The 257,968-nt window shown below is 40.9% G+C and overlaps 3 protein-coding genes across 5 annotated transcripts; 1 reads left to right on the top strand and 2 right to left on the bottom strand.

The window, feature by feature from the left end:
- The first annotated feature begins 30,930 nt into the window (after positions 1-30,930).
- Positions 30,931-41,959, top strand: PPIC (peptidylprolyl isomerase C). 2 transcript variants are annotated; one of them, XM_037901618.2, is made up of 5 exons: positions 30,931-31,329; positions 35,035-35,148; positions 35,832-35,925; positions 38,184-38,368; positions 40,814-41,959. In XM_037901618.2, exons 1-5 carry the CDS (start codon positions 31,180-31,182, stop codon positions 40,937-40,939), a joined length of 669 nt encoding a protein of 222 aa, XP_037757546.1. In that variant the 5' UTR covers positions 30,931-31,179; the 3' UTR covers positions 40,940-41,959. The 2 variants fall into 2 exon arrangements, with proteins under 2 accessions (XP_037757546.1, XP_043402735.1); XM_043546800.1 differs by lacking the exon at positions 30,931-31,329 and adding an exon at positions 31,420-31,544.
- Positions 41,960-44,566: 2,607 nt separating this feature from the next.
- Positions 44,567-183,657, bottom strand: SNX24 (sorting nexin 24). The gene is made up of 7 exons (XM_037901620.2): positions 183,353-183,657; positions 106,706-106,789; positions 94,268-94,372; positions 56,235-56,329; positions 54,271-54,303; positions 52,974-53,038; positions 44,567-45,560 (listed from the first exon to the last, which is right to left on the bottom strand). Exons 1-7 carry the CDS (start codon positions 183,410-183,412, stop codon positions 45,490-45,492), a joined length of 513 nt encoding a protein of 170 aa, XP_037757548.1. The 5' UTR covers positions 183,413-183,657; the 3' UTR covers positions 44,567-45,489.
- A 13,622-nt stretch (positions 183,658-197,279) lies between these two features.
- SNX2 (sorting nexin 2) lies at positions 197,280-254,857 on the bottom strand. 2 transcript variants are annotated; one of them, XM_037901616.2, is made up of 16 exons: positions 254,052-254,645; positions 240,871-240,988; positions 233,408-233,571; positions 227,007-227,073; positions 226,777-226,820; positions 226,510-226,651; positions 212,674-212,752; positions 211,405-211,480; positions 210,057-210,170; positions 209,728-209,821; positions 203,090-203,295; positions 201,779-201,922; positions 201,203-201,214; positions 198,630-198,710; positions 198,428-198,499; positions 197,280-197,445 (listed from the first exon to the last, which is right to left on the bottom strand). In XM_037901616.2, exons 1-16 carry the CDS (start codon positions 254,157-254,159, stop codon positions 197,395-197,397), a joined length of 1,572 nt encoding a protein of 523 aa, XP_037757544.1. In that variant the 5' UTR covers positions 254,160-254,645; the 3' UTR covers positions 197,280-197,394. The 2 variants fall into 2 exon arrangements, with proteins under 2 accessions (XP_037757544.1, XP_037757545.1); XM_037901617.2 differs by lacking the exon at positions 201,203-201,214 and having other exon boundaries at positions 254,052-254,857.
- Positions 254,858-257,968: the final 3,111 nt, after the last annotated feature.

Raw genomic sequence — 257,968 nt, 5'->3', positions numbered from 1 at the left:
ACAGATGGGTTGGTAAAAGAGAAAGAGCAAGAGATTCCCATTGAGAATACTCTACAACCTAGGGAACGTGCACTGAACTGGGAGCTTGGAGACCATGAATTCAAGTCTCAACTCTGCTGTTCATATTTTTATGCACTATATAGCCTTTATTATTTAGCAAAGCCTCCCATCTGATCCTAGAAAGAAGTCATATATATGTTCCTTATTTTACCAATAAATTAGTTGAGTGGCTGCACAAGATCACTTCAAGCAGAGCTAGGAATATAATCCAGTTCTTTAATATAGCAGATTAAAGCCTCTTCCATTTAGCCACACTATCTTTCAGAGTGAATGTGTACCAAATGTGTGTCCTTGGCTATAACCATTGCTGTAACCATTAGACCACAGTTCCCTTCCAGAGCCAGGAATAGAAAACAGAGTTTCTGTTCCCTTACATTTTACTACTGCCTAGTAAATAGCTATGTAACCCACTGGCAAAATATGTGTCATGCCTCCCTCCAGTGGCTGGTCCATAAAGAGGATAATCTTTTTGTTTAAGTGGTGAAAACCCATGCTCGAGTTCTGCAGATCCAGGATTCAAACCTGATGACTACTCTGGAGGATGGCAGGGGTCTGTGTGGTTGCATAATATAAAATATGTTTTTCCAGTTTTTGTTTTAAATTGGTTTAATTCAAAATTTGAGAAAAAACACCCTCAAAAAAGGTTTCATAGTTAAAAGCCATTATAATCTGTCATTCCTGTGGTAACATGGCAAAATACAGGTGTTCCATATTTTGGTCATTTGCTATACATTGTGATTTGTTGTGTTACACACTGGCAGGTTTGAAGGTTAAGATGTATACTGCAATCTGTCCAACCAAAAAAAGAGATGTGTATATAAAGGAATCACTCACTGGACTACTTTCCCCCATACCCAACAGGAAAGACATTTGGACATTAAACTTATGTAGGAAGAGAATTCTTATCAAAGATAGCATGTTTAGCTACTATTTTAAAATGTGGCTATTGCTACTATGCTATAATTTAATTAATTATAAAATATATGTCCATTGTTTTATTTATTTGCTTGTAAAAATGGCTGATTCCATTAAAGTTTTAACAGTTTTGCCTTTTCAGAAAGACCGCATTACCATGCTATTCCTTATAGGGAATACCACAAATATGAAAGTTATGTTAATTACTTGCAATGTAATGGTGACCAATGCATGCAGATAAGTAGGGTTTTTTCAAATTTGGATTACCTCAAGCATAATAATGCTTTTCTATATTAAAAAGGTTAAGTTAACTATTCAATATTCATTATTTGTGTTGTTTCTTTTTAACTGAGGTTTGCAAATCTGTATTCTTAAAATGTGAGCAGGTTAGTAGATAAATAGACTGTAATGAATCCATTTCAGATTTATCTCTAGAAGTTATTACTATGTTTTTGGTAGTAAAGCCATATCTTTAAATGTGTCAGCCATGTCAATTACAAAGTCTGATTTGGTCTAATAAATCTCATATCCCTTTAGGGCAACTTACTAAACCTCAGTTATGCTCCTGGGTTGCACAGATGATCTAAAATGTGCTCAGAGCTCTAAAGTAATGTATTTATTCACAATAAAATGCTTAGGAAACATTAAAAATGTGCAAGCATTAACAAAGATTTACACTGCACTATGCAAACCTTGGCCAAAAGGTTCCCATTAAACTCATGGTTCAAGTGCAGTTCTGTAGAGATGGTGAACTGGTTCATAAAAAAAATAATCTGAACTAACCTAAACCCTGACCCTTCCCAGATTTCTGAATTAAACCCATAATACGTTTAAAGTTCACATTGATTCCAGAAAGAAACTGAACCCACTTTAAATTATGTTTTCCCCTTCATGCCACCCCTGCTGTCCTTCCCACCCATGTACAACAGATCTCAGTTATATCTTGATGACGGGATTCTTTTCTCCTACCCAATTAACCTTCCCTTTCTTTTCTTGAGTAATCTTGACAACTATCTTTCAAAATGTCTCCTTTCTGCTATTACCACTGTTGTCTTGAGCATCTGCTGGGAGATCTTGCATTCCACAGAACTTCCCATTATTTTCTCCAGTATCAGGAACCATACAGAAAATGGAACCGGCTTTCACAGAAGCAGCAGTGTCATTAGCAGCTGAGCCAGGAAGTTTTCTTCAGATAGTAGGATCAAGAATGGATTAAAACAGTAGAATTTACTTGACTTACTACCTTTTATGCAAACAATATCCTACCATAAATGTTTTACAGAGTTAGATAATACATTTGCAACATTAAATATTAAAGGAGAGATAATAAAAGAGATAAATGGGAGAAAACATTTTTTCAAAAAGCTACATTTACAATTTAAGCAAATGATTTCCAAGCCCCACCCTCCTCTGCACACCCACACAAAGGGTTCTGATTATAAGCACACATCGGGAAGCTCCATTTCAATGCTACCATTTTCTTTTTTTCTGTACAATAAGTATTTGATAAGCAAGACCTATGCAAATTTCATTTAGGAGTAACAGGCCAAATTCTGCTGTCCTTAACACACAATACAACCCCACTGATTTCAGTCAGGTTGAAAGTGTGTAACTGAGAGCAAAAGGTAGCCAGCCAACAGTGAAGTATTCAGAGTAACAGACACCTTCATTTTCTAAATGAAGCTTTTCTTGCTGATATCATTACTAGGATTCACTGGAGAGCTGCATACTTGGCTAATGTGTACTAGACAGAATAAAACAGTAACAGTAAAACCTGTGAAATCATTTTAATATAGATTTTCGTCATGGCTAAAGATGTCGCTGATCTACACTGGGAACTTACATGGGTATAGCTATGTCTCTCAGGGTATGAAAAATCCACTGTGTAGACACTGCTAGCCCGACAGAAGAATTCTTCTGTCAACCTAGCTACCTACACCAATGGGAGAACCCATCCTGTCAGCATCTGTGTAGGTAGTGTCTCCACTGAAATACTACAGTGTAGCAGCTGCAGCAGTCTGCTGAGGCAGCGACTTAAGCATAGACACACCCTTTGATATGTAAGTAACCCCTTTAAGGCCCTTATCCAGCAAAGCACTTGAGAACATGCTTAACTCTAAGTGTGTGAATAGTCCCACCGATTATTTTCAACATTTGTTTTCTTTAATGTTCTACATAAGAAATAGTTTTCCAGGAAAGGAGAATGGCATATCCCTGAGACACTATCTTTTACACTGAATCCTGTTTGAACTGGATTCTCAAGCTGGGAAACAATATTTTCCCATTCACTTCAGCATACACTTACAGATCCATACCTATAACAGACCTGGGCTGATGTGATCTGAACACTGAGCCTTATCCTGCTGAGCGCTGAGTATGATTTGGCCATTGTACCACAAAAACTAAATTATAAGCATGTTGAGAGCAACAGTTTATGCATGTAATATAATATGGCACTGTACTTAGGTTCTTGAGTATGTTTATAGGAACTTTGGAATCTATTTCTGCTTAATAGAAGAATAATTAATATGTTTGAGAACGGGGAAAAAGTGGTCAGATCTAGCAGTTCTAGAAAGCATGTGCTTCAATGGTGGAAATAAAGATGCTCAGTTAATTACACTCAAGCTTACTTAGTATCAACCACTTAATGGAAAATTTCACACTACACTGAAAATGTTTCTAAACCATTTTGCACTAAATCAGTACAATTGTATCTGATTAATATCAAATATTAAAGTGTGGTTGGAAAAATAACCATGTAAAAATGGTGGCATCCAACAGATTTGTTCCCTGTGTGTACTGAGTCAGAGCAGCTTTTCCTTCTTTTGTTTTTTGTGACTAAAATACATTTTTACAGTTCAACTCCTCTTTGGTGTGCAGAGTCAGCACAGCTGTGGAAGTATGAACTGGATTCTCTTCTGGTTTGTGCATCATAAAAGAGATCTGTTAGCTACATTTCAATTACTGAATCTTTATTACATGTGATAATGTTCAATCTGAAAAAACACTGCTTTACTTTCAGACTGCAGGCTGGATTTGAAGGACTGGCACTAAATCAAAACCATCACTTTATTTTCAAACAGAGCAAATTTAATATAGAACATCAAGAGACAATGAAACATGGAAGGGAACATGGAACCCTCATTATGCTATTTTTACAGTCATTTTAAAAAAAAGTCACATTTTAAGCATTTTCCCATTTAATGTCAATTGAAAAATCTGTATTTATTTCTCCAAACAACACACAATGTTAATTACTGCACTCGGCACAAGTATCTTTTCAATTACCTACACTAATATTATTTTATGTATTCAGCCTACAATCACGGGTTGCATGTAAAACAATGGCACAAGCAGATTGGAATTATGACTTCATTTTTTAAACTTTAAAAAACTGGAAGGAAATGTCTCCACTTTGGTGATTTCATTTTCAGCTTGATAAAAGTCAGATCACTTATTGGAATATTCCGGATAATTTCAAAATATTTTGGCAAACTGAAGTTGACATTAAGAGGGGTTCACATTTAAAATAATCTAATCTTCAAAGAGGAATGAATCAGTATTTTGGCAGTCCTTTCAAAAAAGCACAGCTCTAACTAAGTCCTAACGTAACCAAAAAGAGATCTAAAAATATTACCTATGCAAAGTCTACAGCATAATAAATGTGAAAAATTGGCACTTAATGGGACAGGAATACCTAGGTCAGCCTAAAATAATCTATGAAAAACGCAAATAGGAAATTAACTACACTTTGTCTCTGGAACCAAGGACTAAAAATTTAGCTTTCTATGTCTCTGTGAGGAGAGCTGGGTGAAAAAAACAATGCTAACAGAAACAACCTGGGAAGAGGAACAGATTTGTTACCTGCATACCAAAGCAGAAACGGCAAACTGTGTAGTATCAGAGTACATCATGAGGCAAATACAGGCCAGTATCAAACACACTTCAAAGAATGTGGCCTACAATAGAACTTTGAAGAACATGTAAGACTTGGATTGAGGTAGACACAAATGATCCTACGAAAAAGAATTATATTGTATATCAACAACTTAGAAAAAAAACATGCCACGAAGTATATATGAAACTGTTGAGGAAGGGTGATTCAATGGACAGGGCATGAGACCGAGAGTCAGGAATTTGGATTGTGTTCCAGCTCTACCAACTGACTCAATGTGTGGCCTTGGGCAAGTTCTCTGTGACTCAGCTTCCCCATTTATAACATGGAGAAAGTGGTACTTAACCATCTCTGTAAAATGCTTTGATATCCATGGATGGAAAATTTCATGTGCTAGATATTAATTACTATTATGATTAGCTCTATTTGTAGTATGGTGAATTAATTTATGTATTTTTCTGTGAGAGGATCATTAATCTTCAGACAATTGATATTACACAGACTCCTGTAATATTTGATTTTCATAATTGTTTCTTATAATGTTGTTCACTTTATCCTACATTGTATGCGGATTCTCTCTCTCTCTCTCTCTCTCTCTCTGTAAGAGAGATAATATATGTATACTAGACTCAACAAAAAGAAAATTAAATCAATCTTGGTTTTCAAGAGACCCAATATTATGATCAAAATAACATCAGAGGAAGTAGAAAGGTCAAGCAGCAGCAGCAAAAAATTCATCAACCAGTGTCTGAAGATCAAAATAAACTCTTAAGAGGGGTGTTTGAAAGTACAGAGGACAAAATCCAGACTGCAAAGAAGCCAAGAAATCTTGATTTAAAAGATATTGTCACAGTTGCAATGTGTTACTATCACTGAGAAAAAGTGGAGTTTGACTATTGGATGGCAACTCATTGGGACTTCTATTAGTAAGATTTTTTTCTTTAAAAGTGGATTGATAATAGTTGTTTTATGACATTATTAAGCTCCCCACCATCAAATTGAGATAAACAATACAAGAACCCAGAGGGATTAGAGAATGAAGAAAAAACATAACTATTTACACCAGGGATTTGGCAAAGCATAATAGTGCCCTGAGGTGTTAGAGCATAAAATGCTGAAAGTACTTGTGGTTTGAGAATTGTGACAAGTTCAGTATTTGGGATTACAGAACTGTTAGTGTTGGCAGGGTCATTGGAGGGCACCTGATTCTCAGTGATCTTAATTTTGTTCTCAGTGCAGAACGTGAACGGTTCATAAAGTTCTGCTGATGGAGGAAGAGCCAGATTAGACAGCTTCCCTGCAATAAAAAGTTACAAGAGAGCAGGGCAGTCTGCCCGTTCTGCAATTAACTTGGAATAGTAAGCAGATCTGGTATATTTCAAAGCATCTCTGTATGCATTTATATGGTCCAAACCTGTAAGCGTACATGAAGTCAAGAAGTCCTCAAACAGTGTTTAACTTATGGCCTGTAACCTTCCCATTTTAAAGGTGCCCATTGTACCAAGGAACACATGAGAGTAATGGCAAGGGCAATTACAGGGGTAGTTAGTGTCAATTATTTAAGAAAATGAGGAATTTCACTTGGTTCGGCAGTAATAGAAGCAAAGATTGTATTCATGTGGTGGACCACTGTGTTCAGTTAACAAGGAATATAAGGTACTGAGATCCTTACTCACGTTTTACTCTGATTTTATTCAAGGTTTGGTCAAGAGTGAACAACTGAAAGTGCAGGTAACACAGTTAATTATATTTTTCACTTAAATAGCATTTTTTAAAATCTCCATAGCACTTTACACATATTAATTGATCCTCAAACTGCTTCCCACCAGATGGGGAAAGTGACATGTAGGCTTCAAGTCTGTCAGCATTATCGCATATGTTTGACTTTATGCACATGAATATTCCCCTTGAAGTCCATGGAACTACCGAGATGTGCATAAATGCGTAAATGTTCGCAGTTTTGGGGCCTAAGAGATTTGTCCAAAGCCACAGAAGGAGTCAGTGTGAGTCGCAAGATTAGAACTCTGAATTCATGACCCTGATTCTCTTGCTTTAACTGTTAAACTTCAGCCCTCTCTTTTACAAACAATTGTAAATAGAGATTAGATTATCAGAAAAAAACTCCAAACAAACAAAAGTGGTGAATATTACATTTACTAGCAAATAACATCACAATTTCTGTAAATTCCTATGGCACTGCTTAAGTAACATAAGTTCAAACAACTTTACTTTGTATAGTGTCTTTCATCCAAATGATCTCAAAACCAGTTAAATAATGTGAGTACAAAATTAAAATAAAAATTAGCAGCAGTGGGAGAAAGAAATTAATACAAGGGAGAAGAGATGTTTTCAGATGAGATACTGTGAAGGTATTCAAAATAAAATAGAAAACCAATGAGGTGAGAAGGTAAATGAACTGCAGAGTCAATGAGGTGAGAATAGCTCCAGAAAAGCTATTCTTCTTGACAGGAGCTGCAGAGGAGAAGGTTCTTGCACCAAGAGCTAGATTATGTGACTTTTCATACAAGAGGTGCATAAACTAGCAGACTGAACAGGAAAGAGGTCTGCAGAGTAGGCTAACACAGACCACGAAAAGGAAAGAAGGAGTGCATGCCAAAGGGAAGCCTCAGTTTAAAACTAGATAAGAACAAATTCAAGGGGCAATACAAATAGACCACGAAAAGGCAGACTGCCAAAATTACTTCAACACCATAGATGTATCTCCTTCTATCCCAGGGGACGCTACACTCCATACTGGAGGGAGGCAGGATCCATGGCCCCAGGATATTCTGTGGCTATTCTGGCTTTGATGTTGCACCTGCACAGGGTTAACCAAAATAGTTATCTGTGAATTTATGAAGATTGTTCAGAAGAGATGGGGCACAACAGCTTCTTCTAAAGGTGTGAGTGAAAGGAACCGACCGGGCATCTTACCTGATTATATGCTGGCAATAGCCACAGAATGAACTGGAGCATTCAGACTTGTTTCTCTTTTTTATGAATTTCACTGTGGAAAGTCAAACTGGTCCAGAAATGAATCAATTTCCTTTGCCTGTGCCCTTAAATTTGATGAACAGAGCCTTTGGTTAAAGCCACTGAAAGTCCTATTCATGGCAGCTAAGTCACTGAGTATAACGTTGTTCTTGGACCTACTTCTGAGAATAGGAATGGTAAAGATTTGGGCATCAAATGGTGTGTTGCAAAATGTTTCTCAAATTGTCTCCAGATTCATATTGGCTTTGTCTTGTTTGTCTTACGCTTTTTTCCATGTTAATAAGTATCAGAATCTTCAATTTACTGCTGCATCCTGAAGAAGAGAATAAAGTGTTGCTGCTGGCCCCTATTTTATGAAACTCTCTGAGAAATTCACTTCACCATCCAATGGCTTCAGAGTCAATTTTCCTAAGATTAAAGGCAATACAGATATGGTAGTAGCCCACCTGCCCCTGCTTGTGGATGGAGCAGATAGTGTTGTGGGGGATACTGAAAAATTCCACTATTATGAGTTTTATCATTAGAAAAGCCCTCAAAGAACCAAAAGTTCAACACTTAGCAAAGATTTAAGTTTGTGGTACGTCCCAGTCCCAAAATTAGAGGATTACAGTGCTAGCTACAAGATGGGTTCCCCTATCATTCATATCTCAACAACAGAAAAGACAAAGGGAATGCCACAAAAAGGGACTCTGAGGTGAAAAGCAGAGGGAGACAAGAAACACCCTCAACTGACTGTATGAACTATAAGTGCATAAGTACAGCCATATTCTTGAGCTCAACAATCTGAGCATTTCGATAACAGCAGCACTGCCAACACTTAACATTTGTACAGTGCTTTATCATTTCAGTTCAGTGCTTTCCAATGCGGGGGGAATGTTCTCCCAACCCCTCCAGGACACATACCACACTAGCCTAGGGGATGTGGGGCAGAGAGAAAGGAGCAGTTGTGTTGGGAAAAAACAGATGATCCTGAATGCACTGTGAACTTTCATTGTAAATGTGCTTCTGTGGCTAAAGGGGTCGGAAGCTTCTTGGAACCTACCTTTTCCCTCTGCTCCTTCAGCAGCCCCTAATATAGCTGGTCAAAGGAGCAGCTCATGTCCACAGGGGGAATAGGCTTAGGGAACAACTTGCTGGCCCTAGTCTCTTGGAACAAACAAGTAGGATGGTCACTCTGACAATGAATGGCATGTAGCCTCCTGCAGCAGAACAACTAGGGGAGGGGAGCAAAAGTGAAGAGAGAGATAAAGCAGGGGGAAAAGAAAGGAAATATACACAAGATGAGAAGGAAAAAAACATAAGAGACAACAGGAGAGGAGAGGAGAGAATGGCCGGAAACAAGTGGAATGCGACAATAGCAAAGGTATTTAGGACAAGGAGATCCCAATCCTTCTAGCTAACACAGAGCTATCTGACAAAAAATGTTTGGGAATTATACTGTTAACATTATTTTAGTGAATCCTCTTCACAACACTGTTGACAGGAAAGCATTATTAGGCCCATTTTATGGAGGAGAAACAGGCACAGAAAGGCACATACTGAGCAATCATAAAACTGGGATTAAAACCTCCTATCTGTCCATCCATTCTTCAGTCCACTGGAACATAAGCGAAACACAACAACACAAATCCAGCAGTCCGTACTCAGGCCAAACTCCCATTGCAGCCATCAGGAAAATGGCCAAAGCAAGAACTGAGTAAAGACTGTAGGAACCTCAGGAAAGTAAACAGCTTTTTCATACTGTGGAAGAAGAGGACAACCATCTATTCTCATCAAGATTATTTATTGTCTTATCCTCTACTAAGATGTAGCTGTCAGGAGACTAACGAAAATAAGGCACTATTGTTAAAGGGGAGTCTGAGGAAGATTCTATGACAATTAAATATCTCCCCTCCCAGTCTGTATTTACCTCAGATACCTAAACTTGAAGTATTTTTTGCATAAAGGGCCTGACCCAAAGCCCAGTGAAGTCAAAAGGAAACTTTCCATTGACTTGAATGGGCTGTGGATGAGACACTGTTATGACGGTCCTACCATTGAATATGAGCTTGATTAACAAAACCATGACCCCTTTTATTCTGTTGCTGTCTTGCTGACTAGGTCTTCCCTGTTGGAAACAGTTACAAAGATTGCAGTGAGGCCACACTCATGAAGGGGAAAGTGATCAGAAAGAAACTTCAGCACTCCAAACCAAGCTTGGCTTCCATAGTGCTCTTCTCCCAACCTCCTGTAGCGCCATTCTGATGGAAGAGAAAGAAACCTCTGCTTAAGAGTCATTAGGTTGGTGAATCTTTTAATCTAATCACAAACAAAGTAGAAATAGGCATACTTTTCAATTTGACTGGCAGTATCTACTGCACAAGCTTCAGTCCTTCCATCACCTGTAATTTATCTCTAAAAGCAGTGTGTCAGGCTGATCAATTTGATTGTGTCTTATCTATTCTGTCTTCTTTTCTTCATGGTGCAATATGACTATGCCTATTTTCCCCCAATAATATGGATGGACATGAAAGAAAGTACCATTGCAGAAAACAGAAAAAAATAAGGCAAATAAATAAAACAAAAGCTATAATCAGTTACAAATTTATAAACAAAAGAGGGCGATGCCTACCTAATTCATGTCAGTAACTCCCATAAATAAACAGCATTTCCAGAATTACCCCAACCATACCTCACTAAAAAAGTCTTTAAAGCAAATCATGAGCCAGTTTTCCCCTTAACGAAAGTATCTCAGCCACATCTAGTAACAATTAGAATTTGAATAAAAACTGGATTTTATGTCAGCCCCTACAGTCCTTACCCTTCCTGCAGTCAATGGATTTGGCCCACTGTGATTTTCCCTAGTCATCTGGAAACATTCCCTTTTTAAAATGAAAACAAGTAATAAAAGATAGCATTAAAAATATTTCATTATGCACATTTGGGACCTCTCTCTCTTCTCGTAGTTTCTTCTTTCTATCAAAACATCTTTTCTCTTTGCACTTGTTTGGAGTAGACTTGAGGAATTAAAAAAAAATTCTCTCATCTGACTCTCACTGATCACTTTCTTTGCTATTTTCAAGATATTTACTTTGTAAGTAAAACTATGAAAATGGACTGACATTGTCCTAAGCATCTCTATGTCAATGGGACAGATGGGCAGAGAGCAATAGACCTGTATGTCTTCTGTATGGCATGGTAAAAGCAGGTTAAACTAGATCTGCAATCAACTCTTGGACAAACACACCAGACTTGTTTTTCAGGGCCTAATCTAAAGCCCACTGAAATCTATGGGAGACTTTTAATTGACTTCAATGGGCATTGGATCAGACCCTCAATATTCTCCATTAGACCATCTACAGCACTCTCTCATACTCTTCTTTTGGCTACTCTTTTCAAAGTCTTACATCAGCATATGCACCCTCCATTCTAATCTCATGAGTTTCTATTTCATTTTAGATGCCAAATCCTCAATTTCCCAAAGTCTCTGTTCTACTGCCAAGATTTTATTTGAGGAAAAAGAACTGCTACAACAGCTTCTGACATACGCTTTATAAATGGCTCTGTGTCTGTCAGAGATGGCTCTGACAGTCACAAAGCCTTCCTCCTTCTCCTCAACCACAGAGTGTCGAGACCAGTTGCTTTAGATGTCTTCTTTTTTCATGGACCCTAGCTGCTGCTCTTTGTCCCTGGCCTAACAGTTGTCAGGTGACCAATTATTGTCTACTATCCTATCAAGTTTATGGGGGTAACATTCTCAGTAAAGCAGCAATCAGCTCATGCCATATAATTATGTACATTAGAAAAAGAGTTTTAGAAGTAAAAAGAAAAGGAATACTTGTGGCACCTAACCAATTTATTTGAGCATGAGCTTTCGTGAGCTACAGCTCACTTCATCGGATGCATACTGTGGAAACTGCAGAAGACATTATATACACAGAGACCATGAAACAATACCTCCTCCGACCCCACTCTCCTGCTGGTAATAGCTTATCTAAAGTGATCATCAAGTTGGGCCATTTCCAGCACAAATCCAGGTTTTCTCACCCTCCGCCCCCCCCCCACAAACTCACTCTCCTGCTGGTAATAGCCCATCCAAAGTGACCACTCTCTTCACAATGTGTATGATAATCAAGGTGGGCCATTTCCTGCACAAATCCAGGTTCTCTCACTCCCTCACCCCCCTCCAAAAACCACACACACAAACTTACTCTCCTACTGGTAATAGCCTATCCAAAGTGACCACTCTCCTTACAACGTGCATGAAAATCAAGGTGGGCCATTTCCAGCACAAATACAGGTTTTCTCACACCCCCCCCCTTTCCAAAAGAACACACACACACAAACTCACTCTCCTGCTGGTAATAGCTTATCCAAAGTGACCACTCTCCCTACAATGTGCGTGATAATCAAGGTGGGCCATTTCCAGCACAAATCCAGGTTTTCTCGCCCCCCCACCCCCATACACACACAAACTCACTTTCCTGCTGGTAATAGCTCATCCAAAGTGACCACTCTCCCTACAATGTTTTAGAAGTGCTTCAGTTCTCCAAGTGTAAGAATAAACAGCATTTTTGAGACATTTGTTTCTTCTTCTATGCATTTGGACAGTCAGCATTAGGAGATAATGAAGGTCCATATTTTAAAAGATTCTTAATAAAGGCATAATAAGCAATGGGGATGGCGGTACCTGGGGGGAAGAGATAAACCATGGCAAATGGCGGCTAGCGAAATAAAGGCATAAGAAAAATAAGTTATTTCAAATCTGTTCTTTGTGTGTACGTCTACTGCAGCAATGTTCCATGAAAAGACACTCAAATACTTATAAGACCCCCAAAAAAAGTTTCCTTAAGGAACAATTAAAGCATTATGACAATAACCCATGCTACTATTTTAAAATCTGCTGTTTCAAATATGCTACAATTGTTATTCAGACAGTAAAATATAAACAATCTGTAACTGGCCAACAGATTACAACTTTTAAATCAAGAAGCTAACTCAGCTAACTTCACCTTTGTCTATCACTAGTTCATACTGCCATAATTCAGGATGCGCACTAAATCTTACAGCCCATACTCATGTAGTCCCATTGAAGTCAAATGTGATCACTCATCTGAGTGACTGGATCCTTTATTTTCATTGTTATTTTACTTTCCATCTTTTTGCTTTTCAACATGATGGTGGCTTGATAACATAAACAGATAGCTTTAAATATCCCAGCATAAAACCTATCCAATGTCAGCTACTGACTACATTCTCCAAGGTAATTCTATCCTACACTTCTTCCAGATAAGGCTGTATCTCCATTATTTGAGTTGATGATTTTTGTTGGATTTCTGTGCGTCTGTAATTTAGAATGAGTGGAAACATCTTTCTCCAATGAGGAAAAGTCTTTTTGAAGAGGACTGTTTTGCAGTGTTTCCTAAAGACAGTCAGACTCTGGATTTGCCTCATCTCCTCTGCAGTTTGTTCCAGAGCCAGATCCCTTTGACAGCGAATATTTTCCCTCAGGTCTAGGACACTTTGTCCTGAGCTTTGTGATCTGCATTGTCCCAGAGGAGTGCAACTGTCTTGGTGGTTCATAGATCAAAATTTGGTCTTTGATGTAGATGGGGTTTGATCCATTAATTGCTTTGAATATCAGGACCAGAAGCTGGGATCGGAAGCTGACTGGGAGCCAGCGGAGAGACTTTCGCATAGGCCTGATATGCTCATGGCAGCCTGAGCCACGGAGAAGGCAGGCAGTCATACTCTGTACCGGGGGCAGCCTGTACGTTGTTGCAGGGATCACTGGTCTTGGGATCACTATGCCAGGTCTTCATCAGGGAGGAAGTTTCCTAGAAAACTGGAGGTGAAAGAAGGCATTTTAGATACTGATGCTAGCTGGTCAACCAAACTTAGCAAGGAGTCGAACAGGACCCCAATGGCACCACTGTGATGTGAAGACAACACCTTAGCCAGGTCTTCAGAGCAATGCCGCTTTCCAACCAGCATCTCTCTGGTTTCACCAGGCTCAGTTTGAGCCAATTGCTCAACATTCAAGAGCATTTCTTATAGGCATTCTGGTATCTTAATAGCAGTGTTGGTTGCTTCAGTTGAGAATAAAGTATATAGCTAAGGGTCCTCAACTTATTGTAGACAGCTGCGCCGAGGGTCTCTCTCTCTCCCCAAAATGGTTTCACGTAGATATTGAAGAGATGACGGGATAATATGTATCCCTGTAGGACCCTTCAGGTGAGGGCCTTTGGAGAGAAGGAATTAGCTATCACCAGTCTCTGAGTATCAGGCAGGTATTATAATAATTAAGTTTCCAGATGGGGAAACTGAAGCACAGAAAGGGGAAACTACTTGCCCAAACCACAAAGAGAATAGTAGGAAAATTTGGAAAAAAATTCAGAAGTCCTAACTCCATGTTCCCTGTTTACTACTACTGTGTGTGAGTTTCAGGTTAAAACTGACAAATAATCTGCTTTCTGTCCCAAGTTTCCCATTTACAGAGGGGAGGGGGAAACTCTTCTGCTGAATTAATTTTTAAGCAGTGTTTAAAGTCTTTCCCTCTGGAGATGAAGTAGGTTGCCAGCTGTCTGGTTTTTGACCGGAATGCCCGGTCGAAAAGGGACCCTGGCAGCTCCGGTCAGCACCGCTGACCAGGCCATTAAAAGTCTGGTCAGCAGTGCAGTGGTGCTAAGGTAGGCTCCCTACCTGCCGTGGCTCCACACAGCTCCCAGAAGCAGCAGCATTTCCCCAGTCTGGCTCCTAGGTGTAGGGGCAGCCAGGGGGCTCCGCGCACTGCTCAGTCTGCAGGCGCTGCTCCCGACGCTCCCATTGGCCATGAACCATGGTTAATGGGAGCTGCGGGGGTGGTACCTGCAGACGTAGCAGAGCCACCTGGTGGTGCCTCTGTGTAGGAACCAGACTGGGGACATACCGCTGCTTCTGTGAGCAGCTTGAGGTAAGCGCCACCCGAAGCCTGCACCCTCACCTCCCCCGCTGCATCCCAAACCCCTGCCCCAGCCCTGATCCCCCTCCCACCCTCCGAACCCCTCAGTCCCATCCCAGAGCACCCTCCTGCACCCCAAACTCCTCATCCCCAACCCCACCCCAGAGCCCGCACCCCCAGCTGGAGTCCTTACCCCCCCTGTGCCTCAACCCTGAAACCCCTCCTGCCCTCCGAACCAGCCCAGAGCACCCTCCTGCATTCCAAACCCCTCATCTCCAGCCCCACCCCAGAACCTGCACCCCCAGCCAGAGTCCTCCTCCCATCCCCGCTCCCCAACCCTCTGCTCCAGCCCAGAACCTCCTCCCACACTCCAAACCATCATCCCCAGCCCAGCACCCCCTCCTGGACCTCAAATCCCTCATCCCCAGCTCCACACCAGAGCCTACACCCCCAGCCAGAGCCCTCAGCCCTCTTGAATCCTAACCCTCTGCCACAGCCAGGTGAAAATGGGTTAGTGAATGAGGGTGGGGAGAGCGAGCAACAGAGGGAGGGAGGATGGAGTGAGCGGGGGGCATGGCCTCGGAGAAGGGGTGGGACAGGGGTGCTCAGTTTTGTGCGAGTAGAAAGTTGGCAACCCTAAGATGAAGATTGAAGCATTTATAGTCTCATTCATATAGCCCCATACGATAACATCTTCTCTGGGGAAGACAGTTATTCTCTTATGTACAAAAGCCCCCTGCATCTGAATGGAAAGAGAGAGGCCACAGAAGCCCTCTTTAACTGATGGGAGAGGCTGAAGTCCAGCAGTTGATCAGCATCACTTCTGAGCTGTGTCCCATGAAATCTATCTTCTCCCACTCACATACAATGGCAGACAAGATCCTATGCAAAGGCTCACAGTCCCACCCCAATCAAGATCCCTTGCCAAGTGGATGGGTACTCACAGACTACCTCAGCCACTATTGAATCTAACAGACCTATTCACAGACAATGCAATTAATAGGGAACATTACAGATAGAAGATAGAGAGAGAAGATCAGCCAATAAGGATACCAGTGTTGGAAGGCTTCATAAATGCTCTTGAATAGCCTGCTCCCAAGATTGACAAATATCATTTTGAAAAAACTGAATTTATGTTGGTCTTAAAGGTCTAGTTTCTAATTTACATTTCAAACACCCATTTTGTTTTCCTAAATAGTTTTGCATCCAGTTTCCTAATGACATTATAATTTATGACCCATATCATTAAAAAACAGTATTTTAGATGAGGATGACATTGTTTATCTTCCATGGGAACATTTGCTTCATTAGACATATACACATAGCCAGCATGTTTATGAAATGATTACCAATTTTGTCTTCACATTCAAGATTTACTAGTTTTAATTTACAGATTGGTGTCCTGAGTGTGAAAACACTAGTTTGCACTTCATGTGGTATTTCAGTACGATTTTATGGAACTGTATTAGCATAACAGTTATGAATATAGTCTGGATTTACAAAACTACTGAACTCCCCTACCAAGAGTTACATATAAAGCTGTCATTTTGCTGGCTCTGCTGTCTGAAGTTAGAGAATTTTGACATAGAACACTGCTAAATCTTAGAAGGCATTGGATTTTCCCTCAACTGGGAGCAAGACCAGGGCATAGCCCCCAGAAGGGATGAAACCTTTCTTGGAGTTGGTTTTAAATGTTTACTGTAATTTCTCCATCTTGAGCAGCATCCATTACTGGCAATTCTAGGAATGATTTTCCCCCCCTCACTTGTCAAGTTGATGGAAGGAAAGATTTGAAAGGAAGAGATCTGTAAAAAGCTAGTTTGCTAGCAGTCTGCAATGGGCCAATGAAATGATAAGAATGTTAATGTTTAAAAAAGCTTGAACATTTTGGAACACAGCAGTATATGGACTTTATCAATCTGATGTTTTAATGAGGAGAAAAATGCCACCAGTTGTTTTGCCAAGCCAAAATCTTTCTGTTTCTAAGGATACCATTGACATGTCCCTAGATACAATCTAGAAACATCTGCTCTGCTTCTAGTCTGATGCTGCTGCTAGAAACCAGGGGCATATTTTAAGACATATGTAAAAATGGATTTTGGAGTAAATCATCTTCCATGTAGCCATTTCAGATCTGGGTTTGAGTCTCCCAATATCACCATTTTTTAACAGAAAAACAATAACCATTATAAGACATTAGGACAGGGCAGGATTGTCAATAATGGAATGAATTTGATAACAAAAGTGAGATTCTCTAGCCTTTTATAATACTATGGTTTTACCTTCCACAATATAATTAAGGAATGCTTCCAGACATGAAGAAAACAAGGCACCCAGTAAAATATCCTCAATCTTAAGTGTTGGACTTCTTCTAGTTTTGTAAATTGTGTTACAATTAAATCAAAACATTTCAATGTATAAAATACATTGTGAAATAGGTATCTATGAAAACATATTGCAATAAAAATAACTACATAAAACATCGCTGACTCTTCAGCTCATTATTTCAACTGTCTTTGTTCAAACCATTTAATACATTTATAAATCTCCTCAATTTCGTATTGTGTTTTAATGCCTCGCATTAATGGATCACAGAAGTAACGAACAGTAACATAAAACAATTTTAGTGGCAGTGTGTTAAGAGCAAATGTTAACAATTAAGGCTGCTCAAAGTTTGGCAGACTTGCCGTACAGTAAATACAGAGAGCATACACGATGGTGTGGTATAACGGTTTTACCAGCATAAGTTTGTGATAAATGAATTATTGAAAAGTGGCAATGACATGACAAGTTAAGCAAGTCATTACAGACACATCACAATTGCCTTCTATCACACCCCATCATCATCCATTATGTATATGCTACATATCTGTCAGAAATGCTATTTTAGAAATGTTTTAGATAGTTTGAAGGGATTTTTTTTTTTTACTGATACTCTTTCCCACATGTTATCTCCTGTATAGGCTCAGGTAAAATTTTCAACAGTATTGAAATGGCTTGCAGTCCCATTTTCAAAAGTGACTTAGATTCCTATGTCCCATTAACTTTCAATGATGTTTATGCCTCTAAGTGCCTAAGTCACTTTTGAAAATGGGACTGAGGTGCCTCTATTACTTGAGCGCATCTGAAAACATTACTTGTAAGTTGGAAGTGCCTTACTACGAGTCCAACTGCATAAGCTCAGAGTGAGAGAAAATTTTATAAACCATGCATTTTAGAAACCTCTCCAAAAGGCTTAAACAACAACTGACTTTAAAAACACTGCAACAGCCGCCCTGTGTGTCTTCTAAGTGCTACTTCTTTACTGACAAAGCTAAAGTTGTATTACTGTCTGGATTGCAAAGTCAACATTGCAGCTGAATAGCAAACTACCATCTATCCATGTTTCAAACAAACTAGGCTCCATGGACACCACCACCCTCTTCTCAGTCACTGAGGCCCATACCCTTGGCATCATTTTTGATATGGCTCTTTCACTCGATCCACATATTTAAGCCATTTCTAAATCTTACTACCTTTTCTTATGTCTAAAAGATGTCTAAAGTCTAGCCTTCCCCCTCTCTGTCCACACAGCCAAAACTCTTGCTCAAGCATGGTCATTTCATGTGTTGGTTACTGCAACCTCCTCTTTTCCAACCTGGACTACTACAGCCTGGCTCCCCTCAGTCTATTCAGACTGCTGCTGAGATCATCTTCATGTCTCATTGCTCACTGCTCTGAACACATCAGTCCCCTCAGCATCCTTCCATTGGCTCCTCATTCACCTGTGCATCCAAGGCCTTTTATAATTTAGCCCCATTCCACCTCATTGATTTATTAACCTATCATAATATTCACTGTCACCTTTACCTTCACTATACCAGAATTACCAGCCTTTGCTTTCTGGAAGTCAGTTTCTTCTTTAAACACCTCTATGCCTTCTGCCATGCTGTTTCTTGCCAGACCCGCGCCACTTCCCGCAGCTCCCACTGGCCAGTTACAGTGAACCGCGGTCACTGGGAGCTACGGGCAGCTGTGCAAATGTAAACAAACCGTCTGGCAACCAGCCAGCAGATTACCCTGACGGGCTGCGTGTGGCTTGTGGGCTGCAGGTTGTCCACCACAGCTTTAGATGGTAAGCCTTTCAGTGCAGGGATTGTCTTTCCTGTGTCTGTAGAGTGCTCAGTATAAAGGGGCTCCATCCTGATTTGGGCCATTTCTACAACTATTAGTACTAGTTGCTAACAAAGACCCAGCTCCTCCAAACACTTAATGCATGTGCTTAACTTTAAACATGGGAGCTAAACTGATGTCAATAGGACTATTCTCATGATTAAAGTTAAGTATATGAGTAAGTGTCCAGAGTGTCGAGGCCATAATTCAGATTCTAGAATCTTTAGTGTAAATGATGATAAGTCAGAGCAAACACTGCTTGCAAATGTCAGAATGAAGTTTTAATTCATTTGTTTTGAAAACCAAGAAATCTGACTGTCTACACTTCCTGAGATCCACAGCTAACATTTTTGTAAGGAAACTTACCTAACTGTGGAGTTATGAGAAATATACTAAAGCACAGAATTCAAATGAATTAGTATATGCTAGATCATAGAATCATAGAACTGGAAGGGACCTTGAGAGGTCATCTAGTCCAGTCGCCTGCACTCAAGGCAGGACTAAGTGTTATCTAGATCATCCCTGACAGGTGTTTGTCCAATGATGGACATTCCACAACCTCCCTAGGCAATTTATTCCAGTGCTTAACCACTCTGACAGTTAGGAAGTTTTTCCTGATGTCCAACCTAAACTGCCCTTACTGCAATTTTACTGCTTCTTGTCCTATCCTCAGAGGATAAGAAGAACAATTTTTCTCGCTCCTCCTTGTAACAACCTTTTATGTACTTGAAAACTGTTATGTCCCCTCTCAGTCTTCTCCTGCCTAAACAAACCCAATTTTTTCAATCGTCCCTCATAGGTCATATTTTTTAGATCTTTAATAATTTTTGTTGCTCTTCTCTGGACTTTCTCCAGTTTGTCCACATCTTTGCTGAAATGTCTCACCCAGAACTGGACACAATACTCCAGTTGAGGCCTAATCAGCGCGGAGTAGAGCGGAGGATTACTTCTTGTGTCTTGCTTACAATACTCCTACTAATACATCCCAGAATAATGTTTGCTTTTTTTGCAACAGTATTACATTGTTGACTCATATTTAGCTTGTGATTCACTATAACACCCAGATCCCTTCCCGCAGTACTCCTTCCTAGGCAGTCATTTCCCATTTTGTATGTGTGCAACTGACTGTTCCTTCCTAACTGGAGTACTTTGCATTTGTCCTTACTGAATTTCATCCTATTTACTTCAGACCATTTCTCCAGTTTGTCCAGATCATTTTGAATTTTAATCCTATCCTTCAAAGCACTTGCAACCCCTCCCAGATTGGTATGGTCCGCAAACTTTATAAGTGTACTCTCTATGCCATTATCTAAATCATCGATGAAGATATTGAACAGAATCAGACCCAGAACGGATCCCTGAGGGACCCCACTCGTTATGCCCTTCCAGCATGACTGTGAACCACTGATAACTACTCTTTGGGAACGATTTTTCCGACCAGTTATGCACCCACCTTATAGTACTGCCATCTAGGTTGTAGGTTCTCTAGTTTGTTTACGAGAAGGTCATGCGAGACAGTATCAAAAGCCTTACTAAAGTCAAGATATACGACATCTACTGCTTCCCCCCATCCACAAGGCTTGTCACCCTGTCAAAGAAAGCTATCTGGTTGGTTTGACATGATTTGTTCTTGATAAATCCATGCTGACTGTTACTTATCACCTCATTATCGTCTAGGTGTTTGTAAATTGATTTCTTAATTATTTGTTTCACTATCTTTCCGGGTACAGAAGTTAAGCTGACTGGTCTGTAATTCCCCAGTTTGTCCTTATTTCCCTTTTTATAGATGGGCACTATATTTGCCCTTTTCCAGTCTTCTGGAATGTCTTCCATCTTCCATGACTTTTCAAAGATAATTGCTAATGGCTCAGATATTTCCTCAGTCAGCTCCTTGATGTAAGCAGGGGAATAGTCCTGCTATTGTGGGGAACTTTCCTGGCTTCTGCACTACACCGGTGAAGTGGGCTAGCGAAAGGATCTGAGTCCTCGCTCCCACTTCCTTTACCCAGATGCCTCCCTGCCCTTGAGGACTCCCCTTCCACTCTCCTGTCTGGCAAAGTCCTCGTAACCCCAACAAGGCTGGGCCCAGGATTCCTGGGGGGCTCGACCCCCAACCCTGCTGTGGTCACCTAGGACAGGGGCTAGGGTGTCCCCACTCCGGGGTACTCTCTCTACACTCGGCACTTCTCTGACCCACTGACCATTACATACAATTTAAAGCAAATGCAAGTTATTTAATCAACAATTAATTTTAAAAAGAATAAGGAAACATGGGAAAGGTTAAAGGAAACACATCAACCCACTCTGTGGCAGGGAACATCACAAACAGTGTCTCTGGAATGTCAGGGCAGTTCACAGTCTGTTCCTTGTAAGTCCCAGGCCTCCTTCTCAGGCTCTGGCTGTGCTGCAGGGATGCTGTGGGTTGGACACTTGCTTTGGTGGTGGCCACATGCTCTCAGGCTCTAGGTGGCAGGACCCTTCTTCCCCGCCCTGTCAGGGTTACCAGTCCCCCCCACAAGTCTGGCCTGCAGAGCCTCCTGGCTGAGGAGTCTCCCTGTGCTGGGCCCGCTGCCCAGGGTCCCCCCTCGCTCTCCCCAGCTGCTCACGACACCCAGCTCCGGACTGCTCCAGCCCCACTCTGCCTCAGCACGGCTGCTGCTCTGCCTCCAGCTCCCTGGGCTGTTTCTCTGGCCCCTCTGGCTCTGGTTGCTGCAGCTCTCCTCCCAGAACAGGTCTGCTCTGCAGGCTGCTTCTGTGACTCTGCTCCTGCCTGCTTCGTGGGCTGCTTTTCTGGCTCTGGTTGCTGCAGATCTCCTCCCAGGGCAAGTCTGCTCTCTCTGGGCTGTGCCTCTGGCCTTGGGGCTGCAGCTCTGCTCCCAGGACAGGGTCTGCTCTCTCTGGGCTGCTTTTCTGGTCCCTCTGGATCTGGCACAGCTCTGCTCCCCAGCTCAGCTTGGGCCCCTGATTTCTCCTTAGCTCGGCCCCACTCTGTCTGACCCAGGCAATTCCAACTCACACAGAAGACAGGACCTCCCTGGCCTCCTGACTCCCTGATTAGCTTGCCTGCCCAGTCATTCAGGTTGACCTGGAGCATTGGCCTCTCCCCATTATTCCTGGGGACTGTCAGTCTTGAGGTCCTGATTCCCCATCGACCCTTCCCCCTTTTAGTACTGGGAGCTAGCAACTAAACCACCCCCACTGACTGTTAGTAAGGGGGCAACAGTCCCCCTACATTGAGTATTCTAGGATGCATTTCATCAGGTCCTGGTGATTTGAAGACACCTAACTAACTATGCTCACAACTCCAGCAATGGGTGCAATTACAGATGGATCAGACGTTTTGTAAATAATGGTGCCCAAAGCCATAAAGATTGCTTGCTCCAGCTGAAATATTTTTGAAACATATTGCTTGGATCACCTAAATAATTTTTTGACTATTAAAGGGGGAAGGGTGACAGCTAAAATTGTATATGGATAGAGAACTTAAAAACCTTAATAACTATCCATGAAAAGGAAGGCACACTCATCTGGAGCAAAGGACACATTTATTTTGCAGTAAGTGCACCAGATGACAGGAGAAGTCTAAGACAATTTATGAGTGATTTAGTAGAACAGACAGTAAGTATGATATATACCCCCATCCTTCTGAAGTCACATAAAGGAAAGAAAAAAACCCCACACTTTCACCATTATCAATGAAGACCATATATAGTGTCTTGGTTAGATTTTTTTTCCTATTGGTTCTTACAAGTACATAAAAAGTATACTATGGCCCTGACTTTTTACAGCTGTTATTCTTATTATGACACAGAATGTACATAAAAAGAAGTGGTGTTAACTTCTTAGGACCCAATCCTGCAAACACCCATACACACATTTAACTTTAACCACATGTGTAGCCTTAGCGAGCAATATACTAAAATCAAATACAAATAAGCTGTAATATGGCACCTTGAAATTATAAAAGGCAAAATTCATGACTGGAGTAAGCTGACACAACTCCACTGACTTCAAGGTTCAGAATTAAACCCACATGAAAGTTAGGAAATTCCATAATAAAGGCTTGATCATGGAAACACTAATGGACATAGTATTTTCTTTCAAGCTTTATTCCTGGCAGCTGTCAAGCAGTTAATGACGACAAAAGGAGCTATAGACGTGCACAGTATTATTATGATATATGTTGTGCCCAGCATTCTTTTTACCCATGTAATGTGATATATTAGCACAGTTTGTGTACGAAATATTCCTAAATCTCAACACTAAAATCATAACGCACTAGTATGCTACAGTACTGAAAGGAAGCCATGAAATTACCGCCAATACTAGTACTACTAGAAATCAAAATCTATCAGTTGCTATATGCTTAGCTCTGTTTACAAATTTTAAATTGTAAAAAACCAGTCAGATGCTAAGAAACACCTCCTTCCAGTCCCGACTGGTTAAACTGAAGGATGTCAAGCGTGGAAAACTATGTTTTTAAATGTTTCACTGATTGCACCAGAGGACAACAAGCACCAAAACAAAAGAACCAAAGTACATAGTGCACCCCCAACTAGAGCTGAAATGTATTATTTCAACAGCCTCCAGGATTTCTGTCTGGATAGTTTTATATGCTTTGATCAATTTAAAAAAGCTAGCAATGACAAAACATGTTAATATGCAAAACAATACTTCTGCCCACATTTAAGACAAAGGTGATATATAAACTAGGACTTTCAAGCAATTAAAAAAATTAATCGTGATTAATTGCACGATTAAAAAAATTAATTGTGATTCATCATGAGATTAATCATGCTGTTAATAACGGAACACCATTCATTTAAATATTTTTGGGTGTTTTCTACATTTTCAAACATACTAATATCAATTATAACACAGAATACAAAGTATACACTGCTTACTTTATATTTATTTTTATTACAAATATTTGTGCTGTAAAAAACAAAAGAAATATTACTTTTCAATTCACCTAATACAAGTAATGTACTGCAATCTCTTTATCATGAAAGTTGAAGTTACAAATGTAGAATTATGTACAAAAAAACTGCATTAAAAATAAAACAATATAAAACTTTAGAGACTACAAGTCCACTCAGTCCTATTTCTTGTTCAGCCAATCGCTCAGACAAACAAGCTTGTTTACATTTGCAGGAGATAATTCTGTCCGCTTCTTGTTCACAATGAAAGTGAGAACAGATGTTTTCATGGCACTGTTGTAGCCAGCGTCGCAAGATATTTACATGCCAGATGCACTAACGATTCATATGTCTGTTGTCCCTTCATGCTTCATATGTCCCTTCATGCTTCAACCATCATTCCAGAGGACATGCGTCCATGCTGATGACAGGTTCTGCTCGATAACCATCCAAAGCAGTGTGGACTGACACATGTCCATTTTCATGCCACCAGCAGAAGGCTGATTTTCTTTTTTGGTGGTTCGGGTTCTGTAGTTTCCGCATTGGAGTGTTGCTCTTTTAAGACTTCTGAAAGCATGCTCCACACCTCATCCATCTCAGATTTTGGAACTTCGGATTCGTAAACCTTGGGTTGAGTGCTGTAGCTATCTTTAGAAATCTCACATTGGTACCTTCTTTGTGTTTTGTCAAATCTGCAGCGAAAGTGTTCTTAAAATGAACAACATGTGCTGGGTCATCACCTGAGACTACTATAACATGAAATATATGGCAGAATGCATATAAAATAGAGCCGGAGACATACAATTCTCCCCCAAGGAGTTCAGCCACAAATTTAATTAACACATAATTTTTTTAAACAAGCGTCATCAGCATGTAAGCATGTCCTCTGGAATGATGGCTGAAGCATGAAGAGGCATATGAATGTTTAGCATACCTGGCACATAAATACCTTTCAAAGCCGACTAGAAAAGTCCCATGCGAACGCCTGTTCTCACTTGCTGGTGATATTGGTAATAAGAAGTGGGCAGCATTATCTCCCATAAATGTAAACAAACTTGTTTGTCTAAGCAATTGGCTGAACAAAAAGTAGGACTGAGTGGACTTGTAGGTTCTAAAGTTTTGCATTGTTTTGTTTTTGACAAGCAACAACAACAACAAATCGACATTTGTAAGTTGCACTTTCACGGTAAAGAGATTGCACTACCGTACTACAATACTTGTATGAGGTGAATTGAAAAATGCTGTTTCTTTTGTTTAAAATTGCGATTAATCGGGATTAATTTTTTTAATCACAATTAATTTTTTGAGTTAACTGTGATTAATCAACAGCCCTAATATAAACTTTAAAAAAATACAGTCAACATACTGAAGATCACACATTAATCTTATATTCCAGGGTCGGCATGAACAGTGCTCATGAAAACAAGATTTAGGGACCAATCCTACAAATATATAGGCTCCAATCCTGCAATGGGATTACTTACAGTAGCAAATCATGTGTATGTTTGCAGGATTGAGCTCTTACACACAAGTTGCTTGACACATGTGAGCATTCCTATTTAAATCAGTGGGGCTACTCGTGTAAAGTTACTCTGCTGAGTGTTTGCAGGAGTGGGGTCTTAAACTAAAATGCACCACAAACCTATGCCTTGATCCTGCAAATTCCTTTGTACAGGTGGACTCCTGTGGCTGTATGAAGCCCCAGTGACTGCAGACTCAAGGGTCTGTCTGCACAAAACAGCTTCCAGGAAGGAGGCCCTGGAGGACCTTAACTCTAAGAATTAGTTCGGAATAATCATGTCAGAAATTAGTCATTACAAATTTAAATATAATGATTTCTTTCTGTCCACAGACAATTACTACCAATCACATTTTTTTCTTTGCCTGACTTGCATCTACTGCCAATTTGATAGTCATGACATATACATTGCCAGGAATTCTACATAGTTGCCACTTCAGGACCAGAAAGGAATTTTCTGATAAAAAAATACTCCTTTTCAAATGGGGAAAATAAACTTTATTTTATAGGTTTTTGCCTTCTTTAGGAGTCCCCCTCTTTAAACATTGTTTAAATTAATCTTCTTTCAAAAGTTATTTAGCTGAACCATCAATGCTGATAACATTTGCATGAGAATTTAAAACAGTCTGTATCATCTTATTCTTTTATCTCTCTAAAATATTAGATCTTATCCTAATGTTATCTAGAGTCCACACAAAATTCCTCTCTTTTTTCTACAACAGTATTCTGTACATGGATGATTGATAGACACTTGAATATTAAAAAACATTGGCAACCCCTCTCCCTGCAAAAAAACCTTTACTAAAAGGCATAATGAAAGAGTTTAGAGTAATTCCAGATACATAATATGAACACAACGTAGCTCACACTCAACTCTAACTTGACACAAAAACGTAAACACTGAAAGTATGGAAATGTTGCCCATGCCGGTCAAACCATCCTTTCTCCTTCAGTGTCACACCAGTCCACTGCACTGCCCTTTCTGTGCCCACAACAGTTATATGAAACAAACTACTTATGATGCATATTAAATAACTTTGAGAAAATAATGTTTCATTCAGTCGTATTCCTGTTCTTCCAGACTCACACACTACAAACAGAAACTAGGTGGTACGGATTCTTTCTATTGTACTGTCAGCATTCTCCCCATCACTTGCACACATATGTATCTGGATTTTTTTAAATTTATTTTTTGTTTTTACAGTCAAAGAACAATAATTCCCCCACAATACTTTTATTCCCTACAGCTTTTATCTCAACCACATCAAAGCATAAAAACATTAACATCAAAAGTAGACAATAATACTATCAACCACCACTACAGAATTGTAACAAGGACAAAACATATCCAGCCTTTTTCCATCACTAACATAATTCTTCTCAAAGTCCAACAGCCAGCAACACATTTTATTAATAACTATCACTAATGGGCAAAGTAAGTTGAAGAAGGTGGATACAGTAAGTGATCCCCTCCATATTTTTAACCTTTAATTTTTTGTGTGTAATTTCTGTAGTGAAATTGATTCAGCTGGTGCTATCTGTTTACACTCTTTTCAACATTAACTATTCTGTAACAAAGCTAACATGGCATGGCTCACTGCTCTTTATACCTATGCAATGTAATAAACTAGTACAATTTTGTTATATTTCCACATAAATCTTAACTCAGTAGAAAGTCACATTGCCCAGTATTATATAATGTAATGAACATAGGGCAGTCAGCTGAACCTTACCTCTTTAAGGATCAATGGTTTCTTACACCAACATAAAAAAGATGCACATATTCAGTTATTGTTTGCTGTTAAAGAACACTGGCAGAAAGGGCACGCAATGTATGAAACTGTAAAGTTTCAAGCCTACTTTGATTTTTAAACATGAATAATATTTTTGTGCATGTGCAGCAGAATTACCCCAGTGGTATCATTAATGAAATACTGTTACCACCTACAGGAACATTAACAAGTTATCATTTTGTCAATGAAACAAGCAAAACTAACAAGCAGAATCCAAACCAAATAAATGTCTTGCCCCATACACTGAAGCTCACCAGGAATTCTAATCCTCAGCTGATCTGCATGGGTGATGCTCCTGTAAGAGCCCTGGGCTCTGCACAAGAGCAAGAGTCCACCCACCTTTCTCAGATTGGAAAATCAGGGCTTAGGCTAGTAAGTTTGTCATGGTGATTTTTCCTAAAAATTGTAAGTCATTCTCATTCACCTGCCCACTCCCCAAACTCAACCATTATCTGTAAACTGCAAGAGCCTTGCAATCACCCTCACCTTTCATCCCTGCAGAGGTCCCGAAGCAGCAGAATCTTCAGCTCACATGCATTCCTCTCAGATACCCGCTCTCAATTACAGCAGCTCCTCCAGCAGCATTACTAGGAGAAACTGGCTCTCCAGATTCTGAGCCACTACTGTTTTCCCCTTTCCTGAGGAAATGGAGTTTTATGGATCAAATGGTAAGATAAATGTGATCATTTCTTTACGCTTCAGTTCTGCCTTGTAGTCACTGACAACCATTTTCTGTCATGCCAGATAACTACATTTTTTACTTTAGCCATCTGACCACAATCTCAGTACAATCAAGAATCAAGCAGCAGGTGTAGCAGAAGGGTTAATAGTGGAGATCTGAAATTACATTTGAAAGATTTAGAGAAAAATTAATGAATGCCTTCCACTTTTACTCAGCTATAGAAACTTCAGAGACTACAACGTTTCCTGGGACACACAGTATAAGTCTAAGATAGGAGGGGCATCAATATTCAGGAGGAATACCATACAAAATGTTTCTGATCAGATAAGAAAACTAGTCAGAGGCATAGTTAAAATGATTTGCTGGAGCAGGATCCAGCTTCCATTCCTGCTAATGGGAAGGCATGGTGGTGATGAAATTGGAGAGCTATACAAATCTAATGGCTTGCTTCTGGTGCAGTCCTTTTCCTCTTTAAAAGGAAAGGCATACAGCTACAAATACAGTTGTGCACATGTAACACTTAACAGACCCTGGTTGTTAGTGGATAGGATCGAACCTAGGGCCTCTGAAGCTTAAAGCATGAGCCTCTACAGCATGAACTAAAAGCCAACTGGCTATTAGCTAAGGCTGTAGAACAGACTCATTTTATCTCTGTCTCTAAGTGGTCTCACTAGATTAGGTTACACACACTCCCTGCAGTGATTTGCTAACACTACTCCTGGGGGAACTCTGCACCACTGCACAATGCAGAATTTTGCAGAAAATTAACATTGTGTGTGCAGAATTTCCTTTCTCCCACAGACATGGGGTGCAGTGCTGCTAGCCACCACTAGGGGCTGCTGGACCTGGCAGAGCCCAGCTTGAACATAGAAGACACTGCAGGCAGCAAGGAGAGGGAGCTAGAGCAGTGGTTCTTCAAACTTTTTTTTTGTGTGGACCACTTGAAAATTGCTGAGGGTCTCGATGGACCACTTAATAATCTTTCCAAATGTTGTTTGTACTGTTAGCTAACTATTGTAAAGTGCTTTGGATAAAAGCGCTATATATATATAAAAAAATTAACTGTTTTTGTTCTACAAATAAAAGCACACAGCTTATATTTTAATATCAGTAGTCTTACCTTTCTAATGCCATAGACGTGCCCTCCCTCCCCTGCTGCAGCAGCTCCCGAGCTAGGACTGGGAAGGAGGGGGTTCTCTCTCCTCCACAGCAGCCACAGATCTGAGGCTGGGAAGGAGGGTCGTCTCTCGCCAGCAGCCGCAGCCCTGGAGCTGGGGAAAATCACCTCTTTCTCTGGCCACCACAGCCCTACACATCCCAAATTCCCCCACCCCCTCTTCTCACCCCACTGCCTGCTCCCACCTACCCACTATTCCCCCCAAGGCCACCACCTCACCTTACATGTGTGTCTTCTTCAGGGTCCAGGCACCTAATTAGTGGAGCCCCTCCTGAGCAGCTCCACTAATTAGGTGGGTGGCCTTTCATTCTCTTGTGTGCGGCCACCCAGGCATGCACCTTAGAGGGAACTATCCATGGACCACCTGAATGGAGCTCAGGGACGGACCACAGTTTGAGAACCTCTGAGCTAGAGGGCTCCTGGTAGCTGCAGTTGCCAGCATGCCCTGAAGGAAGGAGAGGGCAGCACACAGGAAACTCCAAGCAAGCCTGGAACTGAGCATCAGGCTGTTTCTACCTTTGGATCCCTGGGCTCTGCGGGGTGAAGGGGAAGGTATTGGGTGTCTGGACAAGGGGGAGCCCCTATGGCTGGGCTCTGGGGGGGAGGGAGCGTGGGTTTCTGGATGCCCCGCTGGGCTCTGAAAGAGGAAGGGGGTTCAGGTGTATTGGTGGGGGGGGGGGGCGCATGCTGCTGGGCTCTGGATGGGGAGACGTTGTGGGTGTCTGCTCGCCCCCTCCCCTGGCTGGGCTGGTAGCGGGGGAAGGGGGCAGAGAAACAGGAACTGGGTTGCCATAGGGGTTTCCTTAACTCTCTACTCCTGAGGGAAATTTTTGTGTGTGTCTATATTGTTACAAACATACTTGCTGAGAGGCATTTTGAAATAAATTACCAAAATAATTGAAACTGGTGATGATGATGTAGGGTTATTTTGACAAAATTTGCAGAATTTTAAAATTTTCGGTGGAGAATGCCCCCAGGAATATAACACGAAGGAAACCTTGGAAATGTTTTTGTATTTTAATTTTTATTTTCCCTCACCTCCATGTTTGTGTATCTTTCCAAAGAGCTACACTGAACAGAAACAAAATAACCCCAAACAAGGGTCAGTTTTCAAGTACATGCCTCCTTAAATTCTACCACTTCAACCGAGCTACACAAACGGAGGATTCCTCTGGAGCAAGTTCGTGCCGCAGATAGGGATGTAGCCCCATCTCTCACTGAAGTCCATGGCAGGATTAGCCCGTCAGATTCCCAGATGGGAGCAGTGTGGGCTCAGTGTCACCATTGAAGGAGGTCAGTACAGTACTCTTCTTTCTACTCAGACGTCACACCTATCCCTACTACGGATCACCTAGTCTGTGCTAGCAGCATCACTCGTTTTTATTCAGCCCTACCACCCAAAGGCCCAACCAAGCTCAGGGTTACTCTGTGCTGGGTGCTGTACAAACACATTTGTACAAGCTGCTCCCATGAGCTGAGTCTGAAGGCACCTACCCCTGCCCAAAGGGCGTGACAAATGGGTTTATATACAAGATTTCCAGCGCACCTTTATGGCCTTCAACAAGAGCATCTGCAGCTAAGAGCCCAGGCTGGCACTAAGCCGCAGCTTCCACTCTCCGGGGCAGACAGCGGTGGCAATGCTCAGGCTAAGCGGGCAGGGGCCCGTGCAGGATCCGGCCTCCGCCAGCGTGGCAGGGCCCTGGGGCTCCTCGCTGCACAGCGGAGCCAGGGACTCCCGCACCGACAGGGCTGGGCGAGCACCACTGGCTCCTTCTCTCACAAGGCAGCACCTCGAGCGCCAGTGTTGTGGGAGCCGCTGGGCCAAACACAAGGGAGAGCCGAGCCGAGCCCAGCCCCGCCCGCGGAGGCAGAGCCTGGCGGGAGCCGGGAGGCCCCGGCTGCTAAAGCGGGGCAAAGGAAGCGTGTTCCCCCGCCCGGGACACTCTTGCTGCAGCCAGCCTGGCCGCGCGCCTGCCGCTTTGCAGCGCCCGCTGCCCGGCGCACATGGGCCTGGGCATAGGCATAGGCATGGGCCTGGGCTTTCCCGCCCCCCCGCCACAGTGTCAGCGGGAGGAGCCGGCCCGGGAGCCCGGCGCAGGCGCCCCTAAACGCGTCCCACCCTCCGCGGTCCCGGCGCAGTAGCAGCAGCAGGAGATGGGACGCTCCGCCGCCTGGTCGCTGCAGGCTCCGCGCCGCCCAGGGCTCCGGCCGCCCCTTCTCTGGGCCCTGTTCTGTCTCTGCGTCTTGGCGCGGCCCCTGCGGGCTGGGGGCTTTAAGAAGAGGGGGCCCACCGTGACTGCCAAGGTGACTCCAGCCCAGCGGCAGGAGGGGAGGGGCAGCAGCTCTGCCAGTTGCGGGTTGCTGACCCCTCTCCAGCGCCGCCCCCCCATTAAATCCTACCCGTGGGGTGGGCAACGGGGGAATTGCACCGCTGACCCTTGGCTCAGTGTAAACCCGTCATGTGCTGTGCATCTAGCTCAGGCTCCGGTGTCCCCTCTGCCCCAATCTGGGGCTCCCAGGTGTTTTGTGTTTTAACCTGTAACTCGGTCAGAGCAACAGCTGGATCAGATCGGGGGGGGAGGGGGGGTTGTAGTACCAGTGCTAACTTCTTGCAGCGTGTCACAGCTCCACAGCGGAGAGAGACATCCAGCCCACTCTTGTCGATTAAGAAAGTTGGGAGGAAAGTAGGGAATGATCGTGGTTAATAGCGGTTATTTGTGCTAAGATCATGCACCCTGTGTTCAGTATGTCCATGCTCTAGTGCCTGTATGAGCTGAGCTCAAGGGTGGGATCTAGGAACTCTGAGGTTCTGTCTAAGGCCTCCTCACCATATAGCCAGCTCATGTAATCGGTCTGTTTCCCTAGTCTATAAACTGGGGATAATGATACATGCAGGCTGTTGTGAATATTAATCAATCTATTATTTGATGTTTATAAAACCTTATAGATGAATGCTACATGTAGTTGTTGTTATGGATTAGATGACCTTTTTGATGTCTTATTTCTATGGGAGTATATAGCACTGGGTGGAATAGAGAGTAAATTCTCATGGGGTACACTGAAGTCAGTGGGAGTCCATTGAAGGCAACAAAGCTATGGTAACTTACATCTGGGATCTGCTCCCAGGAGCCCTTCTAATGTAAAGCACTGTACGAGTGCAATGTTAGCAAGATCCCTGCTGTGAATATGTGTTTGTACATGCAATGAACAGGCAAAATTGACACAGGAGTTAGTACTAGTGCCTGGTATCACTGTTGCTTCAGTGGAGCCAGGAAAACACAGGAATTTCTGGATCAGATCAGTCCAGAAATCCTCTAGGCTGGTACACTGTCTCAACCATTGTCAGGAACTTCAGCGGAAGATGCAAGAAACTCTGCAATGGATAATTATAGAATAATTTTCTTCTTGGAGAATCTTTTTCCTAGCTCCAATCAGTTGGTGGTTAGCCTATGATTTGAACCGTGGAGGGTTATAGCTGTAGTTTATTTTACTTTGTATCTTATCTAATGGATGTTTTAATTATCCATATAAATGTTGACTCCTACCAAGTGGTTGGCCTTTCGTGGAAATATTATGCAAGTGGAATACAATGGCATGAGGTTGCACTGGTACAACCTCATCTCAGCTTGTTATGGGGAATGAGAGGAAAAGCCAGGTGCCTTTAGGTATTTGACACAGCTGCAGTTCTTTAAGAATATTTTACTATTTCCATTATATGTGTTTTGTAATAACTAGCAAACGAGTCCCAGAATATCCTCTTTTAGCAGCTACCTGCACCATTCAAACTTTCAATAGCTAAACGTATTCCGCTCTTCATAATATTCATTTTATAAATAACTTTACAATACTTAATTGTATTTATGCTTTACTCTTCATTGAAGTACTATTTGGACCTGTTTTCTAGCATTTACAGTGACTTGACTAGTGTTTTAACCATCTGTGAGTCAGAGCTCAGTCATACCCTGCCTTCTCCCTCCAGGGCTCAGTTTTTTAAATCTTGCAGTATGAGAAGTTGGATCAGTTTACTGCTTTGCCATCTCTCCCTTGTGTTCTGTTAGAGTGGGTGGTTCTATTCTTACCCCTACTTGCCAAAACTTGAAAAGAAGGTACTATGAGATTAGCCAGATATGAGTCAAATGTAAAATGTAGTAAAACACTGACATTCTGGTATAAATTAAGAGAACATTTATCTTAATTTAATAGGCCTCTGTTGTTGCTTTAAAAGCAGTAGGCAGTCAATGAACCCTGCATCAGTTCTGCAGATCCTCCTCATAAACAGAAAATAATCTGCCTTAGACATGTGTAGGATGGAAGGTAAGTGGAGCTATCTGACAACCAGATGAATATGCCAAGCCATGTGGATGTCTCAGGATGCTCACACCTGTTGGAACTGGTGTACTTCATTGTATGATACATTTGTGCTTTCTTTAATAAAAAAAAAAAAAATCTGTAAGAGCAGAAGGGTAGACAGGATTTCTACTCCATGGTGATCAGAAACAAATGTGGAATAGATAATTGAAGGCAGTCATTGGAACAGGAGATAAAAAATCCACCCTTTTCTTAAATTTGTCATAGGGCCAGATTCAGCAAAGTGTGCAAACACAGCCCGGTTTTCATGGGTACAGTTCTGAAAATCTGCTCTCTAACTAGTATTGAATAATAATTCTAGATACATCCAGAAACTAGGGTGTTCATGCCAAGTGGCAAGAAAATGGACTACGTGGACCAAAGTCCCCCTCCTCCCCCCCATCCACCCTTTGGACATCTCTGTAATCATAGTCAACCTTCATATTCAAAACCCCTTGTAAGGTCAAGAGATATAACAGAAACAGCTAGTAGGAGAGAATGAAAGACCTTTTCACATAGGAAAGAGACCATACTCATTTAATGTCACTACCAAGCTAAGTTGTTGGCCACATAATTTTTTGTTTCAGAGTAGCAGCCGTGTTAGTCTGTATTCGCAAAAAGAAAAGGAGCACTTGTGGCACCTTAGAGACTAACAAATTTATTTGAACATAAGCTTTCGTGAGCTACGGCTCACACCACATCACAATATGACACGCAAATGCGGACGGGGGAGGGGCAAAGAGGACTATTTTCTTAGCAGGCTCAAGTCTTTATTTAGATTTTTGTGAACTTAAAAGATATCTCACTTTCTGACAGTTATTCCTATTTTTAATTCCTGTAGAATATCTGCATATTCAAATAAAATTGATTAATAGATTCTGGACTACATTAAAATACTCTAACTCATTAGCTGTCTTCAAGTGATTTTTATAGAAACATTCTTACACTGCAGATTCTCTGAAGTGAGCTGTCCAACTTCTCAAGTCAACATGTTTATTTCTCTAGGCAGACTTCTAAACTTGTGTTTTAGCAAGGCAACTGGCTTCTAACAGAAAATAATTATCACCGTTAATTAGCCAAATAAACTACATTGTGTTCACTTTTGTGTAGATGACCAATTGCTTTCAGTGATCTAAACAGTGTCAGCTTTAGTGTAAGTGGGTATATGCTTACCTGCAAGTGGATGGAAAACTGGCTTTTGAGAATCCCTGCATTGTAATTCCCCGTTGTTGTCCACATATCTGGAATAGCAGCATTGGTTGTTTAAAACTTTCCCCCTACCTTGGTATACATGAATGCTAAAAGTGGGCATATCTTTACCAGCAAACTGTGGTTATATCTCCATATACATTTTGGTATTGGCACCTGTGAAAAAAGCTCTTAGAAAGATGTCTACAGGATTGGTATTGTAACTTTATGTAGCTTTCTGTCTGAGCATTTTAAAGTGATGAATGAAACTCCAGAACTGGTATTCACAATGCTTAGCACATTCTTCTGCATAATTTGTGAATAAAGTGGCTTTAAGAGGTTTTTCTTAAAAGTGCATGCTGTTTAGAACTCCGTTCACATAATACCATCCGAAGGCGATTTGCTTTAACACTTATAAAGTTTAGTCTGTTTTTATCATATTTGTATAATGTTGTTTTCTTCTTAAATATCCAGGTGTTCTTTGATGTGAAGATTGGCGAGAAAGATGTTGGCAGAATTGTAATTGGCTTGTTTGGAAAAGTTGTCCCAAAGACTGTTGAGAACTTCATTGCACTGGCAACTGGGGAAGTATGTTTGTTTTCTTTCTTTTACACAGCGTACAATTTAGGGTGGAGAATAAAAGGTGAAAAAGTACAGCTTTACAAAATGACATTTCAGTTGTGAACTTTCCACGTTAATTGTCCACAAATTTTTCATTCTAGGGATACTAATGTAAGAGAACCATCTTATGGGCCCATCTCTCCTACCGATAATCCCGAACTCCTTTCACAGCTTTGTTCGCAAAATTTCAGTGTGCAGGCCATTAGATAGGTCTCTGCAGACCTTGGTCCTTAAACTGTGAAGTTAATCCATCCCTAGATTGTAGTTGGGACGAGTAAATTTGGGTGATATAATCGTTCAAATAGCAAATAAGGATCTCTTGAATTAGAAAGAATTTTGTAGTTTGCTGTCACTATCTGTAAATAGTATGCTTCTTCCATCCCTGATTCTGTGGTATCACAGCATAGCATGAGCAGCACTCACCCACATCCTACATTATTTTGTTTCAAGTATTTTTGTGTCTTGCTGTGGTTTTGGAAAGCGGCGGTAGTGGCCTATTGCAAAGACTTTTCTTGCAATTTTCCCCTTATTTTGTTTACAATCTGTGACACCCTAACATTCAGATTGATTTACTCTTTCCATTTGCCATAGATAAATCTCCTGCATAAAAATGCATATATACTCATTTGGAGCTTTATTGCTTTTCTTAGAAAGGATATGGGTACAAAGGAAGTAAATTTCATCGTGTGATCAAAGATTTCATGATTCAAGGTGGAGACTTTACAGCTGGAGATGGAACTGGAGGTAACATGCTTATTATCCTTCAACTCTCCTCCTAATAGCTTTACATGCAAGTTCAGCATAGTGAAAGAATGAACAAAACATTTAATTGAGTTTAAAATGGATGCCAAAGACATTGTAGATACAGAAGTATTTAGAAGAACTGATCTGGTATGAGGGGTCATGGGATATTAGCTACCAAAACTTTAGTTGCCAGATGTTATGTACAATTAAAGCTTCACAATGTCAACTGAAATATGACCAGTTTTCTGTGGTGATAGATCTTAAAAAGATATGTGCTGAGAATGTTTTTTAAAACAGTGGTGGGCTGCGCCAACTGGCTTAGGAGAATAGTATAGGTTTTGAAAAGGATTCTTATGCAAATGCAAATATGAGAGATCCATGATATTTTTGTATGTGGTGGGGCAAGGGGTTGCTCTTGTTCCCACCCCCTGCATAAGTATTTTCTTTTTAACTACTTTCTTAGGAAAACAGTTAAGTGGCTCTGAACAAAGGCAGTATTATCTACAGGGAGATAAGGTGCGAAAGCCGTAATAAGGGCTGTATTCACATGAGGATGAGATTACTATACAGCAGGTTTGCCACCTGAAAGTTTGAATGCAGCCTACACTCCTGCCTCCATTCTTCCTTCTCCTTGGGGCCTGTAGTAATGCTGCCACTTTGCTGTACAGGCTTCTTGGGGAATCTTTTGGAGTCTTTGGAGAAAACTTTTGATAATTTTGTTCATATCCTGGACTTGGCCTACAGTACAGCATGCTGGTAGGCAAGTGCAAAGTCAGCACTGCAAGCTTCTCTACAGCTACATGCAGTTGATCATGTAGATCATCTAATTCCAAAAACTGATCCTTGCTCAGTGCTCCAAGGGAAGGTAGACTTCCCATCCTTCTCAGTCTCCTAGGGGAGAAGTTCCTTAAGGACTGCAAAGGATGAGGCATGGAACTAAATTCCGCATTGTTCAGCATCTTATGCCAATTTCTGTCCTAACCCATTGGTACCCAAGTCATCCTTTTCATCCTGTAATTGAGTCAAGTTGTTTGTGCCAATCACATTCTTGAGCAGAAGATTGAAAATGTTGAGGGTGAGAATTGCTTTAACCATTTAAAATAAATGTACCAGAATGGTCATACATCTTCCTGCTGCTACTTAGTTGATCAAAAGCTTCATGCCCAGGTCACTGTGATCGCCTTTAGTTCCTTGGATTGGTTTCTGAAATGTGGGAGATAGATTTGAAAATAAGTGTGCTCCACATTGTGTGTGGGTGTTTTTGTTTGTTTGTTTGTTTTACAGCAGATGATCTGGCTATTCACATAGTTCAGTCAACAGGAAGTGGCAGGAACAGGCTTTTTCTGGAGCCAGCACTTAACTGATAAAGGGCAGTCTCCCTTGTGTAGGATGCATTCTTTCTTCTAGATTTTCCTCTTCTATTGTCTGTACTTTCTCTCCTGCCTGCTCCTTCCAAGCACTACCCGTTTGAGTTGTCTACATAACAGTGCTAGTGATTCCCCACTAGAACAGACACTGGGGAAAGGGAAAGTACCAAAGATTAGAGCACTAAAGACACAATCTAGCAATGCAGTGAGCACTGTCTACTTTCTCACTGTATTACCATTAATCATGTTTATTATAGTAGTGTCTAGAGGCCAGCTTTGAATGGGGTCCCATTGTGCTAGGCACTGTATATACAGAGTAAGAGACAGATGATCCATGTAGCTTTCTTTTCTCATAACAGTGGAGTTTAAACCTCCACCAATTATTTTTTCCCTTCTAAATTCTCTGTTTTAGAAAACAGTGCAGTCTTTTCGTAATTAAATATATTCCCATGGATGGTAACTAAATTTGGGTTAGCCTAACGGACTCATTGTTTAAAAAAAGTAAGTCCTGTTAGAAAAAGAATGGTTCAGTTATAAAGGTATATGTTAAAACTGTCACAAGACATGGCTAATTTTTTTCAGTAGCCCTTATTATCTTGTTTAAAACTCATTGTAGTGGGCCGAGCACATAGTCGTCACTAAACAAATAGTATTGTTCCACGTCTACTGGTAGGTTTTTCAAAGATATTCGTTTGTACATATGAAGTGTTTTGGATCAGAACACCTTTACTGTGGTGTGTGAAGGAGCTGGGATTACCCAACATCTGAATCTTAATTACTAAAAATTGTACTGTTTTTCCTGCTTTCTGAACCAAAAGGAAGTTTAATTCTATGGCTTTAATTATATTGCTGCTGGTACATTTCTAAACCTGCTTTTGTTTTGTGTCACAGGAACAAGTATCTATGGAGAGAGGTTTCCTGATGAGAACTTTAAACTCAAGCACTATGGAATTGGATGGGTCAGCATGGCTAATTCTGGTCCAGATACCAATGGTTCTCAGTTCTTCATCACTGTAACAAAACCTTCCTGGTTGGATGGAAAACATGTAGTATTTGGCAAAGTCATTGATGGAATGGTAGGTTTAAAAAATACAGTATCAAAGTAGATAGATCTGACCAAATTTGGTTGTTGCAACAATGTAAATCTGATTTATACCATTATAGTTGACAGCAGAATTTGGTCTCTATTATCTATAATGTATACAAGGCAGAGAAATATAAAGCACTTAACTCTGAAATGTCCTATGAAACAACAAATGTTCATTGCAGAAATTGAAACTAAGTAGTCACTTTGACCTTCATATTTCCTGATGCACGCGACTAGCCTGCTTCTGACTGACTCCTTTATAGGCTGGTGGCAGGTAGTTAGTGCTATTAGACAGTGTTTGGAATCCATAGACCTTTGGATGTCCTAAATTGGAGAGTGCTATCCGAGTTCATGTTCCTCTTCCACTAATCTTGTTATCCATTTAATAATGAATTTACTGGTTCCTCAAGCTGACACCTCAGTTTTGTAAAAATGGGTAATATTCTCAATGGTGGTGTCTGCTATAATAAGAAATCTTAGAGTGAAAATAAATTTATTCAGATATGTACTAACAACATCAGAATATTAGGTACACAGTTGTAAAATATTTCACTGACGCTTGATTACTGTGAAAAACCACAAAATGCCTAATTACTGTACACAACCCTGCTATATCACCCTATACCTGACTTCACTTACTGCTATTTGAATTTGCCCTAACACCTTGTTTTCCCACTCTCCTCATTTCTGTTTTGAAGTAGACAGATGTAGAACCTATTCTATAGATATTTTCTATATGAAGCACAAAGACTTCATTTGATCAAATCTTTTAAGAGCCATAATAGCAGTTGAAACTTTTCTGGAGGATTCAGAGTAAATTTGGAATCAGAACTTCATTAACTGGCAACAACATCTCAGGCCAGATGATTGATAATCCTAGATATATTCTGTCCTTCAAAACAGTATTTTAAGTATGTGCCTGGTCTCAGGCTTGTGTTTTCCCCCATACCCACCTGAGTGGATGTCATGACACTCGCTCAATACTTCGGAGTAATCATATAACTCCTTTCACACTCTGTATAAATCCTTTCTTACCTACCCCAAACACAAGTAGGGTTTCTGATGAGAAGAAAATTACTATGCAGTCTTCATGATCCTGGGATTCATTTACTGATGATAGAGCATGGATAGAATTGTGTGTGCTTGTTAGCTTGATCGGCTGTAAAGATATTTTCAGTTCCTCCTTTGCTATGACATTAGGTGTTCTTTTTTCTAAGAATGGTCCACCTTTGATACCAGGGGACATAACATTTGAGTTCAGGCTTCTCACTAGATGGTGGGTTGTTATCTAAGCAGGCAGCCTGGCTTAGCTTATGTGGGAACTACTCCTGGGGGAAATTCTGCACCACTGCGCATGTGCATAATTTATGTCCCTGCAGATTTCTTTACTTCTCTGCAGAAAAATAACTTTCTGATGGGGAAGTCACAAGAGCAGGCATGAGACCTTCCCCAGCAGTATGTTTCAGGTGCCCAGGACAGCTGGCAGAGGTAAATCACAGTGGGGTAGGGGGAGGGATTGGGAAAGACCCAGCTGCTAGCTCCTACCCTGGGCCAGGCTCAGCTGCTAATCCTGGCTGGGCTGGGGAGGACAGGACTTCCTCTTCCCCTGTATGGTAGCCAGGCCTGTGTCAGACCTACCCCCAGATTTCTCCCCTAACTGTATGAAGCTCTGCAAACTCTCCCTCTGTGCTTCCTGCACCTTTTGCTCTTCAGCTGCAGGAAGAGGGATCGCTGTACAGGGAGCTGTTCTCCCATTTGCCCAACCCCTGTGCATCCAGATCCCCTCAATCCCCATTCCCCCTGCACCTTGACCACCCCAATGAGCCCCAAGCAGCTTCACCTGGATCTCCATCACACTCCCCCAGCATCTGGACCCCCCACACCAAGATCCCCCGCCAAGCTCTATGCGTCCCACTCCCAGACCCTCCCTTCCCTGCTGAACCCCAACCACCTTCACCTGGATCCCATTACTGTTGCACCCAGATCCCCCAATGAGCCACCCGCACCCATATTGCCCCACAGAACCCTCTTAACCCACACCTAGATCCCCACCCACTAAGCCCCTCCATATTTGGATCCTGCCTTGCTGAACGTGCCTGCTCACAGCTGGCACAGAGGAGCAGGGCCCTGGGGTGTTTGTGGGGCCGGCTCACCACTGAGTCTATGCCCTGGAGTGGGGAGCTGCACAGAGATCTCCCACCTCTGTGCAGCCAGTAGTCTGTGTCCCCAATGCCACGCTGGAGCTTCCACATTTATCTGACAAATAACATTTGCAGAATGCCCTCAGGAGTAGGGGGAACTGAGCAGGAAAAGATCCAAGTACAAAAGCTGTAGAAAATTTATTTTTACGCTACGGTCACTTAGTCTTTCGCCTTGTGTTGGAGATTAGCAAACCTTGTTTTCTTTACGAAATGTAAGTGTTTTGTTTTCATAGGCTGTGGTGCATGCTGTAGAACTTCAGCAGACGGATGAACACGACCGCCCCCTTCAAGACTGTGTGATCGTGAACAGTGGCCAGACGGCTGTAAAGGAACCATTTGTAGTTGAAGTAGAGGATTGATGAACTTAACAGCTACCCTGGAAGAGAAAATATAATGGCTTTTTCTTTTGGGGATAAAATTTGGGTGCAGATATAGATTATCCAGTGACTACTTCCATATAAATGCTCAATGCTATCAGCAAACAATGTGGTAAACTCAGCAGTTGTAAGATGTGCAAAGCATCTATGTATTTATGTTGAAACTTCAGGGAACCAACACCTTTTAAATATAAGGGACATCTCACTAAAGCCTAGAGCTGGTCGAAAATCATGAAAAATTGTTTTCATTTAGCAGTGTTTGAAAATGGTTTCATTTTCTGTTTTGTTACGAAATTTTCCACATTTGTTACTGGCATTTTCATTGAAATTATTAAAGACCTGGTTTTCAGCATATACGAAACAAATTTTCAAATGATTTCTGTAAGAATTTTAGTACAATCATGCAATCATCTGTGAAAAGCAGATTGATTTCAATGATAAATTTTTTCAAAATTTTTTGAAAAAGCCATTTTCAATAAAATAATTCTAGGTGAAAATTGTCAACTGGCTCTACTAAATACACATTGGTGCAGCTTTTCTAGAGATAAGGTCACTATTACTAGAGATGGAAGTGGCTTACCAGTTCAAATCCATCTCCTGAAAGTGCAGGATCAAATTGTTCCCTTTTCCAGATAAAGGATATATTAAATACAAGATTTAGCCAAGACAGAGCAGATCACTTTGTATAAATAAACTGTGGTTATAGTAACACATTTTAAAAAGGATCCTTCTCTTAATGCATGAGAGGTTTTATGTGCACAGCAATCCATGCCATGCAGACCAGAAGGAAACCAAAGTTTTCAACTAAAAGGTTTGCTAAAAGCTAAAGAGACTGCACTTTTTTGACTTGAATTTTTGTAACCCTTCCCGGCTATTGCTAGCAGACAAAACAAATTTGATAGTTTTTAAACAAGGTATGTACAAAGGCTCAATTAAAGATTGTTGTATGGAATTTTTGATGAGCTATATATGTATGCAATATTAAACTTTTTTGTACTATGAGGTAAATTGTTTTTTCCTTAATTTTCACAATCTGTTTTAAATAGCTCTGTCAAACAATTAAAAAATTGTGATTAATCGCAAGATTAACAAAATTGTGATTAATAGCAGTTTTAATCACACTGTTAAACAATAGAATACCATTTATTTAAATATTTTTGGATATTTTCTACATTTTCAATATATTTCAATTACAACACAGAATACAAAGTGTACAGTGCACACTTTATATTTATTTTTGGTTACAAATATTTTCACCTTAAACAGAAACAAAAGACATAGTATTTTTCAATTCACATCATACAAGTACGTTATTGCAATCGCTTTATTGTGAAAGTGCAACTTACAAATGTAGAGGGGTTGTTTTTTTTTTTTTTTTTTTTACATAAGTGCGCTCAAAAATAAAACAATGTAAAACTTTAGAGCCTACAAGTCCACTGAGTCCTACTTCTTGTTCAGCCAATTGCTAAGACAAACAAGCTTGTTTACATATACAGGAGATAATGCTTCCCATTTCTCACTTTCAGGTGACACTGTAAATAAGAACAGACGTTCATATGGCACTTTTGTAGCCAGTGTTGCAAGGTATTTATGTGCCAGCTATACTAAACATTTGTATGCTTCGATCACCATTCCAGAGGACATGCTTCCATGCTGATGATGGGTTCTGCTTGATAATGATCCAAAGCAGTGTGGATTGACATATTTATTTTCATCATCTGAGTCAGATACTACCAACAGAAGGCTGATTTATCTGTTTTGGTGGTTCAGATTCTGTAGTTTCAGCATCAGAGTGTTTGTTCTTTTAAGACTTCTGACAGCATGTTCCACACCTCGTCCCTCTCAGATTTTGGAACGCAATTCAGATTCTTAAACCTTGGGTCGAGTGCTGTAGCTATCTTTAGAAATCTCACGTTGGTACCCGCTTTTGTTTTTTTTTTTCACATCTGCAGAGAAAGTGTTCTTAAATCGAACAACACATCCTAGGTTGTTCATCGAGACTGCTATAACATGAAACATATGGCAGAGTGTGACGCATTATTTTTTTAGCGAGTGTCATCAGGATGGAAGCATATCCTCCGGAATGGTGGGCAAGGCGTGAAGGGGCATACGAATGTTTAGAACCACTAAAAAAGAAAATCAGCCTTCTGCTGGTGGCATCTGACTCAGATGATGAAAATGAACATGCATCACTCCGCTCTGCTTTGGATTGTTATCTAGCTGAACCTGTCATCAGCATGGATGCATGTCCTCTGGAATGGTGGTTGAAGCATGAAGGGACATATGAATCTAGTATATGTGGCATGTACATATCTTGCAACACCAGCTACAACAGTGCCATGAAAACACCTGTTCTCACTTTCAGGTGACATTTTAAATAAGCAGCAGGCAGCATTATCTCCCGTAAATGTAAACAAGCTTGTTTGGCTTAGCGACTGAGGATTTGTAGGCTCTAAAGTTTTACATTGTTTTGTTTTTGAGTGCAGTTATGTAACAAAAGAAACAGCTACATTTGTAGGTTGCACTTTCATGATAAAGAGATTGCACGACAGTGCTTGTATGAGGCGAACTGAAAAATACTAGTTTTGTTTTTTACAGTGCAAATACTTTTAATGGAAAATACAAAGTGAGCACTCTACACTTTTGTATTCTGTATTGTAATTGAAATCAATATACTTGAAAATGTAGAAAAACATCAAAAAATTTATATTAAATTGAAATTGGTATTCTATTATTGTTTAACAGTGTGATTAAAACTGCCATTAATTACAATATTTTTTTTAATTGAGTTAATTTGATTCCAGTTAATGGCAATTGACAGCCCTAGTTTTAAACTGAAGATACAAATGTCTGTTGTGAGCTGTGCTGTAAAACTACTTTAACAGAGAGAATGAATCAAGATATAAAATTATCAGTATGGCATAGTAGGTAATACTTTTGTTTCTGCTGTAAGTTCTGGGCTCATGAGGAGTACTACTTACTACAGCCACTGATAATTCTTTTAAAGATCTGTGATTCACTTCAGAGGAGAGATTGTTTGGATCACAGTTAAGAGTAAATTCTCAATTTGAGATGCACAAGGTGCTTTATAGGGCTTATACTTGTATTTATGAATAGCCAATAGCCTGACTTCAGATTATATTTTCAAGCCTGGTAGAAAGTGACAGCTTTGCACGTACCTAAGTCCCAAATGTTGCATGGTCTCATCAATCATCAAAACAGCTTCAAAATCAGTTTAGTGTTTGGCAGGAGGCACTATTGCTCCCTCAGGACTACACTATTATGTTAGGGCCCAATTCTGCCATGATGACTTGTGCTGAAAAGTCCTTCACTCCAGTTAGCCCTATGAATTATTTATATATTATATTTATTAATGAAGCGGCAATACAGCAGGACTGAATAATGTGACGTTCAAGATATATTTCTGTATAAACTTAACGCATCAAGGGGATGGTGCTGAAAATTGCTAATAATGAGGTTAAACATTTTCTCACTCTTCCAGTGGTTGGAGGGAAGGGGGGGGGGGGGAAGATGTGGGAGAAATAGCTGTAGTAAGAAGCTTTGAAATGTACCCTGTTAGGCTAGAAATGAGTACAAATGATACATTCGCAGTTCATACGCTCCTGTGTGCATGTTCCAGTAGTTTATTTTACAGTGTAATATCCAGTAATGGACATAACAAATTTCAAGTTCATCTGAACACACAATTTTTAGTTATTTTACTAGTAAATGATATCCTTGCTTGATCTCACCAAAAAGTGGTGTAAACTGTGGTTCACAAAATATAAGAGATTAAACACAAAGTGTAAATTGGCTTGGAAATTAAACACACACTAGAAGTAACAACTGAATGAGGTTGTTACCATAAATGTTATGCCAAACTTCCAGGTGGTTAGAATGCCATACGAGTTCTCTATGACCGACATCCTGAAACAAAGCTACATTGCAGAAGGTGGAAACTCCCTATCACACAGAACTTGACACTGTTCTACCCAAACATCAAGGTGTAGATTTGAAATATTTACCTTTTGAATACTAATGCAATACTTTAAGTTGCATTTAATTTCCAGTTAAGCAACTTCATTTTTTAAAATTCCTTTGTAGTCTCTCTCATACTGTCTTCAGTGCCAGCACTTTCAATGCATTCATTGCCAGCAATGGGTAATGCACTGGGACTATCCTGATGTAAAAAAGGATTAGTGTAATGTGTAATAAAAAAAACAAGCAATATTAGTAAAGCTTTTAATTCTTTTCAAAGATTAGTGTAATTCAGTGTATGACTGTCATTCTTTAGTATTAAATATTAGAGTATGTATATACATTAGTTTGAAGATGGAAACAAAGCTCTTCAGCTTATCTGTTTTTTTAAAAAGCACAAACTGCAGTGACACTGATTTTAAAAGCTATAATGTATGGAATTAAATTAAGGTGGTGACTTTTGCCTCTTAGAATTGCTATCATGCCACAGAATTTTGCTTATGTCAATTTTCTTTTCAAGACTTGCTTTAATTTCTTCTATCCACGCACCACTTCTACCTGGGCAGTAGATGAGGATAAAATATCCCATGGAGAACTCCTTCAATAACTACATTTGGAAAGTCATCTGAAAAACAGAAAAGAAAAACTGCTTTCTTATGTATGTCAATACCATATAAATGCTTTTGTGGAATTTAACAAGGCAAGGACTAGTATAATTTAGGATATTGCATCACTATAGTGTTTATCCCTGTTGGGAATGTACTATTAGTAATGCTGTTTCAGCACTAAAGCCACTTTCGTATAGCATAGGGCATTGCATAAATGCGTTGCCAGATTTGTAGCTTATTGATTTAAAGGGATGTTCTAATACTTAATGCTGCTAGACTCCAGCTCTTTATCTGAATCTTTTCTCACAAGGAAGATGGATTACACTGGCAATTCAATTTCTAACAAAATCTCAATATACTTGAAGGAATTCCAAGATTGCTACTGGGAATACTTTACAGCAGTTTTTCCATTGTGGTTTATAGCAATGTTTAGTCCAAGTGGACTTGAAGGTGCCTGTGCCATCATAGAAGCTTCTCAAGAGCAGTGAGATTGTAGACTGGCTATTCAACATAAAAAGGCAAGTTCCTTACAAAAAGTGATCCTGTCAAATTTGAAGGGGAACAACCCATACACAAAATATTTTCAGTGCAAATGCAAAGGAAACAAGCACCATTTTTTCATGTTAAATTTACCTTAGTAAATAAAATTGAAACAGATTACCTGATGAAAGAAAGTAATAGACCCACACAGAGGCAGGAAGGCTATGTGTTACTAAAAGAAAAATATTCTCCAAATGTATTAACTCCTACCTGTCTAAAACAGAGTGACTGTCTTTACTCCCTTGACAGTAAGAGTCAGAATTTCTCACTCCATCTTACATTATTGCTTAAAATTGAGTTTCAAACTTGCAGTGCCAGCAAACTAAGAGGTGGGTTAAACTCAGAAGATATAGCTGAATAAACATCCACAGATTATTTCTTTGATGTTTCACACTTCCAAAGTAAGTTTCTCCTTCAGCCACCAGCCTACAGATATGCATATAGGGCCAGATTCAACTCCCATTAAAATCAGTGGAAAGATGATACTTGACTTTAATGGGAATTGGATTGTGCCCATTAATAACTTTAGGGCCATCAAATAGAGTAGGAAGTTTTTGCAAATAATGTATTATAAACCTCTGCGTACCGGCATTGTAAATTACTAATAAATTAATTTGATTATATATCATAATTGATGTTAGAGATTTGACCAATAGACTCAAGGATATTTTTAGGTGAATGTATAACTAACAGAGACCTTTTCAATAAGCAGCATATGGGTGATTCTCCTGATTTCTGATGGTGGATAAAGCATTATTACAAATCACTCATTGACATTTTGAGGCCAGTAATGATTCTACAAGTCCTGAAAGCTCTGCATACTCAAATCACTTTTCTAGGATAATTCCAAAATATTGTTATCAGCAGTATTAGAATACACATGGTAAACGTGATCCAGTGGTTTCAGTCTAAATCAAACACTGAAGTTTCAGAAACCTGTTTTTCTGCTAGTTCTATTATATACATGACATACAGTACATATGGGGAAATTGTTATTGATTTTATAAAATGATACCATTTTACAGTGTCAGACTCACTTTGAGGCTTTGTTGAATAAAGTATCTACCATAGCATTTTAACTCTAGTATGTAAACATATTGAAACAATCCCACAGGCACTTTTGAAAATGCCTGGCTTTAGACATCATTCACCATTAGACCAATTTTCCATGAAGATACAGGAAGTTTAGGTCTATTATTCAATAGGAACTTTAGCAATTTGGTCTATTAGGCTAGTAGTTTAGATTCTGGTCCTTTTAAAACCCCTTTCAACTTTTTGGGTAATAGATATTTTGCACTTTTTTTAATTAAAAGAAGAGAACCCATCTTATATGAAGAATGTGTTCACAGAGTTAAACCAATGTTACATGCTTTATGCAACAATGATTCAAAGAGTCTGAAAATCAAGACTTGTGATCCTAAATTCATTAGGCAATTCTGAAAATCTCCCTTACAACAATATTAAAATCCAGTGCTGATATAGATCTGAGTTCAACATAGAACTATGTCATTATGTGCTATAAAGTTAAGTATATAAAAAGTGCCAATTTAATATTTTTACTGTTGGTTAAGACACAGGAGATTGTCCTCTGGTTTACAAGCCAACATTCTGCAAGAATCTTCAAATTAATTAGGGAGTTTGGACAATATAAGGCACCTTGCTTTCTCAGGGTTCCTTTTCATGAATGAGAGAAATGGAAGCAAAAGTGGAGGAACTGAGAATGACTTCCTCCCTCTTCCAGAGAAGTAAAAGACATCTACAAAGAAGCAACCAACCGTTCCTAGTGTGGTTCAGAATATGCAGCTCCTCAGGGATGATTTTTGCCAATTAAAGGACCAATCCTGCAAATGGTTACACAAATATTTAACTTTAAGCATGTGAAAAGCTCTGTTGATTTCCTGACCCAATGCAGTCCATAGGATTACCCACATGCTTATTGAAACATATGCACGTGTTTGCAGGATTGAGGTCTGAAGATATGACTACATTGCAAAAAAACAAAACAAAAAAAATCCCATAGCAGTGAGTATGAGGCTACATGTACACTACACACCAGAGTTGGTGGTGTGTAGTCTATGTGTAGCTACATGCCACCGTGAAAAGCAAGCTGTGTCCATACTGTGTAGTGTGTAGTTACACGTCAGTGAAAAACTCCAGCAGCCAGGAAGCATCAGGGAGAAGCTTCAGCAGCTCCTTGCTGCCAAGAGCCTCTCACTGGAGCAAGGAAAGGTTCTGGCAGGGGGAGGAGCAGGGGAATCCCCCTGCCAGAGCGTTTCCCCTCTGCTGGTTTTTTGCCCTGCGGTGCGGAAGGGCTCTGGCAGCAGGGAGCTGCTCAAGCCTTTCCCCGCTGCCTCCCCCCGCCAGAGCCTTTTCCCCCAACTGGAATCTTTTCCTGTGGTGGAGAAAGACTCCAAGAGCAGGGAGGCAAGCCGGACACTACACTGCTAAAAATAGCAGTGTAGACAGGGAGACACGGGTTAGGAGAGCCATGTAGGGTATGTACGCTAACATTTGGGTCATGTCTTTACTCACCTAAGCTGTGCCTCACCAGCTGCTCTGCTATTTATACCCACGCTAGGCGGGCTGTGTGCATATATACACTACATGCTCCCAAAAGAACTGTACTGTAGATGTACCTTCAGAGACAAGGTCTACAGACTCAGGCTTGCACTACAGTGCTAAAAATAGCAGTGTAGACATTCCTGTTCAGGTTCTTAGACCCACCCTTTCACCAGGTTTCAGAGTCCATCTTCTAACTCAAGTGGGAACATCTACACTGCTATTTTTAGGGCCATAGTGCAGACCTCAGAAGCCCAAGTCAGTCTCTGAGACTCACTGCTGCAGGGTTTTTTCCCCCCATTTAGTCCAAATTACTTCTGATTCTGAAAGAGTCTAAGAGTTGTGGTTTATTCAAGGGGAAAAAAAGTGAATGCATGTCATTTAACATTCATTTATGGTGTGGAGAGGGCTGACTGTTGTCAGTGAGCGTACTAAGATTTATAAAAATTTTTGTAAATATGAGGGATATCGCCTTAGATTTCATTACTTTAGAGCCTCCCACCAGTTTATAGCAGCTATGAGCCCCTTTGGGCAATTCACAGTGTTTACTAATTGTGCCTCTTGGCATGTGTATAAAAGTGTGATTTTTGAAAAGTCAAAGCACAAGCTGAAACCAAGAAAGTTGGAAGTCACACTAGTAGCTTCAAACCTTAATAACTAGTAAGTTATCAAAGTTTAAGCTCTTGAGAGCCTTATATTTTTTAAAAAAAAAAACATAAGCAATTCATGTGGTAAAGGTTTCTTTTTGACAACAGAGATATGATAGCTCCCCTTCACAGAAATTTTAGGTACCTCCAAAAATTATAACAGGATTTTCCAGGTGGGTTTGGCTAGTTTGCAAAAATAAATCCCATTTATAGAAAAGACAGTCTGTAAAAATTGAGTCTAACTAAAATGGAGTCAAACGTTCACGAGTGGTGAGTAAACTGTGAAGTTAAGGTTGCCAACTGTCTAGCAGCACAAACCCTTGCCCTGCCCTCCCTGAGGCCCCAGCCCTTCTCCAAGGCCCCACGCCCACTCACTCCATCCCCCCTCCCTCCATCCCTGGCTCTCCCCTCACTTACTTTCACTGGGCTGGGGCAGAGGGTTGGGGTGTGGGCTCTGGGGGTGGGGCCGAGGAGTTAAGAGGGTGGGAGGAGGCTCCAGGCTGAGCCTGGGGCAGCAGTTTGGGGAGCAGGAGGGGGTGCGGGCTCTGAGAGGAAGCTGGGCTTCAGGAGGGGGCTCAGGGCTGGGACAGGGGGTTGGGGTGCGGGAGGGGATGAGGGGTGCAGGTTCCAGGTGGCGCTTACCTTGGACGGCTCCCGGAAACAACCAGCATATCCAGCTCCTAGGCAGAGGCGCGTACAGGTGGCTCTGCCCGCTGCCCCTGTCTGCAGGTACCATCCCCGCAACTCCCACTGGCAGCAGTTCCCAGCCAATGGGAGCTGCGGAGTCGGCACTCAGGGCAGAGTTCAGGGGCAGTGCATGGAGACCCCCTGGCCAGCCCTGCACTTAGGAGCCGGACATGCCTTCCAGAAGCCGCACGGAGCCAGGGCAGGTAGGGAGGACAGGACAAACCAGGACATCATAATACTGAGCTTGTAATTTCTAAAACAGGATGGAGAAAATAGACTCTTACAGATTTTTTGAATAAAAATCATGTTCCACATTATGCTGATTCATAGTATGATAAATCAAAAAATAGTTCTGAGAGGTGAACTGGAAGCAGCTAAGGGCTGCTGAACAATTAGTATAAATAAAAACTTGTTGCATTGACTTTTGTTTTTACCTGCTATATGAAAACCTAAGAACTGTGTTTCAAGGCCAAAAAAAGCCTTGGTGAAGCCCTGAAGAGTTCTTTGTGCTGAACGCCATTAACTAAATCTCAACACATCTCACACATTAGAACAAGCCATTTCAAAAGAAACCACCACTTAAATTCAATATTAAATTCCCAGTGACTTAAATAAAAAAGCAAGTATGGTCATTCTTCGAGTACAAGTTAGAATAAAAAATTTAGATGTCAAAGTGTTGCAGAAGCTTTAATAGGAGTCATAGAACTAAAAGCCTGTGTACTGATTTGAAAATTTAGCGTGTTATCTGTATATTTTAAGACAATTATATGTAATTTCCATTCTTTGTCTCTCAAGATTTTGCATGAAATTTAACAACATTCAGAACTTTTTTTTATTTTTTATTTTTTTTAAAAAAGCTTAACTTGAAAGTTGCTTATCCAGTTATCCAGAATGACTTTTAAACAAATCTTTGAGGAAATGAAGTGCAAAAAAATGAGGATCTGATTACTTTACTTCCTAGACTTCTTACTTGGCCCCAAAGTCAAAATCAGCTAATCTTATGTAAGTATGTGGATAAAATGGAAATGGTGCAGTATAGTTAGGCTTAGAAGCATTCTATTTTTATCAATAAATGTTGGTAAACACTGATTTCACTGTACACACAGAGAAACCAATGAAAAATATTTCCAGATAGTAACTGAAACCGAAAGGCAAAGTAAGAGAAGTGCTGTTTGAAAACTTATTAGAGTTTGATTCACGGTTATTTATTTTGTATATTTTGACATGTGATGTTGACAATTTGTGTTTTAACCATTATAAAGTTTTAACTATTTTCATCTCACTGTCTAGCATCATTAAATAATGATTGTCTGACCCCAGCCAAATTTCCCACAATTGGTGAAAATTTAAAAAGAGAAAAATCTAACCCCTCCCCCAAAAAACACCTTAAAATCGACATTGATATCTGTTGAAATGATCAAAAAATCAAAATCAAAATCTGCAAAGCCTAATTATAGTTTGTGAAAAAAAACACTGTTGAGTGTTGGTTTAGCCATTCCGCTCCTCCAGAATAAAATGAAAAAGGCAGAATTAGTTTTTAGTGTCTGCAAAATTCTTCTTCAGTTTTGGGGTGGAATCTTGGATCTCTTAAATTCAATGGCAAAACTTCCACTGACTTTAATGGGGGGCAGGATTTCACCCTTGATGTTTATTGGTATATTATACTTGCACATACTTTATTCGGTAAACTCAAAGAATGAAAGTTTCAGTAATTGCACTCTGCTCCGCTGGAATCCAGGCCTGAAACTGGAGGTGTAGTATAAGATAGGAATCATGTACATATCATTCTAGTTCCTATGATTTTATCATGAATGTCACAATATTTGATGTTTAGAGTCCCAGCTCCTGGATTCATGTGGCTTCTTGAAAATCTCAGTTTAAAAAAAAAAAGTTTTTAGCTCTCATGGTTTTGGAAAAAATCTTGAAAATGTGAAGGAAGTGCACTCCAAAGGTTGAGAAACCAAAGGCAAATACAAAGAACCCAACCTGTATTATTATTATTTTAAATTTCCTGATTTCAGACAATCTTATGATTACTTAATGCATGCTTTGAACACCTGGGGGATTTGCAGAGCCATGTGGGGAAACCTCCACAGTGTCATCTTATTTCCAAAGCTGTCTGCTTCATTTTTGTTACCAGCCTACATTCAGGCAAACAGAGAATAATAAATAAGTTAGAGCAATTTGTTAATTTTTTTTCTCACGGGAAAATCCTAATTTACAGTTTAAGTGGAAAATTCTCATACTGAAATTTACATATACACAAAAGTACATTTTCTTGTACAAAAGTGTGGAAAAGGCAAAAGACCTATCAATTGAAATGAACAATGTAGGAACACTGTGCAATATGTGCCAACAATATAATCTCTGAGAAGAAAACACAAAGAAAAAGTCCTTGAATTATTTTTACAAAGGGGAGGGGGGGGAAGAGTAAAAGAGATGGTGGATTACAACTACCTCTTCCAAATATTCTTTTGAAATACATATTAACCGATCAAGGGTAACGTAAATATCCTCCGAACACATCTAGTACGCTCAAAACATACAATCTTTTTAAAAAAAAAAAAACCTACAGTTTAGAAATGAGAAGAAATGACAATAATCCAAGTGGAAATACAAACATGCTCACAGCAGCTAGACTGGTGTTTAGGGAAAAAGCACTTAAAAAAGGACTGTACCTTTAGATCAAACCCTGCAGGCAAAAGAACCCACACAGTCAACAAAAAAAGAGAATCAGTATTTTACATCCTTTTATGATTTGAATCCACAGTAGGTTTGGTTAGGAGAACAACTGAGAGAAAAAAATTATATCTTCGTATAAATCATCTGCCCCAATTAGGATTTTAAAGAGCTTTATATAAGAACTACTGGTTTATTGGCAGATCAGTAGAATTTGGACCAGTATCATTCGGCAAGGCCTGTATTAATAATAATGTGGTTTATGTGGTGTAGGGTCAGATCAGTAAAGAGCTGTTAACAGATGACAAGTTTGATTACCGTTGGCTGTAGGCAAGACATATGGATCCCTTAGGAACAGCAGCACAGGCTGGTGGGACAGTTTGCTGGAAAGGTCAAGAACAGGAATGTCAGCATCAAGGGATGGTAAACAGGATATACTACAAACTACCTTTGATAAAGTGAGGTGACCCAAGCTGCTCAGGAATAACGTCAGTATGTTTATATGCCCAAACTCCATGCAAAGGAGAAAATTTTCTGGGAGCAAAGCTCACTATTGCTTAGTGATACTTAAAATGACAGCTTGAAATTTGAGGTGAAGAGATCACACTCCACTGTGGTGATGGCAGTGGTGATGATGGCTTTAAGCCACATTGAGCCCTCCTGATTCTGTGCTGTTCTGTGGTACGTAAGAATATTTAGACTACCATGGAGCAACCTCTACATTAGGTTAGCCTCCTGGGCTGCCCAACAGACCACAGAACTACTTGGAATCTTTGCAATACTCCTGCCCCAGATACTACCCCAGCACACCCCTATGCCAAGGCTTCTGAGTGTACAACTGGGAGGCAGCCTTGTGGCTGCTGCCAACAATAGCTATGTCAAGGGAACCCTCCCCGGCCAGCAGCAAGGCTGCTAAGGCCGCTTCACACAGCTGACTCTTTCACGTAGAGTAAAGGGGCCAGAACAGTAGCAGGTTTTTTCCTTTTTAAATGAGAGAAGTAATTTCAGATGCTATATCCGAATGCCCTTGCCAAGCTTTCAGATTTTACAATCACATTTTCCTGGTTTTAGTTTTTACTAAATGTTCATGTCCTCCCATGTGAAAGACCCATGCAAACAGGAGCAACTAACTGACTGACTGTATCCAGTGAAACCGAATGTATGCAAAGTTCTGTCAAAAGCATGGAAACAATCTCAATTTTTTTTCAATTATAGTCCTGTTACAAACACCACCCAGCATGGGGTAAAAGTGTTCACAGAGAGAGTTAAGCTGAAGGTGTCTCTTTCTGTTTCTGTAAGAAATTCCAGAATATAAATTAAAGCGAGAGGTGTGCAATTCATACTACAAACAGATCTGGTCCAGCTTATGAAACCAGATGCAGTGTTTAATAAAGTCACCAAAATTTAATGCCAAACTATTGCCATTTTGTCAGTTGCTGGAACAAATGTAGGATGCCCTTTAAGTACGTATGTACGTACGTGTGTGTGTGTGTGTATAATTACTTCAGTGTCCTTATTTTATATATTAGTAGACTGTCAAAGGAAGCATGGCTTTTATTTACTTACACCACATTTAGTTGTCTAGAAATGCTAGCCGTAATTGTGAGTTGCTCACCTTGATTCTTCAGATTCTGTTTCATCAAAAGAACTAAAACAAAAATGCAGACAAATTAGATTATGTTTGCTTATAACAACATTAACATACAACTCCATATATAAAGAAAGCTGTTAATAATAGCTACGAAAGGAAGGACCCTTTTTCTGGTCAGTGGCTATGTAATGCAATGCAATTAATATGGAAGAACTCTCATGATTTTATTGTGATCACAGCTTGTAAGTGACAACATATATTTCACTGGAATAGATTCACATGCATAAATATATAAAAGTGATGGGGTACAATTCCACTGAGAGATTCTGGTTGACATCATTAACTACAAGAGAAGAGTGTCAAGTAGCTTCTCCCTAAATCACCAAAGCTGGCATATTTACATTTTTGGGGGGATAATAAAGTTAGCACATTTATGTTTCACATTAATATTGACAGCAGCATAACTGATAACATTACACTAGCTATAAGTGATGTATGTTTGCTGTTATATGAGCATTTTCAAACCAATATCAAGTATATGATAAGTAAAGTAATCCCTACGTATCTTAAAGAGATTCTGTATGTACTGAACGTGAACAATGATTTCCCAAGCTCACAGTTTGGAACTAGAATTACAAGGTATTGTGAAAAATCATGACCCAGATCGAAGTCTTTTTGGAAACACCCATGTAATAGAATACAAAAGGCTGTGAGGCTGCCCTGACAGTTTCCTTTGCATTCTTCTGCTGAGGTGGGGGCAGTGTTTACTACAGCGTGGAAGAAAGCAAGGACCTGACCCACAAACCCTGTCCAAGATCCGTTTGCCTCCACAGTAGTTCTGGTCTGCTGTGGCTCTGGCCCTACTGACCGATAGCACAGCTCTGCAGGCAACTTCCTTGACCACAGTTAGGCTTTGGGAGTGAGATCCTTACCCCCGCTCCAGCCACTTTACACCAGGTAAAAGGGCTGTAGCAGAATAAAGAGGCTCCAAAACCCCCAGATCTGCTTGGGGAACCCCTGATGCAGGAACTGTGGAAGACAGTTATAAGGCCACTTTCCTAGGACCATCTCACAAGCCCTGGTATGCTAGGGAAAGGGTTGGGGCAGGAGGGTGTGTCAGGGGCAGGGCCACAGCACACAATACTGTGGGGATTCCAGGCAGTGATACAACCTGTAGGGCAGCCAAAGAAGGGCTGTTTAAATTACTTCAGGGACTGCGCTGCCTGCAGGTAGGCTCGGGATAGGGATGGCACAAACATGGCTTTAAACCTCTTTACCCACCCTCCTATCCCCAAGGCTATGAGTTTTGTGTTGCACCTCTTAGAGGCACAGCAGAGAATCGTACCCTAAGAGTGGAAAGTACAGCAGAATGTAATATAATTTGACTGTATTATTCTGGAAATCTCTGGTATACTTAAGGGAGAATAATGTGCATCTTCGTGCCTCCTTCATCCAAACCAACCCTGAACCCTTTCCTAGAAGGGAATTGTGGACACCATGGAGATGGCTGATCCCCATTTCCACATGGAGATGGGGGAAGCCATGCAGTGAGTTACAATTTGCCCCCATATAAGTAAAAGCAGATTCCAACCCTCCCTCCCCCCACACACATGCCACAGACTGGAAATCTTGTGGATTTCTTTTAAAAAATTTTTTGTAGGTATTTCAAAGATCTGTTAGAAAATCCCATTTTTTCTATCTTTCTTTCATCTAAGCCTGTTTCTGCTTTGCTTTCAATGGATATACAATAAATGTCACCCTTTTGTCTTTGTACAGGATGTATTTTATTTTACCAACTTTTTATAGCTACGCAAACACACCCACAATGAAACTAATGCTCCTTTTAGTTATAGTGGTGTAAGTTAACAGCAAGTCCATTTTAAATCAACGGTGTTAAGTCGTCAGAGAACTAATACAGCGCGAGAGGAGAATCAGCTGTGCCTTGTTTTTCTGTACAGTTGGAGTTGTTTTAGTTAATTAGTTCTTACCCATAACTTTCTGCCTTTGGCAGAGAAGGGACATGCCGAACATTCAGGAAGTCTAGAAATATTTTGGGGAGATCTTCATTTTCTAAAATGATAGTCTGTAATACAGAAAATACACAATATCATTCAGTTCTTTTCTCATTTTTTTATTTATCCTCTAACAATAACTTTTAATAAGCAAACCACAATTACTCCAATTCTTTTCTAATCACACAAGTTTACTAAAGTAAACATCTTCCAATACCACAATCCGTGTTACTAAATTTTGAGATTATATCAGATTATGGTGCTGCAGCACTGCCCTTTCCCATGCCAGAATCAGTGACAAACATTTACCCAAGAAAAGGTTTACTATAAGTTTGAATCTTAAATTTGATTTTTGGTACATTCATTTCAGAATAAAATTTTGATTTTGTTGTCCCCTTTAAAAATCAAAATCAACAGCAGCACATGCTTAATGACCTCCGCTACTTCATTTCCAGCACTTGGAAGTATCCCATCCATCATGGCAGTAGGAAAAAGGAAATCTCCTGTGTGTTCAGGGGCTTACTCAGTGTTATTAATGCAAGATTTAGGGAATGTTAACAAGGTGAGTTGTTTGTTTGGCTTGACAGATCGGCTTACAATACACTGGTCGCATCTATAGTGTGGTCACCAATGACAAAGGCCTGGTGAAAGAGGTACTATCTAGACCTGCCATACTGTTCCATATTAATAACGTATGGCCTGGAATCCACTCCCCTTCCCAAATATTTTTCACCAAACAGATGATTTGTAGTTTTATGAGTGAATTAGTAAATTAATTAGAAATACATTTAATAGAAAAGGACACAACAGGTACATGGGGTTTTTAAATACCCATTCCCCATAAGAGACAGGCTGATTTTTTAAGAACGCGATAGACTTCTACAGTTTTATAGTAACTGGTAGGAGGCAGTTAGTAGCTAGTCTCCACTCCTCACACGAGACAAATAAAAGAGTTTACAAACACATGTCATGGTTTCTCCGGAGGATTAAGGCCCTATTCACTTGTCACTCATACTGCTGAACATCTCCACTTGTTACTACAAAAGTCATACCTATGTACGGCACTTACAGATAAAAGGCACAGTCACTCTGCTGAGGAGCTTTCCATCTCAGAGGCCTAATCCAGCAAACAATGCATATGAGTGAAGTTTGATCAAAAGAAACTACTCACACAAGTAAAGCTGCATACTGTGCTTGCAAGACTAGGCCCTTGGTTAGAACAGAACCATTGTGACAGGGTGAGAAAACAAGAGGCAAGGGTTGGTAATAGGAGGGAGCATTACACTATACAAGCTCATGAGACAACATTCCTATTGTATGTAATCTAACCTTACACAACACAAAAGCTTTTTTCTTCAGTTTGGTTAACGTGGTGCAGTAGTACATGTGGGGCAAGAACAACTCAACTATTTGTGTAACAAAAAAACCTAGTTAAGATTCACAAACATTACCATAAAATATGGGTAGATTTAAAAATAGAAATACATTTTAAAATAAGCTATCTGCACTTCAGTTTTTTTTTTTTATTCTTCTTTCAGGACCTGAGTTCAGGGTTCTGTATTTCTCCAGCAAGAGCTGGTGTCATAACAACAGGTTTAATAAAAACAACCCTCAATCAGAGAATGCAGCTCCCAAACTGTTTTACTGTGACACCACCTCTTACAAGAGAAACAAAGTTCTCAAGTCTTGGCTGGTACAAAGCCTTTCAGTTCACCTTTAAATGAGGATGCATCATTAACTGCTTCTTCATTTACATTTTGTGAAATCAGCACTATGGTGCTGTAAAATTCATCTTGCTCTGCATTCAAGTTATGCATGGGAGGAGGGGTAGAGGGGGATGCATATTCAAAGGACATGTGAATTGCATAACAATGTGCACTATTTGCTCAAACAAAAACAATTTACTAATATTAATCAATTTTGCACCAAAAATCGTGTGTGCAAGAGCTGCTTCAGGGCATCTCTAATTTATGCACAATCCCTTAGTTCCACTTCTTGAGCTTTTCATACATCATGTTAGAGCAATTTGTGTGACTTGGTGAGGTCAGCTGCCGGTAAACTTAGAAGAAAGAAGAGATGGTGGGGCAAGGGGAAGGACATGTCACTGACAAGAGAAGTTGTTTTGATGATGCTAAAATGTTATTGAAGCAAACTTATTTGTTGTTGCTGCTGCTCACTCAGTTATCATTCCAAGTCAAATCAACCCAAGCCTGGACAATAGTTATACAGCGCCCCAATTTCATTAAATTTGTTTAACTGCAAGGCTCCAATGGACATTATTTTGTTAGACATTTCAGGATCTTACTCCCATTAGGTTAGCACCTGTTCAAGCCCTTTATTTCGATGACCAGCAAACCTGAAACTGCGGAACTGCAAGACAGAGAGACAGACAGACATAACCCACCTTGATTTGATGTGGCGTTTTGTCAGACTGTCATGAAGCAATGAAATAAAAATATTTTGGTATGGTTTCATTGAACCACAGTACATTTTCCAGATAATGCATGCCAAAAAGTCATAGCTATATTTTACATACAGTACTTCCAGAAACATTAAGGAATAAATCATGACATTCTGGAATAATCCTAATTTGGGATCAAATTTTCTGCTGGCCCAGCTCCACTGACTTCAGTGGAACTGGGCTAGTAGAGAATTTGGCCCTTTGATTTGTATGCCAAATAATGGAAGGGCTGCAAGAGAAACTGAAAACAGGGAAAGACAGCACAGATGACAACTGATCAACATATGTAAAAATTCTAATCTTTGCTGTATTTCTTTTAGTCTTGTAATTTAAAAAATTAATCAAATAAGTAGGGGCTGCAATCATAACTAGTTCCATTTACCTGTAACAACCATTGCAATCATAAATTTTAGACTTTCTTATTTAGAAAGTTATTTAAAGAATGCATATATTACAAACCATATTCTCCTTAATCTTTACATAACAGATAAGAAGAAAAAGTGCTTCTCCTTGACTATATTTAAAATGAGTGATAGAACACATACAAATAAACCCATTTTTCAGTCCAGCATGTGGTTATACATTTTAGATAGGAGCACAGTGAGCTATGTAAGACTTCTGTTACAAACTCCAAGACATATCAATGAAACAGGAAAAGATCACAGTAGGGTTATAAATTAATGTCTAGAATTTTCAATGTATTTGAACTCTACTTAGCAAGACTATAACTAGTCCAGTTCCAAACCTGTGCTGTTTTAACAAGTTGATTTAAGGAACAAGAGCAGCATATATGTTCTCTCTCCAAAATGAGAAGAGAATTAAAACACCTAACCCTACTGAAAGCAAATAATTTAGCAAGTGACCCCAGAAATACATTTTTCAAATTGGTCAATACCATCTGTGTTGAGTACCATGTTTTCTTCATATATTTTAAAAAGCTGTTTACCAATTCCTGCCACATTTTAATAAGCTACTGCATGCACCTGAAAAATATAACACTGGAAACACTAGTGTTTACATCATTAGAAATGTCTTTTTTATCAAAAGGGTGCAATTATTATTATGTAACACTAAAATCCAGATTTTTCTACTTTATCAGCTTCATAAAATCATGTTCCCTCAGGATGTCATTGATTAGTTGCACATGTTCTTTCAGTGACATCCCAAATACTTAATTGTCAGTTATCTTTTCTCCTTCAGCAAGTAAAACATAGTCACAAAACTGCAGAGGGACTTGTTCTGCCTTAACCTTAGCCAGATGCCATCATGCAGTGGAAAACAGTTCTAAAATATCACAGGATAATGCCCTCCAACAAGGGAGACATATAAACAGCATAATGATTTCCCACGAGTTTCCTTTTTAGAAAATTGTCACTAAAGCCAGCATAAATGGTGACATATCTTCACAGAGGACGCTGTGAAATCGAACACTGGCATTCTAGTTAGGTCCAAACTTACTCATCAGCCAATTATAACAGTAACTGAACATCTTGCTGAAAACTTGGACAAGACCAGTTTGCTAACCTTCCAAGACTGTGCTACAGGAATGCATTGTTTTCAATGATTGATGATTTTTTAACAAAACAGTTTTAAAAATTCATTGCTTCCAATCATCTGTCTTAGTTTCTCAAGATCTGTGGAACACCTTTTAGTTAGGAGAGCTAAGTTGCAGAGTTTCTAAGAGTCCTTAAAGCTTTTTCCTTTCTTTCTGCTTTAGTCTGAGATGCCCTATTGTTAGGGTGAAAAAGTTCATGACAGTTTTTCCTTTCTTCACAAGAAAGGATGCCTCACAATACCTAATTCAGTGGTGCAGCTAAAAATGGGGGAGAAAAAAATCAATACATCCTAGCTATAGTAAGTAGGCTGGAGTGTCAGTCTCCACTGGGACTGAAACCTACAAGCTTTTAGAGTGCTTTAGAGTCTATATTCTTCTATTTACCTCCTTTCTAGCAGCTGCTTACACAGTCCCATGAAATGATAAAAAGGTTAGCAAAAGAACATATTAAACTAAAAAGAAGTAGACTACACGAAAGAACTGGTTTCTAAGAATGATCTTTTCTTTTCCTGAAAAAGCAATAGCAGATACGCTTCTGTTAATCACATCAGAACACTTGCTTCTTACCCAGCATGGTTCCAGAGTAAAGAATTTCACTCATTTCTTCAAAAAAGCATATTATTGTATGCTGTTCTGGGTCAATGTTATTTTCCCTCTACATAATTAACATACTAAGAAGCACATGCCCCTCCCCCCCCAAAATGTTCTTCAGCAAAATGTGATTGCGTAAGAATAAAAAGAGGTATAAAAAAGAGGAACTGAAACACTTAAATGTGTATAGAAAATGCAAGAAATATAGAAAATATGCAGGAGAAAGTAGAAGTGATGCTAAATGGAAAGCACAACCTTAGTGGACATAAATTTAATTAGATTTTCATAAATGGAACATTAAGAGTGATGGGTGCAATCTATGAAGGAGGGACAGAAGGGGAACAAAAAGTAGAGGGAGGATACAAGCCCCTAAGCATTTACAAATCCAGTGAGAGATAGTCTGATAATTATCATAGCAGTGATATGCTGTATTTTGAAACGAAAAATAAACTGCAGGGGGCAACTGATTCAGATTCCCAGGACTGTAGGATAGTGAAAACATTCCTGAACCAACTATCAGACTCTCAGATTACTATACTCTTGGGGAACTTAAACTACCTGCTGGGTGACAAATATGGCCTGACATCAGTAAAAAAACCCTCTTAGGATATGCAAAGGAGAACTGAACCAGAAAGAAGAGAACCCAAATAATGGTGAGACCATTGCTGGATCTACAGTAATGGTAAGCTGAAAGCTCCATGCTAGTGACCACGAGGTACTTAATAATATTATTTGGCACTTATCTAGACTTTCTAGTTTCAAAGCACTTTACTGAAATGAATTAACTTACTTAGACTAAATACACAAACAAATAAGTTAAGTGACAGTAATAGCTGTATTATGTAGAGGTTTAATAATAGGTTTTTGGCACTACTTTATGTTTAGCTAGTGACTACATAATGGCTGTGCATGCAATTAGTAGTCCAAGTACACTCCACATGTAATCAAATATACAATATTATTTTACGGAAACAGCATGGACAAGAGGTAATATTAAAATTTATGAGTGTAGAAGAACATGAGAGTAGTCTGAAAAGGTAGAAAAGGGAAGGTGCAACAGACAGTTCCTCTGAAAAATAAAACTGAAAGGAACAAAGTAGTCAACATGGCTTCATGAGGGACTGCTCAAAGATTAGAGGGTTAAAACAAATCTCTCCTAGAAATTAAGAAGTTGATGGAATCAAGCAAGTAGCTAATGAAAAAAGATAAGGGCAGCAAAAGACCAGAATAAATTAATGCTATTCAAAATGGTTAATGTTAATAAAGGCTTTTATAAATATATCCTGGGAAAAAGTAGTAGAGAAAGCAGGCTATTAATGATAAAGAAAGACAAAATCAAGACTGATTTTGCCTGAGCGGCGAACATGGTTTTAAAAAGTCAACCTTCGACAACAAAAGAATGTACAATTAAGAAGTAATTAAGATCTTGTCAATACAGCTGCTGACAACAAGCAGGTACTGGAATACGTGAGAAAACAATATATATTTACGCATCAGTGCATCCAGAAGATATGCATCCTAGCGTGTTAAAGGAAGTAGGTAATTATGTTTGAAAAGTCATGGGTGAGGTATTAGATGGGAAAATAACAAATGTTTTACCAGGCTTTTAAAAAAAGAAATGTGAGAAGAAAACAAAAACACAGAGTAGGTATAAATTTGTAATACTGCATGGAGGCAAAAGAATAAAATAATCACTGCAGTTTTTGCTGAATGCACAGAACCTTCCCACTATGGAACAGCGCAGTAACAGTACCTCTCCCCAAGGCACTGGTGCGACCATATGCAGAATGTGTGTACAGTTCTGATCACCTTAATATCAAAGATATTGGAGGGCATTTAAAGAAAAGCAACAATGATACATAAGGGATAAGAGATACTGTCTTATGAAGAAAGATTAAAAGAGCTAAATACATGTTACATAAAAATAAACTACATTAAAAGAACATTATTCAGGTTGCAAAGTCAATATTCAAAAATTAGGAAATGTGATTGCTGCAACTGCATGCGGGTCCTTGTCCGCCTGGCCATAAGAAGAGGGGTAATTGCCCCTTTAAGGGCTTTGTGTGCAACTGGCAGCAGAGAGGAAGGAAGGAGAAAGTTTACCTGGACAGATCAGGTAGCAGCAGGAAGCAGTGCTGTTAAGGAGCTGAGGTGTGCTCCCAAGCCCGAGAGAGATACATCTGTGGTTACAGCCACTGTCAGTGCTGGCTAGAGGAAGGATACCTCTGCCCCTACATTGCGATGAATCTTCCATCAGTCTAGGGAATGCTTCACCCGCTGGGGAACCAACACCTGCTTTTCTAGACTGTGCCTGTTTGGTGAGTAAGCTGTTCCGAGCCATCCCAGAAACAGTGGAGGTGTAACTTCACATGCTCTGTCACAAAAGTGAAAGTGGCCATTAGACCCAGAAGTCAAAGGCAGTTTCTGACTGAGGTCTGGGGGCTGTCTTGAGTTGTTCTGATGAGGCTCAATAATGTCTTGAACCTGTCCATGGGAAGAGATGCTCTGGGAATCCAGATTATTGGATATTCTGAATGGGTGTTAGTGTGGATTTTTCTATGTTCAAGCTGGAGGCCCAAGTCCAAAAACAAAAAAGCACTGTCCTTGAGTATCGACTCTTGAGTAGCCAATCGTTGACGTACGGGAATTCCACTATAGTCTGGTGACCCAGGTAGGAAGCCACTTCCAACAGAACCTTTGAGAATACTCTTGGAGCTGAGAAGAGGTTGAAGGGGAGCAATTAATACTGGAAATGATCTTGGCCTACCACAAATTAGAGGAATCTTTTGTGAGACGGGTACATCGCTATATGGAAGTATGCACCCTGGAGTTCAAGGGCGGAAAACCAATACCCTGAATCTAGAGAAGAAAGTACAGCTGCCAGGATCACCATCCTGAATTTCTGGGGTCTCACAAATCTGTGTAGGCACCTTAGATCTAGAAATGGTTTCCATCCTCCATTCTTCTTTGGGATGAGGAAATAGTTTGAATAGAAGCCCTTACCCCAGCACTGAGCAGGTATCAGTTCTATTGCTCCTAAATGAAGAAGGGTGTTTACTTTTTGCCTCAGCAGGGGCTTGTGAGAGGGGCTGATGAAGAGGGACAGGGAAAGGGAATGAGGAGGAGGAAGGGAGGTAAAGTGGAAGTTGCAGCTCAATTATATAACTTTCAGCATCAATTTGTCTGAGGCAATATGCTCTCATGCATGCTGGAAGTGGGAGAGTTAGTTTCCAAATGCGGGAAAGTGGGCAAAACACTGAAGCTGGCAGGCTAATGAAGGGTGGGAATTCAAAACCTCAACTGTCCCTTTGATGACATTGCCTGTTGTGGAGCCACATCAGTTGGGTTACAGTCTGTTTCTCTGGAACCTGTGCTGGTTGCTGGTGTGTGTGTGTGTGGGGGGGTTCCATGGGTGTCTGGAATCCAGAGAATTGTATAGGGTGGGGTTCTTTAAGCTGTTTGCGATCTGCTGAACTTCTGTTTGTTTGCAGGAGTACAGATGCCTAACGAGCATACTGTGGCCCTGGAATCTTTAAGGATACGTGATGACTCATCAGTGTACTCTGCAAACAACTTCTGTCCGTCAAATGGGGATCCTCAACTATATTTTGAACTTCCCTGGGGAAGGCAGATAATTGCAGCCAGGAAGCCCTATGCAATTCCACTGCTGCAGAGATGGAATTGGTCGCAGTGTCTGCAGCCTTGTGTGCCTCCAGTAAAGATGATCGTGCCAGGAACTTTCAGCAACAGTGGCTTGGAATTGTTCTCTCTGAACTGGGGGAAGGTACTCAATAAATGACCCAAATTTCATTTGGTTGGTAAAGTTGTACTTCACCATCAAAGCTTGGTAATATTCAATATGAAATTGCAGCGTACCCAATGAGTAAACCTTCCTTCCCAAGAGATCCAGGCACTTTTGATCTCTGTTGTATGAGTAGATTGATAATGGTGTTGTTTGCCCCGCTCGTTCACCATATCAGCTAGAGAATTGGGACTTGGGTGGGAGAAGAGGATTTAGAGTCCTTGGAGGGGACTTAATATTTTTCTGTCAGCCCTCTTACAATTGGGTGTCACTGTAGCTGGGGTTTGCCAGATGGTTCTAGTGGGTTCCAGTAGAGCCTTGTTAATGAGGAGGGCAACTCTAGATGGAGTCGCAGCATTCAGAATGTCCAGTAGCTTGTATTGGGTTTTTCTGATCTCCTCAAGGCATATCTGTAGAGAGTCTGCCACTCACTTCACAAGGTCCTGGAACTTGCAAAAATCATCGGCTATTGAAGGGGGGTGAAGAGGCAACAAGGCCTCATCTGGAGAAGAGGACAAGATGGTGGTCTGAGGTGTGGCTTTTTTGTCCACCCTGGACTCCTGCTCCTCAAATGTTTTCTCCTGCTGCTGGGGAGGGGAAGCTTGGGTCTTCCTATCATCCCAATGGGATAGGGTCAGGGTCCTAGAGAATTGCCAACAATAGGTTGCCCAGGGATCCCAACATGGCCATGGTCCGGAGGCCCATACTCAAAGAAAAAGGAAGTGATATGGTTATTGGATAAAATAGGATTTAGAGGAAAACATTCCTTAAGGAAGCTGGGGAAGTTGGGTTCAGGGCTCCTACATCTGGTAAGGCCAGGAGCTGACCCCCCCCCTCCTTCTATAGCCCAATTAACCCTCATACGAAGGGAGGGTGTGGGATTCCAGGATTGGGATGGCTGGGACCAAGTTGGGAATTGTGTGGAAATGATGACCTGCACTGCAAAATTTATTGCTGGAAATTTTAACTGAATGAAGTTGTGGCCTGATTTAATCACATCCATTGCCTCCTGTCTTTCCTCCAGCGTGGCTGGACAATACCAGATTTACAGTTGTCTGTGCAACTGAATTCTGATTCCTTGTGTGTTCACTGAATGAGGCAGGGGCCGTGTGGAAAAAAGCAGCAGGTGATCATGTAACTAAAGACTGTGTCATAATGCATATGCACAAAGGGACCAAATTAAGGTTGTACAGGAAACCCTAATTCTGGTCATTCCTAACTTTCAAGAGTTTGAATAAATAATGTTCTTTAATGCATTTTTGGTAGGTAATTTCCTAGCTTTTTTAATATGCAACTGTAATAACCCCTCCATCATACATATTCAGCAGGGTTAAACCCTGAATCATCAACACTGCAGTACATACTTTTTGGTTGAAAATTTCCATGCTCCTTTCTGGCTGTAGATTAATTTATTTTTCAGAAGGGTTGAGCAACATCCTCTCACTTATATTTGAGTTTTGTGAATGTGACTAGAACACACTTTTCCCATTTTCCCAAATGTTCTTGTCATGGAAATAGTCCTTAATGAAGAGTATATGCACAACCAAGTTTGAAAAAATGGGTTCATAGAAGGAGTCAGACCTCCCTGTCACTATTTGCATGGAGAGAAGCCAAATCCAGGAGAATCACATTCCTGCAGTCAGAAATAGGGAGTTCTCCGCCAATCTTACAGAGGCTCCTCTGCCAGTGCAGCTGTATTTAGATGAAATATAAATATTGTAGCATGGCGAATATTATTAGTAAAATAATGTGTTAAAATGTGTGAATTCAACTGGACTATAGTTTAAAAGTGGCCCTGAAATGGCAGTTCTCTCTGATGGGTTTTTACTTCATCAGGAAGATGTTCCACAGCCTTAACTCCACAATATCCATTTTGTGGTTGTGGGCCTTGAGGGTCAGGTGGCAGGTTAAAAATTATAAACAACAACTTCTAAGAAAATGAGATTACTATCCACAATACTGACCACTTCATGCATCTGCACACAAACATGACAAGACCCAGAAATATTTAATTCACTCATTTACATAGTTCCCTATGCTAACCACAAAGCACTGCAGCAAAGATGCAATTCAACTCCACAGTAACTTTTCTTGTTTTGTCTCCCTGATATTTCCTTACTAGAGGTTTTGGGTCAGAGTAAACTTCTGAGAAATGATGTGACATTCCCTTTGAAACTAATTACATTAAGCAGTAAGTGTCCACACCAAGTCAGAACAAGAGTATGCAGAAAGAGTAGGGAATTCACTGCATTTGGGGTTAACACGCTCAGTCCCGAGGACATACTTCAAGCTTGAATCTCCACAGCTTCACTAGTTGTGTCATTTGTGCAGAGATAAAGTAGGGATCACTCAATTAACAAAAAGCATGTAGGTGTGTATGAATATTTGTATCCTATCAGGAAAATGGTAGCACACACAGCACAAAGTATCTGGCTGAATCCAGAGTCTGCGTTGTTCATTGTCATTTGTAATGTGTTAGGGAATCCACTGAAAGAAAATAAGTGTACCCCCCAGTTTTAAAAATTCTGGAGCTTACTTCAAGTTTTCAGCATCTTTCAAAAAGCAAACTAACACGCATGTTGCATTCAGAAAAGGCTACTTTAGAAATTGGTCTGTCTGTGCTAAGCAAAAGTAGCAAATAATTCTATAATTTTGTGAAGTGGAATTTATCACAGTTTAACAGACAATACTACTGTATAGTATTTTGTGCAATCTGAATTCTGGAGCTCCTTATGTAAACTGTTTTCCCAGAAGGAAAGTCCATGGAGCTCTTTTAAACTCTGGAGGGCTGTGGGAGCTACCAAGTTTGGGGAAAACAGAAGTTATTTTCTCTTTATACAAATTTTTATGACTCAGAGATATAACAGGAATAAAGTAAAAATGTTTTCATGGTGAAAACAAACAGTTTTACAGTAGAAAAGAACTGTAACCATGAAATGCCTTTTAATAACATTTAGATTTGTCCAGATATACTGGATCACATTAAATTAGCTCTTGTTTATATTAGTTCTTATGTTTAAAACATTTTCTTTGTCCCATTAGAAAGTGACATCTAATTAAAGTGACAACAATGCAGCAATGCTACACTGACAGCACAAACACTGATTCAAAAGCATCTGCTTTCTGAATGACTAAAAAGGTTTAATCTCTGCAAAATAAATTTTAAAAAACTGCTAATCACTACATCTTAACAGCCAAGATTAAAATATTCTCTATTTACTATGATGGTTGCAATCCTTTACCTCTCATAAGTGTTGTGAAACAAATTGCTGACATGAAAGGTTAGTAACATCTAACTTGTCTGGGATGGACCTTCTGAAACAAGGTATCATTATACAGACAGAGAGCAGAAAGAAATGTAAAGATGTGTCAAAGCATATGAAGCAATCCTTGTTTTAAAAAGTTTAGTTGGAAGTTTATACATACGGTGTAAAAGTAATAGATTAAAACTCTTTGATAAAGACCAAAATAAAACTATGCTATGAAAAATTATTTGTCAATACCTGGTCGTGCGGACAGTATAGAAGGCATGCTTTTAAACACTGATGATTATTTAAATTAAAAAGGAGAAGAATATAAGAGGACATAAGATAGAAGCAAATAACTAACAATTTAGTGGTAACTGCTCAAGTGCTTTTATTCTCCAGGACCAATAATACAAGAGCAAGGAGATAGTCAAAACAATATAGCAACCAATTTCAAATAAAGACCAAAAAACTAACAGTTCAGTCAAACTGTGGAAGTGACTGAAGCAAGAACTAAGAGACAAAACAAAAGTTTAGGAAGATTAAAAAAATTAGACAAACATTCATGTTGTGACAGGTGCTGTAATCGCATGCAGTATCTTTGAAGACCATATTGTATTAAATCTATGAATGGTTTATGTATGACTGTGTTTTATTCCATGGGGGAGGGTCACCACAGCTCCCTCAAGAACTAAAAACAATGGGAAGTGATCACTGAGACTAAACGACTCTCAAGACATACCACCACCTGGAGTCGTTTGCATATACTGGTTCAAGCCAGGTTTTCCAGAGACAAACAGACAAAGAAAGGGTTTTTGGTATGAAACAATGAGCTTGAACTGACATAGGGCCTTCTTTCTGATACAGCAGATAGACAGGACCTTCTGTCTAAGGAGGCACTAACTCTTGTGGATGTGTTGGAAAGATTTGGCCTGCTAGGGACCCAGAAGACTGATGGTGTGTTTAAATCTGTTTTGTTGTTGTTGTTGGAGGGGCGGGGTTCGTATGTTTTCTCTGTAATACTTTTGCCTGAAGAATAAACATGCTTGCTTAGAAAGAGCTGTGTGGTAACTTGTAACTGCAGGCAATACACTGTTTATAGTTCTTGGAGACAGGGAATGGCCTTTAGGCAGAGTGGCTTGCTGGGGATAACGCAATGGATGGCAGGTATAAAGCCTTTGGCTTGCGGGGCATAACACAGCATATTCCGGTTGTAAAGCCTTAACAGCTCTGGTCAGAAGGAAGTGCTACAAGAGTCCCTGCCCAGAGATGGGTGATGGCTGGAGCCCTGAGCCCTATCTGGGCACTCCTAAAGTGGACCATGGTGGGTGGAGGTGGAATACAGGTGCAGTTACCCTGTAACTGTCACACGTTACCTGAAGTAATACGTATTATCACCAATTAGGTCAAGAAGCAGGGGGCTCTTAATACTCATGCTTCTAAATATAAGATAATTCACTAGTGGAGCTTGGAAGGGAATGTTCTTTCCAGGTTAATATAGTGGCCAGGAACAGACCGGTTTTTGTTCCTCCTTCCTCTAAATCAAGTGTAGTACACAGCCAGAGGCAAGGTCCTGGACTTAGGTGGATGAAAATGTTTTGCTCCAGCATATCAACTCCTATGTTCATGTGATGGGATATTTATTAGCTTCCTTAATTTTAGTTTGTCTTTTGGTTACCTATGCTGCATTGAATGCTGTCAACTGACACATTCTCTCACTAATATTTGATAAGAAAAACTACCCGACTAAAAATAAACCTCTTCAAAGTAGAATTTTATTCAATTCACTAACGAGCAAACCTAATAACTCTCACAAAAAAATCCTGCAGTCTCACCTCACATTTCAGAAGAGATTTGGTACCCAATGGTTTGGTTCCGTGAGGTACTGAGCAGCTCCTGTGGAACCCATGCCACTGAGGTCCGCAGTGTGCATAATCAAGTCCAGTGTGTTGCAGTGTGGTTTCACACTACCAAGGAGTCAATATTTTTGCAAAATATAATGTGAAGCATTTGGCAATATACCATACAGTGCTATGAACAAAAATCTAAACCACACTGATCAAAATGAATGAACAAAGTAGGTGTTCTGATGCAGCATGCTTGATTTTTAAAAAAATCTTATGCTTACTTATGAATTCAATCTGTAAGGGATCTCTGTAATGCATCTTACATTAGTGAGGTTCTACTGTTTTTAGAAATGCTAGAATCTCTCTTTCTGCTGAGACATATAAATCTAACTTTTCATTTATATACAGCAAGGAAGTTACACTGTAAGGTTTTTATTTTTTTGGATGAGGAAAAAAAGAGTCCTTCCTCTTTTACTCCCAACTCCTTTTTGAAAACATCCCCCACTCTCCCCCGCCACTCCTTCAGTGAAATGAGCATGCCTAGTTACATGCTGCTCCGTAACTATAGGAGCAAATCAATAGCAGCTGAATGCCATCTGCTTCGGGCAGCAGAACAGCACCAAAAGTGTGAGCAATGCATCTTCTCTTATTGAAAGGTTATTTTATGCAAGTAAACAATTCATCGTCTTCTTGCACGCTTGATGCTCATTTACCACTTTTGATCAATAAAATATGCAAAACAACAAAAAAATTGAATCCTAAGAGTAGTTCTGATGCCAGTGTGATAGTTAATCAATATCAGGTTTCTGTTCAGTAAGGCAAGCAGTGGGGGTACTCCTATTGTATGAGCCCACGAAATCTGAGGGAACGTGTGTTGCCATCTCTAAATACAATACTTTGTGAAAGTTAGAAACCCAACTTTTAGCCAAAACTTTGACTGCAATGTTTTAATGGTAAAATTTTCCAATACCCAAAGTGTACATGTGTCAGCCTGTCTAGTACTTTTACTAAAACAAAGAACCTGCTGTAATACTGTCGATAGAGCTACAGTACCATTAACATGAATATTTGGTTAGTTCATAGCCATTAAAAGACAAGCTTTGGACAGCAACCCATTCAGTTTCATTCTAAACCTGCTCTGCCTTATTAAGTCTTGGTTTTCAATGTATTCATGTTTCAGGTGAAGTCAGTTTTTCTGTTAAAAACAAACTGCTATGGGAATTTCTTTTGCACTGTGTTTCTTTTAGTCAGACCACAAACTGCCTTATTACATTAAACCTCCTGACGATTGATTCAAGTAGAATACTTCTCTCCCAACAAAGAAAACTACATCATTTTACACATATTGCAGAACAAAACCCTCCAATTTAAGCTGCTTCCTAAAATAATACAGAGCACTCAAAATGACAGAAGTTTTGTTGCTCATAAAAGCTCCCTATTCAAGTGGACAATGTATCCTAATGCTGCACAAAAATGAAGTTTAACAATGGACGGGTAGATGGCTATTTCAAAAAATGTACTACCAAAGAAGGAGGCAGCAAAAATTAACCATATACTGCAGGCTCAGGTCAGAAATGACACTAGATTTTCTCCATTACACTTTTCTGCTCAGTATACAGAAGTTGAATAAAGGGTAGAAGTATTAATGTTTATTCTTTGGACAGTAATAAACCTTAGTTACTTTTGTGCATAAGAAAAAAATTATGCAGTCTAATTATTTCAGAGGATTATCAAGGAAAACAAGTCTAAAAATCTTAGTGACCTTTCTATAATGGAGACCTAGAGTATTTTCTTTTATATTAGTAAAGACTGTCTCAATCCAGCCTCCATAAACTTTTCAGAGAAGATTTAATAGAAGACAACTGAACAGTGCTACATAGGAGAGAGAGCCATATAATCAGAAATAAACTTGTATTATTAGACTCAAACACTGCTTTCATTACAAAAAGCAGAACATATTTTTCCTTGTCTCTTTGAATGTATGATAAGTCCCTCACTTGTTCAGTTCTAACCCCCACAGAAGTGAGATGTGTCCATCCAGCTAATTGTAAACAAACTTGTACAGAATGTTTTGTTTTTTAGAATGATCCTCTGGTAATTCAATAAAAACCTCATATTTGCACATATATAAATGTATCTTTATATATGTACTTACAGTAGATCAACTGATGCAACTAATTAAATGAAAAACTCTATTTCTTGAAATCTGTGCCAGTTTTGTGAATTAAATGTTCTGGGGCCAAGAATTAAGAATTTTCTTTGTTACAATCTTGCAAGAACTCAAACATTAGGAATTACAAGAGCCAGCTCTGATTTTCACTTCATAAGGCTTGGACTGAATCAATTTCTCTGTCTCTTCTTAAAAATATAAACTTAAAAAAAACCCCACAGGTACAAACTATAGTTTAACCACATTTATATAAACCAAATGATTTTGATCAAATTAATAATATAAGAACATGGTTGTGAAAGTGCAGTAGCTTTGAGCCAATGACCCAACTAGCAGCAAGGGTATAATTTAAAGGCAGAAATTTCCAGTGCATGCACCGTTAGCCACAGTGAACCTGTTACTGCTCTAAAGGGAATTGTTTGCCTCTTATTAGATTTTCTACAGCACAGCCATAAGTGATAAATGTACTGCTGTACTCACTGTCAAGTTAATCAATGCTGCCAAAGTTTTGTTGACCTAACAGTAATCCATAAAGTGAGCGGCATTTTCTCTATCCCTATGACATCTCAGTCCACAGTGGGGATAGGAATCCTACAGCAACATCTTTTAAAAATAGAAAAGAAAAGAAAAGAAAAGAAAAGAAAAGAAAAGAAAAGAAAAGAAAAAAGAGGAGGCCATTTTCAAAATTCGGCTTTAAATTATCAGTCTGTAAGGATTCTTTACCTACCTGGGAAATTGTTTAAAAACAAACATTACAAAAATGGATTCAGTTAAAACACTAGCAAATTGATAACTTCACAGATAATAGAACCTTGTCTACAAGAAAACAAAAACAAACAAACAAGAAGAGCGAGCGAAAAAACCTTCAGGAGTATTCAAAGAAAAATTGCTGTACTTTTAGCACATGGTATGCTTATATCTCTAGTTCAGTGCACTAGCTCAAAAGTACAGTGCAGCAGTAATAAGAATGGCAATGTGGAAACAGAAAAGCTTGTCTTTTGCAACACATCGGTGTAATGCAGAATACATGAAGAACATGACCATTGAGAAGAAGAAAAAACCTTAAGAAACAAACCACTATAAGGGAGAGCTGCCCTATAAACAAACTGCTGCCATGCTTTCACAAGCAATTATAGACATATGAAATATGAATTACAATTGATTTTTCTTCTAAGGGTCACTGTGCGCCATGTTTTACGCACTCTAGGCATTTATTTGGGTAGCAAGCTGACAAGTTTTTACAGAATGAACTGAGCAATGTAATCCTTGCTCAATCACAGGTACTTCATTGTGGCTTCTGTTCCTTGACACTTGTCCCTCCCAAAACTCGCTAGCAAGGGATTTCTTGATAAAGACATGGAATGATGCAATTACTGGTGAAAAAGGCCAACATAACTTGACCAGCAAGCGCTTATTAACCTTTTCTGTGCTGATGACAAATGAATAGCATCAGTCAGAGGACTCCATTTATCTTTGCAGTTCGATAGCAATTTACCTCATTTTTCTATAAGGTTCCACATCCTTATTACTAAAGAGATGTAACTTGTCCAACCAAGGAGTAATTCTGAAATCAAATTGTGGGTTAAATCCTATAAAATAATTAGCATTTTTAAAATTAAATCAAATTCCCCAAACATGAAAAGTTACAATACCCTAAGCTGTTCTCAGTAAGCTGCATGTTTCTGGTGAATACAGAGATAACATTAAATATTTAAAACAAAGAGCAGTTTTTTTGTAAACGATATCCATATATTTGGCAACAATATATGTCCTTTACTCAGCGAGGGGAGAGAAATTTGAATCTTCACCAGTAATACAAAGGAGGCTGAAGCTGAGATTCACTAAAACACTGATTCACTAAAACATCCTCAGATTCTGGCTGTTCTGGTCACACCTCCTTCTCCACCTGTGTCGCTCACTCTGGAGGCACAGTTTCTGGCTGTGGGTTTCCCGGGCAAAGGAATTTGTAAGTGATTTGTGCTGCAACCTCCCCAGTGAAAATTCTGCCACCAAGGACCCTGGTTTAATTACTAGCAGGTTTTGGAATTTGAAACTGAACTGAAATTATTATTTTTGCCACATTTTTTTTTATTATTATTTTTTGCCTTTTTTTATATTTTTGCCTTGGTATTCTACGGGACGGATGGGGTATTAGCACAGTGCTGTAGTAAGTACGCTAACATGATCCATGGATGTATAAGCACTAGAATGCAGAGTAGATATAGCATTAGTGAGACAATAACCAGAATACTGTGTCCAACTTTGGTATCTACATAGATGCTGACAAAGGGTTCAGAAGAAAGCTACAAGAGTGATTTAAGGTCAGGAAAATCTGCCTTTACAGTCAGAGTTCTAAGAAGTTCAATCTATTTATCTTATTGAAGAGAATGTTTAAAGGTGATTGGATCATGGTCTATAAGTAATACACATGGGGAGAAGATTTATAATAGTAGAGGGCTCTTTAATTGAGCAGAACAGAGACATAATGAGATCCAATGGCTGAAAGCTAAAGCTAGACAAATTCACTCAAGAAATAAGGCTTAATTTTTTAACAGTAAAGGTAATTAACCATTGGAATAACTAGCCTACGGGATGTGGTGGATTCTCCATCATTTGAAGTCTTTAAATCAAGACTGCATATGTCTTTCCATGCGCCTAGCTCAACCAGAAAGCCTTGATGGCTTGATGAAGAGCTTGATGAAGGAATTGTTGGGTGAAATTCCATGGCCTGTGTTATGCAGGAGATCATACTAGATTAACATAATGGTCCCTGCTGGCCCCAAATTCTATAAATCTCTTACTATTATTTCTTGTTTTCCATTGTGTCTGCATATGGTGTGGCATGGGGAACTGTACCTTTAAATGGTTTAGCTTCTCAGACAGGAAGTCTGAGGGAGGGGTGCTGCAGAAGCACATGTTCTGTTATGGACAGGCAACTGGGAACTGCATCACCAAATAAGGAGGATCTCTAGAATGGAGTATGAACTCCATTGACCACATGCACATCACTGGGACAACTTTTTTCCACAGTGGACAGAGAGGGTAATGTTGATTTTCCTAGAACAGATACAACCAACATGGTTGCACTGGTGTCACAAAGAGGAGTTTTGTCCACGTAAAAAAAATATGTAGATTCCAGTTGAACATTTGCCTTAAAAGTCCTGTTTGCACTACACAAATGGCTGTTTTAGGAAAACAGTTTTAAAAACAGTTTCAAGTAGCAGTGCTGCCAGTACAGATGGGCCACAGATAGTGAGAGAATTTTAAAAATCCATTCTGGACACTAGCGGAAAAGTTGTTTATAACAAAATTCCACCCTATTCACACTGACAGTACAACTATGCTAGCTGAAACAGTTTTATAAAACTGGTTAGAAATAGCAGTTTCTTTAGTGCACACAGGACCATGGATACACTCCGCTCCTTTTTTCCAAATGGAATAAACTACAATAATTTTCCCTCCAGCCCTTGTCTATACTAAAAGTAGAGACACATTTTGGAACAGACCACCTCTTCTGATCTAGTTAGAACAAATGTCAGCAGTTTTTCTGTAAATACAACTATGTGCCAACTATGTTTATCCATCAGCACTCACCATGCGTCTTACTCATGTTTATATCAGTAGATTCTGGGAAAATCTGGGAATTTATCTGGGGACTGAGCGCCCAGAGGACATGTATGCTGAGTGACACCAAAAGCAGTACAATCTGGGATATCCTGCTGCACATACAGCTGGGAGGAAGGAGAACCGGCCAAACTGGTTACTTAAACAGAGCTCCCTAACTGTGCTTATGTTGCAGAAACAAAATAAAACAAAAAGATCAAACAAAACCCAGTGTGCAAAAAAAGTAACAGAAATAAAACCATGTCCCACTTTCGACTCCGGGCAAGGGTGTAATATTGACTAGCTACTTTGGTTACTTAACAGCGAATTAACCATGTGATGCACAGATCCAAACCACGTTTACAGTCAGCCACACCCACTAACACAACAAACTCCATTGGAAGTTGTAGACTAAATACGGCTTTATTGAAAGCTTAAATGCTGTAGGAAGTAATAACTTTTGTGACAAGACCTAAATTGTGAAATCTGTCATTTTCTATGCCTGTTATTTTCTGCAGCCTCTGCCTGTTTCAAATCCCCTAAGCCAGTGGTCCCCAACCTTTCTGTGGGAATAGCATATTCCTATTCCCAGAAGACTGAAGCCTCGCCGCCAAAATGCCACCGAGAAACAGTAACGCTTCTCGGTGGCATTTCAGTGGCACGGTTTCCTGCGGGCACACACCAGTGCGCCCGCGGGCACCGCGTTGGGGACCCCTGCCCTAAGCCATCCATTTTCCTACTGGAGTTTACTTCTTTACTGTGTACGTAACACATAGTGTGTGTTAAGGGAGGAATATCAGTGATATATCTTAATGGTGGCCTTCTCTGTACAATCTATGTCCTAACATTCTGAAAAGAAGGACTTAAAGAGGTGAGGTTTAGAACTCTCTTTTCAAAGAGAAATTAATCAGACTAATTTTAGAGCCACAGATAAAATTTCTGTTTTGTGATAACTAGGGGAATAGGGTAGGGAGTAGGTACTAAAATAGTCCTTATTTGCTTTATGCAAAATTTGCATTCATTGATAATGTTGGCTCACTCTTTTATACTAAGCCTTGAACTAATTGATCCCAGTTAATCTGTTCCACTCTTTGATAGCTTATTTATCAGATTGGGAAAGATAGATTTAATGGTGCCCGCTTGAAACAGGTTCTTTAATTGGAAACACTAGAGTGTTTAGCTTGCTTTGTGCTCTAGTAATTAAGGATAATTTGGAAAAGTGGTTTTTTTACCCCTACTATTGTCTCCTTGATTAGATTTCCAAAGAAGCAGACAAAACAAATGACAATACCACCTAACGATATTGGTTCAAATAAAAGCCCAACAGCCAAATTACTTACTATGAGAAATGTGAACCATCCCCATCAATTTCAATGTTGTGTTACATTTATTTCACTGTATCTTTGCTTCCTGTGTAAGTAAATGGCAATGTTTCTTAGAAAATGCATAGTTCTATACCTTCCTTTATACAATTATCCATTCCCCAAATAAGCCAAATCAACAGAAGAAATTATTTTTCTTGATTAAGCGCCCACATTTCTCTTGGGATGAAACAAAACAAACAATTAATCTTTCCTTGTTTGTTCTCTGAAGAACCTGCATTCCTTAAATGTACGAAAGCCAAGGTACCTGTGGCAGTCAGTTGGCAGCAATTAGGCTTGAGCTGAAAATGAATGGACTAGAGTCAGAGTGCCTAATCGGCTGAGAGTTTCTACAAGAGGGCAAGGTTACGCCAGGAAAATTCCCTTGCTGTGGAAATACTGTTAAGAATTACCATTTGACTTCAGCATAATTAACAAGGTTTGGGAATTTATATGAACTAAGTAATTGGAAAGAATTAGCAAGAGATATATACATTAATCTTCACCACTTACAATGTAGTTAATGAAATTAAAGGTTCCAGTTCTACTTCATGCTTGGTTTAGTTTCTGCAAACTTTTTATTTCACCTGTAGATCAAGAAAAATATACTAGATAAAAAAATATACTAGGCAATGGTAGTGGAGAGTAGAAAACAGGGGATTGTGTTGCAAAAGTGAGAGAGTTTTCACATTTATACTATTTGAAGATTTTGTTAGGCATGGATGATAGTATTTACACGTGCACCACTGAACAAACTTCATGACATTTATGGGTGTTAATGGCCACTGAACAATAACTTGAAAAATCCATACCACAATTTATAAATATGGAAGTCATTTAGCTAAGCCAGTGGTCCCCAAACTGTGGGGCATACCCCCCAAGGGGACACAGAGGAACCTTCAGGGGGGCACATGGCGGGACCTGGACCAGCCTCCACACGGTGTGGGGAGGGAGCGTCACCCAGCCCCACTCTGACCCCAGCCACAGCTCCACTCCACCTCCAGCCCAGCTCTGGCCCCAACCGCTGCCCAGCTCCAACCCAGCCACAGCTCCACTCAGCTCTGTCCAAATTCCCTCTCCGCCCTCAGGCCAGTTCTATCCTCATTCCCTCTCTACCCACAGGCCAGCTCCACCTCTAGCCCAGCCCCTCCCCCACACCTTGTTCAGCTCTCAGCTTGCCTTCAGCCCAAGGTCCTCTGCTGAGCCACTGTGCAGTAATAGAGGGGGGAGGGGTCATAGGCAGATTCCACTACTATTAAGCGGGGGTGCGGGGCATGACAGAAAAAGTTTGGGCACCACTAAGCTAAGCGTATTTATTTCTCCCTGATATTCAGGTTAATTCAAACCTACCTTAACTAAGACGTGTTAAACCAAAAGGCCTCCAAAAAATGAATTCTGTTATCCTAAATTGTGAATTACTAGTTTTTGGATTAAGCAAGCAGTGAAATGTAAAAACTACTACTGCACGTTGGATTTTCAAGGTTTAGATTGAGGAATCAGACACAGTATGGCAAATTAACAAGTATTTGTGATTCTCCTGTCCTACATCCGAGGAAGAGAATATCTTCCCTTAATTCATCCTTAAAGCCTTTAGCATTTTTCTCAAAAGAAGCTATATATATGTTGCTAAGGAAGGAAGACAAATACATGTGTATTATATTCAGGATAAAATGTATAATTTAATAAATTGAAGTCCCATTATATTAGAGGGCTCTGGTGACCACAACAGGATTCCTACCTTCTTTCGCACCATCTCCAACTCCAGCTATCAATTTCCCTCACCCACCTGTTATTTAACTACCACCAGCACAGATTTCACCTCATGCTCAAGCAGCCTTTCTTGACCTGCCAGGGCACTTTTATGTCACTCATCCAATTTTACATTCACCACCGTTGGAGTGGCAGCACCAGAGTTAATGCTGGCTTGATTTAACGCTTCACGTGTGTTACATTATAATGTGATTTACATATTTTGTCTTTTAGCATGGCTTGCAATATATTTAATATTGCAATAACATGATTATTTATTGTTATTTAATAACACTAAACTATACACACAAAAACTACATGAGTGGTTTTTTTAATATGCATATTATTAAGGTTGCAAAGTCAACACTCAAAAGTTAGGAAATGCCGGAATTAAGGTTATGTGTGCAACCTTAATTCAGCCCTCTTGTGCATATGCATTATGACACAGTCTGTAACTACGTAATCATATGCTATTTTTTCTACATAACTCCTGCCTTAGTCAATGCACAGGGTGGATGGTGCTCACTTAATTAACAGCTAGCTAGTCCATATTTTGTTTCCTCCTCAGTGTTCAGTGTGTGTCCTGAGGATGTATTTAGTGCACACTATTCAAACTTCATTCTGAAGATAGAATTATTAATTTCCTCATGAACTTTTCTGTGGCGCTCACCATTATAGTATCTAAATGTTTCACAAACATTAATAAATTTATCTTCACAATACACTTGTCAGGTGACAGGGGAATATTATCTCCATTTTACAGATAGGGAGTTAAGGCAGAGAGAGATTAATGTCAAAAGCATCAACTAATTTTGGAAGGCCTACCTGAGACATCTAGGATGCGAGTTTCAGGGTATGTGGCACTATACAGTACTTAATATATTCAAAGCACAGCTCCCACAAACTTAAGCTGCAACTATGAGTGCTCAGCACTTCTGCAAATCAGATCCCAGGGTCTCAAGTTGGGCATCCAGAAAATGAGGAGCAAACAATTACTGACCACCCGTAAAAACTGTGGTTTAAGTGACTTGCCTATTATCACATGGGAACTCTGTGGCAGGAGCAGGAATAGAATCCAGTTCTACAGGATGCCATTCATCTGCCTCAACCACAAGACCATTCTTTCTTTTCCTGCTGTCCCCTGGCCTCATTCACTGCACACCCTCCAACTGCTGCAACAAATGCTGCAGGGGGTCTTACAGACAACAACGTCTTTCACTACACGACCCAGACTCATCCTAATAGCAAGTCCTTTCTATACACTAAACAAGGCAGGGGTCCTGTGGAAAAAACAGTATGTGATTATGTAATTATAGACGACAACATAATGCGTATTCACAAATTATCCCAGTTCTCTTCACCTGTACAATATCCAGCGTTAAAGCTGCAGAGAAGAAAATGAAATACACTACTCATTACCCTTAATTTAAAATGCAATATATGGTTTTGTACATGCAGAAATTTGCATCACTAGCAAATCAACTTCCCCACTCACCAATAATTCACTTAGAAATGATTCCGTATAGTTACCAAGAAAAAGAAATGAAGTTTTAAAAATTCCCCCTGCAAAGGAGTATTCAAAAAAGTAAGAAAGACTACTGAGTTTGCCAAACAATAGGAATGTAAGTATCAAAAAAGACAATATATGCCGTAACACTGATTGTATGTTAAAATGTGTACATTCATAGTCAGATTGTCTAAAAAGATATGGAGAAACCTAGTCAATTCCTGCAGTAATACAGCCTGAAAACATTTTTCTCCAGGAAAATTTGTCAAATCTAGTAAACACTGATGAATGGAAGACAGCATGGTTTAGTACATGGATTCTCAATCTCACCCTTTCTTCACAGCTAGATGGAAGCGGGATCCCAAAACTTTTTAATATTGTAGAACTAGCCACAGTATGGAAAAAGGTTGACAGCCATTAGACCAGGGGTGTGCAAACTTTTTGGCCCGAGGGCCATGACCAAGTTATGAAACTTTATGGAGGACCAGGTAGGGAAGGCTGTGCCTCCCCAAACAGCCTGGACACCGCCCCCTATCTGCCCCCTCACTGCCCCCTCAGAACCAGTGACTCATCCAACCCCCCCCCGCTCCTTGTCCCCTGACTGCCCCCTCCTGGGATCCCATCCCCATCCAACCCCCCCTGCTCACTGTCCCCTGACTGCCCTGCCCCCTATCCACACCCCTGATCCCTGATAAACCCCCCCGGGACTCCCGCCCCCTATCCAACCCCACCTGCTCCCTGTCCCCTGACTGCACCGACCCCTATTCACACCCCCGCCCCTGGGACTCCCACCCCCATCCAACCCCCTCACTCCCCATCCCCTGACCACCCCCCACCTCAGAACCTCCGCCCCTCCAACCGCCCCCTGATCCCTGTCCCCCTGATCCCTGGACTCCCGGTACCTCCTGCCCCTTATTCAACCCCCACCCCGACCCCTTACCACTCCGCTCAGAGAGGCAGGAGCTCGCAGCGACACTGCTGCCCTGCTCGGCAGAAGCGGCAGGCCAGAGCGCTGGTGGCCTGGTACACTGAGGCTGCGGGGGAGGGAGGACAGCGGGGGAGGAGCTGGGGACTAGTGTCTCCGGCCAGGAGCTCAGGGGCTGGGCAGGACGGTTCAGCGGGCCAGATGTGGCCCAGGGGCCATACTTTGCCCACCTCTGCATTAGACTGTAGTGGCTTTAGAACTGGACTGAGAATCAGGAAACATGGGTTCTATTCCCGGCTTTACCACTGACATGCTGTGTGGCTTGACCAGATCATTTATCTGTTTTGCCTCCTACCTTCTGTCTTGTCTGTTTAGACTGTAAGAACATCAGGGCAGGGACTGTTTCTTACTATATACACCTCTACCCCGACATAACGCGTGTTTGCAAACAACGCGGTAAAGCTCTGACAGGCTGCTCTGAACAGCGTGTTAAGGGGGCCGGGCCGGGGCCGAGGGGTTGGATAAGGGCAGAGGGTCTCAGGGGTGGTCAGGGGCTCCCCCCTGGGTCTGGGAGGCAGAAGCTGGGGGGGCACTTTTGGGGGTCCCGCAGTCCCAGAGTGGCCTGGGGGATTAGCGGGGGGCCAGGAGCAGCCCGCTCCGCTTCCCTCGCCCCGGACCCAGTCATGTCGCTTGGGGGAGAGGGCTTGGGGGAAGGGATCCCCGCACAGTCACCGGCAGCGGCGGAAGCGGAGCAGCCCGGCCTCCGCCCGCTCCACTCCACCAGCTCCCAGCCGCGGCGCTCCGCTTCCTGCTGCAGGTGAGTGCGGGGAGGTTGGGGAAAGGACGCCCCCCGCACTCACCTGCGGCAGGAAGCGGAGCGCCGTGGCTGGGAGCTGACGGAGTGGAGTGTGCTGAGGCCAAGCTGCTCCGCTTCCTGCCACTGTGTGTCTGTCAGGGGGCAAGGGGTGTGGATAGGGGTCAGAGCAGTCAGGGGACAGGGAGCAGGGGGATTGGCTAGGGGGTAGGGTCCTGGGGTGATTAGGGACAGGGGGTCTCTGGAGGGGGCGGTCAGGGAACAAGGAACGGGGGGGGCCAAAGCAAGTTCGATATAATGCGGTCTCACCTATAACGAAGTGAGATTTTTTCATCTCCCGAGGACTGCGTTATATTGGGGTAGAGGTGTATCTGTATAGCAACTAGTAATACTAGAATGAAAAGAAAATGAGAATTAAGTATATCAGTAACTTTGTCTCTAAAATTGTCCTGAATTTTAATTAAAATTTTGCTTTTTTAATGAACAAAATTTGCTTTGAAACAAGCCTGAAATACGAGTAAAAAGTAAACCACTCAGGAAATAAAAGAAAAACTTCACAGAGCCCAATTCTGTACAGCAAATAACAAATCAGCGGTTATTTTAAAATATACAGCAAATAAAAAATAAATGAATTGCAAAACACACATTAATAATACCATTTTTCAAAACTGCACTGTTATTTTCAAAGTAAGTAATAAGGCTAATTTTTTTAAAGCACTGCCAGCTTTACAAAAAAAAAAAAAAAAAAAGCCAGGAAATCTCTTCAGGAACTGTTTTCACAAAAGGCATGTTTTATAAATATCTGTCCTTTATGTTACCAGTAAAATTATTTTTACCATACCTTTTATCTCTAGCATATATGTGACCCTGCATCTGCCAACTACATTCTTTAAAACCAAAAGCCATCTAAACAATTGTAAGATTCTGTAACAAGCACCAATGAAACAGGTATGCACAACAGAATTTGAAAACAGCTTGTAGCAACAATGATGGATTTAAGTTATTAACAGATCAAAAAAAGATGGATGGTGGTTTGCTTTTCTTAATCTACATCATCATCTAGATCTATTTAAAGATATGTGGTGCACTAAGAAACTTAGTTAAAGTTTTGATAAAATCAGTAGAATAATCTACCCTGTTATATTGAGTCTGTATCGATCAATAAAATCACTTGTACTAGGAAAGTACTGTTAAGTACTGACAATCCCAGCCATTAATATTATTTAACACTCTGTTTACAATCTTTAATGAGGACAATAAACATTTTCTCTCTTTACACTTACTATACCACTGCTTCTAGAGCTCTATATAGCTAGAGTGCAGTCTTGATTACTGAAGACTAAATGGGGGCTGCAGGAGGAAGACACTGACTAATTTTGGATAATTGAGGGAATTTTCAATGTGATTAATAGATATTGGGTGACACAATCTTTTTTCAGATAAGAGGGAGTTCCAGATAAAATAGCAGTTAAACTGTATTTCACAAGATTAAAGTTTTATATTCCCTACCCTTTTATAAAATTAGATCCACTTATCACATGCACTCACCTAGTATTAAAACAAAATCCCATTCATCTTGGCCTCAAAAGCTATGTCTACACAGCATCTGGGAGTGAGCCTCCCATCCTGGGTAGACAGACTCATGCTAGCTCGCCTTGAGCTAGCACACCAAAAATAGCAGTGTGAACATCGCAGCTTGGGTGACAGTTGGGCCCTTGAGTCCATCTGACCCTCTGGGTCTGAGCTTCAGTGGCTAGCCCAAATCTGTGGGTTATAATGTAAACCATTTGAATTTATGCAGTGGTCAGCATTTACAACCATCATCACACAGTGGCATATGAAATTCCACAGATTCCCTGTGTATTTAGAATAGGAAATAATGGTGGTAACTGTTTGGTATTTTGTTTTTTACAGAGGTGATCATTGTACACACCCGTCCCAATTTAGAGAAACACTTAGGTATACGTTTAATGTAACTGAAATGTGCCTAAAGTTACACTTGATCACATGCTTACGTGTTGCGAAAAATAGGGATGGTTTCCTGAACTGGGACCAGTATGGAGTATATGTCTCAGCACAGGAGGGAAAATGTAATGGATATGAACACTCAGAGTTAATACATGTGATATAAATTCTACCTCATGGAAATAGAAGAAAAGATTCTAATGGTTGAACATTTCTCTATTCATGTCCTTGTTACTATCTGATTCTGGAACTGTTACTAAGTCTATCCTATTTCTGATGCTTAAGATACTTTTTACTGGGTTGAATCAATAAACATACATCTTCCTTTTATTTTTTCCCCAATACTGTAATTTTACATCACTCCACAATACAGGTTGATAGGTTTTCCATCCCTATAGATATTGATGGGCAACTTTTAAAAAAATGTTTAAAGTATAATCAAGGTACAAATGGTTGAGTTGTCAAACTGTTCCAGTTACAGAGGCGGGTTTACGGACTGCTTCTGGTCCTATATGACTATGTAGAAGTACAACAACCCCACTCACTAAGTACCATCTCCATTCTACATATAAGGACATTCCAGTTTCTGTTCTGCCTTGGCAGAGACAAGGTTGACCTATACATGCTACTGTGAGTTGATCTCACAGATATTTTTTCCTCAACTATAGGCAGGGAATAGAAAAAAATGGGGGGGTGGGGGGAGGGAATACCCTATTTGTCACAGAGGACTTAATTCCTCGATTTTCAGGAATCTTCTGTTCCTTCAGCAATCAAGAAGACAATAAAGCAATATTTCAGCCACAAGCAGTAGCAAAATACTCATTCTTTATTCAGAAACAAAGCCTGAGGAAATGTACAGTGTAGAACAATTATGCGTTGGAAGAGATGCACAAGATGACTTTTCTACCACAGTGCACAGGCCAAACTTTGGTTTCGCTCAAACTGAATAGTATACTACAGGGCATTCCACTTTCTTCCCTGTCAGAAGACCCACAGCACTGACTTAAACGGCCAACAGCAACTAGATCTGCTAAGCAATGCAGGACCGATTAAATTCCTCAACAGGCAGAGTGTTGGAGAGCTCTTTCTCTTCACAATCAAATCTAGTGAGAGACAGAGTTAAGAAAAGAACTGAAATCAAAGCTTCCTTCTTCTCAGACTCAGAAGCTGAAAAGGGTGACTCTCTTCTTCATGGAATGACTCAAGGTATTAATATCTAAGTCTGAAATTCCTAATAAAACTGGTATTACAAGCTCTGAAAAATTCTAGTTCTTCCGAAGATTTTTAACAGAAGGTATGCAAACTTCCCAAAAATAAAGGTGGATCTCTGGGGTGCTGTCCTGAGCTTGAAAAGCTACTTGCATCAGCAAATCTTCCATTCCTGCACAAGGCTTGGGCAACTCAGCTTGGTGTGAGCAACCTTGGGTGACAATTAATTATGTCTAGAAAATGAGCTCTCTTACTGGTGGAATTCATTTTGACAAGCAAAAGAACATATACATTTGTTTATGATAAACCTAAACTTTTTTTAGAGTTAAAAATGCAAAAATTGTAAAAGCATTTTTCTGGACATTTTTGTACAGTTAATTCTTCTGCTTGAGACACTCTCTTCTTGAGAGACTTTTGGGGAAATTTCAGACAGAAAAAGAAAAAGGTCTGTAAAGGAGAAGGTTGCTTTATCTTCTCATGAACTAGAAGCTGCCCTTACTGTGTCATTCATAATGTCTTGTTATCTTGGCGAGATGATCTGTCAAGTTATAAGTAGGGCCCTACCAAATTCACAGCCATGAAAAACATGCCACGGACTGTGAAATCTGGTCTTTTGTGTGCTTTTACCCTATACTATACAGATTCATGGGGGAGACCAGCGTTTCTCAAACTGGGGGTTCTGACCCAAAAGGGAGCTGCAGGAGGGCCCTTACTTCTGCACTGCCTTCAGATCTGGGTGGCCGGATAGCAGCGGCTGGTGGCCAGTCGCCCAGCTCTGAAGACGGCACCCCGCCAACAGCAGCACAGACATAAGGGTGGCAATACCATACCATGCCAGCCTTACTTCTGCGCTGCTGCTGAAGGTGGCTCTGCCTTCAGAGCTGGGCTCCCAGCCAGTAGCCACTGCTTTCCAGCTGCCCAGCTCTGAAGGCAGCGCCACCGACAGCAGCAGCGCAGAAGTAAGAGTAGCAGTACCGCGACCCCCTGCTTCCTTTCTGGGTCAGGATCCCTACACTTACAACACAGTGAAATTTCTGATTTAAATAGCTGAAATCATTAAATATACAATTTTAAAAATCCTATGGCTGTGAATGGACCGTGAATTTGATAGGGCCCCAATTATAAGTTCCCCCTGAATTATTTTTAAAAACAGATTTCTTACATCAATTGATAACACTGGCATAAGAGAAAACATGTATAAATCCTTATAATTTTTTTCAAATAATGTTTTCAAATTTCCCAACAGAAAAATAAAGGGTCTAGGATTGGAAGACATTTGAGAAATAAATGTACAAAATGTCCTGAAAAACAGATTACCTAGTGATGCTGTTTTAGATGGATTCAGACTAAATTTACTATACAACACAAAAAGCAATCACAATTTTTTTACTTTAAAACTCAAATGTAAATGGATTTTTATACAAATCATCATACTTCTGAGAATCCACTAAGCTTCAGAAATAATCTTTTTTACAATTTTTGTGCTTGTAACTATAGAACAGATTTAGCTTGATCATAATCTAAAATCTTGTCAAAGCCTGGCTGGGATGATTTAGTTGGTGATTGGTCCTGCTTTGAGCAGGGGATTGGACTAGATGACCTCCTGAGGTCCCTTCCAACCCTGATATTCTATGATTCTATACTCTGTTGGAATCTGAAAAACTATATAAACTCTCAAAGAGTATTGAAATTTACGATCCCAAACAGTTACCAAAGAAGTCAAAATATCCCTCTAGCACATTTAATTAGGTTTTTTTATATTTTCACTTAGTTCAATCTTCTTCTTATACTTAAAAGACAGTGAAACAACTTTAGAATTCACCATCTCACATTAATATTGGTGCTACCAGAGACATTTTTAAATTTTCATTCACATGCAACAATATTTTCTATACATTTTATCCAAACAGCATTTATTTTTATTTCATCCTTAATATCCTGATGCAATGTTTGTTGGAACAACTCAAAAGAGCCATCAGTTGAAATCAAATTTGGCGCTGAATTTTCAAAAGGGTCTCCAGCCTCCCTTTTGCAGGTGCAATTTGCAAAGTGTGTATCTGCATTTTTCACCTGCAGTTTAATTGTTTCCCAAAAATGGGTTATATTCATGACAAAGAATGAAAAATAAACCTATCTGAAATAGGAAGGAGGGTAATTATTAAAATAATTTTAAAAAAAAATCAAACACTCATAAATTCATCCTCTGTTTACAGATCCTGACTCCTCCTGTAGGTCTTTTATGAAAGAAACTCTCTAAGACAGTGAACGGGGAAAAAACTGGATGCTTCAGAAATGCTTCAGCTGCAGAAATATTGGCATATGTTATCTCACACCTCTTTTGGTCTTTATAAATTGCAGAAAAGACTGTATGTTTATTCATATATCTTTTCAAGGGGAGACCCACATTCTGGAGAATATTGGGATGTAGCTCAAAAGTATTTGTCAGATTTCTAGACTGTTTACCTAGGTAGAAAACAATCTTGAGTCAACAGTTTTCATAAGATTCACACTTTGTTTTGAAGATTTGGATTCCTGAAACTTCTGAAATGTTGATTCTGTTGCCCAGGGTTAATTACCAAACCTTCAAATCCCAAGGGGTTTTGACTCCTAAAATCCATTTCCCCCAGTCTTTTCTCTAGGAGTCATGACTGTCCTCTTCATGGAAGCACGAGATCAAATTAAAGACTAGTAGGTCATTCTTAAACAGTATCAGTTCCTTCACCTCAATCAAAAGAGATGCATTACCTTTGAATACAACCTCTCCTGATAAAAATCTGCATAGCAGTACTAGCTCTTTATTCACTAAGGGCCATTGAGATTTTCTCCATTCTTCACAGTGTGAAAAAAGTCAGAGGCTTAGTGTAATTCTAGATTTTTAAATGGTCCAATTTCTTCACTGAATACAAGAAGTTCAAAATGACGTTCATCTAGGGCAGTGGTTCTCAACTGGGGTGGGGTGGGGGAGCGGTGAGGTTTCAGGGGGTTTGCCAAGCAGGGCCGGAATTTCACTTGCTGGGGCCCAGGGCATATAGCCGCAGCCCTACCGCATGGGGCTTAAGCCTGGGGCCTCAAGCCCTGCCACCCGGGCTGAAGCCATAGCCTAAGAAACTTAGCTTTGCTGGGCCCCCTGTGGAATGGGGCCCTGGACAACTGCCCTGCTTGCTACCCCGTAATACTGGCCCTGGCTTTTATATGCAGAAAAAGAGTTGTGGCACAGGTGAGCCGTGGAGTTTTTTTAGCATGCTGGGGGGGCCTCACAAGGAAAGTGGTTAAGAACTCCTGGTCTAGGGGAGAGAAAGGATGGATCAGACACTGAAATAGAGAAGGCATCAAAATGGGATTCAGGAGACTTGGGTTCAGTTCCCAGCTCTGCCCCATACTTCTTGTCTGACCTTGGATAACTAAAATGAGGCTAATAGTACTTCCCTTCCTCATGGGTTTTGCGTTGATACATTCACTGTTTGATTCATTCAGATGCTATAGTGATAGGGACCCATAAATGTACTCAAATAGAATGCCAGCACTTGTGTATTTTAACATGAAGTTTGTTTGCATAATTTAAGGTCACCTACATTACCTCAGCAACCAACCCACTTCACTGCACTTCCTTTCAGACATATCTCAGCTCTTGAATTTACTTAAAAAAAAAAAAAGTGTAATGGTGGTCAGAATTGTTATTCCTCAGCACAAGGACAAAGTAACTGCAGGTTAAGTAAAAGCAGATGCATTGACCCACGCACAGGGAGAATTTCAGAAGGTCTATCAGTGCTGCGTTACACTGGATTGTCGTCAGTTGCAAGAAGAGCTTTCTTCAGCTTGCGCACATGACAAGAAATGAGTCATTACTCAGATGTTCACCAGAGGCATGCAGCTTCTCCAATATCCCACTGCCTGACTAAATCCTCTTGCATCTGTGATTGGTGACTTTGTATTTTGATTCTGAACTACAGGTGCAAATCCACAGGCAACCTCTGCTAACTATGTCTGTTATCTTGTAGGGGCAGATATCAGCAAACGATGAGATTTCTTCTGTGCAAGGGAGTTAGAAAATATTTATGCTGTTGAATTTTAAAAGACAACCTACCGAAGGGCAAGCCTATAGGGAAGTAAAACTGGGATGACAGTAACATTTCACAAAAGGACCACTCCATAGCTGACCTCTCATTCCTTGTCCTCAAAGGAAACCTGCACAACTTCTTCAAAAGACGAGTCTGGGAGCTTAAATTCATACCTTTGCTAGACACTAAAAGTCATGATCTCAATAAAGACATTGGATTTATGGTTATTACAACAATCTGTAATCCACTAATTGTCCTTTTTTGTCCTATGAATGCAGAAGTATTAATGGGCACTTCACCTTAAATCGTCCCTTGGAAAATGTGTTAACTACCTGTGCTAAACAATCTGTTCCAGCTTGTATTTAGCTGTGACGCTCTGAGAACCTTTCCCAGACCTGAAGAAGAGTTCTGTGCAGCTTGAAAGCTTATCTCTTTCATCAACAGAAGTTGCTCAATAAAAGATATTCATAGATTCATAGATACTAAGGTCAGAAGGGACCATTATGATCATCTAGTCTGACCTCCTGCACAACACAGGCCACAGAATCTCAACCACCCACTCCTGAGAAAAACCTCACCTATGTCTGAGCTATTGAAGTCCTCAAATCGTGGTTTAAAGACTTCAAGGAGCAGAGAATCCTCCAGCAAGTGACCTGTGCCTCATGCTACAGAGGAAGGCGAAAAACCTCCAGGGCCTCTTCCAATCTGCCCTGGAGGAACTTCACCCACTTTGTCTCTCCAGTAACATCCAGCGTCATCTTACTGGGACATGGAATCACCTAATGTGCAATAGAGGGCAGATGGTTAAATCAGAGAAACTTCTCCATTATCAATTCATTAGAGATGAGGGTCACAAGAACTGCTCTTCTGAGAATGAATCATATGTTAGCTAATACTTATCAGGATTGACAACATGGCAGTAATTGCTTATATAAACAATCAGGTGGAATCCCTCATTGTAACCTATTATTGGAATCCCAACCAATTATCTATTGGGCAAACGAACCCTGGCATCAGTGAAGAGATTTATCTAGAAAGTGGCTTTCTAATCCAATATACAGTCCACCCTGGAGGGAGTGGAAACCTCTCAAGTGATCAGTATTTCTGCAGATATGCCATCAAAGGAGATTTCCATTTCTATACCTCTTTGGGGTAAAGGATAAATGACCAGTCACCGATTGCACAGTAGAGTCAAAGAAAAAAAAGTGGAAGCAACAGATGTATTCCTCATTCCCTAGACTAACAATTGGCGCTCTGGATTTCCATCCCTGCTTCTAATTCCTAGTGCTCTTAGGAAAGTAAAGGGGTTAAAACAAACCTTGATCCAATCTCACCAGTATAGGTCAGACATTCCTAGTAATATGTCAATGAGAAGTGAGAAGTGCAGTCAGGAAAGTAACTGAACTACTTTCCTCATGGATTGTATTTTCTAAATGGACAACCTACCCTAAATTCTCAATTACTGAAGGACAATCTTCACTCACTGATATATTTTGCTTTCCACAACCAAATCTCAGATCACTTATGAAAAGTTGTACAACCTGAATACTTGGTTGCTAATATCTAAACTATATTCTTAAATTTATTCACCTAAATTTGGGTTATTGCTGATTGTTTTTAAAAGTCATATGATACAAACTTTATATTTGTGAATAATCTAATCACTATACTCAGATGTACAGACACTCTTTTCTCAACCTATGTATTACATAATATTTTTAACATTAGCTTTAATAAAATTTTAAAATATGTTAAGCTTCCACCCTTTCTGCTCAGAATTAGAGACTTTCCGTATAAGGGACCCATGTGAAATTATATCTGACCTTTCCCCACCTTAAACCCCTTGATTATGAAATCTCCTTTTTATATATCTAACTGAGGGATAAACTGCCCTTCAACAGTATTTTCTGAGACAGTGTAGTCTAGCAATCAAGTGCGCGGACTCTGAGTTAGAGCTGTGTGAACTCTAGTCTCGGCTTTGTCACTGACTCCCATTTACGCGTTGTGTCTCAGTTTCCCCATTTATAAATAAGAACTAATAATTCCAACCTATCTCCTATCAATCAATCAGTGTGTGCACAGTATTGGCAATCCCATATAATGCTGTTTATTATTACCATTGAAACTACTGAATACATGTTGGTGCTTCTTAGCCAGTTGTTCCATAGTATTTTAAGTGAAAATTGTAACTTTCATTCTTGAACTTGTAAAATGTGGCAGTCATTTAAAACAAAACATACATCAACCTTTAGCACTTCCAGGCAGAAAATCAATCCATTATGAAAAGACAAAAAGCCTCTCACAGCTTTCAAAATCAAGAAACAAATAAGTAATCCAATGAATTTTCAACATACAATAAATAGGGATAAATATTAAAAGAAATGCAAACATTGGAATTGCATGATCTCTTAAAAACCTGTGCTAATTAACTATTTTTAAATTCTTCAGAAAAATACAAAAATATAAAAAAATGAGAACCTGGATTTTTAAAATTTATTCTGAAATAATGCAAGAAGCTGGGTTAATGAAGTAAAGGTGATGGGACATTTTTATCCACTGGAGTGGCAGCTGCAGCATTTTCCATCACTGTAAGAGAATTACACATAGTTTCTTTTGTTGCACAAAAGACAAAGAACAACATTCCATTTTCATGCAATTAAACATTGATTCAAATTTTACTATCTGGGGCCCTCATACTCGGTTATCTGAAGTATACAACAGAAAAAAAAATAAAGCAGCAACATAAGGCAATGACTGAAACAGGTCAATATTTGTTTGCAGTCTGCACGGTACAACACCATTTTGCCAACTTTGTGTGTTTTAAAGGTGCAACACATATATTGAGAAATTACTACATGAGAGCATAAAGACAATGGTTTGGCAGTAGCAACTGTGTAAACACTCAACCCCCTTATAAGGGCTTGAAAAAATTACTACTTTTTTTTACAACTGTATCATAATTCACTAACAATCTACTAGTATCAAAAAGATGCTGGCACTCTACAGCTACACATACAGCAGGTGTAAATTGTAACAGCCAAAGTATACAAACACTAAATCCCTGCTGTTACATTTATACAGATCTCCCTTCAACACTTTAGATTCATTCCGTTTGAAATTAAAGGCCAAGAACTTAAAAAAATGAATGCCTAAAGTTAACCACCTAAATAAGTGGCCCGACTGACATCTTTGGGAATGGCCATGTAGTCAGCACTTCTGAAAATCTGGCCATTTATTTAAATGCCTCAATATGCAATATGAATTTTACTAAAATTCAGCTTATATTTTTTAAAATCTTGTCTAAAATTTCTTTCCCCATCAGTGCACATCAAAATTACTGACAATAAAACCAAAGTTAATGATATAAGTAGGAATGTAAGTTAATTAACTCCTCCAGTAGGGGGTGATAGTGTCTTTGTAGTTTCTCAGCAATGAAATAATGGTAGTAATTTCACCTATATCGCACCCTATTCAAAAGTATACACTCCTAAATCAATCAAATCAGTCAATCTCAGGAATGATATTCTGCAACAGTTAATTTTAAGCAGATCACATTTTTATACATGAACAAATTCTAAGCGTCTCCTCAAAATAAAACTTACATAATAATTATAGTGTAATAATGTTACAACTGATTGTTGTATTATCTTTTTTCCACATTCATTATCAACAAAAAAGTTCAACTGGGTTCTACAAATATGAACATCTTCAAAAACAGAAGCTTGGTAAAAACAAAATAATCCATTAATGCAGGGGAAAACAAAAACTGGTTACTTAAACATATGCATAGGGAAAGGCTAAATAAATCAAGAGTATCAACAATGCTCCACTTCTCTTTGCCACTCCTGAGAACAGCAATTTATTAAAAAGAGTGTTCAAAGTAATCCCACAAATTTTGTATACACACAAACTCCCAAGAAATTTACCTAAATTCCTTAGCTACTTCTGATACCACAAATATGGTGAAGAGTAAGAAGAAAGACAGAGGGAAGTGTTTGCGCAGAACAATAAAAAAAATGTTAAATTAGGAAATAGTCTTCTTACAATGAAATGTCTATTCTCTTTTAAAAATAATCTGAAACAGAACATAATATTTCCCCAAAGTTCTATGTGCAGCCACCCATTCATTTTTACTACATGGATGCCCACGCCTGAAAACCATCCCCTAGTTTTTGAATTAGTTTAAGATTAAATCAAAACAAACAATTTAAAGTGTATTTTCCTCCTCAGTTCCAAAATTCTTCCCTTTTGGAGATACTCTGAAATTAAAGTATGATTTTTTTCCTTCCCAGCTTCCAACCTTCCCTGAAATCTGGGAGAAATTTCAACAATCATAGGCACTCTCCATTTTCTAAGTAGTGAGTGCTTCAAGTGGTATGTGGTTGCAGTAGGAATTCCCACAATTAATGAATGTCTAGGTAAAGACTCATTAAGAACCTAAGCCACAAATGATCACTACTTATGTAATGCATTTTTCCCCTTTTGCCAGCTTAAACAGCTCCCCTAATGGTCAGCACTAACTTATTACAGTGTAGCTATTGACAGTGGGTGAAATCCTGGCCCCATAGAAGACAGCGGGAGTTCTGCCATTGACATCAATGGAGCCAGGATTTCACCTAATGGATTCAACTATCTAGTATTTTAAAACACTTCAGTGCTACACCAGTGTTCAGGTCAACTCTGAAAACAAGCTCTTGATCCAGACATGCAAGTGAATGAGGAGAGACACAGGAATGTATTTTAAGCTGCAGACCAAAACTTTATTAAACATAACATCAGAGAGGGGTGCTATCAGCCCAATCTTCCCATAGCAGGCATTTAAGTGAGGGCAGTGGAGGGCTTACAGGGGACCTATCATTAGCCCATAACTCAGGGTGGACTCCCCATTGCCTATCTCTAGCAAGCTGAAGCCTATCCTCTTTCCCCCTGCAAGAGGACAGAAAGTACAAAGAGGGGCCACAGTCTGCAAAGAATTCAAGTCTACCATTTTCCTCTGGGCCCAAACTCCACCAATGAAATCCAAGTCTCTTCTTTCTGGGTATATTTTAAAATGCTCCAGTGCTACACCAGCATCTAGGGCAGCTCTAAAAATGAGCGCTGCTTCTTCTCACAGACACACACACACACAGAGCTGACAGGGAGCTTACCTGTAAGTATATTTCCAAGCCTTGTCGCCGCTGCTCCAGGACCTTAGGGACCCAGTTCCTCACGTGCTTGGAAGGTATTTCCGGCGTTCTAATAAACCTTTTGAGCTGCAAACAAAACGAAAAATAAAAATATATCCCCTCTTTACAGTAAAAACATTTCTGCTATAAGTCAGTCAGAACACGGGGAGAAAAGGTAGCCATTTAGAAAAATCAGTAACTGCAGTGAATTTATTTACTAAACACCTCATTGAGGAATAATGAACTGACTTTACTATCCCTCTTCAAATCTACAAGTCACAGATAAAAGTTATTTCAGCTTAGCTGACCTTTTGGCAATGAGGAATCCAACTGATAATGCCGTTTGATCCAAAGATTTAAAGCAAAACTGCAGCAGCTGGATGGCTCTAATACTTGAAGACCTGGACACCAACTCAAGCCAGGGACTAAACACAACAACATGACAGTTAGCTGAATATTGCTCACTGGACAATCCAATCTACACACCAACAAATATTTTAACACAGCTTTTCTTTGAAGTGTATGCTGCCTCATTTAGGGCCTGATCCTGCAAGATACTGGGTACTCTCAAGCTCCCATTAACTTCATCAGTTTACAAGGGTGGGTCCCCCGGAGAGTGACAAAAGAGCAGTAAAACCTATGAATCTGGCTGGCTGAGCTACTGAACTACTATTGAATCCTTGTGAATCAGGCTGAGAATGACTGGGTAGGAAAGATGGTCTAATCTCTAGTGGACAGGGGCACTAGACTGGCACTCTAATGATCTGGATTCAATTCCTGTGTGACTTTGGGTAAGTCACTTAATCTGCCCCATACCTCAGTTCCCCATCTGTAAAATGGGAATAGTACTTGGCAGGGATGCTAGGCACTCGGATACTACCTTGATAAATATTATATAAGTAAGCAGATAGACGGACTGCAATTGAAACAACTTCCCGATTCAACATACAGGCATTTGGGGAAAGGTGGTGGAAAACAAGCCTCTTACTAGCTACTGGCTTTTCCAGAAAGCAGGCACCCTGAGAGATGAAGGGAAAAACTGTAATAGTAAAATGAGCATAATTCTGTAATAATGTATACATAGCACTAGCAAAACTCTGCTACAGAATCTATCCCTACGTAAGTTTCTATTGTCATTCCTGTGACGATTTTATGCAGTATAGCTCACAAATATTTTTAAAAAAATAATTTATACCTAATAATACTTCTTCCACAGAAGATAAAAATTATCCTCATTCCAAAAACAACTAAACTTTTTTTTTCAGTACTAAAAGGCAAAACAATAACTAGAATGGATTCCACTGAATTTTAATGGAAGGTGACACTAGACATTTTTTCAGCTGCATATTGCCTCTGAGTAAATGTGAAGAGAGAAACACAAGGGCAGAAACTCAAAATTGACTTTGACATGTACGCCCATGGGGGTTTGAGAATTTACATTTCATCTCTGAGCTTGCCGAGATGTTACTATAGCAAAATGCAGTGCCAACATATCACTGTCTCTAAGATCATAAGTTATGAAGGTCCAATAAGAAAACCTCAGTTGTTCTAGAAACATTTTGCAACTTGCTTATTTTTCAAATATACTAAATCACAATCAAATGTGTCCAAGGTCAAGCAGAAAAAAACCACCAAACACCTCTACTTACTGATCTTAAAATCATAGTATAAAAACCCAATTTTTTCTTTAAATTTGTCAAGAGTGTTGAAGAAGCTAACATCACAACTGTTGGGGTCTATGACAGCTCTTGTTGGTGAGTAATGAATTGCTTTAGATGAAGAGAGACAAACCTGAAACAGTACAAGTTTCCAGTAGGGCTTAGCTGCTTACAAGATAAAAAATACTCTACAGATGACACTTCAACTGATGATTAACAATCCTTCTTGCTCTGTGGCCCTGTTACACAACCCATCCAATCAACAAAGACAGATGAAAGGTGCAAGTATATGCAGTGTATGTATGTGCATTTATTATATCTGTATACAGAGAGACAAAATATAAATCATAACACACATATTTCAATATATATTATCCTTATAATAATATGTAAATGTACTACACACATATATGTTTGTATGTTAATGAAATAGTTCCTGAGATTGTTGGATACTGTCTGAAGCCAACCATATAAATAAAAGAACTATTTACCCGAGGGTAATTTCTTTTTAATGCCGTCACTGACCTCAGGGTCATTTAATAGTCCTTTTATTATATGAGCTGTTGCCTGAACCATGAAAGATGGGTCAAATTTAAAAGTATGGAATCATTTCCCAAAATGATGTGTCAAGACTATTTTCGTCTATTTTAAATTATTAAAAAATAACTTTGTAGATAATTTTGCCAAATGTAAATTTTCGTATTTTTATGGACTCCAGTTTAGGAATGGTAATCACATCTACTCCTTACATTTTTTTTGTACTGAGAAAAGCAAGTGAATATTTTAAAGATTTTATAATATGTTTTTATAATATATGTTTCATAATTTTATTTTATAATTGCATATATTTTTATATTTTATATTTATATTAATATATGTTTACGTATAAAAATAAAGCATTTCAATCCCTCTGCAGATTGACTAGGTGAAAATAATTAAGATTCTAAACAGAAACAAATACCATACTGCATTTACAGGTGTGTAAACCTGCAAAGTCTAGTTTGTCACTTACACCAGTGGCGTATTAACGCCTAGGCCAACAAGGCCCAGGCCTAGGGTGGCAAATTTGCAGAGGCGGCAAATTTACAACAGCATCCAGAGGCTGCTTCCCCCAGTGCCGGTTCGCGCCCTCTACCCCCAGCCCCGCTCCAACTCCACCCCTTCCCCGCCCCCATTCCCCATCCCGCCCTGCCCCTATTGGTCCCCTTCCCCAAATCCCCGCCCCGGCCCCACCTCCTCTCCTGAGCGCGTCGCATTCCCCCTTCTTCCCCCCTCCTTTGCGAAGCTGTTTCGCACAAAAGCACCGGCAGGGAGAAGCAGGACCCGGCGGCACGCTCAGGGGAGGAGGCGGAGTCGGAGTGGAGGTGAACTGATGCGGGGGGGGGCCGGGAGCAGTGGGGCGGGACCTAGAGGTGGCAAAATCATTAATCCACCACTGACTTACACAGAGGCCAAATCTACTCTGTGCAAAGCCAGCCAGATGTGTGAAAAGCCAGCAATAATAAACACCTGCCTGTGGGAACAGAGAGCTTGTGTAAATGAGCACATGTTCTCCACCAGATTTTAGGTCTTCTCTCTTTCTTACTTGGCAACACAGGAAGCAGGATTTATCAGCTCCTTTATGCAGCTGGAATGTCGGAAGAGGGGGACACAGACAGGAGGGTAATCAAGCCACATATCTTGAGAACTTTTTTATTTATTTTGTTTTTAAACATGGACATTCATTACTGTTTTGAGTAAGGAATCTCCTATTCCAACTTGGAACTGGAGTCCTTCCTTCACACATTGCTGGTATGGTCTAGTTTCATCAATATCTCCTCTTGCCTTTTCTTGTCACCCACAACAAGGGAAAGAAGTAGGGTTGCCTATTTTCTAATCACACAAAACCAAACCCTTGCCTTTCCCCCTGCCCTGCTCCCATCCCGAGTCACTGGGGGGGACTTTGGGTGCGGGAGGGGGGTTCAGGGTGTGGACTCCAGCCAGGCGGTGCTTACCTCAGGTGGCTCCCGGAAGCAGCCAGCATGTCCAGCTTCCAGGCAGCAGTGCGGCCAGGGGGCTCTGCGTGCAGCCTACGCCCACAGGCACTGCCTCCGCAGCTCCAATTGGCCATGCAGAGCCTCCGTGGCCGACCCAGCACCTGGGAGCCGGACGTACTGGCCGCTTTTGGGAGCCATTCAGAGCCAGGGCACACAGGAAGCCTGTCTTAGCCCTGCTCTGCCACCAACCAGACTTTTAGTGGCCTGGTCAGCAGTGCTGACCAGAGCCACAAGGGTCCCTTTTCGACCAGGCGTTCCAGTCAAAAATCAGATGCCTGGCAACCCTAGGAAAGAGGGAAGCAGAAAATCATCATTCCTGATAGGCCTCCTTACTTCCACTTGGCTCATCTCCTTTGGGGAAAAGTCCATCTAAGCCAGGGCTTTGGGCTATGTGACACCTTTAAAAGACACCTTCACAGAAGTCTTGTTTTCACAAATCTCAGATACTGAAGTTCATACCATACCTTAAAGATTCTAGATATGTAATGATTTTTACAAAGGAAAGAGGGAAAAACTGGACTATAGAATAATTGATTCACACACTGAAAACATGGACACTATTATACAAAGAAAACCATATGACAACAAGTTTGTTTACATTACAGTGAAATACAGGTCTAATCAAGTGGAGTTACTTTAAAAAAATTCCCTTTACAGCAAAAATCGACTGCAAATGGTATAATGCGACAACAGGCTCTGCCCTGAGGGAACTGCAAAACCTGTAGGTATGGGAGTTTGTTTTCAGCCTGCCTTTATGGCTTTATCTTTACAAGTTGTTAACTTTAATATGGGACAGCTGTCAAGAGAAGAAATTTCAGTTTTGCTTTAAATGATCTTTATGATGTTATTTAAAAATAAAGCTATTTGTAGTAATTATTCAGGTTAAGGTTATCAAAAATCTCCAAGAGGAGTGAGGACATTTTGTTATTTATGGAAAGTAGGGAAACAGGGAGGCAGATATTTAAGAAGAGTAGAATCCACAGAATCTGTATTGACTGAGCTTTCTCTGCCAAAGGGTTCATGGTCTGTTGGTGTCAGTATAGAAAAGGCAAATGCACTCATTTAGTACACCAATTCGAGACACCAATATTCCTCTATTATGAACAGAAGAGAAAAAACTAGTTGAGAAACCAGCTAGTGCGTTATTGCCAAAGGAGATCAAGATTTCCACCAAGGTTTTTGGAAAAGTGGTGGAGGAAGGAGAACTTGCTATAAAAAGTATGTTGTGTGCTTCACCTCTGTAAAGGAAATGAATACAGAAACAAGGCTGCTGCCCTGAAGACCTCACAGTACAATCTAAACAGGCAATGAGCACACCAGGGATAGGAAAAGCAAGTAATTGTTAGCAGTGAAGTCTAGAACATGTCTTATTATAGTTTCTGGTTTGGAGGTTTATTTCTTTTGCTAGCACTTCTGGGGAGTGACAAAAGGACGATCATTTACAGACGTCCTGGAAGTAGTGTGTTTTAAGGAAGACTATGAAGGAAAAGAGGGTAGAGGCACAGCATGCCAAATCCAGGCATAGGGGGAAATGTGAAAGAAAGCAGTTGAGAACAGAACACAGACATAAATGCTGCAGTTATTCCTAAGTTTTGAGCAGAGCAAAGAGGGCAATGGGTAAGTGAAAAGATGTTAAAAACAGAGAAGTAGGGAGGAACTAAATTGTGCAGGGAATAAATGGGCAACTACAGAAGTTACATTGAAGTTAGATAACCAGAACTGGAGGACAGTTATGACTATATTTAGCAGAGTACTCCTTACACTTCAACAGCTTGATTCTGCCACCATTACCCACACTGAGCAGTACCTTACTAACTACCTGATCCTGAAACACATTACTCACAAATGTAAGGCATGGGACCACTCCAGTGTGTGTAAAGTTAAGCTTTTGAATATATATAGATTTTTTGCAGGACTGGAGCCTCAGTGAGTAGTGTGATTGATTTTGATAGGTATAATCAGCATGAGCACAAGAGGAAAAATAGGCCCCAAATGAATATGGGAGATAAATATGGATTGAAAAGAAAATGTAACTGAAAAATTTTAAATGGCAGCTAGTTGCACAATGAGGCTATCTACCAAGGAGAAAAAAGTTAAGAAATGCATGCACATAGTAACTACTGTGCAAAATCTACACAACAAATCATATTCTTATTCCTATAGGACTCTCTAGTAAACAGGAGCTCAGCAGGCGCATTCCACTTTTCTGTCACCTTCAGTGAACTGCTTCTTTTCCAGACTTCTTGTTTCAGAAGAAACTTATGGAATAAGACGTTTGCCTTTCAGAACAGAAATTTTAAATAGAAGCATCCAGCTCCAACTATTGGATGGGGGACAATCACATTCTCCTTTAACACCCTTCTAAGCAACTCAAAAAGAGTAATGGATTTCAAGTTGGGAAATTAGTGAGTAAAATGTATTATCTCATACATATAAATGAGATGACTATTCTTAGCCTTTGGAAAAAAACAAACTTAGTATCCATTTAGTATTGGATAAATTCAATACTGCAACAAGTGCAGTGGAAGGACTATGATACAGTAGGCCTTTTTCTTCTCTAACTTGGTGGGTACATATAAGCCACATGTTCAACTCAACGTACAGGAGTTTGGCCACCCAACTCTCTAGCGTTAACAAATAGCATGCTTGACTAGATACAAATGATCTCCTCCAAAAGATTCCTTTTCTACAGAAATATGCATTATTTCATGCTTTTACAAGAATAAATCTACCGACATAAGATTCTACTGATGTTTAACAACAACATGGCAGTACAAAAGAACCAAAAAGAAAGGAAAGCATGAATAATCTGAGAAACCTCCCTCTCCCTTAACAAAACATTTGGAATATACTGACATCTCTTTTATGAGAGATGATGTGAAATGCACATAGTTAAGATAGGACATTACCAGTGACACTGTCATAAAAATAAAGGGAAGGGTAACCACCTTTCTGTATACAGTGCTATAAAATCCCTCCTGGCCAGAGGCAAAGTCCTTCTACCTGTAAAGGGTTAAGAAGCTCAGGTAACCTGGCTGGCACCTGACCCAAAATGACCAAGGAGGGGACAAGATACTTTCAAATCTGGAGGGGGGAAAAGGCTTTTGTCTGTCTGTGTGATACCTTTGCCAGGAACAGATCAAGAATGCAAGCCCTCCAACTCCTGTAAAGTTAGTAAGTAATCTAGCTAGAAAATGCATTAGATTTTCTTTGGTTTGGCTTGTGAAATTCGCTGTGCTGGAGGAAATGTGTATTCCTGTTTTTGTGTCTTTTTGTAACTTAAGGTTTTGCCTAGAGGGATTCTCTATGTTTTGAATCTGACTGCCTGTAAGATTATCTTCCATTCTGATCTTACAGAGTTGTTCTCTTATCTTTTTTTTGTTCTTCTAATAAAGTTCTGTTTTTTTAAAGAATCTGATTGGGTTTTTTGGGTCTTAAAAATCCAAGGCTGGTTTGTACTCATCTTGTTTATTCTCAAGCCTCCCCAGGAAAGGGGGTGTAAGGGCTTGGGGGGATATTTTGGGGAAATAGGAACTCCAAGTGGTCCTTTCCCTATTCTTTGTCTAAATCACTTGGTGGTGGCAGCATACTGCTCAAGGACAAGGCGAAATTTGTGCCTTGGGAAAGTTTTTAACCTAAGCTGGTAAAAATAAGCTTAGGCGGTCTTTCATGTGGGTCCCCACATCTGTACCCTAGAGTTCAGAGTGGGGAGGGAACCCTGACATGGTGGCAGAGCGGTGGGATCATTCTGAACCAGAGATCATTTTGAACCAAAAGCACAGACCTGAAGAGGTTTGTTTGTTTTTTAACTGAAAGCAGCTAGAGCTTTTTCTGTCTCTTTGGCTGGCGGCAGAGGTGTTAGTTTTTTAACAAAAGGATTTTTCTGTAGGCTGGGAACAGCTATCAGAGGCAAAGATATCAGGTTACAGCATAGCGAACTGGGAATTCACAAGCAGATTTTTTTTTTCTTTCTAACTCTCGGGTATAGCTAGGTTAAACACAGAGAGGCTAGGATGACAGAAAGCAATGTCCAACAGAAACTGGAATTAGCCAGATCTGAAGCTGAGGAAAGACAGAAGGAACATGAAAGACAGGAAGAACCCAGACAGATAAAGATTGATGCACAAGCGGCCAAAGAAAAAGCTGCTAGGGAGGCAGAAATGGCCAGAGAAAAAGCCAGGGAAAAGACAGAGGAGGCTGCCCAAGAGGCTGCCCACACGAGAGCTATGGAGGCAAAAGAAAAAGAAATGGAGGAGAGGGAAAAACAGAGGAAGCATGCACTGGAGATAAAGAAGGCAAGGGCTCAGCAGAATATACCGAATAACCCTAATAATCCTTCCCCAACATTCCACAAATGGGAGCAACTATGTCCATAGTATGATGAATCCAGTGATATTGCTGAATATTTTCTCACCTTTGAGAAACTGAGACTGTGCACACTCCATAAAATTTCTGATGCTCACAAGATGACATTGGTCGCAAAATTGACTGGAAGAGCTCTGGACATATTCAACAAAATGCCTATTGATGAGGCTTCTGACTAAGATAAATTCAAGGATTTGGTTTTAAAACAATTTCAAGTTACACCTGAAACTTACAGAGTAAAATTTCGAACCCTTAAGAGAGGGCCTGGACTAAGTAATGTGGCTTATGTAAACCACATAAAGGATCTGTTAGCTAAATGGGTCAAAGGAAGGGGTGTCACTGGCTTTGAAGGAGTGTGTGATTTGATGGCTCAGGAACAATTCCTGAATATGTCTGATGATGATATAAACAGTGTTTATGGGATAAGAAAATGGACTCAGCAGAAAATCTTGCTTCTTATGCTGAGCAATATGAGCAGTGCCAGACTGCAGAGAGGCGGGGCAAACCGGAACAAAATGGGTGGAGGGAGGAGAAAGGAACAACCCTGGTCGCAGTTTGAGCAGATACCAGAAGGGACACCCTCAGACCACACCCTACTACCGGGGGCAGCCCAAAGCCCCAACTACACCCCAAGGAAAACCCCAGACACCTTATCGTCCCACCACACTGTTCTCCAGCAACCCACCTCGCCCCAGTGACCAGTCAGCTGTGCGATGTCTTAAATGTAACGAGCTGGGCCATGTAAAGGCCAACTGCCCCAAGAACCCCAACAGATTACAGTTCATTGCACCAGGGTCCCACCAAAGGTCCTCAGGCCCCGATGCCTCACAGATACCCTCAGAGCGGAGGGAAACTGTGAGCGTGGGCTGGAAGAAGGTTACAGCATGGAGAGATACCAGAGCACAAGTGTGGCTATCCACCAATCCTTAGTGGATCCCACATTCATCGACCCAGAGGTCCAAGTGATGATTCAACCCTTCAAGTTAAACTCTTTTGACTTGCCTACAGCCAAGTTGTCTGTCCAGTACAAGAGCTGGTCAGGAACGTGGACTTTTGCAGTCTATGATGATTATCCCATTCCCATGCTGCTGGGGGAAGACTTGGCCAGTCATGTGAAGCTAGACAAGAGGGTGGGAATGGTCACCCACAGCCAGGCTAAGCAAGCTGTCACACCTAGCTCTGTTCCAGAGACTTCTACCAGGGCCCAGTCAGAGATGACGGAACTGGACCCCATGCCAACGTCTGCGACAGCAGTAGTGGATCCAGTCCTAGAGACCCAGACAGAGCCAGTCCCAGAACCGGAACTGGCGGAACAACCAGCACCAGAACCATTGCCAGCACTGAATCTAGTGCTTGCAACCCCAACACCAGAGGGCCCCACCGAACCTGCACTGGCAGCAGCAGATAACCCTACACAAGAGACTCAGCCGGAGCCTGAACCCCAACATAGTGCACCAGCGGAGAGCGGTTCACAGTCAACGGAAACAGCCCCATCACCTGCATTGCTTCCAGAGGGACCAAGCCCAGGTCCACAATCCAATGAGGAACTGATGTCTCCAGCATCAAGGGAACAGTTCCAGACCGAACAGGAAGCAGATGAAAGCCTCCAGAGAGCTTGGACGGCAGCACGGAGCAACCCACCACCTCTCAGGACTTCTAATCGATCCAGGTTTGTTGTAGAAAGAGGTCTTTTATACAAGGAAACTCTTTCTGGTGGACACCAGGAAGACTGGCATTCTCAGAGACAGTCGGTAGTTCCAACTAAGTACCGGGTAAAGCTCTTAAGCTTAGCCCACGATCATCCTAGTGGCCAAACTGGGGTGAACAGAACCAAAGACCATTTGGCAAAGTCGTTCCACTGGGAGGGAAGGGGAAAGGATGTTTCTACCTATGTCCAGTTTTGTGAGGTGTGCCAAAGGTAGGAAAACCCCAAGACCAGGTCAAAGCCCCTCTCCAGCCACTCCCCATCATCAAGGTTCCATTTCAGCGAGTAGCTGTGGATATTCTGGGTCCTTTTCCAAAAAAGACACCCAGAGGAAAGCAGTACGTACTGACTTTCATGGATTTTGCCACCCGAAGGCCGGAAGCAGTAGCTCTAAGCAACACCAGGGCTAAAAGTGTGTGCCAGGCACTAACAGACATTCTTGCCAGGGTCTGTTGGCCCTCCGACATCCTTATAGACGCAGGAACTAATTTCCTGGCAGGAACTATGGAAAGCCTTTGGGAAGTTCATGGGATGAATCACTTGGTTGCCAACTCTTACCCCATGAAACAAATAATCTGGAGAAGTTTAATGGAACTTTGGGGGCCATGATACGTAAATTCGTAAATGAGCACTCCTATGATTGGGACCTAGTGTTGCAGCAGTTGCTCTTTGCCTACAGAGCTGTACCACATCCCAGTTTAGGGTTTTCACCATTTGAACTTGTATATGGCTGCAAGGTTAAGGGGCCATTACAGTTGGTGAAGCAGCAATGGAAGGGGTTTACACCTTCTCCAGGAACGAACATTCTGGACTTTGTAACCAACCTACAAAACACCCTCCGAACTTCTTTAGCTCTTGCTAAAGAAAACCTAAAAGATGCTCAAAAAGAGCAAAAAGTCTGGTATGATAAACATGCCAGAGAGCATTCCTTCCAAGTAGGAGATCAGGTCATGGTCTTGAAGGCGCTCCAGGCCCATAAAATGGAAGCGTCGTGGGAAGGTCCATTCATGGTCCAAGAGCACCTGGGAGCTGTTAATTATCTCATAGCATTCCCCACCTCAAACCAAAAGCCTAAGGTGTACCATATTAATTCTCTAAAGCCCTTTTATTCCAGAGAATTAAAGGTTTGTCAGTTTACAGCCCAGGGAGGAGATGAGGGGGAGCGATAGCTCAGTGGTTTGAGCATTGGCTTGCTAAACCGAGGGTTGTGAGTTCAATCCTTGAGGGGGCCATTTAGGGATTTGGGGCAAAAATTGGGGATTGGTCCTGCTTTGAGCAGGGGGTTGGACTAGATGACCTCCTGAGGTCCCTTCCAACCCTGATATTCTATGATTCTATGACGCTGAGTGGTCTGAAGGCGTCTACTCCGAAGGGAAAAGTGATGGTGGCGTGGAAGAGGTGAACCTCTCTATGACCCTTGGGCGTATGCAGCTACAGCAGATCAAGGAGCTGTGGACTAGCTATGTGCCGATGTTCTCAGCCACCCCAGGACTGACTGAACGGGCATACCACTCCATTGACATAGGTAACGCTCACCCAATTAGAGACGAACCTTATCAGGTGTCTCCTCAAGCTAAAACTGCTATACAATGGGAGATCCAGGATATGCTACAGATGGGTGTAATCCCACCCCTCTGGCAGTGCATGGGCATCTCCAGTGGTTCTAGTTCCCAAACCAGATGGGGAGATACGTTTTTGCATGGACTACCGTAAGCTAAATGCTGTAACTCGCCCAGACAACTATCCAATGCCACGCACAGATGAACTATTGGAGAAACTGGGATGGGCTCAATTCGTCCCTACCTTGGACTTAACCAAGGGGTACTGACAGGTACCGCTAGGTGAATCTGCCAAGGAAAGGTCAGCCTTCACCACACATGTCGGGCTGTATGAATTTAATGTGCTCCCTTTCGGGCTGCGAAATGCACCCGCCACCTTCCAAGAACTTGTAGATGGTCTCCTCGCGGGATTGGGAGAATATGCAGTCGCCTACCTTGACGATGTGGCCATATTTTCGGATTCCTGGGCAGAACACCTGGAACATCTACGAAAAGTCTTTGAGCGCATAAAAGAGGCAAGACTAACTGTTAAGGCTAAGAAGGGTCAAATAGGCCTAAACAGAGTGACGTACCTTGGACAACAGGTGGGTCAAGGAACTATCAACCCCGTACAGGCCAAACTGGATGCTATCCAAAAGTGGCCTGTCCCAAAGTCAAAGAAACAGGTCCAATCCTTCTTAGGCTTGGCTGGATATTACAGGCGATTTGTACCGCAATACAGCCAAATTGCCGCCCCACTGACAGACCTAACCAAAAAGAAACAGCCAAATGCAGTTCAGTGGACTGAAGAGTGTCAGAAGGCCTTTAACCAGCTTTAAGCGACACTCATGTCTGACCCTGTGCTAAGGGCCCCAGATTTTGACAATCCGTTCCTGGTAACCACAGATGCATCCAAGCGTGTTGTGGGAGCAGTTTTAATGCAGGAAGGACCGGATCAAGAATTCCATCCTGTTGTGTTTCTCAGCAAGGAGAAAGAGTTCAGAGTGGGGAGGGAACCCTGACAGACACCTTCAAAAGAAATGAAACAAACATCAACTAAGTTAACCTGAAGTTATATCAACTAAGTTACACACCTAGAAAGGAGAGAGATAATTTACCTTTTTATGGAGGGCATGAAATTCACTATACCTCTTTTCGACAAAATGTTTTCTTCCACTCATCAGCACCTCTATCTTAAAGACCTGTAAAAATATCAATTAAAAAGAGATTAATTTCACCCACTCAAAACATTCAGTCATCTAACACATTAATTTTGTGACCATGATGTATTTCATTCCTTTAATTACAGTAGCTGATCCCCCAAAATCCAGAAGACTCAGGAGACACTGGAGTACAACATTGATTAATGAGGACTCTGACTAAATGCTCTACTAATAAGTTTGTTCAGCAAACACATTTAAAGGCAATTAAGCTTTGGATTTTTTTTTAATCTTTAACTTTTATTATACAATAATAATCCCTTATAGAAATTATTTCACTGAAGGGAGAAGAAAACAAAATGGCAATGAAAACATAAATAGAACAAATACAGGGATTTTGTTTCTCTCTCTCTCTCTCATACAATGCTGCATGGTAACTGCCACACATATGTACAATACGTTCCTCATGACAGAAGTAGTATGTCTTCTACAACAGAAGAGAAATAAACGTGAACAGTACATTGTAGGTTAATTTCTTCCTAACCTGCATATTCATCTCTAATCTCAGCTGGGCTTGTTCTACTGTTTACACCATGGAAAAAAATGTGGTAAAGGCTCGTTTTCTTTGCATGATACGTATGACAGCTTTTGCTGCTGCCTGTGGAAGGTTGAAAGGCCAGACAAAGAAGCTCTCTCAATCCACTAATTAGTAGCTACTAACATGACATTTGCTTGATTCTCAGGTCACTGGATCAAGTTCTGAGGGCAAGTGATGAGAAATATTTTGAAATGCTTGTGAAAACATGGTCTATTAAAGGAAGACAAGATCAGTCAAAAAGCAATGTAAAGAGGGGTGTCTGCTGTTTCCAGCAGTTCTTACACTTGTTCTGTTTTGCTTAGGAAATACTGGAAGTAATTATTCCCAGGATGGTGAGAGGCTATACAAAAGAACAGTATATTACATAAGGACCCAGATTTTGACCCACTCTACTGTCCTTTAAAATGAGTTTGGAAACACTGTTCACACTCAGATCCAGATAAAATGATTTCTACCAGAGTCTGGCCAGATAGCATGGCTCAGATTAAGCTATTCAGGAGTGAGTTGGAACCCATTTTTCAGTGTATGGTGGGTTCTCTGCTAGAACATGTTTTTTAAACATGACTCAAATATGCAATGATTTTCACTGGTTGCCCAAACATGTTAAAAACCAATTTAGTTAGAATCTTACTGAAGCCATGTTAAACATGGGCTTTAATTTGGTTTGAGCCATAATATGAATAGATCCAGAGTGAAGACAATATTTAGCAGGGTAACTTCACTATATACAGATCTTCATTAATACCAGAATTAGTTTGTACATTATAATCCATTGAAACAATTTGGGATTTCATTCTATTTCACTATAACAGGAGTTTTACTATATCCAAGTCACTTTGAGCAGCTTAACCCATTTTTTGGCTACCAGAAACTCTGTCCCCAGAAATTATTTGCTCCTTGCAAAGCTTCAAGACATCAGCAGACATATTTTACAAATTCACAGCTGTAAATGAAATGATATGTATGGAGAAAGGTATTAAAAGATCAACTTAAAGTTAGCTGCTAATTTAACATATTTTTAATGTCTAAGTGGAGTGCATAAATAAAAAGGTGAGGGTAAAAATGCAACTAGAAAGGTAATAAAAGATTTGTGAGGAGCCGGAACAGGGGCTGCAGCCTGGCGCACTCCAAATATACATGCGCCAGGGTTTCCCTCACACCACAAAAGGGACAAGTATCTGGGATTGGGTTGAAAAGCGCCAAGTACGTGCCCGTGCTCACAGCTCCGTGAAGGAGCCGCCAACTGATGTCCCCGACAGGCCTCGGAACCAAGGTGGAATATAGGCTGGCCCACAGGGGCTGCTCACCCTCCAGAGGTGGCAGAAGGTCTTGCTACTTTGTGTCAGGGCGGGACACTAGGGTGAGGGCGTGAAGGGTGTGGAGCACGAGGTTGTATAGATGTTTCCTTGGCACGGTTTGGAAGCATACCGGCTGCAGTTCATGCAGCCGGCTCGCAGTAAAGGGGTGAGGGGATCGATTGGGTCTGCGGGGCAGGGGTCCAATTAAAAGGTCTGGCGGGCCTGGGGTAGTGGGTGGGCGGGCGTGCCCTCGAGCAGGACCCGGTCGAGGTAAGCTCGAGCAGCGGGCGGCAAAGCAGCCTTCGCCTCCTGAAGTAGGCGCCGGGGGGTACTGATGTCTGGAGAGCCCCATGTGCCGAGCGAGCGTCAGGGGATCCAGCCAGTCTCCCTGGTCGTAGTTCAGGAGGTCTCCAACTCTCGTGACTTCTGCCAGGATCAAGCTCTGGTGCACCGTGCGGGACTCCGCCATCTGCACCCGGAGCTGGGGGTTGTGTAGGAGGGGCTCTGCAAGGAGATCTGCCCCCTTGGTGGCTGCCACGGACCTGGTCATTAAAAACAGTTTCCAAGTCCGGAGGAGGTCCTGGTAGAAGACCGGCAGTCCGGAGCGGTCTCGCGGAAGACCTCCCGGACGGAGATAAAAGAGCTGCCAGTCATATCGGAGCCCTCGGATGCGGCGCAGGATGGCGTGCGCCAGTATGCTCCACGCCGAACTGCCTGCACCATAGAGGAGCCTCTGTAGGGCCTGGAGGCAGAAGACATGGACCTGAGTGTGCAGATACTTCAGGCCCTGTCCTCCTTCCTTCAGGGGTAGATGAAGAACCCCTACAGGGGCCCAGTGCATTCCTGACCAAAAGAACCCCAGAATCGATGTCTGGAGGTTGGTCAGGAAACCCGGGGCCAGGACCAGGGTGTTGAGCCGGTACTAGAGCATAGACAGGACTAGCTGATTAAGCACCAGCGCTCTCCCTCAGGGGGAGAGACATCGGAGTAGTCCCGTCCATTTCCGGAGCCGCTCTATCACCCCGCCCTCTAAATTTTCCCAGTTCTCCGGCGGAGAGGGATGCGTGGCAGAAAGGTAAATGCCGAGGTAGAGCAGCGGACCTGCGCTCCACCGGACGGTCTGAAGTGCGGGTGGGAGGGAGCTCGCCTGCCGCCAGTCTCCTACCGCCAAGCCAGAACTCTTGACCCATTTGACTCGGGCGGAGGAGGCTGCTGAATAGATGGCCTGGCAAGCCTCCACCCACGCCAAGTCGCCCGGGTCCTGGACCACGAGGAGCACGTCATCAGCGTACACCGACAGGACCAGCCGCAGCTCCGGCTCCCGCAGCACCAACCCTGTCAACCTCCTGCGGAGGAGACAGAGGAAGGGCTCCATCGCCAGAGCGTACAGCTGGCCCGAGAGGGGGCACCCCTACCGTACTCCTGGCCCGAAGCTGACCGGTTCGGTCAGGGTCCAGTTGAGCTTAACCAGACACTCTGCACAAGCGTACAGCACCCAGAGAAAACCCACAAACCGGGGTCAGAAGTCAAATGCCTGCAGAGTGCTCAGGAGGTACCCGTGGTCCACCCTATCGAACGCCTTCTACTGATCTAGGGACAGGAGGGCCAACGACAGACCGTCTCTACACCCGAGTTCCAAAAGGTCCCGAACCATAAATAGGTTATCAAAGATACTGCGGTCCGGGACAGTGTAGGTCTGGTCTGGGTGGATCACGTCCGCCAGCACAGACCCTAGCCGCAGCGAGATTGCTTTCACTACGATTTTGTAGTCCGTGCTCAGGAGCGAGACGGGACGCCAATTTCATAAATCGCGGAGGTCCCCCTTCTTCGGCAATAAGGCGAGCACAGCTCGCCTGCACGAAAGAGGGAGGACCCCGCTCTGCAGAGACTCGGTCCAGGCTCTGGCCCTCCCGCACATCTCTACCGGTTCCGTGAGGGGGGTGCCATCTTCTGCCAGGAGGCAGGTGACGTGTTTCTTGGCCCCCCTCGTTTTCTCCAGGGCATAGAAGAAGTGGGAGCCGCGATCCATCTCCCGAAGGAGGCAGATGTGGGATTGAACAAAGGCACCCAGGGCCCGATGGTCCTCGAGGGCCCAGAGCTCCTCCCGCTTCTCCCGGCACGCTCCGCAGAAGAGCGGGTCCTCGGGGCTGGCAGCCAGACGCCTCTCCAGCTCTAAGACCTCCCGTTCCAACTGCTCTATTGCCGCATTTCTCCGTCGGCTGGCGCCCCGGGTGTAGTCGCGGCAGAAAAGCCGGGCGCGCACCTTCCCCAGGTCCCACCATCGCTGCGCCGAGGGAAAGGCACGCAACTGACCTCGCCAGGCCAGCCAGAATTCCCGGAAGGACGTCACGAAGCTCTCATCCTCCAACAGGCTGTTGTTAAAATGCCAGTTGGCCGTCCCCAGCCTCTCCACATGGAGGGAGGCTGTCACGGTGGCTAGGTGATGGTCAGAAAATGGGGCCAGCCGAATGCTGGAGAAGTGGGCTCGTGAGAGATGGAAGCGTGATAAATAAATGCGATCCAACCGGGAGTGGCTCGACCGATGGGCTTCCACCCGGACAAAGGTGAACATGGAAGTGCCATCCGGGTGGTGATCACGCCAGATGTCCACTAGGGAGTGATGTTCAGCTATCTCCCGGAGGGTGTCCGCGGCGGCTGGGCTCTGCTCGGTCCCCGAGCGGTCCCGCTCCTCGAGGGTGGTATTAAAATCCCCTCCCAGGACCAGGCACTCATGAGAATCTAAGGTGCCGAGGAAGGCGGACGCCTGCTGATAGAATTGCAGCCGCTCCGGGCCCAATGTCGGGGCATACACGTTAACGAGGTTAACCATGAGCCCCTCCATACGGACCCGGAGATGCAGCAGGTGACCCGGCACGGCCTCAGCGACCCCTAGCACCTCGGACCTAAGGTCGGGGGAGAACAGGGTCGCCACTCCAGCCTGCCGAACTGTGGAATGGCTAAAGTAGACCCTGTCCCCCCACTCCAGCCGCCAACTGTCTTCAGCGGTCAGATCCGTATGGGTCTCCTGCAGGAAAACCACAGAGTACCCTCCCTCCCGAAGGAAGGAGAGCACCTGGGACCTGCGGAGAGCCATCCTACAACTCCGGGTGTTCAACGTTGCGATGGTGAGAGGTGTCATGGGGAGGGCCGGGGGGGATCCTCACTGGCAGGAACGCTCGCATCCCCCAGCGGGCTGCGCAACAGTCCTTGACCCGTCCCGTAGGTAATTGGTCACGGAAGACGTGGACCCGCCAGTAGGCCGCGGCATCCTGCTTTCCGGTCCCTTTACGGCCCTTGTGGCCTGGAGGATTTGAAAAAAGTCCCCCCCATCGCTGGACAGCAAGCTGTACCTTGTTGCAGGAGCCACGGACATCCTCTAAAAACTTCCGCAGTTCTTCTCGCAGCTCATGGGGGGGTGGGGTTACAGTTTCCCGGTTGTTCCCCGGTGGGCCCTTGGTGCCGCCCCGTGGCCCACTAAAATGGGCAAGCAGGGTGCGGACCCCCAACGGGGTGCCTGATGGGCTGGAGCTTCTAAGCCCACCTCAAGCCCTGGGGCGATAGGGGGTGGTGGAGGGAAAATAGCAGCCCCTAATGGGTCGGGGCAGGAAAATATAAAGGCCGCTCCCTGGGGGTCATCAGTTGGAAAAGGTAAGGAGACAGCCTTGGTGGTGGCGATAACATCGCAGGAGGTAGACTGGATAGGGGTAGGGGCAGGGGCAGGGCAGAGGCGAGGTTCTGGGTTTTGGGAGGCAAGCAGCTGAAGGGTGGCGCCTCCCGATCAGGCTCGAGGGCTAAGGGGGTGGGGAGGGAGCTCTCAGTGATACTGGGCGCGGGCTCTATGGTAGATTTAGCGGCCACAGCATCAGGAGGTGGATTATCTTCTGTTGGGCACCCACCCGGGAAGGAAATCGATTGCTCTGCACCAACGGGGGGTGCCCCTGGCGACTCATGTCCCGGCTGTGTGGTGTCGGCTGTCACCTGAGCAGGCTCGGTGGTCTTCAGCGGGGTGCCATCAGCAGCCGGGTCGATGGAGGAGTCCAGGGGCTCCTCGGAGGTGGGAGCAGAAGCAGCAGTTAGGGGGAGGAAGCATGGGGAAAAGAGGGGTGGAGTGAGGTCACCCAAATTGAGGTTTGCTGGCAAAAGGTCGTCCTCCCCCTGGGTGACCGGGGTCAGATCTAGGGCCTCGATCTCCTCGAACATGGAGGAGAGGACACTTTCTGCCGCCCCGGGGTTCTCCCCGCTGGCACCCGCCACAACGGTTACCCCGGGGTTCACATGGGCTTCAGGTAGTGTCAGGCAGAAGGGGCTTCCTCGAGGGTCTCGGAGGGGAGGGTCTCCCGTGGAGGGGAGACACTACCTTCCAGTGCTACCACGTCTTTCCCGGCTGACACCGGTGGATGGGATGCACTCGTGGGCAAAGCAGAAGGTTCGGCATCAGTGCATTGGTCTTCCGGGGGCCTCCGCTTCGGGTAGATGAGGCGGAGCTCGAGCCTTCCCCTTGCCTCGCTTCCCCTGGACTAGGGCCCAGCCCTCCACGGCATCATCTGGGGGCTGGTTAGCAGGGGTCATGTCGGGGGTAAAGGCGATGGCTCAGGGACTTGGGGGGGGAACGGTGGGGCGGCATAAGGGAGGGAGGATTCTCCCTGGGGCAGGCTCTCTCCCATGCCTGGTGGTATCTCTGCCACACCCTCCTCCATAGGCCAGGTCAGATTGTCAGCAGCGAGGGCGGGGCTCTCCCGCTCGTCTGGGCATTGTAGGGGAGGTGCCCCTTGGGCCTTAGCAGGAGTAGTGGTGGTCCGAAGAGGAGGGGGGGCAGGTTTGGGTATCGGGCGGCCAGGGGCGTCGGCAATGACGGGGTTGATGTCCTGCCGAGTCTCGGGGATCCCAGGTGCCCCTCCTTGCCGGGCTAAAAGGAAAGTCCCTCCGGACATGCCCCGACGCCCGGCAGAGGTAGCACCGGGCTTCCCCTGTGGAGAAATACACCCGGTAATGGGCCCCCTGGTGGGGGACTAGGAAGGATCCCTCGAGCGCCTCTCCGTCACGCGCCACCGACAGCAGTAGAAGCTGCACTTGCCAGCGGAAGGGAAAGATGTGACGGAGGGTGGGGTCCTTGCAGCCCAACGGGAGAGGGCTGATAACAGAAACAGGTTTCCCCAGGGTGGAAAGGGCGGGTAGCAGGGCAGCATTGGGGAGAAAAGGAAGGACAGAGGTCAGGACCAGGCGGACGCCCAGGTCCTCCAGCGGCTCTAGGGGGACAAACACCCCCCCCACCGCCAGGCCCCTCTCCACCGCCTCATGGGCGGCAGCCTCTGATGCTAAGAAGAAAATGACCTTCCCGTACATTTTGGAGGCCGCTACAATGGCCGAGGGCCCCACCCCTTGCCAACGCCCGCATGGGGCGAGGCGGGCACCAGGAGGCATCGGACACCGTGCTTCCTTGTCATGGTGGGAAAGGGTCCCCGGCCACTATTGATGGTGGCGGTGGCGGAGGCGGTGGGCGGGAGAGATGACGAGGCGGCAGGCGGGGGGGCTGCCGCCACCCGGGCATACATCCTGGGGGCCGAGGGAGGGACACCCGCAGAGCTGGTGGAGGGGGCAGTGGGGAAGGATGCTGTGGTCGGTGGCGCGGCTGCAGCAGTGGGAGTGGCCCCTGCCATGGAGGGCCTGGTGGTTTTAGCGAGTCCCTTCCCCTTCTTCTTGCCCTGGCCTTTCCCGCCGGCTGCGGGGGCTCCCCTAGAGTCTGGGGAGGCGGTGGGCATGGTAGCAGCGGAGGTCACCCCGGTGCCCTCCACTGCCGATGCCCCAGCGGGGGCGGTGGCAGGTGGTTAACAGGAGTTGGGGTCAGGTAAAAAGGGACAGGCTGTGGGATGGACAGTTTGGGGGGGGCACATGAACCAACGTACGCTTGTCCAGAGAGTCCTGTTTGGTTGGCTGGTGCTTCTGGCTCACATGGTGGAATCAGGGCGAGCGGCTAAGTCCAGAGGCAGATGTTAAACAGCCAGCAAAGATGGTGGAGGAGGCAGTTGTGAAGATGGTAGTGTGGGGGTTGGGAGGACACAGATGGATGGGGGGGTAGCTCCGTGCCACACCCCCTGTATCCTACAAACACAGTTAAGACACAGTCAAGGCCTCCCCCTACACGAGAGCACAGTTCGAAAGTTACTCAGTCTTGGGCCCCCTCCACGGCGATTTGTAGATTCCCCAGGCGGTGTTCCTCCGGTAGACGGCTTTTTCCCTATCTGTTCTGGGCTTTCCTTTTTGCAGCTGCAACATTCCAGGGATGCCGGAGCAGATGATAAGAAATTTTCTCGGCCGGAGACGGGTCCGCAAACAAACAGCAAGCGGCTGGATCTGGGGGCTGGGTCCCTTCACTCCCCCCCTCCGGGGAGAGGGCCAGCAGGCCCCCCCTCTCTCGGGGGGGGGGGGGTTCAGCTGGAGCAGCAGCGGCTTCCGAGGGCGGGGGGGGGGGGGCGGTAACAGCCAGCTGGCCAGCACTCTAGCAACAGCAGAAAAACAACAAAAAGAAAAGAAAGGGGGGAGGAAGCTGAAAGCAGGGGCAAAAAGCAAGGAAAGCCCAGGCCAGAGGGCAGCAGCAGGAGAGGGCTAGAAGGGAGCCTTCTTCCCTGTAGAGGGAAGGAAGTTTGCTATAAATTAATTAAAGCACCTGAAGACAATTAAAGCACCTGAAGCCAGTCACATGATAAAACCCCCCTGCTTCAATCAGACAAGAGGAGGAGTTGAAGCAGAGTGGATTGGTGTGGGAGCAGAGAGCAGTTTGGAGGAGTTGAAGCAGAGTGGATTGGTGTTGGAGCAGAGAGCACTCTGCTTCAACTCCTCCAAACTGGATTGGCATTGGAGCAAAGAGCAGTTTGGAGGAGTTGAAACAGAGTGGATTGGTGTTGGAGCAGAGAGCAGTTTTGAGGGAAGCAGAGAAGAGTTTGGAGAAGTGCTGCGGTGGGCTAAGAAGACTAAGACCCTAGGTAAAGGGACACCTGGTTTGTGCAGAGGGAGGGCTGGAAGCCCCACAAGCTGAAGGGCAGGAGAGGGAAGTAGCCCAGGGGAAGGAACCGCTAGTTCTATACCTAAGGCCCCTGGGCTGGGACCCGGAGGAGAGGGCAGACCCGGGTCCCTCCCTCTCCACTCCCCTCCTTCTCCACTCCCCCCCCCGGACACTAGTGGGGCAGTTAATACCCCAGTTCAGAGGCAAGAAACGGTGCCCTGAACCCCCACCCAAGAAGAGAAAGCGTGAGACCCATCATAGTAGTGCCGGCAATTTGCCACAGTAGTCAAATGTAGGAGTACATAAAAGTTTTCATCCTGCTTCCATAAATGTCTTAACAATCCCCAAATGTTTACAAGTTAAATATTTTGCTTAAATGTAAAATAAAGTTTGAGCAAAGCAGCCCATAAAGCAGAAATGCATCTGAATTAATAAAAAAACATATTGTACTTATGAGTATTGATTGTTAAATTACTTCATTGCGGTTGCAGAAGTTCCAATCTTATCTCATCATCATTTACTAGATCACTTCTCACAATCTTAGCACAGAGATGAGTTTTGTGTCACTATTTTCAACAAGGGTCTTGCGATGTATGTGTGTGTGAGAGAGAAATCTTTGTATAAGGGAAGGGTGGAATCTCCTAACAGACACAAAATACCTAGTGAATATAGACAAGTCTGACAATTTAACTGAGCAATTGCAGGCACTGACAGAAATACAATGTGAGGAAACTGGTGCACCTAGGTGAAAGTGCCAAAATAAAGACGGAAGAATTATGGACGAAATTGTAACAGTACAAGGAAATTACTTTTCTATGTAAGAATGTTCACATTCTGTTGACCAGATAACTCTGAACAGACATATCACTTTTTATATGTGAGGTACAGCTAAATGCCCTGAGAATGAAAAATGTAATAATTAATCATGGAGTCAGATAACTAATGCTGCTCTTACAACAGACAGAAATTATACTTACAGTGAATGATCCACATTTAGTCTTGGCTTGGACAATAAGTACAGTAGGTTTACAGTGATGTTACTGTGTCCTTTATTAAAGGCACTGGGTGAAAGGCTACCAACCCATAAATTCTGCCACTAAATACAATGTATCCTTTCTCTCTGGTACCACAACAAAAGCCTGCTCAACCATTACCAAAGCTGTTTGCACAGAGCTTAATGTAGGAGTGATTGTTCAACACACTTTAATCTGTGCAAAACGAAGAGCGGGATGAACAGCTCTGGATCTGTAGTCAGAGCATAAGATGCATATCTTTCTCCAGCTGAAATTGTCATCTCTGCCAAAAAAGATGACACTCCAACTCACCATCAAAATGTTGGAGTGGGAGAGCTGGAATCTATTAAATCAAATACTGTATTAAGAACTCATTGTAGGAAGTCCTAACAAAGTAAGAGACACATCTACATAACTACCTCTCTTTAAAATTAATTTTTTAAAAAATATGCAATAATAATACAAGCTAGAAATTAGTAAGACACCAACTGCTTCCCTTTTATAGTTTTTATAGAACAGTGGCCCAATTCTTGGTTCCCAATTGGCCCCATTACACTCCGCTGGTGCAGCATAAAGTGGCCATTAATGGGGTTTCTCAGACAACGCAGAGCTGTCAGAATGGCTCTCAGCTCACTGCATTCTCAGTTGTCCCAGAGGGACCACTGCAGCCATATTGCAAGCTAAGATAGCCCTCAGATTGCTCTAGCTTACACCAAGGAGCACTGAGTGCAGGAATGGAAAATCAGATTCAAGGTGACACAATCCCTTTCTCCCTCCAACCTTTCTCCCAATACCAGTGAAAGTAAACTGTGTGTTTACCACTCTCCTCTGATTGGTGATACAAAGGTGACTATGTCCAATACCAACAACTCCTTCTATATACTGCTCCCATCTAAATCAATGGGACTGGAACAAGGATCAGAGGTCTGTACTTTAACTTAAGAATATAAGAATGGCCATGCTGGGTTAGACCAAAGGTCCATCCAGCTGAGTATGCTATCTACCGACAGTGGCCAATACCAGGTGCCCCAGAGGGAGTGAACCTAACAGGTAATGCGCAAGTGATTTCTCTCCTCCCATCCATCTCCACCATCTGACAAACAAAAGCTAGGGACACCATTCCTTACCCATCCTGGTTAATAACCATTAATGGAGTTAACCTCCACAAATTTATTCAGTTCTCTTTTAAACCCTGTTATAGTCCTAGCCTTCAGAACCTCCTCAGGCAAGGAGTTCCACAGGTTGATTGTGTGCTGTGTGAAGAAGAGCTTCCTTTTATTTGTTTTAAACCTGCCGCCCATTAATTTCATTTGGTGGCCCCTAGTTCCTATATTATGGGAACAAGTAAATAACTTTTCCTTATTCACTTTCTCCACACCGCTCATGATTTTATATACCTCTATCATATCCCCCCTTAGTCTCCTCTTTTCCAAGCTGAAAAATCCTAGCATCTTTAATCCCTCCTCATATGGGACCCGTTCCAAACCCCTAATTATTTTAGTTGTCCTTCTCTGAACCTTTTCTAATGCCAGTATATGTTTTTTGAGATGAGGAGAACACATCTATATGCAGTATTCAAGATGTGGGCGTACCATGGATTTATATAAGGGCAATAAGATATTCTCCATCTTATTCTCTATCCTTTTTTCTTTCTTTTTTTTTTTTTAAACCTTGGACAACAATTCAACTCAGCTTTTTACATAAAATTGTTTACAAAAGTTGAGACAAATGGACTGATACAAACTGAACCGTATAGGTTAAAAGAACTGTGATAAGACATCTTCCAGGCTCCTGGTAACAAATAATGGGTTGATAGGACAGTGAGCTAAAAGATTCCAGAAATGGGAGAAAGTGTTTAAAGCTGAAAGCATCAAAACGCGTTTTAATTGGTTCATGTTAATGCTAAATGGCTGTCACCATTTTTGGACATTGTTTATTTGGGTGTCACGGAAATGGAGTGGCAGGTGGGACAGCTGGACTGGAAGGAGAAAACACCACCTTTCCATCTCTTCTTGGACTCTGGGATCTACCTTGACACCTTTGGGTCTTTATCATCTTGACCCTGAAAGGCATCCTGACCAGACTTGGCCAGAGAGAGGAAACTGATGACATCGTCAAATAGTTGCAAAATGAAACTTAGGTTCCTGTACTTACACCCACCTATCCCACCCCTGTGACTTTTTCCTTCCCCGTCATGTTTCTTCTCTTTCCTCTTCTTTTTTTTGCCTTCTGTCTAACAACAGTCTGGCTTAGCCAGACAAGACGGCATCCTTTACAGCACTGCTGTGAGCCTGTGACAACTGAGACTGCTAAAAGAAATGCCCTAAACCAGAGGTTCTCAACCATTTTCTTTCTGAGCCCCCCCCCGCCCCCCAAACATGTGATAAAAGCTCCACGGCCCACTTGTACCACAATAACTGATTTTCTGCATATAAAAGCCAGGGCTGGCATTAGGAGGTAGCTAGCAGGGCCCCATACCCTGGGGGCCCACACGAAGCTACATTGCTCAGGCTTCAGCTTCAGTACCAGGTGGCAGGGCTCAGGGACCTGGGCTTCCGACCCATGTGGTAGGGCTTTGGCTTTCTGCCCTGGGCCCCAGAGAGTCTAATACTGGCCCTGCTTGGAGGCCCCCCTGAAATCTGCTTGAGGTCCCCTAGGGGGCCCCGGATCCCTGGCTGAGAACCACTGCCCTAAACAGCATGAGATTGTTTACCAGGCCCCATAGAGGCTGGTATGACCAAACACGATACCCATGTTTCTCCAGCAGTGATGGTGCTGACTTTTAATTGCAACAGTGACAGAAGCTCCATTTTCTATCTTTGATTTTCTTTTCTGTCCCGTTTTGTGTGCGTTTGTCTTCTTTTATCTTCAAGGAAATGGGACTGGACTTCTACAACAGCAAAACAGCAGCAGCAACTACAGCTGCACACCATCTCAACTAACTTCTTTTCTTTTCCCCCAAAAGGACAGTTAATACCAATTGCCCAACAAGGGTTTTTCCCTCTACAAACTTTCTACAGCTAAAGGAAACGGAATAAAGTATATTCTTAATCTTACTTAAACAATTTGAAATATGAAGTGTTAACTGTTCTTCCTTTTTTCCCTGTATCTTTAATAAAAAGCTAAAATGATAGTTAATCATTGGTTGTTACAATACGAGTGAACAAGAGATAAGTGTGGTTTTGCATCAGGTTAACTATGCACCAGTGAACATGAGTTTTATTTACATATTATCCCTTGTTCGGCCAGAGACACCCCCTTTTCCACACAACAGGAGGAGGCATGGACAGGTTGGAGGGGTTAGCAGGTCATTAACAATGTTACTGTTTCATAACAAATTCTGTTTAGTTTTGGTGCAAGGAAATACGCTATTTGAGACAGAAATTTTAGTTGTCCAAGATGAGGAAATATAGAGGTATTATACACATATCTAAATTGCACAATATTTTTAAGTTTGAATCGTTTATATGCATTCATATGATTTGTATGACATATACTTTAATACTTTATAAACTATATAAACTTATACAAACAACCTTTCAGTGGAGGGACAGACTTGTAGCATCCTGGTTTAGAATTTGTACAAAATGAGGAGAGTTGTACAAAAACCAGAAGCACTGAGGAGAAATTTACCAAAGTCATATATCTGTTAAATGAGAAACAAAACATAGGACTGAGCTTACCAATACTATTTAATGTATGACTTACAGAAATAAATACATCCCTTTAAAAGTCTCAGCATGCCTGACAGACTTTTTGACTGAGGAATAGCTAATGCATTCAGCTCTCAAGCAGCTCAACCTTAAACCTCTGTCATGGCCATATGGAAGAAATTCCAGAACAAACGAAATGGCAGCCACGGTCCATGAAGCACTAATAGGATTTCCACACGTTTAGTGTTTCATTAATGTTCAGACAATGGCACCTTTTCTCTGGTTCAGTTGGACTATGCTCACTGCAAGAGCAGGGTGTGTGGGTGGAGCCAGAGTTAGTTTTATACCTAGACTGCATGGAGCAAACCAGGGCTGATCCAATCATCAGCATAAATAACAGCAGTTCCATGGCTGCTCTAGCATGTACCTAGCTGCACATAGGTACAGCACCCAGTACAATGGGTCCTGGTCCATAACTGGGGCTCCTAGGCACAAGAGTAATACAAATAAATAATCACACAGGTACAGCAGCTGTTTTTTTGGGTGGGTTAAATACTTATTACTATTTGCATTAGTTATTTTTATTATGGTATTGCTTTGTCCAGAATCAAAACACAAGGAGGTATATCACAGAAAACTGTTCTGTTAATTCATGGAAAATAAATGTATTCAAATCGCTCCCAAGTCTATGAAGCAATCAATGGACATTGACCAGGAGGAACATTCTTATTATTTCTAACAATATAATAAATTATTTTTTGTCATTAACTCTAAATCCAACAAGAAGGCTTTGTTGTCTTTAAAATTCCCTCAACAAATCCATACTATCATCATGCTATCCTGACTGAAATTCTGTGATAAGAACGTGTTAAGATATTCTGGCATTTAAAACATTCACAAATATGTCTTCTACTTCAAATCTCAATTTAAAACCCACTTCTTTTATTTAACCTTCAGGTCACTGATCTAAGACTCCTTCACCCACCTATAATTTTGTATTCACACCAAATTCGACTGTAATCTCTTTAAGGCAGGGACCTGTCTAAAAAGTGTTTTGTAAAGTACCTTATACACCAATGGTGTAATAAAATAATTATGGATATTCTCTGTATCATGCTTTTTCCAATATCAACTTCCTCATCCACAAAACAGACTGGTACCTGCAGTGATTATGTACAAAAGAAACAGGACTCTGGGGCAATCTTTGTAAAGATGGCCTTTGAGAGAAAGAGGTAGAACAATATATGTTCCTTGTGGTATCCCAGAGACATTAATTCTCATTAAGCAGGAAACTGTAGGGAGTCTCCTGTGGAACTACCATTGTTACTGCATGAAGAAGGTAGTTGGCATAGAAGAGCCAGCACTCACGCTTTTTTCCCCCCACTCACTTTCACCAATCTTTTTCAAACACACGCTTCATAAATCCCATAGGAACCTCTCTGTCATTTCCTGAAAAATAACTTACTTGGCTCTCCTAATTACAAAGCTTCTGCTTGCCAAGGTAATGCAGACGATGGAAATACAGCCAAACTAAGATGCTACAAGATCTGACACTTTTGCTGTTTTTCTTTATGAAAAGCACAAATGTTGCACAGATGCCTTCCATTTAAAATCCAGTTGACACGGCAGTCACCTTTTTGTCAAGATCCTTAGAACCAAATGTAAACAACAATAATAATGAATAAGCTGAGACTATAGGTCTCAAAGTGCTTTTAGAGTAAGGATTCTAAATTCTGTATTACAAATTGAGCAGGTGAGGCAAACACTGAACTCTTGTTTGGAATAATTTCCAAATTATTCCTGTGGTTAAATTGCTCTGATGATAGGATTGCCAGGCGTCTGGTTTTTGATCGGAATGCACGGCCGACTGGGCAGTTAAAAATCCGGTCAACGACACAGCAGGGGCCTGGGGCTAAGGCAGGCTCCCTGCCTGCTCTAGCTCCGCGCAGCTCCCAGGTCCTTGCACTCCCTAGGCACATGGGCAGCCAGGGAGGCTCCACGCACTGCCCCGCCCTGGGTGCTGGCTCCGCAGCTCCCACTGGCCAGGAACCGTGACCAATGTGAGCTGCAGGGGCAGCGCCTGCAGGCATGAGGGCAGGATGTGGAGCCTCTCTGGCCACCAATGCACTTAGGGGCTGCAGGGACCTGGCGGCCGCTTCCTGGGAACCGCAGTAAGTGCTGCTAGGACCCCACACCCCAATCACCTGCCCTGGTCCTGAGTCCCCTCCTTCACCCAAACCCCTCATCCCTAGCCCCACCCCTGAATGCACACCCCCACCTGGAGCCTGCACACCTCCTGCACACTGAACCCCTCAGCTCCAGCCCTACCCCAGAGCCCTCCAACCCGGTGAAAACGAGTGAGGGTGGGGGAGAGCGAGCGACGGAGGGAAGGGGATGCAGTGAGCATCAGAAAAGGGACGGGGCAGAGGTGTTCAGTGTTTGTACAATTAGAAAGTTGGCAACCCTATCTGATGAGAGATACTAAAAGTATGCGTCTTGCAATACTTTCATAATGATCTTCAAAATGATGTAAATGTTTGTGGAAAATAATGAACTATTTCAGAGCCAAATGACATAGAATAGAAAACAAACATCTGTTCATTCCTTTGTGGCTTTATGAATAACCAGTACAACTTCAAATTTAAAGAAATGCCCTTTCAAAGAGTTACTCACTTCTGCCTCTTTCAAGCCCTACTATACTCAGATCTATAATGACACAGCAATCTTCACTTAGGTCTGTCAGAAGTAGTGATAGGCAGGGTTTATTTCAAATTGTACAGAAACCAATTTCAGATGATGTTTATTGAATTAACAGATTGAGAGGTCTTCTACTTTTCTGATGCGTGTGCTGATTTTATTAGGTATCCCATTTCAAAACAAGAGATTACAGGTATTTCCAAACGAGATTTCTCTGCCCATTTAGCCAGTATGCATTTTGCTTTTCTTAAAACTCAGTACATAATGAGTAAGATAAATAATAGCATCATAACTTCAGATAAATGTTTTTCCAAATCAGACCTCAGTTACAGCAATTTATGAAAATCAATTCCAGCTAGGCAGAGCCCTGAAAGTGAGTTACACAGATTTCAGATACACTCTCTTTTTGGCCACTACTATTCTATTCTCAGTGCTGATTACTGTGGTATCTGAGCATTTTCCAGTAGTGCATTAAATGATGTGATTAACAATTGTCCTATGTTTGTTCTCTCCCTCCCTCCCTAAGAGGAGAAATGTGTGCAGTGGAGTATCTTGTTTTAGTAAGGTGGGAGGTGTTTTTGTTTGTTTTTATTTTGCTCTGTATTTTGTTAGCTTGTTTTTTAATATACGTTAATATGTAATTAGATCAAAGAAGTGCATCTTGCACTTGGAGCGCAAGGTGGTGAGATCTGTGATTATCCTTAGTTCCTTGGGGAGTTCATTCCACGGTTTCAGAACAAAACCCCAAGGAAATTTCATTTCCTACACAGATGAGATTTACCCTTATTGTAAAGAGTTGAAGAAAGACTTCCAGGCATCAAACCCAGTCAGGCCTGCTGAGTATTTATGGTTGACACACAGGGTGCTGTTGCCCTGGGCATGGGATTCCACCCCACAACAGGTGAAGGCAAGAGGCCTACCACCAGGATGGGGTGCACTTAGAAAGACCAGAGAGGAGTCAAATGTGCAGCAGACTAGCCCTGCAACTAAGACACTCATGTTATTTCATTTACTCAAAATCTGCCATGGTAGATTCAATGGTACCTACCGATGACCTTTTTGAAGGCTATGAGCGGCTGTGTTGCATTTTTCTAAATGAGTCCCTGGCAACATCACCTGACCTTGCTGTTTACAAACTTCCAGTTTCTGTGCCACTAGGGAACTTTTGGAATGTCTAAGAGATTTCCAGCAGTCAAGTATAAGAAAAACACTTGCTCTGGTCCAATTAGTGTCTCCATGATGCAGAATGGGATTCCCTGAAGCTAGCTGGGTGGAGTACGGGTACTCTCATTGTAGTTAGAAGTACTCTTTTGCTTCCAGACCATCTGACTTATCTTTTCCTCACTTTGGACAGTTTGATGACTTTTTGGAAACTCTCTAGATTAGACTGTCAAGGATTTTGCTAAGCATGGGTGCTCAGTTTTTTTCAACAAAAAATTCTGAATTGCATCAACTTTACATTCCTTTATTAGAGTTTATGTAAGTGCAGTGTTCTCATCATGTGTTTTAAATCCTGCTGAACTAAACAACAATTAGTTTCCTCTATTAGAGAGGAAGAAGATCAAGAACATTCTACATATATCATGATAGGCTTCTGACCAAGACTGAGCCTTCAAGTAAAGTTCAGGTCCAAGTGATTCAGTGCACAGCAGATGAAAGTCACAGGAGGGTGGTTCATGTATGTAATTCACAAAGGATATTAAGATGTGTTTTAGAAACTTCTTCCAGTAATGGTACCATCCTCTCTTTTCATAGATGAAGGAAAGCAGAAAGCAATACTTTACGTAGTACTGCATCTTCTGGCCATTAGAGTGCTAGCTTTGCTGCCATCTTTAGAAATATGTCAACTGTTTTGACTTCAGTGCCCAGAAATCTGGAGGAGCTCAACCAGTACTTGAACTCCATTAGCTAAATCCATTCTTGACACTTCTGGGCAAAGTCTGCACAGACAGCAATTTTTTAAAAAAATCAGTAAATCCCAGAATCTTTACCACCTCAGTGGATTTACAGTGCTCTTACCTCTATGCTTCTGTGAATCCGTGTAATTAAAATACTTGATGTTTGCACTGGGGTCTGCCCTTCATCTATAATGTTGTGCCTAGCTCTTTTGGCTTGCATGTGGAACTAGAGCATTTAAAAGATAAAGATGGTAGAGACAAATGTTTTGGAGAAAGAAGGGATTTTCAGTCTCCCGCACTTGAACAACTGACTCATATGAGCTCCAGACTAGCTTGAGCAGAGTCAATAGCGAATTGGTCATTATATCTATTTTAATTCATAGGCCTTATGGTTAACCCAGTAAGCCCGCTACCTGATTTCATAACCAATAGGCTTGCAGTTGACTAGAAGGTTCTCTGTCTCCTCCCGGAACATAAGCCTTCCTCTTTCCATTTATGAAACACAATAAATACAAAAACTTGAATAAATAAAGTGAACTAACCTTAAAGATGCATCTGTTGCGACTCACTGATTTTGTACATTTTTTAAAAATTCCCTTCTCATTCTCACCTTCCATCTTGCACTTCAAACCATTTTTTTTGCCTCTTTTCCTCTTCATTAGTTTTTTTTCTTTCATCTGTCCATCTTCCCTCTGCCGTTCAATCTTTCCTTTGTTTTCCTTCTCATCAACATTTTGCTCCTTTCCTCTTCGAATTTTTCCCTTAGTTCCTCTCTGATTCTCTTTCTTCCTCTTCCCCCATTTTCTATCCTTTCCCTTCTGCCACTCTCTGGCCAAGGGTGGCTGTGAGGTTGTCAGGAAGGGAAAGAATGGCTCTCCTTCCCCATGAAAGTGGGAGGAAATGGGCTTCCTCTTTTTTCCTCTGTGCAGGAGCATGGGAACCATTTGGCGGTTTATCCAGCTTTTCAATCACCTCCAGCAAACACAGCCAGGAGCAAGAGAACCCAATCAAGTGTAGGGGGAAATTACTGCTTCACTGCGTTCTCCCTTATACCACCAGCCCATAGCTCCCCCTGTTGCCTTTCCATGTGTGGTGAACTTTGCTGGCCAAATCACCATACAGGTGGTGCAGCAATTCTTCTTGTGTTTGAGCTGTGCTAGAGCAGTGCTAGAGTAGTATGTCAGCCTGCCAAGAAAAAGTGCGGGTGTCAACCCTCCATATTCCTGTCTAACTGAACACTGAGAGCGGTGTTCTGTGTGCATTAGAACCTTAAGAGATGTTCAAGACAGCTTCATGGATGCACCCATGCATGAACATTCCAAGCATCGTTTGGCATGAGCTTAAATGCTTTCCCAATTCATTCTGGACCTGGAAGCCACAATGGAAGGGTTGGTGATTGTTCTGACTTGCTGATGTGATGGTAAGAGAGAAAGGTAAAAGCACCAGCTGACTAAAGACAACACAAACAAAATAAGGGTTATTTGATGGCAGTATAGTTAATTTGTAATGTGTCCTCCAAAAATAAAACATGAAATTCCCGCATTGCAGTCAACTTTGGGATCTGCAGGAATTGGTTATGACAGTACCAAAAATCAAACTGGGAAAGATTTTTTTAAAATGAGTGCCTAATGTCAGACTCCTAAATCAATATACAGGCATCTAAATATTAATTGAGGCGCTTTACTTTTGGAATCATTTTTGAAAAACTTAGACAAAGTGTATTTTCAGATCCCAGCACTCCTATAAAGGAACAGCATTTTTTCTTTATTATGCCCCAAATAAACACTTGTGTTATACTCTTAGATGCATATGTACATAATATATTTCCCAGACTTCTTCATTAATACTCTACAGTCTGAATGCTAACAAACCTATGCTAACTGTAGTTTTTCCTTAAGTGTTTTTACTTCTTCAGAATCATTGGGTGAGCAAGCTGGAAGCTACAGGTACTGCAGGTTTATTTCAAGCAAGACGTACAAGAGTACTGCACTTATTCCACATTGCAGTCAGTTTCTCTGCAGATGATTCTATTATATATCCTGAACCAAGGATTACCTCACACAGCAACACCTGCAAGTAGTGCTTTCTGTCATCTCTAGTTGGCTAGGAGACTCCTTCCCATGCTTGTGGATGACGACCTGGCCTCAGTTATTTAGGCCTTTGTCACCTCTTGGTTGGATCACAGCAATGCCATGCACCTGAGCACAAAGCTTTCTGTTCTTAGGACACTCCTGGTACAGGATGCTGCATCATGTCTCTTCAGCAATACAGGCTACTCAGAACATTAAACTTGTTCGCTGCTCTCTACACTGGTTTCCCACAGCACACTGAATCAACGTCTTGGTTCCTAACCAAGATGTCCCATTGCCTGGGCCCAGGTTATCTAAAAGACTATGTGATGCTCTAGGACATACCAGTAGTGCCTTCTCTAACTCCTCTTCATCTTCCAGCATAGGAAGTTTCCCCAGATTCTTTCTTAACACTCAGGATCTGACTAGTGAAGGGGCTTTTTTTTAAAATGCTTTTGTGGGTTTGGAAAACCTTCAGCAATAAAATATTGGGAGCAGTCTGGGCTCTCAGCTTCCAGAGTGGAAGACTCATAAGTCTCCCTTTCATCAGTAGGACAGAAGAGCAGACAGGAGGCACAGTGTTGTTTTTAGGCACTTTTTAAGCAATTAACTTGTACAGGTTCTCTGTATTATTTACTTAAATGTTTGTCTGCACTTTGTAATTATGGAATGAATAATCTCTGCTACTAGATAATATCTCCATTCCTCTCTCCTCCATCAGATATCACCAGTTCAAGCACTGTCATCTGATTTTGGAACGAGGCTGAGCTACATCGATTGAGTAAAGCCCTGCACCCCACAAAAAGGTTCAATTTGTCAGGTTAACCTCTTCTGAGCAACCCAGAGTGGGATAAAGAAATGGCTCCAAAGTGCTGTTCTGTTGTTAGGGGCCAGACAGTTTCATTCTTACTCCCAATACTTGGAAAGGAACCCACCTCTACTGAGGGAAAGTCCTGAAACAGATTACTGGCACAGTGAAGAGAGAAAGACCCCACTATGGTAAACTAAGTATTTCTTTTTTTTTTTTTTTGGGGGGGGGGGGGGGGGGAGGGGGGAGGGGGAAGCAGATTTCAGGGAATAGAATAAATTGAATAAACACTCATTTCCATGACAGTCTTTTGTCAAGGCAGGAGAAACACTGGAAGTTGCATAAATAGCAAGGAGAGTAGCAGGGAAATGGGCCCAAACTATATAACATCTAATTGGGGAATGGGCCCAAACTATATAACCACCTGTCATTTGTGACTAAGGCCAGGTTTACACTGGGAGCACTTTCCTGGCACAGGAATACCAGTATACTATACCAGTAAAGCACTTACTCCAGCCCCCACTGAGTGAGATAAACTATACTGGTATAAGCTCACTTGAGTCATTATAACTACACTAAGGGTTTTTGCCAGCATAGCTATGTCTGTCAGGGATCACCTCTTCACACCCCTCACCAACACAGGCATGCTGGCAGACTGTCATACATAGCATAGACCTGGCCTAAGAGTGCAAGATGAACTCCATGTTAGTGGAGAATAAGGATTCCGATCCAAGTACAAATGAAGACTGATTTGGTTCCACAAAATGTGAATGTGGTGGAAAGTTAGGAGGGAGGAGAGGGAAAACATTTTCTTATGAATAAGGTATAGAGCCAAAATACAAGGCATATTAAATAGATGGACCAAACTCTCTTCTGGCATAACACCATTGACTTTAGTGGAGTTAATGCCAGCTGAGAATGTGGTGTGTACACATACACACACATACACACACACACACCCAGTCTCCTAGAAAAAGGGAAAACGTGAATGGCTTGTCAGGATTCCAGTTAGTGCAGTTATAATAAGGCCATATTTTCAAAATCAGCTGAAATATTAAAATAATGACTTTGCACTACAGGATGTGCAATTCAAGTGTCATTTCAGCAATTCTATGGTGTGGGAATGAATGCCCTATCAGAGGTATGACCCATCAGAGACTGGTGCACACTTTATAATTTTGAAGACTGCTAAAACTGATTTAGTGAAAATTACTTTAATTTGTAACTGCCCTCCTGAGGTACGTCTACACAGCAATTAAAGACCTGCAGCTGGCCCAAGTCAGCTGATTCAGGCTTGTGGGACTTGGGCTGTGGGAGTGTAAAATTGCTGTGGACATGTTCAGGCCAGGTCCCAGGGTCTGCAGCCCCAGCCAAAAACTCTACAAAGCAATTTTCAGCCCTGCAGCCCAAGCCCCACAAACCCAAGTCAGCTGACCTGGGCCAGTCATATTGCAGTGTAGATGTACCCTTGGTGACTCAGCTACAAAGGCAAGTACTGTGTAACTAAATGCAAAGATGTAAATTAAATCATGTTAAGTATTGCACCACCACCACATTTCAACATGTAGTTTTAAATATGTTATGATCAGCTCTGATGCTGAATCACTGTTGAAATCAAAGAAAAATGTGCACACAGCTGGCCCAAGTGACAAGCAACAGATGAATGAAAAACTCTGCTGTATGTTTTATTGCTGCCTGTCGCTGGAATTGCAGATAATAAAACACACCCGTCTCTTCAAATGCTATCTGGAAGTGTCAAAGTCAAAAGATATCAGTCATAAGCATAAAATCTTCACCTGCCACATTCTCAAAATAACAAAAACCAAAAGACACCACTCTATCATAGGTATAAGCTACAGGAAAACAAATTAAAAAAATAAGATTGCTTCTTTCAATATGGCTTGAGTTCTCTAAAAATAATAATGAGAAAAATAAAAACTAGAAAATTTCAAAGGAAGGCCTTGTGAGAAGACAGTATCCAAAACGTTCAAAATTAAGTTCCTAAAGTTAGGTTCCTAAATTAATCTTTATGGATTTAAAGAAGTGACCTGGTTTTGGGAGGTTCTGAGCAATTTCCTTTGAGAGATGAGGATGCTCAATACCTCCAGATATTAGATCACTTCTTTAGATGCACAAATATGGATTTAGGCTCAAAACTTTAGGCACCCATATTTGAAAATGTTGGCCAGCATTTCTAGAAACAGAAATAAGGACAAATAACATGAACAGCTGTTCTGCCCTCATTCCCATACTTCCAAGTTTCATGGGTCTCTCTCATCTGGCTCATTAACTTCATGGAAAACAACATCCCACCTACACAAACCACATTTGAACCTCGATGTTTTCGTCTTTCTCTTGGCTTTTGTAGAAAAAGACAAGCTTTTCTAACTTTTATCTGCATGAAACATTGCCATGAATTAATAAAAAGATATTGTCTTTGTAATTACAAAGGCCTTATTATTGAGATATAACAATCTCCTTCTGAGTAAGCAGGAGTATCAAGTCCACACAGCAGTTGTGCTGTTTAGATGAATCAACTTTGAATACACACACAAAAGCTGTTCACTGCTTGGTGGGAACTCAACTTGCCTTGTGTTATCCCCTGGAGAGAGGGGAGCTGCCATTCTATCCGCCACTATTCCTCTTCCTCCATAGACAGGATAGGCAGCTGCTCTAACTCAAGCAGTCTCTTGCCACTCCACTATGTTCATATGTCCGTATTTCCTTCCCTTATCCCTCACAGTCTCCTACCCATCACATTCTCCTTCTCTGTCACTTCATTCCCTTGACACCTTGGTCTGGTCCAGTCCAAACATGGTATTGCTATTTTTAACTAACTTAGACATCTTGATAATTACGTTTGAAATACTGAGTTAATTTAATAAAATGTATTACATGTGGGGCTGGTAGTATTGTATATAATTGAGATTATATAACATTTTCCATTATAAGACCCTATTTTCAGTTGCTGGTAACTTTTCCAAGCTTTAACAATTTGGGCTTAAATTTTCCATGCTGGCTGACTGACTCAGACTTAAACATTTTTGGAAAGTTTCTGCTAAAACAGTTCAGCCATTCCTAAGAACACAGTTAGAGATAAATACATTGTTTTGCCCATGTTAAAAAATTCTTACAACCATGTTCTCAAGACCAGGCTTTGGAGCAGAGACTTTGGGGGTGGAAGGGTGGAATTACCCTGGTGTTAGGGATGTGCTTTTTGCGTGAAAATCCACCCAAATTTAGCCACAGCACAAGCCTCTGAAAAATCACAGTTTGCATATGCTCAGTAGAGGTTTGTTAGACGCTGGTAGCATTGTTCTCCAAAGATTCTGTCTGCACTAAGTATGATCCATCCCCACAGTACAGCTCCCACATGCTGACTGGACCGAGCATATGTTGTCCCCACAAAGCAGCTGAGTATGCTTCATTCGAGAGCTGCAGGGGCTGAGTAGCACTTTCCCCAGTAACTGCATCATCTGGACACCAGGAGCCGCTCAGATGCTAGGCACCAGAACTGAGAGTAGAGAAACCGTCTCCTATGTGCCCCCAGTACACGCTCCTTCCTCTGCCACCTTGGCAGGGAGGAGGAGGAGAAAGCAGCCTAACTTTCTTGAACACCAAGGAGCAAGGAATGGGAAGAGGAGGACAGGAACAGGGTAGGAGGTATAGACTGTGGGAGAATACAAACAGAGAAGAAAGAGTGACACACCTGGGGACATGTGGGAGTGACACTACAGGAGAAGAGTAGCAGAGGGCAGGCTGGAAGATGATAGCCTACTATTGCTAGCAGTAATCCTGTTAAATCAAGTGATAGATGTCCACACAAGGACAGAAATATAATGAAGCCAGTTCTGATGTCATATTGAGAGTTCCATTTGTTACAACTGGTGTTTATTTCAGAAGGATGCCCTCACTGGCTATCATTGGATTGCAGTTCCCCCTCCTATTATGGAGAAGGGCATTTAAGGCAGGAGGAGATTAAGTAAAGTCACTCTTTTCAAGTGGAGTGCCCCAGGGGTCGGTCCTGGGGCCGGTTTTGTTCATCTTCATATCTTCATAAATGATCTGGAGGATGGTGTGGATTGCACTCTCAGCAAATTTGCGGATGATACTAAACTGGGAGGAGTGGTAGATACGCTGGAGGGCAGGGATAGGATTCAGAGGGACCTAGACAAATTGGAGGATTGGGCCAAAAGAAACCTGATGCGGTTCAATAAGGATAAGTGCAGGGTCCTGCACTTAGGACGGAAGAACCCAATGCACAGCTACAGACTAGGGACCGAATGGCTAGGCAGCAGTTCTGCGGAAAAGGACCTAGGGGTTACAGTGGACGAGAAGCTGGATATGAGTCAGCAGTGTGCCCTTGTTGCCAAGAAGGCCAATGGCATTTTGGGATGTATAAGTAGGGGCATAGCGAGCAGATCGAGGGACGTGATCGTTCCCCTCTATTCGACATTGGTGAGGCCTCATCTGGAGTACTGTGTCCAGTTTTGGGCCCCATACTACAAGAAGGATGTGGATAAATTGGAGAGAGTCCAGCGAAGGGCAACAAAAATGATTAGGGGTCTGGAACACATGACTTATGAGGAGAGGCTGAGGGAACTGGGATTGTTTAGTCTGCAGAAGAGAAGACTGAGGGGGGATTTGATAGCTGCTTTCAACTACCTGAGAGGTGGTTCCAGAGAGGATGGTTCTAGACTATTCTCAGTGGTAGAAGAGGACAGGACAAGGAGTAATGGTTTCAAGTTGCAGTGGGGGAGGTTTAGGTTGGATATTAGGAAAAACTTTTTCACTAGGAGGGTGGTGAAACACTGGAATGCGTTACCTAGGGAGGTGATAGAATCTCCTTCCTTGGAAGTTTTTAAGGTCAGGCTTGACAAAGCCTTGGCTGGGATGATTTGATTGGGGATTGGTCCTGCTTTGAGCAGGGGGTTGGACTAGATGACCTCCTGAGGTCCCTTCCAACCCTGATATTCTGTGATTCTATGATTCTATGCTGTGGATCTAAAAAGCTTCAATCCTGCTGATGACCTGTGTCGGGGTCAACATGATTCCACATGATGGAATTTCTACTTTTTTCAGTTTGCCTTTTAATTTTTTTTAGGAGATTACATTCATAAAATATTAAAAGAACATTATGGTTTCAAATTCAAGCACTCAAAGGTTAGGAAATATCAGAATTAAAGTGGCCTGTGCAACCTTAATTCAGCCCTCCCTTGTGCATATATATTATTATACAATATTTATTTAATTACTTGATCACACACTATTTTTTCCACAGGATCCCTGCCTCATTCAGTGCACAGGATGGTGCTCAGCACTGTGCAATTAAGGAGGCTTCTGTCTGCAAGACCTTGTCTCAGTTGTTGCAGAAGTTGAAAGGTGCGCAGTGAACAAGGCAGGGGACTGCAGGTAGAAAAAGAATGATCTCATGACTAAGGCAACTGAATGTCAAACTGGAGAACTGGATTCAGCCCCTGAATTTACCACAAAAGTTCTATTTTATACTTGGCAATCACTTATCCCAATCTTTTCATAAGTGGTCACTGTGTGTGTTCCTCATTTTCTATGTGACCAACTTGAGACAGCTAGGGCCTGATCTGAAGAAGTGCTGAATACACTATGCTTGGAACTAAGAGCTATGAAAATGAAGCTATGAAAAGTAAAATCAAGCCCTTTGTCTCTTAAGATGGACACCCAAAATTAGGGGGCACTTGAAAATTTTGGCCTTAACCTCTGTGTCCCAGATCCTTATCTGTAAAACAGGGATAATGCCACCACATAATTCACAGAAGAACTGTAAAGATTAATTAATTAATGTTTGTGAAAGAATCAGATACTATGTGCATCCTTAATATTGGCATTTCCTACCTTCTGTTTGACACTGCAATGTAGGTGTTTTTTATGTAATTTCTATTAAAAAGAAAGGCATAATCTCCTTTCGTATATATCCTAGGTTCAAAGAACCCATATCATTATTATCTCTTCCAAAGCTGGACAGATGTGTCAGTGCTAGAGCCTTGCAGGTTTAAAGTTAGAGCCCTGACAAAACAGCTCTACAGCATGAATTACTGTCGTTCTACATGTGGATTCAGCATTTTCCAATCTCTTCTTCTTTTCGGGCATGTTAAAAGGGAGAAAAAGAGCTGTTCCAAGAGATTTTGTATTGACTCTCCCACAAACAAAGAAACTCTACGTTACATGATGTATCATAATCAGGTAATTTGTACCTCTGCTATCACAGAAGAACAATGGTCTCAAGAAAAAGTGTCGACTTGCAAAATCATGAACCACTTCCGAGGTGGTTATTTTAACTACTGTTTTCCAAGATGTGATGACATATGTTCAGATGCTACACTATTGAAAATCAATACTATTTATATTTAAGGCATTCTTAAAATTTTGTACAAGGAGAAAAAAATGTCATTTTGGTCATAACTTTTTTCTCACTGCATTTATAGGGTAATACTGAATGTATCTGTACTTTTACTAGATATCCAATTGGAATTAATTTCTCCCATTATTCTGTAAGGTCAGAAGAAATAAAATGACCCAATTTAGTACACTGTATGGATGAAAAACTAAAAGAAACCACACTGCAGATTTCTTTTTTTCATTTCTACATAACAAGTTAACTTTTTCAGCTCCTGACTTTTTTCTAAAAACTTGCCAGTTATCTCTCTCCACGCTAAACCACAGTAGCACAGTAGAGATGAAAATAACAACTCTAACAGTAATTTGTATCCTGTTTAAATGATCTTGGGGGAAGGTATAACACTTCTCTGTGGTTGCTACTACTGTGACATGAGAATACTGTTAACAAAAGGGTTTGAGAAAAGATAGGACTGGTTTGGCTTTAGAGAGTTGTTAATCTCTAATTATCTCTTAACATAGTGGGACTATAAAGTGTCTTCAACTACATCAGTACAACACTCCACAAAATATGTAGTTTGTAAAAACCTATTTTAATAGCAGGTAGATGTTGCAGTGGACTGGCAATGGATTGTAGAGCCTTTCATTTCTAGATCAGTGGGTCAAATCCAGCAAGGTTCAGCAGTGACAAACTGTTACCATTCAACAGATGTTTGGTGTCTAAGAGGAGATGGGTGGTCTCAATTAAAGATGGTTGGAAAACTGTTTTCTCCTCCCACAGAAAATGCTGATGAAGACAAATATATACTTTTAATCAAAATTTTTAGCAGAAAGTTTCCAATTTTTCATCCAAAAATAGAAACCCGCTAAAATGAAAACTTAGTTTTTTGACCAAAAACTGTCAAAAGCCAAAACTATTTTGGCTGAGAATTTTTTTGAGAAAACAAGGCCACTTTCCACACACGAAAAATTTGAAAGTCAAAAACCAAAATATTTTTGAGAAAGAAAGAACTCATGGAAAATTTTTGACCTGCCCCAACTTCAATCTATTTCTCTGTGGAAAAATAAGGACATCACAAAGACCACCACCACAACTGGCACACTGGTTGACAGCCTTATCAGAGACCAAAGAGAGCCAGGAGAGTAAATGCTCTAGTGACATATGGTCCTCCAAGCCAAGAGCAATGTGGAGAAACTGACACTGCTGCCTCCTGCATTGTAGTTGCTTTTTTAGATAAACCTGAGTCTCCATTCAAATACATCAAAGACAATTCCATCATCATCACAGCAGTTCACTCTTTAATAAAAAAGAAAGGCAGATAAAGATAGCTACTTCAAATGCAAAATAATATTTATGAATAAGCAGAATTAACAAAAAACCCACATCAAAAATATTTTTTAAAGTATTAAATGCCTTTATATTGTCCCTGAAAACAAACTAATTAAGAAACTAAACAGTAATTTTATAAGGACAAGCAAATAACCTCAAGAAGTGACTTCAACCACTGTCCACAAATACCTGGAGGATCTGTTTACACCTTACGCTTCAAATCACTACAAGACACAACTGCTATGAGTATCCATATACTAAGTGGTTAACACTCAGTCGCGAGTGAGATTGCTTGCATGTACCAAGAAGAATGTAGATATTTAACACCTTATGAAACATATATGTAAAACATTTCATTAGGGAAATAATGACATATACATCTGAAAATCTTCAGGTGTTTTTTTGTTTAAGAGTCCCTAAAACATTTTTGGGGGGGGAGAAGCATTGTGTCACGGTAATAACTAAACCAATACCCAAATATTCTTTTCTATTCCACCTATCTAATGTAGATTGTCTTACACTGCTGTCATGATGGAATCACTGTGAGGCCAGTCCGAGCCAACATTTTTCCTACTGATTTTTCTGGATGTTTTTGTTCAGTCCAACATCTGGCCCCAAATGTGTTTTTTCATTTAAAGATATTTCCACTTCATTAACACAATTCTTTACTTTCTAGCTTCTTTGTTAGTGCCAAAGACAAAATTCAGACTTAAAAAATTCAAATGACTTGTATCCAAATCGGATTTGTATTGTCCCTTCTCAAGATACCTGTTTACATGAAATCTCTTACAGTTTCTCTGCTTCTAGAAAATGCAGATGCCATTGCACATCAGGCCTATGTTTGCCTCTTTGCACAGACAGTCCAAAACAGTTTTCTTGATCTGTTTCAACTTGAAATGTTGTCAATATATGGATTGTCTTGCTTTCTAATTCAGTGAAAAATCTAGTTTTCCATTAGTCTGTACCTTTCTAATTTTCGATACAGCTTTACTAAATGTAATTATTAAAGGCAGATTCAAGAAAGCAATTACTGAACTACTGGTTTGTATCTCTGAAGTCTTAATAAACAAAAAGAAGTTGTAGTGACAGAAACAGTGCAATTTTTTTAAACTAGAGCAGGTGATTATATATATCTTAGATATACAAAAAGAGAATACACCATGAAGTGGTGCAGAATAGAGGAATAACCAGCACGTATTTGAGATGGTCACATCACTTACAAGTGGACGCACACACCATTCCAAACAAGTGTTAATCTACACCACACCTGAATGTATACATTATATGCCACACTTTACTTTAGATACAGTCCTAAAGACGTGTTTAAAAAAATTATATTTTAATAAGACTGGGACTTTGGGGGGAACAAGTGGCGTGTTTTGTTTGGAGAGGTTTGGTAGGGTATTTTGGGGAGTTGGAGTATTTTATGAGAACATGATGAACTGTGAGATATCTGAACTTCACTTGTCACTGATTCATAGGCAAATACTGGGCATCAGACCAATGTAACTGGGAGGAAAATTCCACAGGAAACACTTCTCTGGCAAAAAGTAGCCTGCACCACAGGCAAGCAAAAGAAGCTACAACACAGCCCCTTCCCAGCTGCTGCACCAGCCATAGTGCCCCTCATACTTGACCTGGAGTGCAGCTTGGCAGGATAATCATGCCCAAATTATGGAATTTGTGTATTTAGCCTTCGAAAGAAACCTGTGAGTGAAATCCTGGCCACACTGAAGTCAATGGCAAAACCCACACTGACTTCAATGAGGCCAGGATTTCACTTTAGATGTTTAGGAATGGTTTCCCTAAACAGACTCTATCATGATTTAAATATTTTTTTTGTTTGCAGTGTTGTTGTAGCCATGTTGGTCCCAGTATTTAGGGAGACAAGGTGGGTGAGGTAATATTTTTCACTGGACAAACTTCTGTTGGTGAGAGAGACAAGCTTTCGAGCTTAGCCACCTTGTGTGTGTCAAATAACTCATCAGTTTATTTATTGGGAGAAGAACGCTATCTTATTTGTAAACGAATAACAGCGCTATCTGTCACATTTTGTGTCAGTGACCCACTAACTGGAAAGCAATTTTCTGATTTTAAAAAAGTCTCTACTTTTAAGTTTTCCATTGAGGTTCTTTTTATCGATCATAAAACATACCCATGTTCAGTCTCACCTCTCCCCAAACAGTAAATGAATTTGAATCTGAAAAGTATAGGCGTCATTACTTTGTTCAATTATAGATTTAAAGTACTAATCTAGTTTCTGTAGCATATATAATTATTAATAATATTAATGGTAGTTAAGGGCTGACCAGGTGCTTGTCACTGCACGAGACAAAGATAAAAGCAGTAGCTATCTGAAGAATTCAGCATCTAAAATACAGATGCAGATAAGACCAGATGCACAGCGAAATGGAGAAAGTGATTAATTTGGCATATTTTGAATGGGTTGTTTTTGTGTATGTTCCTCCCTCTTCTCTTAAAAGTTGCAATGGAGAAGGCGAGGGGTGGGGTGTGTGGGCCATGAGGAAGTAGTGAGTAGATGCTGAATACCTGTTGCACTTACAACCTAATCCAAATCCCATTGAAGTCAACAGAAGTCTTGACTTCAATGGATTTTGAATCAGGCCCTAGGATTGGCAGGTCAATTCCATGAATAGGGGGCAGCACAAAGAATGGCCTGAAAAGTACAAACAAAGCATTGAACAATGGCCACATGATAGATACATAAAGATCTTTTAAAAAAAAAAAAAAAAAAAAGATGTACCCTTTAAAAAGACAAGTGGTCCTTAAAAAAATTACATTTTAAAATAATATACCTACTGTCGCTGTTCTGATGGATTATTATTTAATTTTTATATTAAGGTAGCGTTTAGAAGTCTAAACCAACAATGGAGCTAATACAAGCACAGTACAAGCACAGAGTAACAGAGTCCCTGCTCCAAAGAGTTTACACATTAAATAGACAAAACAAGGGTAGGAGGGGAAAACGGCGCGGTGACTTGACTAAGGTGACAGAGCAGGTCAGTGGCAGGGCTGGGAACAGAGCACAGGTCTTCTGATTCCTAATCCAGTATTCTCTCTTCTTGACATCACTAGATTATTAAAACAAAGGATTTTAAAATTCTAAATTTTATTTTACAACTTAAGTTTACTTTTTCATTTTAGACAGCTGTACAATTAAACTAGACCTCTTTAGTCAGTTTCATTTTTTGTTTTGAGTCAAGTTTCTACTTTTTCCGATCTCAGGTGCTAGCACAATGTTATAAAAGATAGGCTGCAAGCACTGCAAAGGAATGACTAAATCCACACCTCTATCCAAAACAGCAGCAACAAACAAACAAAATCATGACAATATTATTAGAACTGTTTACATGAAATTTATCTAGATTAAACCACCCACTCCAAGACAACTCCCAGCAACTTAATCTGGGACCAGTACTGTACTCAGTGTTTCTGTAAGGACAAGAAGAGCCTTTCTGTTCCACAGTGGAATGCCTGCCATCGACCACCTATAAATCCAATCCTGAAATCTACTCAGCGTCCTCTGTTCCCACCAACATCCATGACAACTGAAGGCATTCAGCACCTTGCAATATCAAGTCCAACCAAATAAAAACAAATTAACCAAACAAAAGTTACATATTTCATCTAGCTTTCAGTTGCTGAAAAGCAAATAATTCTTCCTGCTACTCGTTTCCCACATGCACTTGTGAGCATTGACAGTTACTAGTTTTAAACAATTTTACAAGGTTTAAAAAATACCACTTACTCAGTTTGATCCCATGATTAATTATTAAACAAATAAGTTCAGCAGTCCTTTGAAAGAGTATACCAGAATGGCCTGTTGGCTCATAATATTGATCCATATTTGGTACATTGCCCAGGAAAATGTTTAAGTATTCATCTGATTTGTGTGAAAGTTAGCAGCAAACAGGATTTCCGGTTTAATATTAAAAAGGGGGAAGGTGTAATTTTGAAGGTCATCTTACAACCAAACTTGCTTGGACTAAAGGGAAACTAATTTTAGAGAGTTTTATGGGGGTCTTTTGTTGTGTACTGGTTGTCTCCAGAAAACATACGTTATGTTTTCATAAGTTTATCACTCTCCCAAAAAATTCACTTTTTGGTTAATCCTCAATATAAAAGTTTTCACTTCAGCAGGAGTTTCCCCCAAGTGATTAACCACAAATCTTGAATTAAATCAATTCAGCTATTTTTAAATTAGGGGAAAAAAACAAGCAAAAATACTTCCTGGTTTTACACACTTTTGTTCTTCTCCAATATTCAGACCAACTACATTGATTATTTTCGTATCTTCCCCCACAGTGATAATTTGAAGAGATAAAAAAATTAGTTTAACACATAAAGGTCACTGTGCTTCCAAAATACAAAAACTATCTTTCTCTGCTTTTTTCAATGTTTATTCTGTATTGTCTATGGGCCATGATAATTTTACTGCAGGTTTACAGAAGATGAAAAAAAAAGTCTCGTCTGTAGCACAATCGGATCTTTTATACACAGCAGACATCAGCTGTCATTTCTGTCCATTCCACTGGTTTTCCCCCTCCTCCCTTCCCTGCTTAATCTGGGTGAGCTGTCAAGTTTCTAGTTTCTGACGTGTATTTACATCACTCAATGACATCTGACAGTAGTGAAAGGCCACAGAAAACTGCTTATTGATCAGAGCAAAACTAGTTGACGGAACAGATGAGGTTGTATCAAAGAAATGCAGCCACACTCAGGTGATGACATTTTGCTCCCCTGTATACGACTGCTTAATGGAATACAACTTCATTATATCATGCCACTAGTGCTTAAGGCATTGCACAGATTTCATGACTGTTTTGTCTACGTGGCAATGAGGACAATCTATTTGTACTGGTATCAACGTATTACTAACCCGATTTGCTCATGAATACCTGCAAACTACCAGCCAGTGTGTCCTGATGAATATACCAAGAGACACTGAAGTCTCAATCTTGCCAAAATCTAATTGAGTTGACCTTTTAAAAAAAATGGAATTACCATTTCATGACCAACGGCTACTCAGGAGGGTTCCTTTAGAACTTCTGTAGTAAAGACGTTTTAAAAGGCCATTTTTATGCTTGAGACTGGTGGTGATAAATGATCACTTAGGTTATTATATTATTCCAAAAGAGTCCCTCAAACAGTGTTGATTTAAATGCAAAATTGCTATTTGGTACAGGGTCCCAACACAAACTGTTTTATATCTGTTCTTAAATTTTCTTTATAACTTTTGATTATTTTAGAATGAAGACAATTATGTAAATGTATATTAGTTTTCACCAAAAACAGAAACCTGTAATTACATAATTCTGTATATGCAAACAATTACAGGTTATTTGCATAATAAGTAGTTAAGGTACTAAAAAGAAGTAGTTGCTTATGTTCATAATCTAACTAAAGAATTGATCATGACACTAACACAAAGGGAATTGTAATTGACTGTGAGCATCCTGTCTTTTGGAAACAAGAACCAGCAATGGTTGATTAGCCACTGGGCCAATGGGGCCCATGCCCAAGAGCCTCGGCCAATTGGGAGACCCCAGAAAAATGGGCACCTCTGTGCTCGACCTGCTCCACCTGCCCGGTGCTCCAGCTGGCAGTGCGCTCCAGTCAGGCAGCCCCCGGGTCCCGACTCTGCTCCCCAGCAGGAGTGCCGGGTGGGTGGACGGGGCAAGCCCCCACGCCCTGGCCCCATTTCCCCAGCACGAACACTGGGAGAGGAGAGGGGGGACTGAAGGTGGAAGGGGTGAGGCGGGACCCCCATTTGCTCTGGCCTCAGAGCCCACAAAACCTTAATCCGCCCCTGAGGACCAGCATAACTCAGGATCTTCTTACAGAACATCAAGAACACTGCTGACTGTGTAAGAAGTGCCAAAGTTTCATCTAAGGTCTCATGAGATCTCATACTAAGCAGGGATTAACATGGTCATTATTTGAAAAAACAAAAACAAAGAAACTCCAGAAGAAAACAAAGTTGCAGCTGTTAATACCTGGATCACTTCTGACTACTGATAACCACCTATTACCCACCTCTTCCCAAGCTAAGCTGAAAGTTCAGGCTACCCGTTTGTAACCTAGAACAGTTTTCAGACTCAGAATTAAGATGTCTGGCCCTCCAAAAGTTCAGAGGATTCTTTACATTTAGGAGAGGCAGAAGACTCAGCTTTCAGAGAGGGCTTCTACTAAACCTTGGTCTAAACCTCCAGGGAGAGACCAGACCTTCAGTAGAACTTACTGTGTCTGAGTCATACACATCCAGAAAGATGAAACCTCAAGAATATCAATGAGACACAAATAAAGAGTCTCTTAAAACAACCAGAACACATCCCTCTCCTCCCTCTTGCTGGGAAGAACTCAGACCTTCCTTATATAACAGTACAGAATAAGCAGGGAGAGAGCATCGAGAAAATGGGTGAGACAGTCTGGCACCACAGTAGCTCCTAACAGAATCCTGCTCAGTTCCTGGAGCCCTCAATGCAAAAAATCTTCAGAATCTTAGGAGAATTTCGCTGCCTGCCTCCATATAACCTGGATTGAGCATATGCAAAGTGTGATTTTCAGTCTTACAGCTTCAGAGACAAAATTTGGGTCTGTTTTCACAGGGACAGCAAAACAAACTCCTCCCATTCCAAATTTCAACTCCCTGCTCCAAAGCACAAAGATGCTTCTCAACAAAATGACTGTCAAAATTTTTAACATTAGCAAAACAATGTTTTTCCCTAACCTTTTGCTTAGAAATGGCAAAACGTTTTACTTTTAAAAAAAAATCAGCCTAAGGCAATCACTTGGCATGAAAAATTTCAGCCCAAACAGTTAAAATTGAGAAGTTAGGAGAAACTGAAAACAGAATCTTATAATGGAAAGTATTAGGCAACCCTAACTATAAGCACCATTGGCAGCTCTGCCTATAATTGGAAATAACTATGCCGTGGAGTGATAATTATTGTTGAATACTGACTTTTTCATGGCAGCCACCGTAGACATTTGTAAGTGTATGTATGCACAGATTTATTTTAAATATGTACAGTCTTATTAGGGTTTTTTAAAGCAAAAAAATCAAGAGGACTAAAACAGTGATTTATTGAAGGCTTTGGTCCTCTCTCAATTTGTATGACTCCCGAAATATAAAAAATTAGCATGCTTATGAGACTAATTAAAGGCGATGAGAGCGTGGAAGTTTTCAGAATATGAAAAATATAGCTTGGCCAGCATATTTGTGGATAGATAAGACATGCATTTAGCAGTGATCTTCCTTTAAAAAGGAATCAAAAGTATACAGATATGTTTTTCACTTCTGCATTAAAAACCTTTCACTAGTTAGTTCCTTATTCATGAGAACTAAAACTTATCAGAAAAATTTGCATTAGACAAGAAGTTGCAGAAAAATTATATTTTGCCCTTTCTAAGTCTGAATCTTGCCCTTAGTGCTTATAGAGGAAACAGGAAAATCCTCTTAGCTATCTAATATGCATAATCAACTGGGCACAGAGCTTTGGCATTGACATAGATCACTGATTCTCAAACTTTTTTTACTGGTGACCACTTTCACATAGCAAGCCTCTGAGTGCAACCCCCCCCCAATCAATTAAAAATGCTTTTTTAATATATTTAACACCATTATAAATGCTGGAGGCAAAGCGGGGTTTGGGGTGGAGGCTGACAGCTTCCAACCCCCCGTGTAAGAACCTTGCAACCCCCTGAGGGGTCCCAACCCCCAGTTTGAGAACCCCTGATATAGATGATGGTGATGGCAACTGACAACAATGACTATGAGAAATGGGTTCCCTCTGGTTTGTTAAAAAAATTTATGATGGAACTAGAGACGTTTGTTCTACCTGGAGTGAGGTGGAGTAGCTAATCCAAAGTGGGAGGTCTCTTCTATTTCTGTACAAAGCTGATTCATCTTCATCCATACTGAAACTGAAGAATGTTCCACTATTTAGTATACAGTGTCCTAATTACTGATGGACATACTCTGGATTCAATGCTCATAAAGAAAGCAAGAAACCAACTGTTAATATGGAGGAGTAGTTAGGGGGTTCCAATCAGAAAACAGGGATTCTGTGAGAGAGAGATGGTGTGGAAAAAGGAAGTGGGGAATCTGAATGTGAATTTCATTTCCTTATAATTATAATAAAGTTTACTTTGCTTTCTTAATTTTTTAGGATAATTCACATTATCAAAAGTTAGTCACATCTGGTGACTACTCTAAGGGTATGTCTACACTACGAAATTAGGTTGAATTTATAGAAGTCGATTTTTTAGAAAGTGGTTTTATACAGTCGATTGTGTGTGTCCCCACTAAGCGCATTAAGTTGGCAGAGTGCATTCACAGTAGTGAGGCTAGCGTCTACTTTCGGAGCGTTGCACTGTGGGTCGCTATCCCACAGTTCCCACAGTCTCCACTGCTCACTGGAATTCTGGGTTGACCTCCCAACACCTGATGGGGCAAAAACATTGTCACGGGTGGTTTTGGGTACATGCTGTCAGTCGCCCCTCCCTCCGTGAAAGCAAGGGCAGACAATCGTTTCATGCCTTTTTTTATGGGCTGGCGCCATACGGCTTTCGGCAGACGGTGCAGTAGGTCTGCAAACCGTCATCATCGAACGACCGCTTCCGCTGCCACTCTGCTCTCCTGGTGCTATGAATCCACCTCGCAGGTCCTCTATATGACCGTTGTCATTCACCGCTTCTGCTGCCACTCTGCTCTCCTGGTGGTCTCACAGGTCCTCTATATGACCATCATCATCCGCCGCTTCCGCTGCAACTCTGCTCGGCTGCTCTTGTCTCGCCATACCACGGCAAGCATGCAGCCCACTCAGCTGTTGTGTCCTTGCAGCAGACGGCGCAGTAGGTCTGCAAAACTGGTCATTCAACCACCGCTTCCCCTGCAACTCTGCTCTCCTGCAGATGCCATACCACGGCAAGCATGGAGCCCGCTCAGATCACAGCAGCAGTTATGAGCATTGTAAACACCTTGCGCATTATCATGCAGTATATGCAGAACCAGAACCTGCAAAAGCAGGCGAGGAGGCGACCGCAGCAGGGTGACGAGAGTGATGAGGACATAGACACAGACTTCTCTCAAAGCACGGACCCTGGCAATTTGGACATCCTGGTGGCAATGGGGCGGGCTCATGCCATGGAATGCCGATTCTGGGCCCGGGAAACAAGCACAGACTGTGGGACCACATAGTGTTGCAGGTCTGGGACGATTCCCAGTGGCTACAAAACTTTCGCATGTATAAGGGCATTTTCATGGAACTTTGTGACTTGCTTTCCCCTGCCCTGAAGTGCAAGAATACCAAGATGAAAGCAGCCCTCACAGTTCACAAGCGAGTGGCGACAGCCCTCTGGAAGCTTGCAAAGCCAGACAGCTACCTGTCATTCGGGAATCAATTTGGAGTGGGCAAATCTACGTGGGAGCTGCTGTGATCCAAGCAGCCAACGTAATCACTGAGCTGCTGCTATCAAGGGTAGTGACCCTGGGAGATGTGCAGGTTACAGTGGATGGCTTTGCTGCAATGGGATTCCCTAACTGTGGTGGGGCGATAGACGGAATGCATATCACTAAATTGGGAGCGGACCACCAAGGCAGCCAGTACATAAACCGCAAGGGGTACTTTTCAATGGTGCTGCAAGCACTAGTGGATCACAAGGGACGTTTCACCAACATCAACGTGGGATGGCCAGGAAAGGTACATGATGCTCGCATCTTCAGGAACTCTGGTCTGTATGAACAGCTGCAGCAAGGGACTTACTTTCCAGACCAGAAAATAACTGTTGGGGATGGTGAAATGTCTATAGTTATCCTTGGGGACCCAGCCTACCCCTTAATACACAGGCCATACACAGGCACCCTGGACAGTAGTCAGGAGCTGTTCAACTACAGGCTGAGCAAGTGCAGAATGGTGGTAGAATGTGCATTTGGACGTTTAAAAGCGCACTGGAGCAGTTTACTGACTCGGTTAGACCTCAGCGAAGCCAACATTCCCATTGTTATTACTGCTTGTTGTGTGCTCCACAATATCTGTGAGAGTAAGGGGGAGACGTTTATGGCGGGGTGGGAAGTTGAGGCAAATCGCCTGGCCGCTGATTATGTGCAGCCAGACACCAGGGCGGTTACAAGAGCACAGCAGGGCGTGCTGAACATCAGAGAAGCTTTGAAAACCAGTTTCATGGCTGACCAGGCCATGGTGTGACACTTCTGTTTGTTCCTCCTTGATGAAAACCCACCCTCTTGGTTCACTCTACTTCCCTGTAAGCCAAACGCCCTCCCCCTTTCTATCACCGCTTGCAGAAGCAATAAAGTCATTGTTGTTTCAAATTCATGCATTCTTTATTAATTTGTCACACAAATAGGGGGATAACTGCCAAGGTAGCCCGGGAGGGGTGGGAGAGGAGGGAAGGACAAGGCCACACTGCACTTCAAAACTTATTGAATGCCAGCCTTCTGTTGCTTGGGCAGTCTTCTGGGGTGGAGTAGTTGGCTGTCCAGAGCTGCCCCCCCCTGGCGTTCTTGGGCATCTAGGTGAGGAGACTATGGAACTTGGGGAGGAGGGCGGTTGATTACACAGGGAAGTAGAGTGAACCAGTGGCAGTCCGTGCCTTTCCTGCAGCTCCACCATACGCTGGAGCATATCAGTTTGATCATTTAGTAGCCTCAGCATTGCACACGGCCTCTTCTCATCACGCTGCCGCCACCTCTCCTGTTGCTCCAGCCATCTGTCCTCGCGTTCATTTTGTGCTTTCCTGGACTCTGGTATTGTCTGCCTCCACGCATTCTGCTGGGCTCTTGCAGTGAGGGAGGACTGCATGAGCTCAGAGAACATTTCATCGTGAGTGCGTTTTTTTCACCTTCTTATCTGCACTAGCCTCTGGGACAGAGATACTCGTGGCAGCATTGAAACAGTTGCAGCAATGGGAGGAAAAAAAGGGAGAGTAAAATTGAAAAAGACACATTGGCCATTTAAAAGGAGGGGCTGATGTTTTTGGGTTAATGTGCAGCACAAACCCAACTAACCCCCCCCCCCCCCCCCCACACCCAATACTCTGGGATGATCGCTTCACCCCCTCCCCCCACTGCGTGGCTAACAGCGGGAATTATTTCTTTTCAGCCACAGGCAAACAGCCCAGCAGGAATGGCCACCTCTGATGTCCCCTGAATAAAATTCCCCTATTTCAACCAGGTGACCATGAGTGATATCACTCGCCTGAGGATAACACAGAGAGATAAAGAATGGATGTTGCTTGAATGCCAGCAAACACCAGGTTTCAGAGTAACAGCCGTGTTAGTCTGTATTCGTAAAAAGAAAAGGAGTACTTGTGGCACCTTAGAGACTTCAAATAAACTGGTTAGTCTCTAAGGTGCCACAAGTACTCCTTTTCTTTTTAGCAAACACCAGGACTACACGCTGCCATGCTTTCTTATGCAATGATCCAGACTACGTGCTACTGCTCTGGTGTGGTAAAGTGTCCTACCATGGAGGACGCAATAAGGCTGCCCTCCCCACCCTTTGGCAAAGGCTTTGGGAGTACCTGCAGGAGAGCTTCATTGAGATGTCCCTGGAGGATTTCCGCTCCATCCCCAGACACGTTAACAGACTTTTCCAGTAGCTGTACTGGCCACGAATGCATCCCAAGTCTTCATGGCAAATTAATCATTAAACACGCTTGCTTTTAAACCCTGTATTATATTTACAAAGGTACACTCACCAGAGGTGCCTTCTCCACCTTCAAGGTCCGGGAGCCCGGCTTGGGAGGGTATTGGCTCCAGGGTGATAAACAGTTCCTAGCTGTCAGGGAGAACGGTTTCTCTGCTTGCCTGGTGTGCGCTATCATCTTCCTCATGCCCAAAATCCTCATCCCTGTTGCGTGAAACTCCCTTGCAGAAGTCCACGTATAGGTGTGGGGTAGTTGTAGGGGCACCCCCTAGAATTGCAGGCAGCTCATCACAGAAGTGGCATGTCTGGGGCTCTGACCCCGAGTGGGCATTTGCCTCTTGGGTTTTTTGGTAGACTTGCCTAAGCTCCTTAAGTTTCACGCGGCACTGCTGCGGGTCCCTGTTACAGCCTCTGTCCTCAATGCCCTTGGAGATTTTTTTCAAATATTTTGGCATTTCGTCTTTTGGAACGGAGTTCTGATAGCACGGATTCATCTCCCCATACAGCGATCAGATCCAGGACCTCCTGTTTGGTCCATGCTGGAGCTCTTTTGCGACTCTGGGACTCCATGGTCACCTCTGCTGATGAGATCTGCACGGTCACCTGTGCTGATCAGCTTACCACGGTGGCCAAACAGAAAATGAAATTCAAAAGTTTGCGGGGCTTTTCCTGTCTACCTGGCCAGTGCATCCGAGTTGAGAGTGCTGTCTAGAGCGGTCACAATGGAGCACCCTGGGATAGCTCCCGGAGGCCAATACCGTCGAATTGCATCCACACTACCCCAAATTCAACCTGGTGATGTCGATTTCAGCGCTAATCCCCTTGTCGGGGAGGAGTACAAAAATCGATTTTAAGAGCCCACTGAGTCGACAAAAATGGCTTCATTGTGTGAACGGGTGCAGAGTTAAATTGATCTAACACTGCTAAATTCGACCTAAACTCGTAGTGTAGACCAGGGCTAAATGAATAAATAAAATGGACTAGTTTAGTGTCATAACATCTAACTTTTAGGCATCGAGGTCATCACTGAGATTCACAAAGCCTGAGTTAAGTGCTCAGGCTTCCTACAATGAATGGAAGAGATGAATAGGGTTCACAAAATCCAGCATACTAGGTGGCTCCTTGCCTAAGCCAGCTAATGAGAGATGCTGAGGAGCAGAGGAAGTGGTGTGTTAAGGGAGTTCGGTCCCTAAGTCCAAGTTGCGGGGAAGGCAACTTCTTTTGCTTGGGATTCTCAGCTGAAAACCCTGTCCTGGAGTCAGCGCCTAGCAGTTTCTTTCAAGAGACTGGAGAAGGAAGTTCCCTCTGTCTCTCCTCTTGACACAGTTCCACTTTGGATAACAAGTCACCAGATCAGGGGGACTGGATCCTAGGTCTCTCACATCCTGGGTCATTCTCATGCATGCACGTTTTTTTCTCAGCCAACTACTCTCTAATTATTTAATCCAAAATGGAACAGCTTCAACAGGAGAGACTGAGGTAGCGCCACTCAAAATATCTCATAGCCCAGTGGTTAGAGCGCTCACCTGCAAGCTGGCAGGTCCCTGTTCAAATTCCTTGTTCTTCCTCAGGTATAAGGGGTGACTTGAACTAGGGGTGTCCAATATTCCAGGTGAATACAGTAACCACTAATCTAAAAGTTATGAGAAAGGGCTTTGCCTTCCCCCCTCTGCTAGCCGTTCTGTGTGGAGCTGGGCATGCTCTGAACACGCCTACCACATCAGGCTCTGCAGGAGGGTTAGGTGAAGGAACGCCTATCTTCACCTGGCTCATGAAACCCTGTTGGGCGCAGGCATCTGGACAGCTAAAGCGAGGCAGCAGTGTGCATGATCAGAGGCAGTAACACAGACATCCAGAATATTCTTCTGCAAACACTGAGATGCCAAGCAAGTTTAGGTGCAAATTTATGGGGTTCAGCGGCAGCTGAGCGGGGGTACTGTCAATACCAGTGGCTCCTAAATCTGGGACTTAGGGGCTAAAAGTGGCAATTAGGCACTTAAGTCCCTTTGTGAATCTAGCCCAGTTTTCCAGTTTTATTCATTGTATGTTCTGCTTCAATTTACCTACAGCATTTACCAAGTACTAACCGCAGAATGACAATCAAAGTTACTTGTTTGCATTTATGACATGATCTCAATACTCTTTCATTTCACTGTAAAAAAACCAAACACCACAGACATTTTTTTTAAAGGAGACAGAAGACTTTTGTACTTACTAAATGATTCACAGGAAGCCCACATCACTGGATATGACTTCAAAAGAACAGAACTGACTCTTCATGACAGGGATATATGAACTGAGTAAATGCCTGGACCATTGCTCAAAGCACGCCTGCAGCACTATCATTACTTCTTTCCAGAAAGGCACACTAGCTGAAGTAATGACTTTTCTGTTTTCCTAGTTAAACTCTATGGAGTTTAAGTCAAAGTCAAAAGAAAAACTAATATTTCAATTCATTATGCATGAAAGGCTTCTTGCTTTGGTATTGGAAAGGAATAGATTTTAGTGCCATAGTCGGCTGATGTCTTATGAAAGGTTTACTAAAACACAAGTGTTCTGCACTACTTTGACTTCTGTTTGATAGGAACTTTTAATAGAGACATAAATAGTGACCCCCTGACCATCTAAACTATTGCTTTTTAGCTATACTGGTACTATTAGCACATGTAAGTTATCTGTGGGGAAATGCCATCAAAATATTATTTAAAACCTGGTAATGTTTGGAATGACTATTCAGGTGGCTCAAACTGTTCAGCATTATGTTTTCATTGCTTAACTGCTACTCTGTAGTAAGCAGGGCAGGAGCATGATAACTCGGAGCATCTCCAACCACAACTTCCAAGTGGGGGCCCCATTACTCAACTCTAGTACCTTCCTTCCATATTATGCCCCTTTGCCCATCTTCACAACCATCTCATGCCTCTCCCTGGCAAGACCACCTACTCTACTCACCTGGGAAACCCAGAATATTCAGCCACTGCCCTGGTTCAATTACACACCAACCCCACTACCTCGAGAGGCTTAGCATCTTAGAGCAGCTCCAGGATGTAGCAACTCTTCTTCCCTGCCTCAGCATCTTAACCTGCAGCCAGGTTCTTGGCGTCATGTTCTCGGAGCACCCAGGAAGGACAGCTCCTTCAGAGATAGGATTTACATGCTGCAGTTGCTCAGAGCCCAGCTTTACCCACTGCTGTACTTTAAAGTGAAGCAGATCTATTCTTGAAACTGAGAAAGAAAGACAGAAAGACAGAAAGAATTGGGACTTCCTAGTGGACCACCTGTTCAACTCTTATCACCCTTAAGAGGTCATTTAAAACTAAAAGCTCTGGAAATCATAAAATACTATACTGAATACAATACTTATACTTATATCTCCTCTGGGACCCCGGAACTTGTTCCCTCAACTTGGTCCAAAATAGCCCAAATTTGGTGACCTTCTGGGAATGCTGCAAAAGACATCTGCCTTTTGGAGAGGGCTGTGGGTATGCTTCCATCAAAGATGAAGGCCTGGAAAGGATTCCCTTTCCCACTCCCCTCCTGTAGCTGTTTGGCTGAGATCCTATTTGAATTTATATTTTAATGATGCTGGGATTTTGCTGTATTACTAATGATACGTTAGGGTGTCTAGAGCCTTGTATAGGTGTCTTTTATTATTTCAGTCTAAGCAAATACACTGGAACACAGTTTCTCTTTTAAAAAACCACTAGGCCTCAAAATTTAACATTTAATGACATCTGGTTAAACACTATTTAATTACTTGGCACCAGCTAAATGTGTCTTCATTTAGCAGAAGGTGCTAATAATATCCTAACTAAGCAGAAATAATTAACATTAACTATCAGAGTAAATAACTTAATTGTTCTAACTTAATGGAATATACTATGTGCGATTATAAACCATCAGTATTACCAGCTACCTGTATGCATTTTTTCTTGATAGTTTTCTGGCATGTCAGTATGAGACCATTAATGTGTGCCAATAGAGAATTCTGCAAATAGCTTCGTGTCTACTGTACCAGCAGTTATAGTTTAAAAATATTTACAAATAAAATTTAATTTCCTGTTTATTTTTGTTGCTATAGCAGGGCACACAAAGAGGGTTTTGACTACTAGTGTCTCATAAATGAACACTTGAGCATGGTGTTCATTTTGAAGAACAGCGCCATAGAGATTAAAGCAACAGTGTCAAGAAATGTGATTTTTTTTAAAAAGACTAAAACAAGAGCAACCACCAGACACGGAGGGGAAAAAAGGGAAATCTATGATTTCAATAAAACTCCACAGACAATGCAGACATCAAACTGAAGAGGAAAAACAAAGAAACAAAAACCCAACACCATGATGCTGTAAGGTTCACGTCCACCGAAATTAAAATTGTTTGTAAATGCATTGAGATGGCACACAAACTTGACAGATGTTCATAGCATCTGGTTATAAGCATGCCAGAGTTGTTATATTCCTATCAAAATTTACCACTAACCATTTGAAGGTGGTACATTTTGCAAGCACAGAAATTATCACCTTTTCTTGAAAAACTTACCAAGCAAAAAATAAAACATGAACTATAATAAAAAGAGGGGCTCAGTTTTATGCCAGTCAACCTTCTTGCTCCCATGCAGTCCTGGGGATGTTTGGCAAGGAGGAGGGAACTGGATTTTTTTCCTGCTTAAGTGGATTTTGCCAAGGGGTGCTGGAACAATTTTTACAGGGGGGCTGCTGAGACCCATTGAAGCAAGCTGTAAACCCTGTATATAAAGAAAACCACTTCAAGCCAGAGGGTGCGGCAGCAACCCTAGCACCCGTAGTTCCAGCACCTATGATTTTGCCATCAATTTCTTGGACTCCTCTCCCTATATTCATCTCTCTGCGTATAAGTTACCACCTCCAAAGTTACTGACAGATACATTTTAAATGAAAAAACAAAATTAAATGAAAAACAAAAACAAAATTATCCATATACCTAAAATCTTAACAAATTTATATGAACAGAAAAAGCCATAGAGATAATCTTGTGAGACATTTTTGTGTAGTCAGAATGGATAAGCACAAATTTATAGTTATTGACCATGAGCCAAATCCAGAAGGTTCAGAGCAGCCGCAGAAAAATAGGAAAAATGCTTGCCTAGTACCTCTCTATCTAGGCATTTATATACTGCTTTCTCTGCTCCCAAACATTGCAATATCTGAGAGCCTCACAAACATTAATGATTTTACCCTTGTAACAACACAGAGACATATGAAAGGATTATTACTATTTTTCAGAAGGGGAACTGAGGCAGAGATTAAGGCCCCAATCCTTCAATTGACTCTACGTTGGTGGATACTTGTTTCCTTATTGAGTCAATTGCAGGATCAGGGACTAAAGGTGGGATCCACAAAGCAACAGACACCTAAACCCCAGATTTCAGAGTGTAGCCGTGTTAGTCTGTATCAGCAAAAAAAACAAGGAGTCCTTGTGGCATCTGATGAAGTGGGTTTTAGCCCACGAAAGCTTATGCCCAAATAAATGTATTAGTCTCTAAAGTGCCACAAGGACTCCTCGTTGTTTTCGCTAAACCCCAGAGTTAGGCACCTAAATCCTGCATGTGGCACCACTGCTGTCATAAGTATAAAGGGAAGGTTAAACACCTTTAAAATCCCTCCTGGCCAGAGGAAAAACCCTTTCACCTGTAAAGGGTTAAGAAGCTAGGATAACCTCGCTGGCACCTGACCAAAATGACCAATGAGGAGACAGAATACTTTCAAAGCTGAAGGTGGGGGGGGGAGAAACAAAGGTTCGCTCTGTCTGTGTGATGCTTTTGCCGGGAACAGAACTGGAATGGAGTCTTAGAACTTAGTAAGTAATCTAGCTAGATATGTGTTAGATTCTGTTTTGTTTAAATGGCTGATAAAATAGCTGTGCTGAATGGGATGTATATTCCTGTTTTTGTGTCTTTTTGTCACTTAAGGTTTTGCCTAGAGGGATTCTCTATGTTTTGAATCTGATTACCCTGTAAGGTATTTACCATCCTGATTTTACAGAGGTGATTCTTTTACTTTTTTTCTTCAATTAAAATTCTTCTTTTAAGAACCTGATTGCTTTTTCATTGTTCTTAAGATCCAAGGGTTTGGGTCTGTGTTCACCTATGCAAATTGGTGAGGATTTTTATCAAGCCTTCCCCAGGAAAGGGGGTGTAGGGTTTGGGGAGGATTTTGGGGGGAAAGACGTTTCCAAGCAGGCTCTTTTCCTGTTATATATCTATTAGACGCTTGGTGGTGGCAGCAATAAAATCCAAGGACAAAAGGTAAAATAGTTTGTACCTTGGGGAAGTTTTAACCTAAGCTGGTAAAAATAAGCTTAGGGGGTTTTCTTGCAGGTCCCCACATCTGTACCCTAGAGTTCAGAGTGGGGAAGGAACCTTGACAACTGTGATCCAAGAAACTCCCGCCTGGCTGCTGATTAACCTGTTGGCATGTAAACTCACTTACGACCTAAGTTTTAGACCCCGAAGCATATGTAATGCTGCTGTATTCTAGGCATCTGAGCACCTATTTCCTGCCTAAGTCCCAGAGCAATTCACAAACAGGGGGAAGATAAGCATTCGCCGACCTAAGTTGTGTGTAGCAGCGTCTAAGCACACCTACCAGACTGGGTCCAGTCAAAATATCTCCAGAGTAGTAGCATGAGGCAGCGGTGATGCCCACCTTATAACGTTTAGCTGCCAATGGGGGAGAAAAGATTTGAACAGGGGTCTCCCACTTCTTGGGAGAATGCTCTACCTCAGTGATACTCAGGCCTCAGTGGTTCAGGAGCCAAATTAGAGACCAACATTACCCAGAAGAGCCATAGTAGTGTGAATTCGCTGTTTCGTTTACTATAGCACTATTCATAGTTAAACAGTATGACAGGGGAAATATTGTGTGTGTGTGTGTGTATATATATATATATATATATATATATATATATAAATAAAAAATTCTCACATCACGTAAATTAATAACTTTGTGTAAGTTAATTGGTTAATAACATAGTAAAAGCATCCTGATTGGTTAACTTAGATCAGTTAATAATTAAATCACACAGTGTTTTAATATGTGCTGCAAAGAGCTGCAGGAGACACATTAAAGAACCACTTGCAGCTCACGAGCTGCAGTCCGAGGATCACTGCTTTACCCACCAAGCTATGGGACAGCCTATATGGGACTACCTCAGTCCCTCCTGTTGAAGCTGTTCCACTGTGGATAAATAATGAACGATTGGAGCAGGGGTACCCAGTGGTTAGGGCATCCACCTGGGAAGTGGAAGACTCCAAGTCCAGTTTCCTGCCCACAGTGCAATAGCTTCAATAGGCGAGACTGAGGGAGCCCCACATTAAAATATGCCATAGCTCAGTGGTTAGAGCACTCTGGGGTGGGAGATCCCTGTTCAAATTCTTTTCTTCCCTTCAGGCAGGCGGGGAGTTGAACCTTCTTCTCCCATATCTCAGGTGAGTACTTTAACCACTGTGCTAAAAGTTATAAGGTGTGTAGCACGACCTCCTTCTTCTGCTGCTGTTTTGTGTAAAGCAAGGCACGAGCCTAATTCATTTCCACAAGTGGCAGCTTAGGTGCCTAAGCCATCCAACTCCAGGTGCTGGGTTCCTGTCATATTCCTATCTAGGCTTGCAATGGGCACCTCCCAGCAACCTGGACTTAGGCGCCTATCTCTGTGCACACACCTCTCTTGTCCACATCGCCCACTAGCCAGCTTAGGTGGCTTTGCACCTAACATGCTGGCTTTTGTGGATTGCATTTTTAGGTTCCATTCATTGTATAGGTAGCCTAGGCATGTAATTCAGACTTTGTGAATCACAGTGTGGTTCCTGTGATTTTCTGGATGCCTAAAAGTTAGGCTCTAGGACACTCAGAGTTGCAAAGCACAAGTCCCTTCATGGATCCCACCTCAAATGACTTGCCAGAGCCAGAAATTGAACTGACATCTCCCAACTCTCATCCTTTTGCTTTAACCATAAGACTATCCATTCTCTCTTGCCATGCAGAAGGGGCCTGATCCAAAACCCACTGACATCAAGGGAAAGACTCAAACAGACTTCAATAAGTTTTGGATCAGACCCAAGGTGTATATGTGAACTCCACAATACATTATTGCAGGACAGAACAGTGCATATACAAAAACTGTGGCAGTAAGGGTGGAAGAGATGAATGTCCAAGGGATAAAAACAGAAATAGGAACAACCAATACAGATCCTGGAGTACTAAACAACTTAGTGAATTGTCTATGAATTCCTAATGCTCACTAGAGATCAGGGTGCCAAAAATATTACATTAAGTAACATGGGGTCTGATGAACGATTCTTCATATCTCCCTCAGAAATAGCCATTAACAGATGGGTGTATATGTGTGTGCATGTGCACACACACGCAAATGCCTACGCACATAAACATAGAGGGTGTTTCACACAGAAATTAATTCTAATGTTTATCATCGGAAATTTTTTCTGGGACATTCTTCAAGTGTTACTATTATAGAAAAACTCTGCAAACAGACGGGTCTCACATTTTGATCTGACATGATTCAGAGTCATCTTGATTTCCACTTCATGACCAGCATTAAGGGAGTGAAGACTTTCCATGTTTTCCCAATACCCATCCACTTGGCCTTAAAGGACAGAATACTGCTCTGGATTGTTATATCCTTTCCTAAACTGTGTTCCCTTTTTCACTGGCAGTCCACGTTGGCCAAAAATTAAACCCATATGCTTATTTTAAAAGGAAAAGTGTGTTTAGTGTGTTCACACTGGTTTGTTAAACAAAATTTTAAGTTTTGGTTTTCGGAAGGGAAGAGGAAGGAGAAAAACAGCACTGAACCATTTGTTTTGAATCTCTACCTCTCTCCCTCTCTCTCTCTCCTCCCACACTCAGCATTTGACTCTGCTTGAGCCTAAACATATATGGCTAAGATTTTACAAAATTATCAGTGACTTTGAGTGCCCAGAGACACCTTAAAAGCACTTTATTTTCAGCAAGTGCTGAGTAAATTCACTCTCTAAAAATCAGTCACCTTTTAGTTGATTCAAGTTGGGCACCCAAACATTGAGACACCCAAACTCTGTAAAAAGAACAGGAGTACTTGTGGCACCTTAGAGACTAACAAATTTATTTGAGCATAAGCTTTTGTGGGCTACAGCCCACTTCATCAGATGCATAGAATAGAACATATAGTAAGAAAATATACATACATCAGAGAACATGAAAAGCTGGAAGTTGCCATACCAACTCTAAGAGGCTAATTAATTAAGATGAGCTATTATTTTATGTGACCATGGCTACACTGATGATGGACCCATGGAAAAGAAGCCTTTGAGGAATTCCACCATGATTTCAACAATTTCCATCTCACTATCAATCTCAGCCTGGACCAGTCCACACAAGAGATCCACTTCCTGGACGCTATAGTGTTAATAAGCAATGGTCACATAAACTGCACCCTATACCAGAAACCTACTGACCACTATACTTACCTACATTGCCTCCAGCTTTCATCCAGACCACGCCACACGATCCATTGTCTACAGCCACACTCTAAGATACAACTGCATTTGCTCCAATCCCTCAGACAGAGAAACACCTACAAAATCTCTATCAAGCATTCTTACAACTACAATACCCACCCACTGAAGTGAAGAAACAGACTGACAGAGCCAGAAGAGTACCCAGAAGTCACCTACTACAGAACAGGCCCAACAAAGAAAGTAACAGAATGCCACTAGCCGTCACCTTCAGCCCCCAACTAAAACCTCTCCAGCGCATCATCAAGGATCTACAACCTATCCTGAAGGATGATCCCTCACTCTCACAGATCTTGGGAGACAGGCCAGTCCTTGCTTACAGATAGCCGACCAACCTGAAGCAAATACTCACCAGCAACCACACACCACACAACAAAAACACTACCCTTGCAACAAATCCCGTTGCCAACTCTGTCCACATATCTATTCAAGTGACACCATCACAGGATCTAATCACATTAGCCACGCCATCAGGGGCTCGATCAGCTGCACATCTACCAATGTGATATATGCCATCATGCGCCAGCAATGCCCCTCTGCCATGTACATTGGCCAAACCGGACAGTCTCTACACAAAAGAATAAATGGGCACAAATCTGACATCAGGAATCATAACATTCAAAAACCAGTCGGAGAACACTTCAACCCCTCTGGTCATTCAGTAACAGACTTAAAAATGGCAATTTTGCAACAGAAAAGCTTCAAAAACAGACTCCAACAAGAAACTGCTGAACTGGAATTAATTTTTGAACTAGATACATACCATTAACTTGGGCTTGAATAGAGACTGGGAGTGGCTGGGTCATTACACAAATTGAATCTATTTCCCCATGTTAAGTATCCTTCTCACACCTTCTTGCCAACTGTCTGAAATGGGCCATCTTGATTATCACTATAAAAGTTTATATCTTAATCACTATCTTAATTAATTAGCCTCTTAGAGTTGGTATGGCAACTTCCAGCTTTTCATGTTCTCTGTATGATATATATATATACATATATATATATATACACATATATACACACACACACACACACACACACACATATGTTCTCTGTATGTATATATATATATTCTTACTATATGTTCCATTCCATGCATCTGATGAAGTGGGCTGGAGCCCATGAAAGCTTATGCTCAAATAAATTTGTTAGTCTCTAAGGTGCCACAAGTACTCCTGTTCTTTTTGCGGATACAGACTAACACGGCTGCTACGCTGAAACCAAACTCTGTAGTCATCTTGTAAAATCTTGGCCATACATACTGTTGTATATACTATTTGTAGTCACCCCAAGTTAAAAGACAACAGAAAAATACAAACAAATAAAAGAAGAAAACCAATTAATCAGATAGCTGCCTTTTTCTGATCAAAAAGTTCACATCATTTTCTGACAACCTCTAGGATTTTCCCTCCCTTTTATTTTATTTTAAAATGTAATTGAACATGTAATTTTAAAAATTAATTTAAATTACTTAGATGACTTAAATTCAATGCACACAGTGACCCCTACTGGTCTGTTAGTCAGACATGTGAGTAAGGACACAACACAGTACAGTCATTCTGTATAGCACACAGTTAATCTGTAGGGAGAGTTTCCACATAAAGATTTTATTTATGTATCTTATGTAACTTGGTCAGTTATAAATAATGCTCTGATTGTTCCACGTGATTAGACCTAGAATTATGTTATAGAAAAATCACTAATTTTAATAATCTTCTGGAAGATTAAACTAGATAATGAACATAACACTTCTCTTACTTTTAGTTCCTGTACACCATTTACCAGTATTTACAGTTAAGATATCACGCATGTTATCACATAGATCTTAAACTAATAACAACTGAACTTTTCTTAAAAATCATTTAATGGAAATAAACGTCATGCTAATTTAATAAAAGCCATTTTAAAATGAGTTTTAGCTGCATGTAATGTATTCACCCAATTAAATATGAACAGTTATTACCGAAATCTACTCAGTGAATCATATTAAGATTTCTATTGTCCATGCTATGCAAATAAATTAGGGTTAAGAATGTGTATAAATATTAACTTATCTGCTTTAGTACACAAATTTGTTATTGAGCCAAATGAATAATAAAATGTTGTCACACACTTACTTCACAACCCATTATGCTCTCTTACTAGTTTAAAAGCAAAGTATTAATTAAAAATTGCTAGATATAAACATAGTCATTTCTAAAGTCTGAAGTCGTCAAGTGTTTGACATTTGCTTTTAATGCAATATCCATTATTACAGCCCATCAAAACACTCATAAAATAAATAAGAGCTACACTATAATAAACTGTTTCAAGAAATCACACAATCTAGACAGGAAACAGAGCATGGCTGGTTATTTAAAATGCTAAATATTGTTTTTCATTAAAAAACAATTCCCCAATCCATGGTTAATCCAAAGAAAACAAAGTTTTCTACATACCTAAGTCTTCTGAGGGCACTACTTCTACCATCAGCCTCTCTTCAAAAGCATGCATGTGTATAGTTTACCATGCAAGTGTGAAGGGAAGATGGAGGGAAACAGGCCACCAAATAAATCTGAGGGTGAAATCCTGCCTCACTGAAGACAACAGGACAACATGGACCCAAGTGTCTAGTGGGAGAAAGCAATGTTAAATCTGTCTTGAAAACCATAGGCAACTTTCCTACTATACTTTAGGAGAGAGAGGAGTATAAGGATTGAACAGTATTTGCATACAGCAAAAATCAGACTCAGACTTTTACCCCCCAGTTTTAAAAACTGTTCTTTTCTTCAAGATGTGGCTATAAACTGTCACAAGAGGGTTTTTTTGTTTTTGTTTCAATCTCTAGTGGTAGTGTGCTTGCAGGGGTTACAATACTAGTTTAGAATCAGCCCGTGTCAAGGCTGATTCCCCACTCTGGCACTTCGAATGCAGAAGATGGGGGCCCACAAATATTCTAAAAATTAATACAGGCCACTCCAGGCTTGTATTAAACTCCCAAGGTTACAGTTTCTCTCTGCCCTTGGATGGATAGATGCCGCCACCACCCAAATGCAAAAAACCCTGATTCCAGGAAGGCGCACTTGGGAATTCCTCCCTGTGGGGTACCCTCAAGCACTTCCACCCCCCTCTCTGGGGAAGAGCTGAGAAAGAAAACAAAGGAAATCAGCTGTTGCCACCAGCTAATTAAACAACATATGCACAAACCTCTTAGGACACAAAAAACCCAATCCTGTTCTTAAAAAAGGTAAATTTTATTAAAAACAAAAAGAAAGAAAATACATCTGGAACTTAGGCTATTGCTAGATTTAAAAAGAGTAAATATAATAATTAAGCATCAAAAATGGTTTTCTTGAGTTCCAGCTTAACAGTTACAAGCAAAACAAAAGCATTTGGAGGTTAGCATAGAGGAGTCCACAAGCCTTACAGAAATAAAAAAGAGATAAACCTAATTATGTCTTTTTACACATTTCCTGATCTTATATATCTGGGTTTTCAAATAAGTAGTTTCTAGGTATGATTTGATGTTTTTTTATAACTGGCTTAAAGCTTCTTACAGCATAGTCCAGCCCTGTTCCTGTTCTCCAGGAGAACAACCACAGACAGACAAAGGGAAAGTTTTTCCCCCAATTTTAAAAAGTTCTAGCCCTCCCACTGGCTCTTTTGGTCACGTGCCCATTCCCTTCCTTTTACCTATGATTTTTTTTTAACCCTTTACAGGTAAAGCAAGTGGAGAACAGCTACTAACAGGGATTTTGTAGCTAACTGGCTGGCTGGGTGTCCATAAAAGGGAGCTTACCTCCCCTCCCCCTTCATTTATCACAGCCTGCCCCCCCTCCCAAATTCCTGAAAACTAAGTAGTAAATAATAATAATAAATTATAATTACTGACATTTGCATTGTTTCCACAGATATACACTGCTTAAATTTAGTCAGTCCAACTGCAAATAGTAAGCCACAAGCAGTCACTATGATCCATGTTAGGTAACTTATGAGTAGTCCCACCAATGATGTCAATGCAAGTACTCAATGTAAGGGATGCAGAATCTGGACCTCTGACCTTTACCAAAAAACTAACAGTAGTTGGGCCTACATCCTACCGTTTGACCACTAGTCAGACCTGTGAAGCAAACTGCATGGACTGTGAAAACAAAAATACATTTTTTTTGAAGTGCAGCCGTACGATTCTAAGCCAGTGCACCAACTCCCTTGTGTCTTCAACAGCAGCTGAACATTTATAAAGATTTTATTTTAGGTATTCATATTTAAATATTTACAAAGTTACAACAAAGAAGAAAACAGAAAAACAGTGACACGTTATAAAACATTTAAGAAGCCTGTTGCAGTTTATCTGACATCATTTGTCAGGATAACTCAGTGAAACTCATTATTGATTGCAGTCAAATCTTCTGTGTACCACAATATTAACTGTTAAATACAAATTTTTATACATCCAAAAACCTACAATAAGACAGTGTTAAAGTTGCAAAGTCAAGTACTCAAAAGATAGGAAATGTCAGAATTAAGATTGCAAGGCAACGTTAATTCAGCCCCCTTGTGTGTGTCTATTACAATTCAGTCTTTAATTACATTATCATATACTAGCTTTTCCACAGGACTCCTGCCTCATTCAGCAAATAGATACTTATTCAATACTTCTTTTTATCCTCCTCCTTAAATAAGGCTTGGGGCCACACATTGAACACACACTATCCAAACCTTACACTGAATACAAAACTAGTAACTTCCTCCTTGGCATTTCTATGGTGGTCTCACCATAGCCTCCAAGTACTTCACAAACATTAATGAATTTATCTTCACAATTCCACTGAGATTAGGTGGCATTACCACACCATTTTACAGCTGGGGAACTAACACCAGATATATTAAGGCCAAAATTGCCAAAAAGCATCTATCTACTCATTTTGGAAATACCTATGATCTGATTTTTCAGAATACTTGGCATTTTTAAGGGACATATAAAGCACATCTCCCATTGACATCAATTGCAGTTAAGAGTGCTCAGCACTTCTGCAAATATGGCCCCAGATATCTCATGGCATCCATAAAATGAGGAACACACAATTAGTAGCCAACTGTGAACATTTTCGTTTATGCGACATACCCAACATCACAAAGAAACTTTGGCAGAGGAAGGGATAGAATCCATTTCTCTTGTGTGACCGTCAACTTCTTGAACCAGAAGACCATCTCTTTCTGTAATGCCCTCCCCCATTTACAACACACCTTCCCACTTCTGCAACAAATAAGGAAGGGGTTCCACAGACATTAGCATCCCTCACTTTGCAGTCATGATTCATTTTCAGATCACCATCCATCCTGTGCACTGACTGTCCAGTCCAGTCCAGTCCAAAAATAACATGTGATTGTGTAATTAAAGATTATCATAATGTGTACACAAGGAGGCCGAATTAAGGTCACACAGGGTTCTTTAATTCTGAAATGTCCTAACTTTGGAATACTTGACTTTGCAACCTTAATTTTTTTAACATAGTTTTTGTTGTTGTTGTGTGTAATTGCCTAATTAAAACAAAAAACTGAAAAACAATATAAACCAGAAAACACATCATATTACGTCCAAACTTGTGTCATCAACAGGGTTTGAACTTTTAAATCCACAGCACAGTCCTCTACCACTTGGACTAATACAGCAACTGGCTGTTTTACATAGAGAGTAATAGTAGTAGGCCGTTACCCTCTACGTGGATTCACCACAAGAGTGAGAGTGAGTTCCCCAGCTATTTGCTTACAGAAGAGAACATAAGAACAGCCCTACTGGGTCAGACCAAAGGTCCATCTAGCCCAGTATCCCGTCTTCGGACAGTGGCCAGCCAATGCCAGGTGCCTCAGAGGGAATGAACAGAACTGGTAATCATCAAGTGATCCATCCACTGTCGCTCATTCTCAGCTTCTGGCAAACAGAGGCTAAGGACACCATTCCTGCCCATCCTGGCGATACACATTGATTGACCTATCCTCCATGAGTTTATCTAGTTCTGAATCCCCAGGATGGAACATGCTCTGTTGCTCTGTGCAGATGGCACATGCACAGTCCAGTGGCAATCTTCAAAGAATTTAGCTGCCAAACTCTAACAAGCCTCTACGGAGCATATGCATACTGAGATTTTATATATATGAAGTTCTCTGGGATGCCATTCCTGTGAAAATTTGGCTCAAATTTGGCCAAATCATAACTCTATATTTTAAAGAGTTATGATTTGGCCAAATTTGAGCCAAATTTTCACAGAAATGGCATCCCAGAGAACTTCATGGCAAGTTTCTGCAGCTCATCATGGTCGAGGGAGGATATTGATCACTTCACCATGCATGTCTTGAGACAGTGTGCACATATGCAGTTTGTATATACTGAACCAATATCCTGCATTGGTGAAAGGGGCAATGGAAGCACTGGAAGATCAAGACATGTCAACAGTACCTCCTTGCCTTTGGACATTTGCTTGGATTTTGCCTTGTTTTGCAGGAGTTGGATGGACCTGAATGGGAAACTGAACATACATCCAACAATCAAGAGTGTCCTACAATCTTTGCACGGTTAAGTCATTTCCGCAATCCAGCATCTTCTTTCCCAATGCCACGTGATTTTTATTTCATCAGGTGAAAACGTGGGATTACTCAAAGGCAAACAAACATAGAATACTTTTATATCTTCATTGTAATCTCCTCTTCCCCTCCAGCAGTAGGGACTTTGATCTGCTGTCAGACTCATTTTTCATTTGGCCAACATACCAAGCATAAACTATAAAATAATATTTTAAAAGATAACTGGCATTCTTTGAGGATAAGGCGGCTTTATTTTTTTGTCAACAGGAATACCATTGTAATCACAAGAATAATGCATTTGACTCAGGCCAGCAAAGCTCGCTCCCTGACCTTAGGTTAAAATTGGGCAAGGCACTGAGCACCTAAACACCCACTTAAGTAATGGGAGTTAGAGAGGCTCAACACTTCATGGGTTTCAACCCTTAATTATTATTAGCAATCAGATTTCAAAAAAGGAAGGAGTTTTTGATTTGCTGCATTGACATTTAGAGATGCACGGGTCACTTTTTTTTAAAATAAAAAGTATAAAAGGTATCTATACTATCAAAGGGAAAAATAAGGAAAGTTTCCCTTCCTGTTTCAGTTCTTCAGATTTTCTACTGTTTTTTGCTGTTATAAATCCAATTCTGAACCATGCTGGAGGAACAAATTATTTTGTTTTAAAAAGGCACAAGGGGGCTAAGGAGAAAGATTGCAGGTATTAACTTAGTCCCTTACTCATAGCAGACAAAGTGAGATGGCAATTGTATCAGCCTGCAGACTCCCACTTGCCATCTAAAATTCCTCCCTCTGCAAGCCATCTTGTTTAGAAAAACTGAGGCAACTGGTAGTGAACATGGTAGAAGTGAGAGGCTACAAAAAGGCTTGGTCACTAGCACTTTGTAAAGAAAACAGGGCTTTGAGCCTATGGCCATGCAGGTCTGGGAGAACTTGTGATTTGAGAACCAGAATCCTCTGTTCAAGGGAATTTTAGAGCAATTTCTCACCCACACACAAGCACAGCCACATAATTTCCTTCCCTGCCCTCTGCTGACTGCATTACAACGATTCAGAGGTTACTTAAGACATTACCTCACCTACCTTCTCTCTCTCTCATATCCTGGGACCAACATGGCTACAACAACACTGCTTTTAACCAGATAGTGAGCAACTACTAATCTAGCACAGAGAGCACATGGTGTAGGAGTGTAACTGTTTCAGAGGAGCTAGCACTGGTTGGGAGAGAATGCAGCAGGTGTTGCTGCAATAGTCCTGAGCACAAAGGGAGACTTATGGTAGTTGTCTCTGCTCTGGTTTCCATTGAAGGAGATTTCCTCCTCTTTCCCAAACTTGACTGCAGGCTTTGTGGCTTGGTACAAGTGGGGACCAGACTGAGAGAGTTGTTTCAAAACTGCCTTGCTGCTGTCTCCAAGGTGTTGTACCTCAAAGAGAGGCAGGCCGGCCAGTGGCAAGTGCTAAAACTATCTTGGTGCCCTCACCCATTGGGCACCAAAGGTGGAGGCAGCTAAACCCTTCGCTACAAGAACAAGTGAAGAGCTGCTGAATACGGCTGGTGGAGTTCAAGGAATAGAGGAAATTCTTTGATGCTAGGGAAATTTGCTCCAAGCACTGCTCTCAGTTCCCAATGCAAAATTACTGAGGAAAAATAAAACACCACTCATTTTCCAGGGAAAAGGAATCCATTAGCAAAAGGATTCTTGCAAAGAGCAAAAGAGGAAGCATCCATTCTCCTACATCGAGCTAGAGACACTGAAGAGAGCATAGTTGGTGCAGCAAAAATTCCCGTAAAAGGAGCTTTCAGGTTAAAAAAAAAAAGCGGGGGGGGAGGGAGTAATTCTCCACTCCATTTCACCAGACTGAACATAACCCACGAGATATGAACTCTTCCCAGAAGAGTGCAATCAATGCATGAGAAAGGTTTTGGTCTGTTCCCTACTCTCCCCTACTATTCAGCTTCCCATGGCTGGCTACTCTGCCTTCCTTCCAGAGTCAATCAGCCTGCCTTAGGGTGACCAGCTATCCCGATTTTATAGGGACAGTCCCAATATTCAAGGCTTTTTCTTATACAGGCGCCTATTACACCCTACCCCCATCCCAATTTTTCACACTTGCTATCTGGTCACCCTAGCCTGCCTCCTTGTCATCAGCTTTCCCTTGTCCTTCAGTCAGACTCAGACACAGCTGAGGGCTGGAAGTCCTGAGAACCCAACAGGAGGAGAAGAGATGGTGAGAGTGGCAGCAATAGGAACAGCAGCAAGAGGAGGAACAGGGAGCCCAGCTCAATGTTTATGTGAAGCATAGGCTGAGTGCGGAGAGGAGGGAATAGAACTACCATGTAGCAGACCTAATAGGCTGCAGGAAGGGATAGGATTAATGAGGAAGAGAATTAACGAAGTGGGGAAGGAAAAAGAATTGTTGGCCTATGAGGGGAGGATTGTGTGGAGATAAACACTGGATTAGCAAAAAGAAAAGGAGTACTTGTGGCACCTTAGAGACTAACCAATTTATTTGAGCATGAGCTTTCGTGAGCTACAGCTCACTTCATCGGATGCATACTGTGGAAACTGCAGAAGACATTATATACACAGAGACCATGAAACAATACCTCCTCCCACCCCACTCTCCTGCTGGTAATAGCTTATCTAAAGTGATCATCAGGTTGGGCCATTTCCAGCACAAATCCACTGGATTAGGGAGATGATGCAGTGGGACTCCCACTTTGGGTCTTTAAAACTTCCATAAAGTTTCCGTACATACATTTCACACAATTTTTTCGGTCTGCCAATGTAGCCAGGTCCGACATGCACATACACACTTCCCCCCATACACTTATCAGGAGATTAAACTGGCTGAATTAATTGGTTCTTTTGCTGCTTCCTGTTATTCTGTCTCTGATGAAACAGATGTAGTATTAGTACACACGATTTATAAGGGGATCTTCCATGCTGTGCCTCCCACCACTAGTTGACAGTATAACATGGTACTCTGGTTTGGTATTAGGGAACAAGGAAGAACTTGTTTTATTTATGTATCTATTAACACACACTCTCAATACACGTCATACTATAACAACCTGCAGAGTAATTTAGGAAAAGTATACTATCCCTTAAAACATTCATGGAAATGCAATAGAAACGAAAGACATGGAATTCTCCCTGCACATCCTACCTCAAACTTAAAGATCAAACACTTCCTTCATCTTTTGCTTTTATGTTACTGAACACTAATTCAGATCGCAATCCAAAATACTTCCTAGGGGCTTTATAATACAGTAAAGTATTCTAAATATATTCAGAGTAAATACTGAAGACAGGAAAATCCAACCTCATTTTAACATTCACTTAGATAAGGCAAGCTGCTAAACCCCTGTAGAGGGTAAGGCGGGTAAGGAATTAACAAAGACTCATGCAGACTTGCTTTGCTGCAGGGCAGCTCAGAGTTACTCTCCTGTCAGACATCCCCTAGGGAAAAGTCAGAAGAAATGGTCTGTGTCTGAGCACTCCTTGTGTGAATTCCACAGAGATACAATGAATATTAATAAAAACATTTTTAAAACCATCAGATAAAAATTAAAGCGTGTGTATGTACTCCACACTAATGTACAGCACGAAAACAGAAAAATGTTCTTTCCACAGGACTCAAAGAAATGTGTTTTGCTCTCCAGAGAAGTCCCTGTTAATCAATACTTGCATGTCCAAAACAACATGAGTCAATGATCTGACAGTTTTTAGCAACAGATTACTGACACAGTTTTGAATGTTTCTTGGATGAAATCACTAACATTAGCACTTTTACGGTAATCAATTGGTGTCAGCAGAATTCTGGAGATCTATGCTGCAGACTCTAACATCATAGAAGTAATCAATTAAGGCAGTCAGTTGAAAAAAAAAATGATGCAAAGAGCAGAGTTGTCAATGGCAAAATAATTTCATTTTAGTGGTTTCAAAGATGAGCACAAAATATGCCATTTACTTATTTCATTAAGTGGCTGAATTGTTCTAAATAAGTTAAAAGATCCAATTTCTGGAACAATTTCCATAATTACTATATCCAGAATCTATTAAGTGATTAATTCCATATAATCTCTGCACTACAGTGGGTTAATAAAACCTCATTTTTATGCGATGCAAATAGGGAGTATTGCAGCATAAAAAGTTATTGCAAGGGGAAGCCTGGTACTAATATGCTAGTGAATATATGGTTCACTCAAAAAATCCCAAACCTTTACATTGTTAATATTGACTTTAACAAAGATTTTTGCCTTACATTATGTACCAACACATACAGTTTCAGTCTTTGGAAATTTTTATTTTCTACATCTCAGACTTCAGCAGTTGTTCTGCTTGGGTGGCAAGAGACAATATCACTGATTCATTTTTACAGTTTGCAACTGAAGATGACAAACCATTAACAGAAAAAGGGTTCTTATTTACACATGAGCAAGACTTAAGCAACAAAGTAATTGAAAATGCTGAGAAGAGTTACCAAAGCTGTCCATACCAGTTTTTAATAATACGACACGAAATAGCTTCCTTTTTTCTCCATTGTCTTTTTGTTTGGCTATCACCAGCATGAGAGCCTCTACCATGTTACATGCCACAGAAAGTTACCTGACACAATCTACAGTGCATTCTTTGCCTTCCAAAAGCAAACCATCAGAATCTATTAAAATTACTTCATGCTGATAGCACCAGAGACATGACAAATCACAGGCCAAGAGTCAGATACCAAAGAATGTGTCTCAGGGCTTTAGGGCTAGGCCCATTTGCAAGCAAATGATATTGTGTGGAGCTGGCATGCTCAGTGCATGACAAACTGATGCAATTTCAGTACTGTCGGAGAAGCTGGGCGAGATTTCTCTGATGCTGGCTATGGTTAGTTTACAGAATTGTGCAGAGTTCCCAGATTTGAATCACTTGGGGCCTGAAAGGGCTTCACTTGACAAGCCACAAATAATTACACTACACTCTTTCCATTGTACTCTATTATTCTGCGCCTCTTATCTCTAGGCTTCAAACACTCGTGAACAAGCAAGGTCACTTCTATTTTGACCACAATGCAACAAAACATTGTTCTTTTGTGATATGATAAATAAAACACTGTCCTGCAGACTAAACATTTTTATCAGGTCCATTTCCACTTTTATAAGCAAAAACTATGTTGGGAGCTTGTTAGAAGAGTTAGAAGAGTTGCGGTTGGAAATAACCATGCAGGAAAGTCCATGAGCTCTTCACTTAAGGGTGTGATACAGCTATCTAGTTATTGTAAAAACTCATTTGAGAAATAGGCCATTAAGTTCTTAGCCCCTAAAAGATAATGGTTACATCTGTCATTACTTCCCCCCAACCCCCTTCAAATGAACAAGTTTTGGCAATTCAGTGTGCAACTATCAGAAAATAGTTTTGAATCTGCTGCATGTTGTTGGTAGCCTTCTTAGACTCAAGGTATTCTTCACAATCAAAGTCACTGTATATTTTATGAAGCATTATAAAATCTACTACTCCAACCTTGAAGCAGCTCAGGAGAATGTTTTGCTCTGGTACATGTTATGTTGATCATTACCAAGTATTTAAAAAACTGGAAACCAATTAAACTAAAAATGTCATTTATTTGGATGGAAAAAGAAAGAGCATAAGAATAAGGGTAGCTCTTGCAGGTTTGCCCATGTGACTAACTTACAGAAGATGAACATTTGGCTTTGAGCTACACTGTATTAATTGACATCAAACTCAAAGGCTCCTATCAAAATTCCTTACCCTCTATCAAGAAAACAGCAAGCTGCCTTAATTTGGTTCTACACATATTTAGCTCCAGCCCATCGGAAGAGGGAGACACAATTCCTTTAATAACGCCTAATAAAAACCAAGGAAACTCAAGGAAGTTAATTTTTACCAATTAATAAAGACACCTCACATGGCCATTCCTTTCTAGCAGTTAAAACTATATTTAGAATGTTATTAATGTTGAAATTAGGAACTTAACTTTACCATTAAATAATATTATCCCAAAATAAAGGGATAACAGAAATGGTAAGGGAAAACAATCTCTTTTAAAATCCAGATTAACAATGATCAGAAGTATCCTCCATATTTATCTTCCATAAATACATATCATAGCAAGCTGGTACCAAGAGGAAAGAAAAAAATAGTTGTCTTACTACTATGCAATATATTCCCCACATGTCCGAGTAATCCCAGCATGAAGACTGTTTTATCTTCTAAAATAAACAAACAACTATTACTCTGGAAATGGCCAGCCTTGTTTTACACACCTACATGGACCCACACACTTCACTCCAGCCCCTTTGAAGCTTGAAATATAATATTTCCATAATAAACTCTCCCAGCACACTTTGTATGGTGATCTACACAGAATTATGTGGACTTTGTAAATATATAACGTGAGAAAATGATCTAATTGTGGTCATGAAAGCATTCTGAAATAATATTGTAATTCAGTGTTCTGAAATAAGAAATTTGAAACAACTTCCACCATGAAACGACTGCCTTGTTAAGTCACAGGTGTTTATGCAACAGATAAATGTAAAAATGCACTATTAGGAATCATCCATTTCATGAATATTTAAAAGCCACAGAAGAACTATGGGATCAAAATAGGTAGCAACACATAAAAGCTTCTTTACATACTGGAGGCTGTCATGTGAACACAAAACTGCTTCAAGAAATCTTCTGTCTGACACTTCAATAATGAAGTCAATTTAATGTTACCATAAAAATAAGTGTTCCTCCAGAAATCTAAGTTCACAGTCCAGAGTTTACATAGGAATGATAAAATATTTTTAAGATGTATCGATGATCAATGAAGAGAACAAGAAGACTGAATTTAAAATAAACCAGGAATGCACATATAAACCAGCAAAGATTATTGAAGTCTCAGATCTTTTTATATTTTTAAAATTCTATTTTTAGTATCACTTGGTTTGGAATTCTTTTTGTTAAAAGGATATTTTTGATCTGACCATTTTTGGCTCTTGTTATTTAATCATAGCATATTAGGGCTTTTTCCTCACTCTTTTGAAAATTCTGCAGCTATACCTAATTTATTCAACCACTGTTGTATCATTGAAATGCACACGGAAACTCTTTTAAAGTTTTCCTTCCTGCTCACCCACAGGTAATTTGTCAAAACTGAGTGATATGACATCAGCAAATTTAAAAATATATATTCCAAAGAAGAAAAACTGCCTAGAACTTCATATCTGTTCCACTTTTGTTTAGTTCTTTAGACTGGGCACCAGTGGCAAATGCAAAGCAGTAGAAAAACTAAGAAGTCATTTTAATTTTGCGATGTATGATGTTTGGAGAGAGAGGCAATTAATTCATTTTGCTGGAAAACCTGGCTTTGCAGGAAGATTATTGAAAGTCTGGGCCATAGACATCAGTGATGTTTGAACAAAAATACTGAAAACCTGCATGGAAGATCTGACATAGACAAAGATTTGAGACCTCTAGAACTACTGAAGAATAGATCAAGAAAGAAGATGGGGATATTCGAATCCACAGGAGAGACTTGGGAGAGGAAGTAAACATCAAAATATTTTGTCTGGATGCTTTGACACTCAAGCAAGAAGATAAATTGAGAGGAAAAATATTATGGGGGTTAGGGAAACATCTCATTCTTCTTTTCTGTTTAATTCCACAATAACTTGGCCTACAACAAATTTACTTTACTTTGGTCTTTATGAGATGAGTTTGTTTACAACTTGTAAGCAACTGCAATATTTTTGGATAACTGAATGACATTACAATACAGCTATTAATCCATTAACCTAAAATCTAAATAAAATTAGCATGTCCATTCTTCTTCCCACCCCAAAAGCATCAAGAGAGTCAAGTCAGATTACAGCAATCACCATAGCTTGGCTTCAGGAGTGGCCAGGCATGCTTCTTCCAGCTCCCGGAGAGATTCTGATGTCAGAAAAGGAGGATGGGGGGAGGGAGGAAAAAAAACAATAAAAAAACAACAGAGATCTGTGGAAGACCAGGAGTAAAGCCAGTCAGCTGAAATGCATCTGATCACATTTCATAAAAGCAGCTTCTCTGTAATCAATAAATACTCACTGCCACCCAATTGATTGTTTTACCACATAATCAAGATTCTTAATTTGTGCTTATATACAAGATGATGGGGGAAGCTTTAAATTTCATTATTCTCCAAACTGAATATACTGCAGTGTATGAATATTTTCTGCACAGGTGTAAAAACTGAATCCCTTTAAAGAGTGAATCAATTAGACTGAGACAAAACAGAAAAAATAGAATAATTAATTTCATTAATTTTTACACAATTTTCATGCTACTTTGATGGGAGAAAAAAATCATCTACAGTCAAGTTCCATACCATCTTCACCTCTACAATAAGTCAAAGCAAAGCATGTTAGGTCAGTCTCCTGATATAGCAGGAGCTACCACATGGGAAGTGATATTTACGAACATTAACTAATCTTCACAACATCCATGGTGAGGAAGACAAGTATCAACCCCAGCAACAGATGATCATATTTTAAGAGCGATCTTTAGAACTCCTATGCCAAGGAAAAGGAGACTTACGTGATTCTCATCTAGAGGCCCCTGTCTTAAGTGGGACTTGTCGGTAGTACTGTTATACAAATAAATAATAATATCTGAAAACATACAGTGTATCTATGACAGAGTTCTGGTGTCACTTCTCATTCAGTACCTATTCCAAAGTAGACTAGTGATGACTATCGCATTGAAAGTCTTTTCCATTTACAAGTCTCGAGTGGTTAACGTTGATTGAAATAGGAAGGGGAGTGCTCATTCCACCAGCAAATCAGGTTCAGTGCAGACTACTACAAAAAGTTCAAAGCTCAATTAACATCATCTGTTCTTAGGACTAATAAGCTTAGCTGGCAAGCAGGACTCTGTTTTTTATGTCAGTCATAATTTTAAAAAAATGGATCATTTGTTTCTCTTCTGGTTGTATTTGTAAGGGTATGTCTACTCTAAAAAAAACCCTACAGCAGCACAGCTGTGCCACTGTAGCACTTCAGTGTAGACACTACCTAAGCCCATGAGATGGGTTCTCCCATTGACACAGGTAAACCACCTCCCCAACAGGCAGTAGCTAAGTCAATGGAAGAATTCTTCCATTGACCTAGCACTGTCTACATTGGGAGTTAGGTCAGCTTAACTATGCTGCTCAGGGGTATGGATTTTTGACACTTTTGAAAGATGCAGTTAAGCAGACTTAATTTTCTAGTGTAGACCAGGCCTAAGACTGGTATTTTCTCAGTGATTTGGGGGAAGTAAAGTCCTTAACTGGCTGTTTACTAGCATCTGTGTGAAGAAGCCAGTCATTTTACTCTTGTATTTCTACTTGATGCTGTGTGGACAAAACATGCTGACACAAGTATCTCAGTCTGAACACATTCTGCCAAAATAGTTTTTTGATGGCACCATGCCAACAGTACTTTTACCAGTTCATACTACAAATACAGACAAAGCCTACAACACATCATGGATTTATGTATTTTTGCTGTCATGCACGCTGAATAGCTCTATTGTTTAATTCTCTGAGCATATCATTTTTTCTCCAAAATACCAACTAGCTATTTCTGAAGAATATTCCTCAGGTTCTACAATTAACAATTGTGATCCATTGTCAGAACATCTGGAATTCAGGGCCTTCCAAACTATGACTCTGCAGAGATGCTGGAACTAGGGGTGCTCCTGCACCCCTTGGCTTGAAGTGGTTTGCATTGTATACAGGGTTTACAGTTTGGTTCAATGGCTCTCAGCACCCTCACTGTAAAAATTGTTCCAGCACCGCACTTGATACAGTTAGTCATAGTCTGCTGCTTGTGTATACCTGTTCTGAAATCTCCAAGAACTCACAGTAGTAATCAATTCACAGTGGTTTCCTAAACAAATTCAAACAGAACACCCTCCTAGCTTTTTCACTACAATTTCATGGCATTGCATCAGCTTTGTTTATAAGCCTTTCACAAGTGATTACAGATATCCCAGTGAGCTAATGTCTATTATTTGAGCACTCATCCCAGGTTAGAAAAAAATCTATCTTGGTCTTTAACTGATTGCTATGTATACATAGATAATATTTTCAAACAGATTTTGTATTGTTTTTGCTTTCATTTCCCCACGTTCAGTGATAGCGGTCTTCGGCAAATTTTCCATGGCATTCTTTAAGGTCCCTTGCCCAAATTAAAAATGTTATCTATTCTATCTTTAACAGACTAGCTGATCATAATGATCCCTTTTGGCCTTAAAATCTACGAACAAACATGAGGGAAAACTGACTAAGCAGAAGAAAGAGTTTAACTAGCTATACTGAAACTGCTGCCAAGTATCCAAAGTAAAAAAAACAGAGGAGGAAAGAGAGAAAATATTATTTTTGTATAAATACCCACACACACACACATTTTCTGAAATCCCTTTCAGTCAGTCATCTTTGGTATAAACTGTCTCTAAGTCAGTTATATACAGACCAACTGATTCATATTGTCTTTAGAAATTAGAAATTAAACAATTGCGTTTCGTAAATAGTATTCTTCTGGCGTTACATTACTTTGACATTGATGTGCCAAATCCTGTTTATCTTCTTCCTCTTCCCAAATATAATGTACCTACAGTGCTGTTGGGACTGCCAGATGGAGAAATTGTACTCTATGACATTCAGATGCTTTCTTTGCAGCTGTGCCTATGAGAAAAAAATGCCCAACTGTTGTTTAAGATGGACTCCATATTTGTGTCATTTTCTTGAAAATCCAATGGAATTGGCGCAAGTAACTTCTCCATTGCTGATTCACTATAACTTGTAACACAATGTTATATTTAGGGAGCTCTCAGAAGATAGGCTGGTGGAGAAGAAGTCCCAGCACTTATTAATTTAATGAACACTCAAGTCAGACTCAGTCTGCTCAGGCTTATGGCAATATTTTGTTCACACAGCTCAGAGGCTTAATACAAGTGTTAGAATGCTACTTTTACATAAACTAATTAGTATAATCACTCCCACAGAAATCACCTATGCTTACAAAACCACTAGAGCCTTCCATGTTTGAAAAAAATACAGAGGATACAATCACGTAAGAAAGTATTTGCTAGCTTGGTTTCTCTATAGTCAGTCTTAATGCAGAGGAATGTTCAGGTCTTTGCTTCTTTGATTCTCATTCAGTCTTTTAAATGAAGGAGTAAGAGCACAGATACACAATCTAAAGCATATTTATCACGATAGTAATTTCAAAAATGTTAGAGTAAAACTCAGCCAACTCATCAATAATTTTATAGGCAAGATAAAGGCTCCAGACTTCTTTTTAAACCATCACAATATTTGAAGGCATTATATATTCATATCTATCTTGTTTCCAGAAAATCTGTTACTTAAAAGGAATTTGGGGAATAGTGTTAAAAAAGTTAATTAAAAACACTGTAAGCATATATGTCAGTCAAACATGACCTCTCTGCTCTACAATGTGTTTAAATGGATGTCATCTTGACCTGCAACATACCAATGTAAAATTTTTTGGTCAATATAAATCAAATGAGCACTAATTTATTCAGCAGGTTTCCCAGTATCTGAATCAACATTAGAAATCTAACTAGTATTTGTTATTCTGTTATTGACAAAGGAAGCATATTTAAATGATAACAAGTACTCATGGGCGTCATTTTGAAGTTAAATTGTTCCCTAAGGATATCCTCAGTAAACATCTACATTTAAAGGTCATTCACTGCCAAATTATGAACAACTGTTGCATTTATTAGCACAGGCTCAATAGTTTGGAAGCTACAGTCATCAATTCAAACTGACAATGAAGTTTAATTGTCCTCTAGTATTAAATGAGGAACTCAGACATTTTCCATAAGTTTTTTCACCATCTGGGGTAGATTTTCAATTTACTGAAGTATTATGGAAAGATGGCCCCCTGACAAAATTGGGACACATCAAAGCCATTGCTTAATTATAATTTTTTTGAGAATTGTTTTAAAAGATACATCAGAGAGAACAGGTCATATGTTTCAAGAGCTAACTTTTAGTTTGTGGAGTTGGAAGGGGGGTGGATTCTCCCAGTATTCTTGTTGACAGATGTGAGGGGATTCTAAAATTATAAGTGCTGTATTATAGCCTCTGCCTTCATTGTCCTTTCCCAATCGCCTTACTTTCCCTGCATCAAGCTTTTCAACATCATTCCTGCAAGTTCTTCTTCATCCCTCCCTTCTCAGTTTCCTCTCTCAGACTGGGAAAGAGTGAAAAAGAGAGGAAGTTTTTAGCTTCTGTGGTGATTTAGTTCTGTCCCTGCCCTCCAAGGTTACTTTATGCCTCCGTAGCCAACTGGCACCACACAGATCATTGTCTACGTCTTCCTTCTATTGCTGACAGATTCAGAGAATAGTAGCAAAGGAAGGAGATGGAAACACTGAGCAGTAGCTGCTGGCCAAGGAGACGGAAAGCAGCCCTGAAGGGAGAAAACAGAGCTCACACAGCTAAGGTCAAGAGCTCTTCCCACCTCTCTCCTTCCCAACCAATGAGAACAAACTGTGGAGGGATTAAGAAAAGAGGGATTGGGGTTATTCTCCGCAAATGCCAAAAGACAACCTCCCCTCTGAAAGAGGGATAATTGGGAGGAAGGGGAAAGAGTGCAGTTTGCTGTGTGCTCTATATTGTGAGCCGTATGGAGCTGTCGGAGGGTGGGTCTTACACTCCTCCCCTCCTCCCACTTCACATCAGTGATCAACCAATATCACTGTTCACTAGCATCTTTTCTGATGCCATCAAGACTGTCACCACCACTGCACCTCTCAAAAATTTTTTTCTCAATCTAGTTTCCTCACAGCAGCTAGAAATCTGCCCTTTCTCCACAGAACCTCCTCAAAAACGTCCGGCCTGCCTTCCATGCCACACTAACTTCATGGTTCTCACACTGGTTTTCCTTTTTTCTGATCCACACTATAGCCTTCTTCTCCTTCGCCCAGGTGTTGAAGGTGACACTATTGGTCACATCTCTCTCAACTGCCTGACACAGTTCACTGGAGTTATGAGAATCCTCCTCTTTTGATTGGGCTCCTACCAATCCAAAAGTTATTGTTTACAGGGAAGGGGGAGAGTCTGGTAACGAGTAGTCCCATAACAAGAGATTTCACCGTTATGTTTTGTATCTTAGATTTTTAATGAAAAAATTAACACAGGAATTTACTTAAGACTGGCAACACAAGAGGAATAAAATAGAAGTAAAACTTCCAGCACCTTGTCCACTTTCACACTAATACACACAGTACATCCAGATCAGTTGCGGCATCAGCTGATAGCACAGCAAAGGAGATATTAATTTTGACATAATCTAGGCTTGTACCCCTTATTATATCTATCCAATCCCAAACTAACCAAACTTGTATTTTGCAACTGCAGCTGTTTTTAGTACCAGGAACACACTTACGAGGCATATTGGGATGGAGCAGGAGGATCCTGATTCTCAGGCTCTGATGGAAGAGCTGGCACAGTTTCCTCTTTCTTTTGCGGCCTGAAGATGTGGTTTAGTTTTGGATCCACCACCTGAGAAATAATTCTGTCCACTCCAGCTTCCAGCATCCCTGACTGAATCACACTCTGTCTCAGATCATTTCATAACTGGTTTTTGTTCATTGTTGGGTTCCACTCCTGTTTGTCCAGATGGGTCCCCTTGAACATCTCCTTTCCAAACTTAACCTTGGTTGTGACACCCAAATCTCTATCCTTCTTCACTATTTTAGCCCATTTCTCATTTTCCACCTGCTTCAACCTCATCAACTCCTGACTCTGCCATAACTTTTTCCAACTCAGCATATTCAGCTATCTTGTAATTGGTAAAAAGCCACTTCACCTCAAATTCCAGCATCTCTATCCCATTCAGTATCCCAAATTTCATATTGGTCCCTTTTATAACCTACAGATTCAATGTGACCCTTGATTCTCATGTAACAGAACCATAAAACCATAGGGTCAGATGGGATTGCAAGATTTAACCCCCTGCCAAAATGCAGGATTTGTTGTGTCTAAACCATTCAGCACAGATGCCTATCCAGTCTCCTTTTGAAAACCTCCAGTGAAGGAGTTTCCACAACCTCCCTAGACAGTCTGTTCCATTGTCCTACTGTTCTTAAAGTTCGGAAATTTTTCCTGAGATTTAACCTAAATCTATTATGCTGTAGTTTGAACCCACTGCCTCTTGTCCTGCCCTTTGTGGAGAGAGAGAACAACTTTTCTCCATCTTTTTATAACAGCCTTTCAAGTATTTGAAGACCGCGGTCACGTCTACCCGTCCTCCCCTCTTCCCCACCCCCGCATCTCCTCTTTTCCAAATTCAACATACCAGTTCCTTCAGCCTTTGCTCATATGGTTTGCATTCCATCCCTCTGATCATCTTTGTCATTCACTTCTGAATCCTTTCCAGTCTCTCTACATCCTTTCTATACATTGGTGGCCAAAACTGGACACAGTACTCCAGCTGAGGCCTAACCCGCCCTGAGTAGAGTCTTCCCGTGACTTGCATGCTATGCCTTTGTTAAGGCTACCTAAAATTGCATTTGCCTTTTTTTTTTTTTTTTTTGCAATAAGATCCAAAAGAATGGAAGCAGACATGACTTGGCCACTGACACTTTTATATTCAGCAGTTCAGCAAACTGTGGCTTCCTGGATCAATGATCCTATTCATGTTGCTTGACTTTTAAATAAACTTCTGTAGTAACTGATTATCACCTGTCATTGCAGAAAGTGAAATTGTTTCCTATGGGACATCCCTCCTCTTCAGGATCCATTATTCTGTCTATTAAAGAAAAGCGCTTTCTGTTGCACCTTGTAGCCATGATATCTATCACTGTCTACTAATCTATAAGATTTCCAGACAATTCTGCCGCTCCCATTGTCACACCAACCATTACTTAGCCATTGGCCCCATTCCTGAAGCTTCCAGCTATACATGGCTATATACCAGGCTCATGTAGTCATATCAGCAGGAGAATCTCTCATACTGTTAAGCTTTAGGGAGACTCATCCATTCTGGACCACTCTTTGATGAACCATGGATAAAGAATTGGCTCCATTACGCAAAAACATAAGGCAAACAGACATACCGCATGTCCCACCAATAAGGCTAGATTTAAGTTTGTTTTCTCTTACAGGTTTTTTTTTTTAAACCAGCGATCAAAATGATTCTGGTGTCTAAGCATCTGGTTGGATCTCTGAGGAACCTAATGGATTGGTGCAAATGGATACAGCACTGTGTTGCCAAGTACAACAGAGCAAGAACCAGTTGTGCACTTTGTGAACAGTTAGCCAGGAGGCGAGGAAATGTGAAGGGAAACCCAACAATTTATTACAAACAGAAGTGTAGATTATATTACTACTACTTTGAACTTTCTTATATAGCATCTCCCATCCAAGAATTCCAATATGTTTTACAGGTTGTATTAAGCCGTAGAACACCTCAGTGGGGTAGAGAACTATTGTTATTCCTGATGGGGAAAGAGACACAGATGACAGATGCCAGGTCACATATATCAAATGCTCTGAAACTGAACTTTGTACAAAGAAGTAATAAATTCTATCCTTTGCTAAAAATGCTTCTAAATTGGTAAAAATGTATGCAAATTCTTAAGGATTCTTATACCACTGCTACTGAAACAGAGCCTGATTTTCAACTGAGCGCTCAAAAACTAGGGCCAAATCAAGGTAACCTGGATCCCTAAGCACACTATATATCTCAACGCTATATTTTGCTTAAACTCTCCCCTCCCTCCTAGGTGTAGCAATAGGGACTCTCTTCTCTTGGGAGCAACAGGGATAGCAGTTGGGATTCCCTCTTTCCCATGGAGAATGGGGTGGGGTAGGCCAGTACTTACTCCAGCAGGCAGAGTGTATCTGCTTGGGTGGGCGGGCAAGGCCTGCTGCACTCTTCTCCTCCTGCCATACACAGAGACCTCTGTTGGAATGGTTTTGGCTTTCCTTCCCACCCCCAGAACAGTAGGTCCTGACGTTATCATCGCAGTGAGATCCATACGGCAGTTCGCCCCTCGCTCTCAAAATTACTCCCTGGGGCTGGGATCCACTACCCAAAGTTTAACAAACAATGATCGCGCATACAGAAACAACTTTGTTGTTAGAAGGAATTTGAACCTGGGACCTTAAAACACCAAGTTATAATTTCCTGGCTTTGAGACATTTTGTTGTGGAGTTCTGTTTTGTTTTCTTTTGTAACTGTAACAGTCTAGTACTTTTTGCTAATGTATAAATTTCTTTAAGAATGTTCATTGTCCAAAATTAACTGTCTTAAAATGAATCCAAAGAGGAGAGAGTCTTCCTCCCAATCTAAGAGTCCTGGTAGGGCTGCAGGAATCAAGTCATGAACTTAAAGGCCAAAATAATTAATATTTCTCCCCACATCCATCTGTTTTCAGGTGAATGAAAGAACACTGAAGAAACAGAATAAGCAGGAAACATAGCTGCTAAGTTTTGTGCAGCTCCATGTGTGGCATTTACACAAATTATTTAATATGCTAGTTTGCATAGTTGTAAAGATGTAAATAATTTGTATATAACAACAAATTCTGACTTTAGTGCTCATGCAACCTTGGAAAATGAAGCCTCCTGTTTATCTCCAGGCAGCATCAGGGCAAGCTCCCCACACAACACACTGCCCTGGCAGTATGCCTGATCTTGTGTGGGTTGGGGGAGGGGAAGTAGAACTTCACCTACAGGTAACAGGGATAGTTTAGTCTCCATGGCCTATGAAGTTCATGGCCTCTCTAATAAGTCTACCAGTTAGTGCAAAGTCTGGTGATTTTTGGAGGTGAATCAAAGATAATAAAGGGGCCACCAACATCCATTAGATGGGAAAAACTTTTAAACCCCATTGCGTTGAGCTGGATTCCTACTGGTGAATGACAGGCAAAATGCAATGAAGTTCATTACCTATGTCCTCAGGCAGCCAGTGCCTTAGTAAGTACTAATTTTATACTTTTAAGATTGAGGTTTGTTTTCTAGAAAGATAAGTCATTATAATAAGTTCTGACTTTTTTGGAGCTTACACAAGATGGGGTCTTCCAGTCTCTGCATATGCAAGAACATCTCTGCACACTGCTCTCAGATATTATAGGATTTGTTTGAAGAAGACTATCTCATGTTGTTACTAAAAATACATCATCATTAGGGTTGCAGATTTGCCACAACATTTATTTTTTTTAAACCAAAAAACCATGGAACAGTCACAGCTTACTAAATTACTATGACATCTCTGCGATTTTTTATAGAAAATGCCTTCCCTGTCGCCTGACTGAGGGGGCACTGACCACCCTCAGCAGTACCTCTGTCCCAGCACAACCACCTGAAGACCAATCCGGTGAGGAGGGCCTGGGGAGAGAGCCCATCCCACACTCACTCCTGGTAGCAGTGGCTCCTGCAGCGCCTGTTCCATGGGGCTAGGCTGGGGTCGGGCCCAGTGTCCCACTTTGGGCATTGTGACCTAGTGCATAGGGTCACAGCCCCACTCAGGTTTAATTCCCCCCACGCTCCTGTCATGACAGAGGGGCAGGTGAGCTAAGCCAGTGGCACTGCTACTCCATGCACCAGGTTGCAATGCCTGCCTTGCCGCACAGCATCCAGACCTATGGGACAGGAGCTGCAAGAACCTCTGCTGCAGGATGAGACACAGACAAAACAGGAAAATCATGCTGTGACATTTTCCCACTGTGACAAACCTGCAGCCATCATCATCATCATCATCATCAAGGCAAATCCCAAAGGAAAGACACAGCCTCTTTGCAGATCGAGCATCACCCGGATCGGTACCTAGCTACAACAATAAAACAAATACTAACATAATGTCCAAATTCATCTCTACATGTTTTGCAACATAAAATCATTTCAACAATTATATAAAGCTACTGTGAGGCTAATCAGCCAGAGCCGAATTCATAACACAGAACTCTACCACTTCATCTACAGAAGGTGTGTTGTTATCCTCAATAAGCAGCCCAGAGAGTGCAAGACAACACACATTTCACCACTGGTTATCCAACTATTTTTGTCAATTAGCACTAGAATGATGGGTGCCAGGATTCATTGGTTCTATTCCTGGTTCTAAGAGCAGAGTATGTTCTAGTGGTTAGAGACAACGTAGCGAAGTATAACACTACTCCTATCTGGGTCACCTGTTGGGACTGAACCTGGGATCTCTGGATCGAAAAGCATGGACTTCTATCATGTGATCTGGTACTATACCAATTATCATGCAAGTATTAGTAGACTCAAACCTCTGTATATGGTCTAGCCACGCAGGGGCACAAATTCATACTGTGTTGATATGGGTTAAATAAGCATATAATTTGGCCCAGTTCATCTGAAAGCCAGTGTTGAAAATAGATGAGACTTATTTCCCTCCCAGCTATGCTTCCAGCGACCTTGTGCAATTTTTCAGTTACCTTAGCTGTAAAATGAGCAAAGATGCTTGCCACTCCTAAGGTAGGTGTATGAGACCTTCATTAATAATCGGTGTGAGGTGCACAGAAATACTAAGAACAGCGAGCAAAATTGCTGAGATTTGAACCCAAGGTGGCTTGGTTTGTAGCTCAGGGTGCTTACCCCTAAGCTACAGAGTACTACTTGGAGGAATCTATCTCTATTTTACCAGTTGTGTAGGAATGAGAGACAAGCCTACAGCACGTGCCACCAACACACAAAATACATGACATTTAGCAGGCCCAAGGAAGATGAGAATATAGATTCTCTGACAAAAGTGAGAAAATCAACGGTAATCTTGTAACAGACAATGGAAGTCTAAACGTTGCAAAATGAGGTGGCGTTATTGGGAAATAAATCATTAGGAGTCCAAGAGCTGAAACTAATTGGCATAATAATCATGATGATGATGATGATGCTGCCAGCCTCCATCAGCCCCTTGTTAAATTTTCAAACAAGCACTTTTGTGCTATTCCATCTTGCCCCTTATGCTTGGTAGGAGCTCTCCATAAACATCCACAAAGTGACCTCATTATCCTCTTTCAAATCCCTGATTAAATTTTTTTTCCCCACAATGCCTACAAGAAACTTGACAGTGGATGGGCCTCTGGTGTACTGAGATCATACATAAGAATGGCCATACCAGGTCAGACCAAAGGTTCATCTAGTCCAGTATCCTGTCTTCTGACAGTGGCCAATGCCAGGTGCCCCAGAGAAAATGAACAGAACAGGTAATCATCAAGTGATCCATCCCGTCGCTCATTCCCAGCTTCTGGCAAAGAGAGGCTAGGGACACCATCCCTGCCCATCCTGGCTAACAGCCACTGATGGACCACAGCCTAGCGTGTTGTCCAATACTGCCGCACTGTTTCTTTGTATTCCCCCATCTGTCCGGATCCATCTGTTGTCACTTGTCTTATACTTAGATTGTAAGCTATTTAGGGCAGGGACCATCTTTTTGTTCTGTGTTTGTACAACACCTACTGCATCGGGGTCCTGGTCCCCACTTAGTGCTCATAGGTGCTACTGTATTACAATTAATGAATAAATAGTCACAATAAAACGGACCAGACTGCAGTTGTCTGCACGGTTGGTAGGGTGGGGCATGAAGATAGGCTCCAGCCTACCATGCTCCATCTCCTCTTATCCAACAGGTCTCAGCAAGCCACTGACCTGAGCAGCCACACCGCACGTGGATGTCAAATGGCACCAGGGTGCAATGCCCTGCCTCACTCCAAGGGGCCGGCCCTACGCGTCTACGAAGAGAGCCAGCATATGGAAAGGACAGCTACGAGCTGCCTGGCCACGGGCCTCCTGGTGAGTGGGTGCCAGCCATGCACTGGCTGTCTACGCCCCCATCGGCGATGCCAGCCAGCTCCCTGGCTGCACGTCCTCCAGCAGCCCAGGGTTCCAGCGCGGGGAGGCAGAGACCCGCCACCCGTGGGGATGGGGCCCCCGGTCCCTTCGGGACCGCCTCGGGGTGACGGTGCAGGGCACCAGCCGCACGCAGCCCGCCCCACCAAGCTGCAGAGCCCGCGGCCCCGGGCCTCCGCTCGGCCCCGCGCCAGCCCCTCACCGTGTACCCTCGCTCCAGCTCGCTCTCCTCGTAGCGGAAGGACGGGATGTACAGCTCCATGGCGCGCGCGGGCCGGGCCAGCGGCTGGGGCCGGGCACCGCAGCGCTCCAGGGCAGCAGCAGCTCCCCGGGACCGAGCCAGCTGCGAGCGCGTCACGTGACGCGCGGGGAGCCCACATGACGCCAGTACGCGGCGGGGGGCGGGCAAGGCCCCCAACGCAGCAGCCGGCCTGGGACCGAGGCGGCGCGGGGCCTCGGGCGCGCGAGGCAGGCAGCCCAGTGCAGCTCGCGAGCTGCCCAGCCAGGGAGCTGGGGCTGGAGCCGGCCCCTGGGCTCACCCAGCCCGTGGCCGCGGCAGCCGGCGCGCTGCGATTGGCCCCTCGGCGTGCTCGTTCCCTGTCCGAAACTCTCCGCTCCGCCACAGGGGGTCCCGGCCGGGTAGCGGCGCGGCCCTCAGGGAAGGTACCTGCCGGGCGGCCACAGCCGGCGGTATCCACCCTCGTGCCAGGCCATCATCTCCCGCGGCTTCTCCTCTGTGTGCGCAAAGGGGCGCGCTCGGCCTGTAGCTTCTCCAGCTGGGTCAGCATGGTGTGCTGGTTAAAAGCCTGTGGCTCACTCAGTTCTCCTCTAGCTGTCCTTAGGGTAAACATGATGATGCTTTTCCCTTAAATAGGCCAAGGGTTGTTTCCCCCCCCCCCCCCCCCCCCTTATAGTTGCATTCTTGTTCCTTCTCCGTCCCTTCAACGCTCCTAGAGATCCTCTCCTTTGTAAACCAGCCACGGAAACAGCGTTGTTACCGCCTAACACTGAAATGTGCAAAAGTGGTTTTTGGCAACTGCTGCCGTTGAAGTCACTGTTGTGCACTAGTGCTGATCATCTGTTTCTGCTATTTGCTCTCAAATCCAGTGCTGGTTGGCATAATTGCTGTAGCTACTGGTTGTGATGTCGGTGTAGAGGAACAAACAAATCACTTCCTAACCAAACAATATTGTTTTACACAGCTGCTTTAGTAATAGCAAAGAAACCGAAACAAAAACAGCTGTAGCATAGTATCAAACGTATCAGCACAGAGGTTTTTTAATATCTACCTCAAATTAGTAGACATTAAATTCATCTTTAATGTCTCATTCTCACCAATACACTTTCAAGTTGAGCAAATCCAGGCCCAACTTGCAAGAGAAACAGTAAAGAGAAATACAGAAAGTCACAAGTAGGATGGACTAAGAAAAACAAGTTCAAGAGTTTCTGAGGAGGCATCAGTCACTATTTGATAAATAGAAGGTAGCAGATAATAGCTATTATCTCAGGCCAGAACAATACTCCTGTATCCTGTTAAATCTTTCACTAGTCATACTATCTCCTGACACCATTTTCAGTTTACTGTTGACTCTACATCAAGGTCACCCAATATGGTTACCCAAGCATGAAAGGTGACAAGCAAATCAGTGAACAGTTGGAGTTTTAACACTCTATTCAAGAATCAAGCCAGGGTAACAGTTACAACCTTTAACTTTGAAATTGTTTACAATTCACATTCTGCTTTGAGTGGAAAAGGTCATTTTTGGCTGGATACGCTCTTGATAAATTTTTATTAATTATTTTTAACCATACAAGAGACAGCTTATTTTGGTTTATAAAGTGTGAGTATACTGGTTTCTAGGCCTAGGTACAAGAACTATAAAATCACATACTGTACACTGAACTAAACTCAATTAACAATAAGGAATCTCTCCTCCACCTCTGTCTTCCATACGAGAAAAAAAAAATGTCATCTATTCAAACCATGGCTTCAGAAAATAGATAGGCCTTGCAACATGCAATGGAGATAATCATTTTTTAACTCTGTTGCACTAATCAGGAGGGAAGAAGGGAGCAAAGTCTCTTCAGAACACCCTTTTCACCAGTCCAACAAACCTAGAGAGCATCTGCCTGAACATTCTCGATCTTAGCTGCTGGTATAGAACTTTGAGTCCAGAAAAAATTGTGGCCAGGAGCTTTCCTGTTGACTTCAGTGAATGTCAGGATTTGTAGTCACTAAAATACACAAAACCAAAACAATTTAGTGCATTTCATTTGTAAACTGACACCAAGTGTCTGCTTTAACAGATCCATTAAATTATGATTGTTTTGTACAGATGAGGAAAAAGTGGATTGTGTTCTGAAACATTTTGAATAATCAATTCGCCTGTCTGATGAAACTTCCATTAAAATGTCAGTTTTGCTCTACTGAACAAAATACAAAGGAAGGAGCAGATGTTTATTTGTTTGAGAGATTAATTTCATACAAACAAAATTTAGCCCAAAAGCAAATATCTGAATTGATCACAAAGTAAATTTTGGAGGTAAGATCTAAGTGAAATATTAGATGCATTTGATGTATCCCCAGGCTGCTTTGTAACTAACAGTTTATATAGCACTTTTCTCTCCCTTATGAAAAGCTTACTAGCCCCAAACATCAGCCATCCATCTTGAGGCAATAGAAGACAACAACCACCCCACAACATCACAGGAATCATAGATGCAGATGACAGTCTATATTACCTTTCCTCTTTGCAATTATGACAACTTAACAGACTTGAGTGCACGCGCGCGCACACACACACACACACTTACACTTTTGTTTCCAAGTTTCTCATTATTAAAGTGGTCAGTTTGGTCATTTTCCTCACTGTTCTCATTTATCTTTGGAGTTTTCCTGTAATCGTTGTATTTATATAGCATGTTAACACTATGCCCCTGCAGGGCTCTGGTTTCTATATAATGAAATAAAAACAAAAACAACATTGTTGCAAAAACAAAAAAAACCCCACCAACCCCCGCCTTATTAACTTTCAAACAAATCAAAGTAAATGATCTAAGTATTCATACCACATCTATCCCCATATCTCAGCGCCAAGATTATCAAGTGTGAAGTTTCCTTAGTAAGATGATGTAGTGAGCCACTTCTTTATTTATCCCCTCTATCTTTCCCTTGTTGTGGAAAAGCTAACTGAAGTGTGTTTTACATTTTGCTCTGTCAGGAAAGATCTGTGGCCAAGAGAGTCAAAGACAAAACCAGAATAAAAACATTTAAATGTTACACATTAAATATCTACACAATATAACAATACACAGTAAGCACTCACCTGAAACGAGGGCTGGCAAATTCATTGGCCATTCCCCTCTGCACAATGGCAGTACCTGAGCTATGTACTGGACTGTAGACTAGAAGCTGTAATAGTGGTTATAGAGCAACTCTGGTGCTGCTCCATGATGGTGGAGGTTCAGGCTGACAGAAATCCATTCCCATCCACAATGGGCTACCTGCTAGTGAGGTATTTGGGAGGATTTATATTGCAGGTAATTTCATCCAATTTTTTCCAGCCTCAGACATTAAACACACAGCAGTGGAAAAGGTAAGCTATGTAACAAATCTAAACTGTCCCCAAGTTTAGCACAATAAGATACCTTAATGAGAATAATTTTTATGGTAGCCAGGATTCTTCAGAAATGTTAAGCCCTGAGAGTCCTATAACCGACTTCTAAGTTTTATTCTGATCTCACATGATGTACACCAGAAATGATTCAGTTGAAGTCAGAGTTATTACACCAGTGTGAAACTAGTGCAAGAGTTTTGTTGTGTGGCATTATTTATGGTTTGTCAGTCATTTATTGATAATTTAGAAGGGCTACCTTTCTTCTTCCTAAAAGCAACAGAAAGGCTATTTTTTCCTCCCAAGAGCAATACAGTTCACTAATGAGAAAAGAGTTTGAGACATTAATCCAGTTGAAAATTCGATGATATATAATCAACCAAGAGGATGAAGGAAAATTATATAGCGAGCAGAATTTGAGCAAGAGGCATTAATATATTTTGTAATATTATTCAGTTTTCACAGTATATCATCATTAGCATGTGAAGCTTTAAAATTCTAATTTAACATAGAAATCAGGGTTTCTCTGCATGGCTGATAGACCTGAAATTGTCTTGGTTTACTACTAGCAACACATTTGGGGAACAAGAAGCCAAAAGGGCATAATTTATATGACCTGCACTACTAAAACTTATAGAATACAAATCATGGAGAGCCTGAAGTGAATGGAGATGCACTCTGGGATTCTTATTTCTTCACTTCAGAGAGTCTTCATTCAATGTAAGATCCTCATGAACCAAAAAGCATGGTAACATCTTTGATAATTTGAGCAGTGTATTAATCTTTGTGGTGTTGGCCTGCACATCTGAAATTATCTATGTTTACTTTAGAAATGAGTACATGTAACAGATGTGGAGAAAGCACTATGCTAATGTTGGGTATGTTTCTTTACCCTTTCCCTGTACCTCAGCTTATCTCTCTGCTATGGCACAGTCCAGAAATTTAGTCTTTTCAGGACTCTGTTATATATCTATATCTACAATACAGAGTTAAACCTCCGATAGAAGCAGAGAAACACAAAATCTGTACAGGAAAATATTTACTAAATAATTTGCATACATAATTTATTTATAACCCTTGAAACAATTATGAATATTGTCAATAACTTGTTTACAGACAACACTTTTGGGGTTGAGGATGTTCTTCCAAGTTTTAGTACTTGCTATTATCACAAGTTCAAATGCAAAAGCATAATTATGGGTGCACACATACATACAGCTCTCCTAGCGCTCTTCTCTGGGAGGGTTTACCCTTCTCAATTTCTGTGGAATGGTGTCCAAGTCCACGTCAGGGCATTCTAACTCGTCAAAGTTGGTAAACAAATGATAGTGCCACAGCCTCCTACAAAACTTCCCTTGAGTCTTTGCAACAACAGTCTGCAATTTGCACAGCCCAGAGCAAATTCTAATCATTCTCCTCTTCTCCACTGGGAGCCTGCAGTTTAATCCAACAAAACTGAAAGTCCCTGGAACACAATCATTACAGAAGACCCTTCTGATCCTTGTATTGCTGAATCCACCAATTTAGCAGGCTCGCACTCTTATTATAAACTCCTTTGCCACCTCTTGAGTTCTCATTAGTTCCATTTTCTGGATTTGCCCTGTCAAGCAACTTGCCTACAATGGAAGTTGCCTAAGTAGTTTCAAACAACCGATGAGCACACCTAGTGCCTGCCACACCCAATTTCTGGGTGATTCTAGCCTATCCAGTGGAGTCACCCTACCTGGTTGTGGTCAGTCTGCAGACAAAAAAAAAAAAAAAAGTATCCCAAAGCAAAAAAAAAGAGGAAACTGCGTATCCTCCACAGTTCCTTCCCTTATTTACACCACTAAATGTTGCAATGCAAACACATGGGTCAGATGTACAATAGCTTAATTTTGGCTATTCCTATATTAAAATATATAAGTCCCACTAGTGATTTTTAGAAGCAAAATCGTTAAAAGGATGAAGGACTGATGGGACACCAAAATTTTTGAACCAGAAACACGGTAACAGCTTTCCAGTGGTCATCTGTTGAGAATGAGCAGGCCCTTTTAAGAATTAGTTTCTACTCTTAATTAAAAATGGCATTGGGTAATTCAATAGTCAATGTTTTGCATTGGGTTCTGGATCAAAGCTGCTGATTTTAGCACAAAGATTTATTTCCCCCTTCTGTAGCTGCTAGCCCTACAAACTAGGCCTAGAATCTGAAAGTCAGGTATGAGCCTGCTAATTCAGAGCCTAACAAAGATTCTGCAAACTGAATTTACTCATCAATGTTGTTGATACATGACTCACAGATGCCAGTTCAGTCTTCCATACCCTTATTAGCTATGCTAATAGGAGTAATTAAGAGCTCTCTCTTATTTTAGTCAGTAAAGCAAGCTAGACTTTGAATACCCAGTTGGTTGGGCCAGAAGGTGCCATTTTTACAGGCAGTTTTCAGAGCAGAACAGCACTTTAAAACTGCATATTTATTGATTTTAAGAAAGAAGATAAAGAGGTTTACTTACTGGTAACAGTTGTTCTCCGAGAGTTGTCTTTGGGCATTCACACTAATAGGATTCAGCACCGCACAAGTTGCTGTATAGAGAAGCTGTGTCTGCTGGGGGTGGGGACAGCAATAAGGTTTTGCACTAGGATGGCATAACTGGATGTGTCTATATAAGAAAACTCACCCGCCAGTTCCTTTTCTCAAGGCTGTAATACAAAAAATTCTAAAACAGGGGACAGCAGGCAGATAGTGGGAGACCACTCTTGAAGAACAATTACCAGTACGTAACCTCTCTTCTTCTGTGGACCAACTCCATGTACGTTTATTTTGCAGCTCAGGAAGTGTCTGAAGATAGCAGAGCATCCCTGTCTGCTCCATTGCATAGGGAAGAGTATAGATTGGATGCAGGTGGAAGATAGATATATTCCACTACCACCTTAGGCTCCTGTGTAGCAAAATGTCCAGTAGTTATATGTCATGATACTTCTGCAATTTATGGGACTCTGTTTAACACCATTTTGGATTATTTACCTGAAGAGCAAAGAGAAGCTGCAAAGTGACTGGTTACTGAGGGAAGGACATTAGCCAGGTATGCTTGGAGGGCAGCTTAGGACACCTCAGGTTCAATGTTATGACCACTGGTATAGCTCTGAGAAGATACTCCTGGCTCTGAACATCGGGCCTTGCGCCAGACTCTTAGAAGCTAATTGAGGACCTACCCTTTGAGGGCACTGAACTTTTTTGTTACAAGTCAGATAACACTCTGGAAAAGATCAAGTCTGAGAGTTGTAGCTCCATCTCTGGGACTCTCTTCATGTGCATCTGCTGCTTAAAAAAAAAAAAAGCCGTATTACACAGGCTTTCTAAAGCAAATCTCCAGCTGCTCAGTAACAGCAGAGTACCCTACTTCAGAGGCGATATCAACCTCTGGCCTTTTCTAAAATGGCTCCTGTAAAAAGAACACAACATAGAAGCAGAATCCTTTGCTGTACATCATCCCAGCCACCAGCTCCCAAGCATCTGTTTTAATGGGATGCTCAAGAGCTTAAACTTCTCCCCCTATGGTTTGGGCCTCATCTTTCTTTCTTCTTCATTGTTTGTTCAAGGTTCCTGCAGAGCACTGGATATTAGATACCAGGCCCCCTCACTTTCCCTGTCCTCTGGGGACCCCCCTCTCACAAGAAACTCCTATTGGAGGGCTAAGCTCCCTTCTTCACAAAGGTGCTATAGATGAAGTTCCAGTGCAGCACCAAGGAGGAGTTTTACTCTAGATATTTCCTAATACCCAAGCAAGGAGATGGTCTGAGACCCATCCTGGACAGCAGAAACCACAACAGATATATAAAAACTTTCAAGTTCAGAATGTTGTCATCAGGGTACATTAACCCATCCCTGTCCATAAGAGACTGGTATGCAGCTTGTGTCTTAAAGGATGCTTGCTTCCATGTAGCAGAAAAACCTGCCCACTCCAAAATACCTCCAGTTCTGTGTGGGATCAAATCACTTCACTATCATCCTTTATGGTCTGTCCACAGCAATGATAGTATTCATAAAATGCCTCTTGACATTTGCAGCTCAATGCTAAAGGGGCTGAATCCCATTACTTGGAATGCACAGAGGCGCTCAGAGAAGAACAGATTTACCAGGGCTCAATTTTGCTGAGCTCCATCAACTTCAGCTCCTGGAGCTGAGGCCACTCTGGACCGCTGAGGATCAGGTCCCACTAACCTTAATCTCAGGAAGGGAGAAGTAGTAAATCATATGCTATTTGCAGTAAAGAAAGAAAGTTCAATTCCTCCTGCCATGACCCAGACTTTTTTCATATAGGATATGAGGAACTGTTTGCTTGGAACATTAAAACTTTAAATTACACAGATTTCACCATGAGCTGGAAGCAAGATGGCAGGTTCCCTCTCTTTATTAACATTTTTAAATAGTTGGAATATACATATATTTACAGCTAGATGATAGGATATGTTTTTACAGCTACAGTTTTTCTTAAGACTGTGTGCAAAGCCAATGCTAGCATTTCTTTGCTAGCCTTTCAAGTATGGCAATCTTAGCCTCAAATCTCTTGAAATAAACTGCAGTGGGCTAGGAATATGCATGTCTTTTTTCAGCCTCGAGGCAAAGCAGCAGAAAGATATTGGCCAGATCTTTTGTCTGGATAACTGAAATCCCTTGCTGATAAATCTGTTTCAGACATCATGCCAAGTAGAAACATCCCTTGGTCATAGGTTCATAATAATGACTGATTCACAGCACTGAATACTCAGCTATTCTCAACAGTTCAAACAAACTTTTGGCTTGGAGTAGAGTAAGTTCTGTCACTGTTACAGACTAGTTGCATCTCTGTCTCCATTCTGGTGTCTCTGAGTGCATTCCCACAAGGCCCAGTATTTTGATCAACTGTTCTGACCCAGCAGGTCCAACTGATGTCAAAATACACAATGGAACTTTTAGTGCACAGTAGCAGGGACCACACGGATGGATGACTATAATCCCTGCTGCCTGCAAAACCACCACAAAAATCTTCTGTACTGAAGTATAATCTGGGTATATGAAATTCTAGATGTTCTTTGCCTCATACAATTTTCAGTATTTTATTTCTGGTCATGAGAGATTTATATGTAACCAGCAGGATAACTGTCTCAAGTCTATCCTGACAATTTGTCTTAAAGGACTTTAAAAAAAAAATTGGCAGGTATCCAAACAATCGTTAAAGTGCTGTCTTGTCAGAAAGCATTCAAAAAGCTGCTGTCTTTGGCTGTTTGAAACGTGTCCCATTTGCAACTCCTTTATGTGTTATTTCCAAGCATTACAAACAAACAAAATAAAATGGCTTTGACTTAACCAAAAATTTAAGTCTCAATTTATTTTTCCTGGACAACATCACAGAATTTTGTGCCAAACGTTAAGGCTGGGAAACAAATTATAGCAAAATACCATAACAACAAGCAGCAGCTGGTTAGTGGACATGTCAGATTTTCACATAAAGTTGTCTGAAAATTTGGAAGATAATTAAAAAGATCAAATAATGGTTTACAACCTTCACCCTTTGATGTCAGAGGACATTCTCCTCCTGACCTTCTGCAAGATTCCTTAGACTCCTAGTCATGTCTTGGAATTTAAACCAAATTTAAAAAAATTCTTTTGGGAGTTCTTGGCCCTGGGAAGTAAGAAATTTAGCCAAACTGGCTGTGCTAATGAAGTCAACATTACGGACCTCATTCAAGCACAGGACTGACCTAGTGTTCCAGCTGGTATATCTGCAAACTGTATTGTACTGGTTCACCCATATCTTTCGATGAGTCATGGCCACAAGTAATTCAAAGGTATGTTTATTGGTCCAATCCTGATTTTCATTAAGAAATTAAGAAAACAACTAATTAGCTGCTTCCTTACACTTTGGGATGACAATACAAGTTTGTATTCAGCAAAGAAATGAGCCTCTAATTTGGACCCAGCACTATCCTTTGGTCTCCTGAATTACACCTGAAGCGCTAGGGCTAAGAATAACTATTTCCTTTATTAAAAATCAAAGTAGAGGCTTGCTTATGGACCCATAGGTCATCTGATTTGGAGTTGGATTTTTTTGCGGTTAAATTTGGATTAATGAAAGGCTGAGGTCTACTCTAGTGCAATCCTGTACAGTGAAAGCAGGACTTCATACGCCAGATATTATGTCAGGCTAGAGCTGGCTGGAAACTAGAATTCCTGTTCTACAGGAAAGTCTGAAGTTTTGTTTTTACTAAAACAGTTTAGATTTTACTACCTGTGACTTGTGTTTTTATATATCAATTTACAATAAAAGTTGAAATATTTCAGCTAATATATTATGACATGACAAAGCATTCTGACTTATTTATTACTTTAGGTTATTTCATATTTTGTTACATAAAATCGATGATTGGTATTCTGATAATTGGCCATTACTATCAAAATTGGTTTGCTAATTGTTTCGGTAACCAGCAATTTCCTATTGAAATTGGTATAATAAAAGAAAAATATAGCTAGGGAGCCCACCATTCCCCAGCTTGGGTTCTGTCAAACCGGCATTTTCCAATGGAAAACGTTTGGTTGGAAAGTTTTCAACCAGCTCCACATCAGATATTATGTGAAAGGGGGAACACTTGGGTTGCAGATGTCTCAGTTAACTGGGCAGCTGCGCACCATGGATAGTCCAAGTCTTTGAAATAGGTTCTTCTATCCCAGCTAGCAGATGAGGAAGCCGATTCCTGTCAGAGCTGGAGACAAACCAGTGTATTTCTGAGCCATCAAATTCATTACATACTGGGTAACTATACTAAGAAGTTCATTATTTTATTTCCATCTGAAGACAAAGGAACTTTACTCAAGTGTCTGGGTGTCTGGGCAGATACAGACGGAATAGAGAGCTTTTAAAAAGCACAGGAAAGAAGAGGAAGGAAAGTATTCTAGGCAGGATATTAGAGTACTTAATAAGGATTTAACCTGACAACAAAAGTTTGGCACACTAAACTTTTCTATTAACTTGATACAGTCAACAATTTAATAAACTATTTTCTATCACATTCCTGTAACATGAGAATATTATGAATAATTTGTTATAAAGGCTTGATCAGCATCTGTTTGGAATGACTAGATTATTCAGGTTTGGCAAAGTCAAAGTCATTGTGAGTGTTAAATAAAATTTATACTACCTCTTTTATATTACTAAATATTTATGATGTGGTAGTGCCTAAATGCCTAATAAGGCAGGGGCCCCATTCTGATGGGTGTTGTACAAACACAGAAGGAAGACAATGCTGGCCCTATAATGCATACAGCCAATACATTTAGAAAGTTTCAGTGTCAACTGTGGGAAAGGTAGATTAGTGGGCAGAGTACAGGGGAATTATTCAGTGGTGCAAGATAAGTGCAGTCTATTATCAGGATGAAAATTACTACATGGACACCACCACCAAACATGATATGCTGCTATATAAAAGCCAAATGAGATATAACTAGATAAAAAATACAGTCTGAATTATAAATTGGAACAGTAACCCATAATAAATCCTCCAAGTTGTGAGCGTTATATCTAGTGAAATTCCATAGGGGTCAGTAGTAGAACAGGTATGCAAAAGAAATCAAAATTTACAAGTAACAACAAAAAAGTGACAGATGGATAGCCAACAGAAGATACACTCAGACAACTAATGCAAGATGACCAGGAAAGTTTAGAACAGACATCCATGTTCAAGGACAGGCGATTCAGTACACAGATACAAACTGGGAAAGTTGCACAACTACAACTGACCCAGGGCTAGTAGACTAAATATGAAGTTTGGATATTAGTGTAAAAAAAATACTTGTATAATATTGATCATGGAACTAGGGAGATGACACTATATAGCCAAACAGATGGCTCTTGGAACGTTAGAATAATATCAAATGCATCTCTAACTAAACCTTCAAGTTCAATACGTATATGAAAAAAAGCCTGAACACACAAGAGGGGCAGTAAAAACTGTACAACTCTTGGGATTAATAGGCATGCAAAGATTGAAGCTACTAAAAGATGCTGAGAGGAGGTGGAAAAATGTTTAGTGAAAAGGTATTTATTATATAACTACACAGAAGGGAGTTCAGCCTAGATGTTAAAGTTACAGAAGACTTGTGAGCAACTCCCCACCATGGGAGACGGTCAAGGTATATTACTTCAGACATGGTTAAGAAGAAGGGATGATGTAATTTTTAGATTGTAAGCTTCTCAGAGAAAAGATTATCTTATGTACTGGCACTACATGAGACAGGGCCCAGTATATTATATTATGTAGACCAAATAATCATATAATATTACGACTGGAAGTGACCTTGAGAGGTCATCTAGTCCAGTCCCCTGCACTCATGGCAGGACTACGTATTATCTAGACCATCCCTGACATGTGTTTATCTAACCTGCTCTTAAAAATCTAACGATGGAGATTCCACAACCTCCCTAGCCTATTTATTCCTGTGCTTAACCACCCCCACAGTTAGGAAGTTTTTCCTAATGTCCAACCTAAACCTCCCTTGCTGCAATTTAAGCCCATTGCTTCTTGTCCTATCCTCAGAGGTTAAGAAAAACAATTTTTCTCCCTCCTCCTTGTAACAACCTTTTATGTACTTGAAAACGGTTATGTCCGCTCTCAGTCTTCTCCTCTCCAGATTAAACAAACCCAATTTTTTCAATCTTCCCTCATAGATCATGTTTTCTAGACCTTTAATCATTTTTGTAGTTCTTCTCTGGACTTTCTCCAATGTAAGTGGGTTTTCTAACCATATATGCGATAGGAATTTAAAGTTTAGTATTTCTTACTGACTTGATTGGATTTAAAATACTATAAAAAAGCCATACATCAGGCCGCAAAAGGTACCTCTCTCTTTTTTAAGTGCATAGTCTCATCGTTTTTTGCCCATTTATTTTCTCCTCAACTCCCAATAATGCTGATGGGTCTGCTCAGATAAGGGTATAGTGAAGTGATGGAATTTGCTCAACTAATGAAAATTCAGCTACAGAGTTTCCCTGTGTTGTGTTTGATTCAGGAAATATCAGCTGAGAAGAAAAAACAGTAAGTGTTTGTATTCATTTGGTTCAAGAATGCAAACTATAAAAATATTGCTTTTTGTTTATAACCAAGTATGGACTAAGTGAATTTGTGGGCCTGATACACAGTCTATAGCATTCTTATGATTATAATCAGAGTTTAGTAAGTAGGAGGTAGTGAAATGCACACAGTTTTCTCGTGATCATTTGACAGAACTGTTTAGCATTAAAACATCTACTCTGGAAATGAAAAGCAAGCAGTTCTATATGCTATTACTAGTGAAATAACTTGAACGGAACCAAAACCACCAATCAAAAATAGTTTGCATGTCTTCTATGTCAGTAGTTAAACCCCTACCTCAAACATAATAAGCAAACTACTAAAACTTGAGCATAGATATGCAGACTACACAAATAAAATCTATTCTCCATGCAAATAATTCTCTAATTTTCTCATAAAAAATCATAGCCTTATTAAAAAAATTAAGTAACATACTAAACTTATTACTGCCCACTCCCAATTAAACTACTTATGTGCTTTTTCCTGTTCCCTGCCCCATCCCTGTGATTATCAAAATATTAATGTGAACAAGAGATTTTCCCCTCGTAACCAGTCTCAGAAGATACATGATAATCAGACTGCGATTTGATCTCGATTAACTTCATCAGGACAGTGTGGTTGTAGTACCTGAACAGGTAGGTGACATTCTCTGATGAGGGAACCATATATTGTCAAGATACTCTATTTTCAGGAAAAAGAATCCAATTTACACCTGCCCCCATCACCACTGGACAGTCTCCATTCTACTGATCATATTAGTTTTAGAAGGAGTTAAGAATCCATCATCTTGGCAAATAAGTGTTTCAAAAATAAATGAGAAAGGAGTGGGATTTAAAAGTTGGCAAAATAGAAAGTGTTTTTTCCAAGAACACTAATAAAATGTTTTTCATAACCTTTTAACATTTAAGTTTAATTCTGCCATGGCAGCTAGTGTACAGAAACTTAACTCCTTGTGCCAACTTTTCATTTAAATAGTTAATTTAGAACTACAGTTCCTGTCAGTGGTTTCTAAAATTCTATCTCCAGTTTACTAGAAATGCTACTTCTAAGTAATCTAGAAAATTACTAATGTTATAGAAAAATGAAGGTAAAAATAATGTATAACTAATGTTTCACAAGGTACATCCCTTTATTTTTGTAATCACAAAATCATGATTTTGTACAGGAATGTGTAAGTGAACATTAATTAATGCAATTAAATTTGTTTAATAAAGATCAGGTAAACATACTACAGAACATATTGTATTGTAAAGAACAAAAATATCGTAACTTTCTGGCCTCGCAGTGCACATTTTAGTGCAAGTATTAAGACACAATAGTGTTCAATTCAGCAAAATATTGCAGAATATCATGCCACAGTCCACTTCAAAGAGGGTCAGGACATGCAGCTTGTTAATAAAATGCTGTATTATATAAAAAAAGACATGGTAATTCATAAAATATATATAGTGGTTTATTTGAATGATTTTAAAGTGATTTCACTGTGGAATTTAGCTTAACCGGGACAAACATCCAAAGTGTCTTCTGGTTTGGAGTATTCTTCTTTCTAGGCAATGGCTTTGGCTTCAGGTAGGAATGCCTCCCAGTATTTTATCAGCTTGGGGAAAAGGAAGGAAAAAAAAAAAAGTTCAGCATTTTCCAAAAGCATGTTTTCTGCCAACATGGCAATTGCAGGAAAGCACCAGGTAGTAATGTTTACATAAATCCATTCATTACTATGTGGTAATCTCTAAAAGTTGACACTTCAGTCATTTGTCTTTACACAATAAGCATGCATATATTTACAAATGTAGCTCTCCTCTAGGGAGATTTCTCACTCCACTTCTAGCAAACGTGATGGGGTGAGAGACTTGGAAAGAATCTGGATTGATGGAAGACGGAGGATTAGGATACGTTACATGTAACGGAAAAGAAGGTTTTCCACCCGAAATAGCATTTATACATTACTCACATGGGAACGGAACCCACTCTTAAGGTAATTTTACTGTTGTTTGACATTCAGCATTTGTATCTGTCAGGTGAATACACTAAAATCCAAACACTCAATTTCTAAAACTAAAATACACACCCCTCCCATAATAATTTATAAACACTTCACTCTATGACTAAAAAAATTCCATACTTCCAAATTTACTTTTGAGATTACGAAGCATACGAGTGTCTTAAGTGAGAGTACCTATATTATCTTATAGTTTTTGCATACAAGACCAATGTGGCTGTTTCAAGAAAAAGCAAACTTTCTATAGCCCATCCACATGTAAATAAATTACTTCAGTTAATCAGTGATAGAAAAAAACAAGATTAGGAGCATTTTTCTCCCCCCTGTAAACATACTGGAGAGAGGGAAGTTTAAAAAAAAAAAAAGTTACCAGCAGTAACATGGATGAAAGACAGCACCAGTATTCAAAAAGTGAAGTTCTGTTTCTTCCCTAACCCTCCCAATCCAACCTAGAATGATGGCAGTTTTTAATTTTACTAAATTTTACTAACATCATTTACAATTGAAAAATTCTCAGTCAGAGCTTCATATTAGGTTAGTAATGAAACCCATGGAATGAGTTCCGCAAAGTTTAGCTTACCTGCTGTTGTGTTTGCACTAATGATTCTAAGTACTTGATAATAACAGTTTTAAAGTCTTTCACTCGTTCCTTCTGTTAATAAATGAAACAGATTAATTCTGGTAGATTAATGTAAATAACTGATTTTTTAGAATGCCATATTGCTATTAGATCTTTACAACAAATGAGATTGTCACTGAATTTATAAAACAGGTATACATGCCTCAAATCTTCCCACTTCTTTGCGTATGGTTTTGGAGATCTGTTCAAAGTCTCTCTCCCCTTGCTGAACTTTTGTCTCCCACTGGCAAAGGAAAAACGTGCACAGATAAGACTTCATGTTACTCATTCACATACCTAGAATAAGTAGACAATTCTATCTATAATTTACCAGCACTAACAAATTAAGGAGAGAAAGCATTTTATTTCAACAAAATGCTATTTGCTTGGAGTTGAAAAGTAAGAGTATTTAATTTAAATTTGACAGAGCAACATTTTAGGGAAACTCAAGTTAATGGCATGTCAATCCAACTATATTTTACACTGAGGAATGCCAAAAAAAATCTGTCATTTAACAATAGCTTCTTTAGAGCTAATTATACAGACTTGTTAGCAAGAGCCCATTATTCACAGCAAACTCTTCCTATATCAGTTAAAACGTTCTTTAGTGAAACCTTTAATGGCACTGCCTGTAAAAGGAGCATCCAATTAAACTAAATTACCTAAAAAGTTACTTTTAAAAACCTTAAGTTGTCATACTTCGTAGCATGCCATTAATATTTCACTGCCACATACAGCCTGGTTCAGGATCACTAGTTATTCCTAGCTTATGGAGAAAGCTCCAGCTGCACAACGTACAGCATTGCCAGGTATGGTACCTTGTCCATAACTGCTGTAGCCAGTTTTCAGAATCTGCTCTCTTCCCTGCACAAACTGAGATACAATGTGCACAGCTGCTGTTGATAGTAAATTGAGAAGATAGAAAAAAAGGCTTGCAATTCTCAGTGTTTGCAGCCTATTACACTTTCATACAAAGAGGCTTCAGGTTTTAAGAAACATTCAGAGGTTGAGATTGACAAATTTAGTTTCAAGGTGCAACTGAAACATGGGGATCAGCTGCCTGGTACAATCATCATCTTATAAACCAACCAACAGGTCAAACATACCAAAAATTTAGTAAGATCAATCTATATTAGGTTGCCAGCAAGAAAATACTATTCCCTCTCCCCAGATAATTCTATAAACAAGGTGATATTCAGTACTTAGCAAAGGATGCACTGCAATATATTTTGCATCAAGGAACAATGTTTGAATAGTTTTATAGCTGGAGATATACAGCAAAATAAAAAAAAAAGTTAACATTTAAGTACATTTATTCCAATTTCCCCTATCTTTATTGTTCAAATGCCCATTCTGACATGGAATAAGCAATAAGCCACAACAGGATGTGCTTCAGCAGGCTTTTGAATTACACCTTAGGGTACATCTAAGAGGTGCACTACAGAATTCAAAGCTTACAGTGGGGTATTTGGCTTTGAGCCACCTTTGCACGATCCCTCTCCTGGGCTGCTCTGGAGAGACCCCCTGGCATTAACTTAGGCAGGCTTGCCTAGATGAAAAGTTAGTGCATACAAAGCTGGAGTGTAAATCTATAATGCACTAGCATGCTGAACAGTAACTGGCTGTGTTAGGTCAATGCACACTAGTGTGCGGTAGCATGGTCCACATGACCAGTTAGTGTGTGGCATGCTAGTGAGCTGTAGATTTACCCCAGCTTGCTGCACACTAGCTTTTCAGACAGACAAGCCCTTAGGCATGCCTGGTGGCCTGTCAAGTTATGACAGCTGAGCTAACCTATGGGCTGCAGCACTCCCTAGAATCTCTGTAGTACTGTATTCCAGTTCCAATACAGATCTTCCACTGCCAGCCCTGCACTCAGCATGCCCTCTATACTAAAGATGGGGGGATGAAGGGGGAAGAGAAGGAATCAATGGAAGTCAATCTTACAGCCATCTTCTACAGTTCCAGGGGAATCCTTCCCTGGTTGGAAACGGAGCTTTTAGGGTCCCTATATGCCACTCCAGCCCTTTTACCAGGTATAAAGGAGCTGAGACACAAGTGAAGATCTTGCCACTCATGGGCTTCATGCCTGGGAAGTTAACAAGGACTCTTAATCCACACTCTGGAGTGGCTTTTAGCTATTTGACTATGGCTCAATAATCTGATTAAAATTAAATCATCAATATTTGGAATTGTGGTTTCTGCAACAAATCCTTCTCCTTTTCCTAGTAGGAAAAAAGGAATCCTGCTTTGGGCCCAAGTAGGCCAGCCCTGTCCTTCATTTCCTTTAGTGTAAAGTCAACAGAATACTTAAACATCTTTTTTGGTGTAATGGGCATAGAGTTTTTGCTCTTTTTGGTAATTACAATTCACTGTTTTGAGTTTGTGCATGGCAGTAACACCAAACTGTCCAGCAGCCATTGAGACAATCTGTGGACAATCAATGATTCTCCTAAAAGTCAACAGCACCCGAGAGCCAGTGGGTGGTAAAATATTTTGTGGAGAAGGCCAAGTTCTATTTGTAAACTTCCTCAAGTCTAATATACAAAACACTGTGAAAGTGCAGAAAGGACAAAGCAGCTTGTGATTAGTGACCAATGAAGCAGCCAAACAAAATAACTGTGAAGATTTTAAGCTCTATTATGCAGTGATGTTTTCCCACAATTTGATGACAAAGTTGGTACACACTCTTTAGAGTATGTGTATTAAATTCAAATTTAAAAAAAATTGTCCTACCTCTTCAATTTCCTTGGTGAAGCATGACAGAAAAAGTGTATAAATTATGATAAACTTCAACATGTTACATTTAAGAACTTTTACTGAAATTATACCATATATATATACACACACACACGTGTGTGTGTGTATATATATATATAGGTGTAAACGTTGCACCAATAAAGAAAACATGGAAATAGTTTTCAAATAGTCTTTTTAAATTTACTTGAGTGATACACTTTACTTTTAAAAGCCAGAAGACAGTCATTTAACTGCACAGAAGTAAACTGACTCAATCAGTAAAGAATGTTTTTGAACTTTTCCGTGTTTTTGTTCCCCTCCCCATTCTGTAAGACAGAATAAAAGCGCCTTACAGATTTCATATTGGTGTAACAATTGTGCACAATTTATATTTAATTAATACCATTCCTTTTAACAATTTCAGTAAACATGGAAAATAGCAAATGTGTAAGTGATTTAAAAATAAAAATCCATATAAAAGTAGTGCATTATGCTGATGAATGAATCAATGGAAAATTTAGGCCTTCAGAATATAAGTCAGTATAGTAGTCAGGCGTTCAACTTAATGATTACCTCCTTTATCTCATCTTTAGCTTGCTGCAGTTTATCAGGTTTGTTGGCAAGTTGGAGCTTTGCTTCAGCCTCACGTTTTTTCTGTAAAGTGACCTGAGCATCTTGCCATTTCTGCCAGCATTTCATTCGATGATCTAACACACCCTGTAAGAGTAATAATGCAACAGAAAATTATTATTTTTTTAGTATCATGTTAACTATGACAATGTGCTGTAAAATTAAAGAACAGGAAATAATGACTGAGTAAGACCTACTCTGCATCAGATATCTTGCAAATGTCTCCTAATCCAACTGTCTTACTTTTTCATAATAACTGTATTAGAAAAATTATCTGACTACTGCAGAATGAAGTCCTCACTATATCTACATACTAAGGAGTACTAAGGAGCAAGGGGCCATCTCCTGGGAACATACAGTTTACTCTCTATATCCATTCAGCCCTTTCTCTCTCTCCCAAGACCGTTGACAAGGCTGCCAATTATGGAGGGTTAGTATGTTAATACTAATCTGTTAGAATCTGCATTTAGACCAGTGATTTCATTTTTATAGGCCACTCAGCTGTCCGGTAATATGTTTTGGTGGAAACAGATCAAAGTAGTAAGAATTAAGTTTTAAGTGTTCATAAGCTTAAAGTAATTTCTAAACCAAAACATACCTTCTGATAAAATGTTGAAAGATACATCCAGATAAATTACTGTTGAAACACTCTCTTACATCCCCAACAAGTAATCAAAAGCTACTGGTACCAGATAGCACAGTTTACACCCTCACTGAACACTCCTACAATGCTTTTAAAGTCCTAATAGAGCTACAATAGATATTTTTTCATCTCTGGCATCTCACATTAAGGCCTCCAGACACATTGAAAAAAAAAATCTTTAAGACAAAAGTACAGCCCTGTAACTCATGTTCCACTACAAGTTAATATTTTCTGTACCTGAATATAATAAGCACACCATGCTGAACAGTACAATGTCCTTATACAATAAACATACTTCCTAGGACTATCATTCACATATATAAATTCTCCATTTAAGTTTACACAATGTTTGGGATGTTGGAGAACCCAAATTTGATTAATCCACATTACACAACAGTTTATAGAGTGGGATGCAGCAATACTGGAAAAAGGGGAGTCTCCCTAGCAATTTTCAGTGCTAGCTTGAAGTCACAGTTCTCCTTGCAACAGTTTTGCATTTATTTTCCCTTCTATTGCCCATGCATTCTTAGCCTGTGAAGAAATTGTGACCTTCAACATAAACCCTATCTTGCAGCAAGATAAACAGGTTACATTTTTAAAACAGTGCTTACTTTTACTGCAGCAATAAGACGAATGTAGTCACCGAGCAATTCTGAGAACACATAGAAGTCAGCAAAAGCTTGTTCTTGATGTAACTGGTCTATTTTCTCCTCAACTTCTGCCAGCTGAGACAAAGCTCTAGATAAAGCAGTGTGGTCCTCAGAGTTACCTAACATAGCAGCACTTTTAGCGAAGGCAGCTGTGTTGGCTGAAAGCTCTGAAAGACAAGAGTAAAATTCAGTGTGAAAGTTTTTCAGAAGTTACTCCTGGGGGGAAGTCTGAACCACTGTGCATAATTCATGTCCCCCTGCAGATTTTTTTCCCCTCCAAGAATACAGATTCTGCTGGAGAGAAGCTGCAGTTATACCTTTCGCCCATCAAGGTCTGCTGTGGAGCCAGAAGAGAGGACAGCCAGCCGGTGGAGAGGGAGGCGAAGAGGCTGCATTCCTCACAGCGGGGCCAGGTAAGGAGGCAGGGGATGGATGGAGCAGGGCACATGGGGTTGCTGGGTAGTCTCAGACTGTGGTTCAGAAAGGCTAATATGGGAGGGGGGGGCAGGAAGACAGATTGGGGCATGGACTCAGGCAGGGCCAGATTAACCTTTTGTGACCCTGGTGTCAAACATATTTGTGGACCCCCATGTGGTTGTTATGGGCCCCTTCTGAGGTGGGCCTGGCGCGACGGTGCCATTGGTGCCATAGTAGATGCGGTACTGCCGGGATGGGGATGAAAACATTTATTCAAAAACAAAACGAGATATCTGAAGGCACACTTGATTGAGACCTCCACTCGGGCCATAGATAATCTGGGCTAGCATCCATATACCTAGAATACTCTCGAATTTGGTTTGTGAGGGAAGGGGTTATTTGTTAGTTTTGTCTTTTTTGTTTAAACACTCAGGGCCTCCTTGGGGCCCTGAACATAAGTGCTTAATTAGTACACTTATGAGCCATATTAAGCCCAAATTAGCAGTCAGTGGAGTTGCACCTGCATCTCCACACCACCACCTCCTCCACCCAAAGTTATGTTTTGTAAATACATTTTTTTAAAGCTGCATTTTCTACTTTGATACAATGATGTTTACAAAACTTTTTTAAGAAGTTAGTTTCTTTACCCTATCTCTCCCTTTGCCTCACCACCCCTCATGACTTCAAGTGAAACAGTAAAATTACTGGGGAGGAGTGTGGGGAGGAAAATTGCTGGTGCCCATTTTTTTGCAGGGAGAAAGGACCACTGAGAGACGCACACACACTTTACCACAAAGGCTACCACAAGCCAGCCTCAAACCCCTACCCAAAGCTTCACATCTGGGCTCTTCTCCCGTCCCTCCTACTGTCCACACTCCACCCAACTAACCCCCACTTTCACACAAAGGCTTTCCTCAATCTCCCTGCTACTGCCTCCCACACTTTCACCCCAGGGCTATCATGTCCCTCCCTTCTACTGCCCTCCCCCCCACAGCCAACCTCCCACCTTCAACCCCGACTCTCTCCATCACCCCACACCCAACCCCCACCTTCAACCCAGACTCTCCTCGCCCTCTGCCCCATCAACCCCCACTTTCATACTCTGCTTCTTTTACCCGCCCCACCGAGTCTCCGCCAACTCCCCCATTGCACTTGGACTTGCCCCACAACTGCCCCTTTTCCCCCAAACTGTGCTGCACCCCTTCCCCTCCCCAGAGTGGGAGGGGGGATTTCTGGGCATTCCCACTGGCAGGGAGCGTGGCAGCCAGCACTGCCCAGCCCTGCTGTCACCGCCCCTCCTGCTCCTGGGGACCATAGACAACCACTCCCCACCCCCGCGCCACGAAGTTGCAGGGTAGAGACCGTGCCCAGGAGCCCGCAGCCAGGCATCAGGGTACCAGGGGGCTGCACACTGGGAGTCACAGCACCGCAGCTGCCCCCGGCTCCCCACCACCCCAGGAGAGCAGGGGAGACTCGGGGTGGGGGAGCAAGCCAGGAGCCACCATCCTGTGCCCCATGAGAGAGGGAGGGTGCAGCGGGATCAGCGCCAGGAACCTTCTTTCTGAACCAGACCATTTCCTTGCTGGGGCAGCATGGCGCAGGGTATTCTGGGACGAATAGTGCAGCTGGCAACGCAGGTTCCAGGGCCTAGGGGAACACAGAGGCATGCAAACTACAATTCCCAGTACACCCTGCAACACCCAGTCTCTATTGCGCCTTCGCGCTTCACTTCCTGGGCTGCTGACTGTTTCAGCCATCGCTGGGAAGTTGCTGACTCTTCACATTGCTGGGCTGTGGCCAGGGCTGGATTAACCCTTTGTGGGCCCCTTCCAAATGTGGGCCTGGTGCCACCGGAGCCATTGTAAACCTGGTACTGGGCTCTGGAATAACTGGGGAGACAGCACTAAGATGGGGCTCAATGGGAGGGGGGCTGCAGGGCCACATGGGGATGGGAGAGAGGGGTTGGATGGACACATGGGGATGGGGGAGGGAGCTGCAGGGACACACGGGGAGAGGAGCAGATGTGCCTGACTAAATGGGAGAGGGTAGGGGTTAGCCCCAGGGTCTGCATGAGGGAGGCTCCCCAACTCCCTAACAATCCCCCCACAAAATAAACCCTGTTCCATACTTCTCCCACCCACACCTAACAACCCTCCAGGTTCACTCTCAGGCTCCTTCATTACCCCCGACTCCCCCAAGCTTTTGCACTGCTTCTGAGGGGTGCAGGAAATACATTTCTGTATTGTAGTTTAAGTCAATTACTCAAAGTTCCATATTAATATGCCTAGTAAAGAATCTTTGTCAAAAAAAATTTCCTGAATTTTTTTTTGTCTGTATTGTTACAGATATGCTTGTTTACAGGTATTTTGAAATACATTACCAAAATAATTGAAATTGGCATGATTATATTGTGTTATTTTGACAAATAAAATATGCAGAGTTTTAAAATATTGTGCGCAGAATTTTTAGGTGCAGAATTCCCCCAGGAGTAAGTAAGTAGTATTCTGGTTTCTTCCTAGAGTTTATAATGAGGCTATAAATTACCCATTAGAAAGGAAAGATTATAAAAGTTCTTGAGACAAGACCACCGATGTTCCCCAGAGATAGGCCTGTGTTTAAAGTAATTCAACTTTCCACCTGAATACAATTCTGCAAATATATCTACACTTTTAACTTACCCTTTCCAAAGCTTGTGAGGAAAAAAAAGCATATATAGCGAGAACAAAAACAAGGCACTGAGAAATAACCATATACAGGGGGCTAAGTACTGCCCTTTCTCTGCAGCAAAACTCAAGTCAATGAGCATGGTGTATCAGGATCAAGTATATAACTCAAAGTGGAAGAAACTGTTAAGTACTGGGGCTGGAGAAAGTGAGGAAACTAAAAGGTTTCCATTTCTGTGCTTTGGCCTGAACTGTATAAATTCAAATACTTCTCTTAAGCAAACAAATCAGGATGAAGATAAAACATTCAATTTTTTGAGAGACAGTTATGGATCCTAGAACTCCAAATTTAAAATTCAAAACAAAATTCAAGATAACGGTAAAAACATTAGGCTCAAATGCCCAACCACTGGCCTGTGAAGGCCAGCCCTTATGTCTATCCTGTAATCCTGTTTTGTAAAATTCTACTCCTGAATTATGAGTAAAAAAAAATCTTCGATTATCATCTGTGTCCTAACGTATCCTGTCAAACTGACCTTCTGCTACAGAACTATGCTCCAGAATCCCAGCTGTCATTGAAAAATAAGTTTCTAGCTTTCATGGTTTTGAGAAAAATCTTGAAATAGTGAACTGAGTTTAAAAACCATGGACTGTTGTCTTTGTATGTGTAGACAGCCCAAAACAGTAACTTGAGAGGTATTATCTTTCATCCTCACTCAGGGTCCCACAGACTCTCTGATTCTGTGACCACAGAAGTCACTATCTGCTCAGGCCAGGTGATCCACATTTTGCTCTCTATCTCCCTGACCCGGCTGCAGCTTCCTCTCACTCTCCAGCTTTTCCCACAAAGGGCAATTACCTGGCTTACAGTGCACACTCATTGCACAGTTCTATGGAGCCAGGCAATAGAGCATAAGGGGGTCAGAGCCAGAGTCCAGCATAGAGCCAGGGAGCAGGTGGAGCCAAAAGTCTTAATTGGTAAAATAAGCTGCCTGGAGAACAGCGCATCACCTGAGGCCTTGGAAACTAGGGAATGTGTATTTGAGTGTGGCTATGCTCCCCACTTCCCTGGCACACACGGGGGAAAAGGAAGTTCTGAGCTAGGCTGTCTGGACAACACTGCAAGAACAAAGACCCAGTGAATGGAGCCATGCTGCCTGGAGAAGAAAGCAAAAACTTATGCTCAAAAATGCTCAACTAAAAATACGTCTTTACTAGTTTTATATCAATAAGAATGTTCAACTATGAAGCACAGATGCACATGTTTGGAAACAGGGTGGAAAGGAATGAAGTTATTTCATGAGAGAATAAATTAACACTGACATTGAGTTTAAGGGTACTTGCTGCAGAATACACACTGCCTCCTCCTATCCCTCCACCCCCAATTCTAATCTTCTCATGGTAAAGGATGGGCAAGTCAGTTTTCTGTTTTAAAAGGCTGCCATAATCACATGGGTGGCACCTTTGTAATTAGGTGCACTTACATCAATATATGAAAGATGACCTACTCGTAGTATAATATGAATCCAATAAAAGATATTTCAACATTATCTTCAAAAAATACTTACACACATTTTTATGTTTAATTTTCATGTTTAATTTTATGCAAATCATTTTTAATAATCTTGCTGTATTGAGTTAATTCGTACAAACAAGATTTGATAAACAATTGCCTATGTGCATGTTAGCTTATGTCACAGGTAATCCATTTGGAAACTTGACAAAACTTATAACTAAGGTAACAACAGATTGTAAAAAGCAGCACCACATAAATAAGGCCAATGATGACAAGAAATGTTTGTAACTTTAGTTTTAAAGTTTTCCTCCTCCTTTTCAGGTATTTAAATAAATACATGTATCTATGGCTTTTTCAAAAAATAACTCTTTGGTCGTTATTTGCAATTCTAGCAGCCACTGATCACACTCCCTATATAGTACCAAAGCAAGTTTCCATTTTCACGTGTTCATAGCATCCTGAAATATCTATCTTTAGGACTGAAGTTTTAACGCCATCTCTGCCTGAAGATCAACATCTTAAAAATTAAAAAAAAAAAAAAAAAATTTAAAACATGAGCAAAATCTCATTTGAGATTTAGAAAAGCAATTTAAGATAAAATTCCACACTTCCAAGTGTGGAAAAATTATTAAATATAGGGTTACAGCAAAATGACTGTAGTTTGAAATTTGGCACAGGGAGTAGTGTGCATTTGGTAAAAGTTTTGAAACTGAAGTCCACCAATTTTTCAGTCACTTAGCATGCTCAGTAGATACTTGTTAATGTTTGCTTAGAGTTTAATAAAGTCCTTTCCCGTTTGACACCACTGTTTATTCTTGTTAGCAGGCCTAACTAGCAGGTCAGGCAGGCACAGGGCCTGCGTTATGGGATGCATGAGGAAGAATACATATCATTAAAGGATTTTCCAGTGTGTTAATAAGGGACAAAGATTCTGTATTTTGTGTTTTCACATCTATCTGGAGTTTTGCTGCATTCTCAAATGTTATAATGTGCTGTAAGCTACGATTTTACTTTCTTAAAAAGGTTATGTTTCTATCTTTCTGTTGTGGAGACATAGCTGATAATCTAAAACTGATACTCTATAGCACTATTAAGCCCTGTACACAAAAAAACCTGTCTGGCTAAAGAAATGCAATGGTTTAAGCTAGCCCTTCTCTATCCCATTCACTTTGATCAGACAAAAAATCAGCTACTGACAATTTTTACTTTTAAAGAGACAAATTAAATGCAATGACGACTTATTCAAAATAAAGTTGGCTTAATTCAAGGGTTAGTTTCAACAGCAGCATTTATCTGACCATGTTGCACATAGATTTACATAATAATTTTTATTCTCGTTTTGTTTAAATGTGTAAATTCATAATCTTGTTTTTTACACTCTAAACTATACATAAGACATACAGGATGCACAACAAAGCATTTCTTGACCTATCTTACCTATAGTCATTTTGCATCAACTGTTAAAACTGCAACCTTGTTCTAAAACAAATATGTCCTTTGTAATTGCTTTAGCTTTACCTGTAAGGGTGACTGTTAAGAGTAGAATTGGTAATCACCTGTAGAATAAACTTGTGTATCACCCATGTTTTGTACCATCAGAGGCAGACAGTTCACTCATGCAAAGCTTGTACTAAGCAAACAAGTCTTCTTGAGAAAAGAATCCAATGCTATAATCAATATAGCAACCTTTAAAAATTCCCTCTTTAATGGGTATAATAGGAATTGTATACATTTGGGATAATAAAATGCAAGTTGAGGGATACAAAAGAAGTTCCTAAATGTTTGATAAGTTTAAATAAAATAAAGGTAATTTTAAGTTGGAAAGTTAGTGTATGTTTTGTATTAAACCACAGTATACTTTGAGTCTCTGGCTAACTTACCTTGTATTAGTTGCAAGTCTATAGTAAAATTTAATTTAACACCAATATGAAATAGTTTGTTTTAATAAAGAATTTTAACTCTTGAGGACTGAAATTAACACCCACATTAAAAAAAAAACCTACCTTTTCTGTGGCAGACCAAGGCTTCTACACTGGCATGAAGTTTCCTAAGTTGCTGATCCAGATTCTCAAATTGTTGCTGTTTTTCCTCAAACCACTGGCAAAAGATGAAAAAAAACAAGCAGTACAAATTACGTTACTAACAACAAACTACATTCCTTGTTTTAAAGGAACAAATTAACCACGTACAACCATGGTGGTCAACTGATGCAGCTGAGAACCCAAGCCAATAAGTAAATTAATATCCCATTTTCTACTCCTACAGCCTTAAAACGCAATTGTTGAGTCTCATTAATTTGTCTCGTTATTCAAGTAGAAAAATCAGCTCTTACTGCATCCGATTCATTCATCTTGATTGTCATTTTGTTGACAGCGTCGGCAGCCTTGTTCACCATCCTCAATATTCCTGCTCCACTCAGAGCCTGGGTGTTAACTGCTCTTGGCAGCTGGAATTGAATGACAAATAAGGGCAAACAAACCGGTTAAAAGGCTGGAGGTTTAACTGGGCACAAGAGGGACTGAAAAGGATGTAGTGTTTTCTTCACTCTCATACATTTCAATATAGTAGAACCTAATTTCTCAAATTTACTACTTTTACATTCTCAGAGGAAAACTTAAAAATACAGACTTTCCATTTACTTTTCTTCTGTACCTTTACATTTAGATGGAACAAACACCCTATTTGTCAAAAGTTATTACAAAATAGCCAAAGGCCCTAACTGGCCACCTATATGCTACAGAGAGCAAACTGCTACTAAAGAAACAGACTGAAAAGCTCAGATATAGTACAAAACAATAAATACATTGAGATGCTATAACAATATTTCAATACATTATGAAAATCTTTTAGAGAATATCTTGGTCGTGTACAAAAGAGTACACTGTGTTTGTGTACATTAATTTCTAAATATAAGTTAAGTCTTGAAACCTACCTGACACAGGAATGTCATGAGAATTAATATTTAAGTTACCCAGTAATGATGCACTTGTCAGTGATGTGATTCTTTAGGTATGGTAAGGGTAACATGACTAGGATAATGACATGGGCTTATTAGACAAGTATTACAGCAGATACATTATGTGCATCCATAAAACTGATTGTTGTTTTATACAGAGATTTTTAAAGTTATTTAATGCTTGTGAAATGTGCTAGAGTGACAGCACTGGTGACCAAAGTCCTCTATCCGCAGAACAGATATAGTACGACCAGCAGCAGTGCAAACTTCTCCATATTACCCCCACCAACAAACCTCAACATTGACTTCAGGGGTTACAGGTGAGAGGATAATTATGTTTCCATGCCAGTTTAATCCCTCAACTCTCTGCTGAAAGCAGCCAACAGCAGTGCCATGTGTACTTTAGTGACTTGGACATTTGTCCATCAGGAGCTGGGCAGACCAATTTATTTCCCATAAACTACTGAGCAGTCAGGTAACTTCGGAGTCATTACTGACCTAATTTACATTTTAATAAGAGGTAAAGGCAAGAGACTCTGTAGTCCATTGTTTTTGTACCTTGAACCATTTTATCACACTGAAGGTATAATCTAATATTAATGCACAGGAAATTATGGGACTAAGTCTCCATATCTAAAGATGAGAATATATATTACCTTGTATAAAGTACCATTATTAACTAGAGAACAAACAGAATTTAAAAAAACCAAAAAACCTTGAATACCTCAGAACTTTCCAAGAACTGCCTTAAATCAGGATCCTGTAACAAGGTTGGGTGTTTTACTGTTCGTTGTAGATACCTATGATTTTAAAAAATAAAATATTAGATAACTTAAAAAAAAATTTAGTGCTCCTGACAGCACTGGAAATGTCCTTATTCACAGAGCAAGCAGCAGTGCAAGCTTCCCTTAATCATTCTGCCAATATGCTCAAGCCCCCTGTTGTGGAGGAATCACCTCTAAGGGTTAGAAGATAGGTCAGTCTCCATGCCCCTTCAATCCTTTACCTCTCTGCTGTGATTTACAATCATGTTTGAGTGTGTTGCTACTCGCCACTCCCACCCCCCAAAAAACCCAAGCTGATATCAAACACCCAGCATTTGGTTATCTGCCTGTGCCAACAACTATTATGAAATACCAGTAAGAGAAGTCTTGTTTACATATACCAAGAAGAGAATGTTACAAAACCAAAGCAACTGAAAATGGGAAGACATGGGTACACTAAAGAAAAGCCAAGAAACCTAAGGAGTACCAAGAAAAGGAGTACTTGTGGCACCTTAGAGACTAACCAATTTATTTGAGCATAAGCTTTTGTGAGCTACAGCTAACTTCATCGGATGCATTCAGTGGAAGGCAACCAAATTTAGATTCATCCCTTGAAGAGTAAAGTTATCAGTAACTGATGAATGAATTCACAGCTCTGAGGTTTGCTTTCTTTTGAGAAATTTACTTTTTGCTTTTTCTTGGAACACAAAGATCTATTGCTGCTTGAACAACAGTCTCGTGCTATATGTCCCGTCTTGTCCCGTGGTTGTGTGTTTTTTTTTTTTGCCAGTACCCAAGTAAGCCCTTTAGGGCAAGGACCTGTTATGTTTGGCTCTGACTTACAGTACTACTATGCAGCATACAGTATAGCTATAAATGAACAATGCCATCTATATTATAAAATAGGTTGGACAAAACCTATCAGGGATGATCTAGGTTTGCTTGGTCCTGCCATAATCATTAAGGCATCATTCTTGTTCAAGTCTCTTTAATATGGTGTCCAACTTAGAGTCTTTTTTGTTATTTCCTTTTTTTTTTTTTTTTAAGGTTGCAATTGAATTTAAGAAGTAAAATTAATTGGCCATACTTTAGTCAGAAAATTCAGATTGTCCGGATCTGATCCAGCAGCCCAAGAACTGTACAAGCTGCTGGATCAGACTGGGCATACAGAGCCTACTTAGTACATTAATATACTAGGGGAATGCAGTAAATATAAATACATATATTACCTTTCTAGTGCAGCTCTTCTTTTTTCTACAAATTCTGTAGATGATGAATCTTCCTTGCCTACTTTAACCTTGGTCATGCCTTTGAAGAAAATTATGTGATATTGATTTTACATTACCATGAGGCAATCATGAACATAACTGATGTGCTTAGAACTATAAAGGTATTAAAGCTCACTTGAATGTTATGCATTAAAGTCAAAGTTACATGAAAATCAGCACCCAGGCACACAGAGAAAGATAATGGATACTGTATGCAGTATGCTTTTCTCAAAATTCCCAAACGACAAATTTCTGAAATCAAGTACACAGCTGCTGATAAACATTTTGGATATTTAAAACAATTTCAATTATAAAAAGTAGAGCTGTCAATTAATCGCAGTTAACTCACATCATTAACTCAAAAAATTTAATCACGATTAAAAAAATTAATAGTGATTAATCACAGTTTTAATCATATTGTTAAACAATAACAGAATACCAATTGAAATTTATTACATATATATTTTTGGATGTTTTCCTACATTTTCAAATATATTGATTGCAATTACAGCACAGAATACAAAGTGTACAGTGCTCACTATATATTATTTTTTACTACAAATATTTGCACTGTAAAAAAGATAAACAAAAGAAACAGTATTTTTCAATTCACCTCATACAAGCATGTCCCCTGGAATGGTGGCTGAAGCATGAAGGGGCACACAAATAGTTTAGTATATCTGGCACATAAATATCTTGCTACGCCAGCTACAAAAGTGCCATGCGAAAGCCTGTTCTCACTTTCAGGTGACATTGTAAAGAAGAAGTGGGCAGCATTATTTCCCATAAATGTAAACAAACATGTTTGTCTTAGTGATTGGCTGAAAAAGAAGTAGGACTGAATGGACCTGTAATTCTTCTAAGTTTTATGTTGTTTTTTTCGGAGTGCAGTTATGTAACAAAAAAAAAAAAAAAAATCTACATTTGTAAGTTGCACTTTCATCATAAAGAGCTCGCACTAGAGTACTTGTATGGGGTGAATTGAAAAATACTATTTCTTTTGTTTTTTACAGTGCAAATATTTGTAGTAAAAAATAATATAAAGTGAGCACTGTACACTTTGTATTCTGTGTTGCAATTGAAATCAATATATTTGAAAATGTAGACAAACATCCACAAATACTTATAATAAATTTCAGCTGGTATTCTATTATTAACAGTGCGATTAAAACGGTGATTGATCACAATTAATTTTTGTAATCGTTTGACAGCCCTAATAAAATAAATGTGATCTAATAGAAGTCAGATGACTTGAAACTTATTAGGAATTCACACTCTACAGAGTTAAGTTGCAACTTCTATTTTAAAAAGTTTGCCACTTTATTGAATAGACTGCAATATAGTGTATTTTCTTGCCTTTTTTTTTTTAAATACTAATTCGGAAGTAAACAGGCTTACAAATCCTTGCCATGTAAATATCAGAAACAAAACAATCACTACAGAAGTGAGTTTTTGTTTAAAAAGACACACAATAATATTAGCATCAGATGTCTCTTTTTAGCAAGGTGTTATATTACACAGTGACAATCCTTACACTTATGGTATGTTACTTCTAGTGATTGTATTAGATTGAGTGACAATTATTTCTAGTGATTTTATTACATTGAGCTCTGATTACATATATTTAAACAGAGCAGATGTGTCTATCAAATGTTAATATTCAAAAAATTAGACAGGAGTGTTTTTTTCCTCCACTGCAGGTGAGTACACTGTCTGAATTTTGACTACATGGTAACCTGTCCTCTATTTTGCTTGGTTTGCAGTTGGTGAGTGAATTTTCCATAATCACCACCGTCCTACATAGATGGACTATTTTTCCTCTCTCAAATGAGAAGCTACCACTAACTTAGTATGACCATTTCCACTTGGAAGCCCCAGGAAAATTACCAAGTGATCCTTCGGTAACAAACATCACAAATTGCTGAATATTTAGTTACAAATGTCATCCCGATACTCTCTGATGACTGGACATGTCTATTATATATGCATATAAATTTCCTCTTTCACCACAGTTTCTCCAATATCTCACCTCCGCCCCTAAGCCCTGCGTGCTGTGATAAGGAAATGCTATTTTATCATGCTACAGACTGAAAAGAGGACAATCAATCTCAAGCTCAAACCCAGGGTAATTTGTCTATCCAGATCCTTTTCCCAGCATGTCATATATGGACTTTATTTTGGTTAGGAAAGTTGTCTGAAAAACTAATATTAATTTGTTATTTTTCTGTTCCTTAATTGATCAGACACCATTGCTTCTATTCAAATGAGCTTCTATTCTATTCTGTATAAAACAGCTTTTCTATAAAGTTGAGGGAAAAAAGCCTAACTTGAAAGTACTGGTACAATGGGGGACTGGGCCAGTTAAAGTTAGTTTTGATTTCTAAGTATGTTAGAAAAGTTTCTTTACTGAATAGCTGGCCAACCATATGTAATTCTGCATGTTGGCAAGGGTTAGCCTACATGACTCTTGTGGTCCCTTCTAACTCTATGATTCTGTGATTCCATGGCTCTCCCAATCTGTAAAACTCTCTGGTTTGTGATTTGGATTAACAAGGGATTATTTTCAAATAGATTATTTGTAATGGGCATCACTGGAGAGGAAAAATAGTTTCTCTCTAGTTCCATTTCAAATTCAGGGTAGTCTTCGCTAAAAGATGTATATACATTTCTGGAGGGTGTCACTTTTTATTAATGCCTGGTAACATAGCGATGTTTTCACTGTCAATTTTCTTGTTCAATAAAGACCCAGTTTGGCTGTGTCAGAGTCCCCCAGTCCACAACTGCTTTGAGCTAACTGTTTTGACAATACCACAGAATATTTCAAACAGGTAGTCCATCCTGTTTAATGGGTCTATATAAAGCACCAGTGCTCACTCTCTTTTTTCCCTTACTCCATATAAATTCTAACGTCCTCTGCATTTCCGCTAGTTTTTTTTCTAGAAGGATTACAAAAAGATTTTAAACAAGAAAAGATATCCTTGGCGATGTGTTCATTCTGACTGTGGCTATTCTTCCTAACCAAGAAATTGCATACTTCCCACAGCACTCCAGATCTTTTTTTCATTTGTAGTAGTAGGGACTTACTATTTAAATCAGAGAGCTCTTCTAGCCTGAGAGTTGAATTCCCAGGTATTTTATAGAATTTGTTACCCATCAGTACCTAAATATTTTTGGAAGGAATGACATCCCAGAGTCTGGCAAATTTATAGCTAGCATTTAAAGTAAATTATGCCAAATCTGAAATCCAGATGCTTTCCTGCAGTAATAGATTTCTTTAGAAACTAATTTTAGGGAAATATTTGGTTCAGAGAAAAATTGTATTACATCAGCTGTGTATAAAGCTATTTTTGCTGTGTCCCTGCAAGTTCTATTCCAGTGATAAATTCACTGTTCCTTATTCTCTGTGCAAAATCTCCATTGCCAGTGCAAAAAAGGGGAGACAATGGACATCCCTGCCAAGTTCTTCTGTGTAATTCAAACAGGGGAGATTTAACCTCATTAGCTCACACAGATGCTTTTGGGCTGATATAAAGAGTAGTTATCCATCTAAGGATCTGAGGGCCAGCAACCATATGGGACAGGACTTGACACAGAGTTAGACTCTATTCTATCAAAAGCTCTCTCTGCATCACGTGATAACAAAAGAAACGGATCTCTTTGATCTGGCATTATAGATGATTCCAAGCACTATCAGAATATTGTCTCACATGTCTATCCTTAGTGAATCCAATTTAATCTGGATTTGTACAAACCAAGAGCATAGCCTGCAATCGGCTAGCTAGTATTTTTGCTAAAATCTTTGTCATGATTCAGCGGTGATATGCACCTATAAGAGCAGCACAAGGTAAGGTCTTTTCCAACTTTAGGGATAACAGTGGCTTCTTTCATGTGTTATGGAAGCCCTCCCCTAATGAAATAATATTGAAGGTACCTCTCAAGGGACATACTAATACTTCTTTAAATACTTATAAAATTCAGCTGGAAAGCTGTCAGGTCCTTGAATTTTTACCACTTTTCCTCCTTGCTAACCTCTAAGATGTCTTCTTCTGTTATTTCTTTGTCTAAAATTTCTTTATCAGTTGTGTTTGTGTTTGGCAACTCTGCTACTTCCAGATATTTTTGAATAACTTCAGGAGCTTGGAGTATCTGAGGCATAAAGGTTTTCATAATAAATAACTAAAGTAGCACATATATCAGAGTGTGTAACTGTCTTCTGTAGATTGTTTTTAATTGGTGGAATAATACATTGCTCTTGAATCCCTTTAAGCATTTGAGCCAATAGCTTATCACTTATTTCCTTTCTCATAACAAAATCTGCTTTGTATACAAGGCCTTTTTCAGTGGGCCTTCAGTTAATTGTTGATACAATCTTTGAACCTGTGTATTTATGAAAGTATTTTATCATCACCTACTCTAATTTTATTTTTTCTTGAGCTCTTTTTCAATTGAAATGTTTTGCTTATCAACTGGCTCCTAAATATGCTTAACCTGCCTCTTAAGGAAGACCTCTTTATATTATAGTGCATTTTTAATAATAACGATAGTCAAACACCCAACATTTTCATTCTATTACTTTTAATTTAATAAGTTACCTATAAAAGTAGACAGTAGGTCAAACAAATACCAGAAGCCTTATTTACTGCAGCCGGAATCACCGCGATAACTAGTTAAAACCATACATTTCTGCTCATTCCCCCACTTTTCAGTTGTTCAGTTTTCTAGGACTTCACCTTTCAAGCTGAAATTTTCTCAGCTAGGTCTCTGCCCAAAAGTGACTTTTTTGAACGTGTGAACAAAAATGGTTCTTTCTACTTCAAGAACAGAGAATCAACATGCTTTTCCCTATTATAAAAACAATTCTCGTGGCTTTTTGCTTGTTTAGGTGAAAAGTTCTATAGCTGTGGTGCAATGGCCCTTTCACAAGGTTTCACTGGTCATTTTCACCTCAGTAGCCCAGAACTCGTCTGTTTCAGCTACAAGGACAACTGACCAGAATGTCACAGGTGGTTCAGTATACGCACCCTCACAACTCGAGCGTCCTGATCCCAGAGGCATCTTCAAGTCATTATGTAAAGAAGATAAGGAATCCTTGCACTCAACTTAGCCAGTTTTGAACAGACTGCCACTTGGGACAATCTCTGAAACCTATATCCAATTTTCCAGTGATTGTTGGGGAAGGTGGCACCAGACTACCTAGTAAAGAATTGGGACGGCAGCATCAGCAAGAGTTTGCAAGAGAGTTGTGTCGACAGACGACAATATGCTCCTCTATTGTCCTTCACCTGAAGCCCCTCTTTTATTTGAAGAAAGGCAAGAATTTCAAAGAGCCACTTTTCTTCAACAAAGAGGAGATCTGGATCGCAAGCCATAAGATAAAGTCTGGGAAAACACCAGGGGTTTGTACCATCACCCCTGAGTTGCTGAAGACCGTTTTATCATGGCAGCACAGGCTCGGTCATAACATCTGGCACACAAATATCCCTGATGATTGGAAGAGGTGTTATTCTGATATTCAAAAAAGAGCAACACAGCCAGATGTAGCAACTATAGAGATATTACACTGTTGTCAGTGCCAGGGAAGTCTTTGCCATGAAGTGCATTGAGACATTAACATATAAGCAAAGATCAGGATACCCACTGTGGCTTTCATTCCACTGTCGAACAGATCTTTACCTCCAGACAGCTTTTTTCAGAAGACATCTCAATTAATAAGCCATTTGCAGTACTTTTTATAGACTTCCATCAGGCCTTTGATTCAGTGCATCGAGCAAGTTAGTGGGATCTGAAGATATGACTCAGCATCCTTGGGAAGACAGTGTCATTGGTAGGTACACAGTATGGTTTCCTACCTCCACAGGAGTTTGGCAAGGCTATGTTCTGTCATCATTATTGTTCAGTATTGTCATTGATTGGTTGATGGATAAGCTTGAGGAGGCAGCTGTTGGTGGTGTTGAGATGAACAACATTCTGCACTGAGATTCTGAATATGCCAAAGACATTGCTTTTTTGGCTACGTTTGGTGAATCAAAGCAGTGGATGGTGGATATAGTCGGGCAAGAGGCCCGTTCATTGGTCTGGTTATTAATCATTATAAAACAAAAGTTCCTGGTCATTACCAGTAAGCAGCCTCCAGCTCCAAATTACAACCAGCTCAGTATTAAGCTGTCCAGATGGGACATCGAGCAGCTGGAAACTGTCAAATATCCAAGCAACATCAGATGATGCTGGAAGACCCTTGAAAGATGTGGACATTCATATAGCACCAGCTGCCACCAAATTTTGGGCCCTTCGGTGGCCTCTGTATGGATTTTGTGACATCAAGTTTACTGCATAGCTGCATGGTTCTATCAACTCTACTGTATAGAAATGATACATGGGTGCAGAAAAAGGGTGAAGAACACCAAATGGATGATTTTGATTCTTGTCGTCTTTGTCAACTGCTTCATATCAAGTGGCAATCACTAGTGGCATGTGTAGCACGGAATCATAGAAGATTAGGGTTGGAAGAGACCTCAGGAGGTCATCTAGTCCAACCTCTTGCTCAAAACAGGGCCAACATCTGAATGTTGCTACGTGACTGATAATCACCTGAATGTCAAGAACTTTGGTGGTGTGATAAGATCGCCAGTGACAGACAAACTGAATATGCTGCTGGACCACCTTAAGGATCTAGCCAGACACTGGGCCCGGTGGTACTCAGGAGACCACATCCTTTTGTAATTTATGAAGACAATGACAGCAAAAAGTGGGATGACAGATGAAATTTAGGTTCAAAATTCAAGGAAATAGCCCTTATTTAGTACAATTTAATGTTCCCCCATGAACTCTGGTTTTGACTGGATCAAATTTGGAAGTTGTGCACTGCTTATATGCAGTACTTTTCCTACTTATTTAATCCTGCAACCACTACCAAGCATAGTGCTTACTGCCTTGAGTAGTCTACTTGATATCAAGGGGACTTCTTACATAATCAAGCATTATGCTTGATAGTATTTCCACGAAGCTTCTTCAGGGAGCAACAAGGGAAAGTTGCGCTGTGTATGCATGGCCAACTAGCCACATACACATTTACTGAAGTGGTGAAGGGGCAGCAGTGATTACTGCATGATTTGTAATACTTAAAACAGAGAAGGAAACCCTTCTGATAGAGCTCATGAGCTTTTAAAGTTTGCAAGAGGGATTCCCTCCTGCAGCTTTCCTAAGGTTAGAGGAGAGTATGTTCTGGTGGTGTCTAACCAAAAAGTTACAGATTATAGGTTTTATACAAACTATTGCCAATATGCTGAAAGACAGAGCTTTGAAACCCTGGACAATGAGGTTCATCATGTTTTCCTTTTAAAAACTTAGGAAATTTCATACGTTACCATAAGGAGAACAAAGAAGTTTCCCAAGTAAGCAATCCAAGCCAGGAAATGCCACACTTAAACTTTAATTGTATCCCCTTCTCTCTATATGCATGATACAAGTTCAATTCCGTAAGCACATTTCTCAAAGACACAAAACTACAAAATGCAATGTGTAATCTATACACAAGAGTCCATGAAAATAGTTTATATTAAGGACATACATTATATTAAAAGAATACATAAAACTATACCAATACAACACACTGCACATTAAACATACAGATTAATTCTGAACATATGCCCACATCGATTTACAAAACTGAATTAGGTGTAAATTAATGGCCTTATCCCTTGGAATACACTTAAAATTTAACAAAATGGTATGTAATATATTGGTGATAATAAATTAAACAAGCCTTAAACAAAACATGAAATGTTTAAAAAAAGTCAGATATACTAAACATTTAGAATACTGAAATTAGCGTAGACATAAACAAATGTAAAAAATAAAGTATACATATACATTAAAATTACAGAAAAAATTTACTTGACAAATAGTATTGTAATAAAAGACTCAATACACAAGGTAGAGGAGTTAGGAGTTGCATACGTAACTTTAATTGTGGTGTTTCCTAACTTGTGTGTTTTTAATTATGTGACCTTAATGTTCTCTTAAATTTTGTTGAAGGATTATACCTAAGGGTTAAACTTGATGCAACAAGAACCAGGAAATTCAAAATTACGGACAATGTCAATTTTTTTTTTTTTTTTTTTGGTAAATTCCTATAAGCCACTAGTTCTCAAATTGTAATCCATAGAGCATTTGCTGATTGTCCACTGATTGCCAGAAACATGGTGCAGGATCTCATCTTTGTTTAAAGCTGCTCAATTGCATTAAAAAGACAGCCAAAAATACTTTAAATAATTTCCTTTTCCTTTTCCACATAAGGAAATCCTTCACTTGCTATAGGGATGTTATACCATCACACAGGGAGGTAGTCTATGTGGTGATGAATGAGAAGGGAGGAGGTCAATAAGAAATTATTTTGATATAGTGTATACTATAAGAAGTTGAGAACCCACCAGTTTAAGGAAAGTTTAAATTGATTAAACTTCAGCTTTTCATTTAATAAATTTAAGACACTGCTCCAGAGGCTCCTCATTAATTATTCTAGCTAACTCATCTCTTATCTCCTTTATTAGCACAATAAAGGAAACACAAGATGTGTTTAATTTCCATGTCTATCCTGATACTCCTAAGCAAGTAAATTCTTCAACCTTGAAACATCTGACTTTAAGAACCAATACTGCAATAAGTCTATAGGGAAACAGGAATATTAGGCAGTCAAGAGTGCTCCATAACCAGATATAAATTGAAAGTTCACAGGGGTTTTTTTTGTTTGCTTTTTGTTGTTTTTTTTTTCTTTTTTCCCCTAACAGCAGATTCTACAGATCATGATGTCAAGTTTCTTCCCTCTGGCAATCTATGAACAAGTGGAAAAAAAGCAAGTTCCATGGTACAGAAGCCCTTTCCTATTATTACAGGAATAAGGTCCAGGAGTTAAAGAAAAACTGAAGTGAGTATTTGTTTTTGCAGCAATAATAGCAAGCAAATGAGTTTCCAGAACAGTTTCAGAAACAGCAATCTGTACTTCAGTAGTTTTGGTAAATATTCAACAGCTGAATGTTGCTGGCCTCTATTTTGTTACATGGTGAATCTAGTCCTCTTGCAATGATGTAAATTACAATGAAGGAAATAAGAACTCACCATCTGAGTGCATGATAAATGTGTAGATAAAAGTTCCATTTTACTGGTTGATAGAAACAGATTTTAAGCCACTAATTTAAAAGACTTTGCAACTTTTGAGACTTATCTTTATTGTATATTCAAATAATGAACTGTTATTGCGTGCATCATACTCTTCAGTCTGTCAAGTTGTCCATTCCCTGAGTAATGGTTACATTTAGATTTTGGGGGGAAAAAAAGTATTTTTTAAATAGCTTCTTATTTTATTTAAGAAATTCTGCACTGCATAAAACATCCATTAGCCCTGGAAAAAGTCCCTACAATTTTCTACCTCTGCAGTGTACATATAATATGCACATGTACTGGCAATGTCTATGTGATAAACTGTAGAGCCATGTGATAAATTCTGGAACCATGTGGTGATTTTATCATGCACCTTTAACTACTCTGGTTGCTCTCTGCTCACTACTTTATCGCCTCAAACATTCCAAACCTCTGAACAAGCTTAGAACAAGGCCTTTGTTTTAAGCAACTGCCTAGAAAAGTTTCTTTCCTCCAAGTTATACCTGCACAAGGCGAAGCTGGGCAATGTTTAGTCCTGCAACAATGACAAATTTGAGATCAGGTATCACAGAATCATAGAAGATCAGGGTTGGAAGAGACCTCAGGTGGTCATCTAATTCAACCCCCTGCTCAATGCAGGACCAACCCCAATTAAATCATCCCAGCCAGGGCTTTGTCAATCCAGGCCTTAAAAACCTCTAAGGAAGGAGATTCCACCACCTCCCTAGGTTACCCATTCCAGGGCTTCACCACCCTCCTAGTGAAATACTTTTTCCTAATATCCAACCTAGACCTCCCCCACTGCAACTTGAGACCATTGCTCTTTGTTCTGTCATCTGCCACCACTGAAAACAGCCTAGCTCACCCTCTCTGAAACCTTCCTTCAGGTAGCCGAAGACTGCTAATCAAATCCTCCCTCACTCTGCTCTTCTGCAGACTAAATAAGCCCAGTTCCCTCAGCCTCTTCTCATAAGTCATGTGCCCCAGCTGCCTAACCATTTTTGTTGTCCTCCGCTAGACCGTCTCCAATTTGTTCACATCCTTTCTGTAGCGGGGGGACCAAAACTGGATGCAATGCTCCAGATGTAGCCTCACCAGGGCCGAACAGAGGGGAATAATCACTTCCCTTGATCTGCTGTATATGCTCCTACTAATGCAGCCCAATATGCCATTAGCGTTCTTAACAAGGGTACACTGTTGACTCATATCCAGCTTCTCGTACACGGTAATCCCCAACTCATTTTCTGTAGAACTGCCGCTTAGCCAGTCGGTCCCCAGCCTGTAGCAGTGCATGGGATTCTTCTGTCCTAAGTGCAGGACTCTGCACTTGCCCTTGTTGAACCTTATCAGATTTCTTTTGGCCCAATCCTCCAATTTGTCTAGGTCACTCTGGATACTAACCCTACCCTCTAGCATATCTACCTTTCTCCCCAGCTTAGTGTCATACACAAACTTGCTGAGGATACAATCCATCCCATCATCCAGATCATTAATGAAGATTTTGAACAAAAAAACCTGTAGGGCACTCTGCTTGATACTGGATGCCAACTAGAAATCGAGCTGTTGAGCCTGACACTCTAGCCAGCTTTTTTAAGTTGCTGGCAAGAATATTGTGGGAGACCATTTCAAAAGCTTTGCTAAAGTCAAGGTATATTACATCCACCGCTTTCCTCATATCCACAGAGCCAGTTATCTCATCATAGAAGGAAATCAGGTTGGTCAGGCATGACTTGCCCTTGATGAATCCATGTTGACTGTTCCTGATCACCTTCCTCTCCTCCAAGTGCTTCAAAATGGATTCCTTGAGGACCTGCTCCATGATTTTTACAGGGACTGAGGTGAGGCTGACCCATCTGTAGTTTCCTAGATTCTCCTTCTTCCTTTTTTAAAAGGCATCTCATAACTACCTAGGGCTAGAAATAGGAATCTTATCCCATTCATTGCAAAGGGAAGATCCTCAGGCTTGGTTGGCCCCAACTCAATTTCAGCCCTACAAGGTCCCAAAATATGGGACCTTGAAGTCACAACTTTGGGGTTTAATTTTTTCCAAGCTTTTTCTAAGAGCTTTTATAGCTCCCTCTAAACCCTGTATAAGTGGACTCGTGATAAGCAAGAATAAAAATATAAAAGTGATCCCAACAAACAAAATTTTTTTACCACACTTTCTGTAGATTATAGGAACTCTGTGGGGTAAAGGTTTTATCAGCATTCATTGTGAATGACTGACACACACACACACACACACACACTAACCCAGTCTAGTTCAGCTGGACTCATTCATACAATCAAAATTGGTTTTCCAGAGATGTGAGAACTGCCATACAGTACCAGATCAAAGGTACATCTAGTCTAGTCCAGTACCTGCTCTCACCCTGTTTATGGGAGATACTTTAGAGCAATGATACCCTGTGGTTCTAGAATTTCATGACATTTTCAGGCACCACATATTTTTCAAGTCTGGGGGTTTGATGGGAACTGTTCACCGTAGACAGAGCAAGGAGAGAAAACAGCTAATTCCACAAGTGTTCCCCATAATGTACGAATGGGCCAGAGCTGCCAGGATCTCTCTTCTTATCCATCAGATCAGTAAAAAAGAGAGAAGGACAAAAAGTAATGAGGGCTTCATGTTTTGAGTGTCTAACAAGACTATTGCATCACATACAGCAAGATGGGGGGGAAAAAATCAGAATTGGCTGACTTTTACACTGAATAAATCACTACCTCCCTGTTCTGTTAACAGTTTAAACTACAGATAAAAGTTAAATCCATTAATTTAATTTCAGTAGAACACTCATACAACCTAAAGTGAACACCTTTGGCGAAAACTTTACAAACGAACACCAATTCACACCTCTGAGCAATAAACAGATTTAAACACCTCCAGCCATGTCAATATTTAGAACAAAATTACTAGATGCATCAGTTACCCATTGTTTAATTATTGAAATATACTGCACTGAATCTATTCTCTGGCTATCATCCCAATGCAGATTAAACGATTCTTCTGTAGTGTACATACTAAAACGGAACAATCATATAGCACACTACAGAAATGATTTAGTGGTAACTGTGGAAGAGTAATTAAAAGTCAGCCCAGTTCACAGTTGCAGTTAGAAAAGACAAATAAGAAGCTAGATTATATCAGTAGAGGAACAGAATCACAAGAGATTACATACTGTTAGTGCAGCACACTTCAGACACCCATCTGGTATAAAGTACTGATCATTATACCATTGCCTTAGAGGAGGCCAGTGAAGATTACTGAGACCAGATATTTAAGTTATGAGGACAAGTTAAAATGCAGTCCTACACTATAGAGCGACTTGTATAAGAAGGTACCATTTTTACATAAAGATTTGCTTCCTGTGCATACTCAGCAATATTTACTTATTTCAGTGACAAAAATAAGTTTTACTACTTTTTACTTCTGTTACCTTAAGATGCTAACTACAGTTACAGGAGAGGAAGATAGATTCTATTTCTCCTTGTGTATCAAACAAGATTGCTTATTAAACTCCAATCAGTTACATCCATCTAAAGCCATTGAATGTAATGGCTTTGCATGGGTGTAACCGAAGGTTTAATTTGGCCTTGAGAGCCTTAAATATGTGTGATGCAGAAAGAGAAACTCTGCTACTCTTAGTGCCCACACTAACTGGACTGGCAACCAGAAATCATCTTTATTAAGAGAGCATACTGGAGGTAGATCCTTGCTAAACCAGGGGTGCTGGGACAATTTGTATAGTGGGGAGTGCTGAGAGCCATTGAACCAAACTGTAAACCCTGTATATGACAGAAACCACTTCAAACTGGGCAGGTGTGGCAGCATCCCCAGCACCACTAGTTCCTGCATCTATGTGCTCAACAGACCATGCTGATTTATACCAGCTTAGGATTTGATCCTAAACAGCATTCCTGGAGACACCGATGTCATTCAGGGTCACTATTCAAAGCAGAACCGCACTTTAAGGGAGAGCGCCTTATTCTCATTAGAAATTAGGACAAATAAGGGGACATTAACAGGTATTTTCAAAAATTACAAAAAGGACTGAAAAATCTATCGACAAATACTAGCAAGGCGTTCAAAGCTGAACAGGCAAGTTAGGACATGGACTAAATAGGGAACGCAGGGGATACTACTTCAAACAATTGGTAATGAACACAAAGTAAGTTAAATGAAAAAGTCTCAAAGCAAAGGGACTAGGTTGAAAATCTAGGAAAATGGACAAGAAACAGGAGGCCAGGCATTAGGTCAGATCTCCTTTTCATACTACCTCACTTCTTATATGCTCCAGGAGGGGGTTAGCTACCTATATTCTCTCGACTGAAGTTTACTGTTGAATACTAGCTTTTGTTACTGTTCCTGTTCTCTTCTCTCCCCTAATCTCTACTTGCACTAAAAACAGTCTTCTTTTACAAGCATTTTAATTTACAACCCATTTTAATTTTCAAGATCCAAGCAGTTGGCATTATTCTGTGCAAGATATTTTGTTCAAATGATATTTTGACATGAACATTTTATTTTCAGACACCATGTGTTACAATTTTAATATTTACATTTAAATAATATTTAATGTAAGACAAACAAAGCCGAGTCAAAGATTGGATGTATATGTTCATCCTTATAGAAACTGTGCTTACCTACAATACTTTTTTCTGGAGCTGGAGGCACAATGTAACCAATGTGCAGGTATTTTGTTGCTAATTTGCTGTGCAAACCAAGAAAGTCACTGAATCTTCTTTTAACAGAGAATTCATTTTTGTGAAACACAGAAAGGGATGTCTAAAAAAATCCATAGAAAAGTTATATTTTAATTTTCAGTTATTTTTTCATCTACTCAGGTGTACTGTAGTTTATATTCTGTATATTTAAATTCAAGATGAAAAGTAGTTGCAAACAATATTTACCTTTGTTGTTACTCTGTATGCCATGTAAGCATTCATGCCATCCCCTGTAAGAAGATACACAGTTAAAAGAAAGGTACTTAATCCAAGGGCAAGTCTTCTGAATCACGTATATGCTGGAATTATAAATAAATGCAAAATTATGCTAAAACCAAAGTTTTTTTCAAATAGCAAGCAGATAAGTTAATGCTGAAAGAATGCAATCTTTCTCTGCATCTGAGATACCAACTCACCAACTTTCTCTGGGTCTGAGACATTGATTTCTATATCAAATACATCTCCATTTGCTTCCTCTTCAATCTAGAGAGAAGAATGTATAGCATTAACAGTATACTAGTGAGTTAACTTTCAAAGGATAATTAAGGTAGCTCCCCCAACTACATCTGTGGATACAAGAAAAACAGTAAATCTGTGTGGGACCTAAAGAAGCATAACTGAGACCCCTTCAATCCCATTTTAGTGAAAAATGTGAAGACACTAGTATTTATCATAATAAAGGTTGAAAAATGCTTTCCCCATAAGTTTCATTTTGAGCCCTGCCACAATGGCTTTAAGTCGGGAAACCTTATCCACCTGAAATGTTACAGGTCTCTTTTTAGTCCAAAGGAGACTTTTTTCTAGAGGAAGTTTGAAGCAGATTGGACATGTGCTTAGAAGAAATGGGGTTACAAACAAAACTCAGATGTTTTCCTTTAAAACATTTTCCTAAATTTCTGGATCATAAAGAGAAAAGAGACGAGAATTAGTCTAGAAATATCAAATTAGTTTTTTCTGGCTATTATGGACGCCTTTAATTGAGCAAGGGGGGAGACTGAATCGGGAGGAGAACTAAATTCCATTTTACTGTACATAAGGGGAACTGAAATATTTTAAGATACTGCTCAAGTCCTGATCGCTCATGTGCACTTCCTAAACTCCATGTGGCATGATGCAGACTTTGTCAGGCCTTCCATTAAAGCCTTTATGAAATCCACACATTGACATAACAGAAGGGGCAACAAGAGGGAAGCCTGTTTGGAGTGGAGGAACGAGATCTGTCTGGCAAGAAGCAGTTCAAAGGAGACAAGGAAACAGTCTAGGAAGGAAGAGATTAATGCTGTGCAGCTCACAAACGAATTTTGTGGAGATGCTTGACAAATGAATACAGTATACTCCCAATTATAGAATCATAGAACTGGAAGGGACCTCGAGAGGTCATCTAGTCCAGTCCTCTGCACTCATGGCAGGACTAATTATCTACGCCACTCCTGACATGTGTATGTCTAACCTGCTCTTAAAAATCTCCAATGATGGAGATTCCACAACCTCCCTAGCCAATTTATTCCAGTGCTTAACCACCCTGACAGTTAGGAAGTTTTCCCTAATTTTCAACTTAAACCTCCCTTGCTTCAATTTTAGCCCATTGCTTCTTGTCTAATCCTCAGAGTTTAAGAAAAACAATTTTTCTTCCTCCTCCTTGTAACAACCTTTTACGTACTTGAAAACTGTTATGTCCCCTCTCAGCCTTCTCTTTTCTAGACTAAATAAACCCAATATTTTCAATCTTCCCTCAGAGGTCATGTTTTCTAGACCTTTAATCATTTTTTGTTGCTCTTCTCTGGATGCTCTCAAATTTGTCCACATCCTTCCTGTGGCACCCAGGAAATGTGGCACCCAGAAGTGGACACAATACTCCAGTTGAGGCCTAATCAGAGCGGAGTAGAGTGAAAGAATTACTTCTCATGTCTTGCTTACAACACTCCTGATAATACATCCCAGAATGATGTTTGATTTTTTTGCAACAGCATTACCTGTTGACTCATATTTAGCTTGTGGTCCACTATGACCCCCAGATCCCTTTCCGCAGTACTCCTTCCTAGGCAGTCATTTCCCATTTTGTAAGTGTGCAACTGATTTTTCCTTCCTAAGTGGAGTACTTTGCATTTGTCCTTATTGAATTTCATCCTATTTACTTCAGACCATTTCTCCAGTTTGTCCAGATCATTTTGGATATTAATCCTATCCTCCAAAGCACTTGCAACCCCCCCCCAGCTTGGTATGGTCCCCATACTCTATATGCCATTATCTAAATCACTGAAGAAGATATTGAACAGAACCAGACCCAGAACTGATCCCTGCGGGACCTCACTTGTTATGCCCTTCCAGCAAGACTCTGAACCACTGATAACTACTCTCTGGGAATGGTTTTCCAATCAGTTTTGCACCCACCTTACAGTAGCTCCATCTAGGTTGCCTTTCCCTAGTTTATGAAAAGGTCATGCGGAACAGTATCAAAAGCTTTACTAAAAATCAAGATATACCATGTCTACCACTTCCCCCCTATCCACAAGGCTTGTTACCCTGTCAGTTGGTTGTTACTGTATCAGCTTGGTTTGACACTATTTGTTCTGAAAAATCCATGCTGACTGTTACGTATCACCTTACTATCTTCTAGATGTTTGTAAATTGATTACTTAATTATTTGCTCCACTATCTTTCCGGGTACAGAAGTTAAGCTGACTGGTCTGTAATTCCCTGGGTTGTCCTTATTTCCCTTTTTATAAATGGGCCCTATATTTGCCCTTTTCCAGTCTTCTGGAAACTCTCCCACCTTCCATGACTTCTCAAAGATAATCATCAATGGCTCAGATATCTCCACAGTCAGCTCCTTGAGTATTCTAGGATGCATTTCATCGGGTCCTGGTGACTTGAAGACATTTAATTTGTACAAGTAATTTTTAACTTGTTCTTTCCCTATTTTAGCCTCTTCTGATCCTACCTCATTTTCACTGGCATTCACTATGTTAGATGTCCAATCACCACCAACCTCTTGGTGAAAACCGAAACAAAGAAGTCATTAAGCATTTCTGCCGTTTCCACATTTTCTGTTATTATTCCGCCCTCCCCCCAATTGAGTAACGGGGCCTACCCTGTCCTTTGTCTTCCTCTTGTTTCTAATGTATTTGTAGAATGTTTCTTGTTACCCTTTTTGTCTCCAGCTAGTTTGATCTCATTTTGTGCCTTGGCCTTTCTAGTTTTGTCCCTACATACTTGTGTTATTTGTTTCTATTCATCCTTGTAATTTGACCTAGTTTCCACTTTTTCTAGGACTCTCTTTTGATTTTTAGATTATTGAAGATCTCCTGGTTAAGTCAGCATAGTCTCTTCCCATACTTCCTATCTTTCCTACACAGTGGGATAGTTTCCTCTGGTGCCTTAATAATGTCTCTTTGAAAAACTGCCAACTACCTTCTATAATTTTTCCCCTTATGCTTGCTTCCTATGGGATCTTACCTACCAACTCCCTGAGTTTGCTAAAGTCTGCCTTCTTGAAATCCATTGTCTTTATTTTGCTGTTCTCCCTCCTACCATTCCTTAGAATAATGAACTCTATCATTTCATGACCACTTTCACCCAAGCTGCCTTCCACTTTCAAATTCTCAACCAGTTCCTCGCTATTTGCCAAAATCAAATCTAGAACAGCCTCTCCCCTGGAAGCTGTCTCCACCTTCTGAAATAAACAGAACAGTATAGGAGACATGGATTTTAGCTAGAAAATCAGAAGTTCAGATAACAGAAGACAGGAGCCATTCAGAAGTGGGGTGGGGTGGCTCCCCATGCAGCCATGAGCTTGGCTGTCTCCTTCCTGCAGTGCTGGCCAAGAGTCTCTGCTCTACCCCACCAGGACCACAGCCTCCCCTGTGTACCATGTGCCTGCAAGGATTGTGTGTCACCAGCTCTGCAGCAGCACAGGGGGCTGTGCAGGTCTGCTGTCACAGCCCTGCTCACTTGTTCCTATGACAGTGGGGCTGCACAGGGCTCCCTTCGCTGCTGTAGGAGCCATTCGTAGGAGCCTCCTCTGCAGCTGGGGGCTCATTCTCCTCGCAGTCCTGGTGGAGGGTCTCTGCTCTGTTATCTGAAGCACCACATTATCTGAATCCTTTCCTTGTCCCCAGCACGAGATACATGCTGCAAAGGGCACGTATCTCATGCTGGGGGACAAGGAAAGGATTCAGATAATGCAGAGTTTTGAAAAATAGGGTTTTGGATAAATGTATTTTTGAAACACTGGGGAGATGGAACTATTAACCTGAAGGAATAATCTATTACTTCAAGAAATATGAATCTTCTTGGAAAACCCAAAATATATTTGAGTCTAGGAATTTTAAATTAATGTTTTGCTTTAAGAACTCAAACACTGGAAATTACCAGGGAGGATTTGACTTAAATCATGATTTAAAAATCACTAGTCAGGAAGACTTGATTTAATCATGGATTTCTACATAAAAGTGCGTTCTTGTTGGTTGTTATTTAGAATACATATTCTTCACAGGTAGAGGAACTTCATTAAAATATTCCCAAACTGGGTCTCTTTTACGGCCTGCTGCCATTATAGGTTTTCCCTTCCAGTGAGAGAATGACATGGTAGATCTCAAATCAATGAAGGCTATACTCAGAAAGACCAAGACTTCTGGAATATGCTGCTCCAACAGTTTCACTTTTGTTTCTACTGCCTGTCCTTCCCTTCCCTTTATCTCCAGACTTCTTCTCCTTGTCCAGATCTATTCTGCCCCCAACAATCTTCTATTCATTGAACTTATTGAAACTTTGCACTTTTAGAGAGAGATAAGGGATTGACTCTGTGTACACAAATTTGCAGAGGGACAGTAGGGTTGAGGTCTGTTATTTCTCACCTCTATATATTTATTTATTTAAAAATATTTTTGCTGTGAACAAGCACGTTACCTCTGGAGACACAAATCCACAGTTTGAGAACTGCAAAATTAAGCATCTCTGATGGTATCTTCTAGACTGAACACTGAGTCCCCTTGGGTAGACAGAAAGATTAACCTAAATAATCTACACAGAAGCCCCTGGACCCCATAAGATTGGGTCCCTAATCCACGAACTACTGGAACGCATTTACAAAATTTTATTAAACATTACATGAATATATTGTCTCATACTATAGAATTAGAATTTATAATCCCTATTTCATGATGAGATATTTTTGAGCTATAATGTATCTTAATTAAAACTATCTTTAGATAAAATGCTTTTTGAGAAAAAAACCTATCAAAAAAATCCGATTTAAATAAAAAAAAATCCAATTTTTTAAAAAAAAAATCATTGATTTTTATCCACCCTGGAAATTACTGACATGTAGAGTTAAAATCATGTAAACCATCTCTGTTCCAAGATAAAAAGTGTTTCCCTTTTTAGTCAACCTTTAATAATTTAAACATAACTGTCAACAACCACAAGAAGCAGAATACATTTTTCTCTATCACACAGTTACAAACTCCCTAGCATTCTTTATAACCATATATACAACACAAAAAGAAAGTATATTTACCAATTCCATTTGGACAAGCAACATACTGAAGTCCATTATTTCTCATTATTCACATGTGCAAGCAGTTAAACAGATGTCAGAGAAAGCTAGGTAAGCTACATATACAAACCTGTAATGCAGAGAATTAAATTTGGTACTTATATTGCAAGTGCAAAGGTTAGCGTGGTGATGAAGTAGCTCACTTAGTACTGGGACATTTACATATGAAGCCAATTATAAAACCAATGCTTTGCATTCACATTTGATATTCCATCTGCCAAATGCTCCCATTGCTATGAATGGGAGCTGAATTGCTCAGCACCAGATTTTTGCTCTTGAACAAAGTGATATTGATGGTCTCCTACGATTAGATCCTTAAGGTAGTCCGCAGTTTATTCAGTTTGTCCCTCACTGGTGATCTTATTGCGTCACCAAAGTTCTTAACATCTAGGTGATCATCAGCCATGTAGCAACATTTCTTGATACATATGCCACTTGAGATTTTTAAAGCAGTGACTAAAGTTAGATCTACAGCATACCAGTGGGAGTTCGGGTACTCAGCGTCTCTTCAGTATTTCCCCATGACTATTTCAAGTAATGTTTTTATTTTTCCACTTTATATTATCAGCGTATTAGCTGTTCATATTGGAGTAAGCAAAATAATTGCTATTGACTATAGCAGGGATCGGCAACCTTTGGCATGCGGCCCTCCAGGGTAAGCCCCCTGGCGGGCTGGGCTGGTTTGTTTACCTGCCGTGTCCACAGGTTTGGCCGACTGTAGCTCCCACTGGCTGCGGTTCGCCACTCCAGGCCAATGGGGGCTGTGGGAAGCGGCGCGGGCTGAGGGATGTGCTGGCCACCACTTCCCACAGCCCCAATTGGCCTGGAGCGGTGAACCAGGGTCAGTGGGAGCTGCGATTGGCCTAATCTGTGGACGCGACAGGTAAACAAACCGGTCCGGACCGCCAGGGGGCTTACCCTAGCGGGCCGCGTGTCAAAGGTTGCCAATCCCTGGACTATAGATTGAGTCTTGATCTCAACATACAGGGAGTTGTGAACAGAATCCCCCAAATGAATATTCATAAGATCTTTTCTAAGAAGGACATCTTTCAGAAAGTAAACATGCAATAGCTATTTGCGTAAATTTCACATCCCCCCCCATGGCAATGAAAGTTCTTGTGATTCAGAGACTACATAGTTAATACCTTCAGTTGCAATTTTCATGCTGTTTTAAAAAATGAAATACCATACCTTAAATTTGTACATATCATAGCAATAGTATTTGCAACAAAGTGTTAAAATATTAAATTATTCAGTTACCTCTTCCCTGGATCTATCAAAAATCACAGGGGCTGTTATACTTTTTGATTCCATTCTGGCAGTTACTAGTGTAGGGGGCGTTACAGGAGTGACTGCAGGAGTAGGATCTGGAGACAGTATTGGTTCCCTTTCTGGACTGTCCAGAGAAACCTCTTCTGTGGCTTCTAGGTAAAGATTTTATGAATTAGTACAAAATATTACACAAGAGGCACATAACATACATGCATACTATAAAATATTTCACTGGCACACTACCTACAAGATTACTGTCATTCATAGAAATTAGTTTTACATCTTATTGTATATTTCTTTATTCTTCAAATTGAGAATTATTGCAAACATTGCACTAATAGTTTAACACGGATGCATGCTTATATGGATTTCCACTGTATTGTTAGTTATAGTTTACATTACAGCATTCCTCCAATTTCAGGAGTTTTACCTGTAAAATTTACTTGTAAAAATTTACTTTGAAGTGAACTTTGTCAGCAAGGTCTCTGTTCAGAACAGAGCAATTAAATCAAGAGATATTTGGGGGCGCAAGGAAGAACTGGCTTTGGCAAGAATAAAAACAGTGCATGAAGTGGTTAGTTTTAGAATTCACTACTCAAATGCCAATAAGTATTTAGATATTGTAGCAGGTGATGAGCCTTCAGTGGAAGTCTTTAGGGGGGTTTTGGCCGGGGGGGGGGGGGGAGAAGGGGGTGTGTTTCTAAGATTGTGGGAGTGACAACAGTCATTCTCTTTAAGTAGGAGAGCCTGCATGCAGGGTAGTGATTTTTAAGCATACATAAATACTGCAGATGTGCAGCAGATCTATCAATTCATGAAGTTCAGTATGGTCAACAGCTGCAGTCTCAGCTTGCTGATTAACTTAAAAAGGCAGTGTACTTAATAGTGGGGTCAGCTTTCTTAAAGGGACAATGCACGTCTCTCTTTCACACACAGGGTGTGTGTCTCTGTCTGCCATGCTGTCTCTCCTCCCTCCATTCCTGCTGCCTTGTAGAGCCTGAGGCTACCTTAACAATGAGTTAACCCTTGAGGGCTCAGCCAATTGCTAGTTCATCATTTAGCAGTAAGGCATCCCCTGGGAAATATCCCACCCTCTGACTTCACCACCTCAACCAAGCTTCGCAATTATCATCACTGTGTACCAATATTAAATTGTTTGTTTAAAACTTATACTCTGTGTGTACACACACACACTCTATAGTCTTTTGTATACACAATATAGTCTTTTGTCTGGTGAAAAAAATTTCCCTGGAACCTAACCCCCCACTATTTACATTAACTCTTATAGGGAAATTGGATTCATTTAACATGGTATCGCTTAAAGTCACATTTTTCAGGAACATAACTACAACGTTAAGCGAGGAGTTACTGTACCAATGTAACTTGGACATCACTGACTTTGGAGTTACTCTGAATTATACCAGTCTAATGGAGAAGAATTCAGTTCACTAAGTCTATTGATTTTTACAAACAGCACATCAGCTCAAGGCTGCAGCAACAGTTTATATTTTCAGCTGGAAACTGAACCGCCTTGCTTTTGTGAGGTTAACACATCTTTAAAGTTGTGCAGTTATGTATGCAACACGTATAACTTTTAAAATGTAATTAAGGACCCATATTCTAAGTATATTTAGTATTTATATTTAGTATATAAACTCATACGCCTTCATTGTACTATTCAAGATTCAACTGTTTAAATTTTTCCATAGCAAAATGGGAACGTTATATTCGCTGTTGCTATAGCTCCAGTTACTTAATGCATAACTCTTGATTCATGTAGCAAAATGATCAATTCTTCCATATACAATTTCTTGCTATTCTCTCATCCCCATTCTACCTCCATGGACCACGAAGATATTTGGGCACATTTTGACACTTAGAAGCACTCAAGTCAGGACGCCCTCTAACAGGAGGAAAGATTCTCACTGGCTAACATCACTTATATACTGAACCACAGTAACTGAGGAACTGCTTAAGTTACGGGAGCCACATAAGCACAATGACACACAAACAGTTTGCGCCAAACATCAGTCAGTGCTCTGTTAGTGTGGGCATTTCCAGACTCTAGAGTCCTACAGTGATTTTCAAAAAGTGAATTGAAAAGTAAAAGTTTATGCTCTTTACTGCTATTTTGTAATGTACAGTGACCGTCTAGAAATTTGTTTTCAAAAAAATTTTTTTTAGAAAAAAGTCAGAAATATAGGATTCTCATCTATTTTGCTAGCTGTCTTAGAAGTACCCAAATGGTGATGTCAAAGCTGCAGCCCTGCATGCCCTCAAGTATGCAGAGGATACTGATTTTCACAGTAACAAACTAAAGAAATGTAGTCTGAGAATAAGCACTGTCCCACCTAATTTGGGGCGAACTGTAGCTTAGGTTTTAGATAAGTGTGGGGAACCACCATTAAAGTCCTCCTAAGAGCTTACTAAGGATTTCCAGCAGAAAGAAAGTGGCAATCCGTTACTACTCTATGTATTTAGACAGTTTTATTTCTCAAAGGAGCAGTAAAAGGCACAGCTTTTTGCTTTGCAGTTCACCTCTAATACTTATGGGTATGTCTACGCTGCAATTAGACACCCATGGCTGGCCCATGCCAGCTGACTCAGGCTCATGGGGCTCAAACTGTGGGGCTGTTTAACTGTGTGGAGTACACATCTGGGTTCGGGCTGGAACCCAGGCTCTAGGATCCTGTAAGGTAGGACTATCCCAGAGCTCAGGTTGTAGCCTAGTCTAAACGTCTACACTGGTCTGTTTCACCAGAAAATGAGTTTGGCAAACTTCAGACTTGAACATAAAGCATATGTTAAGCCAGTCTTTGGGCCATGTTATTTTAGTCACACAAGCAGGAAATTTACCAATTTAATCCAAATTTAAATTTTTAAAATATTTTACAAAAATCTAAGACCACTAGAAATATTTACATTTTTAAAACCTCAGAGAAATGATTTTTATACAAAAGTAACTTTCCTCTGTTGTGTATGCTGGTGAATGTGAAAGTAAAATGGACTGGTATTGTTCTAGCTAAGAAAAATGCTTAACAGCATAAGCAGAAAAATGCATATTATTTTAATTTTGCTTTAATAGTCTAAGGTGCTTTATTCACAAGTTTTCTAATGTATGCTTCAGCCTACAGTAAGTACATTATACATTTTTATTGTGAAAAAGATTTTCTATTTTAATGTTAAGAGTATTGAGCCAAATAAAACTACTATACATGTTTTTTTGAAGTACAGTGAAACTCATCTTAAGTAGCCACTCAAGACCTACAAAAATGATCTTCTAACAAACAATGAACAGATTTGTACTCCACAGTTAGGGAAAAATGTTAAAACAGGAGGGGATCATTGCCAAAAGGACTCAAGTCACCAGTCCCATTATCAGAAAAGACTTATGCACTAGGTATATGGAAAGCCAGTGAGACTGACTCCTAGTGCATAAGTCTCTTTTCAAAATGGGACTTGGTAGCTTTTGAAAAATGTTACCTGAGGTACACAAGTGTTAGTAAGGGGAACCAGCTGAATAAAGCATTGGCATCAACATGAGACTGTTGCTAAAGGAGGGTCGAAAAAATTACACTTGCCAAAAAGACTGCATCTAAAATACTATTGGGCTTACAGTATTTGAAATCTAAGTAGGATGATGACATAGATTTGCTAGTATTCTTTGAGATAGCCACTTCTACCCCAGTACCAAGAACAGAAAAATACACAAAGGTAAACATTCAGAAATGTTTACAATTATAATGCCTTGTTAAAACTGAAATAAGACCACTATTATCTTTATTACAAAAAGGATGGCCTAGAAACAGCCCCAGAAAGTTTGTTTCAAATGGGACACAAATATCTTCATGAGAATTATGTAAGCCACTGATAAATGAGACTTCCTTCTGGCTTCATAAGATAACTATTTGTTCGTTTTAGAAGAAACACAGACTATTCAACTTCTAAAAATCATACTGAGACGCTACTGATGTAATTTAATCGCCATGCCACCTTGTGATCAGGCACTTTACGTTAACAAAAGCAAGAATGAGACACTATCAACCTGAGCTATATGCTGCTCATCAGAGCTTCCCCTGTGGCTCATGAGGTCCACATACAACTGACAATCCACTTATTCTGCCTGGATCTCTGAAACAAAGTGCCAATAACAGAACTCCACCAGGTGGATAATAATCAATGTTTTTTTTTTAAATAAAGAAAACAGATTTTTATGTAAATTAAAAATAGGTATTCTTTTAAAAAAAAGCTATTTAAAATTAATTTTGAAACTGGCAACCTGTTAAAATAATTAAAATTAATACTAAGCAGTGGGTGTTTGCTGCCAAGTTCCACCAGTTCAGTGGTGGGAGTCACTGGCAAAGCACCTGGAGCCACAGTCTGCTGAAGCGCTAAGCCAGCTTTTGACAGTAGTAGCCTCTTCTGCAGGTGCAGAGAGAATATATTTTCTATTTCATTTTCTTCAACTTCAAAGGTTCAGTTCAATGAGTGGTTCATTTAAAGTTAAGAAACCAGTTGGGTGTTGAGAAAGCAAGAAAGCTTTTTTTTCCTCCTCCATCCAATGAATAAAAACTTGGTGTAAGAGGATGAGATTTAATCGTTGTAAAATCCTGAAAGATGTGATAAGAAACAATTCAATTCACTAACTACAAATACTTCCTTTGTTTAATAAATAAGTTTTATATGCAAAACGTGTTGATTAACTTTTTTCCTTATTTATCTGGCACATTTAAAGTAGTTTTATTTAATGAAAAAATGGTAAATACTGGTTTTGTGCATTTTAAACTGAATTTTCATTCCAACAGAGCTTGACACAAATATCAAGGAAAAAGTTTATCTAGTAAGTAAGAACTCCATCATTCACATTTTTCTACCACAACAAAAATGTAAAAACTACGAGTCTGAACAAATGTAAATTAAGCTATTTAACTGCTACATGTGTGTGCGTAGTTATTTAGTATGGAAGTTGTATTTATTTGTAAATCAACATGTTTAAATGGTCACCAACCACTGAGAATAATTTTTTAGGAAAACAACTGAAAAGTATAAATGCAAAAACATAATTAAAATTGCTGATTTCAATCAAGGTTTTCTGCTTACTGATTAGAGTCAGTGATTTAAATTGCTTTGATTTAAATCAATCCACCCTGGAACTTCAAGATCTTGGACGTGAGTCAGCACTCAGTTAATGGGCCTAATGTGGGAGCTAACAGGATCCAATCACCAACCCCCCTAACGATATACAGTAAAGCAGAATCAGTATCCAAGAGAGGGAAGAGAGAATACCACCCCACTTTCAGCATCAGGAAGTGAGAAATCCAGTGGTTATAAGCCAACGATCAGAATATATATTGACCCTCTATCAGCGCTGATGAAAGCGCATTGTGAGAAGCTTCATCACATCATGCATCAACTGTGAATGGTTAGGACAGGATTCCTAGTGATATCTATTACAGGCAGCCCAATACTACATTTCTGCAGCTGTCGTTAAGTAGCTACGTGTTTGCCACTCCAGCTAACAGTAAGAGATGCAATCAAATTTGCTTTTAGGCCACCATTTTTGAGTCTGGCTACTTAAGATTTAGCTCCTAAATCCAAGTTTAGGCACCTAAGTAAGAGTGGCCTGATTTAAAAAAAGAAAAAGCTCAATGTTCTAATGGATGGCACTCTGTTCTACCTTATATTCATGTAAGCATGAAAACCAGAGTCATTCAAAAGGCTCTGGATGCAATAAGATTTGAAGCCACGATCGCTCCTGTTTAGTCTCTATATTAAAGATCTTGGCAAACAGTCTCAGAAGACGGAATGTGATCCATTCAAACACATCCCCCACTCTGCCCCCCGCATAAAAAACTAACCTTCTATACACCCTGCCTGCCCCCCCCCCCCCCATATCCTTAGAAAATGAAAAGACCTCTGACTGGGTTGAATGGGCCAGTTTTCCAGTCGATAAAAAAGTTTCAAGGAGGGACAAGGGCTCTTTTTGCAACGCTGAGACTCACAATACAAAAAGGCAAAGAAACAAGCAATAAGGCAATAATTATTTTATGTAATCTACATCCAATTTACCTCCTGCACACTGCTATACTCCATCTAGCATACACATCATGACACCCTGAGCATCACATTCCACACCAAAACATATAGTTTAAGCTAGGACTATGAGAAAATGGCACTGAATTGGAGGAGCAGGTTAGTGTATTTATTTGAAAATATACAGCCTGCTGTGTGTATAGATGGCCAAACAAACATGCAATTGTCTTGATTGGTGAATTGTCTCTAAGGTGCCACAAGTACTCCTTTTCTTTTTGTGGATACAGACTAACACAGCTGCTACTCTGAAAACTGTACAATGTATATTTTATTTGATTTTTGGAGTATAGACAATGGATATTTGACAAGATAAATGAAGAAGTTTATCATAGTTTGTAGATGTATTATAGTTACAGTCGTAGTTAGGTATGCACTTCTGGTGCATAGTATGATGCTGTGGAGCATGTGACATATTATGAACGATGGATGGAGAACATCAATGTGCAGGAAGACTAGACATATCTTATTCTGATCCCATGTAACAATTCGTATTTCACTTGAAACTGGGAAATCTGCTTTATTATATAAAATATATCTCCAAATTATAAACCTTGTGAAAATATTCTCATTTCAGAATAGGTACTAAGGAAAGATATCCATGGTAGCTATCACAAATTTCACTACAGTATCAAGTTGCCATTTCTATTTGATAGTTACTTGAGACAATTTTACTCGTTTAGCAGTAGATGATTAATCAGGTGGTAAATGTGGGAAGAAAGTGTTTCCAACCCATTGTTAGTTTTATGTGTAGACAACATTATGTGTTCTATACAAGCTAAATCTATGATTCAATCATTAAAAACAATTAATTAGGACGGCTTAGTTTGAGCCGGAGTACAATATTTAGCAACATAACATTTTACATTAAAATGTCATCAGGTAATCACGATGCACTAAATAGGACATAAGCCAAACAATTTAACTAAATTGAGATTTTTACTGCAGTTATCAATAATCTTAAAAAAGCAGTATTCCCAGAAGTTCACACAGCATTGCAATGATAATGTAGATGAGTAACCAAAACAACGACTGACAACAGTGGCCAAGGAAGAGAATCCAAATATCAAAAGGATAGACCAATTGTTAAAAGTTTTTCTTCAAAAAGCATTTGCTGAAGGGGAGTGGGAGAGAATCATTGTTTGAGAGAGCCAGAAGTCTATTTTATCATATTAAGACATACGCATTTTAAATTCAAGGTCAGCATTACAAGTTTAACTACTTCACGTTTCCTCACAACTAGACAGCTAACAAAACTTTTGAAAGAAAAAGGAATAAAGTTTACAGAATACCCTAAACGCAAAAGTGTAAGTGTCCATGTGAACTCTATACTTTAAGAAAAAAAAAGAAGAGAAAATTACCAGCAAAAAGGTCTTCCCTGTCATCATCTAGTACGATTTCTGCAGGCTTTGGACCATTTGAGTTTGTGCTGATGTCTTCTGCAGGAAGACTGGCTGGTTCCGGAGACGATGGGCTTGACTGTTAAAAGGAACGAACAGTTAGGAGGCAAAGAACTGGTACAGTTATCTGTTATAATCATTTTTATGCATTGCCACGATAGTCTTTCAACACAAGCAGAGAAAGCAGCAATAACAACATGGAAAGGAAACCATGTTAGCTATTTCCATTTCCTACTCCTACTGGGATAACAATGATCAAAGGAAATGAATTAGTCAACAATTCTTTTCACTTATTCTTTATGGACTTTAAAAAAATTCACCTTTTCTTCTTCATGATATGTCTTTCCATAAGTTAATAAATATGTTTTATATAGTTAATAGGATAGAGCCAAGAGCTGCTGTAGACTAATCTAGAATAAGTTTATCTACCATCTTCAACATTGAAATGTTTGAGTCTAGTTCCTCAGACTGCTGCACTCAGCTCCTTTTTGTAAATTTATGTCCAAAACAAACTGCAATTTAAACCTTCTGAACTGTTGTCCAAGATGTACAAAAATGTCTACAAAATAAAGTCTGCTTTTTAAGGTTCCAAATCAGTTTTTACAAAGAGTAAAGGAACGAGTTAACTCCATTAGGATTTTTATTCTGCAAACTGTAAAGTGTCAAACCGTGTTGCCATGGAAGTTAAGCCTGCCTCACAGAGACAAGCAGCATTTTAAATCTGCTGTTACCTATCTAACTTACTTTCCATTCTGAGGCATATACTAAAGTATCAAACAATTCACAGGATTAGAGTTCAGATGTTAGCTGGGACAAACAAGAAAGCAATCCAGCTTCAGTGCTGCAACGAGGCCCCAGTTCTTCCACAGCTACAAAATTCACCTTTTGCTGAAGAACCGCACTCTAGTATCCAAGTTTTCATTTAAAAAACCTGAGTAACAGACTGTAAGCCTGGTGCAAATTGTCCCCACTCATCTCAGAAGGTGTTTAGGCAATCATTTAGCTTCAAAGCTGACATCACTCTGAATTATCACAATTCTGATTTGCTAGACATTTCAGCTAAAACAACATACAATCAATATAGCATTTTTTGTTTGAAACTAATCTGCATGTTCATTTAACTCAATAAAATGTGTCCACCATTTCAAGTTAAACTAAAGCTGCCTTAGATTTTTTAGTTTGCTGCAAGGGAATCCCACAGTATTTATGAGGGGGTTTTTTAAGTCGAAGTTAAGACACGCATCCTATAGAACATACAGTGTCTTTACAACAAGAACAGTCATATACTGAATCTATAGCACAAAGATCTTTGATAAAGAAAAAAGAATTTGATGACAGAATGACGCAAAATAGCAAGACTTTATGCCAGTAGCCAAGACTTTGAACAATAAAGCCTTGCAGCAAAGTAGGCAGTCTTACCCATTTTAAGTGATACTATTTGCAGATAGGGCATAAGAGAAAGTTAATTGATTTGTATTACAGCATTCTCTGGAGATAGTATCTTGCAGGATTCTCAGCTGGGTCTCATGCCTCCAATACAAGTCATGCGGAAAATTCCCTACCTCTTATCTTTGGCTTGGAGGGCCAAATCTTAAACTGGTTCAAGAACACTGCTTTGTTGGGTATACTCTGAAACCTGTCAAAGTTGAAATAACAGCCGTGTTAGTCTGTATTCGCAAAAAGAAAAGGAGGACTTGTGGCACCTTAGAGACTAACCAATTTATTTGAGCATAAGCTTTCGTGAGCTACAGCATCCGATGAAGTGAGCTGTAGCTCAAATAAATTGGTTAGTCTCTAAGGTGCCACAAGTACTCCTTTTCTTTTTTCAACTTTGAGTTCTTCAGAGGACACCCGTCTCTGCCCCAGCTATGAAAAAAACATTCTAGCCAGTTCCTTACAAGCATGAAGCAAGAGCTCCCCTAACCTCCAAGGATACAGGAAAAACCCACATAGGTTGGGGTTCTGTGCCGAGTCTCCAGGCAGCACAGCACAGAAGATGGAGCTTAGGGTGGGAGTAGAAATTCTCCCAATTATAGGCTTCTCATGGGGCCAGGGCAAGCTCTGGAATAATGTAGACCAGTGGCTCTCAACCTCTCCAGACTAATGTACCCCTTTCAGGAGACTGATTTGTTTTGCGTACTCCCAAGTTTCACCTCACTTAAAAACTTCTTGCTTACAAAATCAGACATAAAAATACAAAAGTGTCACAGGACACTATTACTGAAAAATTGCTTACTTTCTCATTTCTACCATATAATTATAAAATAAATGGATTGGAATATAAATACTGTGCTTAAATTTCAGTGTATAGTATAAAGAAAAGGAGTACTTGTGGTACCTTAGAGACTAACAAATTTATTTGAGCATAAGCTTTCATGAGCTACAGCTCACTTCATCGGATGCATTCTTGAAAGCTTATGCTCAAATAAATTGGTTAGTCTCTAAGGTGCCACAAGTCCTCCTTTTCTTTTTGCAAATACAGACTAACACGGCTGCTACTCTGAAACCAGTGTATAGTATGTAGAGCAGTATAAAACAAGTCAGTGTCTGTATGAAATTTTAGTTTGTACTGACTTCGCTACTGCTTTTTATGTAGCCTGTTGTAAAACCAGGTAAATATCTAGATGAGTTGACGTGCCCCCTGGAAGACCTCTGCGTAGCCCCAGGGGTACATGTATTCCTGGCTGAGAATCAGAGATGTAGAGAAGCACTACTTTCATAGCAGTGAAGAAACAGAGTACCCACAGCATAACCGATTTTAACCTCCCAAATCAGAGATAGGTAGGTTGGTTACGATCCTGCAAGATACATTCAGAGAAACAGAAGAAGCAAATAGTAGTCTCTTCTTAAAAGACACTAAACAGAATTTTTACTCTTGGAGAGTAAGCAACTCAGAGGACTGTAACAAAGGGGAAAAAACATTAACTTAAAAACAGGTATAAAATGAAGGCAAATGCCAAAGAACCAGAAACAGTTAATTGATTTGACAACTTAAGGGACAGACTGAAGTAAGTGGGGAGAAAGTTTGAACTCCCATGACTCAAAAGCAAATTCAGATCTGTAAAAATCAGAGCAAGATTACTGTAGAGACTGAATACAAACAGTGGAGTTTAGTAACTATATAGCATGTAACCATGTAGTCACCATGTTTATGCATGTATTTTGGTAAAGGACACCCATGACATACATTTAAAAACAAAAGATGGAAAAATGAAGTAAAAGCTGGCTAAAGCAGCAGCATTTGGTACTTTAACCCTACCCAACATAATTTGATCACAACTTTTAAATCCTCCATTACACTTTCCTACGAGACAAATCCCACCTTCAACAGCCTCACCTGTTCACCAATGCCCCTTAAACAAGAAAGGTTACAAATCAGAGCTATTTAAAACCTTGGGAAGCTGAGGACTTCCACAGGAAGGGGCCCTTACAGAGGAAGTTCTGCCATCAGCTCCCCTACTTTTTATGAGGGAGAAATCAAGCTCAGGGTCTCTTATGATTACAAGAGTGGCAGCAGTGCCAGGGGAGACATGGTCTCCCATTTAGGCAAGTCCCAAGCAGTTTAAGAATAGGTCAAAACCACTACTACCTAAAACTCCACCCAGAAACCATAAGGTAGCCAGTATTGCTCAATCAAGCACTCTGGATGAATAGCACTGCCATTTAAAGGCACTGTTTAACACACTGGTATTTCATCTAATAGCCTGCTTAAATTTAGCTAGATTTAAGATGTAGCCCACAGAGCAAATTGCTATAATCCAGTCTCAAGGTGACGGACACAGATCACAGCAGCAAGCTCCACAACCAAGGGAAACCAAGCTCCACAACCAAGCGGAAAGCCGATTGCTGCAGAGGCGCACGTGGATTGGACAGAGACTTCTCTTAGAGGACAGTCTATTGATAGAGATTCTCTAGGTTTTAGTCAGGAAGAGAGGATGGAAGAGGATAAAGTATGAGTCAGATCAGACGAGAAACATTCACATAAATAATCTGACATCAGAAAAGGGCAGACAAATAAACAGTGACAAGTTTTTAAAGTGCTCGTACACAATTGCTAGAAGTCTAAATAATAAGATGGGTGAACTAGAGTGCCTCCTGTTAAAGGAGGATATTGACATAATAGGCATCACAGAAACCTGGTGGAGTGAGGACAATCAATGGGACACAATCATTCCGGGGAACAAAATATATTGGAGGGACAGAACAGGTCAGGCGGGCGGGGGGGGTGGGGAGGGGGGGGGTGGCACAAAATGTGAGAGAAAACGTAGAATCCAATGAAATAAAAATCTTAACTGAATCCACATGTTCCATAGAATCTCTATGGATAGTAATTCCATGCTCTAATAGGAATATAACAGTAGGGATCTATTATCGACCACCTGACCAGGACAGTGATAGTGACGATGAAATGCTAAGGGAGATTAGAGAGGCTATCAAAATAAAGAACTCCAGTGGGATCCAGTGGACATCATATACTTAGATTTCCAGAAAGCCTTTGACAAGGTCCCTCACCAAAAGCTCTTACGTAAATTAAAGTTGTCATGGGGTAAGAGGGAAGATCCTTTCATTGACTGAGAACTGCTTAAAAGACAGGGAACAAAGGTTAGGAATAAATGGTAAATGTTCAGAATGGAGAGGGGTAACTAGTGGTGTGCCCCAAGGGTCGGTCCTAGGACCAATCCTATTCAACTTATTCATAAATGATCTGGAGAAAGGGGTAAATAGTGAGGTGGCAAACTTTGCAGATGATACTAAACTGCTCAAGATAGTTAAGACCAACGCAGATTGTGAAGAACTTCAATAAGATCTCACAAAACTAAGTGATTGGGCAACAAAATGGCAAATTAAATTTAATGTAGATAAATGTAAAGTAATGCACACTGGAAAAAATAACCCCAATTATACATACAATATGATAGGGCTAATTTAGCTACAACTAATCAGGAGAAAGATCTTGGAGTCATCGTGGATAGTTCTCTGAAGACATCCATGCAGTGTGCAGCGGCAGTCAAAAAGGCAAACGGGATGTTGGGAATCACTAAAAAAGGGATAGAGAATAAGACGGAAAATATTTTATTGCCCTTATATAAATCCATGGTATGCCCACATCTTCAATACTGCGTACAGATGTGTTCTCCTCATCTCAAAAAAGATATACTGGCATAAGAAAAGGTACAGAAAAGGGCAACTAAAATGATTAGAGGTTTGGACCAGGTCCCATATGAGGAGAGATGAAAGAGGTTAGGACTTTTCAGCTTGGAAAAGAGGAGACTAAGTGGGGGGGATATGACAGAGGTATATAAAATCATGAGTGGCATGGAGAAAGTGAATAAGGAAAAGTTATGTTATTGTTCCCATAATATAAGAACTAGGGGGCCATCAAATGAAATTAATGGGCAGCAGGTTTTAAATAAAAGGAAGTTCTTCTTCACGCAGCGCACAGTCAACCTGCGGAATGCCTTGCCTGAGGAGGTTGTAAAGGCTAGGACTATAACAGGATTTAAAAGAGAACTGGATAAATTCATGGACGATAAGTTCATTAATGGCTATTAGCCAGGATGGGTAAGGAATGGTGTCCCTAGCCTCTGTCTGTCAGAGGGTGGAGATGAATGGCAGGAGAGAGATCACTTGATCATTACCTATTAGGTTCACTCCCTCTGAGGCACCTGGCATTGGCCACTGTCGGTAGACAGGATACTCAGCTGGATGGACCTTTGGTCTGAGGCCAGTCTTATGTTCTTAAGAAACAGTTACAATATTCTGCTCAGGAAGATAAAAAGCATGCCTGGACATTGCTGCAATGTGATCATCCTAGAACACTATCCCTAGACTGTGCATATGATTAATGAATGGTGCACAGACACAACTCCAAGTAGCTATTGCCATCTTCCAGTTGTTTTCTCCCAACCTACTACATCACAGTCTTATATGGCTTGAGTTAGAGTCACGTTGCTCTCATCTATGCCACAATTTCCTCCAAACACCAGCAAGTAAGCCATCATGAAGGGAGACAGCATTGTCTGCCTCACAGTGACTGTACCCTACGTATGATCCTTCAGTAGCAATCTAGCCAGTGAAAGATGTGAACAGCTACAATGATATCACCCACTAGCAACAGTGTTACATAGGACACAGATGAGAAATGAAACCAGAAAGTGAAGTGCATTGCCCAAGGACCTAATACAGGTTGAGATCCCTTATCAGGACTGTCCCACATTAAAACAAGAAAACAGAGGCTTTGTAAGATTAGGCATGTAGATATGGAAAGAGGCTGGCATGGGGACAGGACTATTAATATGATTAATGGTCACTTCCCTGTTACAGATGCCCATTAAAATTGCACCCGCCACATTAACCAAGGAAAATGGGAATGTTATACATTAGGTACTGAAGGCCAATGTTTGGGTGCCTAAAATTAGGAATCTAAATATAAGTTGCCTGAAGTGCTAATCATACATAAATCCCAGTGAATCCAAATGGGAACATGTTCTGTGAGGCAGAGTTCTCAAGCAAGCCTACAGCCATCTCAGAAGGACAAAAACCAGTAGAACTAAATGAATTACCCACATAGCTTGTGCTGGAGGCATAAAACGCAGGAGTGATAATCCTGCACAGATGGTATCTAAAAAGAAAACTGAGATACTGGCCACTGGTGGTTAAATATCCCATGGTTCTGTTCACAAAGCAAGTAGGAATTAACAATTTGATTACATTCAAAATTTGATTACATTTACAAAAAATGCCTCATTTCAGTTGTGTAATGAATTCCTTTTCTGGTCTACAAACTGATGGATAGTATATTAGACACTGTTAGACAGATGAAATGTTCATCATAGATGCTGTTGCATTTTAAGATGGGTTAAGGATCTATATATTTCCTGTTGTATCTAACTGTAAAGCTGTTTGAGTTCTTTTGGTCTGAAAGACATTACATAAATTCCAAGACAAAAGACTGCTAAATTAGAGTTCAAGTTGAGAGTATATCTAAGTAATTTAACAGAAAAAAGAAAAAAAAAGCTTTAAAACAAACACCTATTAACCAGAGGACTAAATCTTCTAAATAAAGGTTTGTAGGCTAAAACAGTTATTTTGAAGCTTTCAAATACATAAGACTGCAGTTTTGTAAACAAATGAGCCCAAATTAGAATTACACTGCCTTCAGAATTCCTGTGTTATTCCTGATAATTATGAAGGTAGTAAAAAGGCCAAGTCACTGAACTTTTCAGAAGCTACAGTAGTGACTAAAACTCAATCATCACCAAATATTGAAAGGATGTAGTGGAGCTGGGACACAACACTGTTCAACCTCACTAATAAGCCAAGCTGCACACACACCCTTATTCGGCATATTCAGTTATTCCTGCTCTATTCCACTCCTTATTCTGTCTAGATTGAGCAGAAAGTGTTCAATCTCTTGCTTATTTTGCTCCTGTAAGTATCAAGCAGAGCAGACGGAATACCCAAGAGAAGAGGAGCTGATGTCTCGGAGCAGCATAAACTACTAGTAGGGTCACGGAGTGGGGAGATTTGAAGATTATCAGAAAACTGAGCAAGATTATATGGAGGAAAAACTAAGGCCCAAAAATTGCTTCAGTGGGGGTTGTGTATGCACTCATGCATATTACTCTAGGGGAAATTCTGTGCCACTGTGGAATGCAGAATTTTACAGAATTCTGTTTTCCCCGCAGAATTTCTGGCCATCATTAGGTGCCACTGGACTCTGCAGAGCCCAGCTCGCAGTAAGCGGACTACCCACCCTGACTGGCCTGGAGGCTGCATGCTCTTTGATCCTCATTCTCCTAGGGATGGGAGAGGGCCTGGGAGACCCAGCTCTGGCAAAGGGTGAGGAAGGGCAAGGCCATACCACACCATGTTCCCCAGCGGGACAGTAAAGAAGTTGGAGGGAGTAAAGGCTCTGGGCTGTTGGTGTCTGGGCCTGGATCTGCCCTGCAATTGGGCTTCATGGGGACAGGAGGTGCTGGTGTCTGGGCTGGGGGCTGCCCCGCAGCTGGGCTCTGTGGGGACGGAGGGCTGGTGTCTCGGGGGTGCCCCGTGGCTAGGCTCTGGGGAGAAGGGGTGTGGATATCTGAGCTCTGGAGGCCCCAAACAGAGGGAACAGAAAAGATGGGAGGGGAGATAGACAGAGGAGAGGCAGATAGCAATTCACTTTTTAAAAACAAAACACTTGTTACAATAAAGAAATTAACAAAACAAAAATCCTAATATTACTTTTCCATGCAAGCAATTGCTCCAGTTGCCAAAAGAATGGTTTGTGACCAGGAGTGAGAGGGGAAATAAGCAATCCATCTTTTATTAAGATGCAGCCAGTACTATGAAACAGTTTGAGAATCCCTGCTCTACTCTATTTGGCTTCTTAAAATTTTATACTTATAGCAAATAGACTTACAGCTAAGAGAGTTAAACAGTGATGTGGTGCTTGAAGTTTCAAGCATATAAAATATATGCTTAAAATATGAGTGCTTCAGCTCCCACTCCCCAATAACTTTAAAGTGGTTCGTGCCCTTTCACCAAGCCTCAAAAACCTCCAAATGTTCTGGATACAGAGTATGAATACAGAGCCTGTAATTTAACCATATACAAAGTTTTATGCACACAGATCATAAGGTTAATATGTAAAATCTTTAACCCCTCATATTCCTTCAACATGTCACAATAATGATCTGGAAAAAGGGGTAAACAGTGAGGTGGCAAAATCTGCAAATGATACAAAACTACTCAACATAGTTAAGTCCCAGGCAGACTACAAAAGGATCTCTCAAAACTGGGTGACTAGGCAACAAAATGGCAGATGAAATTCAATGTTGATAAATGCAAAGTAATGCATATTGGAAAACATAATCCCAACTATACATATAAAATGATGGGATCTAAATTAGCTGTTACCATTCAAGAAAGAGATCTTGGAGTCATTGTGGACAGTTCTCTGAAAACATCCACTCAATGTGCAGCGGCAGTCAAAAAAAGCAAACAGAACGTTGGGAATAATTAAGAAAGGGATAGATAGTAAGACAGAAAATATCATATTGCCACTATATAAATTCATGATACGCCCACATCTTGAATACTGCGTGCAGATGTGGTAACCCCATCTCAAAAGAGATATATTGGAATTGGAAACAGTTCAGAAAAGAGCAACAAAAATTATTAGAAATATGGAGTGTCTGCCATATGAGGAGAGATTAATAAGACTGGGACTTTTCAGCTTAGAAAAAAAGACAACTAAGGGGAGATATGAGAGAGGTCTATAAAATCATGGCTGGTGTGGAGAAAGTAAATAAGGAAATGTTATTTATTCCTTCTCATAACACAAGAACTAGGGGTCACCAAATGAAATTAATAGGCAGCAGGTTTAAAACAAACGAAAGGAAGTATTTTTTCCACACAGTGCACAGCAGAACTCCTTGCCAGAGGATGTTCTGAAGCCCAAGATTACAAAAGGTTTCAAAAAAGAACTAGATAAATTCATGGAGGATAGGTCAATCAATGGCTACCACCAGGATGGGCAGGGATGGTGTCCCTAGCCTCTGTTTGTCAGAAGGTGGGAAGGGGTGACAAGGGATGGATCACTTGATGGTTACCTGTTCTGTTCATTCCCTCTGGGGCACCTGGCATTGGCCACTGTCAGAAGACAGGATACTGGGCTAGATAGACCTTTGGTCTGACACAATATGACCGTTTTTATGTTCTTAACATGCTTTACATACTACAGTATACAGTGATATACACAGAAAAACTGAAAGGTTGATTGAAGTCAGTACAGTGAATTGTTACATGTCAATACTGCTGTTTACCAAGATGTACAAGGTGTAATATGGGTAAGGCAAAGTTTCCTGAACTAGTAGTTTTCACACTACTTACATTTAGTTTTCTTTAAGTGTGATGTTCTTGTGTTACACTTTGTAAAAGGTTTATATTATTCACGGGAGAAAACATATTTAAGTTAACAAAGTTTGTTTTGCAGGGTAAAACTAAATAAATACACAGACGTTTTAAAACATTTTAAATCTAAATTTGAAGTATGGTATCTGAAAGAGTTTTCATTCATTCTCTTGGCTTTACTTCCACCAAACAGAAAACAGAAAATGAAGGGCATGATCTTCTGGTATGCGAATGGCAACAAAAAGCAAAAGGTGAGGGGAAACAAAAGACTATGCTAAGAGAGGGAAAGGCAAATTTTAACAACAAAAAAAAAAACACAAGAAAAACTAAAAAGAATCAGCAGAAAGAAATTGTTGTTTACTCTTCTTCCAGCCAGAAGCAAAGGGAAGGGATGAAAAAATAAAGAGTGGGAAGACTCTCCTGTGATCAGCCTGAAGAGGAGTGAAGAGATGAGAGTCAAGTTCAACAGACATCTAGGAGCCAAAACAAGAGAGGGAGTCCCCACCTCTGAAGGATCCATAGTCAGCACTCGGGTAGTTGGGATATCTCCCTTCCCCATCAATTAGCGATGAAGAAAGAGGATGTTTTCACCTTCACTGGAGTTATCCTTGGACTTCAGTGTGCCCTCCCACCCACCATCTTCCATCCCTTTTCTCCCCAATATCAGTCTCTGGCTGGTAAGTGTGCAATAAATGTTAACCACCAACTATGAAGGACACTCAAAGTTGGTTTTGTTTTATTTTTTATTAAAAATAACACTCCTAAAGAGTCTAAGAAATATTACCAAAGCAGGTACAATACGAAAGTTGTTAGAGCCACAGAATTTAAAAGCACAAGTTTCATAATCTCTTAATACAGCAGGCTAATGTAAAGCAATGTTATCAGGTTGTTAGGCCAAGAGTGTGACCTATTTTACAGCAATCAAGTGTATTAGGTACCTTAGAATAAAGAAAAAGAGACAGAGCTGCTGCCCTAAAGAGTTTAAATCTAGTTTCAGACTAGGCAGGACTTTGTAGACTATATATAAAATTGAACTTTGTCAAAATTATAACTGAAGCCATTATCCCACACATGTCGTCCCCGCCCCCGCAAAAAAAAAAAAAAACCTGCTGCATGTAAATGAACTGGCTTTTTCTGACATATCATAAAACATTTTACATATGAACATTGGGTATGTGTGGTTGGAAGGTCATAAGAGAGACAGTATTTACTCGTACATAAGAGGGAAAAAATCAGAAGTCCCAGAAAATTTAATAAGAAGTAACTTCATACTCTCCGCCGAAACCTCAAAAGAACACTTTTTTTAAATTAGTCCATTCAAATGAGTTAGTAATTCTTTTAATAAATAGTTCTAAAAAATCTCGATAAAAAAATCGAGGCTTTTTCTTCTACTCTACTTATGTTTATAAGACTCTTTTCAACTAATCACTTTCTTCCAATGGACTACTTGGAGAAACAGTGAAACAAACACACTGTATGCAGAATGCTGTCAAATGCACAATGTACACAAACTGAACTTTTGTCAATTTTTCAGTTACAATAATCTTTAGTGTTATTTGTACCATATGAGGTACCAAGCTTTCCATACAGAAATGTGATTTTGAAGTTAACCGTGTCCGTTTAAGACTGGACGTTTAAATACAAAAAGATTTTTTGTTGTTGTATGGAGATGGATTAGCCATAAATTCCATCACTCCTCTCTCTGAGTTTGTAGTTTTATTCTAGACAAGTAAGCATTACTTTTTGTGTTTTAATGCAGTTCATCTAAAAGTACTAAAATATATACAGACCTATTAGTTTGGTCAAACAAACTGAATATTTTATATACATACATAAGTGGGCCTATGACTATGTTTTGCACATTTATTTTTCTGGAAAAAAATTGCCCACAAACTGCATATTTACAAATAAAAGGCTAAATACTAAAACTCTAAAGAGAGAATTCTCCTCAAAATACATTTATGAGCCTTATTATGTGTTTGAGAACATAATTTACTATATTTTTGTTACAGGAAGATAACATTGATAAAGGTAGACTACATATGAACTGAACACACTGACCCATTACTGTAAAGTTCAGGGGCAGGAAGCTTCCTTCAACAAAAACAGGAACATTTCACATTTTAGATAGATGTCTGCACGAACAGGACATTTAATGTTGTCCATTACAGTTCTGCACACTGAAAACAAAACCAGAACCAATTACAGAGGAGAGGAAAGCTATCATTTTATAAATTTTTTTTAAAGTATGTAGACACTGCTTATTTAAAAAAAAATCAATTATATTTAACGGGGGAGAGGGGAGAGATGGGTTGTTTACAAACAAAGCAAGACAGGTTTAGACTTTTCAATAGCTGCACAAAGTTTTAAGAAACCTAGTTACTGAAAAAATAATATGGTAATTGTACGTTTCAAAAGCCCTGATATGGATGCATCTCTCTAACTAGCGATAAGTACCATCTGCCCCTAAAAAGAGACAGATGACACTAAACTGCATCAAAATGAGAATCTCCAGACAGTGACGAGCTCCCAGGAGCTGCTCAATGCCAGCGTTAAAGGGAAGGAACAAAAGAATTTTAAGGAGTAATCATATAGGTTCCTTGAGAAAAGCAAGAGAGAGGGATTTTTATCTTGGAAGGAAGTGGGTTATGTTTTCAGGCCATGGACTAGGGAGATGCAGAAAGTGAGATCTAGGGTAGGCAACGTTATAAAAGGGAATGAGAGATTATTCCAGGACAGAGACAGATGTGGGAAGAAAGAACATCTGGCAGAAGAAGAGACAGGTAGCTATTTCTGAAACGACAGCATGATTATCCCGGCAGCGGAGCGGAGGCTCCCCGGGGAAGGGAGCCAGGGACACCGGAGGGAGAGCGCTCTGGCAGGGGATGACAGCTGCAGAGAAGTGACTCCCCCGCTCAGGGGATGCACACCGCAGCAGGGAAGGGGGGAGACCGTTACCCGGCTCGGGGGGGTGGGGGAGGTCGCTCTGAAGGGGTCAGAAGACGCCAACGCACCGGGGCAGGTTGGGGGCGGGGCTGCCTGTCACTAGTCACCGGAGCAGGGCGGAGGCCGGTGTGGGGACGCTGGGGCCCCGGACATGCGGGCGGGTCAGCGCTCTCTGGGTACTGGGCGCCCTGGGCCCGGCGGCTGCGGCTCTGCCCCGCAGGGCATGAAAAAGGCGGCGGGGGCCCGGCCCCGCGGATGACAGGGACGCCGCGCGGGAGCAGGGCCTCGCCTCTCACCTCCAGGGTGGACACAGTGCTGGTGAACAAATCCTCGCCGTCCTCCAGCTCCTCGAGCTCGGGCTGCCTGGCGTCCCCGAGCGGCGGGGGCTCTCTCTCCGCCGCCATCTTCCTTTCCGAACTGGGGCGCGAGCTCCGGGTCCCCTCGGTCACGTGACGAAGAGGCCCCGCCCCGTGTAGCACGTGACTAGGGCGCGCGCCGCCTCCCCTATCTCCGGGTGGGAGCGCGCGTGTTGGGCCGCGGCCGTTCTGGAGCTCCGGACCCTGAGTGTTCGGAGAGGCGGGGCAGCGGTAGGCCCCGCCCCTCCCTGCGGCCGGTCCAAGTGTCGGTGGCTGTGCTAGGATGGGGAGAATGGCCTCCTCTCGCCTCCGCCTGTCGTCTCAGCCCCGGCCACCCCGCGCCGGCCGGGCCCCCGGTCCCCGGAGGCGGGACGGGCTCGAGGCGAGGGCGGGCTTAGCTGCGTCCACACCTGGGCTGGCTCGTGGCGGAGGCCAGGGACTCGGAGAGGCGCTGTGCGACGGCGGGGCTGCTGCTTTCCTCGGCCCTGCCGTGCGCAGGGCCCCCTGGCTCACGCCACCGCCCTCCCTGTGCTGGCCACGGAAGTCCGCCACTGGCCGGCAGCTCTTCAGCTGTCCGAAGTCACGTGCTGGCCCCAGTTCCTTGCTCTGAGGGTTGGTTTATCATTGTGCGCCGCGGATGTGGCCCACAAAGTGTTAGCTGGGCCGTAGGTTGGGAACCACAGTATCCCCCCCCGCCCACATACACACACACGCACCCCGATGCCCAGCGCCCTCCACAGAGCGGAACCAGAAGCCAGGGATGGGGGTGGCAGTCAGGACCCACAACCCCGGATCACCTGTGCAGTGCCTGCGGACAGTCCTGATTTGGGGGGCTTTTTCTTATATAGGTACCTATTACCCCCCACCTCCTGTCCCGATTTTTCACACTTGCTGTCTGGTCATCGTAGCAGCGCTGGGCAGGAAGCGAGGACGCAGACCCCACTGCAACCCCAGACCCTGCTCTGTGGGGCCTGGCAACAGCTGGGACCCGGAGCCTGAGCCAGCTGGGCAGCAGCCTGTGTAATGGCACAAACTGCTCCTTGGCAGAATTTCCTATGTAGGTTGTACTGAGCATGCCACTACACCGGCAGCCTGGACCCCGAGCCTGCTCAGCAGGGCCGGCCAGCAGCCTGGACCCATGAGCCCACCCTGCGGGGCTAGGCAGCAGCCAGCTGCCTGGAGCCTGCTGTGGGGGACCAGGTGGTAGTCTGCCACCCAGACCCTGAGCCTGCCAGCTGCCTAGACCCCAGAGCCTGCTGTGCGGAGCCAGCAGCAACCCAGGCCCTGGGGCCTGAGCTGGGCCATTGCCGTGTGCTAATTGGGCCGCATGCGGGCTGAGGGTTGAGAACCGCTGCTCTGAGATTAGGCCCATGTTAGCTCTGTGGAAGGACCCTTTTAGTAATAATCCAGTAGGTTTCAAAAGGCACAAGGAGCCCCCGATCATGCATAGTTTCATATTTTTAAATCTCATGATTTAAGCAAATCTTAATTAATTGTTTTGGTTCTTCTTCCCTGCACTGGCAGAGTCCGTGAAGTGTTTATAGGGCTCTCATTAGGACCATTAAAACCCTCTAAATAGTATCTGCATTTCAGAATTTTTCAGGGGAGGAGAAGGAGCCCAAGACCACTGTTCTCCCCTCATTTTATATCAACATTTGGATTAAGTTTCTTTCTGACAGTTAATTAATTTTATGTACTGCTAACTCTGTTTGTGATATGGAGGGGAGAATCATTAATTAAGGTGTTTTTGGCCTGAAGAAAAATGTAAGTGATAAATGATTTTTGAGTTTTGCTCTTGGAAGATATGAAACTACTACGTGAATTGTTGCCACAGCGAATGAAGAAATTTTAGGGACAGGCGATCGTTATGTATAAACATAGCTAGCCGTTTTCACACAGATTCAAAGAAATTTCAAACGATAAGTTAAGATGCTGTTAGTTCAGCAATTGCAGAGACACAAACCCTCAGCAATAGTACAAACTGACACACACAATGCTGAGTATTAAAGCCTATTTTATAAGCGGAGAGCTACGAGTATTAGGTCCTGATCTTGGGAAAATGCACTTATATAACTAGCATTTAGGTACATTAGTAGTCCCATTGACTTCAGTGGCATATTCATGTGAGTAAGTGTTTGAAAGACCTAGCCTTAAGTTATTACTTCTAAATGGCTCTTATTCTTGTATTCACTGTGACTTGGTTCATAAATTCTGATCTTGTTCCAAAATATTAAGGTATATTATAATGCTCATTTTAAAATACTTCATGTCAAGTGTGAATGGTGTTAGCAGCAGGGTCTAGCTATGGGGCATTAGCGAATACAGTCAAATCAAGTTTAGTGTATAAATCATTTATGATTTATCAGGACAGAAGTATTTTTCAATTTATTTTTTCCTTTATAGAAAGCAGCTTTTGAAAAAAGTTGTTTTTTAAGCATGCTATTCCTTTACTAGAAAAGGTGGGCAAACTGCAGCTCACGGGACCTTGAGCTCCCGGCCAGGGAAGCTAGTCCCCCGCCCCGCCCCACTATCCCCCCTTCCCCACAGCCTCAGCTCGCTGCGCCGCCTGCGCTCTGGCCAGCCGCTCCTGCCAGGCAGTGCAGCGGCGTGGCTGGCTTCGGCCGTGCAGTGGGGCTGCAGTGGGGCTCCTGCTGCTCTAAGCGGCATGGTAAGGGAGCAGGCGATGGGAGGGCGGTTGGATAGGGGGTGGGAAGTCCTGGGAGGAGGCAGTTAGGGGACAAGGAGCAGAGGGGTTGGACGGGTCAGAGGTTCTGAGGGGGGCAGTCAGGGGGCGGGAAGGGATGGATAGGGAGCGGGGACCAGGCTGTTTGAGGAGGCACAGTCTTCCCTACCCGGCTCTTCATACAGTTTCGCAACCCCGATGTGGCCCTCGGGCCAAAAAGTTTGCCCCTGTAGCAAAAAACAGATTAATCAGTTATTTGAGTTGTTTATTAATTTGATCATGGTAAAACATTTGTTAGCTCAGCATGCCTCTGTTCTGTGAGGACTGTTAATCTTTGAAGCGTTTGAGTTTATTTCTACACTGCGTCCACTGCAGACTAAACGAATACTGTAACATATTCTAAGCTCTTTGGGGATCTTTAGAACTTCTGACTCAAACTGACTTCAATAATCATTGGAGCAGGGATGATGAATACCCTAACTACTGGGCTACTGGCTGGGTGGACAGACACCCCCATCACCACCACCCAGACCCAAAACCAAACAAACTGGCTGTCTTTTATGGAGGTTAAGTGTGCTCAGAACACACCTAGTGGATCTGGTCCTGCAGGTGAGGGAATGCTGAATTTGAGAATGTGTGAGCTAAGGTGCTGAGCAGCTCAGTGGAATCAGGACTTAGATGGTCTTGTGCATGCTCACCAGTGGAAACGTCGGCATCTACAGGGCTAGGGGACAGTTGAGCAGGGGGTTTTGAAGATTTCAGTGAAGATTTCAAATGTTGGAGTTAGGCACCCAAGTCCCATTTTGGATCTAGCTTAATGTGCCTTCTCTTTGTTGCTCTCAAATGTGAAATGAAAACAAAGGAAAGAATGAAATCATACATATTTTTCTTTCAGGCTTTGCTCCCCTCCCCCCCCCCCCCCCCCCCCCAGCATTGCCACATCACCAGAAAAGACAAAGAAGGGGTCTACAAATCATGGAATTGTCATGTATGACTAACATATATGACTGTCTGGACAAGGCTATGTTCGAAAACAGTTGCAGGAAGTGCTTAACAAAGAGCTCCCTCAGGAAAGGTGTTGACACTTTTCAGGTTCTGAATGAGTGTCCTCCACTCTTGCTCACTTCAGAGCAAGTTATGGGTTTTCAGTTCTTAGCAGAAAGTGCTCATCCCC

The sequence above is a fragment of the Chelonia mydas genome, chromosome 5, assembly GCF_015237465.2.
Source record: "Chelonia mydas isolate rCheMyd1 chromosome 5, rCheMyd1.pri.v2, whole genome shotgun sequence".
Taxonomy (NCBI): Eukaryota; Metazoa; Chordata; order Testudines; family Cheloniidae; genus Chelonia; species Chelonia mydas.
The sequence above is the reverse complement of the archived record's forward strand: the minus strand, read 5'-3'. Positions and strand labels throughout refer to the sequence as shown.

Excerpts from the sequence above, each read along its gene's own strand:
- SNX2 (XM_037901616.2), bottom strand. The coding sequence starts at position 254,159 with ATGGCGGCGGAGAGAGAGCCCCCGCCGCTCGGGGACGCCAGGCAGCCC. Across the intron at positions 210,171-211,404 it reads AGTTCTTGGAAAGTTCTGAG|CTGCCAAGAGCAGTTAACAC; the intron begins GTATTCAAGGTT and ends ATTCAATTCCAG. Across the intron at positions 201,923-203,089 it reads GTCTTATTGCTGCAGTAAAA|GGTGTGTTAGATCATCGAAT; the intron begins GTAAGCACTGTT and ends TTACTCTTACAG.
- PPIC (XM_037901618.2), top strand. The coding sequence starts at position 31,180 with ATGGGACGCTCCGCCGCCTGGTCGCTGCAGGCTCCGCGCCGCCCAGGG. Across the intron at positions 35,149-35,831 it reads TTGCACTGGCAACTGGGGAA|AAAGGATATGGGTACAAAGG; the intron begins GTATGTTTGTTT and ends TGCTTTTCTTAG. Across the intron at positions 38,369-40,813 it reads GCAAAGTCATTGATGGAATG|GCTGTGGTGCATGCTGTAGA; the intron begins GTAGGTTTAAAA and ends TTGTTTTCATAG.
- SNX24 (XM_037901620.2), bottom strand. The coding sequence starts at position 183,412 with ATGGAGCTGTACATCCCGTCCTTCCGCTACGAGGAGAGCGAGCTGGAG. Across the intron at positions 94,373-106,705 it reads TTCATGCCCTCCATAAAAAG|CTCAAAAGGTTTATTAGAAC; the intron begins GTAAATTATCTC and ends TTTTGTTTGCAG. Across the intron at positions 53,039-54,270 it reads ACAGAATCTGAAGAATCAAG|CAAACTGTCCCACCAGCCTG; the intron begins GTGAGCAACTCA and ends TGACCTTTCCAG.